This window comes from Canis lupus, chromosome 5 (genome assembly GCF_011100685.1).
Source record: "Canis lupus familiaris isolate Mischka breed German Shepherd chromosome 5, alternate assembly UU_Cfam_GSD_1.0, whole genome shotgun sequence".
NCBI classification, from domain to species: Eukaryota; Metazoa; Chordata; class Mammalia; order Carnivora; family Canidae; genus Canis; species Canis lupus.
Window position 1 is genome coordinate 65842871 of NC_049226.1, and position 243555 is coordinate 66086425.

The following is a 243555-nucleotide window of genomic DNA, read 5'->3' on the forward strand; positions in this document are numbered from 1 at the left end:
GGCAGAAGAGAACCTCAGGGGTTCAGTTCGCAGCCCACAGCCCACGGCCCTGTCTGCAGCTTGGAGTGGCTGGGTACCTCTACAGCAGCTGGGGGCCGAATGGTGTCCCCCCACCCCCCAAAAGATCTGGCTACATCCTAACCCCTATACCTGTGGATGGGGCCTTATTCAGAATTAGGGTCTTTGCCGGTGTGATCAAGTTACAAAGAGGTCATGCTGGAGTAGAGTGCGAGCGCTGACAGACCCAGAGGGGACGCCATGTGAGGACGAGGCAGAGGTGGAGGGACGTGGCCACAGTCAAGGGACACCTGGCGCCCCCAGGAGCTGGAAGACACAGGAAGGACCCTCTCCTGGAGCCTGTAGAGGAACGCAGCCCTGCAACCCCTGAATTTCGGACTCTGGGCTCCAGACTGAGAGAGCGTAGGTCTCTGCTGTTCTGAGCTACCCCATCTACGGCGCTTTGCTGCAGTGTCCCTAAGACCCTCCTACAACAGCCCTCACTAAGTTGCCCCCTGGCCCTGGTAGCCCTGCTGCTCGGGGGGCGCCTCCCCCTGCCTCGCCTGTGGTCTAACAGCTCCAAGCAAGGTGTCCTGGGAGATGCTGTGCTTGGAACGGGCCTGCCCTCGGCTGCTCCCCAACCCTGAGAGACCTCGTCATAGTCTTTGTCAGTGCCCAGCTTGGACAAGCTCCAGCTGCCTCCAGGAGGAGAGACGGTGAGAACCACCGTCACCACCATCAACTTACAGTTGATAGGTCACTGCTTGGTGGGGACCTGGGGTCTCAGGCTGCAGCCACTTGGGGGCTGGGGCAGCACCTGCTGCTCCCACGTGGATGTGACACCCAGGCTGAGTCTAGAGCTGGCCTCACCTCAGCTTAGAGGTCTGGGAATGACGCCATTCCCTGAGACCATGTGTCCATGAGGCCAGAGGACGGGGGAGCTGTGTCAGGGTCTTGGGGCTGCCGCAGAAGACACAGGCTGAGGGCACAACAACAGAAATATGGCCTATCCCAGCTCTGGGGCCAGAGTCCACAAACCAGGAGTCACAGGGCAACGCTCCCTCCAAAGGCTCCGGGGGAGGGTCCTTCCTGCTGCTCTCAAGTCCTGGGGGCCCCAGGTGGCCCTCAGCTGGTGGCTATGTCCCTCCAATCTCTGTGTTTGTGTCTTAAATGTAATGAACCCAGTCATTGGATATAGGGCCACCCTAACCCAGAAACCTTGTCTCAACTAATTCCATCGGCAAAGACCCAATTTCCAAATGAGGTTGCATCTGAGCTTCCTGGTGGACATACATTATGTGTGTGGGAGGGGGAGGGCTGTCACTGTGTCACCCACAACAGGAGACTACAAGTCACATTTGTAACCAGCTCCTGGCATATCTGGCCAAGGTGGTCTGGACCATTCACGGGTGAGCACCAAGTCGGGCTTGAGCCCTGCAAGCCTGTCAGGACCAGCATTACGGGGCCACCCCCTGATCTTGCAGGGCCTGGACCGCTCCTCATTTCCACACGGCTGACTTTTTCCAATGGGGATAATACTTCCGTCCGGCAGGAGGATTAAGTGAGCTTCTGTGATTCACATGAGACAGCAGATGGCTGGTCACTTCATTGATACCAGTGGCTTTTGTCAGCGTCCATGAGTATGTAGAAAGGGGATGATATCAGACACGTCTCTCTTTCGGCTGGAGATGTGCTGACCTCAGCCTCTGGTTCTTCGGGACGTGCCACTGCTCAGAGGAGAGCATGGGTTGTGGCAAAGATTGCCTGGTCCCAGGGCTCTCTCCCACGTCCCTGGGTCCTGACAAGAGTGAGACAGGAGGCTTTTCTCCATGCATGCCGAGCCCCACGTCCCGGGGACCCCCTCTGTTCTTGTCCTGGAAAGGGACCGGGACACCTAATGCTCAGAGTCTCAGCTTTGTGCCACTCCAAGTTCTGAGCTCAGCCTCACACAAGCCATCCCTGCCCCCTTGTTCTCTAGTTTCTTTTTTAAGATCATGGGTCAGGTCATGATCCCGGGGTCCTGGGATCAAGCCCTACATTGGACTTTCTGCTTAGCAGGGAGTCTGCTTCTTCCTCTGCCCCTCCTCCAGCTCATTCTTGCTCTCTCTCAGATAAATAAATCTTAAAAAAAAAAAAAAAAAAGTTTTTAGAAAACGGATTCCTGGTCAAATCTGCACAATTTTGGTATGACAAGGTTTGGGCAGGTACAAGGGGTTCCCAGAAGGGTGCCGTGGGGAAGCCAGCTGGGAGGTGCTGGTTTGGGGTCAGGATCCCAAGCAGGGACTCGTTCCTGGGTCCTGGCTGTCCGTCCTCCCATGCTGTGTTGTCTTCTGCCTCTCGGCCCTCACATGTGCGTCCTTGCACAGATGACGTCATAATCTGTCGGACTGAGCACATGGGGTGCTGTCACGGTGACTTGGAAGCTGGGCCCTGCCCAACAAGCCTCAGACTACACGAGGGGCTGGTGAGGCCCCAACAACTCTGTTCTCCCCCCACACGTGGTATTTTCAAACAATTTGCATTCACATTTAAACATGGGAAAAGTGGAATGCCTGGGTAGCTCAGCGGTTGCGCATCTGTTTGGTCTGTTTGGCTCAGGGTGTGATCCTGGAGTCCCGGGATCAAGTCCTGAATCAGGCTCCCTGCAGGGAGCCTGCTTCTCTCTCTGCCTGTGTCTCTGACTCTCTCTCTGTGTCTCTCATGAATAATTTTTTTTTTAAATGGAAAAGGTTCACATTAAAAAAAAACAACAACAAATTTCTGACTTCTCTTTAAAAAAAAACCTCAGAAATCTAGCAATTAAAGACTCTCAGTCTGTGGACACCAGAGGTGCTGGCATGACCTAGCAGTGGCCGGGTCTCTCGGCGGGCCTGCGTGCTGAACTCTGGCCTCCACCTGCCTGTCCCACTCATTCTTTTCCAGGTCTGTCCCTGGAGGCATCTGAGATTTCAACTCCTGCCCATATAAGAACCAGCCCCAAGAAAACAGCAATCCATATAAGGCCAGCAGGTTGCAGAAACCCTGGGTTATGTAACACGTGGCCTGGGTCTAAGCCTCTGTTGGCGCCCCGGGGCCCTTCTGAAGCGAGCAGTGCGGAGTCTGCCAGAGAGAGACAGGCAGGAAGCAACACGGATTAGCCACTTTCACTCAGGACAGTTTGCCAGGTGGGTCCAGGATCACAGCTCAACAGCAGGTGTGTCACTGCTTACCTCCTGTGCCAAAGGCAAACATAAGCCACAGACTGCAGCTCCTTTTGTCTCCAAGCCGCTTGCTTACTGGGGGCTGTTTTGGGGCCTGATCGTTCTCTGTGGATGTGTGTGTTGGGGAGTCCTCTGTGCATTGAAGGATACGGAGCAGCATCCCTGGCCTGGACCCACTAGATGCCAGTGGCACCCCTCCCCGAGCCACGGCCCCCAGAACAGCTCCAGACCCTGCCAGGCATCCCTTGCTTGAGAACTAAGCCCGGATGCCACATGGGGGCCCAGCCAGGGTCAGCTGGCTGGCTGGGCGGGGGGTTGGGGGGGAGCCTCGCTGCCCTCCCTCCCCTTCCTCACAGGAGTCGTGACTCACAGACCCAGGTGAGGGCAGGCGTGTGTCACAGCAACTGCAAGGAGCATCTGGCCCGACCACAACTGCCATCTCCAGTTACACAAGTGCCGGCCTGTACAGAAAGGCGCAGCGTGTTCTGTTGGGAAAGAAACCCCCGGGGGCACGTTGGTTTCAATGCCTCGGTGAACCCGGGAGCCAGGTGGAGGCTTCAACGGCCTCTTTGTCCTCACCCCTCCCCTCATGCAAAAGAATGGCTGATGCAAGAGGCCCCAGGATTGCCGGTTCCGGCGGGCAGCGGGGAGCATGAGCGCAGATCGCGGGGCTCCGGGGCTCCGGGGCTCCGTGCTCAGTGGCGGGAGGCAGCAGCTGCCTGCGTGTGGCCAGCAGTTGGCGTCAGAGGGGACTTGCCGGGGCTCTGCCGAGGGGGAACAGAGCAGAAATGAGACCCATGCCGTGGGCACAGAAGGCGGAAGGAAAACGTGCCCACGCAGCCAGCATCTCCCCAGGTGGAGCCTGCCAGGAGGGATGGCGGCCGCAGGAGGGACAGAAACGGCATCTCCAGTCTTCAGCAGGACTGAGCAAAGGGAATCCTGCCCGTGAACTCCCGGGAGGCTCTGAGGTCCCTGCCACGAGGGCGCTGTCCTCGTTGTCACCACCACCAGGAGGGGGAGGGAGCAGCAGCTGTGCCCTCCACCGCAGGGTTTCACGCCCACCACACAAATGACATTTGTGGCTGCTCGTCCTCCGGGTGGGGCTGTCCTTTGCCTCACAGGATGTCGAGCGGCTTCTCTGGCTGGCCCACCCACAGGTGCCATGGCACTAGCCCCCCTACTCCCCGTGTTGACAGAATGTCACCAAACATCACCAAGTGTCCGTGGGAGGCACAATGGCCCCTGAGAGTGTGCCAGCCCCCCGGGGAATGAGCCCAGCGAGTCCCCAGGACCGGTCCCTCCCACCTCTGCTCAGCAGGAACGTCCTGTCCCTCCAGTCCCCAGCTCTGACATCCGCCTGCCACACCCACATCTCCGTGTCCCTTAGCCTTCTTGTCCCTGGCCTCTCTGGAGGCTGGCCAGCCCTGCCACCTTCTGTTACCCTCTGCAGGCTTGGGCTCCGGGGGTTTCCTGCCAACGTCCGCAGGAGCAAGGAGGCCCCATCCCACTGGTCCGATGTGAAGATAGCATCCCATAACTGCAGGTTCACGTGGGTCCTTCAGGGGTCAGCTGAGAGGCCCTACAGCCAGGGGATCCAGAGCAGGGGTCTCCACCGAGGAAACGGGGGCTGTCCCACAGCAGGTGCCATGCAGGGGCCGCTGGGCATCAAGGCTGCAGGAGCATCACACTTGTCATGGGGGCGAGGCTGACTCCATTCATGGCAGAGGGGCCAGCGCAGGGGGGTCTGCAGGATGGGAGACGGATGTTCATTCCCAACATGGTGCGGGCAAGCAGGGATGTACGGCCATGGGCACTGCGGCCAGGGGCTGCCAATCGGAGGCGACCAGATAGTCAATAGGGGGGTTCTGGCTAAACGGACTTAGCAGGGTTTGCGCTAACGCCGCACTCTCGAGGACAAGCCCGGGGATGAGGCCTCGTTGACACAGTGCCCAGAGGAGCACTGTGATCAAGGAGTGTTTGTCACAGCCCGGGGACATTACGTTGGTGGTCTCTTCCTATACACGGGAGAACCCGGGAGCGTGGAGAGGCCTGGTCACTTGCCTGAGGCCCTCAGTGCATGGTCGGGGGGTGGGGGTGCGTCAGAAGCCATACAGCCGCGCGGGGCCTAGATGTGTCACCCCAAAACATGGGAATCTGGTGAGGGAAGGTGAGAGGCAGGTTTCCCCCTCCTGCAGCATGTGCTGCCCCTGCCCCCGTTGGACCCCAAAGACATGGGGTCAAGTGTATGACTGTCTTTGGGGCAGTGCCTTCTTGAGGCCCCTTCTTTCAAGGTTTTTCTGAGTCAGAGGGAGGACGGAGGCCTTCTAACCAGTGGTTTTCCCATTCACTCCATGCCAGCGGCATCCCAGGAACTAGTCACCAAGATGAGGGCTGCGGGGCTAGCAAGATTCGCTGCTGGGACCACCCAGGTCAGGGGCACCCTGAGATTCCTGTGGCTGCTCTCTGGGGGCACGTAGCCCCCACCCTGCAGAAAGGGACCGGGAGCGTCTTTCCCAGGCCTCACTGTCTCTCCAACACAGGCCTCTGGGCAACGTCCCTGTCGGCCAAATCCTGCTAGGAGCCAGGGGGCAACAGAGAGGGCAGCTGCCCATCCAGGGCAGTCTCAGAGCCCAGGACAGCAGGGCGCAGCAGAGGGAGGGCCTGGAGGGGCCCTGGGCAGCGGCGGCAGCAGCGGCGGCAGCAGCACTGGTCCTTTCAGGCCTGGGCAGAGCAAGCTGGATTACACTGCCAGGTGGCTCCAGGCAGGCTGGGGTCAGTGGGGAAGAGGTAGGAGAGGCACATCCGCTTCCAGCAGAGGCAGCCAAGGATTAGAGGGGCGGGGGTGGGTGCTCCGTTCCGGATCAGGGACCCTGTGATCATCCCCAGCAACCCACTTCAAAAGAGCTCTTGTCAGGCTGCTCAGGGCTGGACAAGCAGCAAGTACAGACTGTGCCCGGAAGGTGGGGTCAAGACCCAATCCTAGAGCTGCAGAGCCTTGCTGGCACCTCTGCTGGCACCTCCTCTGTGCGCTCCTGGCACCTGGGGCTGCTTCTGTCAGAGCACTCCTCCAGGTTCCCACTTGGCCGAGCTCCCCAGCAGCCCAAATAGGCTGGCACAAGGAAGAGGCCCGCTGTGACTGAGCGATGAACAGCAAGGGAGACGTGATGAGGAACAGTGACGGAGCATCCCTCTGAAACAGACTCTTCCAACCTCCTTCTCTTGGTAGCGAGGCTTCCACACAGGGTTGTCACATAGAGTTGCACAGTTTGTTTACTGCACAAAGGCACATGGCACATGCATTGCTCCATGTGCACCCCATGTACCCTCACCCGGGCCTGCTCCAGCTCAAAGACCGGGCATCTGCTTCTTTGCACAGAATTCCATTCAATAGTCAAGGCATCCACTGTGCCCCTCCAAGGAAGTACTTTCTAACCATGTGCCCCACCCTCCCTGACGGGAAGACTTTTTCCCTTCTTGCCAAGCCACCTGCTCCAGCAATTGCCATGTAACAAATCAGCCCAAGAGTTAGGGGCTCAAGACAATTCATTATGAGGCCTATGGCTCTGGGCAGTTGGGCTCAATCATGTGGCTCTTGCAGGGTCTCGCGTACAGCCAGGAGCAGAGGACAGAGGTCTAGGGTCATGTCACAGCCTCTTGGTCTCCACGTCTGGCCCTGGGCTGGGACGGCCAGTGCTCCAAGAGCTGGTCAGGCATCTCTCTCCATGCAGCCTCTCTGTGGACTGGCGTGGGGAGCCCCACAGCCTGCCGGTCTCTCTGTGGTCGGGCTTCTGGCAATTGTGTTGAGTTTGCTGGAACGTTCTCAGACTGAGAGGGAACAGTCAGGAGAATGTAGACTTCCGTCTTGTTAGGTATCTGGGTGTCCTGGAGGGGATCCCAGGCCACCCGGAGGGTGGGGGTGTGGGGCCCTGGCTCCTTAGCTAGGGTAGCTCTCATCCGTCGTTGGCCCTGGGGACTTGCCCACGGAGCCCTGCCAACCCCAGGAGAGGGGGATCCATGCCCTGACAACCCGCTAAGGTGTGACCTCCTGAGTCATACCTGTGGAAACCCCCAGGCGTCCTCCTGCTTCTCCTGCTCTCTATTCCAGGCCCACCTGGAGCAGGTAGCCCGAGCATGCGGCCGCCATCTTCCTGGCCGGGCATCGCTCACCATCGGGGGTGCCTACTGCAGCCAGGGGATTCCTGGGGGGAAGGGGGTGCTCCTTGCTCAGTGCTCTCATTTGAAAGACAGAGAGACAGGCCCAGAGCCTCCCCTCCCTTTGGGTGTGAGTGGTGGCGAGAACCTCCTGGAGGCAGCTGAGGCTGTTAGATCTGTGAATGGTATAGAGAATGTCTAGAGATGGTCAGTCTTCTCCCCTCAGAGGTAGATCTACTATGTCCCTCCCAGCATCTCCCCTGCAGCTCGGGGTGAGACAAGCCCAGAGAAGGTAGCCTTCTGCAGGGCAGGGCCAGCCGTGGGCTGAGACTCCTCCACGCTGAGGGGCGCCAGGGTGTGTGGGTAAGTCTGTGTTTCAAAGGAAGAGTGAGGTTCTGGAAATGAGGTCTCTAGAGGGCTGGGTGTGGCCTCTCCTTCAAGTTTGGTTTGGTTTTTTGAGAGTGTCTTGGGGGCCTTCGTACGACATAAACGTGGAGGCCAGAGGCCAGAGGCTGAAGTCGAGGTGTGGGCCGGGCCATGCTCCCCCCACCCCGGCGCCGCAGGCTGCATCCTTCTGTATGAGGCAGGCTTCTTGGGAGAAACAGAAGTGGTAGGACACGTGCATATATGGAGGAGATCTATCGTAAAGAAACAGCTCGTGGGGTTGTGGAGGCTGACAAGTGCCAAGAGCACAGGGGAGCAGGCAGCTGGAGACTGGGAAGAACCCATGTGTCATCCTGAGTTCAAAGGAAGAACAAAGTGCTGTCCCAGCTCAGAGGCCACCAAGCAGGACAAAATCTCTCTTGTTCAGAGGAAGGTTGACCTTTGTTCTCTGCAGGCCTTCGACTGATTGGATGAGGCCCACCATAGTTACAGAGGACAATTTGCTTTCCTCGGCCTATTTTATTTTTTTTTAAGACTTTATTTATTTATTCATGAGAGACACAGAGAAGAGAAGCAGGACAGGGACATAGGCAGAGGGAGGAGCAGGCTCCATGCAGGGAGCCCAATCCGGGACTCCAGAATCACAGCCTGAGCTGAAGGCAGGTGCTCAAACGCTGAGCCACCCAGGCGTCCCTACTCAGCCTATTGATGTAAACTTTAATCTCATCTAAAACAATCTCACAGAACCACTCAGAATAACGTTTTACCAAATATCAGGGCACCCTATGACTCAGTCAAGTTGATACATAAACTCCATCATGCACATCTTGCCTCAACTAGGTTCTGGTGGCTCCAGGGATCTCTGGGCTTGTGGCCACATGCCTCCACTCTCTGCCTCTATTCTCACGTTGCTCCTCCCTGTGTCCCTATGATCCAGATCTCCCTCTTCTGTCTCTTTCAAGGAGATTCTGCATTGATTTCGTAAACCGATCCCATCTGCAAAGACCATATTTCCAAATAAGGTCACATCCACAGGGTACAGGGGTTAGGACTGGGACATATCTTTTGCAGGGATGCCTTTGAACTCATACTAGATAAAGGTGGCCCTAAGTCCAACCACTGGTGTCTTTGTATGAAGACACATGAAGACACAGAGAGAAGTCCATGTGAAGACAAGCAGAGCCTGGCATGAAGCTGCCACAGGCCAAGGAACATCAGGAATCATTGGCTGCCACAGAGTTGAGAAAGGATCCCCCCAGAGCCTTCGGGGGAAGAGGCACAGCCCTACCAACATCTAGATTTTGGACTTTTGGCCTCCAGATGTGTTTCAACCCCCCCCCCCCCCCACTTTGTGGCCATTTGTTACGGTGGCCTCAGGACACTTGCACACCCTGTTGGTTCCTATTTCTAATACATTGAAGCTATTCACCCACTTTGTTCTATATTTTCTTTACCGTTTGTTTCTGTCTTGATTTGTCACAAAATCAGGCTACTAGGAAAGTCTCTGTCTGACTCTTTGACCAAAAGAACTGGAATCACCTTTTTTCTGAGTGTTTATATACATGGACAGAAGTGCATATGGGCCAATGGAGGGCAGACAGGGTAAAGACAGGTAAAGGCAGAGGAGAGCACATCACAGGCCTCCTGGGCCTTAGCCATCTGCCTGGGCCTCCCTCCTCTCCCTCAGCCTCCTGTCCCACCTGTCACGGACTCCAGTCCAGAACACCCCCGCCAGCGCAGGAGGCCAAGAGCTACCGATGCAGAGACCCCGATCCCCTCCCGTACCAGCTGGTCACATCACCTACCTGCCCTGGTGGCCGTTGGTGACCTTCCGTCTCTGTGTGCTGCAGAGCGGACATGTCAGCACACCTGGGTACCTGGGCACTCACCTTTCTCACCTGGGCCACTCCAATGGCCTCTTGCTTCTGTATTCATTTCCTTTTGTTGTAATTACCACAAATTTAGTGTCTTAAAACATACACATTTATTCTCTCATCGTTCTGGATGTCAGACGAACAGACTGGGTCTCTCCGGGGCTAACTGAAATCAAGGTGTCAGCAGAGCCAGATCCTCTGTCCTCCCCATCCATGTCCAGAGCCAGCTGCCAGGGGCCTTCCCAGCTCCCTCTGACTCCACTCCTACCTCTGCTGTAAGACCCCTAGTGAGGACACTAGGCCTAGTGTGACAGCCCAGGATGGTCTCCCACCTCAGGATCCTCCCTTACTGCCATCTGCAAGTCCCCTGTGCCCCCACACAAGGTCACATACCCACAGAGTCTTTCTGGGGATCAGCACGTGGTTACCCTGCTGCCCTCATCATGCTGACCAGTGGCTATGGTGCTCCTGTTCCAAACGGTGGGTCCCTTCATGTCACTGCCCTGTTTACTACCCACCAGCAGCTCCCGTGGTGCTTACAACAAAATCCAAACCCCCTCTCCACGCTGGCAGCCCTGGAGAAGGGGGCCCTACCTCTCCACCCACCCTCCACCAACACCATAGCAGCTCCCAAACACCCCGTCACTCTGTCACCAGGCCCCCTCCTCAAGAGTCTTCCTGCCCTCACCCGAGGGAACCCACTCCTCCGCACCATGTCATCCTGTTTAATTTACGTATCTTTATCCAAACCCATCTGTGATCCTGTTCACTTGTTTCCTGTTCACTATGTTGCCTCTAGAATCTGATTCCCCAGCAGAGGGTCCGGTGAGCCTAGAGCAGGCCCAGCACATGGCAGGCCCTCGACAAATATTTGTAAAATGAAAGAGGCATTCCAGCAGAGGCAAATGAGTTAAAGCCAGCCCTGTCGTCTGTTTCTTGGCACGGGTTTGTTGTCCAGTCCCGGCCAGTTATTCAGACACACAAAGCGCTCTTGGCCTTGGCTAGGGGAAACAGAGGGCACAGTGTACTGCAGAGACGCCCAAGTCTCTGAGCTCTGGGTGCTCATTGTGGCACTGAAGCAGATGAAGTTCCCTCCGAGTGTAATGAAGTGACACAGTGGGTCGGGGAACTGTGCTCCTCTGCTGAGTCTTCTCCACTCGTGATCTGAGAGTCTTGCTTCTGCGACCCACCACTTCCAAATCCCAGTTTGGCCTTGGCTATCGGTAGCACAGAATACTCTTCATTGGCAGGATGCCTCTGCTTGGCTGAACTTTGCAACCACAAGATAAATGATGCCCTGCATCTTGGCAGCAGGGGATGGCTTGTTCCTTCTGGGCAGGAGAGCCTCGGGGAGCCAGGAAGGTGATGATGCTCAAGACAAACAGCAGCCAAGCCCGGGAGGCAGAAGCTGAGCCGAGCCTCAGCATATCCACCGTCCCTGCCCCACATGGCAGGGTCCTTCACTCAGTTCTGGCATGTTTGTTAATTACAGAGAGATCTACAATTATCTCTGGAGAATTAGAGCATTGCATGATTTTGCCCAGGGCTAGAAAGATGTGTCCACTAGCCAAGCAGAAAGAAGGCCAATGAAGCAAGAGTCTTCTCTGGGTTAATACAAATGGTAAACCTAATGTGAGTTTGTTTCCATTTGCTCCCCAGGAAGGAGCCCTCCAGAGGCCTTGGAGACCCCCAAAGAGCAAAGCAAAGAGACCAAAAGCAAACACCCAAGGAGGGATCATTGGCCCTCTTTCCACCGAAAAGGGTCCAAAGTGTCCACAGCGTCACAGAGGGCCTCTGCAGCTGCAGCCATGGGTTGGGGTCTGCTTTGGGGAGCTTGCCATCAGAAGCTTCCTAACCCACAACGCCATTCACAGCAGCCATGCTAAGTCACATTTTGTCCAGTGAGTTTCTGCATCCTTGCTAAGCCTGCCTTAGTATCAGGCCACACAACATACACTCAAACCAATTGCTGACCATCTCATGGATGGAGGAACCCAGCATAGTTGCTTGAGCCTCGTGTGCAAAGAGCAGTACTCCCTTGCCCCATCCCCGGGACCTGGCCCCGGATGCTAAGGGCATATTGCGTCCACCTCTTATGGATTTGTTTGTTGAAACCTGCAGGATCCTGTGTGTTAACTCCCAAGGAATGAAAGAGCTGGAAGGACCCAAGAATTGCTCAGCTCTTACTCCAACAGATTAATGGCTTCCCTAACACGATCCAACAAGTCTGGGGAGCTGCTTCTTCACCAACCTGATGTTCGTCCTGGCCTTTTGTTCTTCCTGTCATTTTTCAAGTTTGTCAAAGATTTCAGGCAGTGCCTGACTCTTGGTTCAGAGAGAAGGGAACCTGCCAAATGCAGGCTTGTGGGCCATTTCAACAGTACCTCCCCTGAGCAAAGAACACCAGGAGCTCCGGATGTTGCTCTGTGGTCCAGAGATTCATTAGTCCTTCATTTACTCAAGTGAAAATGACAAAGAAGAGCTAGTTTGGCTTTGCATTTTGCTTTGTCCTTCTCAGTCCTTTGCATTTGCACTTACATTTTAGGATCAGCTTGTCATTTTGTGAGTATGTACATGCACGGTACACAGAAAGCCCTCAGGATTTTAATGAAGTGGTATTGAATCTATGGGTCATTTTGGGAAGATTGAAGCCTTTCTAGTAGTGAGTCTTCAGTGTAGAGGATTTGCTCTGTCTATTCCTAGGTATCTGTTGGTTTTTGATGCTCTTACAAACAGTAACTTCTAAAGATTTTTATTATAGATGTATCTGTTGCCAGTATATATAAAATAACAACCAGTTTTTGTATGTTGATCTTATATCCAGCAACCTAGCTAAGCTTACCTTTTAATTTGAATAGATTATTTGTAAATTCCTTTGGAATTGTTTACACTATGTGTGAATAATGACAATTTAGATTCCCCTTTCTCAAACCTTATGCTTTTATTTCTTTTCTCCTTTTTTGCACCAGTTAGCCTACCTTTGCCATGTTAAATATATGTGGTGAGAGAGGATGCTATGGCTTTACCTATTTCTTACTTCCATTCCCCATCAAAAAGCCTCTGAAGGATTTTAGGGAGACGGCAGTGGCAACACAGTTTTTGGATATTTCAAAGTGCCACATAAAATAGTACAACTAAAAAGTCCCACCTAGATAGTGCAGCTAAAAAGAGGAGTAAAAATTCCAGGGACTCTCATGAGTGTACAGTGGACTTTTCCAGAGGCCAGAGACATGCTATCACCCAAAAGATTAAATGCAGATAGCATATATAAGAATTCTATCAGTTGTCTACAAAGCCAGACATTAAGACATTTGCAGAAACATAAAATCATACTCACCTTTTCATCTAAATGCTGTTACTTTTTATTAAAAAGATATATCTTCATTAAAAATATGTGGTTTGTGTTAACAATGTAATTGGGTTATTATTGCTATTTTAAATGAATTGATAAATAAATGCCTATTTTATTTTTTTAAAGATTTTATTTATTTACTCATGAAAGACACAGAAAGAGAGAGAGGCAGAGACACAGGCAGAGGGAGAAGCAGGCTCCATGCAGGGAGCCCAACATGGGACTCAATCCTGGGTCTCCAGGATCACATCCCAGGCTGAAGGCAGCACTAAACCACTGAGCCACTGGGGCTGCCCTAAATGAATGTTTAAAATAAGAAGTATTCACGGACAACATCTACAACAAAACTAGGAGCTAAGCTGTCTGCACACAGGCCAGAGCACCAGTGGATGGGGTTGAGCCCCTGCCAGGCACAGACTGTGGGGTATTGGGTTTGCATAGGGAGGGCAGAGGGCAGTGACATGCCTGAGTGTCTGGGAGCATGAGCACCTACAGGTGTGCCCCGGACAGTGTGGTGGCTGGCCAGTCTGATAGCAGCCAGCGAAGACAGCAGAATTGCCACAGCAGGAGCGAGTGCAGGGTGACCTGGTCATGCCTTCTGGGGATGGAGTGGTCCAGCCCCTGGTAGCCAGGGACTCCTTTCAGAACAGAGTTCCACACAGAGAGGAAACTGCTAGAAGTGGAATGAGAGCCGAGGGGACAGGGATAAGAGACCAGCGAGGGAGAGAAGTGGAGAAAAACAGATGGGTTCAGGTCCAGCCTTAGAGGAGCAAAAGAGAGGTCCATCTGGGAGATGGGGAAAGCTGAAACAGGTCTTCTTCAAGAGCCTCAGGAGCCTTAAATTCACACAAAGCAACAGAAATGCATCAAGGGCAAGTCCCATACAAAGTTACCACAAGAAAAATGAGAATATGCAGTGGAATGACATTCCTTACAGAGAAGAAAGAATTTCAGAAGGACGTGCTAAAAAAAGGAAATATCAAAATTGTAACATGCTTGTTTCAGAATAAACTAAAAATGTTTGAGGAAATGACACAAAATGGGGGAGGGGAGGATCCCAGCACCATAAGATACTTTTTAAAACTTGGAAATGAGGTGAGAGACTCAGGCAAAGAATTAAAAATAAGAGAACAATTATTTCATAAATGTAGACTAAATAGGAGTGTAATGTAACAGTGAAACAACCAACATGAGGATATAACGCCTTGAGAAGACTAGAAGGTGAGAAGGCGAAACGGTTTAAAATTCAAAAGAAAACAAAAACCACGATTCAAAGGATCTGAAAGAAACTTGGAAATTGTGAAAATTGGCAAAAAAGATCCAACACACAGATAACAGGGCTCTTTGAGGAAGGTGCCAATGTAAGAGAGCAGAACAAATCCTGAGAACTGTATTCAAGGAAAGTTGCCTGAAATCCAGCCCAGAATGACCAATGCCAAAGACATACTTTAGCAAAATGACTGGTATTTAAAGAAAAAGAAAAAAAAAAATCCTTCGGGCCTCTAGGTAACAAGAGCACTGGCTTAGAAGAGACAAAAATCAAATTATCATCGAACTCTTCAACCTCAACACAAAACTGGAGCCAGAGACTTAATACTCAGCAAAATGGATCTTCCCATAAGAGGTGCTGCCACCACACAAGAACCCACTGTTCTTAGGCTTCATACCACGGCACAGCAGAATGCCGCCATCAGGATGCTGGTGAGTGTCTAGTGACTTGAAGTTTTAGGGCTGAGGGAGGGGCTGTGAGATCCCATGGCATCTATTGTACAGATAATGCAGGTATGATCCCCAGGATCATACCCCAAGCCGGAGGCAGACACTCAACCACTGAGCCACCCAGGTGCCCCTAGACTGTGGTCTTAAGATACCATTTTGACTCCAGACCTCGGGGCTTGGGGAAATCGTGCATTCCAGGTCTGGGCATAGGTGAGTCTGAAACATCTTACATGCCAGCTACTGGGGCCTCAGAGACTGCAGGCCCTGGTGGGGGTGTTCCTGCTGGCTGAAGATGGGATGAACTGATGTTCCTTAAGGTTAAGAATTGCACTGGGATCCCTGGGTGGCGCAGCGGTTTGGCGCCTGCCTTTGGCCCAGGGCGCGATCCTGGAGACCCGGGATCGAATCCCACGTCAGGCTCCCGGTGGCTGGAGCCTGCTTCTCCCTCTGCCTGTGTCTCTGCCTCTCTCTCTCTCTCTCTGTGTGACTGTCATAAATAAATTAAAAAAATTTAAAAAAAAAAGGTTAAGAATTGCACTGATCTAGAAGCCCCCAGAATGTGCCTGAATCTTGTGTAAGAGGCAAACAGGCAAACAGATTGATCACACGTTGAGGATGACACAGATCCAACCCTTTATCTTGCAAACCAGGTAAATGAAAGAAAGAACTGAGAATTTATTCTGCGTTCCAACCAATAGTAGATGCGGCCTTACAGAGAGGTCCGTTTGCAGGGCTCTTCCAACTTCCTGATGAAAGCGAAGTGATGCAATTAGTGGAGACTGCATAAAGGTACTGAGCGTCATCGGCCCCCAACCTCACAGGAAGAGAGACCACGTGTCTCCCAAGCCAAGAATTGGGTCTCCAATGGGGCCTGTGGGTGGCTCAGTGGTTGAGCATCTGCCTTTGGCTCAGATTGTGATCTCATGGTCCTGGGATTGAGTCCTGTATCCGGCTCCCCTCAGGGAGCCTGCTTCTCCCTCTGCCTATGTCTCCCTCTCTCTGTCTCTCATGAATAAATAAATAAATAAAATCTTAAAAAAAAAAAAAAAAGAATTGTGTCTCTGCAAAATTTATGTATCCAAGACCTCAGTCCCGGTTCCTCAGCAAGTTATCGTATTTGGAGACGGGGCCTCTAAAAAGGTGATTGGTTAAAATGTCATTATGCGTAGCCCCTAATCCAAAATCTCACTAATGTCCTTGTAAGAAGAGGAAATCTGTACCACAGAGACCCCGGGACATGTGTCCACAGAGGAAAGACCCTGGGAGGCCTCAGGGGAGAGGAACCTACCCCTGCCCACAGCCTAGGGGCCCAGAAGATCATGAACATCTGTGGGCTGAAGCCCCAAGTTGTGGCCCTTGCTCATGGCAGCCTGAGCAGATGAATATGGGGTGGGAAGTAGGGGTGCTCTCAAGGCCCAGACGGCTGCCTAGGCCCTGCCTGCATATGGGGGCTACAGGACCCCAGCCCACCCTGTAAACCACATCCCTGCCTAGGGGAGCCCTGCCGTGGATGGAGAGGACAGCAAGGCCAGGACATGAGCCCAAGGGCACAGAAACCAGAGCCCACAGTGCGAACAGCAGCTATAGAGGAAAAGCTATAGAGGTTTGCTTTTTTGTTGTTTTTAATAGATTTTATTTTTTGGAGCTGTTTTAGGTTCACAGCAAAATACAACAGCAGGTACTGAGACTTCCCATGCAGCCCTGCCCCCTCGCACCCACGGCCTCCCTTGCACAGCCATGGTACTACACCTGCTATGGTCAGAGCCTGCGTTGACGTGTCACCATGACCCAGCTGCTGGTGTGCTTTTTTTTTTTTTTCAAGATTTTATTTATTTATTCATGAGAGACATACAGAGAGAGGCAGAGACATAGGCAGAGGGAGAAGCAGGCTCCCTGCAGGGAGCCCGATGGGGAACTGGATCCAGAGAGTTCTGGGATCATGCCCTAAGCCAAAGGCAGAAGCTCAACCGCTGAGCCTGCCAGGCGTCCCTGCCGAGTGTGCTTCTGAGAACAAGTTTATTCTCTCTGGGTTGAGTGCCGAACTTCTCATAGCAGGAAGGTGTTTGTTCTGGTCTCTCTGTCTAGAGGCGATGGAGTCGTGATGGACGTGGAGCTTTAGCCATGGGGAGAGCCCGCTGGGGCCGAGGGTGCCGGGCCCAGGTTCAGAATCTTGCTGGGCTGCTGGGACCCAGCGAGTCGGGCTCTCTCAGGGGCTGGGAGGAGGCAGCAGACCCCGGTTCTGGCTGCTTGGCTGCATCCACAGGCCAGAGCTTAGTTTCTTTGTGCTTTGTTCCCTGATTTGCAAAATAAAGCGGGGGTATTCTGCAAGCCCAGCGTGCGCGGGGCAGGGGGGTGGGGGGAGGGAGACCTAAGGAGCTCAGTCTAGAATTAACTGTGTCTCGGCAGAATGGGGGAGAGAGGGGAGCCGGCCTAGCCTGGGCCTGGGCAGCTATGGGGACGCCAGCTCCCATTGCCCTGGTGCCCCATCAGGACCGCAAGAGCGCACGCTGGCAGCAGGTACCCTGTGCCCAGCTCTCCTGGCAGTGCCTCAGCCTTGTCACCCGCCCCAAGTGCTGCTCTCAAATGCTGGCTGGGCAGTGACCCCATGACCCTGGTGCCTGGGGTACAGGAATCCCCTGCTTCCCCACCCGGAGCACAGGGAACACAGCCCAAAGGCCTAGTGACACTGGGTGAGTGGCTCAGAGGTGGGCTCAGGGTTCTGCCCACGGATGGTCCCGTTGGTCCCTGACTCAGAGAAGCAGAGCTCCTCAGCTCAGAGCCCCCCACGCTCTGGCCCCATTTTGCTGGCAGGAGGAAATACAGTGATCTAGCGAATGAGGTCACAGATGATCTGGTTCCCTTGTGCCCAGTGGCCCTGGGACAGGAGACACGAATGCTCTGTGACCTCCTTGGTGCTCTCCTGGGAGACATTTTAATTTCTGCACCTTACCATGTTTTGATGTTTTAAGCCGAACCTGATGATTTGGAGGTGTTTGGGCAAAGTCATTGAGGTTGCTAGCTGACCGGCCTTAAGGAGGGGTCCGGCTGCAGTAAGATACTCTTTTTTTTTTTTTCTTCCAGTAAGATATTCTTTTTTTTTTTTTTTTAATTTTATTTATTTTATGATAGTCACAGAGAGAGAGAGAGGCAGAGACACAGGCAGAGGGAGAAGCAGGCTCCATGCACTGGGAGCCCGATGTGGGATTCGATCCTGGGTCTCCAGGATTGCGCCCTAGGCCAAAGGCAGGCGCCAAACCGCTGCGCCACCCAGGGATCCTCCAGTAAGATATTCTTATACAGAGATGCTCCTTTGTTTCCTAGAGCCAAGAACTCATCCTGCCAGCCTCTACCTGCTGCATGGAAGGGAGTTTCCAATGATGTCCTGTGTCAGCACTTTGGCTGTGGGGCTTGGGGAAGCATCTGGAGGGTGGGCATCAGGGAAACGGAGCTAGCACAAAGGTTCCAGAAGTAGATGCTTGGAAATGCTACTCTGAGCATTGTGAGGGCCCCAAAGGGGCACAGTCACAGGAGTGAGGGGGACTCTCACAGAGGCTTTAATCCCTACCTCCACCCTGGATTCTAGATGATTCCCATCTGAGAGGACTCTGCATCTGCATATCTCGGCAACGTACAGCATAACAGCCTGTGGTTTATACTAAGTAGTGAATGACTGATACTTTAAGAATCTTGAAAGCAAGGCGACTGGAGTGATAAGGACACCAGTGTTTCCCTAAAAGGTTAGAGGAAGGTTAGTGTGTGTGTGTGTGTGTGTGTGTGTGTGTGTGTGTGCCCGAAGTGGGGGTGTAGGGAGAATGTCAAATGAATGCCCCCAGTAGCCTTCACCCACAGCCAGATGTCGCCTAAGAGACGCTGGGAATTCCTGAGAGAGGCAGACGGCGCCTCCAGGCTCAGGACCTAAGCTGGGTGGGATGGTTTAGGGTCTGCACACTGAGAAGTGAGCTGTGTCTAAATGCGGTGTCGAATCCTGCTTGGGATCCTGAATGAGACCAGACCAAGGACATTAGTGGATAGGCCAGCAAAATCCAAATGATGTCTGGAGTGTAGCCAATAGCCATGCCCCACTGTGGCCTTCTCTGTTTCGATCAAGTCGCCATGGTCATGCAGGATGAACACACAAGAACTCTCGGAACTATCTTGGCAGCTTTCCAGCAAATCTAAAATTATTTCAAGACAACACACACGTATCTGATTAAAAACAAACCCCAATTGAGCCGCAGGTGAAAGTGCTGGGAGGCTGGGGCAAGTGGAAGGGGCAGGCAGGTGTGCAGAGGGCGGAAGCCGCCAGAAAGCCCCTTGCAAGCCCCGTGCAGAAGGGCTTGTGGTCGTCTGCAGGAAGCTGCGAGGCTACCTCTCTGGAGCACGGCACTTCGATGACGGAGATTCTAATGTTGACAGTCAGGGTCACGAGGAAGCCAACAGCCTTTGCCCTGAGCCCTTGGCCGTCGCTTACCTCTTCTGTCAGGATCCTTTCTGCACCATCTGTCTTCAGAGCATTTGAGCAAACAAACTCGCAGGTTTCCACGAACACTAGGCTATGGTAATGCGGGGGATGCCAAACATCCTGGGATCTGGCTGGAGCCCTCTCCCCCGATTCTGTCCGTGTTACAGGGCTGCAGCCAAGCCCACCCCCACCCCCCTCCCCCTCCAATCTATGATCTGCTTTGGGGAGTGTGAACACCTGCAGGCTCAACTCCTCTCAATCAGTCCCGTGAAACTATTGCTAAGTCTGCGCTCAAGCCCCTCTGGAAACACAAAGGGAAAACATAGATGTGGCTTCTAACACATTCTTCATTTGGGAGGTGAGAGCGAACGGGGAAAAGCTCCTTTTCCCAGCCGTCTCCCGCGCGGGTGCCCTGGCGGCCGGCCTGCCCTGAGGCCCCCATCCACCCCGGGACCGGGCTTGCCCGCGGAGGCTGCATTCCTAGGGCCAGACTGTCTCCGGCTCCGACAGCACGTGGAGATGATGCAAGGCTTGCCAGAGTTGGGGCTCGCTGAGCGGACCGTGTTGCCCAGCTTCCCTCTACTGGCCAACCCTGGCTTTGCAGGCTGATGATTCTCATGACCAAATTTTGAAGGGGTGTTGCATCAGAAACCAGAGCCAGGGGAAACGAAGGTCCTGCCGGCTCCGGGGCGTGTGTGACACAGGCCACCGCCACCTGCAAGTGCCTCTAAAGGCTACTTGGCTGTGAGGTGGGGGTGGTGGGGTGATGCTCACCTCCCGGGCTCCTTTCTCATTGTGAGCACTGCGTCCACAGTCCCATAGCCCTGGGCCTGGCTGGGGGCCCACCAGGACCGGGGCCCGTTCCTCACCTCTAAGGAAGCTCTACCTGCTGTTGCTGCTCTATCTGCGCTGACGTCCCGTCCCTTGACCCTTTGTGCCCAAGTTCTTGGCCCACAACAGGGTCAGACTGTCTCTGTCCAATGGCCACCCAAGACCCGCAGACCAGAGTGGTCTAATGCCAAGAGGAAATGAGACACCCCACCTTTTCCTTTCAAGAACATTGGTGCAAGAAATGCAGACCCCTGTGACTTCCCAGTGAGGAGGGGGGGGGATCAGGCAGGGTCAAGGGACAGAAATGGGGAGGTGTCGGGGGCAGGGAGAAGATGCCCAGGTCACATACTCCCTGGTAATTTTATTAGTTTTTTAAAAGAATTTTTTTATGTATTCATTCATGAGAGACAGAGAGGCAGAGACACAGGTAGAGGGAGAAGCAGGCTCCCTGCCCAATGGGGGACATGATCCCAGGACCCCGGATCATGACCTGAGCCAAAGGCAGATGCTCGACCACTGAGCTGCCCTGGTGTCCCAGTCCCTGGTAATTTTATTTTAAGATTTTTATTTTTTTATTTTATTTTATTTTTTAAGATTTATTTATTTACTTAGAGAGAGAGAAAGGTAGAGACACAGGCAGATGGAGAGGAGAAGCAGGCTCCAAGCAGGGAGCCCGAGTGGGACTCGATCCCAGGTCTCCAGGATCACACCCCAGGCTGCAGGAGGCGCCAAACTGCTGCGCCACCGGGGCTGCCCTAAGATTTTTATTTATTTATTTGAGAGAGACAGAGAGAGCGTGAACACAGGAGCACAAGTAGGGGGAAGGGGCAGAGGGAGTAGACCCCCCACTGAGCAGGGAGCTGACCTCACCAGCCATAGGGCTCCATCCCAGGACCCCGGGGATCACGACCTGAGCTGAAGGCAGACACTTAACCGACTAAGCCACCCAGAAGCTCCGATCCCTGGTAATTTTAAAGTGTGGTAATGCTTTTCTCACTTTTGCTAGTTTTTTAATTTATTTTTTGTTATGTTTATTAATATATATATTTCTCAGGTTTGATTTTTAAGAAATCTCTACGCCCAACGTAGGGCTTGAGCTCACAACCCCAAGATCAAAAGTCATACGTTCTCCCCACCGAGCCAACCCGGCACCCCTATGTTTATCAAATATAAGTGTGGGGCAGCCTGGGTGGCTATATATATTTATATATATAAATGTGAAGGTGGCCGGGCTGCCTGTGGGCCAAGCCGCTTCTCCCTGGGAAGGGTCACGTTCGCCCCCTGCAGGCCGCACAGCCTGGCAGTGGGTGTTTCCTAGTCCCTGTGGGACCCTCAGCCACATCCGGAAGACCGGCTTGCCTGCCAGGAAGCCACTTTTAAGACGCATGAGTCACAGTCATGGAGCAGCTTGTGATGGCACCAGGGGCTTGGCGGGCTGGCCCTGTGAGACTGTGGTGTTAGTGTGTCCACTAAGCCTACTGTCCCGGAGGAGGTGGGCTTTGGCAGCTATAAGCTGACTCCCAGCACTGGTCATAAAGGCTTGCTACTTTTTTGAAAGTATTGAGGGTGACACTATATACACACTGATGTGAAAAGGTGCATTGGTGTTATCACTGTGCTGGATTTTGAATTTTTAAGATTTTATTTATGTATTCATGAGAGACACACAGAGAGGCAGAGACATAGGCAGAGGGAGAAGGAGGCTCCCTGCTGGGAGCCCAATGGGGTACTCGATTCCAAGACCTCGGATCATCTGAGCCAAAGGCAGATGCTCAACCACTGAGCTGCCCAGGTGTCCCTGAATTTTGGCTGTTCTAATAGGTATGAGATGATACGAGATGGTGTCTTCTTGTTTTACTTTGCATTTCTCCAAGGACATAGGACATGGGGTAATCTACATCATCATAAAATCATTAGCTGTCCCTTTGCAGAGAGAGGATAGTTGAGAGACTAGGACATCAGACACACTTTGAGGGGATGTCAGGGGCCCGGATCAGAGGCCCCCGTAGGAGGGTCCCGGCAACAGAGTCAGAGCGTGAGGCCCTCACAGGACTTCACAAAACATCCCTGGTGCTAGGATTTTGCCTTGGGTCAGCCTCCACACTTTCCGGAAGGACCTACATTGTGGTTTTGTTTTCACTGTTAACTGTCTCCTCCTGCTGCCAATTTCTCTGCCTTCCTTCTCAGACTAGGGCAAAAAAATAAACAGGGAAGTGGGGCAGAAACGAAGGAAGGAAAATGTGAGATGTGGTTCAGAGTGGGAGGGGACAGCAGATCTCTTAAAGGATTGGAATTAAATGAGACCATCAAGCCATTGATGTCAAAAGTCCATTCCTAGGGAAGACAGGATTTGCATCTTCTCAAAATTTGCCTGTGAACTCATTCATCTGCCCTGTGTTCTTCCACTGGACTTATTTTCACCTGCATCTCACTTGAGTTTTTTTTTTTTTTTAAGATTTTATTTATTTATTCATGAGAGAAACAGAGACAGAGGCAGAGACATAGGCAGAGAGAAGCAGGCTCCATGCAGGGAACCTGATGTGGGACTCCATCACAGGAGTCCAGGACCACGCCCTGGGCCAAAGGCAGGCGCTAAACCGCTGAGCCATCCAGGGATCCCTCACTTGAGTTTTCAAATATGTGTGGGTCTTAACTCTTTGGAAACCAATGATTCGTGTATAGGGCAGTTTGCTGTACTCAAGCATCCGAGCGCTGAGATACTCCCTTTGTCTGACTGTGCTGGACAAAACTTGCTGCAGCCCTTGTCGGCCATTAGGGGACTTCGTGCATTCACTGTTTACTCATAACTTTTCTCTAACATTTTATTTATTTATTCATGAGAGACACACAGAGAGAGGCAGAGACACAGGCAGAAGGAGAAGCAGGCTCCCTACGGAGACCCTGATGTGGGACTCAATCCCAGGACCCAGGAGCAGGATCTGAGCCAAAGGCAGACCGTCAACCACTGAGCCATCCAGGTATCCACTTACTCATAATTTGTTAACATTCAACAAACAACCTGACTTGTCTGGGGATACAAAACTGAACAAGACACAGTGGAAGGGAGATTACCAACTAGGGGAAGAGAGCTGCTGCACGTAGGTCCTTCCGACACAAAGGGTCTCTAGTACTCTCAGGATCATTAGAGGAAGTGCATTAGGGAGAACATCCTGACTTACCTAGAAATCAGATCCTGTGACTGTTATTCCTGGCATGTCATAGAAAAACTAGGCAACAATGCACTGATTCAGCATTCAGGAGAAACAAAATTACAACAGTCTTACAATGAACCAGCTCTCAAGAGTCTATTTTTTTTTTATCTTTTTATTTTTTTTATTTATTTATGATAGTCACAGAGAGAGAGAGAGAGAGAGAGGCAGAGACACAGGCAGAGGGAGAAACAGGCTCCATGCACCAGGAGCACGACGTGGGATTCAATCCCGGGTCTCCAGGGTCGCGCCCTGAGCCAAAGGCAGGCGCCAAACCGCTGCGCCACCCAGGGATCCCCAGCTCTCAAGAGTCTAATGGAGAAGTTCTTTGTTCAATTGGTCATCTTTTATATGAATTGCATCATTCATTAGTGTGGCCAAGGAGAGGAGGATGTGGTGAGCTCTGTTCCCAGAATGGAGGTTTCACAACTGTGCTTCTGTAAAGGGTTAACACCTGCCTCCACCAGATGGGCTGAGATCAGAGCCCCATGGAGGAAGTGACAGAGAAGCCCTTCTTGAGAGCAAGGAGGTTTTAGTGGGTGCAATTTAACTTCCTAGCCAGGTGGCTGAAATTTAAGGGGATACCATGGATAGCCCTCAGTGTATGTTCATGATGAGGTGATGGAGCTTGGAAACAGACCTAGTTCTGGGGATTCAAGAGCCAGACACTCAAAATAGTGATATTATGGGGATTTTTAAAAACCAGGTTACTTCAAGAATCATCAACGTCTCTAACAACCTGGCAAAGGAGCTTACCTTTTTAAAAACAGATTTAGCTTTAGGGACTGATATGCACTATTCCTTCTACTGCATTTTCTCTCATCTAGTGCCTCTGAGTGCTGCATACAGAAAAGCTGCCTCTGGGCTGTGTTGGGAATGTTGATGCGACAGTCACCACAAAAAGGGCATGAACTTGCAGGCTCACATGGGTAGCATGCACAGGCCATGGCTTTACTGCAACTTGCTCACCAACTCACTACTGTCCACGTGATGTTAATGGTTGCTCTCATGCCTGTGATGACCATATCCTGCACAGTTCATGTCTGTTCCATCTTCTGTGCTATTGTCCAGATTTTGGGATTTCCTCCTCTCCAGTTTTTGCATCTAACAACTCACAAACTGTCCTTGATCTTCGTGTGATACTCTGGGACCCAGTGAAAAAGAGGACAGGGAGAGAGAAGGGTGAAGAAGGTCCTGAAACATGGGAGCAGGTGAGGGAAAGACAGCTCAGATCATTGCTTATCATTAGTCAGCGGGCAAGTCCCACAAATGCTGAGTGGAAGGGAAGCCTGTGGGTGACTTTGAGGTTTCCTTCTTAGACTTGTCTCTATTTTCCAAATTTTAAAAATTAGTATGTGCTAATTACATAGTGAAAGATATCATTTTTTAAAAAATGGAAGTAAGGCTGTAACACGGCAGACTGGGTTATGTGAGCCAATCCTCCCATTCAAAGCAACTAAAAATGCTGGATAAATGTTGAAGTGAGCTTCTTAAAGGCATTTAGAAACCGAGGAGTAAAGCATCACCACATCAGAACCCAACAGAAAGGAGAAGCAAAAATATTGGGTTGAAACTAGGTACTGCAAATGGCTTTTGTTTCCAGGCATGAGCATGTGTTGCCATGCTTGACTTTGGTTTTGACAGCCTCAAAGGGCAAGGAAAACATTTATAAAGGCCAAGGCTGCCCAGGTGGGATCTAAGTGGATTAAGAGGACTTCAGATTAAGCTAAGGTCCTATGAGCTGTGCCTGCAGGTGAGCATGGAGCAGAAGAAACCCTGCCCCTCAGTACTTGGGGGGGCACAAGAACACCATCTCGGTACTGAGCAGGGTGGGAAGGAAAGATCTGGGGTACTGTAACCACATCCCAGCCCTTCCTCGGATTTTTAGCCTAAATTTGCTTTGCCCGGGCTGCCAAAAAGACAGATACGATGGAGTTGAGCGAAGGACCCATGAACTAGTAAATAAATCAGAAAGAATTATCCAGAATGCAGCGACAAACACATGGAAAATGGAGATTAGTTAAGAGGACTGAAACAGAGACCGAGAGAAAAGATGTCATGTATTTAACTGGAGCTCCAGAAGAGGAAAGAACAGCATCCTCTGAAGAGAAAATGGTAGAGCCGTCTCCAGCTTCATGAAGCCTGCCAAACCCAAGCAGGATAAAAAGTAACATCTAAATATATCTTAGTAAAGCTGAAGGCAACAAGAATGAAGATAAAATAAAAGCAGTTAAAGGGGGGCAGCCCCGTGGCCCAGCGGTTTAGTGCCGCCTTCAGCCCAGGGTGTGATCCTGGAGATCTGGAATCGAGTCCCACGTCAGGTTCCCTGCATGGAGCCTGCTTCTCCTTCTGCCTGTGTCTCTGCCTCTCTCTCTCCTCTCTGTGTCTCATAAATAAATAAATAACATCCTAAAAAAAAAAAAAAAAAAAGCAGTTAAAGGAAAAGTGAAACTTTTCAGAAAGGCTTTTGGAAAATCTCCAGATATCTGGAAACAAAATAATACACTTCCAAGTAAACCTGGGGACATAAAAAGAAATCAAAAAGGAAATTAGGACGTATCTTGAACTGAATGAAAAAATCACAACACATATTAAAATTCATAAGATGCCCCTGAAACAGCATTTAAAAGATGGAGAGCGGTAAACCCTTAGACATCTCAAATCAAGGAATTAGAAAAAGATAACAGAAAGGTCCCCAGATATTTGGAAATTACACAGCACACTCCAGAGAGGAAAGAATTTTGCTGTCAGCCTTGATGGGGCAATGAAACTGGATTTTCTTTTCCCTCAGATGTCCAGAACACTGGACGAATGTGTGAAACAATCATTTGATTTCCCTCCCTCTCCTTCCCTCTTCCTCGGTTCATTCAAAAAGCATATGAGGAGCGTCGTGTTTATCTGTCTTGTTAGAACCGAAGCTCCTGGAAGCTGGTGGCTGAGTTCCGTGTTGTATCTCGTGTTTTGGCACAATGGTCACATGCTGCCGTGTCCACTTCATGTGTGACATGAGGGGATTGCCAGCCAGCCCAAAACCATGACTTCACAGCACACGGAACCATCTTAAGTTTGTATTTTGCCAAACTTTTTAAAGTTTTTTCGTTATTTTGCTTGATTCTCCCAAGAATTTTGTGTAGTAGGTGGGCTGGCTAAATATTCTCCCTTTCCCAGATGGTAAACATCTATACCATACTTGGGAGGATTTTCCAATTACACGGATTATTTGTGGCGAGGGTAATGAGTTAGTTGAATCGGTACTTTTTCTCCTCTGGGTTTCAACTTGAAGACAGCAGAGGGCGCCTCACCACCCAAAAGATACACTAACAGTTCAGGATGGCTCTAAGACAATCCATTAAAGTTTCAAAAATATGATTTCACTAAAATAGGACCATGTTTAATCTTTTTACTATTTTGGGATTATGATCTCATTTTAAATGTCCTAGCCTCTCTGTGTCTGGGTAATGAGAATGTCAACATCATGTAAATCACCATGACTCATATCCAAGGGTCTTCCAGCTCAGCCTCAAGCTCTTTCCGATAATAAAAGCATTAAACCATGTTGCACTAGAAGGAGAGCGGGGCAATATCAAGGACTTGGCCTTTTGTAGCTCACTGAGATAATCACATCTGGAGGCTCTGGAGCCTGCTGAGCCTAAAATTCTGTAGCTTTCCTTCTTTTCTTTTTTTTTAAGATTTTATTTATTTATTCACTAGAGACACAGGCAGAGGGAGGAGCAGGCTCAATGCGGGATTCGACCCCAGGATCACCACCCGAGCCACCCAGGCGCACCTATCGCTCCTCTCATAAACCTCTAACGGGTTACTTCCCCCATCATCACACATGGTCTTCTCATCCACGAGCAGAGCTGGACAAAGAGGCAGCCTGAAGCCTCCTCTTCCCATAATTTCCCCCAAACTTCATAATTCTTTTTAAATAACTTGGTTTACGGACGAGGGTTGGAGTTGGGTAAAGTATTATACATTTTGGGGGGATGAGCAGTTGATTGGATCTGTCAACCTTAAAAATAAAAGTTATTGGGGATCCCCGGGTGGCTCAGCGGTTGAGCACTCGCCTTCGGCCCAGGGCGCGACCCTGGGGTCCCGGAATTGAGTCCCACGTCGGGCTCCCTGCATGGAGCCTGCTTCTCCCTCTGCCTGTGTCTCATGAATAAATAAAACCTTAAAAAAAGTAAAATAAATGAAAGTCATTCTATCACACACGTGGGCTCGCCCGGCCACGGCGGCGGAGCTGCAGCAGCACAGGGCGGGCCGGCGAGGCCGCAGCAAGGGCGGCGGAGAGCAGCGGTGCTCTGTGCGGGGGGGTGGGGGTGGGTGGGGGTGTGGGGGGTGGGGGGGGGGGTGGGGGTGGGGGTCGCTGTGGGCCCGGGCCGAGGCCCCAGGGCAGCCGGGGTCCTCCCGCGGCGGGCTCCTCCTTGCAGCGCGCGCATCTGTCCGCTGGGGTCCCCGACGGTCGCCTCGCCGGGTCAGTGACCCTCCAGGCCAGCCCCCCTCGGCCCCCTCGGTCGGGGGGGGGGGGGCTCCGTTTCACCAGTTGTCACAGCTCCGAGGCCAGGCCTGCAGGCTGAGCGCGCCGTGGCGACCGCACAGGCCCGCCTGACCTGGTCGTGGATCCGCTCCACTTCCCGGCGACCCGGCCTAGTAACGCCGACAACGGTCGTTCACTCCGCCCACGTCCTACGCGCGGCCTTCCCGCGCTAAGGCTGCTCCGGCGAAATCCCAGAGCGCAGCGGGCCGCCTGGGGCCCCCGGGCTCGGGGGCCTGACCCTTCGCCCGGGTCAACCCTGCGCGGGGGGCCAAGCAACCTACCAGCTCTGCGGCCATCCCCGGGGCCCACGGTCCGGAAGCGCGGGCGGCGAGCGGGCCGGAAGTGACGCGTTTCCGCGCGCCGGCTTCCGGCCCCGACCCCCGCGAGCGCGTATTTCCGGCGCGCCGCTTCGCGGCTCTGCGCTGTGCGCCCCTCTGGGAGTCCCGGTGTTTCCTCGGACGGGCGCGATGGGCAAGAAGGGCAAAAAGGAGAAGGGCCGCGGGGCGGAGAAGACGGCCGCCAAGATGGAGAGAAAGGTGTCCAAGCGCTCGCGGAAGGAGGAGGTGAGCGGGGCTGGCGCCACGCGGTGCGCGGAGCTGGGGTCCGGGTCCCGGTGGGCTTCCCTCGGCCGCGAGGCGAGAGGGCCCGGGTGCAGCGGCGCGCCTCGGCGTCTGGGTGTCTGGAGCGAGGCCCTTCGCCTCCCAGCTCTCTGCGCATGACGACCCTCGCTGCCGCCCTGAGCCTCAGTGGCACCAGGTGCAGCGGTGGGGGTCCCGGAGCTCCCGGGTAACCCCGCCGCCTTCTCTCTCCAGCCCCCCAGCCTCAGTGGGACCAGGTGCAACGGTGGGGGTCCCAGGGCACCTGGGGTAACCCTGCTGCCTTCTCTCTCCAGCCCCCCAGCTGAAGTAGGGATCGTGACTGTGTTGCCTGGGTGGGGTGGTGGCACAGAGGCAGGGTTAATTTGTGGGGCATTTTAGAACAGTGCGCGGCACATCGTAAGCAGTCAGTAACCGTTAGCTGGTTTTTACTCGCGTTCCCATCGCTCTGCAGCTCCTGGTCCTTAGGAGATGCCAGTGGCTGCTCTATGGAAAGGGCCTGTCAGGCCTGGGACTTTGCTTGTTGCTTTCATTAGTCCTCAAAACAACCCTCCAGGTCACTGGTCATCTCATTAGGCCATACCCACAGAGGATGCTGTCCCCTTCTCAAAGTCAGCTGTTTCGTGTAAAGTCATCAGGAGAGTGCGTATTGGGGAAATGTGGAAACTGCCACAATGTGGTTACACATGTGAAGGCTTGCTTACCTTGGACAAACTCCCAGCTACACAAAGACATTTTTTTGTGGAACAAAAAAGTTGCAAGAGAATGCACAGTATGATCCTGGTGACATGAAATTGAAAAACGTGAAGAATTAACATGTATCACTTAGAGACATGTTTAGCTGTACTAAAAGTATGAAGAAATTCATGAGGGTAAGGAGCACTCCATTCCAAATATAGTGGCTGCATCCTGGGGGCTCACTTCACACATGGGAGGTGGCGGGCGGGCTGCAGGTATCTGTTCAGGCTGAGGAATGTGGCGTTCTGATGAAAGGAACCGAGGAAGCCCATGCTGCTTGCAGTCAGCAGGTGGGGTGGGAAATAGGCAGTATGGTCTGGAAGTGTTCTTAGGTGCAGGAAGGACATCTGCCTCCATTGTGGAATGTAGAACTGGGGAGTGAGGGCTCTGGGGTTGGGGAGAGAGGAGAAGCAGCGAAGAAGGAGGTGGGAACACATCTCAGATCCCAGCATGAGCACAGGGAAGAGAGTAAGCATTCCAGAGGAAAATAAGGTTGGAAGTGATGCACAGGTCCCACATCCCTGGGTGTGTGTGTTTGTGTGTGTTAGTAGATGCAGGCCCCACGTCCCTAGGGGTGTGTGTGTGTGTGATCACTAGTGGATGCAGGGCTATGGCTCTGGACTGGGAGGAGGAAGAAGACCAGGTTCCAGTGCTGCCCAGATGGACAGGTTAATTGGCACCTTCTAAATCTGTTTCTGCAGTTGTAAAAATAGAGCCCTTCTTATCCGGAATGGCTGCCGCTCATAAGTGCTGAGCTCTAACCGTGTGGCGCAGTTCTAAATAGACAGGTCTTGCTTGGAACTCACCTGTTGTTATTTTGATGGAGGGAGGTGGAAACAAGATAAAAACGTGAGCAGGGGAAGTCTCAGACATTGTGATGCAGACAACAAAACGTGTGGTGGGGTGGCTAGGGCTGGCCTGGTGAGAAGTGGTTGAAGGTGCTGCCAGGAAGTCAGGGAGGGCTTGTCTAAATGGAAGGCTCTTTATGCACACTGTGAGCATTTGGGTGAGATGGTCCAGGCAGTGTGCGTGCATCTATGTGTACTTCTGAGAAAACTGCCTATAGGGTCAGTCTCAATATTTTTGCAAGTGTCAGAGTCTGTATTCCTGAAATGGGAGGAACATGTCATCACCCCCAGATCTGACTGGACCCTGGGCAGGTCGGACAGAGTGGGAAGGGTGACCCAGGTTTTTGTGTGAGAGGGTTTAAGAACATGTCTCAGGTATGACTTTTTGTTTGCCTGTAGGAAGATCTTGAAGCTCTGATAGCCCATTTCCAGACGCTGGATGCCACCAGGACTCAGATCGTGGAAACACCATGCCCCCCACCTTCACCAAGGTAAGTGAGCCAGGGCTCTTCGTTCTAGCTTCTGACGAATTTCTTGTGTATGTTGGAAAACCACTTTAAATGGGCTCCGTTTTTCTTCAGTAGACAGACACATGGAATGTTTTCCTCATTAAAACCCATTCCCGGGGATCCCTGGGTGGCTCAGTGGTTTAGCACCCACCTTCGGCCTGGAGCCTGATCCTGGAGTACTGGGATGGAGTCCCACATCAGGCCCCCTGCATGGAGCCTGCTTCTCCCTCTGTCTGTGTCTCTGCCCCCCCACCCCATCTCTCATGAATAAATAAAATCTTTAAAAAATATATTTAAAAAAAAATAATCATTCCCATTGTAGATAAACTCTCTCAAATTCACCTTTCTTCTGAAGAGTGGGAGTGAGGCTTTTGAGTTCTCTTCTCACGAGAAACACAGTCGCCCCGCTCAGTTGCTCAGCAGGGATGCGCCATTCAAAAGTTGTCTAGCTGATCACAGTTCCTGGACTAGAACGTTGCCCCGGTGAGCTCTTCGGTTTTTAAAATGTTTCAGAAGTGTGTGTCACAGGCATAGTTTCGTGTTGCTCTTTGTAATGACAAGGGTGATTTTGAAACATAAATATGTTAAGCCATTTTGAATGAATTTGTAAATTAGGTAAAGAATTCGAGAGTCTTCTATAGGATTTCAGGTACTTGTGGGATGAGCTAAAATGAGCAGGCTTTGGTTTTCCTCTGTGTCAATTCCTGTTCTCTCAGCTTCTGTATTCCAGCTCTGTTATCAATTGATTAGGGCCCTGTAATTCTTGTATTTTCCACTGCAGGGTAGAGGGAAAACCCTGAATGCACTGAGTTAGGAAACAGGAAAGGTCAAATGACCCGAGAAAAGATCCCATGTTCTTTAGAGAAGGGGAAATGCATTAACTTCACAAGCAAATGAGACTGGTTTGGTTGAGAAATTATTTGCTTCCTTTCCCTCAGAATACAAATTACTAGTGTTGTCATAAAAGAGGTTGATCTTACTAGAGCTGCTGCCAGCCCAAGTGGAGGCTGGGGTCTAGCACTTCAGGAAGGGGGGCTGATTGCAGTTCCCATGCCCCAATCCCACCTGTCAAGAGGTGGGGGATGACAAGGTGGCCCCTGGGCAGAATGGAGTTGCAGGTTGTCCCTGTATTCACGTAAAAAGTGTCAGGAAATGGGGTATACTTTTCCCCGTACTTGACATGTTACCACAGGGGCCACATAGAAGTTACACGTGCTGCAGGTAAGTCTTTGAAATCGTGATGGCTTCGTACCTTACGGCACCTCTGAGGGCAGCCATTCTGAATGTGGATTGATTTCCACCTCCCACCCCCCTTTGGTGACATTTTAAAACTTTTCCTGAAGTAGTGGTGCTCACAAAGCCAGGTTCAATGTTAGGATGTAATTAGGATTGCTGGTGGTTCCATAGTCAGCTGGGAATGTGTTTTGATGGAGCTGAGAAATGATGAGATCATTCAGTTGGTAACCTGAGTAACCTCTCGCCTCCTCCTCCTCCATCATGTTATAGGAGAAACCATGAAAATTACTGAGTTTTGTGAGTGTGCGTATCCCCAGGTATTGGCTGTGATGTAACTTAATGGGGAAGTAAGGCCCGTACACCCAGGTGTATCAGTGCTTCAGGGCGCTTGTGTGTGGGATAGAGGTGGTGTGGGCTGTGGGGACCTTGCAGGGACTCTGGGGGCTCTGGGCCTGACTTGGATTGCTGTTTCCTGGCTATGCTTATACTTTCCCACAGAAAATTTTAATAGGTGTTAAGTGAAAATAAGATTGGAGGGCGGGATGCCTGGGTGGCTCAGTGGTTGAGTGCCTGCCTTCGGCTCAGTGCATGATCCCGGAGTGCCAGGATCGAGTCCCACATCAGGCTCCCTGCATGGAGCTTGCTTCTCTCTCTGCCTGTCTCTACCTTTCTCTGTGTGTCTCTCATGATTAAATAAATAAAATCTTAAAAAAAAAAAAAAAAGATTGGGGGTTAAAGAACTTTGGGAAACAACTGGTTTCCCTTTGAAATTTATTTTAAAAATTGTAGTAAAATATATCTTTTTTTTTAAAGATTTTATCCATTTATTCGTGAGACACAGAGACCGAGAGAGAGGCAGTGACACAGGCAGAGGGAGAAGCAGGCTCCATGCAGGGAGCCCGACGTGGGACTTGATCCCCGGTCTCCAGGATCACCCCCTGGGCTGAAGGCGGTGCTAAACCGCTGAACCACTGGAGCTGCCCAGTAAAATATATCTAATTTAGATTTTCCCATTTTAACCATTTTTAATAGTGCAGCTCACTGGGGTTCCTTACATTCATGGTGCTTTGTAACAATTTATTAACAGAAATTTTAATCACCCCACATAGGAGCTCTGGGCTCATGAGCTATCACTCCCCATTCCCCTCCTCTGCCTCTGGTGACCTCTGCTCTCTAGTTTTTTTATTTGCCTGTTTCTTTTATTTTTTACTTTTTTTTTTTTTTTTTAAAGATTTTATTTGTTCATGAGAGAGAGAGAGAGGCAGAGACACAGGCAGAGGGAGAAGCAGGCTCCATGCAGGGAGCCCGATGTGGGACTCGATCCCGGGTCTCCAGGATCATGCCCTGGGCCGAAGGCAGGCACTAAACAGATGAGCCATCCAGGGATCCCCATGATTTGGCTGTTTTAGATATTTCATATAAGTAGAGTCACACAGCAGCTGTCCTTTTGTGTCTGGCTTCTTTCACTTAATGTAATGTCCTTACGGTTCATCCATGTCGTAGCATGAATCGGAACTCCATTCCTTTTTTAAGACTGAATAATATTCCATCGTATGGATGCACCACATTCATCTGTTGATGGACTCTTGGGTTGTTTCCACCTTGGGGCCTGTGTAAGTAATGCTGTCACAAATGTTGGCATGCAGGTGTCTATTCCAGTCCCTGTTTTCACATTTCTTCGGCATGTACCTAGGAGCAGAATTGCTGGGTTATGTGCTAATTCTGTGTTTAACTGTGGACTGTTTTCCACAGCGTAGTCCTATTTTTTTTTAATTAAAAAAAAATTTTTTTTTTTATTTTGTAGAGAGAGTGTAAGTAGGGAGAGGGGGAAAGAATCTCAAGCAGACTCCCTGCTGAGCATGGGGCTCAGTCTCACAATCTTAAGATCATAACCTGAGATGCAATCAAGAGTCAGGCACTCAACCCACTGAGCCAGCCAGGCGCCCCAGCATAGTCCTGTTTTATCACACTGGTTTCTTTCCTGCAAACTTTCTAAACCTATAGAATGTTTTTGTGTACAGTAAATGCCCAAGAGAAAAATAGAGTTGTCTGATTTCTCAGACTTACCTGACTTTGAAGCCTTTGTCTTCCTTTATGAAATATCTTTTGGAATTACTTTTATCCTATACTCCCTGGGGAAGGCTGCTTGAGGGGGATTTTAAATCCACCAATTGCTTGTCCTACCCTCCCACCCCCTTCACTGTCTTACTTTCTCCAGAGATGATTCACACGTATTTATAGTTTTCTTGTTCTTATATTTGGTGTAAGTAGAACGTTATTTGCATTTTTTAGGTGTAAGCTATCTGGATACAGATTGAAATGCTTAAGAACTGGTCTTTTTAAAGTTCTTTTCTTTTTTTTTTAATTTTTTAATTTATTTATGATAGGCACACAGTGAGAGAGAGAGAGAGGCAGAGACACAGGCAGAGGGAGAAGCAGGCTCCATGCACCGGGAGCCTGACGTGGGATTCGATCCCAGATCTCCAGGATCGCGCCCTGGGCCAAAGGCAGGCGCTAAACCGCTGCGCCACCCAGGGATCCCAGAACTGGTCTTTTTAGAACAGTTTTGATTGTGATTTAAGTGGATCAACCTGTAAAATAGATCAGCTCTGGGAAATCTGGCATTTAAGTTAGGAGCACCTAGACACATCACTGCCTGATGGTTTTTAGCCAAACACTGTGTGAGTCACCCAGATCCAGGGCCCTCTTGAGAGACTAGTATTTTGGCCATGAGGTTGACTTAAAGGGTTGGAGGCCTTAGCTTCTGTTCCCAGTGCCAGGTTTCCCTTTCACAGAAGTTTGGGGATATGATACAGCACCCTGGTGGAAGGGAGGCCGGCTCTCAGCTGGGCATTACATGGCTGGATTGCATGTTGAATTGCTGCTTCTGTCTCTTGTAGGTTACATGCCTCACTCTCTGCTCATCCTGAGAAAGATGAGTTAATCCTTTTCGGAGGTGAATATTTCAATGGCCAAAAAGTAAAGTATATATTTTTTTCTTTTCCCTTCAAATTTCCATGGGTCTCATTTTGAGTAAAATTAGTTTAAAGCAGTGATAACAAATATGCATTGGACCACCTCCTGAGCTTTCAGACTGGTATCCCACTTAGTCCTTGAGAAGTCACCAGGATCCTTTAGTGACCTTAAGGGTCACTCTTAATGCTTGCTTGAGATTGACCAGCATGTTGCTCATTTATGTTGATTGTTCATGCTCATGATAGGTTTCGAAGTTGTTTTGAATCAGGTCAGAAAGTGCTGATAAATTGTAGAGCTAATTTTCATTTTTGAGCAGGCTAGAAAGACTTGTATTTCAGAATTATGTATGAAACAGTTATAAAAGCATGAGTTCACCTTCCCTCCATGCTCAAGATCCCTGTGAATTTGACTTCATGTGTTTGTCTTCCACTCTGAGTTTTCATGCATTTAAAAACCAGGCTTGACTTTGAGCAATGATTTGCAGAGCAGCAAAGGCCTTGGTATCTTAGGTGCTAATAGGTATGGCGGGCAGGTAGCTTTTTTTATCTCAAAGGATCCAAGGGGCCCAGCCGCAGGCTTCTGGCATGGGTATATGTGGCTTTAGGAAACCTGTTTCCTGGGGAAAGCTATTTCCCAAGTGATTGAGATCCCGCTTCCCACTTATTGTCACCTGCGTGGAGGTGTCATTCATGACATAAAGTCCCTCTTCCTTTTTGCAGACATTTGTATATAATGAACTGTACGTTTACAATATCAAGAAGGACACCTGGACCAAAGTAGAGATCCCCAACCCACCTCCAAGGCGCTGTGCTCATCAGGTATGTGTCAGTGTTGACCACCCCCTCTTCTCCTGTGAGGGTTCTATTAGCTGCTTGTGGAGTTTGTAGACAAGAGGTGGCCTAGTACAGAAGGTGGGGACTTACACGTGGCCACACTTGCTGTCACTGACCTGGATGCAGTGCTAAGCTTCTTGCTCTTAGTATCTTCACTTTGAGACAGGGATGAACACCTTCTCCAGGTGGCCTGAATCCAGGTAAATATACCTCATGTGGTGCCTTGCATGCAGCAACCATACAGCAGAACCCTCCTCTGTAGGGGTGAGAGGCTCCCACAGGCTGCAGACCTGGTGGCTGGAGAGAGGAATTCCTCGGGAGAAACGGAATGTTCAAAGGGGGTTCTTGAGGAACGAAATGGGTCATAACCAGAGATAGTGAAGGGTGAGGACGTCAGCATGTTGTTGACTGGTGTCTGCTCACCCCGGGGAGCTCAGTCAGAGCTGCTACTCCTATCCTGTTCTGTAACTCCACAAAGACGGGCCCTTGGTCTGTCTTGCTCATTATCCTAACCTCTTACTTGGAACGCTGTCAGGGCACAAAAAATAATTTGAATGAGTGATAACTTTTCAGTGTGGAGAAAGAGGATCGTATGAGCCTGCCATGGTGTGAGTAAGGCTTCCCTCCATGGTATGTGGGAGTCCTTTCTCTAATCCTCTGCTCATGGGTAGCCTGCTGATCTGAAATTGGGTCTGAGAGTGGGACCTGTCTGCCTGGACTGCATGAATGTATTGTGCACATAGAGACTTGCAGGCATTTGGATTGCTTCTTTTTTTTTTTTTTTTTTTTTTAAGATTTTATTTATTTACTTATAGAGACACAGAGAGAGAGGCAGAGACACAGGTAGAGGGAGAAGCAGGCTCCACGCAGGGAGCCCAACGTGGGACTTGATCCCGGATCTCCAGGATCACACCCCAGGCTGCAGGCAGCGCTAAACCGCTGCGCCACAGGGGCTGCCCTGGATTGCTTCTTGTAGAAAAGAAGGATGTACTTTCAGGTTTAGCAGTCAGATCTTAGTAAAGCTTGGATTTTAATAAATAATGGATCTTGAGAAGTTTGATCCATTCACCAGAGACTGCCCCAGTTCTTGAGAATGTGTGATCTGTCTTAGGCTTCCAGGCTGAGGACAAGCTTGACCTGTCCCAGCTGTGATCTCTCCATGTACCCAGCCCTTCAGATGCCTCACTGATTCCTGGACCCCAAGAATTGCTCATGTTTCGATGGAGCAGTCCCGCTCTGTGCTCACGTCACGTGATATGGGCTCAGGAACTTCTTTTGAGTTTATTTTCTTAACCGTTTTAATCACAGTCTTTAACTGTGTCCTTGAGGAATTAGTGTCATGATTTTTAAACGCAGTTATTTGGCCAGGGTGCTCAGCAGGCTCTGATTCATATGCATGCCTTAGGAGGACTTTGCTAGTCTGGGACTTAATAATATCTTTGTAGTTAAGGTTGTTGGTTCGCTGTTTTCGCTGAATTTCACAATGAATCAGAGCCACAGGAAACAGAAAATTAATTATAAAGTCTTTTGCCTGAAAGTCTTTACAGCCCAGATTCTATGACATTGAATTCTGAGACCTAAAACCTTCCTTCTTATAGACTGGTTCAGTGTGACATCAGAGGTCATGTTCTATATCTTCTCTTTAACTGGGGCACAGCGGGGTGGAAAGAGGAAGCCTACTTGTACACCGTTCTTTCTTTCCCCCTAGATCCTGGAGTTTTAGGGGGTGAAGTTGATTTTAGTGTGTAATGGGAGAATTGAGATGGCTTTTCTTCAAGAACACAGCACAGTGGGAGAAAGGAAAGGGCTGTGGCGCCTGCTGAGTGTGTGGCCGGATGTGTGGCCGGATGTGTGCAGGCCTCAGCAGCTTGCTCCTCTCTACCCGGTTTCCTGGGAGAGAGGCACATTCACAGGCCTCTGCCTGAACTGTGAGGATGCTGCCACCAGCAGGAGAAGAACTGGAATGAACAACTTTGAGAACTCCAGGATGGATGATGAGGAGGCAATGAGATCATATCTTCTTGATCCCTGGATGGTTTCCCCCAACATAGTAACTAAAATATGAAAAAAAAAATTTCTCTCCTAAAGTAGAAAACAGTTGATGTTTAAAAACATGTCTTCTGTGTTCTTGTCAGCCTAGTGCATTACTGAGCAGTAAATAGTTTCTGGAGACAAGTTAATATATAGGAAGTCTTTATTCGTGAGATACGCAGAATCCCATGATAGTCCATTGGTGCTGTGGAAAGTGTCAGCCTCCAGGACACCTGGGTGGCTCAGCGGTTGAGTGTCTGCCTTTGGCTCAGGGCGTGATCCTGGCATCCTGGGATCGAGTTCCATATCAGGCTCCCGCGTGGAGCCTGCTTTTCCCTCTGTCTGTGTCTCTGCCTCTGTGTCTCTCATGAATAAATAAATCAAATCTTTAAAAAAAAGAAAAGTGTCAGCCCCTGTTTGAATAATGGCTACATCCCGGTCCACCTGAGCAGGGTTAGCATGGGTCCTGCGTTGCTCCCTTAGGAAACACGAGGCATCTTTTACATTTGTGGCACCCTTCTGGGGCTGGGACATGGTGACAAAAAAGACAAATTTGCCTTTCCTGATGAGATCCCGTAGTTTGTATTTTTTCCAGTTCTGATGGCATATGTGTTTTTCGGATTCCACTTACACAATGCTGAAGCTGCTGTCAAATCTGTTCAGAGTCTATTACTTTAGATTCTGATGGGCTTTTTTGGCATTTGGAGGGAGAGTGGGGATCTTAGGGTTTTCCAGATGTGACTTTATTCCAGTTAATGCAACAGCAAGCAGACCCAGGTGCCTGGGAGGCCCATAGCCTCATGGGATAGGCCGGTCTCACCTCACCTCTGGAATGGTAATGGTGCTGCTGTGCCTTGTCCCCTGGTCACTGGGCCCTGCTGTGTCTTCATTAGGTCTGCTTGTTGGTTCAACAGCTACTTTAAAACTGCTATGTGTGTATGCATGAATATATATATATGTTATATATATATTATATATATAATATATATTATATATGTAAATGTATTTATATACTTATATATGTTTTATATATATTTATATATTTTTATATATACTTATATATATTTTATATATTTTTATATTTATATATTTTATATATATATTTTATATACATATATACTTACTTACTGTTTGCATTTTATTGCTTTATTTCCCGAGTATATGAGCCAGTCACTCAGGAGAGGGCCAGGGGTATAAACTCAGAGTAGGGACTCTTCCAGTCTCCAGCCCAGTCACCTTGCTTTCCTGCCCAATCCGGCCAGACCTCTCCTGAGAAGCTACCGGATGATCCCGCCCATGCCTTGATAAATTGAAAAATCCCTATCTTAGGATATCATAGGGGGTCATTTTGTTAGCGCTTATAGACTTCTTTTTAAAAAGTAAACTCTTTAAGATCTCTTTATTGGACCATAACGTATTTTTGTGTTAGGTTTTGAAGTGAATGTGCATTTTATAGATATCTTTTAGCAAATAATTTTTTCTTCTGCAGCAGGATGTTTTAGAGTATTGTGTGTTTAGCCTGAGATCACCTTTAACTGACAGTGACCTTGATAAAGATAAGTTCTTGGAGAAATTCGGCACAGATCCATGACCTGGATTAGATCTCTTTCTTACCACCTTCCTTTCCACTTGCTTAATAGTTACAGAATAGAGAAGTAATTGGAAATTTAACTTGAATGAGACTAAAACTTTTGAGTTGGAGTTGTAAGATCCTATTGCTAATTCCCAAATGAATCACTTCATTCCTTATTCTTTCCATAGCCAAGAAGCTTTCCTTTTTTCATTTTTTTCTTAATTACTTTGATACAGAGCTGTATGTTGTTTTTTACTCACAGATAGTTGGTTAAAAATATTTGGGGCAGGGATCCCTGGGTGGCGCAGCGGTTTAGCGCCTGCCTTCAGCCCAGGGCGCGATCCTGGAGACCTGGGATCGAATCCCACGTCGGGCTCTCGAGGCATGGAGCCTGCTTCTCCCTCTGCCTGTGTCTCTGCCTCTCTCTCTCTCTCTCTGTGTGACTATTATAAATAAATAAAAATTAAAAAAAATATTTGGGGCAGGTGACTTGAAATGACTTGTAAAACATCACCTTATTGAGGGTGTATTTCTACTGTAGTATGACTTTTTTGCCGTGCATTTCAGTACAGGCAAACTAGTTTCCCAGAGAATATACTATTAAAGGTGTTTCAGTTTAAGCAGCATCAATAATGCTACAAAGCAGAGTGCCACCAGAAGTGAAATTCATGTGCTTTCTTTTGCAGAAGGGGGAAAAAGATGAATTTAGTTTACTCTAAAATAATTTTCTTCATCTTTATGGAAGGAAGTAAAGGGAGATTTTCTTTTTTTATAGATTTCCTTAAGAACCTAAAAAAAATAATTTAGCAGGACGTATAGGTGTAACTTATCATAATTCATCTTTGGTACATTCGAAAGACTTCTCTCTGGGGCATTGCTTTGTATTGATGTGAATGGGAGGTAAAGGACCCCTGGGTGTGTCTGATGTTGCTCTGTGAGCAACACACTTGTGGCTTGCCCTTTGCTTGATTTCTTTGACTTGAATTTCCTAATTTTATTGGATGACTGGGGTTGTGTTAGGTGATTAAAATGCCTTCTAATCTTTGAAAAATGGGTCTGGTTTGAAGTTGACAGGAAAGTAATTTGCCTAGTACTTCTCATGTAGTAGTTTAAAAATCATTCTTAAAAGGTGAAAAAAGGTCTGTGTGACTTAAAAATCTCAACACTGGATCCCAAACGGAAGTTGTGTTTAATTCAAGTATTTCTATATAATTTTTCCTATTTTCTTGACATTGGGGTCACTGATTTTTTTTTCTATTTATACATTTATCTAAATGTTTATACATTTTTCTTTTTTAAAAAAATTTCTTTATTGTTTCCTTTCATTTTGGGCTTAATTTGCCTTTTCTAGCTTCTTAAGGTGGAAATGTAGATATTTTATTTATTTATTATTATTATTTTTTAAAGATTCCATCCATGTATTCATGAGAGACAGAGAGAGAGAGAGAGAGAGAGAGAGAGAGAGAGAGAGAGAGGCAGAGACACAGGCAGAGGGAGAAGCAGGCTCCATGCAGGGAGCCCAACATGGGACTTGATCCTGGGTCTCCAGCATGGGGCCCTGGGCTGAAGGCGGCGCTAAACCGCTGAGCCACCCAGGCTGCCCTGATCATTTATTTTAAATCTTCTTTTCTAATACAAGCATTTCAAGCATCTAATACAAACATTTCCCTCTAGACTGTACTTGAGCTGCACCCCACAAATTTTGTTGTATTTTATTATTCAGATTGAAGTGATCTGATTTGCTTGTGGCTGTCTTATTTGACCCATGTGTTACAAGTGTTAGAAGGGTGTTAATTTACAAATATTTGGGGATTTCCTGGGTTTCTTTTTGTTCGTCATTTCTAATGCATGATTTCAGTCCTTTTAAAATTTTCGAGACTTGAGGATGCCTGAGTGGCTCAGCAGTTGGGCATCTGCCTTCTGCTCAGGCCATGATCCTGGGGTCCTGTGACCGAGTCCTGCATCACGCTCCCCGCAGGGAGCCTGTTTCTCCCTCTGCCTGTATCTCAGCCTCTCTCTCTATATGTCTCATGAATAAATACATAAAATCTTAAAAAAATTTTTTTTGTTTTGTTTTTGAGACTAAAGCTGTGGCCTAACATACCTATCTTGGTACGTCTTTGGTGTGTTTTGTAGAACGTAGGGTCTCTAGTAGTTGGGTGTGGGGCACTGATTGGGTCAGGTTGGCAGATAGTGTTCACATCCTCCCTATCCTTGCTGAGTTCATTTCTGTTAATCTCCTGACGTTTACTTTGCTGTTTGCACAGCCACCTCATGTTTCTTAGGATTAGTGTTTACATGGTGTATCTTTTTTCATCCTCTTATGTTCATTTGTGTCTTTATGTTTAAAGTGTGCAACTTTTAGGAACACCACTTGAGTTGGGTCTTGTTTTTTTACAAAGATTTTATTTATTTACTCACGAGAGAGCAAGAGAGAGACAGAGACACAGGCAGAGGGAGAAGCAGGTTCCCTACAGGGAGCCCAATGCGGGACTCAATCCTCAGACCTGGGATCACACCCTGAGCCAAAGGCAGACACTCAATTGCTGAGCCTTCCAGGTTTTCCTAGTCAGGTCTTGTTTTATTATCCAGTGTGACAGTTGTTGCTTTTAATTGGTGTATTTGTCTTATACTTATTCATTCATTCTTAAGTAGGCTCCATGCTGGGCGTGGGGCTTGAACTCATGAGCCTGCGATCGAGACCTGAGCTGAAATCAAGAGTCAGACACTTAAACAACGGAGCTTCCCAGGCCTTTGTCCATTATATATAATGTGATTATACAGAATTCCTGACTGACAGCACTTGAAAGATACTCCGTTTTCTGGCTTACACTGTTCTAGTGAGAATTTACTGGTGATTTTTATCTTTATTCTGTATTTAATGTCTGTTTCCTCCTCTAAGGCTGCTTAAACGATTCTCTCTTTACCTTTGGCATTTTAACATTGGTTTTGAGGTACCATTGTGGTTTTCTGGGAGTCCAGTTAGATGTATGTTAGACGGTCTAATATTGTCCAAAAGGCAATAAATCCTTTTTTTTTCCTTGCAGTCTTTTTCTTTTTTGGCTTCATTTTGGGTAGTTTTTATTGCCTTTCACAGTGGATGTATTGTGAACTTGTGCATTTTTCATTTTATAGATCGTGTTTCTCACGCTAGAGGTTGTTTCATTTTTTTTTTTTTTAAGATTTTATTTACTTATTTATGAGCGACACAGAGAAAGAGGCAGAGACACAGGAAGAGTTGGAGAAGCAGGCTCCCCTGAGGAGCCTGATGCGGGACTCAATCCCAGACCCTGGGATCACGCTCTGAGCCAAAAGCAGACACTCAACCGCTGAGCCACCCAGGAGTCCCAAGTTGTTTAATTTTTGATAGCCATTCCCATGTCTATTTATTATGTTCACATTTTCCTTTAAATCTTTGGGCATATTTGTAAGTGTTCTCAAGTCCTCATATACTAATTCTCTCCTCTCGTTTCTGGGTCTCTTTCTGCTCACTGACCTTTCTTCTTCTAATGGGTCATATTTTCCCCCTAGGAATGTATGATTAGATACTGGTTAGATGCCAAATGGTGCTCCTGCCACTCAGCAGCACCTGGCTAGATTTGTGAATGCTGCCTGTTGATGGTCTGGATTTTTTTCTCATTTATCAATGAATGATGAGATTTGTCCTGGCAGGCATTTTAGTCACCTGCAGATCACCCTTGATTCTTTTGAGGCTTTCCCTCTGGATGGTTTAGCCCTATATGGCCTCTCAGGGTTCTCCACCAAATGCCCTAGGTGTTCAGTAACACTTTTCAGTCTGTCTAGTTGGTACTTGCTGGTCTCCAAGACACTTGTAAGCTTGGGTTGTTGTTAGGCTTTCAGGTTTGCCCTGGCGGGTGTCAGCCCAGCCTCCTGTGGTCTTGCCCTGAAGTTGTGCAGCTCTGTGTTCAAAGGCTCCAGTGGGACCTCTGTGTGGATTTGCAGGGTGCTCTCTCTCTAGTACTCTGCCCTGCAAATTCCAGCAGCCCTCAGCATCCCTGACCTCTGACCTTTGTCTTCTCAGCTCAGCAAGACCCCCCCACCCCCGTTGGGCGCATTTCCCTGCATCAGGGTGCAGAAAGTGCCTCTAGAGTTGAAGGGCTTGTTCTTTTCATTTGCCACCTCTTGGGAGTATGGGCTCACACTTTCTGTTGTCCGATTGTAGCTGCTTCATGGATTCTGTCCAGTGTTCTCCTTGTCGATGGAGGGAGGGCTAGTGAGTGACGGGTTATTCCCTCCTGGTCAGGAGTGCAGGGTTTATACCTGTCTTCTTACAGCTTTAGCCTTCTCAGGACTAGTATGGTAACTTTTTTGTTGGTGTTCAGTCTTTGAAGAGTAGGTTAGATGCAGTTCTGAGGTCACTGACTGTGGACCCACCTTCGTGCAGCCCCCACAGTTCTCACCTCACTGGGCCTGCTGTTGCAATTAAGTGCAGGATGGTATGTGGAACACAAGCTTTGCCTTACAGTCATCTTCTTGCCTGGAGTTTGACTTCATTTTTTAAGAATGACTGAAAAAACTGGAACGCCTACTTGGCATGGTCGGCTAAGTGTCTGACTCTTGGTTTTGGCTCTTGTCATGATCTCAGGGATGATGGGATCGAGCTCCACAATGGGCTCTGCTCAGCAGGCTGTCTGCTTAGGGTTTTTTTTCCCTCTGCCGCATGCTCATGCACACTTTCTCAAATAGATCTTGGGGAAAAAAAAAAAAGACTGAAAAACTGATTATGTAAGTAATAAATATTCGTTATGAAAAAATGAAAAGAATTAAAAGGAAAGTAAGTCCATTGTCTTTTCTAGAACTACTGATTTGTATTTTTGCATCTCTGTCTAAACATGTAATCCCTATTTCTGCACAGTTGTATTTCATGTTAGTTGGATTACACACTGGTACATACACATGTACTATGTGTGCATGTATAACACTTAGCCTTCCATAATGTAGTATCTCAGAATGCCATTGTGTTGCATGGCATGAATGTACCACTTCACTGAACTCAGAAAATTGTTAGATATCAGCCTCAGCTAATCATCCCATCTGCTTTAATGATTTGAAACCATCAGTGTCTTCCCCATAGATGGACTGGTGTTATAGAGTGATGGGAGACTGGCTTGTCTCTGTAGGTAGTCATTTGTGCTGAGACGGTGCATATGAAACTGACTATAAATGGGAGTGGATGGGGCCCCTGCCACCCTAACTATGCCACCAGGACCCCTCAGTTTAGTCTAGGGCAGGAGTGGCATCAGTGACAGAGCCATAGTTCTGCAGCATTCATAGGCGCCAGGCAGGGGTAAGGACATGCATTGTGACAGGAGCTCTGGGGTACTCTGCGGGTACCCTGGGAAAGAGCCTCCTGGGACCCACTGCCCGACCCACTCAGTACACATTTTCTCGGGATTTTGTGAGGGCCCAATGGCCCTGACCTAGTTCCCCTACCCCAGCCACTCCACCTGCTTGCATGGCAACCACTTCTGATCTCCTGGGCAAGAGGGCCCTTCTGCTTTTCCTGTCTCCCACCCCTTTTGCGTAAAGTACATGCTTGTGTGGCTCCTTCATTGCTGGGTACCCATAGCTGGTGATCCCAGGTAGACTGGCCTGGCATCTGCTCTGTGCTTGCTGTGATCTGGGTGAGCATCACAGCCTGGGTTTGCAGGGGGCTTGCACAAATCATTTCTGTGAAATCTGTCCCTTCAGACACATAGTTTACAGATAAGCTCACCTCACTGTAAAACCGTCAAATCACAAATGACCTTGAAATCATGCTGCCTACCAGGTGGTGTGTCATCGAACAATATATCCAGTCATCAGGACTCTTACTGGGCAGCCAGTGGGATGCGTGGCTCTGATGGGTTCAGGTGGTCGTGGGTGCTTCCCATGTAGCCTTCAGCAAAATTACAAGAGAGGCCAGTCTTTCCGAAATGAGGTGTGGGCGCGGGATCTGAGTGTCCTCAGGGAGAAGGGGCGCAGGTTCTGGGCAGGGGTCTCCAGTTTCACTTTTGCCACCTTTTAGTCTACGCTTAAGCTTTTGTTTGGAGATGAGTTTACTCCACCAAAGTGTCCAACCCAAAGCTCCAAAGCCCTGGACCAGACTGTCTAGAAATTGCCTTTAAAATCCTCCAAATTGGGATCTCTGGGTGGCTCAGCAGTTTAGCGCCTGCCTTTGGCCCAGGGCGTGATCCTGGAGTCCCCGGATCGAGTCCCACGTCAGGCTCCCTGCATGGAGCCTGCTTCTCCCTCTGCCTATGTCTCTGCCTCTCTCTGTGTGTGTGTCTCTCATGAATAAATAAATAAAATCTTTTAAAAACCAAAATTCTCCAAATCGATGTTTCTTGTATTTGCATCTGTATGGGTCGTTTTATACAGAGTAGCAGTCACTCTTATTTTGTCTATCTAAAATATATTCCCGTACACGAGACTTTCTCTTTTCTATGAAGGCGTTTTTAATCATATGCTTTGACTTTCTTCCCTCTTGTGGGGAACCTAGCACAGTGATTCCCATTCTAGCATCCGGAGCATTGCCCTTACCCCCTGGAGACCATTTCCAGTGGTTGAAGGAGAACTCCACTGCATGGTCACTATAGGCACCCCAGGTGGCCTGACCAAAGTTGTGTGTTTCATGCTTGTATTTCTGGGGTTCTGGGTACTCTTGCTTCATTCTCATTGAGGTGGTAACCAGGGCATGTGAAGTGAAGTGAGCCCGAGTTCCTGTCCTCACTTGCCTCCATCCTCAGCTGGGTGCATTGGCGTATGAGATGTGCCTGGGGACCATTGTTCTCTGAAAGCTTTGATACTCTGCTGAGCCTAGTCATACTTTGAAATATGCCCATGTCAGTCTTAAAAGCCTGATGTTGCATGTGCCTGGTCAGCCTGGCCCCTGTGCTGTTTTGTTCTGTCCTGTCCCCATGGATGTGGGACTGCCAGAGACTCCAGGGTGTGTGGCCCCAAGGGTGCTGTTTTCACTGCTTTTGCTTGCCTTTGCTGTTGTGCTTAAATCTTTTAAAGATAAATGTTATATAAGCATTGCATATTACACGCACGTTTTGTTAGTGAGGTTTTAGGTGTGCTGTGCCAAACAACTAGGGAAGGGATTAATGCAAGCAGGCAAACAGCTGTATTATAAATATTTAATAAAAAGAAAATACTTTGTCAGTTTGTGTTAGATCTAATGTGAGCTTTTGATACCACTGTGTCCATTTTAACAGGATCTGAGTTGTCTAAATCTATTTTGCAACTTAGGAATACCTGGATGTGTAGTAGGTGTTTGATTTGCAGGATTTTTGAGGAATCTTCTCCTCAGACACAGGGGTAGGTGATCACTGAGTGTGAGCGCCGGCTGCAGCCACCATGGGAGGTGGTCTGGTGGATCTTGTGGGTGTGGAGCTGGCTGAGAGTTGCATGGTTGCTCTGACCTGTCCCTTTCTTCTCACAGGCTGTGGTGGTGCCTCAAGGTGGAGGACAGCTGTGGGTCTTTGGAGGAGAGTTTGCTTCTCCTGATGGAGAGCAATTCTACCATTACAAGGATCTCTGGGTGCTGCATTTGGCCACCAAGACCTGGGAGCAAGTAAGGTAAGGTGCTAGGTAATGAGACTCACCTCGGTGCTTGGCTCCTGTCCTGTGCCAGCATTCTGCATGCACAGTGATGCAGTCCTAGCTGTTTGAATTTCAGGGCCCCATGGAGCACAAATGCAGGGCCTTGAGTGACCATTCTTGCTGGTCACTGAAGTCAGGGAAGAGCTCAACTTTTTCTCTAGACCCTTCAAGGAGAAGCCGGCCTGGCAATAGCTACCTGACCACCTGACTTTGTCGAAGGCATTGCCTGGCTTGCTGGGAGCAGCACAGTATCCCTGCCTGTTTTCCCATCCAACCTCATCACCTGCATGGAGCATCTGGAGTGCAGTTCTCCTCCCGGGCCTCTGTGTATCCCCTGGGAGGTGGCTCTGGGTTTCAACTTGCTGGCAATGGACCCTTGGTATTTACCACCAGGGAGTGCTCTCGCTAGGTCTAATTGACATAGAAAACAGGGCTGGTAAGAGGGGTTGGGGTGGGGAAAGCTTTTATGTTTCTCTTCAGTAAACCAGGCTCAGCCATTGTTGGTACTTGATTTCTGACTGTCGATAACATTGATAAAGTGTGTGTCACATCCATACTGTACATTCACCGCCAGTCAGAGCTGCATGTCACAAGAATGACCGTTGAATAACAGGTAGAAAGTAGTGTTAGTTGGCTTTATTCTTCAGGGGTCACATGCCCTGGGGCAGGGGCTGTGCACACCATGATCCCTGTGTACTGTCTCTGCTGTCAAAGCAGCATACCAGAGCTTCGTCATCTGCTGGAGCAAGGGCTGGATTGGAGAGTTCAGTCATGGTGCAGAACCCTTCTTGGGTCCTAGGACTTCCATCAGAAGGGACGTCACACCTTGGAGGCTTGTTTAATGATGAGCCTTTTAGGAGACGACTGATGCCAGGCTGTCGAGGCCAGATCCGATCAGTTCTGGGCCTGGGGTGTTTGCACCTTCGAGTCTGCCGTGTGTGTGGACGGTGTCTGTAGCCCCCAGGCTCAGCGAGGCCACTGGAGGAAGACTTGACAGTGTCTTACTGAAGTGGCAACCAGGGAGCCTTAGTGTGCGCTTCAGAGTACTGACTTTATTTCCCTTTCTCTTACTTGCCTTGGTAAAGGTTCATTGTCTTGGTAGGTACAGCAATCCAATTATTTTCATGTTAAAAATTGATTTTGTTATGCACACATTAAAACTTGGTCATTCATCCTCAATTTAAAAAGTATTTGGGCCCAGAGCACGCCAGCTTTGTTGTTCCTATTGGTTTGCTTCAGTTTTTTTTAAAAACCCAGTTGTTATTTGCTGCTTGCCCATTTTTGGGGAAGTGATTCAACTTATTTTTATGTCAGTTTTTATGTAATTTCTGTGAGTTTGAGTAGCTTTTTGTCCATAATTCACAGATGGATGAGAGACCGTGCATGGCTCCATGAGAGAGTACTGCCCTCTGACGATGGCTCAGTGGGGCCTGGTGCTCATGGCAGCTACAGGAATGTCCTGAGCTGCTTTGTGGTATGCACATTTTCTCATGGCCTTCAGACCTTCCTGATACTGTAGCATGTAACACAGAAGCAGGGGTTACTGGGAACACATGGCCACTCAAGGATGTGTCCTTTGAGAGGCTTGCTGTGGCTGCTGTCTCCCAGCCAGCCAGGGCTGCCACCCTCACCTCGGTGTGACCTGGGGCGGTTGGCTTCGCCACGCATGCATGATGTCCACACTTCCCATTCTGAATTGGAAATGGTCCCTCGACACTTCAATGCTTCTTGTAATTATGACTCGAGAGTTTTTTTTTTTTTTAAGATTATTTATTTATTTATTCATGAAAGACACACACACAGAGAGAGAGGCAAAGACACAGGCAGAGGGAGAAGCAGGCTGCACGCAGGGAGCCCGACGTGGGACTCAATCCCAGGTCTTCAGGATCATGCCCTGGGCCGAAGGCAGGCGCCAAACCACTGAGCCACCTGGGCTGCCCTGACTCGAGAGTTTTTGGAAAAAGTTTGTTAAAAGCTACCAGGAAACTGCACAGTGAGTCTCCTTGGTGTTCTTGAGCCTCTGCATTAGTCTGGACAGTGTGGCAGGGCTGGAAAAGAAGCAGGTACTTTGCTTTTCTTTGTATCTGAGTTGTTTTTCCAGCCTGCCTTCTGGGTGAGGACCCCGGTTCTGGTGGGTGAGCTGGAGAGAGCTTGGTAGAGCCCAGCAGAGCTGCACTGTAAGCTGTCCATGGGGCCACGTGGGAGTGTCCACCCAACTAGAATGTGCAACCTGGGCGTTGGGAGATGGAGGGTTCTGTCCCTGGCTCTGCCTCTGATTTTGTTTGCCAGGAGATTATAGATGACCAGGTGTGTCTTGCTGCTTCACTTGTTGTTAGGAGGTGTCTTCTGTCTCCAGCTTGCTGATGGGAAGCAGAAAGTTGTAAGTGGTGTTCAGGAGACCTTATCTGATGACAGATATCCACTTCCATGTCTCTGTGGTCTCCTACCCTCTGTCAGCCTTGGGCACTGAGCTCCAGCTGCCCTCAAATGCTTAGTGCCCTGACCGTTCCCAGGCTGCAGCTTTCCGCCTGCCCCACCTGCCTCAGAGGTGGTCCTGAGACCATGGAGGGAACTGCCGCCCCCTCTCACACTGTTCCAGCTTCCCACAGCCCTCTAGGCAGGGCAAAATGGGTAGATGTGCAAAGAGGTTTCTCTCTGCCCCAGAAGCCACGAGTGCTGACACATGTGACCTCATGACATGGCGCCACAAGGAAAGTGGAGAACAGAGACTGGCGGGGAAAAGGAAGCATGAGTGCATGTTCACATGGAGACTGTAGAGGAGTGAGCAGCACACGGCTTGGTGGAGACCATGCGGGGGCCATAGCAGACCAGCTGCAGAATAAGGTGGCACCATTTGGGGCAGTGAGGGGGGAGAACAGGACATCCCCTGGCCAGGATGTCCATAGCATCCATCATTCCAGCAGAATTTTACATGTGCCTACACCTCAGCCCCCAGTGTGCTTTTAGGAACATACCCTAAAGAAACACACTCTCTCATTTCATTCAAAGATATATACCCAAAAACAATGAAGCAGAATAGTACATGCCTGAAAAAAGAGCCCAGGGTGTGTACATGCGTGTGTGCTTGCTGAGTGGGCCAGAGACCCCGGCTGTGCATGGGGAGGGGCCTGCATTGTTCCCAGGTGTTCTGCTTCACTCCCCTTTGCCTGCACCTGTTGTAGATCACTCCATTTTCATCCCTGCAACCTTAGGGTGTATTCCGAGAGCTGGAGGGTTTTCCTCATTGAATTAATTTTTTTTAAAGATTTTATTTATTTATTCATTATTCATAGAGAGAGAGAGAGAGAGAGAGAGAGGCAGAGACACAGGCAGAGGGGGAAGCAGGCTCCATGCAGAGAGCCTGACGCGGGACTCCATCCAGGGTCTCCAGGATCACGCCCTGGGCTGTAGGCGGCGCTAAACCGCTACGCCACCAGGGCTGGCCCTCCTCATTGACTTAAAACGTTTCTTTGCTGTGTATTTTTTTCATGAGTTCCAGAATCAGGTTTTCAGTTGTATTTTTTAGAATTCAAATGAGATTTTGATGGAGTTGCTTTTATTTATAGATGGCACTTTGGGAGAGTTGACATCTTTCTGATCCTATCTTCCAGATCAGGAACATTGTACTTTTCTCCAGTTAGGTTTATGTCTGACTCTTCAGTAAAATTTGCAGCCTCCTAGAAGGAGAATTGCAGAGTCAAAGGGCACATGTGTTTCCGCCCCTCCCACCTCGTGTCTGTTCCCCCAGAGACTCCACCTGGCACTCCCTCCTTGCTGTGAGGGGGTCTGTCCCCACCACTGTGCCGGTGCTCAGTGTTCTTGTTTGCTGGGCATACACCTCCCTTCTCGGTGTAGCAGCTCCTAGACAGTGGGGTGGGACCCTGTGGAATTAGTAGTTTCCTGTCCTTATTTGCACTTTGGAAGGGTTCCCTAGAGAATGGTTGTGGTGTCCCAGCAGGAGTTGGTGTGGTAGTGGCTGGGAGACCTGTCAGCCTGGGGCCACCGCCTACCACTGAGATAGCATCTCTGTTCATTCTAGGAACTTTTTGCACCGAGTAGCACCAAAGGAGCTTTATATACACACCTCCCTGGCCGCCTCACCCCAGTATGTTAAGTCTGGTTCAGAGCAGGTTTAAAATCTGTATTTTATTTAAGCCCTTCCCACCCCACTCAGTGTTCCTGGCTGCAGGCCACAGTTACTAATCCTTTGGCTTTGGTGACTAGTGGGTCTTGTGCTTATTTTGAGCCTTGTTCACTGACATGACAGTGGAAAATGCCTGCTGCCCTTTCAGAAGGAAAAAAACTCATGTAAAATGCCTTATATCCTAAACCAGGAACACAGCGCAGCTAGTGCTTCTGTAATGTTGCAGACTGAAAGCATCTCCTCCCCCTCTCCCCCCCACCCCCCGCCCCAACCCCACACCTGTTTGCACTGCCTCCCAGCAAGGCTGTGTATACCTGCTTACCTCAGCCTCTGTAACCAGGAATGTGGGGGCAGACTCACAAGGAAGGCCTGCCTGCTGAGTTCAGGGTAGGCCACAGCGCTGCTCCTCAGAATGAGACTGGGTTTGAGCCCTAGCGTGGTAGCTGCTGTGCACAGGGGACGGCTGCTGGCACTGTGGCCTCCATGATCTTGTCTTCTTGTCTCAGAGTAGAGAGATTTCATTCAGAGTGCAGACTGGGTTTACTGTGTCTGGGAAAGTCGCTAAGTCCAGAAGAACCCACATCCTTTGGAAGATATAGGCAGAACCCTCAATGAACTTGAATGCTTTTTGGCCCGGCACACTGAATTTGATTCTCCGTAAATGTCTCTCGCTCCCATGAGGGCTAGTTTTACAGCTGAGGAGACCCCTAGAGAGAGGTCAGGGCCAGTATAGTAGTATTTGATTGGCATCTGAAATATAGTCACTTGGCTTTCAAACAGGTTTTTCTTGTGGGAGGGCAGGATGGATTACCTCTGGGTCGCTGGTGACTTCTGATTTATCTGATACAGCAGGTATGTCCCGCCCATCCTTGAATGTTGGGCTGGTCTGAAGAAACTGCGTTTTGGGGAAATGATTTCAGGTCACCAGCAGGTAGAGGCAGGGCCTGTGTTGGGTATTCAGGGAAGAGCTGCTACTCTGAGGTCTGAAGTCAGGTCACTGAAAGGAGCACCTTGATGGACCATTGCCAGCATGTTCCCTTGTTTCACAGCCGTGTGGATGTGACAAGGACCAGGTGCAGCCTCTGGGCCTTGCCTAGCTCCCGGGCCTGCTAGAAGCACCTCTGGGGCCACCATCTACTTGAAGGATGGCCTCACCACGTGGTGCTGACAGCTCCAAAGGGACCAAATGCCAGTTTGGTTTTTTAAAAAGTAGACTCTGATGAATTTTCATCGTCCTGTGCAGCTTGATGAGTTTTACAAAAGCAAACGCCTATGTGCTCAGATCCAGAAAAGACCGTATCACTATGCTTCAAGCCCCTGTGAGTCCCCTTGCAGTCACCCCCTCTCACCTACCCCAAGTGCAGGTTAGCTTGATATTGAACTCCTTTAAACGGACTCTTGCTTCTCCCAGTTGTTTTCACTGAGCATTGTTTTCATGAGCTTTGTTTCTGTTGCCTCTGATAATAGTTTGCTCATTTTGGGGCTACATGATATTCTCCTAGGGAAATAGGACACTGTATCTGGTGGTTTGCAGATGTTGAAAAGTCACCAGTTTCAGGTTATTGCAAGGGGATGGTTCTGTCAACATTCCTGGATGCATTTTATGTTAGCATATGTGTGCATTTCTGTTGAATGTATGTCAAAGTAGAATAAAGCCACAGGGTCAAGAGGTTTGTGCATGTTCAGCTCTGGCATAGCTGGCAAACAGTTTTGCACATTGGTGATGCTGATGCACTCAGCCACCAGCCCTGTGGGGCTGTGCTCCATCTCTGGCTGTGCTTCTTGTAGCACATTTAACACCAGGTGGACATTAGTGGTCTTGTCTCATCTTCACTTACTCACATTCTCATTTCTAGCAACAGATGTTGACTTGACATAATATCAATTTAAAATAAGAGGAAATATTGTAGGGTTGCTGACATTAAGAAGGCCAAAGCTTAGGTGTCCACGTTGGTTGGCTATCTCACAGTGGGTGTGTATGAGCAGCTTTAACAAATATTTTGAGATTTCCTTCAGTCTCTGTCTTCACTGGGGGATGCCTGCACAACTGCTCCGCTCTTGGACAGAGTTGTCTTCCTCTTCTCATAAGATTGAGGATCCCATCTTGGGACCCCACCCTTAGGACCTCATCCAGCCCTCATCACTTTCCAGAGGTCGCACCACTAAATCATCGCATCAGGGGTTAGGGTTCAACATAGGAATTGGGGGATGTAGTCGACACAAACATTCAGCCCATGACAGGTAGCATGTGGTGTTTGCAAAGATCTGTCCTTGGACAAAGATCAGTGTATCCATGAGGGTCTAATCAGGTAAGCATGAGGGAACTGGGTCACACCTGTGGAGGACAAGCCAAACCAGTGAGGATAGCAGGCGAGATATTTGGAGACAGCAAGAGGCCACAGCACACTGCCAGGGTGTGACACAGGGGAAGTTGTGGAGCTGGAGGGTGCTGTGGGGGACACCATGGGGGCAGAAGCACGCCCTGGCGCCTCCCCTTCTTTCCCATACCCCATTTCCCACTGGCACTGCCTGTGCCATTGGGACTTCTCTGTGACAGTGAGCAGATCAGGGGCCCATGGGAGGAGAATGGCCCTCAGGCTCTCTCGTCCCTTGCTCCACCGTGGTGGGCCCACCCCACTAGTTCGGGTGGCCTGTTGGTTCAGGTCGATCTGCCATACTCAAGAGCCAGCATTCCTGGAGGCCAACCCTGCCTTCCTCTGGCCCATGTGGAAGACATGCAACTAGACAAGGGAACAGAGAGGTGAGCACCCTTTTTCCATTTATTTCTGAACCTGGGCCACCCCAGATTTTACCTGTGACTCAAAGATCCAGACAGAGGGAGGCCAGGCTATTTACAGAGATCACATTTTCAGATTTTCGCATGCCAGGAAATCACGCTTTTCACAGAATTGTGCCGCCATCACTGCCGACACATTGAGCATTTCCATTACCACTCCCTACTTCCCTGCTTCCTCCTGGTCGTCTCTAATCTGCTTTCTGTCTAAGGATCCCCCGCTTCTAGGTATTTCATACAAGTACAGTCCTGCAGCATTTGTTCTTTTGTGGCTGACTTTCACTTCACATAATTTTTTAAGGTCCAGTCTATATCAGTATTTAGTGCTTTTTTATGGCCAAATAATATTCCATCATATGGATGGGCCACATTTTGTTTATCTATTCATTCCTTGATGGACGTTTGGGCTGTTTGCACTGCTCCATCTTGCAAGAAATGCTGCCAAGAACTTTTGTGTACAACTAATACATTTTTATGTGCATCAGAGTACTTAGTAGATGAGCAATAACAAATGGTTGAATGAAAAAATACACAGAAGTGTGTGTGTGTGTGTGTGTGTGTGTGAACAGTTTTGTTTTGAGAAAGGAACGAACATTTGGTCCTCAGTGAAACCTGTATATAAATGCTGCATCTGAGAAAAATGGGCACCCTAGGAAAGAACCATCGCACAGGGAGTCAGAATTCTTGACTGATTGGTTGTGAGGACCATGCCTTGTAATTTTAAAGTGTATGAATTTTGGGACCTGAAATGCACATAGAAGTGGACACACGTGTTCCTTGGTCTCTGGGTTCTGCAGTGAGCCAGTGGATGTGGTCTGAGTGTTCTTGGGCTTCCCTTACAGCTGTGTGTGGAGCCCAGCCCCTGGGGAAGTAGGAGCAGGAGTGGGTGTAGACCCTTGCTCCTTCCCTGCTGACTGACCATCACTCTCGATGTGATTGGGCGAGCAGGGGGCTCCAGCACACAGAGGGTGTGAGACTTCAAAACTGTCGTTAGGGTAAGTGGTCAGGCTTAGTGATGCATACATTTCTTTAGTGTTCAGTCCTGTGACTTCATTTGGGGTGGTTTAGTGTCTTAATCAGTGGTTTCACATGAGTTCCGGGGCAGACTGTCTCCTTTTAGTTCTGACTCTGCCATTGACCAGCCTAGTGTGTTTCTTGACTTCTAGGTCTTGATGTTCTCATCTGTAAAATGGGATTACAGATAGTATCTGCCCATCTGGTCGTTGTTAGGAATGAAAGCCCATAAAAGGAGCATGCCTAGCATAAGATAAATATGCCACAAATAGTAGTTTTATCAGTAATAGTAATCGTTAAAATAAAAACAAAACAAGGATATGGTCTGTTAGGCTGCCTGGGTTCTAGAGACTGCTACTGATTATTCTGTACAATGTGATTGAGTATATTACACTTACTAAGCCCAGAATTTGTTGATCTTTGGAAAAGTGGGACCAAATTCCAAAGGTACATTGTTTGAAATGAAAAGGGAGATGCTTTTGTACAGGTTTCCTGCTCAGGCCATGTTGTAACCATTCTTGGAGGAGGGACCTTTCCTGTTCTGAGGATGAGCTGCTAGACTCAGTTCCCTGTTGGCTCTACCTGTGTGACCTTGAGTCTCAGGGATTATGAGAGAAGTGGGTCCTTTGCTCACCAGATGTCTTGGGCCTGCCTGGTATGGTAGGGTACTATAGTGTAAGGTGTAAACTTTAAAATAATTGAGGGAATCATTTGTGTACCAAGTGCTTACCACTGTTTGTGCCCTAAGCCATGGGCTTAGTTGGTGTTTGTATGTTTCCTGTTAAATGTCAGTGCTGTGGCCAGTAGAAGGGTCCAGGTGATACTGAGTGACAGCTAGCCCTGTTGGAATGCCAGTCTGCACATGGCTCAGAAGCACTTAAAAGCACTCACTCCCACAACATTACACATGTATTTTTGTGCCACATATAGATCTGGCTGAGTAGGACTTGTTAATTTTCTAAGACTCCATATTTAGGAGTGACGGCAATTGAAAAGTGCCTGTTGGAGATTCAGATATAAACAGGCTTTTTGGGTTGGCTTTGTTTTTCTAAAGGAGTATATAGGGTCTTTTTATAGAAAAATTTCCCTTTTTGGTTACAAAACAGTGATACTTGGCTGCTGCCAGAAAAAGGGAATTGAGCCTTTTGTGCCTGGCTCACTAGAGGACCAAGCACCCCTGGGATTCTTGGACAGGAAGCCGAGCAGCAGTCCTGAACCTGCAGCATCCTGGCTGCTGGTGTCCCTCAGCCATGACAGTGGGCCTTTAGGTTGATACAGCATTTGAACTCTTATGTGTAACTTTTTTTGAAGTAGGATTGGAATCACCATACCAGTTTAGTTATTGAATGAAAACTTGTTCCCCAGGTTGTACTTTTAAAGTATTAGATCAGAAGATTTCTCAAAAGGGGGTTTACTTGTTGCCACCATGCATAGTGGTTTTCTTTTTGTTCAGCCTGTGTCATGTGCAGCTATGCAGTGTGACCCATCTCCTCAGCAGCTGGCACAGAGGGGACAGTGGAGCATGGCCAGCTCTGAGAGCACTCCTGGCACTGTGCAGGCTGGCAGTTGAAGTCAGCACCCACCAACTGCATGAATCTGCCAGTGGTGGTATCATGGTGGACCCAGACCCTCCTTCTGAGCCTTGTTCCTTTGGTATTTTTATCATGAATTTAGACTTAAAAATATGCTTACTAAATTTGTGGGTGATACAAAGCTAGAATGGAGAGCAAATAAATTGGTTGACAAATTCAGCATCCAAAATTACCAAATCCAACAGGATGGAATTGAGGTGGGAGGAGTGTCCCTTGTAGGTTGCATGTAAATACAGGAATAAGAGAGCTGACTATAAAAAGCTGCCCTTGCTAGTAGAAGAGGAGAGTTTTAGTAATTTGTAATCCTGGTTGGCACCAGACATGGTGAGGCTATCCGAAGGCTAATGCTTAAAGTTTGGATGGACAGGATATGGCATCGAAGAACAGGCATCGATTACTTTTGATTAATTTTCTACTGATGAGTGTGGTGGTCATTTTGAGTGACACAATCAGTAGGACATTAATAAACTGAGGGCATTATGGGAGAGAGACCAGGTGATCAAGTATCTGGGGAAAGGTGAGAAGAATGGAATTGGTTCTAGATTATAATAGAGAAAACCCTGGGGGTCCTTACAGGATGAGTGTTACAAGCTGTTAATCTGGAATTTGCCAAGGACGAGACATTGGGCTGTTCAAACTTTTCATTTTGAGATTCTGTGTGTTGATAGTTTTCTTTTTTAAGATTGATTGATTGATTACTTATTTATTTTAGAGAGAGCATGTGAGCACAAGCAGGAGGGGCAGAGGGAGAGGGAGAGAGAATCTCAAGCAGATTCCATGCTGAATGTGGAGTCTGACATGGGCCTCGATCTCACGACCCTGAGATCATGACCTGAGCTGAAATCCACTGCACCACACAAGTACCCATGTCGATTTACTTTTTCAGCATCTGGTTTTGGGGAAGCTCTGTATAATGCACAAAAATAAATTAGGAAGGATGCATTGTGTAAATAAGTGCTGGACGGCATGGTTCAGGTTGTAGCCATCCTTTTGTAGCCTGGAGTTGTTGAGGTCTTTGTGGGAGGTGGACTTGATGACTGAATTCTGTAGGTGGGAGAGCTAGGCCTTGAGAGCCACCAAGACAGCATGCAGGAAGCAGAGACATCTAGAGTTTGGCTCTCATGTAGGAGTTGGGGCTTGTAATCTTTAAGAATCTAGGAAGTGTGCCCAGATATGTCAGCTCTTTTAAAACCAGGTTTTCTTGTTATTGAGTTTTAAGAGTTATTTGTAGATTTTAGTTCTTTTTCAGGTGTGCCTTTGCAAATATTTTCTCTTGTGGCTTTTGATTCTTTTATTATTATCTTCTGCAGAGCAGAAGTTTTAAATTTTAATAAAGTTCAGCTTATCAGTTGTTTTACATTTAGGTCTGTGATCATTTTTGTGAAGGATGTGAGGTCTGTGTAGATTCATTTTTTGATATGTAAATGTCCAGTTCTAGCACCATTTGTTGTAGAGATTATCTTTGCCCCATTTTATTACCTTTGCTCCTTTGCTAAAGATGAGCTGACTGGGAGGAGGGGCAAGATGGCTGAAGAGTAGGGTCCCCAGGTCACCTGTCCCCACCAAATTACCTAGATAACCTTCAAATCATCCTGAAAATCTAGGAATTCAGCCTGAGATTTAAAGAGAGAACAGCTGGAATGCTACAGTGAGAAGAGTTTGCGCTTCTATCAAGGTAGGAAGATGGGGGGGGGGGGGGGGATTAAAGAAACAAAAGACATCCAAGGGGGAGGGGCCCCGCGAGGAGCGGGGCTAAGGCCGGGGCGAGTGCCCCCAGGACAGGAAAACTCCATCCCAGAGAAGCAGGAGCTTCACCAATCTTCCCGGGCAGAAAGGCACTCGCAGGGAGTTAGAGTAGGACCCCAGGAATGACGGGGATGCCCTCAGGCTCCCTGGAACACTAACAGAGCAACTGCACACCGGGGAGAGTGCGCCGAGCTCCCTAAAGGGCTGCAGCGCGCGCACGCACGGCTGGACCCAGGAGCAGCTCTGAGGGGCTCAGGGGGCGGCTCCACAGAGCGGGCTGCGTGCCCCGGGAGCAGCTCGGAGGGGCTCGGGCGGAGGCTGGGCGGAGGCTCCGCGGAGGGGGGCTGCGTGGCCGGGAGCGCGAATCCAACAGCGCAGGCCCGGGAGCACTGGGCGCCGGGACACAGCCCAGGATCCGGCCTCCCCCCAGGACAGGCAGAGGCCGGGAGGGCACAGCACCGCAAGGACGCTCCTGCCCCGAGCTGAGCAGATCAGAGGCCCCGCCCCGGAGCATCCAGGCCTCTGCAGGTTGAGAGCTCTGTAGTTACTGCGGGAGCTGAATCCAGGGCTCCAGAGCTGGCCCCGCCACTGCGGTTGTTCCTCCTGGGGCCTCACGGGGTAAACAACCCCCACTGAGCCCTGCACCAGGCAGGGGGCAGAGCAGCTCCCCCAAGTGCTAACACCTGAAAATCAGCACCACAGGCCCCTCCCCCAGAAGACCAACTAGACGGACAAGTTCCAGGGGACGTCAAGGGACTTAAAGTATGCAGAATAGGAAGATACTCCCCCGTGTTTTGTTTGTTTGTTTTGCTTTTTGATTTGTTTGCTTCCCCCACCCTTTTTTCCTTTCTTTTTCTTTCTCTTTTTCTTCTTTTTTTCTTCCTTTTTTCTTTTTTCTTTTTCTCTTTTCTTTCCTTCTTTCTCTCCTCTCTTTTTCTCCTTTTCCCAATACAACTTGTTTTTGGCCACTCTGCACTGAGCAAAATGACTAGAAGGAAAACCTCACCTCAAAAGAAAGAATCAGAAACAGTCCTCTCTCCCACAGAGTTACAAAATCTGGATTACAATTCAATGTCAGAAAGCCAATTCAGAAGCAGTATTATAAAGCTACTGGTGGCTCTAGAAAAAAGCATAAAGGACTCAAGAGACTTCATGACTGCAGAATTTAGATCTAATCAGGCAGAAGTTAAAAATCAATTGAATGAGATGCAATCCAAACTAGAAGTCCTAACGACGAGGGTTAACGAGGTGGAAGAACGAGTGAGTGACATAGAAGTTGATGGCAAAGAGGGAAACTGAGGAAAAAAGAGACAAACAATTAGAAGACCATGAAGATAGATTAAGGGAAATAAACGACAGCCTGAGGAAGAAAAACTTAACGTTTAATTGGGGTTCCCGAGGGCGCCGAAAGGGACAGAAGGCCAGAATATGTATTTGAACAAATCATAGCTGAAATCTTTGCTAATCTGGGAAGGGAAACAGGCATTCAGATCCAGGAAATAGATCCCCCCCTAAAATCAATAAAAACCGTTCAACACCTCAACATTTAATAGTTAAGCTTGCAAATTCCAAAGATTAAGAGAAGATCCTTAAAGCAGCAAGAGACAAGAAATCCCTGACTTTTATGGGGAGGAGTATTAGGGTAACAGCAGACCTCTCCACAGAGACTTGGCAGGCCAGAAAGGGCTGGCAGGATATATTCCGGGTCCTAAATGAGAAGAACATGCAACCAAGAATACTTTATCCAGCAAGGCTCTCATTCAGAATGGAAGGAGAGATAAAGAGCTTCCAATACAGGCAGGAACTGAAGGAATATGTGACCTCCAAACCAGCTCTGCAAGAAATTTTAAGGGAGACTCTTAAAATTCCCCTTTAAGAAGAAGTCCAGTGGAACAATCCACAAAAACAAGGACTGAATAGATATCATGATGACACTAAACTCATACCTTTCAATAGTAACTCTGAACATGAATGGGCTTAATGACCCCATCAAAAGGTGCAGGGTTTCAGACTGGATAAAAAAGCAGGACCCATCTGTTTGCTGTCTACAAGAGACTCATTTTAGACAGAAGGACACCTACAGCCTGAAAATAAGAGGTTGGAGAACCATTTACCATTCAAATGGTCCTCAAAAGAAAGCAGGGGTAGCCATCCTTAGATAAACTAAAATTTACCCCAAAGACTGTAGTGAGAGATGAAGAGGGACACTATCTCATACTTAAAGGATCTATCCAACAAGAGGACTTAACAATCCTCAATATATATGCCCCGAATGTGGGAGCTGCCAAATATATCCATCAATTAATAACCAAAGTGAAGAAATACTTAGATAATGATACACTTATACTTGGTGACTTTAATCTAGCGCTTTCTATACTCAATAGGTCTTCTAAACACAACATCTCCAAAGAAACAAGAGCTTTAAATGATACACTGGACCAGATGGATTTCACAGATATCTACAGAACTTTACATCCAAACTCAACTGAATACACATTCTTCTCAAGTGCACATGGAACTTTCTCCAGAATAGACCACATACTGGGTCACAAATCGGGTCTGAACCGATACCAAAAGATTGGGATCGTCCCCTGCATATTCTCAGACCATAATGCCTTAAAATTAGAACTAAATCTCAACAAGAAGTTTGGAAGGACTTCAAACATGTGGAGGTTAAGGACCATCCTGCTAAAAGATGAAAGCGTCAACCAGGAAATTAAGGAAGAATTAAAAAGATTCAGGGAAACTAATGAGAATGAAGATACAACCGTTCAAAATCTTTGGGATGCAGCAAAAGCAGTCCTAAGGGGGAAATACATCGCAATACAAGCATCCATTCAAAAACTGGAAAGAACTCCAATACAAAAGCTAACCTTACACAAAAAGGAGCTAGAGAAAAAACAGCAAATAGATCCTACACCCAGCAGAAGAAGAGAGTTAATAAAGATTCGAGCAGAACTCAGGGAAATCGAGACCAGAAGAACTGTGGAACAGATCAACAAAACCAGGAGCTGGTTCTTTGAAAGAATTAATAAGATAGATAAACCATTAGCCAGCCTTATTAAAAAGAAGAGAGAGAAGACTCAAATCAATAAAATCATGAATGAGAAAGGAGAGATCACTACCAACACCAAGGAAATACAAATGATTTTAAAAACATATTATGAACAGCTATACGCCAATAAATTAGGCAATCTAGAAGAAATGGACTCATTCCTGGAAAGCCACAAACTACCAAAACTGGAACAGGAAGAAATAGAAAACCTGAGCAGGCCAATAACCAGGGAGGAAATTGAAGCAGTCATCAAAAACCTCCCAAGACACAAAAGTCCAGGGCCAGATGGCTTCCCAGGGGAATTCTATCAAACGTTTAAAGAAGAAACCATACCTATTCTACTAAAGCTGTTTGGAAAGATAGAAAGAGATGGAGTACTTCCAAATTCGTTCTATGAGGCCAGCATCACCTTTATTCCAAAACCAGACAAAGACCCCACCAAAAAGGAGAATTACAGACCAATATCCCTGATGAACATGGATGCAAAAATTCTCAACAAGATACTAGCCAATAGGATCCAACAGTACATTAAGAAAATTATTCACCATGACCAAGTAGGATTTATCCCCGGGACACAAGGCTGGTTCAACACTCATAAAACAATCAATGTGATTCATCATATCAGCAAGAGAAAAACCAAGAACCATATGATCCTCTCATTAGATGCAGAGAAAGCTTTTGACAAAATACAGCATCCATTCCTGATCAAAACTCTTCAGAGTGGGGATCCCTGGGTGGCGCAGTGGTTTAGCACCTGCCTTTGGCCCAGGGCGCGATCCTGGAGACCCGGGATCGAGTCCCACGTCGGGCTCCCGGTGCATGGAGCCTGCTTCTCCCTCTGCCTATGTCTCTGCCTCTCAGTTTCTCTCTCTCTCTGTCTCTCTCTGACTATCATAAATAAATTAAAAAAAAAAAAACTCTTCAGAGTATAGGGATAGAGGGAACATTCCTCAACATCTTAAAAGCCATCTACGAAAAGCCCACAGCAAATATCATTCTCAATGGGGAAGCACTGGGAGCCTTTCCCCTAAGATCAGGAACAAGACAGGGATGTCCACTCTCACCACTGCTATTCAACATAGTACTGGAAGTCCTAGACTCAGCAATCAGATAACAAAAAGACATTAACGGCATTCAAATTGGCAAGGAAAAGTCAAACTCTCCCTCTTCGCCGATGACATGATACTCTACGTGGAAAACCCAAAAGCCTCCACCCCAAGATTGCTAGAACTCATACAGCAATTTGGCAGTGTGACAGGATACAAAATCAATGCCCAGAAATCAGTGGCATTTCTATACACTAACAATGAGACTGAAGAAAGAGAAATTAAGGAGTCAATCCCATTTACAATTGCACCCAAAAGCATAAGATACCTAGGAATAAACCTAACCAAAGAGGTAAAGGATCTATACCCTAAAAACTATAGAACACTTCTGAAAGAAATTGAGGAAGACACAGAGATGGAAAAATATCCCATGCTCATGGATTGGCAGAATTAATATTGTGAAAATGTCAATGTTACCCTGGGCAATTTACATGTTTAATGCAATCCCTATCAAAATACCATGGACTTTCTTCAGAGAGTTAGAACAAATTATTTTAAGATTTGTGTGGAATCAGAAAAGAGCCCGAATAGCCAGGGGAATTTTAAAAAAGAAAACCATATCTGGGGGCATCACAATGCCAGATTTCAGGTTGTACTACAAAGCTGTGGTCATCAAGACAGTGTGGTACTGGCACAAAAACAGACCCATAGATCAATGGAACAGAATAGAGAACACAGAAGTGGACCCTGAACTTTATGGTCAACTAATATTAGATAAAGGAGGAAAGACTATCCACTGGAAGAAAGACAGTCTCTTCAATAAATGGTGCTGAGAAAATTGGACATCCACATGCAGAAGAATGAAACTAGACCACTCTCTTTCACCATACACAAAGATAAACTCAAAATGGATGAAAGATCTAAATGTGAGACAAGATTCCATCAAAATCCTAGAGGAGAACACAGGCAACACCCTTTTTGAACTTGGCCACAGTAACTTCTTGCAAGATACATCCACGAAGGCAAAAGAAACAAAAGCAAAAATGAACTATTGGGACTTCATCAAGATAAGAAGCTTTTGCACAGCAAAGGATACAGTCAACAAAACTCAAAGACAACCTACAGAATGGGAGAAGATATTTGCAAATGACGTATCAGATAAAGGGCTAGTTTCCAAGATCTATAAAGAACTTATTAAACTCAACACCAAAGAAACAAACAATCCAATCATGAAATGGGCAAAAGACATGAAGAGAAATCTCACAGAGAAAGACATAGACATGGCCAACATGCACACGAGAAAATGCTCTGCATCACTTGCCATCAGGGAAATACAAATCAAAACCACAATGAGATACCACCTCACACCAGTGAGAATGGGGAACATTAACAAGGCAGGAAACCACAAATGTTGGAGAGGATGCAGAGAAAAGGGAACCGTCTTACACTGTTGGTGGGAATGTGAACTGGTGCAGCCACTCTGGAAAACTGTGTGGAGGTTCCTCAAACAGTTGAAAATAGACCTGCCCTACGACCCAGCAATTGCACTGTTGGGGATTTACCCCAAAGATTCAGATGCAATGAACCGCCGGGACACCTGCACCCCGATGTTTATAGCAGCAATGTCCACAATAGCCAAACTGTGGAAGGAGCCTCGGTGTCCATCAAAAGATGAATGGATAAAGAAGATGTGGTTTATGTATACAATGGAATATTACTCAGCCATTAGAAATGACAAATACCCACCATTTGCTTCAACGTGGATGGAACTGGAGGGTATTATGCTGAGTGAAGTAAGTCAATCGGAGAAGGACAAACAGTATATGTTCTCATTCATTTGGGGAATATAAATAATAGTGAAAGGGAATAGAAGGGAGGGAGAAGAAATGTGTGGGAAATATCAGAAAGGGAGACAGAACATAAAGACTCCTAACTCTGGGAAACGAACTAGGGGTGGTGGAAGGGGAAGAGGGCAGGGGGTGAATGGCTGACGGGCACTGAGGGGAGCACTTGACGGGATGAGCACTGGGTGTTATTCTGTATGTTGGCAAATTGAACACCAATAAAAAATAAATTTATTATTAAAAAAAAAAAGACCAGCTGACTGTATTCATGGGTCTCTAATCCTGGGCTTTCTGTTTTATTCCATTGATCAATTTGTTCTTTCGCCACAATGTGGTTTTTGTTTGTTGATGTTCTCTATTTTCAAGACACCACATTGTCTTGATTACTTAGTTTTTTTGTTTTTTTGTTTTTTAAAGATTTCATTTATTTATTCATGGGAGACACAGAGAGAGAGGCAGAGACACAGGCAGAGGGAGAAGCAGGCTTCATGCAGGGAGCCTGACATAGGACTCGATCCCGGGTCTCCAGGATCAGGCCCTGGACCGAAGGTGCTAAACCACTGAGCCACCCGGCTGCCTGATTATTAGTTTTATAGAAAGTCTTGAAGTCAGGTAGGGGTCCGTCTTCCAACTTTGTTCTTCTCCAGTATTGTGTTATTTGGGGTCTTTTACCTCTCTATATAAATATTAGAATCCATTTGTCTATATCCATAAAACAGTTTGCTGGGATTGTGATTGAGATTGCGTTGATTCCATAGATCATGTTGGGAAGAACTGACATTTTGGTGATACCCAGTCTTCCTATCCAAGAACACGGAATGTCCCTCCATTTATTGAGTTCTTTGATTTTGTTCATCATACTTTTGTAGTTTTCCCCAAATACATCTTGTACATATTGTTAGATTTATACTATTTCATGTTGGGAATGTTAATATAAATGGTATTGTTTTTAATTTCAAATTTAACTTGTTCATTGTTCTGTAGGAAAGCAGTTGACTTTTGTATATTAGTCTTGCAGCCTACAACCTTGCTATAATCACTTATTAGTTCCTGGAATTTTTTTTCTGTTCTTTCAGATTTTATACATAGATCATGTCATTTGCAAACAGAGTTTTATATCTTCCTTCCCAATATTTATGCCTTTTATTTACCTTTTATTTCCTTTTTCTCCCTTATTGCATTAGCAAGGACTTCTAAGACAATGTTGAAAGGAGTGGCAAGAGGGGACATCCCTGCTCTGTACGTGATCTTAGCGGGAAGGCTTTCAGTTTCTCATTATTGAGTATGATATTAGCCATAGGTTTTTATAGATATTCATGAAATTCAGAAAGTTCCCCCTCTATTCCTAGTTTATTGATAGAGTTTATCATGAATGAGTGTTAGATTTTGACAAATGCTTTTTCTGCATCTATTGGTATGATCATATGACTTTTCTTTCTTAGTCTGTTGATGGGATGGGTTATATTAATTGATTTTAGAATGGAACCAGCCTTGCATGCCTAGGACAAATCCCACTTGGTCATAGTGTGTAATTCTTATACTTTTTTGGGGATTTGATTTGTTAATATTAATTTTTGAATCTATGTTTCTGAGAGATACTGGTCTGTAGTCTTTTGTAATGTCTTTATCTTGTTTTGGTATTAGGGTAGTGCTGGATAGACAGTAGAAGCTATGCTCTGAAAGACATTATAGAGGAATGGTATAAATTTTTCCTTAAATGTTTGGTAGAATTCACTAGTGGAACCCCTCTGGGCCTGGTGCTTTCTGTTTTGGAAGATTATCAATTATTGATTCAACATCTTTAATAGATGTAAGCCTATTCAAATTGTCTATTTCTTGTGTGGATTTTGGCAAATTCTGTCTTTTAGGGAATTGATCCACTTTCTCCAGGTTATCAGATTTGTGGGCATAGAGTTGTTTATAGTGTTGCTTTTTTTATCTTTTTAATTTCCATGGCATCTATAGTGATGCCCCTTCTTTCATTTCTCTATTAGTAATTTATGTCCCCCCCCCCCCCTTTTTTTTTCTTAGCTTGGCTAGAAGCCTGTTGGTTCTATCAATCTTTTCAAAGAATCAGCTTTTGGTTTGTTGATGTTCTCTATTTTCAAAAATATTAATTTCTGCTCTCATTATTTCTTTTCTTTTGCTTTTGGGGGTTTAGTTTTCTCTTGTTTTTCCAGTTTCCTAAGGTGGAAAATTATTGACTATAGATCTTTTTTCTAATATGTTCATTCGGTCCTACAGATTTCCTTCTAAGTACTTGCTTTCACTGCATTCCACAAATTTTGATAAATTATGTTTTCATTTTCATTTATTTCAAAATATTTTTTAATTTCTCCTATTTCTTCTTTGACCCACCTGTTATTTATAAGGGTGTTGTTTAATCTCTGTGTATTTGGGGATTTCCCAGCTGTCTTTCTGTTACTGGCTTCTCGTTTACTTCTCCTGTGGTCTAAAAGCAAACATTGTGTGATTTCTGTTCTTTTCAATTCGTTATGGTGTGTTTTGTGGTGTCCCAGAACGTGGTCTGTCATGGTGAATGTTCTAGGTGAGCTTCAGAAGGATGTGTATTCTGCCCATTGTGGGATGAAGTGGTCTGTAGGTGTCAGTTACATCCCATTGATTAATGGTGTTGTTGAGTTCAGCTCTGTTCTTGTTGATTTCTGTTGATGTGTCTGTCCATTTTTGAGACGGGGTTATTGAATTTTCCAACTGTGATGGCAGATATGTCTGTCTTTCCTTGTGGTTCTGTTAGTTTTTGCCTTATATAGTTTGACATTCTGTTGTTGGGTATGTACATGTTGAGTATGTCTTTTTTGGAGAGTTGATCCCTTTATATGTAGGTAATGCCTGATTATTTTATGCATTTATTCATTCACTCATTTATTTTAAGATTTTATTTATTTATTCATGAAAAACAGAGGGTCAGAGAAATAGGCAGGGGTGAAGCAGACTCCTCAGAGGGAGCCTGACATGGGATTTGATCCTGGGACCCCTGAGATCATGCCCTGAGCCAAAGGCAGTCGCTCAACCACTGAGCCATCCAGGTGTCCTAAGGATTCGGTAATGCCCGTTTAAATTCCTGGTAACTTTCCTTGCTTTGAAGTCTGTTCTGTCTGAAATGTAGTTACTCTTACTTTTCTTTGATTAGTTGTCAGCATGGTATATTTTCTCCATGTGTGTACTTTTAATTAGCCTGTGTCTTTATGTTTGAAGTGGGTTACTTGTACACAACATGTAGCTAGGTCTTCTGTTCTTATCTACTCTGAGGAGCTCTTTTGTATAAAATGATTCATTTAGGCCATTAACATTCAGAGTGATTATTGATTTCCTGGGTAACATCTGCCGTGTTTGTTACTGTTTCTGTTCATTGCCCTTGTTCTTTGTTTCTATTTGTCTTTGACTTTGTGTGTGTGTGTGTGTGTGTGTGTGTGTGTGTGTGTGTGTGTGTGGTTTTAATTGAGCACGTTGTAGGATTCTGGTTTTCTCCCTTAGCATATCCGTTATGCCTGTGTTTTTGCTATTTTTGGTCGCTGCCCCAGTGTTGGCATTGTGCATTCACAACTAATCCAAGTCCACCTTCAGATGACACTGTACCACTTCATGAGTCATGCGGATACGCTGAAATAGCAGACTTGTCCCTTGCATCATTGCTGTCTTTCATTTCACTGACACAGGAACGTGCTGAAGAACGTGTGTATAGAAGCACACACAGCAGACACATTGCTGCTACTGTTGTTGCAGATAAATTATTTGTTAGATCCATTAAGAAAAAGTAAAAATGTTTTTATTCTACCTTCATTTATTCCTTCTACAGTTCTCTTCCTTTCTCTGTGTAGATTCAAGTTTCTGACCCATATATGTGTGTGTGTATATATATATTTTTTCCTTCTCTCTTTAAAAGACTGTTAAACATTTCTTGTGAGGCAGGTCTACTGGCAACCAACTCCATTAATTTTGGTTTGTTGGAGAAGGTCTTATGTCTCCTTCACTGTTGACTGGTACTCCTGCGGAGCACACAGTTGTGTGTTGGTGATGTTTTTCTCCCAACACCTCGTACTTCATTCCACTCTCTCCTTGCTGGCATGGTCTCTGGCAACAGTTGGATTTGCTTCTCATCTTTGTTTCTCTGTAGGTAAGGTGGTATTTTTCCCATGGCTTCTTTGCGAATTTTTCCTTTACCTTTGGTTTTCTGTAATTTGAAAATGACAGGCCTCGGGATCGTTTCTTGACATATATCCCGCTTAGTCCCCTGACCATCCTCCATCTGTGTGGTTTGAGGTCAAAGTTGAGTTTGGGGAAATTCTCGTGTCAGATTTTCCTTCTGTTCCTTTCTGTCTTCTTCCGGCAAGCCCATTATGTTTCTTTTACACCTTTAGCATCATTGTCCCCTTGTATATTCTGTCCTGAGTTTTTCTTCCATTCTTGGTTCTCCTTGGTTTTGGGTTTTTGAGTTCTTCGTTACTGTGTCCTCTGGTTCTGGGGTTCGTAGCTCCATCTTGCTCACGAGCCCATTGGGGCCATTCTGGGTAGTCTAATTTTCTGTTAGCGATTTGATCTCTCATATTTCTTTCTGGTTCTTAGAATTTCAGTCTCACTGCTTTCATTGTGCATCTGTCCTTGCATGTCGTCTCAGCCCTTCGAGTATTCATCACAGTTGTTTTAAATTCCTGGTCTGGTAATTCTGGTAATTCAGACAACCCCTGCTTGTCTGGTTCTGGTGCTTGCTCTGAACCCTCAGACTGTGTTTTTGCCTCTTGATGCACCTCATAAGTGGCCTCTCACTAGCAGGACATGAGGGAGCAGTTACGAGGAAGTGCTGTACCTAAGCCTGCAGGAGTATGGTGGTGTGGTCTCCGGTCTCCCTGTTGAGGAGGGCTCAGCTCCCACTGCAAACCTCACAGGTGCCTCTCGGTTTCTTTCCCCTGCTATGTGAGCCAGTGTGCCTAGAGGGAGCTGAAGTTGGGCATTTCTCTTCCTCCAGGTCAGCTTGGCTCTGGTTAGAGGACAGGCTTTGTTAAGAACAGGATGCTCAGGGGCTTTTCAGAATGGTGCCTTCTTCCCACCCCTGCCAGAAGCTGCTTACTGTGGGAATGCATTTGAGCCTCCGGGGTAAATTTCACAATATCGTGGGGGCCCTGTGACTGGATCCCCCCGTATTCCTCTCTGAGTTGGCTGTGCGTAGGCCCCTGCTTCTGGAGGTGGGCTTCCTGTATTCTCCTGTCTGTAATCAGGGGCCAGCAGTTTGACCTGGGTATGATCCAAGAAGACTTGTTGAATTCTCAGTCTGTTCAGCTTTTTTACTTGTTGGGACAGTGTGGTGACTCCAAGTCCCTTGGATGCCAAACCAGAACTCAGAAGTCCCTTTTCTTGGGTATTTATTGCCGTGTATTTTTATATACATGTTAATGAGAGAAAATCACATTCACTTAAATGACTGCCTTTTAGTTGGACAGTTAGGAGTTTCAGCTGACCCACAGACCTGTTGAACCACCACCGTACTTGAGAAAGACAAGGTGTCTGTCCCTCCAGGAAATTCTCTCCTGCCCCCTTGTTGTCTAGTCCCTGTGTCATCTTTGGCCCTAGGCAGCTGCCATCATCATCAGAGATTGATTTTTGCCTTTTTTCCTATAAGTGGAATCCTACAGTACATGCTTTTCTGATGCCTGCTTCTTGGAGTGTGACCTGTCCATGTTGTATATATCAGGAGACCTTCCCCTTTCATTGTTGACAAGTATTCTGTTGTGACTGTACCACACACACTTTATTCATATACTCGTCGAAGCAGCTCTTGTCTGCTTCTGGTTTTTGACAGTTGTGAATAAAGCTGCTCTAAATGTGTGTATGTGGGTCTTTGTATGCACTTGTGTTTTCATATGTGAGTAATAAGTATCTGCCATCCCATTGCCAGGTTGTGTGCCAAGTGCATTTCACAGTGTAAGGAGTGGTTGTGGTGGTGGCCATGCCATCTTACACCTGCCCCAGTGCTGTGTGAGCGAGCCAGCTCCTGGCTCATGGCTTTGTGATGACTTGATCCTGTCATTTGGTTTTGGCCACTAGTGGTATACAGTAGGGAGCACAGTATGCGTTCAGCTTGACTGAACTACTGACAGTTGAGGGTGTTGACCATCTTTTTCTTTGTTGGTCATTTGTTTGTCTTTTCTTTCCTGTTTTTATTTCAGCCTTCTGCTCACATCTTTTGCCTAGAATTTTATTGGATTTATTTTACTCATAAGGCACAACAGTTCTTTATTCTGGGTGCAGGTCATTGGTCAGATGTGTGTTTGCAGAAATCTTCTCTCCCTTTGATCTCTTGCGGTTTTATTCTCTAATAGTTTATTTTGAAAAGCTGAGATTTTCTGTTTTAATGGAGTCCAATTTCTGTATCTTGAGTCCCTGCTTGCTCTCAGAGATTTTTACTCCAAGGTCTTGGAGACTGTCTCCTCTTTTATTCCCCATGTTTACAGCAGCTAGCTAGACTCAGAACAGTCTTGGTTACTTGTGGTCAAATTAAACATACTTAATGCTTATGAAACAAATTGGTGAAAAAAGTGGGTTTTGTTTTGTTTTTTCATTTAGATCAACAGGAGGCCCTTCAGGTCGGAGTGGACATCGGATGGTAGCCTGGAAGAAACAGTTAATCCTTTTTGGTGGCTTCCATGAGAGTACAAGGTTGGTACCAATAGCAGAACATCTTTCTTTCTGGGAACAGTAAGGAGTGGACCTTTTGTGGGAGGAACCTTTCTGAATACGCATAGAAAATGCTGCTCATTCCCTAAAACCAGAGCCAACTTTGTGGATGCTGTCAGTGTCTTGAAATTCTTTTTTCTTTTTTTAGATTTATTTATTTATTTATTCATGAGAGACAGAGACTGAGAGAGGCCAAGACATAGGCAGAGGGAGAAGCAGGTTCCTCATAGGGAACCTGACTGGGGACTCAGTCCTGGATCCCAGGATCATGACCTGAGCCAAAGGCAGGTGCCCAACCGCTGAGCCACCCAGGTGTCCCAGTGTCTTGAAATTCTTAATAGTCATTGAGTAATAGGCTCTTCATTTTTATTTTACACTGAGACTTGCAAATGATCTGGCCAGTCCTAACACCGGATTCTCACACTTTAGCCTGATACAGAATCCTCTGGAGGACTTGTTAAAAGTCTGGTTGCTGGGCCTCACCCTCTGGTTTCTGACTCATTAGGCCTGGGGCAGGGTCTAAGAATCTGCATTTCTGCAAATTTGCAGGCGATGCTGGTACTTCTGGCCAGGGCACTCCACTCTGAGAGCTTCTGGGCTAAAATAATTTTTAACTTATCTGGGTTGGGGAATGCAACAAAGAGCAGTGATGTCTGAAGAGGGGCTTTCCATGTGCCTGTGTGTGGCAGCATTGGTAAGAGCCATGATCATGGGTTCCATGTGTGCGCTCACTGCAGGCCAACCTAACAGGGTCTCTGCTTGTTGGGAGCCTGTCCTCCACACCATAGCTTCTCAAGTGTCCTGAGTTCAGTCCAGAGAAACGAGATGTGTGGTGACAGGTCATTTTGTCTGTCACCATCATAATGCAGTGCTAAGCTGTCCTGTCTGGCAACGTCCCGTTTGTTGGGCTTTGCCTCTGAGCAGGCCCCACGTGGAGAAGGGTAGGTGGGTGTTTCCTAATGGCTGTGTTCTACACTTCCCTCTCCTAACCTCTTAGGAAATAGCAGAGCCCTCAGTTTGTTTGTTTGTTTGTTTATTTATTTAGATTTTATTTATTTATTCATGAGAGACACAGAGGCAGAGAAACACAGGCAGAGGAAGAAGCAGGCTCCATGCACGGAGCCCGACATGGGATTCAATCCTGGGTCTCCAGGATCACACCCTGGGCTGAAGGCGGCACTAAACCTCTGAGCCACCTGGGTTGTCCAGAGTCCTCAGTTTATTAACTGTCATGGCAACTCTCACATTTCTGTCACCTTATGGGTCCATTTGCACAAATTTTTTTTCTGATAATGACTGGCTCCTAAGTCAGTTGTCGTACATGGATGTGAAGGAGGTCAAGTTAGGCATCTTGCAGTTTTCATCCCCCTTTAATCCAGTCTTAATTGAGATGTGGTGGTATAGATTTGACTCAGTTAAAGCTGCAGTGTTTCTTCATGAATAAAGACGTTTTATTAATGGAGAAAGGGGGATATAAATTCTTCAGTGCTTTCAGAAGGGATTTTAAAAGCATAATTCAAGTTAAGTAGTGATTTTGTGTCCCTAAATGTGTAACTTGGCTGTAATAATGCTTTAATACTGAGTCTCAAAGAGCATGCCATTGGCAGGGCAGGTTATGCTCCTGCGTCATGGATGAGGAAGCCAGGCTCACCAGGGCTGAGTGGGGTGGAGTGCTTGTGTGTAGGCACCCCACCCCCACTACCCTCTCTGCTCTGCAGGTGTGCGGCAACTTACCACCATTTTATTTATTTTATTTTATTTTATTTTATTTTATTTTATTTTATTTTATTATTTTATTATTTTATTATTTTATTTTATTTTATATTTATTTTATTTTAATTTTTTATTTTATTTTTAAAGATAGATTGATTTGAGAGAGAGAGAGAGAAAGAGGCAGACACAGGAGAGAGAAGCAGGCTGCATGCCGGGAGCCTGATGTGGGACTCGATCCCGGGACTCTAGGATCACGCCCTGGGCCAAAGGCAGGCGCCAAACCGCTGAGCCACCCAGGGATCCCCCTTACCACCATTTTAGATGAGAGAGCCCAGGCTGTTTTTAAAACTTTATACCTAAGGGATTGTCATGTGTTATTTATTCTTGACACTTTTTTTTAAAAAAAAACAAGGAATTATTTGTTGTATGCACGGGGATTCATGAGTGTGTCACATGGGGATTCATAGGTGTCTTGGTGCATTAATTCACCACTTTTGCAAGAGATGGTGGGGCCAGCACGGGCCCTGCCCCTGGGAGCTCACAGGTTTAATTTGTGGTTGTAATTTGCAACTTTTTCAAAATCAGAACTGTTTTCAAAACTGTTATCATCTGTTACCTTGCATAAAATTGTTTTTAAAGTATGTAAACACACAGAAAAAAACGAAGATACTAGTAAAGCTACCTATGTAGTTACCTTCCATATGAAAAAAAAAATCAGTTTGACTTTTCAAAACTAAAGAGGGCAGCCTAGGTGGCTCAGCGGCTTAGCGCCACCTTCAGCCCAGGATGTGATCCTGGAGACCCGGGATCGAGTCCCATGTCAGGCTCCCTGCATGGAGCCTGCTTCTCCCTCTGCCTGTGTCCTGCCTCTCTTTCTCTGTGTCTCTCATGAATAAATAAAATCTTAAAAAAAAAAACAAAACAAAGAACAGTTGAATTTATGTGCGGAATAGAACTTTTGTACTGAAAATCTGCAGTGTGAAATCTAAGGAAACATAGAATCTAGTGATGCCTTCTCAGAATTCTCAGTTCATGTATGAAAAGCCATCCCGTGGTGGCTGCATCTTAGAGGGTGCTGGTCAGCAGGGTCGCCCGCCAGGGCCACCTGTGTACCATGCTGTGTGCAGCTGAGCACCCCAGCCAGCACTTTCCCCTGGAGGCCCTTCCCGGCACTGGCTGCAGGGTGCCATGCTCAGGGTAGTGGACAGGATTGCTCAGACCCTTGGATGGTTTTGCAGTTCAGTCCTGGCTGGCTATTTTGAACAACCTGGAGAGCATCTCATATTCTGGTGTCATTCTGACCCGGGCTCCTTGGCTTTGCCTGTGGCTGTATATGACATTACATCAGGGCACTGCTTTCCCATGCACGGACTCCTTGCCAAGGCCACTTCTGCATTCAAGTCCTTTTCCTCTTAAGCCCCAGAAGCATGAGGCCAGACGCAACCATGGGCCCCCCCTTGTTGCCACCCAGCTCCTGGGCTCCAGGGACTGGCCTCTGACGCGCCAGTTTCAGGTATACTCAGCTTGGCTCACAGTTCTGGACTAGCTTTAGGTGTCTCCTTTCTAAGTGTTCACTTGGCTCTGTAATTTATGAGCTTAAAATTACACACGTGGTAACTTAATGTAATTATTTTCAAGGCTGTGATTTTGTAAACTTTGTAAGGAAGTATGGTATAACTTTCAGACTAAAAAGGCTTTCAGATCCTGGCAAATTACTGTATTTCTGTGAGCTAGCATTATCTCTAGTCTCCAGATGCAAACTCATATATACCTGTGGTCCTTTCATGTGGATTTAGACTGTAATGAAACTGGTAACTTACTACAAATGGCAGAAAATTCACCTTTAATTTGAATCAGGTTCATGTTTTAATGTCCCTGTTTTCTTGTTTGTGTTTCTGTGTGATAACCAGAGACTACATCTACTACAATGATGTGTACGCCTTCAACCTGGACACGTTCTCCTGGAGTAGACTATCCCCGTCAGGGGCTGGGCCCACACCCAGATCAGGCTGCCAGATGTCTGTCACTCCCCAGGGTGGCATTGTCATCTATGGGGGCTACTCGAAGCAGGTAGGATACGGCACGTAGAGAAACAGGCCCTCCTCTCTGGCGTTGCCTCTTTCACTTTCAACAAGAATGAAAACCTCCAAATAGGATTGCATATCGAAATAGAGATGGGTATAATGTTCATCTCTTCCCCTGTGAACATATTAAGACTTTTTCACCCATATTGTGTTGTAACCCATGTAGCCCCAAACATGCTGCAATGTGAATAATTCCTATTTGGCAAGGGTGGAGGAGTGGAAGTGGGGGGATGGGTCTTGATGCCTAAGCCACAGACCCTACCATACAGTGCTTTCTAGTAGGTAGAACAGGCCATGGTTGCTCCAAGCCACACAGACACGTTGAAGTGACCTCTCTGGGTGCATGTGTGTGAGTGTGACTTGCTGGCTCTGGTGTGTATCCCCCACACGAGGTGCTCTTCACAGCGTCTGAAGCCCACAAGCTGCACCTCATCAGCTTGTACATGCCCGTGAGCCCCAGAGGGATGGAGTGGGGTCGCACTGCAGGCTTTTTCTTAGCCTCTATATTTAAAAAATTTCTCCAACACAGAATGACTTAAAAGACTTAGTGAGGTGAGACTTAACATCCTCCTACCTAGAGCCTCCAGTAGTTAGCGCTCTGCTGTCCTTGCTTCATCACACAGTGGTTCACATCTATGCTGCTGTCCATCCACCCATCTTTCTGGGTGAATTTCAAAGAAAAGTGCAGACACCTGTACACTTGCCCCTGAATACTGGGGCAGGCGTATCAGCCAGTAGAGTTCAGCATTCAGATTTTTTTTTTTTTTTTAAGATTTTATTTATTTATTCATGAGAGACACAGAGAGAGAGGCAGAGACACAGGCAGAAGGAGAAGCAGGCTCCATGCAGGGAGCCTGACGCAGGACTCGATCCTTGGTCTCCAGGATCACGCCCTGGGCTGAAGGCGGCACTAAACTGCTGAGCCACCAGGGCTGTCTAGATTTTTTTTTTTTTAAGATTTTATTTATTTATTCATGAGAGACACAGAGAAAGAGAGGCAGAGGGAGAAGCAGACCCTAAATCCCTGAGCCACCCAGGCGTCCCAGATTTTACCTATATTTACTTTACATAATCTCCACATCCATTGAGGGGCTCAGATTCTTGACCCCAAGATCAAGAGTTACATGTTCTTCCAGCTGAGACAACCAGGCATCCCTCAACATTCCATTTTTTTTTTCCAACATTCCATTTTTAATGTACAGTTGATACGTGGTGAAGTTCACATGTCTTAGGTGTGTACTTACGGATTGTGACTCATACATGGGTGTGGGTGCTTGGAGCCCTCATCTGCCATGCCCTTCCCCCACCCAGAGGCTGGTGCCAGTCTGCTGTGCCCCACCTTAGACTCGACATGCCTGTTCTAGGACTGTTGACAGATGGGCTTGTTTGAGGAAGACTTTCTTCGTTCAACATGCTTCTGAGATCCGACTGAGTTATACATTTTGGTTGCTTGCTTCTTCATGCCGAGCCATATTCTGCTATGACACACACAGTTTATTTTTTATCGATGGACACAGGGCTGTTTCCAGTTTTCGGTCATTACAGACAAAGGTGCTGTGAACGTTCCTTGTATAGATCACTATGGCTCTACTGAGTTTTGGGGCAAGTACCCAGGAGTGGGACAGCTTGGGTCACAGGGTGGAGATTGTTGCAGCTCTTCCCACAGTAGTCGCCTCATGCCCTCGCCAACACTTGATGGCACCAGTCTTTTTTATTCTCAGCCATTCTGGCAGATGTGTGGTGTCTGTCTCATTGTGGTTTTAAATCTCATTTCCCACAGATGGAGTGGGCCCTGTGACTTGGGCTGAGCAGGTCGCCTGTGGGCGGTCAGGATAACGTAGGCAAGGAGTCCAACCTGCAGTGGGGGAGTGTCCTGTGTCTGCTCTATTTCTCACCCCTCTGGCCCAGTAAGTGTTGGCCCTGCTGCTCATGAAGTGACCAGCCTTTGTTTTGGACAGAGGATGTTGATTGTTTTCTGGACTCAGCTAGTTGTTTGACAGTCAGGAGGGCCTGAGGTACAGGCTGCTTTGGCCACAAGCTGTGCCTCTGCCCACATCTTGTGCTTCATAGAAGGAACCAGGCAGTGTCCAGAAGGGAACCTTGTGAAGCTAATGCCATTTTAATTATTTTTTTTTAATTTTTATTTATTTATGATAGTCACACAGAGAGAGAGAGAGAGAGGCAGAGACACAGGCAGAGGGAGAAGCAGGCTCCATGCACCGGGAGCCCGACGTGGGACTCGATCCCGGGTCTCCAGGATCGCGCCCTGGGCCAAAGGCAGGCGCCAAACCGCTGCGCCACCCAGGGATCCCCGCTAATGCCATTTTAAAGAGATATGGTATTTAATCAAAATAGTGCCTTATTCTCAACAACTGCTCTTTCCAGCTAGGGGTGTGGACACACCAAGTCCATTTCACTGAGTGGCCATTTTCTCCAGGCCTTTGGCTTTTTTTTTTTTTTTTTTTTTTTGGCCTTTGGCATTTGAATCACAGTGAAAAGCTTAATCTGTTTGGATTCTTGGGGGATTTATCACAATTAGGGAAAGGTTTGAGTCCTGGCTGCTGTGAAGTACTCGTGAGCCAGGCCTTCGTGGTTTATTTTGAGTAGCTCCTCCTTGCCCATGAGGAGGATGTCTCATGCACAAGGGGTGGTTTCTGTGGGCCATCCACTGCTGGTTCTCAGCCATCAGGACAGGAGCACCATGGCCGTGGGCCTCCCTACCTGCCCCCCCACCCCAGAACCATGGGAGCACCTTCTTCCTATGACATGTGATATCTTCCTTTGACCCCACGGGCCCTGGTTGGGGTGTCCTGAGGAGGCTGCTTTTGCTGGTCCTGGGAACACGGGACTCTTGAATGTGCTTTTTCACGTGATCTTTGTTGTTTAGTTTGATCAGGTTGCAGATACTCTATGTGGAACCTCTCCCTGCCCTTTGGGGACAAGCTGGGGAAGGCCTCAAAGAGTGGACAGTTAACAAACACAGGCTCCTTAGAGCACAGCCGCGCAGGGCCCTTGCTGGTCTCAGAGCTGTTATCACCCCTTGCCGGGGTCAGATTGCCCTGAAACTGGGTGTCTAGTGGGGGCCCCGGAGGCTGAAGGGAGTCCATCTCCAAGTCTGAGGCCGAGGGCGCTGGTGAGAGGATAGGAGTGCAGGGCGTTGAGTGCGGCATGAGGAGGTGCTGGGTCTCAGGCACATGCTGAGTCATTTTGGAAAGAGTTGTGTTGTTTTTCAGTGTGATATTGTAACACCCGATACACATCTCTGTCAAAAGTATCTGGATTCCACAGATTCCATTAGTACTATAGTAGGAATGTGTGAGTAGGGGAATACATTCTTTGTAAAATGCACACAGTTTCTGCTGTGTGGTGTGACTGGTAGCCGCCCTGAGCCTCTCACAGCAGTGCTCATCCTTAAAGAGAGGCTGAGACCTTGTGTGGAGTGTCATACTCCCTAGGCAGGAGTTAGTTCCACATCTCTGCAGGCTCTGGAGACTCTGCTTCCTCCTCCAGATCTGTTGAATCTCATGGAAAGACTATCTGTGTGCGTTTAAAGCCAGGAGGCCTTAACAGAATGTGGCGTGGGTAATCCACAATAAAAATTACACAGGGCAGCTTTCTCTTGTTCCCTGTGAGGACAGGAGATGGGATTTGTGAAGTGAAGTCCCTGTACTACATACAAGGAAGGGAACTGCTGTGCGGGAGGAGTTAGCTGGTGGGGCGGGCCAACGCTGTGCCAGTGTGCACTGTGGTCCGAACGGGTGTGACGCCTCCCCCTCCCTGCCCCACAGCCATAGCCCTGGCCAAGTGCCAGCCTGCACCAAAGCTGTGGCCCTGGGCTTGTCACCTCACCCTTCTTGGGAAGGGTTCTGGCTGGTGGGCCTCAAGGGAAGGTGCTTAAATTCTAGCCTAGAAAAGCCCCCTTAACTACCAGGTTCTAACCACTGCTTGCAGCAAACAATACATGTGTCAACAGGTGCAGTGATGGCGGGGGCCATAGCTCAGCTGTGATTTGTATTTCTAACAACAGAGTAGACGCTGAATTCCTTCCAGGTCCCATCAGTGAGTGGGACCTGTGAGTGTGAATTCAGTTCCTGTACATGCCAGGTCTCTTGGTGTGGAAGGGTAGTCCCTCCTGCTGGGCGAATCTGCTAGAGCAAGAGAATGTCTAGTCTGAATGACTAATGTGCAGACATTGCCTCACTTGAATCCTGCAGTTGTGTATGGGAGGAAGACAAGAGAGGCGCACACCCAATTTTTCTTCCTGGAGATAATGGCTATTCTCCACATGTGGCTGATGACCAAACGTCCTGGCTATAGTATATTCAGGTCACGTGTCCAGTCCACTGGCAGCTAAATCGTTGGCTTTGTTTTCCAAAAGGAAACCAGCTTCTCCCCATGTAGTAAATGCACACCTGTGGTTGGGAGGAAAAGAAATATGCATATGTATTTCCTGATCCTGTCTTGTGGTGGGTGAATGGAAGTGGACATGACAGTAGCAGCCAGCACTTCTGGTGTCCACATAGTGGTTTCTAACCCCATCTCCCGTGAAGGGACCTGGGGCTCCTTGAGGAAATGGCTGATCCCAGGCCTGGGGTAAGAAATGTACAGGCTGAGGCTGGAGCAGCTTGTGGTGTGCCAACCTAAGGAAGTGCTTATAGGAAACCCACACAGTGGACCGGGGAGCCATTGAAAGGATTCCCAGTGGCTAAAGCTCGAACTGTTTTAGCAACAAAGTAAGTTAAGTGGATTGGATTACAGTCCAGAGCATAATATAAAAATTTATGAGTCCATACAATTATAAGCAAATGATTGAATGAATAAATAAATCAGTGGAAAGGGACAGATCCCTATGCAGAATTCCTCATAAATTATGCAGCCAGCTCCACCCTTGAGGGGTGGAGCACAGCTTTCTTCTCTGCCATCACGGCTGTGTAGAGTGGCATCCTTCCCTAGAGGACTGTGGGAAGCTGCAGGCCTGGGGGATGTGACAGCCAGGGGACCAAGGTCAGCAGCAGTGGGAAGTCATGGCACCAGTATGCACCCCTGGAGTGCTGGTTGAGAAGGGCACTTTACCTGCAGCCCTGATGGAAGTACCGGACAAGTGTCAGGATAGCCACGTGATGCAGCACAACTGAGCAGCTCTCCAGAGGCGGGGAGCCTGGGGCTTGTGATGACCATGCATCATGCAGTACCCTGGGGCAGACAGGTCTATGAGACCCTTGGGGGTGGGAGGTAGGAGGGTCCTCACTGGGGGAAACGAAGTGTGAGTCAGCTGGGGACTTCCTTAATCGTGACCGACGTAGTGCAGAAATGGAGGATGTTAGTAATGGGGGAAACTGGGTACAAGCTGCTTGATTTTTCTGTGAACATATAACTAACCTGAAATAAAGGTTGTTAAAAATAAGGGATTTACAGGATAGGTACAAAGAAGAAATGAAAACTCCCAGATCCCTCCCCACAGGACTGCCATTTTGCTGAGTGATTTTCCAGACATGGTTGGCATTTGGGCAACGGAGCCTGGTTGGGCCAATGCTGTGTGGCTAATGGGATACTGAGGACTCAGGGCCAAGAAACCAGTGTTTTGTTGTTTGAGATGCTCAGAAAAGTTTTTAATTGGGAGCAGCTGGCTGGCTTCCATAGTGCATGTGAATGTGATTCTCAGCGAAGTCTGAGGACATGAATTGAAAGATGATGGGGTTGGGACACTTGGGAACTGCGATGGAAGGTGGCTTTTTGATGGTCTCTGGGGAGGACTCCATGATCTCTGGGAGAGACCCTCCACCTAGAACAGGATCAAGGCAGAGCCATGGAAGTACCAGCAAGAGAGCACTGGGGTGTTCCTGGCATGATGGTGGTGGTTAGAATGGTGAATTTTTAAAGTTCAAAATCTTTTCTTGGTTAATAAATCATACCAACATTTTTTATTATATCTTCTCAATGAGGTCAGAGTTGAGCTGGTCATAGTTTGGATTTTCTTTGAGGCTGGTGAAGGAAGGCTTCAGGGGTACCTCCCCCCACCCCCACACCTCCCAGCTGGAAGCCAGACCACAGGCTTGAGGGAGGGGACTGTGTGGAACATTGTAGGAGGCATCTAGCCAGTTCTCACATGACTCCCTGTTCCTTTTGCAGAGAGTCAAAAAAGATGTGGACAGAGGCACCCAGCATTCAGATATGTACCTGCTGCAGCCCGAGGATGGAAAAGAAGGTACATGCACTGTGTCAAGGATGGGCCATGGGGGTGGTCTATGGGTCCCTACAAGAAGCAGGGCAATGACCCAAGAGCCCGCCTGCCCTGTGGATAGGGGGATGGGAGAGTGGCAGTGAGCCCCTGCACACTGCGCTGGAGCTATGGGCAAGTCCTTGCCTGAGTGGGCAAGCCCGGCACTCCACGCGCGACCCTAAGTGCCTGGCTGCACAGCAGGGACAGCTGAGGAGTATTCACCCCCAGGTGTTTGGGGTGGCCTGGCCTAAAAGCACAAGCACTGTGGACGCAGGAGTTCCCCTCACAGCAAGTGGGAACTGCTGCTTGTCTGTCATTCCCTGACTTGTTCTCGCTCAAGAACAAGTAGCCACTAGGGTTGCTTCATGAGGAATGGCTATTGTGGATCAGTGGCCCCTGCTCTCACTTTCTAAAGCTCAGAAAGTAAGGTGGTGCCCTGTCTGTGAGTCTTGGGATGAGCAGGCTGGGCTAGACCCAAGTGATCCAGTCTGGCTCTGGATCTGCTTTGGGCACCCACAGCATGGCCCTTCGCCTTCCCTATGAGGCTGTCTTGTGTAGAATGACGGGACTGCTCTGCATAGCACTGTTCCCGCTCTCCCACCCTAACCCTTAGTAAGCCTGGTGCTTCTCAGGAAGCCAGCCTTGCGGCCCTACAGTGACCCATGAGGACTTTTCCTCAGTGGGAACCAGTTTGAAGCTGAGGAGAAACTTGCCTGGTTTGTATATCAGTGAGCTGGAGCTGGAACCTGTGTTCTGAGCCTGTGTGCCTAACCTCTGTGTCTGGGCATCAAGCTGTCAGCCACTGGTGAGCAGCACATGGTGCGTCATGAGCTGGTGCACACTTAGAGCCTGTCTCCTACAATTGAAAAAAGTGTCTTCCCAGACTACAGGCAGGGCACGCTGGTGTTTTTCCTTCTCTGTTTCCTAAACCATTAAAATGCTGACTAACGAATTGACCTCATGGCCCAGTAATGGGTTACCCACCCCCGCCACCAAAGTTGCGCCTGTGCTGTGCACTGATGAACAACAGTTGGACACGACATTGTAGGGCATTTGCCATTTGTTGCTTCTGTTAAGTTTTTCTTAAGCATTCATTAAACAAAAAAATCTCAGTTCTTTTTTCTAGATGTAGTGGGAAGGCTTTCCCCCATGCTTCATACTAGGTCATGTTTTGAGGGTTACCATGTTAATTAGGCACCTGCCATGAGAGAAGAGCATGTTGCCTATGGGACAGGTGGGCTGTCTGCAGTTCTTAGCAGCGGTGGGACCAGAGCAGCTGCCTGAGACAGCGGTCTCTGCCCCAGGGCATGGCACAATGGGAGGCCCTCCTGGCACTGCTGCCTGCCTGCCTGCCTCACTCGTGGCCAGGCCTCTGAGCTACAGCCAGGAAGTGCTTGGCGGAGCGGGTGTGTGGAAACGTTACCTAGTGCGTGTGGGACTTTCAGCAGTAGGGTGAAACTCCAGGGCATATTGGGCTGTGTTTTATATTTCTGCGAAGGGCTCAGAGCTAATGTCCCTGGTGCCCTCTCGCCTGCAGTCTTGTTTCCACTTGTCCCGGTCACTCAGGGCCAAGTGATACTGGATGTGACTGTGGCTGGCTCCCTTTTACGCTGTGTTCCCTCTCCTCCTACAGGCAGCTGGAGGTGGACTCGGATTAATCCTGCAGGAGCCAAGCCCACTCCGAGGTCTGGCTTTTCGGTGGCTGTGACCCCGAACCATCAGACGCTGCTCTTCGGGGGAGTCTGTGATGAGGAAGAGGAAGAGAGCCTGGAGGGGGACTTCCTTAACGACCTGCACTTCTACGATGCCACCAGGAACCGCTGGTTTACGGGGCAGCTCAAGGTAGAACTGGGTCCCAAAGTGTATAACACGGTGGCCACGTATCAGACATATAACCCCAACACAGGGCTGCCCCTGTTTGCCTCTGTCGAGTCAGCTGGTTCTTCTGGCCAGGTGTCAAGATGCCCAGGGCCTCCCCAGTCCCTCTTGTCTATGGGGCTCCATATGAGCTCTCTGTCTTTACTGTCCAAGGGGCCAGGAACAGGCCACCCTGCCCCTCTGCCCACTCTACAGTGGTACCATGGATAGCCATCCCAGCAGTGGGGTTCCCCATGAGCTTCTGGTCTGGATGAGTTGATGGGGTGAGCGGCCTCAAGGCTGGAGGAGGCAGCCCACTCTGGTTGAAGAGCCTTGGCATCTCTGCCAGGAATCGGGTAGCGGTGCAGCTCGTGTCTGGACTCGTGGCCCTCTCTACCTTTTTCTCAGAGAGGTCACACATAGGCAGAGTCTCTGTGCCCCCTGGGTGAACCATAGCACATGGGTTAGGGCAGGTGTGTAAGCTTTGTGGCCCAATCCCCCTTGGGAGGAGTCACACTTGAACCCATGTTACTCAAGGTTGCTTGCCTGCTCACAGCTGCCTGCTGCTAAAATGCATGGCCTTGTTTTTCATCAACAGGGACCTAAGTCCGAGAAGAGGAAACGTAGGAGAGGCAAAAAAGCAGAGCCCGAGGGTCCTGACAGGCAGGAACATGGGGGAACCAGTGCCCAAGAGCCCCTGGAGGTGGTCAGAGAGGTGGTCACAGAAGACGGGACCGTGATCACCATTAAACAGATGTTTGCCACCCCGGGGCCAGCTGGAAAACCTCAGTCCAACGAGGAGGACAGCCCTGATGAAGTGGGTGGCCCTGTGGTGGAGCCAAGCCCCCGCTCAAACGCCATGCTGGCCGTGAAGCACGGGCGGCTCTACCTTTACGGGGGCATGTTTGAAGCAGGTGACCGCCAGATCACCCTCAGTGACCTGTACTGCCTGGATCTCCAAAAGATGCAGGAGTGGACGGCCTTGGTGGAGATGGATCCAGGTGAGCTGAGTCGGAGATAAGCTCCTCCACATGGTGGGGCGGGAACCCCCTAAGAGCTATCTGTGAAATCTGCCTGCAGGTGCCCCCTCACATCTACCCTGTGCCACTGAGCCTGCAGTGGGCAAGCCCTGTATCCCTCACCTCTGGCCGTTCATAGCAGGGTGGGCCCTGGCCATGGTGAGGGCCACATCCTGTGCATGTCCATCCCTGCTCTGGGAGCAGAGGTGGGTAGGCTGCTCACTCCAGCACTCCCGTGAGCCTTAGGCGTGTCCTGGTACTGCTCAGAGGTGTGCTGTAGCAAAAACATCTCGCGGAGGCCCTCCCCCCATGACCGCAGCTTCTGAGCATGTGAGGGCAGAGCAGGCCCATGACCATCGCAGGGTCCCGCAGGCCTCCTCTGACCCATACTTCTTGGTCCCACGCTGCCTCGTTGCATGCTGGCAGCTGCTGGACACAGGCTACCACTTCTTTTAAGACCAGAGACTAGAAATAAAGTTAAAATCCACACTCTTAGGGAAAGTTACTCAGTGGCTGGTGTGAAAAGCATCTGTCTTCCAGTGAGATAATGCAGAGCCAGGCATCAGGAGAGAACTCAGCATGGTCTTATATCGTTGCCAGTCACTTCACCCCACCTCTGCTCAGAGACCCAGAGAAAACAACACGTTTCCTCTAAGCGTGCAGAGGTGCCAGGCCAGGGCCACTCCCACACCACGAGTCTCTGGGGCTGCCCTGCCACGTTGACACTCTGAACATGTGCTTTTGCTTTCAAGGAACTCAAGAGTGGCTGGAGGAGTCAGACTCGGAAGAGGACAGCAATGAGGGCGAGGGCACCGAGGACGAGGACAGTGGCGAGAGCGACAAGGAGGCTGGGGGTGAGTGTGGTGCGTGTGCCCACCAGGGGCAGCAGGAGACCCACGGCCCAGCCGCTCCAGAGCCTAGGGCTCTGCACCAAACCTCGACTTCGGGGGTCACTTCGCTCCCGAAGCCCTAACTTTGATAACGAGAGACTCAAACGCTTTACTGAAGTTTTATTAAAATTTGGCTTTGCTTTGTAGATGTGCTCTCACGGCAAGCTTAAGTTTTTGAAAGAACATTTGTATGTGGAGTGCGTTTGAGCAGCGCCGTCTTGGTTTCTTTGATGGAATGAAGATTTCCTCACCATGTGATTTCTCTAGATTTGGTGTTCTCGTGCTCACCCGGCCAGGCTGTGAGCGGGGGGTGGCCTCTGGAGCTGCCTGACCCAGGCTTTGCTCCCACCCCCTCCTTCCCTGAGGAGGAGCCCCCTCGCCATTGCCTGCCAAGCGGCTTGCAGCCTGCCTGCCCGGGCTGAATCGTATCGGGTGGAGCTCGCCCTGGATGACACTGGGCCCCACATGGAGAAGAGAGCAGCCCACGTCGTGGCCAGCACTTCATGTGATGACTCAGCCTAAGGCCCCGCCTACTGGGCTGGAAGTAAACCCGAGTGAGGTGCAGTTGCCTTCCCTTAGCATCACTGGGTGTGATTTAAATAATTCAGCCTCAGGATGAAGCTGCAGCACAGCTGATCTTCTGTGCGGCCCAGTGGTGCCTGTGGGATGTCCCCCCTACCACGCTGAGTGGTGCCGTGAGGGTGAGGCGGCATGTGGTATGCTTTGTGTGCGGTTTCCCTTCTGCCAGATGAGGCGCACATTCTGATTGACAGTACATTGTCAGCCGGGAGATCTCAGCCTTGATTTCTGGAAGTTCTTGGTGGCAGCCCCCTGACCACCTTTACATGCTGTGTATCTCTGCAGATCTTTGAAATAAAATTCCTGTTGGCTGGGTGGTTCTGCATTTTCTCTGCCACTGGCTGTGCTCGGGCCTCTGAATATTCCTGACTCCTCAGAACTGCTCTGCCAGCCTTTTGTGGGAAAAGGAGCCACCCTCTGCTCTTTCCCTTTCAGGCTCCAGGTTGTCACTGGCAAAGTGACAAGAGGATGGGAAGCCTGAGGTCAGGGACCCCGCTGTCTCCACATGGTGCTGCTGTCTAGCATCTGTGGAGTGGGTGTTCCTCACGGTGGCAGCCTATGGTGCCCCACCAACTGGTGCTTGCTCCAGGGTTCGTGGCTGGGACCGGTTTTCGTCATATAATTGGGGTCACAAGTTGGGCCTTGAAATCATACCCGGTACCTTTTTTCACCTTGAATATCTGTTAAAATGAGAATGTAGATTTTGAGTTTTTAGTAACAGGACCAGCATGCCATCTGTCCCCTGGAACAGGCCATCCCCCACAGTGCCTGGACTCTACCAGACAAGAGTGGTAATGCCCACTTGTGGCAGAGCAGAGCCTGGCCTGGGAAGGTGTTCATGGAAGGACGAGGGCTGACTTGATCCTGGCGTCACGCTGCTCAGTCCCCACCAGCTTTGACAGCGTGAACTCACGTGTCAGACTTGCCTGGAGTGGATGGGCTCTCACCAGCAGATTAGAACTTGCAAGCTTTCCCCTGATGGTAACCTGTCCGTGTGTCTGCCTGCCCGAGTCCCGCTCTGGGGGCAGTACTGTGGGGGCGTTGGAGAGAGGCCAGGCTGGGTGTCAGGCAGCACAGCACCCATTCAGTCGACGTGGGCTGGGTTTGGTAGACAAGCTGGGTGCTCTGGCTCCAGTGGTGTATTTATAGCACTGCCCTTGGTTGCTGGGGCAGTCCAGGTCTTCCTTGGGCACTCGGGGTGGAGTCTCACTGGAAGGTCCTCAGGCATGGCTGCTGGTAATGCCATGGCTGGTGTGCAGGGCCTCCCGGGTCCCCTGGGTGCCTGCCCTGCCCACTCCTATGACGTGGCACCCCAGCCCCTGCCGTGTGGCTGCTTTAGGAGGAGGTCCTTGCAAGAGCGTGTTGGCTCTGCCCTAGCTGTCTTGTCAGAGGCCTGTGTGTTACTGATTGTATGATAGAGCAGGTTTGACAGAAGGTATTTTTGGATCAGCCAAGTTGAAAGAGAACTAGCAAATCCTCTAAAGAAACTCCTTCTACAAACAAGTTTTTGTTCTGCCATCATATCCATAGGGTTAATGCTAAAAACTCAGTTTGAGTGGACCAATGAGAATAAACAAACAAGCTTTCAGAGAAAGAGCTATCTCTGCTGCGTAATTGCTGTGATTCAAACACCAGGAAAGGCGTACTTTAGATGTTCAGCAGCGGGAGAGGCGGCCATGTGTTCTCGGATCATGAGAATCCCCAGGAGCGGGACCAGCACACCACTGTGAGGTCTCTCGGTGACTGGTGTGCCCAGTGGACATTCTGGACACTCTGATGGCCACCACAGGCATGAGTGGCCAGTATGAAGCCTGAGGCCTCCATTGCCTGCATCTCTGGAGTCAGAACAGCTGGAAACAGCTGTGTTCCAGGTCAGTGAGGGCTCTGAGAGGATTGTACATCCTGTCTTCTCTGCTCTGTCTTCTCTGTCTTGGTTGGCTGAGGTGTCGGTAAGCCCCCGGCCCAGTTACTGGGTTCTGCCCTGTTCTCTACAGTGCCTGTTTGCTGGTTGCACCCCCTCAGACACCAGCAGAGCTCCTAGGGGGCTGGGGGCGGGGGTCCAAGTGTGAACAGTTCTCCATCCTCCCCGAGCCCCGGGGGCGGCTCAGCAGCTCTCTGGGTCATGCTGCAGGAGGATGGATTCGAAAGGGCTGGTCAGAGGTGGATTTCTGGGGTAGGGTTGGATAGAACAAATATCCGGGAACTACCAGTTAAGCTTGGACGTCCTTACCATTCAGAGTGTTTTTCCATTTGTCTCTAGAAGATACGAGATGGTATTTATTGCACTTTGACATCTTTTGGGTTTTTTACCAAGTTGTACGGGCAGGGAGTCAGCAGCTAGCTGTTGGTGGAGACACACCGAGGGGGCATAGGCTGCCACCCAGGGGAGGTCAGGCTCAGGTGACCGAAGTGAGGTTCACACCTGGAAACCAGCCCCCCACTTGTGCTGGGGTGAGGAGATGGTGATGGTGTTGACTGGGGCTGGGTATGACCTGCTTCTGCTTGAGTGAGTGTGAGATCCATCTGCCGTCCACTGAAGCAGCCTTCGAAGTGACTGCCATGTATGTGCCGGGTGTCTTGAACCAGGGAGCAGGCTGTGTGCATGGTCACCAGAGACTGGTGTTGTCTTACTGGCCCAAGTGGCTCCTGAGTATAACCAGAGGCATCTTCATTTCTTTTCTGCGAGAGAGCATGAGCAGTGCTGGGTTCAGTTTGGGCCTGGTCACCCAACAGCACTGGTGCCCAGTGAGAAGCTAGGGTGCAGCCAGTGGCCAAGGATATAAGCCATCAGGACTTGAGCCCCCATGGGTGCAGCCAGTGCTGGGCCTGGTATGCTGGTGCCGAGCAGGAGTGGGACCTTCTGGACCAGACCTGAGCTGGGCTTGTGGAGTGGGGGAGCCATGTGCCAGGGCTCTGGACTGGGGAGGTGGGTCTGGAAAGACACAAGTGTATCTAGGGAGCTGGTCCTGAGGTGGGAGAAACTCGTCAGAAAGGAAGGCTGAGTAAGCTCCCCATGAACATAAATCAAAGTAGGCTGAACAAAGCGATGCCATGAGACCCTGGGGCAGAGCCTGTGGAGGGGAGTGTGTGGGGCCAGTGGTGCTGGTGGGGCTAACTCAGGGAGGAGGGGGTGCATGTCAGGCTGGGCTCCCAGAGCCCTCCTGCCCAAGACCTAGGACACAGGGCTGCATCTAGGGGGAATGCAGGCTCTGCCCCAAGAGGGAATTCACATTTCTCCCTCTCAAAATTTTGGCATTAGAAGGAGATTGCAGTGAAGACCCTGATCTGTAATGAGATGATGCAAGGGACCCAAAGTTTTCAAATGATGTTTATTACTAAAAGGAGCAAAATTGTTTTAAATCTTGACAGTATCCCTTGCTTTCAGATAGTGAAATACATAATAGTGGTATGATTTGAAGTGTTACATTCATTGAGGAAAAGTATTTAATTTTCATTTTATAAGTAACCAAGCTATTTTTCCCAGCTAAAAGATAAAATGGCGAGGTAACATTTTTAGCCGCTTCATCAATAAGAAAAATCAAAACATAGTTAACATTCCCTTTTTGTCAATGCACAAACGATTGCACTGTATTAAAGTTTACATGCACCAGGGGGAAAGTGGGAAAGAGAAAACGCAGATCGAGACCGATTTATGTCAGAATTCACAAAAAGGCATCTCTGTCAGGGTGAGCGGTCTCCTGTGTAGTGTGAGGGCATGTGTGCACACGCTGCTCACCTGAGCAGTGAGGGCTGCGTCGGTTTTGTTTCGATCAGGCTACAGCGGTTGCTGTTTCTTTGGACGTGGTGAATGGTACAAGTAAGCAGAGTCCAGCTGTGGGTTCATCAGCTCAGTGCACTGGAGGCACCAGCAGCTCGGCAGTGGGGGGTCCCCGCCTGCCAGTAACCCCGAGTGCCGGCGTTCCGCGCACGGGGCCGACCCAGCACCAGCGGGCATCAGGCTGGAAGTGCAGGCCACATTGCTCTGGTGGTGGCAGTGACAGTGCTACATAGAGCAGGGCCCACCCAGGGATCCCAAGCTGGGGCTGCAGGAGCAGCCTGTGTTGGGGCGTGCCTGTGGAGCTGACTACCCCCCTCCTGTACCCACACCTTTCTTCTCCCTGCTGGGTGCCTGGGGGGCAGCTCTCCTCCTCACTCCTGCCTTCCGCAGGCGGACGAGGGTATAGGGTATCCTGGGGATGGACAGTGTTCAGGGAAGGAGACCCCCTCAGGTGGCAGGAGTGCTATTGGCCTCATGGTTGAACAGCATCTGAAGGAAAGCCCTTCATTTGTGACGTGTGTCCTCGCACAGGAAGCAATGGGAGACAATAACTCTGATCTTAGGGGACTAGAAATCTCAAGCTGCTCTGCTAGATCACATGCTGACCTCTGACCTTCATAGCGGGCATGGAATGAATCGTCGGGGCAGGTGCTAGTAGCAACAAGTAGGGGGAGCAGGGCCCAGCCCACACCTGCCCTGCCCACCTGCCCTGCCGTCCCTTGGGGCCTCCTGCCCTTCATGAGTTTGGGCTGCCACTTCCCTGTGTCACCGGGCATTTGCGGCTCAGACAGGATGGAAGGGCAGTGGGAGAGGACATGTGCAGACACAGCAATGAGGTGTGTGTGGGGGTCTTCAGCAGGTGGGAGTGGTGGGGGGCAGACAAGTGAGGTAGGTATGAGGTGTGCTGTTCTCTGCCTTCCCTGCCCGCCATCCCCTGAAGCCCTAGGCCGGGGCTGCCGCACCTACACTGGCCCTGGGCTGCTCTCAACTGCGCAGATCTGCCCTCAGCAGGGCTGCCTGCCTCTCTGAGGTCAAAGGACACGCCAGAGAGCGTGCGTCTGTCCCCCTACCTCTCAAGAATCTCCATGTGGGGGTTTTACGCAGAGGCAGACTCTGAAAGCGACTTCTGTTCCTAGCTCATGGGCTGTAGTTTTGGAGAAGGTGAGGCCGTCCTTAGTAGTATTCACCATCTGGGCGCCACATGGTGCTGGTGTCTCCTGTCTGCAGCTTTCCTAGGTGCCTGGTGTCCTCCCCACCCTCTTCCATGGAGGCTTTCAGCACCTGCGACCCTTGGTTTCCAGAGCTTTCAGACTGTAAAAATACGGCTTCATTTTTCTGTTTTTGAACAAAGGCAACTGTACTTTTTCTGCTTTTAAGGCTGAGTTAGCAACATTTCTTGAGAACAGATCTCAGGGACACTTGAGGACAGATCATTTTTCCAGTCTTCTCTTACGGACAGTATCGCGGGACACATGGCCAGGCCTGGACAGGGAACAAAACTAACAAGGCACCTTGCATTTGCCAGCAAGAGCACACTTCACCCTTGTTCCTCATTGTTTTGTCTGAACTGGTCCTGTTGCTTCACATTTATGCTTATCTGACATGAGCAAATCCTGTCCAAGGCAGGACACCATGGACACATGAGACGCCATCTGCTCTGCTCCGTACTGGCCATTATGTGGGGTCAGGCCGCACACGCGGCTGTGGACAGAGAGGCTTTAAAATCTAGTAGGCACCTTTATGTTAAGTTTCTGAGACCAAAGGCAAGAAAAACCGGAAGACAAGACCCATAGGAGTTGGAGAAAGTGAGCTTAGTCCAGACCTGAGGCTGGCCCTCTCCTTAGTCTAGAGAGGTGTCCTCTTGTGTCTGTAAAGAGGAAGCGAGCACCTGCCTCCAGAGGAGGGCACTGTGGGTGTCTGAGGCGTGTCCACCCGAGTGCCCATGAGACCTGCCTCCAGAGGGGACCCACAACTGGTGCTGATTCAGGAGGGGATCAAGAAAGGTGGCCAAAACCCAAACTAAAAAAATGCAGAAAACACCAGCACATTATCTTCTTCGTACCCCCAGGTGTTCGTCTACATGGAGCCCGTCAGGCTCTCAGTAACGTCCTTTGGTTTTAAGTGGGGTGCCCGTGTAATTTATCCTCCAAACTGGGACTGTTGAAAGTGAAAGGGAGTGTTTCTAGGACCACGTGGGGATGTCAGGTATTGGCCAGGATGTGGGGTGCCTGTTGGAGTGGGCACCAAAACCAGGCACCGAGGGCATCTGGGCTGGTGAGACCTGAGCCGAGTCCAGGCACCAGGGCATCTGGGTTGGCACAGGTGCTGAGGAGCCCGCTCTGCCACTGTGTGTGTGTGTGTGTGTGTGTGTGTGTGTGTGTGTGTTTGCGTTTGCGTACACGTGCTCATAGCCCATGCAGTAGCTTCAACAAAGACGTGAGTTTATCAACTGGTAAATGTGGCTGTAGACTTCTTGGGAGAGCGATTTTGGCAATGGGCATTGCACTTTTTTGGGTACCCGGAAGTTTTTTCCATCGATGTCCTCTTCCTGGTCACTTATTTGGGCTTCTGTATTGCATCCCTGCTCTGTGTCTTTGGGAATCCCGTGCACTAATGATGAGGAAGCTTGGAAGTGTGGATAATTTTTCATGTGCTTGAAATCATCCAATCACTTTACAGGCCCTGAGCAAATTTCAGAAAGCATAGGTAGCCTGCCATGTAAGTTTCCTCACATTTTTGGTAAATGCAGCAGGTGTACCGTGGGCACAGACAAGCTCCCCTGCTGACCCCGGGGGCGGGGAGGGGAGGGCAGCATCCTGCCCAGGTGACATGTGACTTCAGGGCTCCCAGCCCAGGGAGGGCGGCAAGAGCTGGGCATGGAGCGGTGACCTGGCTGCCCCCTTCCCCACAGGCCCCAACTCAGGAGCTCTTGGCCTCTGACTTCACATCTAGCACATGGAAGCAGCTGTCAGGGGAGAAAAGGACTCTCATGAGGTTGTTCTGGGAGTAATTAAAACTTGTCAACACTTGGTACCACATGGGGCCAGCCCTGACATGCACGTCCGTCCATGCTTCCTGACAGTCCCGTGTGACTTGTCTAGCTCCACATGCGCATCCATCGGGAACATGCAGGAGAGACGCTGGTTAGCTGCCCCGGCCCCAAAGTAGGACAGGCACACCTATTGGGGGATCCCAAGGCTTGGGGCCTATAGGAGAAGCCAGCCAGGTGTACGTAAGCACTCATGCCTGCTGAGCTGCCCGGTCCTTAAGCAGTTTGGAAACCACTTCAAGATACACTTCTAGAGTCTCTGAGACCTGGGACGTTGTGGTCTTCGTGGAACCCACGGGTAGTTCCCCGGTGGGCAGGGAAAGGGCAAAGCGCTCTGGTTTCCACAGCTGTGGTTTCAGTGGTCAGATGCGTGACGTGACCCAAGCCAGTCACTGTGTGAGCCCCTCCTGCTTTCACTGGGCGGCATACACACATTTATCTGAGTGCCTCCCAGGTCAGCACATGCATGCGCACACGTGTGTGTGTAACCAAATGTAGGTACCATTTTGTGTCATGCTGTTACCAGAATGTACTAAAATCTGTGGTCCTTATGAAGAGTTACAAACACAACTATAATACCCGTGTCCCAGCATGGAGGACTCTGAGCTGCAAGGAGCAGGAGTCTTTATTTGGTTCACCTCAGATCTGCAGCAACCACTCGGTAGTAAAAAAAAAAGAACGGAAAGTAAGATGTACAAAAAGATGCAATTTCCCTTTAGAAAGTGACATTACCAGCAACGTATTTCTTATGGATCCTCGCCTCCCTCTCCTATGTCCCCACTCCCCAAAAAAGACCCCCAGACTAAGCCAAACTGAGAAGAAGTGGGGAGTGAATGTAGAACGGAAAAAATAAAACTGGCTTTAACTGGAACATGCTCTAATCTTTAGTTTATTTCTGGTTAAAAATATAGCAATCCAGTGCAGTGTAGTAAAGAAATCTGCTTGAAAGGTAGCAGAGAAACAGCTGAACATAAGCAAAGCAAGGCAGAGTCCATAGCCGGGCCGGGCCCAGGACGGCTGTGGAAGCTCCCGGTGAGGGCCGTCCCAGGTGTGAGCGCAGAGGCCTGCGTATGGACGTGGCCATGCCCCATAGACACGTCCATACCCACGGGCTGGGGCTGGCTCCAGCGCTAGGACCATGGGGCGCCCAAACCTCCTGGAACCTTTTTTCTTTCATTTGGATGATGGAGCAACAGTGGTAGAGGATATAGACCCAAACTCAACCACGTGTATTCGGGTGAGAGGGAGAAGCTACGACTGCTTAGGAATTTTCGTTCACATTCCTGTCCTGGGACCAATTCAGCTCTAGGGTACGAATGAGGCATCTAGACAGAGTGTGCACATCGGGAGGGGGAAGGGAGCCCCCACACAGGACAGAGCTGCAGGGATCGTGTGCTGAGTGACCGTGAGAGAGGATGGCGCGGAGGGCCAGGTCACTGCCATAGACGTTGGACGGGGCCAGGGGACCTGGATACACCTGCTGCATGCCAAGTGTACAAATGCCACACTTGGGGCCAGCCTGAGGGCTAAGTGGCCCCATGCCACTCTCCACCCTCGGTCCTGTCTGCAGCCCTGCTTCCTGGGGATGGGGGAGGGGTTGGGGGGAAGGATGGTGGGCGTGGGTGTGGGGGCAGACCCGGGGAGCAGAAGGACCTTCCTTTCAGACTCTGTGGGGAGTTAGCCTCACCTCCAAGGCCAGAGGGAGCAGAGGGCAGGATGTGGCGTTTCAGGGGGAAGAGAAGAGGCAGCAGGTCCCTGCTTCCTCAAGTACACAGCACATACTCCGAATAGACGCCCAGGCTGCTGCCAACGGGGACGGCACTCCCTCTCCCCCCTGCTGCACGCCCATACGGTCACCCGCTCACTCTGCCAGGACCCAGAGGAAAAGCAGAGGTAGCCGACTTCCTGTGCTCAGCCTGACAGCAGCTGCTTCCCCATCGGCCGGGCACAGCTGGACACGCGGGGGCCTTCCTCCACTGCCTCCTCTTCCAGTCCCAGGCCGGCTGTGATGGCGGCGAGGACCGTGGCCGCTTTAGTTTTCGGCCACTGATTTGCTGGGATCCCTTTCCTTTCCACACCAAGCTGGAGGGTCGGCGTGCTGGCCTCCTTCTGCCATGCCACACAGCATCGTGTTATACAAGCAAAGAATTTTGGCTAAAATCCAAAAAACATTACCCAGAAAAAAAGGCAAACTGTGAGTAATACCCAATCATGTTGTTCTGTGAAAAGACTCGGAAGTGGTTGTCGGGCTGTCCGAGTTACGATCCTTCCCTTTTGTCGTGTGTTAAGGTCCCTTTGTACACCAGTCGTTGTTTTTGCTAACGTGACATCTCATCAGATGAAAAAGTTAATAAACAAAATGGCGACTCCGATGTTGAGCAAGATCACCATGGCCACCAGGATGGGAGCCGAGCCCTGCAACAGGAGGAGGACAGGAGAGTTGAGCCCACACCCGGCCTGCCCCTTCCCCGCCCCTCCCCAAAGCAGGTGCTGAGAGGGCGGCCCGCCGAAGTGGGGTGGCCCAAGGCCGGGAGAGGGTCGTCCTCCTCAGGCTGCAGTGACTGGTCCGGGAAGCCCCTGTACATCTTCCCTCCCCATGCGCCAGGTGGCCTCAATGAAATGTCCCCAGCTCTGCAGCTGGAATGAAAGAGGACTGTCCCCGGGATTTCCCATGTGGCCCACCCAGAACGCCCGGCCTTTCCTGCCCCTGGAGCATGGCTGCCTGGGCCACAGCCTCCCTTCCTGGGGCTGGCTGTCCCTGGGACCTCAACGCTGAGGAGTGCAGAGGCCACGTGCTGGACGAGGGGCACCAGCAGAGCCCAGCTGGAGGCCAGCCACCTGCTTGTGCCTCTCCCCCAGGGCGCTTCATCTTCCAGCACCAACATGGTCCTCTCCCACCCCTGTCCCTCATCCAGCTTCCTAAAATAACCTCACATGCACTGTGCACATGTGTGTACACATGGGCACACATACCACATACAAATATGTGCAGACATTTCTGGCTGCTGGGTCAGTGGCCGGAGCTCTGGGTCCCAGCTCATCTGGCCCAGCAGATGCACTCAGGGCTGCTCTGTGGTGGGATTTGGGCACGGGGAGGCAAAAACACCAAGGAACCAGCCCACCAACAGGACAGAGGCACCTGACCCCAGAAAGCCTCCCTTCAAGGAGCACAGGGCCCTGACGTGCCAGATGGTGCCACTTCTAGGCACAGGCATGGACACTGACTCCGCCTGGCAGCTCTGCTGGGTCCCAGATGTGTCCAAGGCTCTGCATACCCCATGGGGCAGGCGTGTGGCCCTTCACCAGCAGGTGAACAGGCCCTCGTGGGGTGATGATGCAGGTCCCAGCTGGCCCAGGCGGGTCTGAGAAGCTGTGGCCAGGGGAGCAGGACAGGGCTGCCCCTGGGTGGAAGCCTCCAGGGGAAGGGTCCTAGAAGGTCCCTCCTGTGTGAGAACCCACCCGGCCCAACACAGTCCAGCCCAGGAGCCAACGTTCTATCCTCTATGCTGCCTGCCATTGGAGGCGTACAAGGACCGTGAGCAAGCCCTGGTGTCCCCCACTGGACGTGGTGACGTAGATCATGACCCCATCCTGAGTGTCAGATCCCAAAGGCAGGTGAGCCAGAGAGGCTGTATTCTCAGGCTACTTGTGAAGACTGCAGCTCTCGTGGGGAGGGAAGCCTTGGCATGGATGGCCTTGCCCATGAGAGTGGGCATCGTGGGAGGACCCCAGCGCCTGGCCCCCAAGGGAAGGTCTGGACAAAGCAGAGAGGTGAGAGAGGTGTGGTCTGGACAAAGCAGTCCTGAGCCCGGGTGCAGCCCAATGCCCCAGCTGCTTCGGCCAGCTCTCTGTGTTCTCCAGGACCTGGGACCGTCCTCAAACCCAGTGATAGCAAGGGGTCCTTGCCAGGGCAAGGGAGGGCCCTCAGAGGCAGTGGAGTCCCGCTACAGCCCTGTTTCTTTTGGGAGCTTCTAGAACCGCCCAAGTGCATACCCTGTTGCCCACCCAGGCTTCCTCTGGGGAGGGGAGGGTCCCTCCCCCCACCGCCAGTGGCCGCTGACGCTCACCGTGCTGGACTTGAGCTCGTCCCCATTCTCCTCGTCCGACTCCAGTGCCACAGGTGAGGACTTCTGGGGCGGGGAGAAGGCCAAGTCCCAGCGCAGCAGGCGTGGCTCAGCCCGGTCCCCCAGCCGCAGGCTCTCCAACCTCTGCACCGCGGGCTCCGCGCAGGGGCCCAGCCTGGCACTGTCCTTGTTCTGGGACTTGGACCGCAGTCTCTGGGTCCCAAAGCCCCGGTCGTCGGCGCGGTGGTCCTCCCCCAAGCCCCGGCAGGCCGCCCCCTTGCTGTAGCGTCTCTTCTGGGGGTGCACCTCCTGCACGTACGAGTCCATCCTCAGCAGCGGCTTCATCTCCATCTCATAGTTGCTCAGCTTCTCCTCGTCCAGCTCCAGCAGCTTGGCACCCCCAGAGCCGGGGTTGCCGGCCCGGTGGTGGGAAGTCCAGGAGAACGTGGGGGGTGATTCCGTCCGCCGCTCCCGGGACTTGGGGTTGCTGGGCTGCTTGTGGCCTGAGCCTCGGGAGCGGAAGTCGTCCGCAGGCTGACCGCTGCGGAGGGCACCGCCGCGGATGCCCCTGGAGCCTCCGGCCTTCTCCTCACCCCAGCTATTGCGGGGATAGTCCCCTCCCCGGCCCTCCAGGAGCATCTGGATGTCCCCGCCTCGCTCCTCATCCACCGACACCTGCCGGGAGAAGTGGGCAACCTTGTTCCGTGAGGCAGGGGCCGGGGGCGGGGTGGCCGTGGGGCTGGCGGGGAAGCTCTGCAGGGGGCTGTCGTCGGGGGTCAGGTCCGAGGGGGTGGTGCCTTTGCGGTACAGCTCGGGGCTCTCCTGCTGCAAGGGCGTCCCCGTGGAGGCCACCTCGACATCACTGCTGGAGATCGGGTGCTTCGGCCGCTGGTACTCGAGCCCTTTATGGAGGGGCGGGAAGCACACACGGGTGGGGTTACTCACACCCTCCGTGTCTCGTGAGGCCTGACCTCACCAGAGGACCGCAGGAGAGCAGGATGGGGCCAGGGCCCTCGCCATGGTGCCCAAAGCCCTTTCATAGAACCACAGGCCCCCCACCCGGCAGGCACTTAGACGGTAGGTCCCACAGTGCAGTGGTGGACGGAGGCTCCAGTCCACCCCCCTGGCTACACTCAAGACCCAAGGCTCAGTGTGCAAGTGCACGGCCAGCCTGCTTAGTGCTCCCACGGCCCACCCGTACCCCAGGTCCCTCCAGAAGGTGAAAGAAGCCTCTTGGTAAGGAGGCCTTCTCCAGGGTCTCATGGCCTCCTTGGGTGCAGCGTGCTGTCCCCTCTCCACCCCCATGCTGGAGTCTCTGAGCTGCAGCAGCAAGGGCCACGGGAGACATGGCCCCCCAGCCTGGCAAGGGCTGGGCCCCGGCCCCTCCGTCTATAAGGGAGGAGAGGTGCACCATGCCATCGGCCACACACGCCAATAAGGCTCCTGCTCCTGCCTCTGGGATATCGAGATGGGGCAGGGAGCAGTACAAGGCAGAGCTTCAGACACCTGAGTAGTCACCGTGGCTGTTGGTGACCACAGGAGGCCCCAGCTGGTCCCGGGCAGGCTGTGTGTCTGGGGGCGCAGTGTACCCCTTCAAGCACAGGGTCTGAAGCTCCACACCGAGGGCTGGTTCCCGCCCTGGAGTTCCTAGGGGGCCAGTGATCACACCCCTGCCCTGTTGTGCTTGGGACTTCCAAGAGCCAGGGCGCCCAGGACGCCATGCCCTGTGGCAAGACCAGGAGGCTGCAGGTCCAGCTGCCCTGTGGACTCCGCACAGCAGAGGGAGTTGTGCCCTCTTGTGCGGCTCCAGCACCTCCACTGCCCAGGCCACCAGCCGGGAGATTATTCTCAGCTGAGATTAGTTCCAGAGCACAAGTCATTCCTGGAAGTATCACTGTCCGGATCAGGGCAGAACATGCAGTACTAGTGGCTGGACTCCCAACATTGGCGTCCCCTGTCTTGCAAGAGTCCTGGGGTTGCCAAGGCCACTCGGGTCCTCCTGCCTCCCAGAAACAGGCCTGGCCTCTTGGCCGCCCCGGAGGCCAGAACCCCTACCCGCGAGGCCTAGAGCCACGAGCTGTAGGAGAGCTTGGTGATCTCAGAACAGACTGGCACATGGCTCTAAAACCTTGAGTGGTTTCTTGCTCTCTAGTCCTAACCTGTGGTTCGGGGGTTCCAAAGGTGGAGAGATACGGGGCGGCTGGTCCACCCTAAGGGCCTCCGCAGCCTCTGGTCATCACTCACCCCAGAGGCTCCAGGCCACCTCTTGGCCCCCAGCTGTGGGCTCACCGGGCTGCATGCGGCTGTGCCCTTGTTAACCCCTCGTGATGGAAGAGGGGCATACAGCCGGCTGACATGCACGGGCTTCTAGCACCTGCCGGAGGAGGGGCCCAGAGCTCCCCCTGCCCTAGAGCTGCGCCGACCACCTCGGCCAGCACCCCCAGTCCCATGTGGCGATCCACATTTCATGACGACCGAAGCCCTAGTTCCTCAGCTGTCCTAGCAGCCTCTGCATGGCTGAGAGCCACCGGGTGGGCAGAGTGGCTACAGAAGAATGACCGGAGCAGGAAGGGCAGGGACAGGACATGGACAGTGACCTCCATGGAAAGCAGGCGTGGTGCACAGATGGCGGTGCACAGGGATGCAGGGGCGGGTGACGCCGAAGCCTCGCACCCCGACATGCACGTCTGAGGGAGGCGTGTGCTGCGGTGCCACGGATGCCCCTTGTGGGATGCGCACTCACCATTTTCCCGGTGCTGGAAGGAAGGCGAGAACTCTTTGGCAGTGATCCTGGCGATGCGTGCCTCCTCCTGAGCCTTCTGTGCTGCGGTGAGGGCGGCCTCGGCCTTGGCCCGGGAGTGGGAGGTCCTGGCAGGGGAGGCAGGGAGGGCGGTAAGGGCTCCAGAAGCAAGGCGGAGGGCCAGTGGCCTCCGAGTCTCCTGTAGTCATTCAGCCAACATACTGCCCACCCAGCAGCCGGCTGAGGGTCTGCCAATGCCTCCAGGCACAGGGCCCCCCACAGCGAGGGCGGGACCTGGCCTCGGACAGATGTCTGCGCCCAAAGGAGAGCCTTCAACCCCGGGCGAGCGAGCACCAGCTCCCGCGGTAAGGAGCCTCCCTCCTTCCCCGTGGCGTGTCCGTAGCCTGGAGGACAAAACGCATGGCCATCTCATCTCTGAGCCTCCCACACAGGCAGGAGCTTGACCAATGCTGGTCTGCCCGGGAAGGAAGAGTTGGGGGACACCTGTGCCCAGCCACAAATGGGGGTGAGCAACCTGCCGGCCGGGCGCCAGAGCCCGAACAGGCCAGGCCTGATGCCAGGACCAGGTCCAAGGGCATAAGGAACCCCAGCTCCAGGCCTGGCACCGGGCCCAGTGAGGGCATCGGCGGGCAGCGCTGGAGACCGTGTCAGAGCCAGACTCCCCTCCCGAGACAGCGCCAACCCCGTGGCCGCCTCTACCCCCTTGCCGTGCCCTCCTCCCTCACCTTCTGGGCTCTGGGAAGGGAAGCCAGGGTGACGGGGCTGGATTCACAGTGGCTGGCCCACGGCCACCTGACCCTCAGCACTCGCTGCAGGGCACGGTCTTGGCCATCACCTGGCACCTTCTGGAAGCTGGTATCACTCCTGTACGCGTGGAGGAGACCAGCTCAGAGTTTGAGAGGTTTCCCCAAGTCAGCATGAATCATGGTCTCTAGAGAGAAAGCATATCCACTTCCCACGGGCTCTGCGCTGGGAGAAGCCCATCTCCCACTGGCTTTTAACTGGGGGTGACTGCCACATGGAGCCCAGGCATGGCCCCTCCTGGGGAGCCATGGCCCCGGGAGGTCACGCTTCTGTGTGACTAACCCCCCCCCCGGCAAGATTCTGGCACCACTGACCTCACGTGTGGGCCCAAAGTCCCTAAGCTCGGGCCTGACATGGGCGACTCTTCCACACACATACACGTGCCAGTGGCCCAGCCTGATGGTGCCACACCCCAGGGTGGGTGGTGGTGCACCTGCCGGCAGGACGACCTCCCCACCCAGAGTGGTCCCAGAGTCTCCAGCTCCGGACCCCAGGGGGCCCTCCTCCTCCTCGTGCTCTAACGGTTGGAGGCGGGGTGGCTGAGCCTCCCACCTGCCTGCTGGCCTGGCCCCAGGGCACTGCTTCCCAGCCTTGGAGCAGCCAGCGTGCCACGGCCCATCCCTGAGAGGGGCAGACTGTCCTCAATGACTCCTCAGCTGACGAGTGGTCACTGCTAGGTGGGGACCCCTTCCCCAGGTGCCGGGGCTCCCGGGAGCCCTGGAGGAGCCGCTTCTGCTACACCCTGCCCAGGCTCTCGGCCGCAGCCCTGGTGCACAGGGGCCTTTGGGTGGGTCCCCATGTCCCCCTGACCTTCTGCTCAAAGCGCCCCACACGGTGTTCTCCTGGCCCTGCAAGGCCGGTGGCCGTCACCATGCGGCGAGGTCCTGAGGCGGAGACGCAGCCCGAACACAGATGGACAGACAGGGCCCAGCCGGATGGCCTGGCCCGGGGAGGAGAGGTGCTCTTGCTGACGGGGCCTTCTCAGCATGCCCAGAACCACACAGCAGCGGAGCTTGGCTCTGGGGGAATGCCACAGCTCTTCCCAGAATGTTCCATGTGGTGGTTTGGTTTGCGGCAATGGCCATTCCATCCAGCGATAACTTGCGTGCTGTACAACTGCCCCATTTACGGTCCCCAGTGGTTTCCAGCGTCTTCATGCTCATGCCTGCACTGCACTCCCCAGGCCCTGGCCCTTTCTCATCAGTGACTCCTCCCCACGGCCCGAAGCACCCAGGGCCCCCGCCTCCCTGTCAGGCCGTGGGCCTGCTCTGGACTTCCTGCCCAGATGATTCTTTGGGGACTGAGTTTTTTAACGGAATTGAAGTTCACATAACAAGGCAGAAACGCAGTCGGGCAGTGAGCGCGCTCACCAGGCTGTGCAACAAGTATTAGCATCTGTTTCCAGGACGTTTCCGTCACCCAGAGGGAGGCCCGTCCCCCTCCCACCCTGCCCCAGCGTGGGGGCTTCTGAATAACCACGTGGTGTTGACGAGGCACCCGCCATGGTCACAGGGCCCAAGTGCGTGTGGCTCCCGCGCATCCCACACTGTGGCGCCCCCCACCCAGGACCTGGGTACGCGGCTGGCAAGTGAGCAGGTGCTGTCCACAGGGGCCTTTGGACACATTCGTGCACCGAGTCCAGGAAGGCCCGGCCCATGGGTGTGCAGGGCACTCCTGCCCATGAGCTGGGATGCTGAACAAGGAGTATGTCGTGCGGGCTGAGAATGGAGCCACGGAGAGGGTCAGGTGAGGGGACCCAGGGGCTCCTGGACTTGGGGGGGGCGCCGTGGACAGACGACGGGCAGGCCTGTTGGCGTCTGCAGCCCCATGAGGGTCCGCACCGCGGCGCCTTCCAGTAAGAGGCTGACCCGTGGGCATGTTCACGAGCAAACCGAGCAAACTGGACCTAGGAGAGCAGCTAGCCAGCCGGTCGCACACACGGGGCGTGCCAGAGGGTGCGAGGGGCACGTCAGGCACCGTCAGACCTGTGGCTCCGGGAGGGATGGCCAGGCCCTGGGCCTGGAAGAAGGTTCTCGGCCTCACAGGGGCCTCAGGGGCTTCCCACAAAGACTCTCACTGCAGGCGGCTGGGGCCACAGCAAGTGAGCTCAGGGAAGACCACTGGAGGGGCCAGGACGACCTGAAGCCCAGCATCGAGGGTCTGGCTCAGGGCCCGGCGCTATTAGGCTGAACGAGGGGGGCTTAGGGCAGGCGCACACCCCCGCCAGGCCCCTCCCCAGGAAGGTGGGACGTCCTCTGCTGCCCACTAGCGACAGGTCTCCCCGTTCCCAACAGTTACTGGTGTCGATCAGGTGTGGGTGGATGTGGAGCCCAAAGGGCTCTGGACTGAGAGACGGGTGGCACAGCGTGGCCACTAGAGACCCTGCCACGGACGGTCGCTGAGGAGGCGTGGTTAGAGCTTTCAGAGTGACAGCCAAGTGCAGGTGGCTGGATTAGACGGTGGCGCACGGGGTGGAGTTGCAGGAAAACGTGCATGAGATTTCATGTTGGTTAAAGCAGCGAGTCTGAGGGCTCCTACAGCAGCAGCGAGAGCCTGCGTTCATGATGCAGCCCCCCTTGCAGGACTCGGCTGAAATCCCAAGTGTTGGGCTAGCGGGTCGTTGTTTGGAGCCCCAACAACACGTGTAAACACGTGGGTGCCACCTCCCCCCCAGTCCTCCGTCCCCACTGGACACGTGGCTGGACCACAGCAGCCTCCCCCATGGGGGGCGCATCCAAAAAGCCCATCAAGGGACGCCTGAGTGGCTCCATTGGTGAAGCATCTGCCCTCAGCTCAGGTCTTGATCCCGGGTCCCGGGATGGAATCCCGCATCGGGCTCCCCGCTCAGCGGGGAACCTGCTTCTCCCTCTCCCGCTCCCTCTGCTCCTGTGCGTGCGCACTTGCTCTCTGAAATAAATAAAATGTTTGAAATAAAAATAAAAAGCCCATCAAGACTGATGCTCCCTTCCATTTCTGGCCAAACCCCTGTAAACAAAGTCAAGCACACCCCCAGCCCCCCTCCCCACCCTCGCCTTCTCCGGGTGAGGCAGGTCTGCTGCTGGAGCAGGGGTTCTGCTGGACACAGCACGTCTGGGCAGCATCTACGCCTCGCTCGTGGGGCCTGGCCCGTTGGCCGGCGAGAGCCTGGTCACTACCTGCAGACCGTCCGTGAGCGCCCGGCGTCAAGCCCAGCCACTCTGCGTGGGTCCTCCAGGCCAGCACAGTGGGGCGTGGTCCTGCGAGCCCAGGAACAGGGCCTCAGCCCCCACCCCCAGGGGACCCTCCCGTGGTGGGCAGGCTGCCGGAGAGAGGGCGCGCTGCACCCCTGGCCCCACTCACATGCCACCCCTGCAGGGGCCACTGTTTGGTTTCCATGTATTCGCTTGGTAAAAATACCACAAACGTTAATTCACCAACATCGTACGTGTATTTACATACATACATTCACACATAGAGAGAAAGACTGTGCTGTGCCAACCCTAAAATAAAATTGAATCAAGAAGAGTGCATTTAATAGAGAAGAAAGCCTCCCGGCGCGTCACGAGGGCTGATTCTGTGGGAGACTCTCAGGGCCGGCCGGGCAGTCAGGCCCCCTGGGTGAGTGAGTGGAGGGGTGAAGCCCCAGGCGCCTGAGCCCCCTGCCCCCACAACCCCCACAGGGGCCCAGCGGGCAGGCGGGGAGGGGGCGGCGTCCCACGGCTCCCTCTGACACGGGCCACCACCTCGGGCTACTGGAGACAGGGTGGCAGAGGATGCCGGGTGACCTGTCCCAGTCCATCCCCCACCCAGTTCCACCCTTGCAACCTGTACTGGACCGGTCCCCCCCGGCACCCCATCCACCCAGAACCTGGGACTGTGACCTTACTGGGTCCAGATGGGCCACACTGGACATCCTGGCTGCCCCGGAGTGTCTGACTCTGCGGGGCTGGGCCCAGAGACCTGCATTCCCGCTGCTCCGGTGACGCTGCCGGCGGGCCGGGGACCTCTGAGAACCACTGCGCCACACGCCGGAGCCCCCAGACTATGCCCCCTCCCTGACTGCAGCCCACTCCCCCTCCGCCCGCAGTGGTTCTGCATCCAGCGCCCCCTCCCAGGTGGCCCCCTCCTCCCGGGTGCATGAGTCGGACCCCACAGCCAGCCGCCTGCCCACTCCCACTCTGGACTGAGGCCATCCTGCCCCCAGGCAGTACCCCAGACCCAGAGCAGGGGGTGCGTGTAACCCTGTGACGGGCTCCCCAGCTCTGGGGTCTCCAGCCTTGCCGGACTCCCCACCACCCAATTCAGAATGTGTCTTTCCTCACAGTCCTCTGTTGCTTGTTACTCTGTGAGGGCAGGTCTCTTGGAAAGGAGGGGCCCAGGGTCCTACGTCAGGTTGCCGTAGGATGTGGCTGCGAGGCCCCTGCTGGCACCAGTGCTGGTGACCGAGGGGCTGAAGGGGCCTTGGCAGGGGCTGGGGGTGCTTGGGGGGGTCGTGCTGGGTGTCAGAGGTGGGCTACGGGGGCCCTGCTGCAGGGGCGCACCCCTCACCAGCTTGGCGGCAGGGGTCTTCCACACTGCAACATGACTCATGCCTCGTTTCCACAGCCCGGACAGATGGGGACACTGAGGCACAGAGGTCTGGCCTGATGATCTAGTTCTCCTCCAGCTCAGAAAGGTGTCAGGAGTCTCGATAAGTGACTCAGGCTGCCACCGCCATCCGAACGCATCTGCTTTCTGAAAGCCCCTGTAGGGGGTGAACAGCCTCCCCCAGAATTCACATCTATCCAGAACCTCCAAATGTGACCTTATCTGGAAATGGCATCTTTGCAGATGTGCTTCGTTCAGATGAGGTCGCTGTGAATGGGAGGGGCCCCAATCCCATGACTGATGTCCTCATAAGCTGGACAGAGATGCACAGCGGAGGCCCTGTGAGGATGGAGATGGAGGGATTGGGCCGAGAGGGGCCCTGGGGGTGTGGCTGGAAGCGGGGCAAGACACGCATGCGTCTCGGGCCACGTGAGGGCCTGCCTTTCACAGGGGGAGACACACTTTGGGCACACTGAAGGTCCATTGAACGAAGGTCCAAACAGATGTCCCTTCTCCCTCGTGACCCCACAAGGTCCCAGGGTGGCCCACGGGGCTTCAGGCCTCGGGGCTGAGGATGCCTCCATGGTACCCAGGCACCTGCCCAACACCACACCTGCCCCTCCCGCCAGGGCCACTGGCCAGGGGGCCTCCATGTTTCCCGAGAGGCGACCCGGGAGAGGTCACACTGGCCGTGGCGTCCAGATGCTGTGACTGCCACCCGCTCCCTGTCTCTTACACCAACCACCCCGTGGTTCACCCTTTTACAGCTCGGGGCAGAGCTGGGCGGTCATCACCACTGACTCTTGAACATCTCCAGCTCCAAAACCCCGGCCCCATCAGCAGTCACCCCCGCCCCCGGCAGCCACCATCTGCCTCTGATTCTGGCCCCGTCCTGTGATCAGGGTCCCGTGACACCCCCGCATCCACGTCTGAGGGTCACCACGCTGCGACGTGGCCAGGGCTTTCCGGGCCGCACACGCTCCCCAGCCTGCTGCGGGTTTGGGGACCATCTCCCCCCGCAATCAGGTAGTGCCCGACCCGTCCGCCCCCACCCTGCATGGGGCCCAGGGAAGGACTTGGAAAAAAAGCTGGCAGCTCAGGGCCAGAACAATTATTTCCCATTAACGCAAAATCCTTCCTTCCCCAGGCGGCGAGCTGGCGCCGTGAGCCCTGTTTCTACGTTACTGAACCTGCTGGAGAGCAGTGGGTCAGTCAACTAAGGGACACGCTGACAGCCGTCACGAGGGAGGGCTGCGCTCGCTCTACAGAAAGCCCACTGGTGCTCCGAGCCAGGGCGGCCCTCAGGGACGCCTGTGTGTGCCGGGCCCCCCCCACCCATCCCTCTGGTGCGCCGTCTGCTGGGCCCCCTGAGCCCAGCCCTGGGCCCCCCCTGGTCCGTGCGGCCCCACGCAGGGAGGGGACAGCGGGCTGCCCCGGGACTGGCAGCAGAGACAGGGACACCGGCAATGGGGGTCCGCGTGGCTAAGGAGGGGCCTGATGTCACTGAACAGGAGCACATCCCGTGTGCCCACCAGGTGCCCCTGGTTGGAGGTCTTGCCCGCATCCCACATGCGGCTGCGTCCCCCGCCCCAGAGGGCAGTGGCGGGAACCCACGGGCCGCAGTGGGAATAGCACGCTCTTCCACGGGGAGGCTCGGAGGCCTCTTGCCCGCACAGGCGCCAGCGCACCAAATGAAGGGGCACCCCCGGCAAGGCACCCGGGGCGGCGGTTGGCAGCTCTGAGACCGCGTGTGACAAAGCTGTGCTCTAGCAGCCACCCAGGGGCACCACGGATGTCCCTTCCCGTCCGGAAAATATAGCTTTTGTCTTTCTTAAGCCCAGGAGGCTTGCAGCCTCAGAGGACATGTGTCAAAGTGAAGGGCCACGTTGTGTCCCCCAGTTGACACACTGGGACTCCTAACCCCGGTACCAGTTGGCATGACCACTGATGGAGTTAAGATGTGGCTGTCAGGGTGGCCCCCAGGCAGCGGACACCAGGGCACAGACACGCCCAGGACAGAGGCCTCTGGAGGGTCCAGGCTCCCCACACGCCCCCTCGGACGTCCAGCCCCCAGGACCCGGGGTGAGCAGTTCTGGTTGGCTGCCCCCCCTGCCCCCTGCAGCACCTGGGGACGTGGCCCCAGCTGACACAGGGTGTGCTGCTTCCTCCACAAACGAGCCCCTTACTGGCACCATCACTTCCTCCTCAGCCAGCTCTGGTCCCCGAGTCACCCTCGGGCCTTTGGTTCGAGCCAGTCCCACTGGCCTGGTGGCTCCGAGACGCTGAGGCCAAACCCAGTTCCAAGAGCGAAGGAAGAGAGCCCTTCCACCACCCCAGCAGGCCAGAGCCCGACCCGACCTCCGTACGGAGCATGGGGAAGGCCCACTCGGAGCCAGCTGCTCCTGCAGACACGGCCGTGACAGCTCCCCCTTGTTAGGGCAGGACCCCCACCCCTGCTGGGGTGCAGCCCGCTCCCACCCCCTCTGAGCCAGTGCCCAGAGCACCCCCAGCCTGTCTCTCTGGACCCAAGCCTCCCCAAGCCCTGCAGCCCAGCACCCGTCAGTGGAGGCTCCAAGTACGAACGGGCGTTGTTCGTACAGAAGAGGAAACAAAGGCCCAGGGGACGCAGAGCCAGCTTCTGAGTCCAATCTGCCCACAGCTGGCCTGCTCTGCACATCTGCCCATGAGGTGCTGTCCTGCAGCCCGGGTGTGCTCGGGGCCTCCTGAGCAGGACCACCTACCTGCCAGTGACCCACCCCGGCCTCCCACTGCCCCCACCTGCCCTCGCCTGCCCCTTCAGATCCACGACGGTAAACAGAGGCTGCAGCTTTTGCAAACCCACATGACTTCTCCCTGTGAGTCCACTCTCTGATACATTGTAAGGAGGTGGACCCTTTCTGGGCTGGGCTGGGCAGAAGCAGGGTCAGGGCTGGTGCAGGGGAGAAGAGGAGAGGGGAGGGAGATGCTGGCAGGGAGAGCACGTGAGAGCAGCCACAGCACCACCCGGGAGCTGGCCAGAAATGCAGGTTCTCAGGCCCCGTCAACCTCACGATCACAGGAACCCAGATCAGAAAAGGCCACCAGGCCACTGAGCCTCCAGCATGCTGCCTGACACCAGGACTCCATCCTCTGTCCTTCAGGGGTGCCAGGAAGGTGGGCTCTCCTTGGAAGGACACCAGAGCCTGGCCAGAGAGCCCTGGATGTGCCCTTACAGGCCTGGGCTTGAGGCCTTCCAGATCCTCGGGCTGATCACCAGGCCCCGTGGGCCCCAGCCTCGCGGCCGTGGAACAGAGGCCGCACAGGCCATGCTGCCGGCACGTGCCCAGCACACAGGACGCCCGGGGGACCCACAGCTGGGTTCCCCCTCTGGCCTGGCTGGCAGCACCGCCCATCAGTGGAGAAGGTCCTGGTCCATCCCCCAGACCCCGATCTAAGGGGGCAAGCCCCTGGCAGGGCCCATGGAGCTTGAGGCACAGGGCTGACCCCTACTCCAGGGGGCAGGCGGGGAGAGGGCATCAGAGAGAGCTGCCTCAGTCAGAGCAGACCGGGAGGCCCTGGTGACCCTGGGGTGGAGGACGGCCCCGGAACATCCCTGGTGGCATAACCCCGAGGCTGCTTTATTTCAGGAACCACAGGAGAGCTGTGCAGAGGGTGGCCCTGGAAACCACATCAGCAGTGGGGCGGAGGCTGCTCCCACGCCCCTCCAGGGCAGACAGCACTGAGCAATCCCGCATTCTTTCCGGGGGGTCCTCCTCTCAGCCGCCCCAAGCAGCCGTGGTCAGCGGACAAGCTGAGAGCTGCGTGCCGCCCCTGGGTGTGCTGCCACATTACCCCAGCCAAGTCTGATGGTCCTAAATGCACCGCGCACAGCGCACATGCCCATCAGAGGCCCCCACCCACCCACCTGTGCCCAACCCTCCCCATCACGGGGACGCATCAGCTGGAGGAGGAGCGACCTACAGTGAGGTCCTGGGGGGTCTGTGCAAGCTAGCCCCGCCCCCTGAGAGGGCATGGGAGGAGCCAGTACCAGGGTGGGGGACCCCAAAGCGCATCAGCAGAGGCAAACAAGACAAAACGCCTATGGGGTTATGTGGTCAAGGCCTTGTCAGCTGAGCTTCATCAGCACCTGGGATGGGGTCTGGGCAGGGGTGTGGCAGGGAGTGCGGCGGGAGCCCGGGGTGGGGGCCGTCCCTGGAGATAATCTGTCAGGTTAGCTCCAGAGCACACCTTCCTCTGGAGGCCCCTCCTTCCCCAGGGAGGGAGCTGCCTTCCCAAGGCCCACCGTCCCTCAGCCCTCTGCCAGGTGCTCTGTCCAGGGGGGCTGCTTGTGGGACAGTCCCACGGCCTGGGGGCTCATTTCAGAGCCGGGTGCCTGGCCCAGAGCCCCTGGCGCACACCCCGTGGAAAACATTGCCACTGGCTTTCTGCTGCTTGTCCTAGGCGCCAGCCGAGAAGCCTAGCAGACAGGCTGGAGGCTCTCAGGTGCATCCTCAGCTCTGCGCTGCCTCTCCCGGCCTCCGTCAGCCTCCCAGAGTCGCGGGTCAGGGCCTCGACGCTCCAGCGCCAGCACCCTGCCAACAGCCGGTGCTCACAGAGTGCCCAGCACCCACCCTCAAGGTGCCCCAGTGGCACATGAGGGCCGGACCCCAGCATCTGCACAGGGTGTGGGTGATGGGCAGCGCACTCAGCTTGTCCTGACAGGTGAGGATGCCAACGCCAGAGACGGGAAGACCTCAGCTCTGAGTCACCCCACGGCCAGCCGTCCTGGAGTGCCACCACTGTCAGACCCCATGCAGGTGCTGCGGACGCGGGAGAGAGCACGACCCAGCTCTTGCCCCTAGGAGGCTCAGAGAGCAAGACGGGCCTTCACCACCATGCCGCACATCCCCAGGCTAGCACCAGGTCAGCGAGGGCTTCCTGGAGGAGGCAGACTGGGACCTGGGATCTGAAGGACCAGGAGGAGACCAGTAAAGGTGAGTGGAGGAGACTGGGACACGTGAGGTCCTGGGTGGGAATGAGGTCACAGAGCACCCAAGGACATGAGCAGAGAAAGAGGATGGGGCAGGAGCTGGATCCCAGAGTCTGGGCTCCTCCTGAGACCAGCAAGGGGCCTCCTAAGGGGCCTGGGCAGGTGGGGACTGGCACCCACAGCTGGTGTGGGAGGACAGGCCGGGGACAGAGGGGACGCAGGTGGCCCGGTGGAGAACTAACCCTTCTGGACGGACCCACTTGGGCGGCCGCGGTGCCTGTCACCTGTCACAGCCCCAGCAGCAGAGGCAGCAGCACCTGGCTGGTCCACAGGAGGACTGTGGGGTTTGGTGGGATGTTTAAGCCCTTGTCAAGCCAGACAGGATCTCAAACAGAGCCAAAGAGTGAGAGGAAAGCCCTCGTGGTGGTGATTTCAATGAGCTTTTCTATGGGAGCCAGAGCCAGGGAAATGGGAGGTGGGGGGGCAGGTTTCTGCAGAGCCTGAGTCCCGCCTGTCTCTGGAAAGCATGTGTCATCTGGTCAGAATGACAAAGACATCCCTTGGAGCGGCCTGCAAAGCCAGGGAACATTCTAGATCAAGCCACAACAGCTGGCTTCTCTTCCTCCCGCCAGATCCTTCCCTACCCCCATTCTTTTCCTGTTAAAAAATCCTCAAAGAAAGAAAGAGAAAAAAAAATCTAACGAAGGACATGTTGCCCTGCGCACTGACGGGGTCAAGCAAGGCTGACTCACAAAGGCGACCAGACGCCGACGGGGTCACGGAGGTGCCGTCACAGAGGGACAGCCAGCCGCCAGCACTCCACGCCCGTCCAGAAACGGCCCTCGCCTGACACAGAGGCTGTGCCCAGAGGATGGGGGCTGTGCCAATGTCCTGGGGCGGCAGGAATAGGCCGCCACACCCCTGGGGGCGGGAGCGACAGACCCGTGTTCTCTCTCGCCAGAATCGCGGCCCGGGCCCCCTGCCTGGTCCCCAGCCCCGGTGCTGCCGTCATCGTCTGCGCTCCTTGGCTTGCAGACGCTCACCCAGGGCCCTGCCTCTGCCTTCTCAGGACACTGGTCACTACACGTAGGGCTCACGTCATCCAGGATGACCTCATCTCAACATCCTCAGTCACATCGCAGTTACCTCGCTCCAAAGAAAGGCACGGCCGGAGGGTCCGCTGCACGGGTCCCCTGAGGCCCGCCCTTCGAGACCCTCCGTCCCGGGCCAGATGCTCCCAGGAAGCAGTCCTGCACCTGCCCCCCACCCCGCAGCGCCCGGCTCCCAGGAACACTCCATCTGGGGCAGGTCGGGCCCCCGTGAGCCTCAGTCTACCCAACTGTGGAGCGGGTATAGCGAGGGTCCCGCGGGAGGGCTCTCCGGAGCGCCAGGAGCTGGGCGTAGACCACACACAGCCACTTGTTAGCGGCTGCTTTGTGGGTTTCGTTGTTCAGCAGCGTTATCGGGCTACAGTTCGTGTACCCTGACAGCCTCCGGTTCCGAGGGTGCAGGTCGGTGGCTTCTAGCGTACTTGGAGCTGTGCAGCCATCACCATAAGCTAATTTTATAACATCGCCCTTACGAGAAAGCTCACGCCCGTCAGCGCTCTCACGGCTCCTGCCGCCCCCAGCTCCTGCACCTGCTCGTCTGCCTTGTGTTTTGGTTGCTGTGTCGAAAGAACCTCTCTCAGGCGGAAGCCGAGGACCCAAAGTCTGGGGCTGTGGTGCCACTGTGCGGGGTCCCCACCCGTTCTCCGGCCACACCCGGGCCGCCTCCCACCTGGCATCATGGAGCTCCTCTTGGAGCTCAGAGAAACTCTTTGCTACAAAAACAGACAAAACTCCAGAAAACCACCGTCTTAGAACAGCAAAGAAGACAGAAGGAGGCTCACACTCTCACCCCAGACACAGAAGCACCCCCCACCCCACCCACAGCACTGCTCAATCACTGTAGCCCACCGGCCACCCCCACCACAGAGAATGGGCCTGGTGTGCCCATCGACCACGTGCTGGCACCAGGGACTCAAAGCACGAGGCAGGTCCTGCCCTGAGGAGGTGGCACGTCTGATGGGGACGGCTGGGGTGCACAGAACCACAGCGCGGTGGGTACCACCAATGCCCTGGGGCAGGGGGACAGGGCATCCCTGAGCTGGAGGTAATGAGGGGCTGGCCAGGCGGTGAGTTCCAGGAGGAAGGGACAGCGAGTGCAAAGGCCCAGGGGCAGGGGAACGAGCAATGTGCAGCACATCAGAAAACAAGGAGGTGAGGTGGGGGGGCAGCAGGATCTGCCTTGTAGGGAGACAGTGGGTGATGGAGATCATCCTAAAGACCGGCTACGACAGCTGGACACACACACATTTCTAAATATACAAAAGCAAGAGGAGTCCTTTTAAAACCTTTTTTTTCAGGTGTAGAGAATGAATGTGAATTTCCACTTCCACCTGTTTGCCCACCCATCCAACGTCCCTCCCACAGGTAACTACTCTTAATTCTGGCGGACTCTGGCCCGGCGCACCGTCTGCGGACTTAGAGGCATTCACGTTTTATTTTTGAAACCTAAACGGCGCCATACGCTACATATTCTTTTCCCATTAGTTGTGTTGCATCTAATGTGTCACGGACAGGTGTGCATACGAGTTCACTGAGGTTTCCCTCATCCCTTTCGGCGCCTGCATGACATCGCGCCGCTCGGCCCGACAGCAGCCCCCACGCGCGCACACTCATCACAAACTTCGGACGCAGATGTTCGCACACCGCGCCCTGCTCTGCCTCATGCCATTTTGTTGGTGGTTTTTTTTTCCAACCTAACGCTGTATCTGGGAGATTGTTCCACACCAGCAATCACAGAGCTCTCTTCTCTTGTTCTTTTTAATGGATTTTTTTTCCCCCCGAAATAAACTGTGCCTGCTCCTGCTGATGAACATGGAGGTTGTTTTTGGTTTTGCTTTTACAAATCACGATCCGACGATATCCCGGCACATTTGAATCTCGACACACATATCTGTCTTCAAGGACACGCTCCAGAAGCACAGCTGCCGTTTCCACACATCTGCTCTAATTTGGTGACTGTCATTTTTTAAAAAAGCCCTTCCCAAGCTGACAGGTAAAACACAGCGTGATTCCATTGTTGTTTTAATTTGCATTCTGGTTAAGAAGAGGGAGGCTGGGTTTCTCCTGTTAAGGTGGAGGAGTTTATTTTTTTTAAAAGATTTTATGTATTTATTCATAAAAGACAGAGAGAGAGAGAGAGAGAGAGAGAGAGAGAGGCAGAGGCACAGGCAGAGGGAGAAGCAGGCTCCATGCAGGGAGCCCGACCTGGGACTCGATCCCGGGTCTCCAGGATCACGCCCTGGGCCTAAGGCGGCGCTAAACCGCTGAGCCACCCGGGCACCCCAAGGTGGAGGAGTTTACAGAGAAACAGGGAGGCCGCTCCTGCCATCCCCATCTCACAGGTGAGAACACTGAGGCTCCCGCAGCAAGTCCCCCTGGGGCATGGCAGGTGTATTTGCCACCCACAGCCCAGCCCAGCCAGAATGCCCACAGGCCCCAGCCTTCCTGTTGGGGGGCTTGGGGGTGTGCATCCTGGTTGCCATGGCAACCCACAGGCTCCTCTCCTCAGGCACCCGCTTCTCTTAAGGAGCTGATTTTCCAACATCATTCTGCCCTTCCCGCCTCGCCGCCCCTCCCGGCCCCAGTCTATGTTTAGACTGAGCGCCCCCTCTTCTCCTCCCTCACCCCACACCCAAGCCCCCGCACACCAGGAATAGCAGGCGAACCGCCACCCTGCGAGTAGCCTACATACCCATTGAGCAAGTGGAAAGATGGCTAATTTGAGTGCTGCGCTTCCACCCGCGGGCGAGCGCACAGGCCACCTCTGCCTGTGACTATGTGTGCACCGGGATGGGGCCAGGGCGGGCAGCAGGGCACCAGTGTGGGCAGGGGGTGGGGAGCCTGGGGGCCAGGGGGCCAGAAGATGGGGGGCCTAAGGGGTGGGAGGGCACAGGACAGGGCGGGGGCAGGGCACCAGTGTGGGCCGGGAGGTGGGAGGCCCAGGGGGTGAGAAGCACAGGGGGTGAGGGGCCAAGGATGGGGGGCCAGGCACAGGCATATCCTGGGTGTACGAAGAGCTAAGTCACGTGGTGGGTGCTGTCCTTCTCAGTAGCCTCCCTCCACGGAACACACATTTACCTAAGAAGAAGCTCCTGCCCCTGCCTTCTGTGGTTTGCCTACTTCACACCCTGCCCAAAACCTGATCTTTGAAATAACACTCAGGTATGTTCCGTGAGTAAAGGAACCCATGTGGCCATGACGTCTGGACTGGGCCCAGGACCACTGGCCTCCACGGGCTGGAGAGGAAAGGTGCCTGCCCCCTCCAGGAACCTCGGCACAGCACGGGCCGGTCAATGCCACGTCAACAGGGCAGAGAAGGGACCATGCATTGGAGGTTACCACCAGGGGCCCCGGTGCAAGTGATAAACGGGACCTGGTGGTCACTCCGCCCTCCCGGGGCCTGCTGTCCCTGCCTCCAGTGGAGGCAGGATCTCCAGGCCCTGACATGCCACTGTCTGATGGAGCAGAGCAAGGGGCCGTGCCATGTGGCCCATCAAACATGCTGTGATGTTTGGGGCAGCGGGTGATGGTGCCTGGGGCACCCTGGGGCAGCGGGTGATGGTGGGACTTGCGTCCCTCACCAACATCACCTAGTCACCATTGTGGGATGATGAAGGGGATGCCAAGGAACAGGAGAGGTCGAGGGCTGGCAGCTGCGCACCTGTCCCACGGAAGCCAAGGTGCCAAGCCTGCAGCTCGTGGTCCCATCAGACCACGTTTACATGACACAGCTGCCGAGGTTGGGAATTTCAAAGATGGGAACCCCAGGCACCAAACCCCCAGAGCGGGGCCCCTGTGGGTGTGCGGTGGCAAGTGCACCGTCTGCACACCCACAAAACCACCCCGATTACCACCTTGCCACCCTCTGGTGATGTTACGCTGTCTCCTGACTCAGGAAGGGCCAGGACTAATCTCTAAGGCCCCCTGACCTCTGACCAGGTGGTGCTTCTCCTGGCAAGTCCTTCCTGTCCACTTGCCAAACCCCTGCCAGGCCGGGGCAGGTAGCCTCCGCCTCCCCCTCCTTAGAAGCTCCCAGAGGCACGGGGCTTTTATCTCCTTTTGTATTTCTCACAGAGGGTGGATCTTCATCCCAGGAACCAAGAACAGGGCTGGCGCGAGGCAGGCACCAACATGGACATTCGTCAAACCGATCCATCAACACACTTCTGCTGTTTTCTGGAAACATATCCTTCTCCCAGCAGGACTGTGACCGTCCCGCAGCACACGGTGTCTGGTGCACAGCAGACACTCGAGATATCAGCGTGTGGAAAGGAGGACGGAACAGCATAAGCAGAGGCACGGAGGAGGACTGACAGGTGATCGCCGAGGAGGATCCTGCGGCAGACGCTCGCCCGTGCTCCACCCTTGTGGATCCTGGTACCGGATACAAGACTGTTCACACAGCAGAATCAACACATTTGTTGATAGAATAAATGAAATAAAGCCAGGCCTGGCCCTCGGAGACCCCTGGTGGCAGGGATGCCAGGCGGCGGCCATGCTCTGCTCCTACCTGCACCCCCATGGGTCTCACCCATTGGCCTGCTTCTCCCAGGGGCTCAGTTACAGGACAAATGGAGACCAAGGCCATTTATAGGACACACCATATTTCCAGCAGCTCCCCGCCCCAGGCCTCCATCCCTGCTGCAGGGCGCCCCACATCACTCACCCCGCCAGACCCCTCAGCTCCTCATCCTTTCTGCAGGAGGGACGCCAGTTGCGCTGAAGGCCTCAGCTTCTAGCAACCGGCTGCCTGAGGGACGGGCCTTGCTTGCTACTGACCTGCTGCCGCTGCCACAGAAACCTCCCCATGTCCTCGTCTCCATCCGTGGAAGGGTGGAGATGTGCAGGAGGCAGGCGGTGGGCTGGCCCCCGCGGCAGCCCCAGGAAGCCAGGGAGGTGACTGGGTTCCATGTGCAGCCAGACACATAAATTGGGGGATCTAGAGAGTCTGCAGGCACAGCCCCACGGGAGAGCCAGGCCCTGCGGACGTGCCCCAGGGGTGCTGGGCGCTGCTGCTGCTCTGGCTACAGCCAACAGTGGATCCAGCCTGGCCTCCTCTTCCCCCAAACCGGGGATGCTCACACACACATGCCACTTGGTCCCAGCCACCCCTGAGCCAGGCTGGAGCTGTCACCCCAGGCTGCAGACCGCCAACACCCTGCACTTCCCACATGGAACCCGTCAGCACACCTGTTGCTGGGGTCACTTTACAGAAAGGGACCCCGAGGCAACAATGTTCTGCAACCTGCCTGAGGGAACAGGCAAGTGTGTGGCCCAGGGGCCCACTCATCCCCACCATGATAGAGCACCGGTCCAGGCACAAGCTTCAGCCTCAAGGCAGCCAAACCTCCTTTCTTCAGCCCCTCCCACAAGTCAGGCAAGGAGATTGGGTGCTGCTGGGCACTGAGCCTCCCCAGCCCGCCCCACCCAGCAGGTGAACATCACAGGTCCCACACCTGTCACTCAGCGACACCTCGACTGGGCCTCCTACTGGGGTGGAGGGAAGCAGGGTCTGCTCCTTGCACCCCCTGTGCCCCCTGCTGCTGTGAGGGCCCAGGGCAGACCCTCTACTGCCCCCTCCCACCCCCACCTGGGATGAGACAGCAGGTGCCAGGAGCATCCTGACGCTTCCCTGGAAGTCCTAGAAGCTGAGAGAGGCTTCTATGCCAGCATGCAGTTCTCCAAAGGCAGAGCCTCAGGAGGTAACATCCCAGGACACAGGGAGGATTAGCGACATGTTTGTCAAGTGTCTGGAGCTCCCCGGAGACCAGACCTAGGTGTGTGAGGAGCAAGCCAGAGCTCTGCTGGGTGGTGTCTGAGGTGGCGGGATGGGTGCAGGGGCTCTGAGGCCGGGGTCCCAGCCTGGGGATGGAGGAGGACGGGGAGGTGCCCCCCCAGAGCCCAGTTTTGTGGTTTGCCATGGTGAGCACCTGAGGAGCTGGCCACAAAGGACCCCTTAGACACTGACCACTGAGCCACCTGTCCAGGGGGCCGTACTCCATGGGGGGTGGGGTGGGGAGGGTAAGGCCTACAGGCCACGGGCATCACCCAGGCCCCAATCAGCAACACTGACTGCTCTAGACACACCTGGCAGGCCAGGCGGCATCCTCCACTTTACAGAAGGGAAGGAATGTTGGGCGGCATGTCGAGAGTACCCTGAGCAGAGGGAGCCCTCCCCCTAAGCCTCCCACACCCCAAAATGCTGGCTTTCCCTCTCTTGGGATCTGTCAGGGCAAAAGGCCAGCCTCTGAGCAAGCAGCATTCACGTGGCAAAGTCAGTGGGTCTGGGGTGGGACACCAGGAGGACTTCTCGGAGGAAGCGCAGCTGAAGCCGCTGCACCGGGAGCAGCAGAGCAGAGAGCATGGAGCAAAGGTCAGTGGCGCCAGGGTGCTCTGCTCTTCTGTGCGCGGAGCGAGAACAGGGACAGACCCTGGAAAGACGCCTGAGGACCAGGCAGGGTCCACCGCCACTGCCGGGAGGGGCACGCTTCACACTATAGGGGCTGCAGAGAAAAGGGAGCAGAGACCCCAGAGGCAGCACAGCCTGAGACACTGTGTGGACCTGACCCAGGGGCTCTCTGAGGGCCAGTGTCAAAACTCTCCATCTTTGGGGCTCCAAGAGGGGTGGCACCTGACCCGACACAGCAGCTGTCACCATGGAGAACTGAGGGCAGGCTTCCCGGTGCCGGGCACAGCCCATGATCCCATCCTCGGCCCCAAGGACCACAAGAGGGATCCGCACGGCCCTGACTCCAGCCTGGGGGGAGCGCTCTTCTTTCTTTCATTTCTGGGGCTTGAGGGGAGAGGCGGACAGCAGATCAGCAGATGGAGGAGGAGAGACTCTTAGATCAGATGTGACACCCTCCTCCTCTGCCCGCACTCAGACAGCGGGCTCAGGGCAGCAGGGCACAGCTGTGGGTCGAGTGGTGACCCCATTTGGCAAGAGGGTCCTTGCAGATAGGATTTTGTTAAGGATGTTGAAACGGAAGATCATCCTGGATTATGGGGTGAGCTCTAAATGCCATCGCGAGTGTCCTTAGAAGAGGGGACAGAGGAAAGGAGGCACATGGCCACGGAGTTAGGGAGTGAAGGGATGTGGCCACAACCACAAACACTTGGGGAGGAGCGTGGAGAGGCAGGAAGGACCCTCCCCCGGCCATGGCAAAAGCGAGGCCCTGTCACACCTGGTTTGGGCCTCTGGCCTCCAGAATGGCAGGCTCCTAAGGCCCAGCCCACGGGGGATGGAGACACTCACGCAGCCATCAGGGGCACCAGAGGGCTGCAGCGGGCCAGCTGGGCTCAGTGCCACCGTGCCGAGCTCTTGAGAGTCACAGTCCCCTTGGCTTTCCACATTCTACAGACGGGGACGTGGGAACACAATGATGCCTGCCTCCCAGGGTCCCTGTGACAGCTGAAGGGGTGGTGGTCACCACGGGGAATGTGCATCTTGAAGTTAGCCATGGCCTTGCATCCTAGGTTTGCGTCTGTTGGCTCTGCATCCACGCTGCAGGATGGGGGTGAGGGGGGTGCCCGGCTGCCTGGGGTCAGAGGTCAACAATGAGATCCAACTTAGAGGGGAGGAGGGAGTCATGAGGACCAGAGTTCTAGCTGGGGACAGAACATTCTAGATAGCGAAGCCGGTGCTCTGTGAAAGTGGCCTCAGCAAAGGCGGTAGCTGTGGCCAACAGGGTGAGCAGGAGCAGGACCCAGGGCAGACAGGAGGAAGGGACAGCCGAGGGCAGGTGCCAAGCATCCATGTCCCTCCTAGCCCCTGCCTCCCGGACCCTCGGACCCCAGCCAGAGAGAGGGTGGCAGGAGGGGCTGCTGAGAGCATCTGTGATATGTGGCTGACCCAACAAGGCCAGGGCCTCATGGGGGACTGTTCCTGGGGCGCACCAGCCCACCACCAGGGTTCTCCTGTGGTCGTCATTATGGATACAACGGCTCAAGCAGGGCCCGCTGCCAGGGTCTGTGGCTGCTGCGTCCCATAGGCCCCTTCACCGGGACCGGCCTGTGGGGCAGAAACCAAGGCCTCTGTGTGCCCCATGTGTCACCCACTGGAGCCAGCCCCTGAGAGCAAAGAGCAGGTCCCCAAACAGCCAAGTCCTGTGGGGTCCCAGCTCAGCACCCCGGGTGCCCATCCTTGGAAGGTTCCAGTGGAACACGCTGCAGAGGGCTGGGTAGACGGGCTTGCTGCCTCCCCTCCCTGCATCCAAGGAGTGAGGGGCTTGGGGCAGGGGAGGAGCAGCTGTTAGCTCAGCCTCAGTTTCCCTGTGTGCAACATGAACCATGGCTCCCATCTCATTGGTGTGACTGGATTAAGGGCATGTGGCCAGCCCTGAGGCTGGACAACTCTGGGGGCCTTTCTGTCCTGCCAGCAGCCTCCCCCAGAGCCACTTACTTGGGGACAGCCATCCATCCACTAGATGGCCCGGAGCCACATGCCTGTCCAGCAGCAGAGACCAGGGTGTCCCTCTGAACCACCCGTGGTGACCAGTCTCCGGCCCTGCCCTCACCAGGATGCTAGTTCAGTCCTCCTGGTGCCCTCCGGTGGCTGCACCCAGCCATACACCTTCAGCTGCACGCCTGCATTTGCCTCATCACCTGAGAAGTGGGACGGTGACAGGTGGGCAAGTCACACACGTGAGCAGCTGGGACAGGGCCAGCTCTGGGCCCCGACGAGATGACTGTAAGCTGACCATCAGCCGGGGTGAAGGTGGGACGGGGCCCCAGGAGCGGATGCCACGGGTGGACGCGGGTCTATGCGAAGCAGGTCCGACACCTGCTGGCAGGCGTTTCCCAGGGCCATCCCTCCTGTCGTCACCACCACGCTGGGCCTTACCCGTCAGAGCGGGCTGGGAAGCGCCAGGGTTTATTTGCAGGAAGTTTAAATAAACATTTGGTAAAAATGTTTGTGATACGTATTAACTGGAAGAGCAGAGTCTGGAGAAAAGTAATGTCCGGAGAGACTATGGTTCTGAAGGGCCCCGGGAGACGCCAGGAGGTGTGGGGGTCTCCCTGCAGGCTGCCCGAACCCCATCCTGGGCGCTCCCCCCACCAGCCCCCCGGGGAGGCCAACGATGCCAGCAGCTCCATGGGTGAAGGGGGAACGGGCGCCGCGGCCTGCGCCTTGCCTCCGCCGGCCCCACTGCCCCCTGGACGCCCTCAGGGCCGGACGGCAAGCCAGGGTTCAGGCCCCTGGGGAGGTAACAGCTTTAAGCTCTAAATTCTTTAGCATTTCGTGAAATCAAGGGCATTGCCTCCTGTCAACACGGCGCAGTCAGGGCTGGGACGCAGCACCCGTGTGGAATCCCGCGACATGTACCGCAGGGGTCGTGGGGGAGACTCAAACCCTTCATCAGCGACGCGTGGAGACGGGAGCCTGATAAAACGGCAGCCCAGCTTCACGTGCGTTCAGGGTCGAACACGTCAGGACCACAATATACACGGCTCGCGGCTCGATGGGATTGCAGGGACTGCGGGGGTTGGGGGGGACCCAGTCCGGGGTGGGGGGGTGGGAGGGGCAGCTGCTCAGGGGGCTGAGGTGTCGGCAGGAGGGCGGCTCGCAAGCTCAGGGGTGCCCTGTCCCTGATGGCTCAGTTCGGGGGTGCGGCTGCCTGTCCACCCTGTGTTTCTGGAGGATGAAATCACGCACAAGAAATCACGCCACTTAGGTCATGTTCAGATTGCTCCCCAGTCGGGAGCAAACACTGTAGCCGACCTGGTGGCACGTCTACGCTATTCAGAAAGCCACCTTGAAAGCGTCCCGTCACCGGGTCTGCAGGCTGATCACACCTCACCTGCTCGTCCCCTCCGGCCCCGGCGCACATCCGGACAGCAAGGCTGGCGAGCACCGCCGGGCCGGGAGGTTGGCGCCGGACTCCGTGGGGCTGATGCTGTGGCGAGGGTCCTGTGCTCGTCCCTGCGGGCCACAGCAGAGCTGGCACGGGTCACTTCAGAGCGAGCCGAGAGGAGGCCGTCAGGCCCTTGGCTGGCAGGTGATTAGCGTCTGACCAACATTTTATTTAGGGGGAGAGCCAGCCAACCAACCCTGGCAGAGGGCATGCGCCTCACCCCAAACCCTCAGCAAGGCTCGGTGGACACAAGGCCCAGACCCAGGACTGACCGTGGGGGGTGCCAGGGCCCCCTTTCCCCTCGCGCCCCTCATAGGACCCTGACCCAAAACAAATACCTAGGAAGTGAGCCAGACCCCAACGTCCAATTCTACCCAAACCAGTCCCAACCCAGACCTGTTAGCTGATGGTCCCAGGAAATCAGACACGACCCTGGCAAAACCAGGCAGCAGGGAAAAAACCCAGCTGTCGTTTGGGTTTCAGGGGTGCACGGAGTCTGCGGCCAACAGAAACCACTGGCCTGCTGGTTCTCAGCATCCTCAGAGGTCGGAGGGGCACCTCCCAGGCCAGGCAAGTGTTTCCCGTGGCGCACCTCTGACGACAGGGCTGCACCGTCCCGGTCACAACACGGGGTGGCCGTCCCGAAACCATGGACTCGCCTGTGCCAGCCATGGGTGGTTTTCAGTAGGTGAGCTACAGCCCGTGAGGCCACCAAGGAAACCAATTACTGGAAATGTTATTGACAAATCATATTTGAGACGCGGGCACACGCCGTGCTTCTGGATGAACTCATGAAACAAGCCACGCTTGTGGCCTATGCTGCCCGTGACCCACGGGTGCTGGGTAAACGCTACTTCGCCGCCCGACCCTCCCCTGGTGGATGAACGTGGATGCTCCAGACACCAGAGCCAGAACACCCGCTGGGAAACCACATTTCACAGAGGCTGGCACAGCAGAGAAAGTGATTCCTTCCCCCCGGAGCTGGTCGTGAGCCCCTGGCACCCACACTGCTCTGACCCCTGGCGGGCTGGGGTGCTTTGGGGGTGAGGGGCACATTCCCCAGATAACAGCCCTCAGTGCAGCTGCCCTGGCAGCCCGACCCCCAGAAGGCCAGTCCACCCTCGGGGCGGAGGCCTCGCTCCCTCCCACAAGGATCTACTGTCATCCCCAGGTTCAGAGGGTGCACCCGGGATCGGGCGGTCAGCACAGTGCCAGCCCCAAGATGTCCATGCCCTAAGCCCTGGAGCCCAGGAGTGCCCCTCACGTAGCAGAAGGGTCTCCACAGCTGCAGTTCAATCAGGGATCTCCAGGCGGGGACAGCGTGCTGGACTATCCAGGGGGACTCCGTGTCTCCACAATGTCCTTGGCAGATGGGACGGAGGCAGGAGGGTCACAGCGAGAGATGAGACGGGGCCACAGAGGTCGGAGAGCGAGCTGGGAGACCAAGCTATGCTGCTGGCCATGGGGGCAGAGGAGGGGCCACAAGCCACAGGACGCGGCGTCTCCGGAAGCCAGAAAGGGCAGTGAAGGGATGCACCCTGGAGCCGCCAAAGGATCCAGCCCCGCTCACAGCTGACCCAGGCTTCAGGCCTCCAGACGGACGAGGTGATAGATGTGTTTGTTACAGCAGTGATGGGCCACGGCAGGGCCCCAGGGCACCTGGGGCTGCAGCCCTGCTGGGGATGGGGCACAAGGATGCCCTCATGCCCTCTTCTGCTCCCCGCCCGGCCAGGGCTATTGGTGTCCCATTTGACAGACGGGTAAATTGAGGCTCAGAGAAGCTAGGGTGGATTGCAGGAGATCCAGCGGATGCAAATGCGAACCAGGAGGATACGGGGTCCAGAGCTCTGACATCAAGCCAGGTGACCCCCAGACATGTCTCTCCAGCCTCATGTGGGCTTGTCATTTAGTGCCCAGGATGCCTGTGGGGTGGGCGCTGCCGTCCTGTCTCACAGACAAGGACAGGCTCGGGGAGGGGAGGTGTGGGAGCCACGTGTCCGGGGAGTCAGCTGGTGGGAGGCTGGAGACCCGCCTGGCAGGGTGCGGCTTCCACTCTGCGGCTGACGGCTGCAGTGGGGACGTGGGTGTGGCCTGGACACCACGGGACGACCTGGGTATGAGTGTCGGGCACCCCCCACTCTGCTTCCACCTCCCCGACATCCCACTGGGGCTCGTGGGCTCTGCCCTCGATGGGCAGATATCCATCGCCGCTCTGGGGGAAGGCCCGCGGCCCTGGAACAGGCTCCGGAAGCCCTTCTTGGAGGGATGTCACACCAACACGAAAGCCTCCATGCCCAGGCACCAGCGCAGCTCTGTCCCCAGCTCCTCTACAGACGGGGAGCTCGAGTCACAGACGGGTGACGGCACCCACTCACTCTCCGACCTCTGCTGCCCTGGTCTCATCTCTCACTCTGACCCTCCGGCCCCTGTTCCATGAGGACCTCGTGGAGGAGTGAGCAGAGGTCCAGGGCCTGAGCTGCCCCAACCTGGGAGGCCCGGCAAGACTTCTCCTCCAAAGCAGAGAGGAGCGGCCTAGAAGGGGGGGCAGGCGGGGACCCCAACGTCTCACCCAGCCCGCGCTGGTTGACACCTATAGTGTGCAGTGGGGCAGGGTGGGAGGACACAGTGCTGCCCTCAAGGATGTCCACAGACTGGGAGGGGACGGGATGGAGTGGGTACCTGGCTGTTCATGGAGACAGGAGACCGACATTTAACATGAGTTGTGCCAAGTGCTACCAGTGTTCACACATTAGGTGGCCACCGTCACACAACCAGGACACAGCTAGTGTTGGAGAGAATGTGGGGGAATTGGGGCCCTGTTGACAGGAACAAAGGTCGGAGCAGTGCTGCAGAAAAAGCCCCGCAGTTCCTCAAGGAACCCAGCCAAGGACCACCATGCGACCCATCCCAGAAGCACGGAGAGCAGGGTCTCACAAGGGAGCTGTGCGCATGTGTCCACAGCAGCCAGAGCGTGCAAGGAACCAAGTGTCCACCGCAGGATGGGGGTGAGCAACACGAGGCCCATCCCCATGGCAGGACGCCCCTCGGCTGTAAAGGGAACAGCAAGCCTGAGGCCCACCGCAACCAGAGGGACCTCGAGGACATCACTGTGCTCAGTGAGATGCCAGGGCCACAGGACATACACTGCACAGTCCCATGGACGTAAGGCCCCGGTGTCATCTGTCCATGGACAAGGGACACTCGCTGCACAGTCCCATGGATGTGAGGCCCTGGTGGCATCACCCGTGGACACAAAGCAGCTGATGGGCAGTGTGGCTGGGGAGGCGGGGTCAGTGCGTCAAGGGGACAGCATCCAGTTTGGGAGGATAGGCGAGCTCTGCAGACAGTCGTGGGGACAGTGGCACGTGTGTGAATATACGAAGCACCACTGACCCGGTCACTTAAGGGTGGTCCACGTGGTAAGGCATATGTTCTGTGTATTTCCCTACAACACAAGTTTCGGAAAACCTGCAACCAGAGAGGGCAGCTCACCGGAGAGAGGTCCTCCTGCATCCATTCTCCTGCAAACCCCGAGGCAGCCCGGAGAGGACATGCACGCCTCTGGTGGCCCCGGTCCAGCCCTGCCCTGGCCTCTGCATCCCTGGAGACCCAGAGCCCTGGGCAGGCACACCAGTTGGTGGATGGTGGCCAGCACCCACCCAGAAGCCGCTCTGGACACGGGCGGGCTGGCTCAGGCCTCGGCTATGAGAGCCATGCATCTCAGCTGTGCCACTGGTGACTGCAGTCACAGGGAGAGTGGCCCTGCTGGGACCTGCTCCCTCTACAGCCACTTCACCTCATCTCCCTCCCGGAGGCACCAGCCAAGCTGCCTACTGAGCCAGTAACTAAGGAGGGGGGGTCAGTCAGAGGGGAAGGGAGCCGGGGCCACAGGGGTGGGTGTAGACGCCACGCTCCAGAGTCACCTGCTGACCCACGGACAGGGGTTCAGGTCCAGATCCCCAAGCAGATGGCGTGGAGGATGAGGAGGTCACCTGCAGGCCTCCCCTGCCAGGCAGCCCTCAGCCTGTCAGAACCCACGGGTGGAGACAGACAGGATCCCTGTCCCAATGCTCAGGCCCTTCCCAGAATTCAGAGAACGCCGAATTCTCCATCCAGAGGCACTGTGTGTGGGTTCAAATTCCAGCCGGGCGCTCAGGGGCTCCGCGACCTCAGGAAGTCACTCTCACTGTCCGGCTCTCACTCATCCGCGTGGTATTTGCTGAGCACATGCCTGGAGCCGGGTTCAGGCCAGGCCCTGGAGACACAGCTTCACGCGCAGGCAGCACCTCGGCCCCCAAGGAGGAGGGAGGCTGGGCAGGTGGGAGAGACAGAGCTGGCCACGTGGCCTCGTGGAGATGGGGTGGGGACACTCAGACCCCAGAAGTGACCACTCTGTGGCCAGGAACCACTTGCCCTTCTCCCCCACAGCCGGGCGCCCAGGATGGAGACTATGTGTCCCAGCCTCCCGGGTGGCCGAGTGGCCGCGTCACTGAGAGCCAATAGTGTGCACAGCGTCCAACCACCCTCTGGTCACACCTTGGAGGAGGGACCGGCCACAATGTTACACCTGTGAGAAATAAGCATCTCTCTGGTTTAGGCCATCGTGAACTTTTTCATTATGGTTTATGTTATATTTGCCACAAATTTTGCCAAGTCAACCCCTTTATGTACATGATCCAGCGGCACCAGGCAGGTCACACTGCTCTGTAACTGAGCCTCTTCCCCACCCCACACAGAAACCCGCCCCCGCTCATAAGGAGACCCTGGTCTGCGACACTTTGTCACGGCAGCCGGAGCCGACCGGCACAGCAGGTGGAGGGGGGGCAGACATGCCAGGACAAGAGGAGGCTCGGCGCTCAGCTGTGAACCAGGCCTAAGGGTCCCACACGGCCTACAAGGTGGGACAGCTGGAGGAGGGAGGTTCACAGTCAGGGCACCTTGGCTAGTTGACCCCGAGGGGCATTGACCCCATGTGGGAGGCGGTGGTGAACTCAGCACAGTTTTGCAGAAGCCGTCGGGTGGGTGGGAAGGGGACTCGTCGGGCAGGGTGGCAGTGGAGCGGCAACCGTGATCCCAGTGTGTACTTGGTGGAGGTGTGGCATGCACGTTCCGTTCCCTTGGATTCATCTGGAACCTCCTGGGAGGCAGGCACAGCACAGTGTGGACCTGTGATGGTCACACATGTCACCTCTGCGGAGGCAGGACGATGGCCCACTGGCACCACACCAGGTGGGCTGTTAAATACTTTCACCATCTCCCCAAGAAGTGAGAGTATAGAAAGCACAGAAAATGAAGATGAAAATATTAGTGGAAGATGCTCACCCCATGGGCAGGGAGATGGAGACCGGGCAGCAAAGCCCCAAGCCAAGGGGGCCCGAGCAGGAGCCAGGTCTGGGGGCCTCCGTGTGATAGGACACCTGCCCACCGAGGTCCCCACGCCACATGGAACCAGATCTTCAAGGAGAAGGCAGGCCCTGGAGAGCCCCAGGGCGCCACCACTCTGCCCCCGAGGCTCACGGCTGCCACCAGCCCCCACCAAGGCGAACAACAGCAACCCGCCAGGCACAATCTCCGGGTGCTTGCAACGAAGAGCCGCTCGTCTGCAGGGACAATGTTTTCTAGACTCCGCGGGATTCACCGTGCAGCTCTGCCAGGAGGTTGCCAGGTGAGCATGCACGTGCGTGGTTTCCCTTGGGCTGGGCACAGCCGTGATCAGAACCCAAGGGAATTCTGGGGACACAGGACCCAGAGCCCTGCTGGAGGACCGTTAGTGAGCTTGTTGCAGCTCTGCGCCAGCCTGGACGATCTCAGGCTGAAGACTATTACAATCCTGAGGGCTGTTTGTTGGCAGGGACGTGCTGAGCATTCCATGAACACCCTCCTGTCCCAGTCTACTGCTCTGGGAGTGGTGCCCGATGTACAGATCAGGAAACTGAGGCACTGACCCTACAGCACATGACGCTGACTCCTCAGATAAGTTCATCTGTGTCAGAAGACTTCCCTCCTTGTGCTCTTCCTTCCTATGTCTGCTGCACAGAGAAGCAAAGCCCTGACTGCAGGGGGCTCATGGTCCCCCCACGATAAAAACTCCTGCACCTCAACACAGATGCCAACATGGAGGGATCACTGAGAGGGGGCAGCTGACTCTTCTTCTCCAACTTGAGGATGAGTTCTGAGAGGTGCATCTGAACTGGGTCTTGAGGGTTGTGTAGGAGCTCACTAGGCTGAAGGAAGGGCATTGCAAGCAGAGGGAACAGAATGTGCAAAGAGGAAGGCTGCCCAGAGGAAGGCTCCCACCAGGGTGGGGCAGGGGCAGATCCGAGGCCAGAATTCAAGGAGGGCTATGATTAGCAGGGGAGCCTGGACCATATCCTAGAGATTTTGAAGCAGTGGAACAGAGACCAGACTCCTCTTCATCGGCTGTTGATGTGCCAGCGGACAGGAGATGCTAAAGATCCCCCAGAGGAGGGTACCCATCATTGCCTCTCTGCACCAGCAAAGACCTTGCACGCAGCTGATCGATCCCCCTTCACAGGTCCCAGACCCCTGAGACAGGCCGCCACTGATTAGTCTGCACCAACTGGTCTCCTGGTCATTCCTGGAGGAATGGGCATCTGGAGGCCAGCCTGGCCACTGCGTCCGAGTCGAAGAACACGCCCAGTGGGGTTGGACCCTGACCACCTGACCTCCTCTCCACTCCCCAAAATTCCCTCGTTCCCAAAGAGTCAGCAGCAGGTGCTTGGCCCCCTTTAGAAGAGCAGCCCCCACAGACCATGCCTTGAAGTCTTTTCGGGGGGTGGCACCAGCAGTCACAGCCTCGAGCTCAGCCAACCCTTGGGGTCCTGAAGGGGATGGGACGCCAAGTCAAGGGGGCTGGTGGGCATGGTGCCGAGCCCTCCCTGAGGGCCTCCTGGGCCTGGTCTGTGCCGTGGGGGGGGGAGGGGGCGGCGGAGAGGAGCAGGGCACACAGCCCCCGCGGCAGGGACCCCACCGAGGCCCTGCTGCTCACCACCGCCACATTTGGAGCCAACAGCACCATGCTAGCCACGGGCAAAGTTGGGGCGCTTGGGGAAGTTACGTGTATTAAGCCACGAAGCCAAAACTCGAGCATCTGAATATTCATAAGCACATACCTCTGTCTTCCTTTGCAAAGATAGGATCGTGTTCCACACAGGGTGTTGAATTTCTCCCGGAGCCTCACGTTGGGAGCACCTTGGAAGGCGTATGTCTAACCGGTGCTGTGACACCGCGCCAGGTCGGAAGCATGGTCACAGAACTCCAGAAGCAGCCTAACACCCTCCCGCGCAGGCATGTGCGTCCACATGTGCAGGGGAAGTGCACCCTTGACGGGAAAGTCCCGACATGTTGACAGTGGGACATGTCGACGGTGGCGCCGGAGGCCATGGCCTGGGAGCCCGGGTGTCCCTCAGACTCCCCATCTTCAGTGACAGGAAGGGAATCGTAACATCAGAACAGGCGGAGCAGGAAACAAGAGGCCCAGAGGCCAGCTGGAGACAGAAGTGAAGAAAAGCTCCCCAGGCCAGGGGTCTTGCTCCTGAGCCCTGGGCACAGGATCCCACTGCCAGCTCGGCCCCCTCCCCTGCCTTCTGGGTCACAGCAAGTGGACTCTGCCGCACGCAGGGCCAGCATCGCCTGGATCCATCCAAACAGCACAGGGCTCCGGAGCACCTGGCGGCTGCGCCCTCCAACACATAAACCGGCATGTGGATGGGCCCCTTCCCTCCCCCCTCCTCCCTCTGCACCCCGGGGTCTGGCCAGCAGCCTCGAGAGTGCCCAGCGGGCTGGGCTGGCGGCGCTGTGCTGCATCAGGAGGACCTCCAGCTTTCGAACCCATGGGCCGTGGCTACAGACTGGGCCAACTGTGTAACAAGCAGGCCCAGTGGGCAACGGCTGAGACGGACACACATGAATTTCTTGTTCACATCAAGCCAAAACTGGGTGTTCCTGAAACAACGGACCGGGCAGCGGCTGCAGCCAACCACTGACCTCACCAAGGGCGTGTCCTTGCGGAAAACAAGCAAACGGAACTAGATTCTGATAAAGTTTCCTGGCCTAACTAGCAGTTTCGGGGAATCCACAGGCCCGGAGAGCCAGTTAAGCCCACCCTGGAAGCACTCAGCCAATCCCAGACTGTGGAACATTCTTGATTTGTTCAACAAACACGCTGCCAGGAGAGCAGGTTGGTAGAGAGAGCCTGAAGCCTCAAGACCCCAGAGCCATACCAGCCAATGACAGCAGACTGAGGGCATAGCTGGATTTTTAATGATATTAGGTATTGGTGCTATTTTTTTCGGGTGGGATAATATTGAGCTTATGGCTTAATTGTTTTTATCTTTATAGATGAGATGGCAGGATGCCCAGGATTTGCTCCCAAAGCGACCCTGGAGGGCAGGCTAGGTCAGGGGTCAAGTGAACAAGACCAGTCTGAGCTCTTAATGGCTCAAGCCAGGTGAGCGGCCCCGGGTGTCAGAGACACTTCTCTCCACTTTCATACGTATTGGAAATTTTCCCCAATACAAACTAACAATAAAAGGACACACCCAACTTCACAGCAGCATTACTCACAGCAGCCAAAAGGTGGAAGCAACCTGAGCGTCCACTGCTGGGTGAAGCAAACAGGGTCTGTGCTGACAATGGGAAGGCTCTCGTGACACCTGCCACGGCACGGAGGGACCTCCAGGACATGCTGAGTGAGGTCAGCCCATCACAACAGGACAAATGCCGTAGGGTTCCACTCATACAAGGCCCCTGGAGGATCAGATCCACAGGGACGGGAAGTGGTGGGAAGCGCTGGTGGCAGTGGGCAACTGCTATTCCATGGGGACGTAGCTCCACTCTGGGAGGATAAGAAGGTTCTGGAGATGGAGATGGTGGTTGCACAACACGATCAATGTACGTAATGCCGTCTACTTAAAAACAGCTCTGCTGGTAAAGTCAATGCTGTATGTTTTTTTTACCATGGGTAAGTCTTTTAAATAACTGTTTCTGAGTGGCCGTGGCTCCCTTCCAGGGGGACATGGGACCCAAGTGCCTTGGCTCCCAAGGCTGCCATGTGTGTGAAGCCGTGGACCCAGGGAGAGGGTCATTTCACGCCAGCTCCTGCTCTGCTGGCATGTGTCCAGCACGTGGCCACCCCACCACGGGGACCGCTGTGCGCCCAGGGGGCAGGGGGACGGGTCAGTGGACAGCAAGCCAGCCCCGCATGGTCACGCTGACCAATACCAGCAGGGCAGGGACAGAAACTCCCTTGTCTTAACTTTTCTTGTGGCCTCATGAAAATTCCTGCTCAAGGCAGCATTCAAAGCCAGAGAGGAAGTGAGGAATCTACCCAAGCCAAGACAGGCAGGTGCAGGTGGCCGTGGGACCCACAGGGGGTGTGATGCCTCCTGTCACGGCTGTGGAGACAAGGGGCTGACAGCACCAATGGTGGGTAACAGAGTCACGGTGAGAATCAGCATGTGAGCCTCCCTTCTGAGGCTCTGGGGGGGTGTGAGTCTGGGGGACCGTTCACCCCAGTGCCAGCCCCCATGACAGGCAGGGCTATACTGTCCATACATGCAGCCTCTGGCCAGCCTCAAGGGGCAGTTCTTACCCAGCATGGTGGGAGGCCCGGGTGGCAGGGCTGGGACTCTATGTCTACACACCCACTACAGGCCCAGAGTTGGGGGCTCAAGGGGACGGGTGTAGGAGCCAGAGACGCTGAGATGAGATAAGAGAGGGACGGATGTCCTCCTGCCTCCCTGACACCCTGCGACGTGCTGGGTGCTGGGGGGGGGCATCCACGGGCAGGTAGGGATCAGGGTCAGGGTCCTGAGCAGCCGCAGTGCCCTCCCCGAGGGACCCACGCTGGGGAGGCCCTGCAACAACATCTCTCGAAGATGAGCACAACACGGCCTCAGGGCAGGAGGGACTGAGTCTTCCTGGTGACAACCCCAGAGACTCAGATCTGTCCCCAGCCTGGCCACAGCGCTCCCTGGGGTCAAGGGCTCACGGCCAGCTTTGGAAAGGGTCCCTCCCTCAGGGCCTCCCTAGACCACGGCCCAGGCCCTCTGGACACTGAGGAACACAGGCAGCACACAGGGCCCGGCCCTCGGAGAGCTCGGCCTCAGGTGGGGAGCCAGACTCCAACAGGTAAGCACGGCCGACAGGGCAGAGAACACGAATATTAAAAACCCAGATTGCAGATGGCCCCCCAAGAAGATGCACAAACAGCCAACACATGCATCCTTATCTCACCGTCATCAGCCACTGGGGGAGATGCCCCCTCATGCTCACGAGGGCAGAGAGAAGCAAACCAAAGGACGACGAGAGCCAGCAGGGACAGAAGAGCCCGGAACCTACCTGTGTGGCTGGCGGAAACGTAACACGGGGCAGCCACCACGGCAAACAGTGAGGTCCCCAGAAGGTTAAACCTAGGAATGCCGTATGGCCCAGCCATTCCGCCCCTGCTGTATACCCAAGAGAAGCCAAAACATGTCCACACAAAACTGTGTACATGAAGGTGTGCACGGCAGGATTCATCACAAAGCTGCAAACAGCCCGAATGGCCGCCCTCGGGGCGTGGATACACAGAGGCCGCGCGCATCCGCCGCCAGGGACCATCCCTGCCCCGATCCGCATCCCAGGGAGCGGTGGTCAGGGTCCTGGTCCTCCACCACCTGCCTCACTCTGGAGGTGCACACATGACCCAGTCTGGCCTCTCCGGGCCTTTCCAGATCGTTCCGACATGGGTGCTGGGAGCCAACACTCTCTTTATCCTTCTGGATCGAGACTGTAAGGATTACGTGAGCACAGACCTGCTGGTCTTTCCTACCACATGCAGGGAACCTGCTGGAAAAGGAGATGAACACACAGAGGGCAGCAAGCCGAGGGGGTGAGAGAGGAGAGAGAGAGAGAATACACGAGAGCGAGCCCCGACATCATCTGGACCCCTGGATCCAGCTGTGCCTGACAGCAACTCTTGGAAGCCCTTGCCCTGGCACGGGGGCCTGAGCAGGTGGTGGTGAGTTCCGATCCCGCCCTCTGAAGGATACACTGATTCCACAGACAGGAACTGTGATTTATGGGAGGTGCAGGAGCAAGCGGAACAGTGTTCATAAGCACTGGAACAGCCTAGCTGTGGTGCAGGTGTGCAGAACACCATGGTTGAATCAGGAGCCTCCACCCAGAGTCATACCCACCCAAAACTGCAGCATGACCTTACTCGGCCTGGGGTCTCTGCAGATCTAGTTAAGAGGAGGTCAGGTTGGGTCAGGGTGGCCCCAAACCCCATGATGTGTCCTTAGAAGAAGGGACACAGACACCAGCACAAGATGAGGGCAAGTGAGGACAGAGGCAGAGACTGGGTGAACATGGCCAGCAGCCCAGAAATCCCTGGGACCCCAGAGCTGGAGGCGGCAGGATGGACCCTCCCCCGGAGCCTCCAGAGGGGGCACAGCCCCACCTACACCCTGATCTCAGGCCTCTGCCCCCAGAGCTGGGAGAGAACAGATTCCCGTTGTTTCAGGCCCCACTGCTCTGAGTGGGTGGTACGTTGTCATAGTGGTCCTGGGACACTCACATGGGGACAATCAGGAGTGTTCCCCCCAAAAGGACCAATAGTCACGCATGGCAGAAACACAGCAGAGATGCTCCTTCCTCCCTCAAGAACCACCCACAGGAGACTGTATCAGTCAGCTGCAATGCTGTGTAACAGCCCCCCCAAAGACGGTGGCTTAAAATACTCATTTATTCTCGCTGGCATACATTGGGGTCTTCCAGGGGTCTCTCATCCCCAGGGACAGGAGTCTGTGGGTCATGCTGTCATGGTGCTGACAAGAGCACCCAAGGGCCGAGCTGGGGCTGGCTGCTACTCCCACCTCATCCAACTGACCAAACAGGGCACACGACTGAGGCTGTAGGTACAGGGACCCCAAAGTCCATGGCAAAGGGCACGGCCAGGGGTGGTGGTGGTTGGAACGAGAAACAAACAAAACGAATGTAAAGTTTGCCACAAGCACTTACAGGATTCCAGGCTTGACTGAGACAAACTCCAGTAAAACTAAACTCTCAGGTCTGACCAACATGGACACGGGTGTCCTGGGTGCCAAGTGTGCAGGTGCCTCACTCAGGTGGGGTCACAGACACTCGGTGACCACCCGGGGTCAAGGGCAGGGGCTTCACTCCACTCTGCCCCTCTCTCCCTGCCTGCTGTAACGTGCCAGAGACAGACAACTGAGTGTCCCCTGTCTGTCCTTGCCACCCCACCAGGCACCTGCTGCTTTCAACCCATTTTACAGAGTTGAAGACACAGCCCGGGTAGTCTTCAGGCCTCGCCGGAGGCCAGATCGCTGCACACACAGCAGGACCACTCACTGCTTCTCTCCAAGGGGAAGAAACGGGCTCTGGCTGCAGCAGGAGAGCTGCAGGTCCCACGGAGGAGCAATCCTCCATAGTCACCAAGTCTGGGGATGGACTGTGGGCACCGATTTGCAGTCCCTTTCTCCAGGCCTTTTAAGAAGTATTGCTTCCCTCGAGAGGCGGCCAGGTCAGGGGAGGACACGTGAAACGGCCCCCAGGCCTGCCCTGGGCCTGCGCCCCCCAGCGCAGGGCTCTCCTGGACTTGGCCGGTGCGGCTGGCTCCTGTGTCCCGTGTCATCCAAGGTGCCTGTCTCAGGGCCAGGTGGGAACGCTGCCTGGGGCTGAGTCACAGGCTGTGTGCATTCTGTCTGACAAGTGGCACAAGTGCAGCCACGAGCCTGATCACATCTGACAGCCCATATCCCCTGACCCTGTGTGCACGGGTGAGGCACCATGGGGCAAGGCACGGCGTGCAGGGGTGTGGGCAGGAGCCGCGCCCCACGTCCCCGGCACCAGCCCATCCCCGTGAAGGTGTGGGCAGGAGCCGCGCCCCACGTCCCCGGCACCAGCCCATCCCCGTGAAGCGCCACGGAGGACCCTGGACCCAGGCCCACACTCAAGAGCCCCCGGCCTCCCGGGACAGGGGGAGGGCGCACGCAGCCCCAGAAGCAGCAACCTCTTGTCCCCAAGTGAGCGCGTGGCTGGCGCTGGCCCCAGCCCCTTCCCAGGATGTGCACCCCATTCCCCAGTGTCTCCTCCGGTTTTTATGTCGGAAGGCCAGAGCCGGAACAGATGGCTCTCGCCCACCAGAAGGCCTCTCCCAGCAGGTGGCGGGCCCTCCCCCGGAGGCAGGAAGCTCACGTACCCTGCACAGAGAGCCTGGCTCCGCGGGGCCTGGAAGAGCCGGCCTCCTGGCACTGGCGGGGAGGGAAGGGATGGGCATGCCCACTCTCCAGAGGGGACCGGGGGTGACATACCCTGCCCTCAGCCGAGCAGGGAGTGACACGCTTCCCAAGGAGCTACAGCAAATCACCACACATGCAGCGGCTTTAACACCCATTGGCTGGCTTCTATCCCTGGAGGGCAGAAGCCAGGGTCTCGGGGGCCCAAGTCACAGCGCAAGTAAAGGCCGCATCGCCCACCTGGGCCTCCACCATCAGCCCTCTGACCCTGACCCCACGTGCACCTCCTAAGGGACGCTTACAATCACAGTGCCCCCCTGTCTTGCATGGTCCCCTCCCCTCAAAATCCTTCCCCACATCTGCAAAGCCCCTTCTGCCGTGTTAGGTCACAAACTCACAATGTCCAGGGATTGGGAGGACGGCATCTTTGGGGCATGGTCAGCCTCTGACTGTGACAGAGCGGTCTGTTGAGGCCACCCCACCTCCTGCTGTGGGCCTCCCTCCCTCCCTCCCTCCCAGCCAGGGTCAATCAGGGCAGCCTTCCTGCCAGGCCACGTGACGGCATCTACCACGGACTTTAAACGTATGCATCTATCTGCAAGCCAGCAGCAAAGGGGGCGGCAAGCACAGCCTCTGCGGCCTCGTCTGTAAGACTGAACAACCGGATGCATCCAAAACCCATTCACAGAGTCAGGGTTGGACCAATACAGTGCGTCCATGTCATGGAATATCATGCAGCCATCAGAGAAACACTCAGGTCTGGATATCCTGACACGGAAAGACGTCCCTGACATAGGTGAGGAGAAAAGTGGGCCACGGACAGCACGGTCCCATCACTAACAGGAAACCACGAGGCTGTGAGACCTCTATCTGCACAGACATGGAAAAAAGTCGGACAAAAATGTACGAATGGGGCAACACGGGTGGCTTAGGGGTTTAGCGCCGCCTTCAGCCCAGGGCGTGATCCTGGAGACCCAGGATCGAGTCCACGTCGGGCTCCCTGTGTGGAGCCTGCTTCTCCCTCTGCCTGTGTCTCTGCCTCTCTCCCTCTCTCTCTCTCCCTCTCCCTCTCTCTCTCTCTCTGTGTGTCTCTCATGAATAAATAAATAAAATCTTTTAAAAAAATGTATGATTGTTGGGGCACCTGGGGGGGCGGGGCTCAGTTGGTTGAGCATCCAACTCTCAATCTCAGCTCAGGTCATGACCTCAGGGTCTTGAGTTCAAGCCCCGAGTTGGGCTCCAAGATGGGTGTGGAAACTACTTAAAAGATGCAGATTTGTCCTCCCTTGTCCATGGTTTCAGCCACCCACAGTCAACCAAGGTCTGGAAGCAGGCGATCCCCCTTCTGCCCTGTGGTCAGAGGTGGCCTTAGCTTTGTCACACACCCACGTCATTCCTCGCACTCCATCTCCCCACAGGGGCACGTCCCCGTCCCACGCCACAGAAGAAGGGTGAGAGAGACCATGTTCCCTCAACTTCTGTTACAGTATATTGTTGTCGACGTTCCATTTTATTTTTATTGTAAATCCCTTACTCTGCCTCATTTGTCAGCTGAGCTTCCTCACAGGTTCAGAGTCCTGGAAAACACGGCGCACGGGCCTTGGTTCTATCCATGGGTTCAGGCATCCACCAGGGGTCTTGGAAGGGATCCCTCGAGGATGAGGGGGACCACTGCTGTAATTCCCTCTAAGGAGATGAACTGGTCTTGGTGGGACACAGCCACCACACCAATCTGTTTTATTGCCTTACTGTTTCTGCGTGGATATATCATTTCAAGAAGAAATTAAAAAAAAAAAAAAACAAGCCACATCCTCCCCCAGTTTCAGATCCTGAAAGGTTTCATTTCCTTTAAGAAGGAAAGATGCTCCCAGGTAATCTCCTGGCCAATGATGATGATGATGATGACGACACTGCACCCAAGCCCTGGGGATGGCCGGGGGCAGATCCAGGCCTCACAGAAGCTGAAGCCACGGAGCTCAGCTGAAGGCAGAGCAGCAGGGCGCCCTGAGGCCCGGCTGCAGAGACACCAGCTCGGCCCGGGCATACAGCAGGTGCTCAAGAAGCGGCCGGGGGTGGGGGGGTGGGGAGGAGTGGAAGCCCCTCCTGGAGCAGGCCTCATGGAGGTTTTGGGCACCAAATCCTTCCTGTCCTAGTGGCAACACTGTATTTAGAGAGCGCTTCACGGAGCCTAGCCAGCGCCCCCGTATTCAGGGGTCCCAGACTTCGGTCAGGCTTGAAAGGGCAAGAGAAGGAGAGGGTGGAGGTGTGCACCTAGGCCTGACTGGGCCACTGCCCGCTGAACCTGGGGGCCGGCTCTCGGCCACTCTGCCCACGCGGCTCACGTCCCCACCCTGCAGGCAGGGACAGCTCCTGCCTCAGACGGGCCGGCTGCCTGGCAGGAGGATCCTGAGTGCGTGGTGGTCAGGGAGCCCCGTCTGCCAGAGCGAGGGGCCAGCTGCCAGTGTGGCAGGAATGTCATCTCCCATCTAAATGCCTGGTCAAGGACGCTCCCATCTCCTCCCACCTGCAATTCTGCTCACTCAGTCCAGCATCCATGTCTTGCTGCCCCTGTCTGCCCTGCTCGTGGCCAGGATGACCTGGCCAGCCTCTGCACACAGGAAGAGGTGTCCTCAGCCACCCAGCCACCACCGGGGCACCTCCCACCCCCACCAGTGCAGACACGAGGACACCTGCCCCAGCCCAGGGCCTCCCAGCACAGCCCCTCCTCCCACCCACACACTGTGGCCCATCTGGGGCTGCTCCCGCGGGAACAGAGCCCCTCCTGAACAGCACAGCTGCCCCCGCACCTCCTCATCACTCACCCCAAGCTCCACGGCCACTGCCAGGAAACCGCTGGCTACAGGCGCCAGGCTGCAGGTGGAGCGCCAGAGGGAAGCCAGACCAGGAAGAGGGGGCGGGAGAGAGAGCACTTGGGTCACTGTCCTTGCTCCTGCCCAGCATGTCCTGGCATTCCATCCCCTGACCAGCCACTGTTAATCTCAGGAGCAGGCCCAGAGGCGCACCTGGCCCCTGCAGGGGTCTCTGGTGTGTGTGCTGGGGGGTGTTTGGAGGGGCATATGCTGTGAGTTCTCATCCTCATCTGCACGAGGGCCTACCACACCCTGCACCATGCTAAGCAATGCACAGACACCATCTCATGTAATCCTCACGGTGCAGGATGCAGCCAGGGAACCTACCTCCACCCCCCTGCATAGCCGGTGACCCACCCATGGATGCACAGTGAGCCCCCACGGTCAGGACCTGATCCCATCTGCAGGATGTCAGGGCCCCGGAGCTGTGACATCAAAGTAACCCTGCAGGAAAATGCAGTTCTTGCTTCTCTGAACTTTGCCAGGAGGCACTGTCTCGCTGGACCCACCAGAATCCATGGGTGCCCAGGAACAAGAGGGTTCCTGTGGTCCCCTGGGAAAGGACGACGTAACTGGGGTGACCCTAGCTCCCCAGGAGGCCATGGCCACGACCACACTCCCAGGTTCCCAGCCCCCAGGGAACCATTCATTCCTTCACTTATACATTCATACGAAGCATGGCTATTGCACAGATGCTCCACTACCGAGCCACGCACCGTCCCAGCCACCAGGGGTTCAGCAGTGGCAGAAACACCCCTGGCCTGGAGCCTAGCTCCCTCGGCCCATGTGAGGGCTTTGCATATCCACTGACAGCTCTTCACAATAGCATTTGAGAGGTACCCCAAGAGAGGCAGCAGACAGAGGGGCCCCTCACGACCACCATTGAGCCCCTCCTAACACTCACAGGCTCTGGACCCCTCCCCACCCTCGTCTGGCAGGGGGCTCACTGCACTCTGGTGGTCACCTTCTCAAGCAGCCCGGGTGCTATGTCCCAGGATCCCCCTGTGGGGAGCAGGGAGGGACAGGCCCACCCTCAGCTCAGCAGCCTCTGGGCCAGGTGTCCTGTAGGCATCCTTCCTCACCAGGAGGGGACAGGTTTGCATTTTGACTTCCAAGCAGACCCCGAGCTGGTCCTCAGGAAGACCAGCTCCTCTGGTGAGATCACAGCTGTCACATTTTGTCCTCCAGGCCAGAGCGTTTGCAGGAGCACTGTGATCAACCAGTTATGTCTGTCACAGGCACCGGGAGGGGCGATGGAGATGCAGCAGGTGCAAAAGAGACGCGTATGCTGTGCTGTGAAGGACGCTTCACGGGATACAAGCCGCCTGGAGCAGGTTCCAAGGGTCCCCCAGTCACTGACAGGGCAGGGTGGCAGCCATCCCAATGGGGGCAGAGGACTCTACAGGCAGTCACAGGGGAAGGACAGCAGGACCTTCTGCTCTGACCGCAACCCAGACCGACCACCGGGCACACTCTCCCCTACTTGTCTCCTACAGCACCTCCACCCTGTGGGCCTCTTGCCACACGGAAGAGCTGGCAGTTCCCAGCATCCTAGAGGCTCCTGAGGAATGCAGGTTCTCAGACCACACCAAGACGCTCCGAACCAGCAGTTCCAGGGCCTTAGGGCCCCAGGTGATTCCTATGCACAGACTGGGGGCCGAGAACCAGGCTGCAGACACCCCCAACCCCGCTGACTGCTTACTGGGTGGTAAACACAGGACCACCTCTCAGAACTCAAGCTCTGGGTGCCACCAACCCCCCAAGCGTGTTTTCCAGGAAAGCCCATGTCCCTGTCCCCTCAGCAGCTGTCCCCACAGAGCTGTCCCCCCAGGGAGGGGCCTGGGCGCCCTGATGAGGAGACATCACACTGTCTCTATGGACTTGGCTCAGTAATTGTGCTCAGCTGGGCCCTGAGGAGGGAGCGGCGGCGCCTCTCTGCTGCTGCCCTCACGGCCTGGCCTCTCTTGGCAGCAGCCATGACCAAAGCCCACCTGGGGCCAGCCACCTCCCAGCCGCCAAGGCCACTTTCATGCTCCAGCAGAGGGTGGGCCTCGGGGGTTCTGGGCGTGGACCAGCTCTCCTCTGCGGGCTTTGCTATCGAGGACAGATGCTCATGCCCTGTTTTTTCCAAATCTAAGCCCATTGAAAAAACGCAGGAAGCACTGCTCCATCCTGCAGCCTAGAAAGGAGGCTCATCCCCATCTCTATTTGTAGGGATACAGCACGCTGTCACCCCTGCCTCCAATGGGTGACCCTGGGCACTAGCAGGCCCATGTGGCTCAGGGTCACACCGCAGGCACATCCACATCCCCAAAAGGTCTCAGGGTTGGGGTAGAGGGGCTGGTACGGCAACCACAGCCTGCGCCAAACCCCACATGGGCTGAGGGCACTGTGCACCACATTATCCTATTCTTCCACAGGGAGCCCAGCCCAGAGAGGGGAAGAGCCCACCCCAGGCTGCTCAGCAGCGATGGGCCTAAGCCAGACGGTGTCTGCAGTCCCCCTGAGCCGGCCCCCAGTACTCGGAGCTGCTGTCACTGGAGTTCTTGAACCTTTGTCATGGGCAGAGGTTCTGCCCTAAGTGGAGCTCATCAGGTGTGTGGACTCTGAGCTCTGCTCACAGCATGAACTCTGTGGGATTTGTCGGACAACTGCCCTGCGTCCTAGGCCTCAGTCCCAATCAAGTTTTCCTGGCCGCTGGACGTTAAAGTCATTTCTGCAGAAGATGGTCGGCTACATCCTGGGGCTGCCTCACAGACCCGGGGGCTGAGAACGGACCTGCAGCCAGACAGGCACTGCTCCGAGGACCCCACACCTTGGAGCACACTTCCCCAAGCCCTGTAACTGCCTTTTATGGATGGATGTCAACAAACCACACCAAACACAACTGGAAGGCAAGAAATACACACAAACGCCAGCCTGTCTGGATGCCGGAGCCAAGGAGAGCTGATGACGCTTCTTCCTTTTACATTCCATGTTCTGTACAAGCAAGTGTCACATTCAGGATGGAAAAAGATAACCAATAAACCTGATTTCATCTTAATCTCCCAGGGGAGTCATCATAAATGCTGGTCCTGTTTGTTTCCGAGCCTGAACATGTCTGGTGGATGGGTCGGGGGGGTGGTAAGCAGAGCAATTTGGGACCTCAGTGCTCAGGGAGCGGCTCCGTCTTTGTCTTGGTTTCTCAGAATGGATTTCCTTCCCTCTAAAATCTCAGATGTGGGGAGCAGCTCATATTCTGCTGATAAACCCAGGCTACCATTTTCCTTCTACCGTGGATCAAAGGTCACAGAAAAATCAGAGCCAAATAAACTAAATCTTTAATTAGTGATGAGGTTGGACAGCCTGAGCTGTAAGTGAGCCCCTGGCTGGGGACACAAAATCATCCAGAAAGATGCAAGGGTCTGTCCTCCCAGATGCCTCTGGCCTGGGCAGGCTGTGGCTTCTAAAGAGGTCCTGGGGACGACCACCCAGGCCCCACGGGAGAGACCCCCAGGTCCCACCCTGACTTAGGAAAGCACACAGACAGCAGGAAGCTCTGGCTAACTCAGAAATGGTTTCCCTAGAACCAAGGCGTGCAGCCTCCCACGGAGACCTTGGCTTTCAATGGGGCGACTCCCATCCAGCTGCAGCAGATGGTCCCTGCCCTCCAGGGCCATCCACAGCTACCTACCCCCTCACCTGGCCCAGACCCTGCTCATGCACCTGCCCCTGCAGCTCCAGGGGAGCTGGGCCCTGAGCCCCTTCCTCCAGCCCTGAAGCTTGTACCCAACACTAAAGTCACCTTGGAAACCAACACAGTGCCCACCAGCAGCCACCTCAGGACCCATTGCTCAGTGCCCGGCAGCCCCGCTGAACCCAAACCCAGTTAGGGCCGCATCTCACACCAGCTGTTGGCCCACAGCACCACATATCACATGGGCCCCGTGCCGGGGGCCCCCAGCTGGTCCGTGCAGTTTGGGCTGTCTCTGAGTCCACAGACAACCAGCGCAGCTTCCTCCCCAGCCTCACATGTCTGCAGTGCTGGGAGCACGGCCGTCACACCTTCGTGTCACCAGCAGAACAGTGCTTTATGCACTGTTCTTTATGCACCTTCTACCTTCTTTATGCACCTGCTACCCCACAAGTAACACCAGCACATGGAACAAAGGAGATGCTGCTCTGTTGCAGGAAAGGCTGTTGGGGGGCCCAGAACCCGCTCAGACCAACCATGGCCTGCCCCCCACAAGAAACTTCAAGGAGCCCCCTGGTTCCCAGGAGCACAGTTCGAGAAACACCGGTCCCTATCCTGAGGACAGCAGAGCTGAGAGGACCAGGCCCTGCAACCCAGCCCTGCCCGCCACACCCTCCTACCTGGAGGCCGCGATCTCCGCCTTCTGCTTGGCAATGGTGGCAGCCCGCTCGGCGGCCTCCACGGCCCGGTCCACCTTCTCGCGGATCTTGCTGGCACGCAGCGGAATGAGGTTCTTGCGCTTGCCGCTCACGAGGACATTCTGCTTGTACTTGCCCTCCTCCTTGGTGCCATCGGGGAAGGTCATGCAGCCGTAGCCGTGCCGCCTGTTGCCCGCCCACTCGCCCTCGTACTTGAGCCCGTCGGAGCGCTGGCTCACGCCGAAGCCCGAGCGCTTGTCGCTCTTCCACTCGCCCACGTAGGTCTCCGTGGTGGTGGCGTCGATGTCATCCTCGATGACCGCCAGCTCGGCCTCGCCCTCGCCCAGGCTGATGGTGGAGTGGATGTCGCTGGCCGTGGAGCTGACCGTGCTCATGCCGGCCTCGCTGCGGAACGAGCTCTGCTTGCTGCGCTGGCTGGCCAGGCTGCTCTTGGACTCGGACTTGCGCAGCTTCAGGCCGCTCAGCAGCGAGCGCCGGAACAGCCCCTTCTTTTTGCTCTTGAGGATGTCGGAGTCGCTGTGCGCCACGAGCACGAAGCCCCCTCGGGACACGGCCGGGCTGCTGGCCACCGCCGGGGAGGCGTCGGGGTGCAGCGCCGCGCCGTTGGTGTGCTCGCTGCGCAGAGAGTTGATGGACGTCCTCAGGGGCGAGCGGATGACCGCTGCCATGCCGTAGGGAACGCTCTGCCGCACGCCGTAGCCTTGCCGCATGCCGCCGACCCACTGGCCCTGGTAGGTCCCTGCAGACACAAAGGAAAGAGAGGTGAGCCTCTGGGGGGCGACGCGACGGGAGGACGTGCTGTGGCCCGAGCCCTCACGCTTCTGTCCTGGGACAACCTGGTGGCTTTGCTGGGAGGCAGACAGACCACCGCCTGTTTTTAGGACTCTATCACCCATGGTTTTTGCTGAAGACGCACCGGTCCTGCTTTGCGCCGTTGCATTTCTTTCTCTTAGAAGTTGGGAAAGGGAAGCGAGGTGTCAGAGTCTGGAACTGAGGGATCCTTGGGTGGCTCAGCGGTTTAGCGCTTGCCTTGGGCCCAGGACATGATCCTGGGGTCCTGGGATCCAGTCCCAGTCAGGCTCCCTGCGTGGAGCCTGCTTCTCCCTCTGCCTGTGTCTCTGCCGCTCTCTCTCTCTCTCTCTGTCTCTCATGAATAAATAAATAAAACCTTTAAAAAAAAAAAAAAGAGTCTGGCACTGAGTCTAGAGCGAACCGGAGAGCTCCCCCTGCACACAGGCAGAGGCCCCACCCTGAGAAGACAGGGAGGAGCACAGCGGGCAGGAAAGAAGCAGGTGCTGTGTGAGTGGCCCCAAACGGTCATGGGGCCCAGGAGTCCAGCTACAGGGACACAGATCCCGGCTACAAACCCGGTGTGAAAGGGCTGCCCCGGGAGGCAGTAAATTCCCAACTGCTGGGGGTATCCAAGAAGGGTTTGCAAGAGCACTGAGGCACATTAAGGTGTTGCAACCAGCAAACCCAACATCCCCAAGAGAATCAAAAGCAGGAGCTCAAAGAGCTATTTGCACACCCATGCTCACAGCAGCTTAATCAGAATAGACGACAGGTGGAAACAACCCAGGTGTCCATTGATGGACAAATGGATAAACCAAATGGGGTCCATCCAAACAATGGAATATTTTTCAGCCTTAAAAGTGACACCCACTACAGCACAGGGGAACCTGTGAAACAAGCCAGTCACAGGAGGACAAACACCATGTGAGAACACTGACACAAGGCCCTTCCAACAGTCAGGTTCAGAGACAGAAGAATGGCAGGTGCCAGGGGCGGGGGTTGGGGACACAGGGAGTTGTCCTTTAATGGAACTAGTTTCTACTTGGGGTGATGGAGAAGCTTTGAAAGTAGAGTAGAGGTGATGGTTGCACAACACCCTGAATATAACACCACTGAATTGTGTAAGGCGTGGTTACAGCTGCAAATTTTATGATACGTAGAATATCTTACCACAACACAATTAAAGGGGAAAATAAATTGATAAAACCAGGCTCATGTCCCTGCTCTACTTACCCCTGTGTGATGGGAGCCTCTCTGACCCTCAGTCTCCTCGTCTACAGAAGGGGACCTACGTCACCGGGAGAGGAGAACAGCCCCCAGCATTCCTGGACTCACTGCCGGGCCCCCGCTGAGCTCCACTGATGGGGTCCCCGCCCCGGACGGGCTTTTCAGGGAAAATGGGGAGAATCTGTCCCACCACACTTCCAGCTCACTGTCACAGGGGCTGCAAACCAGAAACTCACCAATACACAGGCTTTATTTGTCCCATGGTGTTTTTATAAAAAACTGGAATTGCCAACATTTCAAAATCGAGACGTTTCACATAAAAGCTCAGCTCTTCTTTCTCCTAAAAATGTAAAGGCTCTGGCAAGCCAAAATCTTTGTTTTCAGATGGAAAAATGGAGTGGAGTCCAGCAGCAAATGGACTCCAAACCGGGTGCCCCCTCCAGTTTGCCCCACTCCCAACTCCTCCCTACTGTCTCCCACCCAGGCCCTCTCCATCACATGCCTGCCCTACACCAGAGGAAAGACACAAAGCCTTGCCATGTGGCCCCAGAGAACTTCAGTCACTGTTGTGTCACTGCCCATCACAGTCACTGACAACGCCCAAGTCAGAACAGGTCCCCACCCTTCACGGGCTTGTCTGAGACCTCGGGATTCAAATCCCACCCAATCCAACCCAGATGGCACCCCCTCCTCAGTAACACCTCGGGGTACCCCAGCCCGTAGAGCTGACCATGCTCCCGCACAGGACCTGCAGCATTTACGCCAACATCCAGCATTCCACAGGCAGACTCTGGAGGGTCTTACACATTTGCAGGACACGTCTCCTGCTCAAGTGGGTTGCGAGCTCCCCACAACCAGACACCTGATTCTGTTGGTAACTCATGCCTGGCCTTGCTGGGGAGAGATGTAGCTGGGGCTAGAGGCCAGGGCAAGGGACCTGGGAGCCCTGTGCTCCAGCAGACAGTGGCCTGTCCACTGAACAAGTGACCCCCACAAAGGTACTTTCTATAAGCCAAGCCTGAGACCAGTGTCCTCCTGGACATGTCCATGAGGGAGGGCGTCTTAGCTGCACGTGTGCTTTAGCCTAATCCCGTGGGACTCATCCCACCCTGAGGTGGGGGCTTCTGCACCCCCACAGCAGACAGCCATCTGGTAGCCCCAAAGCTGGGTGGGGGGCATGCTCTACAAAGGGACGTAGCCCAGGGCCCAAATGCAGAGCAGCAGGGGTGCTCCTCACCCTCTCCCCAGCTCCCACCCCTGCCCCAACCAAGAGCTCCTCCCACCTCAGGCTGCATGAGCCAGGCGTGGCCCCTTCCCCATGGGAGGGCAGGATGTGGGCTTTACCCATGTGCCCCACAGCGTCCACTGCACCCCTTCCCAGAGCCAACCTGGCTGTAAGCAGGTGACTGTCATGGGGCAGACAAAGGTGGTGGTGGATTCCGTGCCATGCGGTGTGCCGGTGTGTCTCATGCTGGGACAGAGACCCCATGGCTCACAGCAGCCAGGGTTTGGAGTAGGACCCCGGGACCAGGCGTGGACCAGTATTGTACACTTTAAGTGGTTAAGATGGCAGATTTTATGTTTATTTTGCCAAATTTTTAAAAATTAATAAAGTGAAGGCACCTCCAGGAGCTTCGTGCACAGCCTGGCAGAGGCTGTGACCAGCAGGGGCTTGGGAAGGTGTCAGGAAAGGGCCAGACCTGGGTTCGAGTCCTGACTGCATGCTTTCTGGATCTGTGACCTTGGGAACATCTCCTTGAACCTCAGTTTCCTCATCTATAAGGTGAGGAAGGCAGCTGTGCAGGTATAGAGGGGGTCACGGATATAGAGTGTTGAAGGTTATCAACACTCCTCATCCAAACCTGAGGGAACACAGGCCCACCCAGGCACACTCAGCCAGAAGCCGGAGGGCAGATCTGAACCTAGGGCTCCCCATCCTCGCCCCTCTCCCCAGGCACCTGCATCCAGCCACACTGGCCTTCTAGGGGCCACGTGAGGAGCAGCACGGCCAAGACAAGCCACGGCCCCTGCAAACTTCAGTTCCCATGGCGGTGGAGCAAAAGCAAGGACTCGATGTAGTTTTCCTGAGCTCTGGGACTCCTGAGGTCCTTCTACAGATCAGGGGAAAAAATGTACACGTGCTCCAGGGCCAGATAGGGGCAAAGGCCAGGGGAAGGACCCTTCATGTCCTGAGCAGGCAAATCCAGAGCAGAAAGCAGAGTGGTGGCTGCTGGGACGGGGAACAGGGCTTCATTTTGGGGGATGAAAATGACTTGGTGTTCTGTACCAGTGGTGACCACACAGCAGTATGAATGTGCCAGATGCCCATGAATTGTTCACTTTAAAATGGTTAATTTCGGGATCCCTGGGTGGCGCCGCGTTTTGGCGCCTGGCTTTGGCCCAGGGCGTGATCCTGGAGACCCAGGATCAAGTCCCACATCAGGCTCGCGGTGCATGGAGCCTGCTTCTCCCTCTGCCTGTGTCTCTGCCTCTCTCTCTCTCTCTATGACTATCATAAATAAAAAAATAAAATAAAATAAAATGGTTAATTTTGGGACGCCTCAGTGGCTCAGTGGTTAAGCATCTGTCTTTAGCTCAGGGCGTGATCCCAAGGTCCCAGGATCAAGTCCCACATCAGGCTCCTCTCAGGAGCCTGCTTCTCCCTCTGCCTGTGTCTCTGCCTCTCTGTGTCTCTCATGAATAAATATATAAAATCTTTAATTAATTAATTAAAATAAAATAAAATAAAATAAAATAAAATAAAATAAAATAAAATAAAATAAAAAAAACTCCTGTGCCCAACGTGGCGCAGCTGAGCAGAGCCCAGGGAGTTATACCATGAGTCAGGCAGCCCGAGCCCCGATCTGGGCGGCCTGGGGCGATGACTGCGCCCGCCACATGGTACACAGACAGTAGGTAGCACCCACGCACATGAAGAGCTGGCCATGGCGGAGCCTTCCTTGGTCAGAGCCTGCAGTTTGGTTGTATTTGCATGGTTACCCCCAGTGGGAATACATCTCTGAGTATGGCCAACATCAGGAAGAAACTGGATTCGACATCTCGGAAACTGCAGACCAGCTCTGCTAGGATCGGCCTGGGAGCACCTGCTGCAAAGGGCATGTAGGCATCAAGAGACCAGACCCAGGCCAGCTCTGCGACCAGGCAGGCCATGGGGAGGCAGCTTCTCCCGAGGGGAGGCTCCCCTCTACCCTCCTTCCCAGCCTCCTCTCTGCCCCAGTCCTCTGGCGGGCTAGGGTGATAAAGGGTTCATTTCAAGCTCCCCCACCCCAATTTCCGTGATTGTTTGAATCCAACTGGTTATTTGCACACCGTTAAACCATTAAACCCAGTGTTTTGTTTCATTTTACACCCCAAGCAACCTGTGTGTGAAGAGGCAGGAGCCAGGGTGCCCAGTTCGAGGGGAAGCCAAGTGGCCCCAACAGGTGCTGTCCCGCTGGATGCTGGAGGGACCCTGGAGCAGAGGCAGCTTCCTACGCACACCTTCACCCTGACCTTGGGCTGCCCCTCACAGGAAGACACCCAGAGGTGGATGGATCGCTGAGGGCATCCCTTCCACCCTCCAAGTCAACTCAGGAAAGCAGGGGACCCTCCCACCGACTCTGCCACCCCCTCACCTGCCCACCACAATGAAGATAACGGACTGACCCCTCCATCCCCATCAGCTGGAAGTCGGAATCAGGAAACCCAAGGGGACCCCAGGCGAGTGGGCAAGCCTCCCTGGGCCTCACCTGCAAGATGCCCCCTGAAGCCAGCGGGGCTCACTCGCAGGGAGCAGCACACAGGACGAGGCCAGGGGGGGTGGGGTGCTAAACCTCCCACCAACTTCCCGACTCGGGGTGCAGGCTGAGCTCCTGCATGCCTAATCCCCCAGGTGAGGCTGATGCTGTGCGTGGGGCCCCACGGAGGTCCAACATCTGGCTGGGCTGCTGCCGGGCATGCTGTGGGCACCAGCGATTCCAGATTCAGGAATCCACCCCGTCCAAGCCCAGCCCTCAGCATCTAGTACCTCGGGCCGGGCGGGCAGCCTGCTCTCCTCGAGTTACAGAAGTCCCACTAGGGCCTCCACGCCTCTCACACGCCTGTTTGACCGAAACCCTCGACTCTCAGCTGCAGTTCTTCCAAAGCACTTGTCACACAGCCCCGAGGACCAGCCTGGTGGCAAACGCAGCCTTCATCACGGCCCGGCCACTGGGGCTGAGCATCCGCAGAGACGCCCGGCCTGGGGAAGCTGCCTCCTGGGCCCAGGGCAGGGTGGGGCGAGGCCAGGTCGCCCTGGAGGGCACCCAGGGGAGCAGGGGAGCACCCCAGAGGCAAAGGAAGGGGAGCTGGGGAGTGGAACAAGAGCTGTGACTTCCAGACACACTCTGCTCACCTGACAAAAAACACTGAGGCTTGTGGCAAAAGAGACACCCAAAGTCACCAACAGGAGTGGGATGTGGGCCCAGCTGGAGCCGAGCCTGAGGCTTGCCTGGAGGGCCTCGGGCCTGTCAGCCCCACACCTGCCTCCGCAGCCCAACACCACAACCCAGGCCATACTGCCCCCTCCAGAAACCTCCCACCCCACCCAGACTGGCCTGCCTCCCAGAGGGACATCCTCTCCTGGGGGCACCAGGTGCGGTGCCTCCCCTCCCGTCACAGTGACTGGACCCAGAAGGGTGACTGACCACCTTCTCCCTCTGGGACGTCGGCCAGGAGGTGAGGAGGCCCGCATGACTGCTTCCTGCCAGAGAAGGAAACAGAGAAGCAGCCAGGGTCTTCTCCCTCAGAGCAAGGCACAGGGGTAGATGCTTCTCCAATGCTGGGTCCCCAGGACACCCTCACTCCTTCTAGAGAGCCCATGTGCCCCTTGAACCCAAACACTCCCTGAGATACCCCAGAATCACCCCCATCCTCAGGATCTATGTCTGTGCACCCCAGGATGTGTCACACCTGATTGTGAGGGCCCCATGCTGAACAGGTGTCTCCCTGCGAGGAACAGATGGCGTTTACAAGGCTCCAGGCTCCTCTGTCCTCAGTGGCGGGGGGAGGGAGGGCTGGCCAGAGCACGCTGCATCCCCACCTTCATGCCCAGGAGGACACACAGAGGCCCCTCCATCTCTGCATCCCAGCCAGGCCGGGGTGGGGGTGGGGCACAGGGGCCATCTGAGCAGCTGGAGACGACACACCGAGCAGTCAAGATGCACCCCGTATTTCTTGTGCTTCACACTTCACCAGGAAGTGGGCTTCCCAGAGTTTCTGGAAACGAATGGCAGAGTGCACTGCACCCCAAGTGCAAACTACCCTCCAGCACTTCCACACACCAAGGCCGACCCCAGAATCCCCAAGCCAGGCAGGACTCCCAAACAAGGTAACTAGTGCTTCCTGCACGAGCATCAACATGAAAGACACTTGTTGCAATTGTTTTTTTTGTTTTGTTTTGTTTTGTTTTGTTTTTGGAAAACCACAGTTCCAGGCCCAAACTCTGACCTATGAAATTAGAATGGTCAGGGAAGACCAGGTGATGTGCACTGGCTACCACCCCCAGGTGATAGATTCTTCTGGTCGGGGCATCCCTGGGGTAAGGGATGTGGCAGGAGGTGAAGAACCTGGGCCAAGGACACCTGGCCTGTGGGCTGCAGAGCCAGGGAGGCAGCATCGTGTGGACAGACTAGGTTCTAGAACCTTCTTCCAAATGTACCCTGGACCTCCTTCCACCTTTTTTGCATCATTAGGGATGGCTGCAGCTAGCCGAACACATGAATGTTCCACCACATAGAAGCTACAAGTCCATCTTCTGTGGGACATTTAAAGTCATTCCTCATTTTTGATAATTTATCTTCATATACAGATTATATCCTCAGGATAAACTCCTAGAATGAATTTGCTTCCTAGAATGAATTTGCTCATTCAAAAGTTTTTTTTCTCTGTTGTTTTAAGGTTTTTGATGCACTACCCTTGGAAAGGACCACGAGAGTGATTGCTTCCCCTCATCATCACCAACGCTAGAAAGTATCATTTTTTTAAAGATTTTATTTATTTATTCAGGAGAGACACACAGAGAGAGGCAGAGACACAGGCAGAGGGAGAAGCAGCCTCCCAGCGGGGAGCCTGATATGGGACTTGATCCCAGGACCCCGGGATCACGACCTGAGATGAAGGCAGATGCTCAATGACTGAGCCACCCAGGTGCCCTGCAAGTATCATTTTTAAAGCTTGGTTTTAGCTAGGCTCTGAAGAGTTACCACGGGAGTCAGGGTACAGAATTTATCCCCCGTGTTACAGTCCTGCCCCCCAATACCTTAGAACCAACTGTATTTGGTGACACAGTCTTTGCACACAGGATTAAGGTAAAAGGTGAGGCGATAAGCACCACGAGAAGATTCTCAACATCACTCGCCATCAGGGAAACACACATCAAACCCACAGCAAGACCCCACCTCACACCCACGAGGAAGTGGAGAAAGCAGAGACCCTGTGCACCATCAGTGGGAACGTGAAATGGTGCAGCTGCTGTGGGTGATGGCACAGTGGCTCCCCCGACAATAAACCCAGAACTACCAGGTACCAGGGCCTGGAGGGGACTTGTTCATGGGTGCAGGGGTTTTTATAAGAGAAGCTTTCTGGACATAGATGGTAGGAACTACTGAACACTCTGTATTTAATACCAGTGAACTGTACACTTGAAAATGGTTAAGATGAGGGGCGCCTGGGTGACTCAGTCAGTGAAGCCTCTGCCTTCGGGTCAGGTCATGATCCCAGGGTCCTGGGATCAAGTCCTGTATCAGGTTCCCTGCTCAGTGGGAATCTGTATCTCCTTCTCCCTCTGTTCTCTCTCTCTTTCTCTCTCTAATAAATAATCTTTAAAAAGTAAGTTAAGATGGTAGATTTTATGTTGTATTTTACCACAACAAACAATAGAGGGCTTGAGTCTGGGCCCTAATACAATAGTTCCTCTAAGAAGCGGAGATGAAAGCAGGGGTACAGGCACAGAGCATAGGAAGAGGTGGTGAGAGGGTGGCCGCCTGCAAGCCCGGCAGAGGGGGCTCAGAGGAGCCCAACCTGCTGGCACACTGACCTTCAACCTCCAGCCTCCAAATGGGGACAGGACAAACAGCAAGTGGTTAAGCCCTCCAGTCTGTGACATTCGGTTACGGCAGCCCCACAAGCCAATATAAATCCTCCATCGTCAGCCAGGTGATGCAACTATACATGTAAGTCAAAGTTAAGAGGACAAACCAAGAGAGAGGATAAAAACCGGGGTGCTGAGAACATATGCACGTTCTGTCCTGCAGGACACAAAAGTTTCTAGAGATACAGAACCAGAAAATCATACCCGAGAGACACTCGGCAGAGAGGAACCAGACACAGGACTTTAGGAGGCAGTCCCTGCCTGCATGGCCAGTCTGTCCAGGGAGGGATTGGTGGCTGGGGTGACGGCAGCCAGGAGGAAGAGGGAAATCCTCTGAAGGGGCTGCACTGGGCCAGCCAACTTTTTGTTATCTTGCTTTACTAAACACCCCGGGATGCCCGGGTGGCTCAGTTGGTTAAGGGTCTGACTTCAGCTCAGATCATCGTCTGGGGGTCCTGGGATGGAGCCCAGAGTCTGCCAGACTCTCTCCTTCTGCCCCTCCCCCTGCTTGAGCTCACTTTTAAATAAAATCTTAAAAGAAAAAAAAAAAGAACAGTCAAGGGTCATTAGATGTTTGGAGAAAGCCTCTCACAGGAAGAAAGGCTCCAACATACAAATAAATGTGTGGCAGGAGGAGGGTTGGGGAATTGGAGAGAATCATGAAAAATGCAAAGTATGAAAGACATCAGGGAGCCCAGAAATTAAATCTGTAGAGAGAGAAGACACCGCATCCACACAGTGCAAATAAAATGCAACGAAAGAGAGAGAGAGAGAGAGAGAGAGAGCTCCTGGAAATTAAAAGCATGATGGCTAAAATAAGAATTTTGGTAAGTGAGTTGGAAGATAAATTCAAGAAAATCAGAAACTGGAACAAAAAGAAGAGGTGGGCAAAGCAGTGAGAAACAGTAAGGAGAAAATCAGAGTCGCGCATGAGTCAGCTGGGCCCCAAGTCTGTGTGGCAGGAGTTCCGGAAAATCACCAAAGGCTAACAATGGGAAAGCTCCCAGAACTGAAGGGTCCAGGCTGGAGGGGCTCACGGACGCCAGCACGATGGAGGAGAAGGAGTCCACCAATATTCGATGTTGTGGGGTTTCAGATCCCCGTCCCCCAAAGAGCAAAGATCCCACTTTGGGATGGGGAGGGGGGCAACTGCGTGTGAGGGATGGAGAATCTGAGCGGTATGGGCCTCCTCTGCAGCAGTGAAACCGAGTCATCAGGGGCAGGTGCCGCCACCACCACCGCTGCCCCCAAGTCCTGGATGATTTCAGCCTAGAATTCCCCACATGACCAATTTATCAGTAAAGCCACAAAACAATCATTCAGGCATCTTTCCTTACGAAGCTACTGCAGGACGCACACCAGCACGGTGAGGGAGTAAAGCATGATAAAGCAAGCCGCGGGGAGATTCCACGAACGGGAGAGCTCAGGGTATAGACACGGGAATTCCAGGAGACAACAGAGAAACAGAGAAAATGTGTATCACACATAACGCGTACGTGTGCCTCTGTAGGTAGGGGTAGAGAACCTGGCAGGCTGGTTCACATGCAAAGCTGCACACGGAGGTCTTCCACAGAACATGTGGAAGGTGGGGAAAGAATGGGGTTGAGAAACCATGCAGCTGAAGAGGGGCAGCAGTCAGGAGCTTCAGCTGTGCTTGGGGACACGGGGAGGAGAGAGGGGTCGGGGCAGGGCCTGGACCCAAAGTAAACCTTTGCCTTGTGCTTACAAAGTGCACCAATTCTGGGCTTAACAAAATATGTCCTCAATCCCGGAAAATTAGGGAAGGGGCTGGGTTCTCGAAGACTCAAAGTTTTCCATGCGGCACACAAGTCCACACATGATGACTACAAGCACAAACAAGCAATAAGTGCACACGGTGAGCAGCGTGGGCAGGTGGGGCCGGGGCTGGGGGCTGTTTGTGTTGGGCCCTAAAGGACGCCTTCAGCTGTGAGCACACGTTATCTTGATGAGAGGACACACTATGAGGGGGAAGGGGAGGAGCATTTGCACAAAGGGTTGTCACCAGTCATCATATCCTCACCGTTGCAGGGTGGAAACCAGGGCTCAAGTAGGATTCAGACCTTGTGGGGTGCCAGGTGCCGACGCAAAGCCCCACACCCCACAGAGGACACCAGCCTGCTGACTGCTGTGCCCAGGTACTGAGAAGGGTGGTGGGGATGGCCCCGGCAGGGTGGGGGTGGGGGGCAAGGCCTCATGTCAGTGATCTCCTTGGGCCGGAAGGGAGACGCTTCCCCGAGGTCAGATGTGTGCAGACTGGAGGCAGGAAACAGACCCTGGGCAGCGGGAACAGGTAAGAGTCATTCTGGCACTGAGGGCAGGAGATGAGCCAGGAAATGCCCGGGGGTCAGGAGGGGGTGGAGCCAACACAGCCACCACACGGGCTCCTTGTTCATCCTCCTTCATCCTCCTGCAGCCCCGAAGAGACAGGCCCCAGGTGCGGGCAGTGCACCCAGACGCTCAGTTGGAGTTCACTTGGGGTGGGCACGAGGAGCCCTCCACGTGGGTGGACCGTGCATCTCCACGGTCCTCAGCATGCGGGGCTTCATGGCAGTGTCCACGGTGCCCTTCTGCTCCCCACGCCCATCCATCATGGGTGGGCTTTTTCAACTTAAGCACAGTTTCAGGTTTACAGAAGAACTGAGTGGGAACCACACAGACTTTCCAGGTGCCCCCTGCACACACATTTTGTTACCTTGTATTAGTGCAATGCATTTGTTGCAGTCCATGTGCCAGTATCAACCCACTACCTGGAGTCCACAGCTGATGGCAGGGGTCACGCTCGGACTTGGACAATCTGGGTTTGGACAAGCATACACGCACCCCCTACAGACGTATCACTCTGCCCACAGGACAGGAGTCCTGTGTTCTGTTACCCCCTCCCCCAACCCCGGGCAGCCACAGACCCTTTTACCGTCCCCCAGAGCATTGCCCTGACCTGTGTCACAGAGCTGGGATCGTGCACAGTGAAGCCTTCCTGGCTGGCCTCTTGCACACAGTACCTAGCACTTGAGACTCTGCTCTCCCGAGGCTGCACACCATCGTGTGGTCATCCACCACTGGGTGAGGGGCAGCTTTGCTGCTTCCAAGTCTTGGCAATTACGAGTCCAGGGAAAGTGCTTTTCACATAAGGAAACAAAAATTTCAGAATAAGGACTGTTCTTTCAAGTCAGGGATTCTGATGGTCACTGAGATTTCTTTCTATCCATTGTCCTCTCAGCCTGGGGGCACCTGGCTAACCCCGCTGGGTAGGCTGGCTGTCAAGAACCACAGCCACCGAGGCTGGAGGACATGGGCAGCTGACGCTTGCTGAGCACTCAGGGTAGGGTGCCAGGTGTGGTCATCTCACAAGGGCCCATGGGGGTTCAGAGAGACGAGGGCACTGGTCCAAGGCCACACAGCAGGAAGAGCGAGGAGATCTGGCTGTCCCTGAGCTGGAAGGAGCCTCTGACTCCTCCTGGTCCCCACCACAGGGGAGGCCCACACTCGGGAAGGTCAACTGGTCGGTGAGAGTCCAAGGCAAATCTGAAGTCGAGGGGGGTCTGCAGACCCCAGCCAGGTGTCCCTGTGTCGTTCCTTCCAAGCCATGTCCCCTAAGGAGACTGACTCTGCTTGCCTCGTCACCCTGACCTCGCAGAGCAGGGCAGAGGCTCATTCCCCTGCCAAGAGGAATGGCACAGCCCACACGGCCAAGGGTACACAGTGTGTCTGCACCATGCAGAGGTCTTCTTCCACTTGGTGCCCAGAGTCCCTTGGCCGAACTCCCCACATGGAGAGTAGCAGCTGAGCTGAGACCCCACCCAAGGGTGCCTGACACCCAGGCCTGCATTCTGGACAGTTCTCTCCACTATGCCCTGAAATATAAGGAAGAAGTCTGCCGCAAGGAACACAGGCTCTGGCTTCAACTGCACCCGTGCCCCCCGGGGCCTGGTGGTTCTCATACCTTCGTGCGCAGAGCTGCTCCTGCGGGATGAGGCCGGTGGTGAGAGGACTCGTGCTGAGTGAGACCCTGGGTGGGTGGCTCAGGTATGCAGGCTGACAGGACCTGGGAAGCTGTGTCTGACAGTCCCAACTTCCAGATTTCAGCCCCACGTCCTGCCTGGCCTCAGGGAGCAGGGCCTGCCCCAAACCAAGAAGGACCTTAGAAGGCCCAGATCTTCAGACCCTCACCAGACGGAGAGCTGTGAGAACTGAGGCGCAGGTTCCTCTCCTTAAGCTGAGACCAAAAGCAAAGATTCATCCATCTAATCCACACTTTGGTGGCTGGGCATCTAGATGCAGTGCTCAATGCTATCAAGAATAAAGGGGGACCTCAGGGGTCGCCAATTTGGATCACTATTTCATCCTTCAAAAAAAAGGGGGGACCCTCCCTTTGGGTGTTCACAGGGGAGGCCAGCCAGAACTGAACGCAGCACAGAGTAGGTGCTACTCTGCATCCCACCGTCTGGAGAGCACCTTTCCTGGTGCTACGCTCCCTGCTCTGGTCACCCAGTGGGCACGGAGGCTCCGCAGCTGCCCCAGGCCCACAAGGTTAGCCCCTGTAAGGTCAGGCCCGCGCTCTGGTGGGCTGAGAAGTGACTGAGCAGAGGGGGCACTGGAAGGCTCTCCATGGGGTGCAGTTCTCCTGGGCAGTACCCACGCCACCTGGGAACTGCTGAAATGCAGAGTCCCAGGCCCCTGGACCTGCTGAAGCAGAGCCCCTGGAGGCGGGCCGGCACTCCAGAATGAGACTCACCCTCCATGTGACTGAGGCCACTCCGGGTCAAGAACCCAGATCCTCCCATTAGCATCACCTGGAGAGCTGTGAGGACTTACCAGGGACACTCAGCCTGCCCAGCAGCGTGGCCCCGGGGGGCTCTGGGCAGAGTCCCAGCAGGAGGGAACTCCAAAAGCTCCTAAGACATTCTTGCTCCAGGACCACCATCACTTTCTGTTTTACAGTCTGTCATTTGAGAACCAATGAGCTTGTTCCTGAAAAGCCACCTGCTGGGCAAGCTTCCATCTTGCCTTCAGACAGCAGCGTCCACCGCTCACAGTGCTGGGAAATCTCCCTCTGACCTATGTCACTTCGCAGGGTCGGGGTGTCACACACACACCACAGGTACACCAGGACGCTGCTGAGCGTCCAGCCTTCGAGCCCTGGGCCCGCACTGAGACAATGTTCGTGATGTGGCTGATGAGCCATCATCCCAGGAAGACACCACAGCTGACACAAGGGCTCTAGCCCCTCGAGGCGTCTCTAGGTCCCTGTGAGACCTCCACAGGCCTCAGTTTCCCAAGCTCTGGGCCAGAGGGCTTGGGGCAGGTGGTCTCTATGCAGGGCTGCCAGTTCCAAGGGACAGGCCCAGGTAAGTGTGGAGTGTAGCCAGGACTCCTATGAGGCCACTCGCATGCACCATCAGCCATGAGTTGGACGAGCTACTTACCCAAATGAAGCCAATGGTCCCTAATCCACAGGACTGCAGCCAGACAGACTGAACATGAGAACCTAGGAGGATGTGGGCAGAGAGCGAGGGACGGGGCCCTGTGTGTTCTTTTATCCTCCTGAAGGCCCCACCTTCTGGCTATGGCCCCACAGAGCCCCCACTTGCCCGCTACGGCCCCACAGAATGCCCTACCTGCCCACTATGGCCCGATGGAGGCCCCAGGTACACGTTATCACCTCAGGGATCTCCAAGTCCCTGTTATCTTCTTGGAGGGGTCCCCCAGAACTCTGTCGCCTTTCCATGCAGGTCTCCCAGAGCCTACCCTCTCAGACAAAAACAGATTGATCAGTGGTCGGGGATAGCTTGTACATCAGTGTCCTTTGCCATGACCTCTCCTGTAGAGAGCAGGATCGCGATGACCACCTAGCTACAGAGCTCCCTCTAGGTCCCTCCCCACCCCCTAGGCCTCACTTTCCTGCAGGGTGGGGAGAAGACCCCTTCTCTAAATAACGTTCATTCACCTAGCCACTACCTGCAAAGGACCATCCACGTACCCGTGCAGAGAATATGCAGAACAAAGAACCCCCTGGACTTGAGATTGAGAGGGACAGGGTGAGAACACTACTGGCAGGAAGAGGATGAGAGCAGGGGAGAGGCAGAGGGGCAGGGCTGTGGCGGGACCACCTGCAGGAGGTGGCACTGAGGGCTGCTCCCCATGCCTGGCATGACTGCCATCCCCATCCCTGCTAGGGTTTTCTCCACACACAGAATATGCCACTTTGGGGAATAAATCCACCCCCCACCTGGGGGTGGGGGGATGCTGGGAAGGACTTCTTAGCTTCCAGAAGATTCTTCTTAAAAAATAAGCTGAGTGGAAATGTACAAGGGTGCAGACACTTTGGGAAACAGTCTGGCAGTTCCTCAAACCATTAAACCAGGAATTACCATATGTGCCAGCAACTCCATGCTTAGGTCCACCCCCAAGAGAAAAGAGAACGCCTGTCCCACAAACACCCGCACACAAACGTCCACAGCAGCGTTCTTCAAACAGCCAAGGGTGGGAACAGCCCAGATGGTCATCAACGGATGACTGGGCGAGCCAGATGTGCTCCCTCCATGCCCTGGGGTACTGCAAAGTCTTCAGGAGGAGCAGAGCTCTGGCACTTCCCGTAGAAAATGGTAAGGGACTTGAGGATGCAAGAGGCCCCGTGTCAAATAGGACACAAGGACATGAGGTGTCCAGGACAGGCCAACCCAGCGACGGAGAGGAGATTCGGTGGTTGCCAAGGGGAGTGGGGAGCTGGGGAGAGGACGGCTAGGTACAGGGGTTTCTCTCTGAGACCATGAAGTGCTCTCTGGTTGATGGCAGTGATGTGTGCACAACTCCAAACACACCAGGAATCACTGAATTGTGCACTTGGAGTAGGTGTCATGTGTGCTAGGTGAACTCTATCTCAATGAATTACAAAAACTAAAGCCTTGGGTTAGGAGCACCCCGCTCTGCAGCCCCTGCAAAGGACGGGCCATGGTGTGAGGCAGCTCCAGCCTTCCTGGGGAGGGAGACGGGGTTTCAACCCCTCCCAACAGACATTGCTGGCAGGGGGACACACCCCTACTTCCCAGAATTGCCAAGTAACCCTCCTCAATCCCCCTGTTTATTGGGCGCCCCAGGGGGCTTCTGCTCTATGGCCCAGGGGGTCCCACGGGCCCGTGCAGTGGAGAGTGCTCGGGGCAGGACTCCCCACAGGACACGGAGGTGGACAGTCCAATTTCAGACATGACATCTGCTCCCAAGGGATGAGGTGGGAGCACGGTCCCCCAGCACGAGTGTGCAGACTCCCAGCAGGTCCGTGGATGGAATTGGGAGCCGTGGGGAAAGAATTTACACCTTTATTTTCACTACCCTCTCTCTACCTGAGGTCTAGACGGGCAGCGAACCACAGTGGCCAGTGGCCAAACCTGCGATTTGGTCAGCGACAGAAACGGCACGTCCCGGGAGAGTAACTACAAATATCCTGGGGGAGCAAGACACCCCAGGCCTGCCCCCCAGAAGCAGGGCCAGAGCCCAGGAGGAACCTCACACCTGCCCCGCTGGATGGCAGTGTGGCCGGCTGAGGGTGGGCCAGGCCAAGGACATGCAGGGCTGGGGTCCCCGCCTGCCCCTGCGGCCCCCGTGGTCGCCAGCTCCAAATGCGTGCTGGGCCTGGGGAGGGACGTCCAGCAGTGTGTCCTCAGGCCCCCAGCGCGCTGCTGTCCAGAGCAAGGAGGGATACTAGAAGCTCCACAGGCGTCTCGGCACAGAGCAGCTCTGGAGGGCGGAGGGAGGACAGGGAGGGGCCCAGCCAGCGGGGCGATGGCCCGTGAGTACCCGCACAGACCTGTCCACCTGCGCCCTTGGGGACTCTGTCCAGACAGCTGTCTCAGTCCGGCTGACAGGCCCTTGAGATTGGGTTTTCCCGAAACCATTTCCCTTGGCCATCAGCCAGAGTCCTGGAGGCTGAGAGAGGAAGAGCAGAGGGAACCCCGCCCTCCCCAAACCACCCACCCAGAGCCCCAGCCCCACAGCAGGCTCTAACTTCTGGCCCCATGGTTCCATGGGAGGGTCCCCCACTCCCTGCAACGAGGAAGAAACCAGACTGTTCCACCGCGAGGCAGGCGGGTTCCTGGGTGTCTTGGCTGGAAGGCCTGGACCCCCCGAGGGAGTTCTGGACATTTCTACAGGAACTCCTCTGGCTGCTGTGGGAGGAGGGGAAGGCCCAGAAGCAGGGGTCTGCAGGCCCTCCTGAGGGATGAGGAAGCCCCAGTGCTGACCCCTCAACTCAGAATCAGCTCAGACAGCCCTGGGCCTGATTGCCTTGCTGGGGACCTGGGATCCTGCAGCATTGCAAGGATGGAGGGGGGCCCCCAGGCCAGGGCTCCAGACAGAAGGGGGTCCCCAGGACAGGACCCTGTTGCATCAGGCAGGTGAAGGCAGGGTTTTCACCTCTCCACTTTGGGCCACGTGGAAACAAGCTCAGGGGGGATGAGCTCTGGCAGCCAGGGGTGGAGAGCTGTGCTCATGGGCATCATGAATCCCCCATGCTCTGGGGACCTCATTCTCATTTAAGGCTCCTGCTCCTCACAGGCCTGAGGGGCAGGGGCAGGGCTGGAAACTGAGGCAGGGGTGCCTGCCCAGAGATGCTCGGTGCCAGTGAAAACAAAGGACGGGTGAGAAGTAGTAGGTGTGCATCCCTCCTCCCTCTCCCTGTCTCCTCCCTCGGCTCATCTCTCCCTCTCTCTCTTCCTCTCTCTCTCCTCATCTATCTCTCTCCATCTGTCCTGTCTCTCCCTCTCTGACTCTCTCCATCTCTGTCTCTGTCTCTCCATCTCTGTCTTTCTCCATCTCTGTCTCTGTCTCTCCATCTCTGTCTCTGTCTCTCCCTCTCTGACTCTTTGTCTCTCCATCTCTGTCTCTCTCCCTCTGTCTCCCCCTGTCTCTCTCCCTCTCCTGGTCTCTCCCACCTTCCCTCCCTCCCTCTCTGTCTCTCCACTAACTTCCTCCCCTGGCTGGCACATTCCTGCCCTGCCCTCCTCCTGCTCAGGCCTCCAGCTAACAGGGCATTCTGCACTTGTGAACACTTCATGGTCACTGTCACCAGGGCCGCCTCCAGTCCCGAGAAAACTCTGACCTCTGCTATATTTCTGCCGCATTGTCTCGGGGATCCACAATTAATTTCCTCCAGATGGGGCCCTGCACCGCAGACGCGCCACTCAGCCCCATGTCGTCCAGGTGGTGGGGGACACCTGAGCCCAGGGAGGCTCCAGGCCAGCTTTGGGCTGAGATCTTCATCTCCAGTGGGTTACCTCCTGGCCCCTAAGAGTCAGGCTGGCTCTGTGCAGACCCAGGCAGGGCCTGACCCCTGGACACTGCCCCTTGAGTCTGGCACAACCACAGCCACAGCCGCTGGTTCCCCATGCTCCCGGGGGGTCCTGTTTCCTTTGCCTACACGCACACTTAAAAACACTCCTCCTGGAGCATCTGCAAGCTCCCAGGCTGCCCAGCCCCCCTCCACCATCCTCTGGGTCTCTGTGGGAAAGCCCTGGCCCAGGTCCCTCCATCCTGTCAGCAGTAAAAGGGGAGCTATGTAACAGGTGCACGGACAGGTCCCCTCAGCCGGCCCAATAGTACCATAATACTTGGGGCCGGCTCATTGCCAGGGACATGGTCAGTGCTCAATAAATACCTGTGTGGGTCCCAACTATCCTGCGGACACCACGGCTGTTATGTCCCTGCTGGTGAAACAGCCCCTAAATGCGGCCCCTCAAAGCCTCCACTGCAGAGCCTGGATGGGAACTCTGACCTCCTAGCCGGTGGGCAGTGGCTCCAGTTCTGTCAAGCCAACATTTACTGAACACCTACTGTGTCCTGGTACCGCGCTCATACTCTACAGGCAAGAGAAAGGCATCAGATTTATTTCAAGGAATCCACCATCCAATGGGGAGGCAGCAGGCACAGGGGAATCCTGGGGGGCAGTCAGGAGGCGGGCGCTGGACTTTAAGTCAATGTGCTATCTACAATGTATTTTAAACATCTACAGAGGGAGGAGCAAGATGGCGGAGGAGTAGGGTCTCCAAATCACCAGTCTCCACCAAACTACCTAGAAAACCTTCAAATTATCCTGAAAATCTATGAATTCGGCCTGAGATTTAAAGAGAGACCAGCTGGAATGCAACAGTGAGAAGAGTTCGCGCATCTATCAAGGTAGGAAGACGGGGAAAAAGAAATAAAGAAACAAAAGGCCTCCAAGGGGGAGGGCCCCGCGAGGAGCCGGGCTGAGGCCGGGGCGAGTGTCCCCAGGACAGGAGAGCCCCGTCCCGGAGGAGCAGGAGCTGCACCGACCTTCCCGGGCGGAAAGGGGCTCCCAGGGAGGTGGAGCAGGACCCAGGAGGGCGGGGATGCCCTCGGGCTCCCGGGGACACTAACAGCAACTGCGCGCCCAGGAGAGTGCGCCGAGCTCCCTAAGGGCTGCAGCGCGCACGGCGGGACCCGGCGGGACCCGGAGCAGCTGAAGGGGCTCGGGCGGCGGCTCCGCGGAGGGGGCTGCGCGGCCCCGGGAGCAGCTCGGAGGGGCTCGGGCAGAGGAAGAGGCTCCGTGCGGAGGGGGCTGCGCGGTTCCAGGAGCAGCTCGGCGGGGCTCGGGCGGCAGCTCCGCGGAGGGGGTTGCGCGGCCCGGGAGCGCGAATCCACCAGCGCAGGCTCCGGAGCACAGGGCGCCGGGACACAGCCCAGGATCCCGCCTCCCCCGGGACAGGCAGAGGCCGGGAGGGCCCAGGACAGCAAGGACGCTCCTGCCCCAGCTGAGCACATCAGCGGCCCCGCCCGGAGCCTCCAGGCCCTGCAGACGGAGTTCCTGCCGGAGCTGACTCCAGGTTTCCAGAGCTGCCCCGCCACTGGGGCTGTTCCTCCTGCGGCCTCACGGGGTAAACAACCCCCACCGAGCCCTGCACCAGGCAGGGGCACAGCAGCTCCCCCAACTGCTAACACCTGAAAACCAGCACAACAGGCCCCTCCCCCAGAAGATCAGCTAGACGGACAACTTCCAGGAGAAGCCAAGGGACTTAAAGTACACAGAATCAGAAGATACTCCCCTGTGGTTCTTTTTTTTTTTTTTTTTTTTTTGTTTTGTTTTTGTTTTTGTTTTGTTTTGCTTTTTGATTTGTTTCCTTCCCCCACCCCCTTTTTTTCTCCTTTCTTTTTCTTTCTCTTTTTCTTCTTTTTTTTTTTTCTCGTTTTTTTTTCTTTTCTTCCCTTTTTTTTCTCTTTCTCTTTTCTTTCCTTCTTTCTCTCCTCTCTTTTTCTCTTTTTCCCAATACAATTTGCTTTTGGCCACTCTGCACTGAGCAAAATGACTAGAAGGAAAACCTCACCTCAAAAGAAAGAATCAGAAACAGTCCTCTCTCCCACAGAGTTACAAAATCTGGATTACAATTCAATGTCAGAAAGCCAATTCAGAAGCACTATTATACAGCTACTGGTGGCTCTAGAAAAAAGTATAAAGGACTCAAGAGACTTCATGACTGCAGAATTTAGAGCTAATCAGGCAGAAATTAAAAATCAATTGAATGAGATGCAATCCAAACTAGAAGTCCTAACGACGAGGGTTAACGAGGTGGAAGAACGAGTGAGTGACATAGAAGACAAGTTGATAGCAAAGAGGGAAACTGAGGAAAAAAGAGACAAACAATTAAAAGACCATGAAGATAGATTAAGGGAAATAAACGACAGCCTGAGGAAGAAAAACCTACGTTTAATTGGGGTTCCCGAGGGCGCCGAAAGGGCCAGAGGGCCAGAATATGTATTTGAACAAATTCTAGCTGAAAACTTTCCTAATCTGGGAAGGGAAACAGGCATTCAGATCCAGGAAATAGAGAGATCCCCCCCTAAAATCAATAAAAACCGTTCAACACCTCGACATTTAATTGTGAAGCTTGCAAATTCCAAAGATAAGGAGAAGATCCTTAAAGCAGCAAGAGACAAGAAATCCCTGACTTTTATGGGGAGGAGTATTAGGGTAACAGCAGACCTCTCCACAGAGACCTGGCAGGCCAGAAAGGGCTGGCAGGATATATTCAGGGTCCTAAAGGAGAAGAACATGCAACCAAGAATACTTTATCCAGCAAGGCTCTCATTCAAAATGGAAGGAGAGATAAAGAGCTTCCAAGACAGGCAGCAACTAAAAGAATATGTGACCTCCAAACCAGCTCTGCAAGAAATTTTAAGGGGGACTCTTAAAATTCCCCTTTAAGAAGAAGTTCAGTGGAACAGTCCACAAAAACAAAGACTGAATAGATATCATGATGACACTAAACTCCTATCTCTCAATAGTAACTCTGAATGTGAACGGGCTTAATGACCCCATCAAAAGGCGCAGGGTTTCAGACTGGATAAAAAAGCAGGACCCATCTATTTGCTGTCTACAAGAGACTCATTTTAGACAGAGGGACACCTACAGCCTGAAAATAAAAGGTTGGAGAACCATTTACCATTCGAATGGTCCTCAAAAGAAAGCAGGGGTAGCCATCCTTATATCAGATAAACTAAAATTTACCCCAAAGACTGTAGTGAGAGATGAAGAGGGACACTATATCATACTTAAAGGATCTATTCAACAAGAGGACTTAACAATCCTCAATATATATGCTCCGAATGTGGGAGCTACCAAATATATAAATCAATTATTAACCAAAGTGAAGAAATACTTAGATAATAATACACTTATACTTGGTGACTTCAATCTAGCTCTTTCTATACTCGATAGGTCTTCTAAGCAAAACATCTCCAAAGAAACGAGAGCTTTAAATGATACACTGGACCAGATGGATTTCACAGATATCTACAGAACTTTACATCCAAACTCAACCGAATACACATTCTTCTCAAGCGCACATGGAACTTTCTCCAGAATAGACCACATATTGGGTCACAAATCGGGTCTGAACCGATACCAAAAGATTGGGATTGTCCCCTGCATATTCTCGGACCATAATGCCTTGAAATTAGAACTAAATCACAACAAGAAGTTTGGAAGGACCTCAAACACATGGAGGTTAAGGACCATCCTGCTAAAAGATAAAAGGGTCAACCAGGAAATTAAGGAAGAATTAAAAAGATTCATGGAAACTAATGAGAATGAAGATACAACCGTTCAAAATCTTTGGGATGCAGCAAAAGCAGTCCTAAGGGGGAAATACATCGCAATACAAGCATCCATTCAAAAACTGGAAAGAACTCAAATACAAAAGCTAACCTTACACATAAAGGAGCTAGAGAAAAAACAGCAAATAGATCCTACACCCAAGAGAAGAAGGGAGTTAATAAAGATTCGAGCAGAACTCAACGAAATCGAGACCAGAAGAACTGTGGAACAGATCAACAGAACCAGGAGTTGGTTCTTTGAAAGAATTAATAAGATAGATAAACCATTAGCCAGCCTTATTAAAAAGAAGAGAGAGAAGACTCAAATTAATAAAATCATGAATGAGAAAGGAGAGATCACTACCAACACCAAGGAAATACAAACGATTTTAAAAACATATTATGAACAGCTATACGCCAATAAATTAAGCAATCTAGAAGAAATGGACGCATTCCTGGAAAGCCACAAACTACCAAAACTGGAACAGGAAGAAATAGAAAACCTGAACAGGCCAATAACCAGGGAGGAAATTGAAGCAGTCATCAAAAACCTCCCAAGACACAAGAGTCCAGGGCCAGATGGCTTCCCAGGAGAATTTTATCAAACGTTTAAAGAAGAAATCATACCTATTCTCCTAAAGCTGTTTGGAAAGATAGAAAGAGATGGAGTACTTCCAAATTCGTTCTATGAAGCCAGCATCACCTTAATTCCAAAGCCAGACAAAGACCCCGCCAAAAAGGAGAATTACAGACCAATATCCCTGATGAACATGGATGCAAAAATTCTCAACAAGATACTGGCCAATAGGATCCAACAGTACATTAAGAAAATTATTCACCATGACCAAGTAGGATTTATCCCTGGGACACAAGGCTGGTTCAACACCCGTAAAACAATCAATGTGATTCATCATATCAGCAAGAGAAAAACCAAGAACCATATGATCCTCTCATTGGATGCAGAGAAAGCATTTGACAAAATACAGCATCCATTCCTGATCAAAACTCTTCAGAGTGTAGGGATAGAGGGAACATTCCTCGACATCTTAAAAGCCATCTACGAAAAGCCCACAGCAAATATCATTCTCAATGGGGAAGCACTGGGAGCCTTTCCCCTAAGATCAGGAACAAGACAGGGATGTCCACTCTCACCACTGCTATTCAACATAGTACTGGAAGTCCTAGCCTCAGCAATCAGACAACAAAAAGACATTAAAGGCATTCAAATTGGCAAAGAAGAAGTCAAACTCTCCCTCTTCGCCGATGACATGATACTGTACATAGAAAACCCAAAAGTCTCCACCCCAAGATTGCTAGAACTCATACAGCAATTCGGTAGCGTGGCAGGATACAAAATCAATGCCCAGAAGTCAGTGGCATTTCTATACACTAACAATGAGACTGAAGAAAGAGAAATTAAGGAGTCAATCCCATTTACAATTGCACCCAAAAGCATAAGATACCTAGGAATAAACCTCACCAAAGATGTAAAGGATCTATACCCTCAAAACTATAGAACACTTCTGAAAGAAATTGAGGAAGACACAAAGAGATGGAAAAATATTCCATGCTCATGGATTGGCAGAATTAATATTGTGAAAATGTCAATGTTACCCAGGGCAATATACACGTTTAATGCAATCCCTATCAAAATACCATGGACTTTCTTCAGAGAGTTAGAACAAATTATTTTAAGATTTGTGTGGAATCAGAAAAGACCCCGAATAGCCAGGGGAATTTTAAAAAAGAAAACCATATCTGGGGGCATCACAATGCCAGATTTCAGGTTGTACTACAAAGCTGTGGTCATCAAGACAGTGTGGTACTGGCACAAAAACAGACACATAGATCAGTGGAACAGAATAGAGAATCCAGAAGTGGACCCTGAACTTTATGGGCAACTAATATTCGATAAAGGAGGAAAGACTATCCATTGGAAGAAAGACAGTCTCTTCAATAAATGGTGCTGGGAAAATTGGACATCCACATGCAGAAGAATGAAACTAGACCACTCTCTTTCACCATACACAAAGATAAACTCAAAATGGATGAAAGATCTAAATGTGAGACAAGATTCCATCAAAATCCTAGAGAAGAACACAGGCAACACCCTTTTTGAACTCGGCCATAGTAACTTCTTGCAAGATACATCCACGAAGGCAAAAGAAACAAAAGCAAAAATGAACTATTGGGACTTCATCAAGATAAGAAGCTTTTGCACAGCAAAGGATACAGTCAACAAAACTCAAAGACAACCTACAGAATGGGAGAAGATATTTGCAAATGACATATCAGATAAAGGGCTAGTTTCCAAGATCTATAAAGAACTTATTAAACTCAACACCAAAGAAACAAACAATCCAATCATGAAATGGGCAAAAGACATGAACAGAAATCTCACAGAGGAAGACATAGACATGGCCAACATGCATATGAGAAAATGCTCTGCATCACTTGCCATCAGGGAAATACAAATGAAAACTACAATGAGATACCACCTCACACCAGTGAGAATGGGGAAAATTAACAAGGCAGGAAACAACAACTGTTGGAGAGGATGCGGAGAAAAGGGAACCCTCTTACACTGTTGGTGGGAATGTGAACTGGTGCAGCCACTCTGGAAAACTGTGTGGAGGTTCCTCAAACAGTTAAAAATATACCTGCCCTACGACCCAGCAATTGCACTGTTGGGGATTTACCCCAAAGATACAAATGCAATGAAACGCCGGGACACCTGCACCCCGATGTTTCTAGCAGCAATGGCCACGATAGCCAAACTGTGGAAGGAGCCTCGGTGTCCAACGAAAGATGAATGGATAAAGAAGATGTGGTTTATGTATACAATGGAATATTACTCAGCTATTAGAAATGACAAATACCCACCATTTGCTTCAACGTGGATGGAACTGGAGGGTATTATGCTGAGTGAAGTAAGTCAGTCAGAGAAGGACAAACATTATATGTTCTCATTCATTTGGGGAATATAAATAATAGTGAAAGGGAAAATAAGGGAAGGGAGAAGAAATGTGTGGGAAATATCAGAAAGGGAGACAGAACATAAAGACTGCTAACTCTGGGAAACGAACTAGGGGTGGTAGAAGGGGAGGAGGGCGGGGGGTGGGAGTGAATGGGTGACGGGCACTGGGTGTTATTCTGTATGTTAGTAAATTGAACACCAATAAAAAATAAATTAAAAAAAAAAAAATAAATAAATAAATAAAGCTATATGTCCTACCAAAAAAAAAAAAAAAAATAAACATCTACAACTCAACAATCAAAAGACAAGCCAGTTTTAAAGCAGGCAAGGACCTGAACAGACATGTCTCCAAAGACCTGCATGTGGCCCACGAGCACGTGGACAGAGATCCAACACGGCCAGTCCTCAGGGAGACGCACATCCGAACCACAGGAGACAGCACTTCACAGCCACCAGGATGGCCGGAACGGAAGGACAGCGTAGCAGGTGCTGGTGAGGACATGGGGAAAGCGGCCCCCATGCAGTGCTGGTGGGAGCCCAGGATGGCCAGCTGCCGTGGAGAACAGAACAACGGCGGCACAAGGCCCAACACGGAGTCACCCTGGGATCCAGCAATCCCCATCACCCCACCCAGGTCTCTATAGAACTGAGACCCGAAACCGCATGTCCGCACAACAACTTACCCAGGACTGTTCACAGCTGCCCTCTTCACACTGGCCCCGAGGTGGAACCCACCTCAATGTCCACGGACCGATGTATGGATAAATGAAACGTGTGCTCACCACACCATGGGATATTATTCAGTCTTAAGGAGGAATCAAGTCGTGGCACAGGTGACGGCCTGGGGACATCCGTGAATGACTCGGAAAACAACACACTGAGGGCGAAGCCTGCCACAAAGGCTCCCTGTGGGACCCCATCCACACCAAGCATCCAGACCCAGAGACAGAAAGCAGATCGGGGGCTGTCCAGGGTGAGACTGCTTACTGCACGAGGGGTTTCTCTCTTGGGTCATAAAAAGTGTTCTAGGGGTGCATGGGTGGCTCAGTGGCTGAGCGTCTGCCTTCAGTCCAGATCATGATCCCAGGATCCTGGGATCGAGTCTCGCAACAAGCTCCCTTCTCAGCCAAGAACCTGCTTCTCCCTCTCCCTTCACGACTACCCCGCTCATTCTCACTCTCTCTCTTTCAAACAAATAGAATCTTGAAAAAAATATTTCTTAATGTTCTAAAATCAGGTGGTGGTGACAGCTGTGCAACCTCGTGAACATACTAAAAGCCACTGAATCGTACGCTTGAAAAGGCAAACTTTATGTCACTTACACCGCCACAAAGGTGATACCAAAGACATATCACGGTGCTACCATTTGCCCCCTCTCAGGGTGCAGACACAGAACCACATCTAGGGTGCAGAAAGGACAAGTGGGAAGAAGGTGAGGTGCATAGCAGGGGCCATAATCCAGCACCGGTGCCCTTAACGGATAACAACACAAAGTACTGGCAGCTGGCTCATGGGACATCTGCATGCAGCAGGCACATGCATAGAAACCTTCACCAGCTCTCCCATTCGCTCTGAGTCCTGGGGCCTCTCCCCTCTAGTGCCACCCCTCCTGACTTCATGGGACAAGTCCCAGTGGGTGGTGCCCTCACCTAGATTAGGTGTACAATCTCCCTGCAGCCTTCCACCCTCATCTGGCCACATGAAGCCTCTCACACCACACTCGTCCCACATGCAATTCTTGCCCATAGACCCGCTCAGCCCTCAGGTCCCCACTGTCTGAAAGGGAAGGTCCAGGAGGTCGCTCACAACTGAGAGCTGGCTGTCTGGGCTCCGCACACTGCTCAGCCAACCTCCAAACACTTGGGCCTCTGTTTCTGCCCAACCCACTGCCCCCATCCAGACCCAAGCCATCATCTCTCCTCCCCTGGACACAAGCACCCTCCCAGGGGTCTCCGGCTTCTACTCTGGCTCCCATCTCCTTCCCCGCCAGCAGCCAGAGCGATGACCCAAACACACCGCACAAGCAGCAATGGTCCAGCAGTTGCGCTCCTAGGCATATATCCCAGAGACACGAAGGCTATGTTCACCTAAGAGCCTCTCCATGCAAATCTGCAGAAGCTGTATTCATCACGGCCCCAGACACCCCTCCATGGTACATGGTTACACAGTGTGGTCTGCACACACGCACAGCCCAGGACCCCGGCTGGCAGAAAAAAGGAATGAGGTATGGATGCACACAACGACATGGATGGGTCTCCAGAGAACCACAGTAAGTGAAGAAAGCCAGTCCCAAAAGGTCGCATGCTATATAATCCCATGTATAGAACATTTTGGAAATGAGAAAATGACAGGAGGGAGAGCAATGAGTGGGTGCCAGGGATGGGAGGGAGGAGGGTGTGGCTCTGAAAGGCGGCTGGGGGTCCCTGCTGATGAAACGCTCTGTGTCTCTGTGGGCATCCTGGCTGCAACGCTGTGTGGTTCTTACGTCAGGTGCTACCTTTGGGGAGACTGGGTGGAGGGCACAGGGGATGCCTCTGTGTTAGTCTCACAGGGGATGCCTCTGTGTTAGTTAGGATGAGTCCACATGCATCTTGAAACGAAAACTTAACTACAAGAGTATGAACCTCCTTTCCTCCGGTGGGGCCCTGGCAGCTAGGCTCAGACCCCCTGCCCCTGGACCCCTTTCCTTAGGTTAATGAGCCACCTGTTGTGGCCTGTGAGCCTCTGCACAGCTGTTCTCCCTCCCTGCACACCCCTGCTCCTGCTCTGCATGAGGCTGCCGCTCCTATCCTCCAGCTCTCCACGGGTTTATCATCCATGCATCAGCCAAGCAGTATTTCCAGAGCTCTCCCTGCTGCGGGGTCACAGTGAGGAACTCACCAGACCCAGTCTCACCGCCCAGAGCCTCCGGTCCACAGGACGGGACCTTCACGGGAGCATGTGTGCATGGAGAGCCCAGAGGCACTCTGGGGCCCTGGCGCCCCACACCAGGCTCATCAAAATGCATTCAACTCTTGCCTTTTCTCCCCCAGAGCCACCCCCCGCCAGCCAGGCCTTTGACCTCAGCAGCAAGCAAACAGACAGCTGAGGGAGGGGGCACTGAATGGTCGTGCACAGAAGCTGGCTGCCCAGTCCCCAGGTGGGCAGAGGGGCGCTAGCTCATGGTCCTCCGGCTTAGCCTCTGCAACCAGCCTCCGAGAAACCCTGCACTGGTTTGCCATGCACACCCCCCACCCGGCGGGACTCCTGGGCGCACCCTCAGGGCCTCCCTCAGTACCTGGAACCCTCTCCACCGAAAAACCCTCCCGAGCTCCCTACAGTGAGACCAACCCTCCGGCACCTTCAGAGGTCTTCTCTTCTCCGGTTAGCGGTCCTCGCCCAAGGCAGAGGCTGACGGGAAGGGGCAGGTGGTTCTCAGGTGTGGTCCTCAGGACTCTGGCCCCAGATGGCCCCAGACGTGTGTCCTCTGCTAGGTTCCCTCCTGGGGAGCCCAGGGTGGAAGGTCTGGAGTAGATCACTAGCTGTTGAGACCCTTAGCCAGCACCCCCATCTCCTTGGCCTCACTGGGCCTCTGCTTCCCCCTCCAGAATGGGGGAGTGACGCCTTCCAGGCAGGCCGAATGAAGGAAGGCACAGGCAGCAACTAGCTCCTGACCAGACAGCTGCTAACACTCCAGTCTAGCTGAACTGGTGGGGAGGGCGCAGGATGAAGAAGTTTCAGGGGTCAAATACTGCCTGGACCAGCCGATGGTCCTGCAGGAGAAGCTGAGGGCCCTGGGGCCTGGGCACGGGAAGGGGCGTGTTCATGGGACAGGAGGAGGGGAAGGCCAGTGCCACCCGCTCCAGCCCTTGCTCTGGACTCACCGGCTGCAGGCATCTGCTGGCTTTGCCCTCCCTCCGGGTCCCAATTGCTGTGCACACTGATGATCGTGTCTGGGCACCATGAAAAGTTGGAGGGTTCCTATCCTGGGGTCCATGGATGAGTCTTAGGGAGTCTGTGGACCCCCACAAGCACCCACAAAACGTCACGTGTGCAAGGACCTGCATGTGTCCTGGGAGAGGACCCTCAGCTCCACTACACTCTCAGAGGAGTCTGGAAAACCCACGAGTTCATGAATGCCGAGCAAAGAGCCACCGAGGGCCCAGCTTCAGAAGACGCGGCCACTCGTCCCTGCCTCTGTGTTACTATTGGACCGTGGGTGCCTCCCTGGTCCTCAGCTGCCTCAACTGTAGACCAAGGGGGTAGCTGACGCTACTGTCCCCACAGTGCTGCAGACAGCTCTAGGCCAGCCCCGCTGCCCACCGGCCCTGCGGCCTCGCCAAGCCACCCAGTGCTGGGAGCATTACCTTCTCCCCTCTTTCATGGGAGCACATTGCGTGCCTCAACACAAAGCACTATTTTAAGGACTAAAAGGGATAACATCTATGGTAAAGCACAGAGACGTTCAAAAATAGTGAGTACTGGGACACTTCAGTGGCTCAGTCCGTGAAGCATCTGCCTTCAGCTCAGGTCACAATCCCAGGGCCCTGGATTCAGCCCCTTGTTGGGCTCCCTGCTCAGCGGATAGTCTGCTTTTCCCTCTCCCTCTGCTCCTCCCTCTGCTCTGTCTCTCTCTCACTCTCTCTCAAATAAATAAAATCTTTTAAAAATTTTTTGAGTATCCTTCCTTCAAAGGACTCTCCATGGCTTTGGGATTGTAGGTGACCACATATGTGCTCTGGAGCACTTTCAAACTGAAGTCTGTGACTAGTGTCCCCCAGACACACATGTCCTTGTCCCAACCCCAACACCCATGAATATGCCCTTGCACAGACACAGGGTTCTTGTGGGTGCAATGAAGTTAAATTAAAGATCTGGAGAGACTATCCTGGAATTTGGCCCTAAATGTAGGGACAGTGCCCTGTAAGGAAGGAAGAGGAAAAGGCAGAGACAGAGTGGGGGCCACACACACACAGCAGCTCCCCTCGCTGGAACATGGGCAAATGCTTGAAAATCTGTACATCTGTTTTATTTATTTATTTTTTTTAAGGAAGCACAGCATCTACTTCATGAGCCACTTGACCTGGCGTTTGAAGAACCACCTAGAGCAGGGGCTCTCAGCCCTGCTGGGTTTTATCACAGACCCAGGCCAGGAGGCCACCCTCCCAGAGCCTGGCTGGAATTCCAGCTGGATCTTCGCTGCCATCCTCCCTGCAACACCCTGGATGCATAGCCAGCCGTCCATCCCAGATGCACACCAGCATCACCAGGACAGTCTTCAAAGGATCCCAATGCGCAGGCTGCACCCAGACCACCTCAGTCAGTATCTCTGGGTGAGGCCTGGGCCTCAGCATTTTCCAAAGCAGCCACATGATTCCACGTGTAGCTGAGACTGGGACTAGTGGTTGTTCCTACATTTGAGCCACCCGGGCATCTTGCAAACATGTGGCTTCTGGCCCTGGATGTCCCTGGGCCAGGGCTGCGGGTGGGGGGCTGAGATTCTGCATTGTTAACAGTCTCCTGGGGAACCATTTTCTGTGGCTTTGCTGTGCTGCTGGGGTTAAGAAGCACCAGCCTATACAGCCACCTGGAAAACTGTATGGAGTTTCCTTTAAAAGTTAAAAATGGAGCTACCCTATGATCCAGCAATTCCACTACTGGGTATTTACCCCAAAAATACAAATGTAGTGGGGCGGCCCCGGGTGGCTCAGTGTTTTAGCGCCGCCTTCAGCCCAGGGTGTGATCCTGGAGACCTGGGATCGAGTCCCACATCAGGCTCCCTGCATAGAGCCTGCTTCTCCCTCTGCCTGTATCTCTGCCTCTCTCTGTGTGTCTCTCGTGAAAAAATAAATAAAATCTTTAAAAAAAATACAACCATAGTGATCTGAACAGGCACCTGCACCCAAATGTTTATAGCAGCAATGTCCACAATAGCCAAACTACAGAAAGAGCCCAGATGTCCAGTGACAGATGAATGGATAAAGAAGATGTGGTCTACATACACAATGGAATATTACTCAGCCATCAGAAAGAATGAAATCTTGTCCATTTGCAACGACGTGGATGGAACTAGAGTATTATGCTGAGCGAAATAAGTCAGTCAGAGAAAGATAAGACCATACAGTCTCACTCATATGTAGAACTTAAGAAACAAAGCAAATGAACATGGGGAAGGGAGGGAAAAATAAAACAAGGTGAAATCAGAGACAGAGACAAACCACAAAAGACTCTTAACTCTAGGAAACAGAGTTGCTGGAGGCCAGGGGAATAGCAGGATGGGGTAACTGGGGGATGGGCAGTAAGAAGTGCACTTTTTGTGATGAGCACAAGGTGTTATAGGCAACTGATGAATCACTGAACTCTACCTCTGAAACTAATAATATACTATATGTTAATTAATTGAATGTAAGTTTAAAAAAAGAAACAAGAAGCACCAGCCTAGAGCCATGCTTCTAAAGGTAGGGTTCTCAGACAAGAAGCAGCAGCAGCACCAACTGAAACTTGTTAGAAACATACATCGTCAGGCAGCATCTCAGACCAGAAATTCAGGGGTGGGGCCAGCAAATCTGCTTTGGGCACCTTCCAGGCAATTCTGATGCACAGTCAAGTTTGCAAAACACTCCGGCCAATAGCGACAGTGGTGGGCCAGCCCCCTGCCCAACACCTGCTCTATCAGCAGCACAGAGGACTGTGGTTTCTCTGGACACCCAGGAAGGTGGGAGCCGCACATGGAGAGAGGCAAAGAGTGTGATGGCTCCACCACAGAAGACATGCCTCCTGCAGAGTCGGCAATGCTAGTGTTGAAGCCACGGCCCCCTGCCCGCTGTCATTCAGCCTGAGCTCGGCTGTCCCCTCCCCTGGACACCTCTGCTGCTCTCAGGGACACACACACTTCCCCCTTCCCTCCTCAGAACCTTCGCCTGCGGGGTTCCATCAGAGCCCCCCCGACTCTAGAATGAGAAACCCTTGATTATTTACATGTTTTAGTTTCACATCCAGACTTTTTGGTAGAAGTCACTTCATCCTGCTTCTTGTACATCGCTGCAAACTACATACGGCATACCTCGGGCATCAACCAGATTCACAGGTAATAAATGAGATGGTGTTAGGAGGTGGGGCCTTCAGGGAGTCCTTAGGAATGGGATTAGTGCCTGATAAAGGAGACCCGGAGCACTCCTCTGGCCCTTTCCCCACGTGAGGACACAGGGAGCATGGCAGTCTGCAATCCAGAAGCAGGCCTTCACCAGACACCAATCTGCTTGCCCCTTGACCTCCAACTTCCCAGCCTCGGGAGCTGTGAGAGATACATGTCATTGTTCAGAAGCCCCCAATCTGTGGAATTCTGTGACAGCAGCCCCAACAGACACAAGCACAGTCAGGCTCAGCAGCTATTTCCAGGTTGATTCACAAAAGGCCACCCTGGGCTTGTGTGTCCTTTCCCCCCTGAACATAGTAGAGACTCACGAAACGCACCTCAGCAACTGGACGAGTCAAACCAAGGCAACTATAGCAGCAAAGAGAGTTATAAAGCAGGTGGAGGAAAGACTGCTTGTTTTTCTGCATCTCTCCCAGCACTTTGCCACTAACGCTGCTCACTAGACAGTGCTCCCACCGTGCCCTCTGGTCACAACTGCGTCGCACCCTCAGGATGTCGGAACACCATCAGAATGGGTTCCCTTTATTCTATACCATCCATCTCACTCCTGGGAAACAATGGCAGAGCCTTACAAGCAATGACAGAGCCAAGAGCAAAACAAAACCCATCAGGGACTTATCACAGAGATGCTTTCAGAGAACCATGAGTGAGGGTGACCTACTGGCATGAGAGTCTCAGGGAAAACTTTCCCTTTAATGCTCAATGCCCAGCTGTAAGTGCTTGCAATGAAGTGGACGTGCGGCGTGAATGGTAGTGATACATTGCCCTCATTCATCCACAGTCAGCATGCCGGCACCACCGCAGTCACTGGACACACGGCAGTGACCGGCATAGACCCATCCCTCCCTGTGCGAAGCTTACACACTCGCAGAACCTTCTGTGATGGTGGACAAGTTCTATCTCTGCACCATCCATTAAGTCCCACATTGCTATCGAGCACATGAAATACAGCTAGTGAGATGGAAACACTGAATATCTACATTGTGTTTCACCATGATTCAAATTTAAATTCAAAAGGCCACATGTGGCCAGCAGCCACTGTATTGGGTAGGGTTGGTACAGGTGAGGAACCCCAGCACTGATTTAAGGAGAAAGGTGGCACAGCAGTCTCTTACTGGCTGCTACAGACATGATCATCCCTCTGCCTGGCTCTGGTTGTACACCTACAGCCTCTGCACACCTCGCGAGAGCAGAGGCGCACACAGAGGCACAAAAGTGAGCCTCAGGCAAAGACCTCACTCCAGACCCACCCCACCATCCAGGAGATACTCTTAGGTCACCAGCAGACACCAGGAGGCACCCGACCTGACAGTATTGGGGTGCAAACAGCAAACCCCCCCCCCGCCAGGGGCGGTGTTTGTTGGAATATGGAACCCACACACTGACAGGGCGGGCAGGAACGGGAAAACTTCTGGTGGCCGAGGGTGCTGGACAGGTCAGGGGTAGTGGTCACGGCCGGGAGGCTCAGTTTGGCGGCCCGGCTGGAAGAGAAAGAGAGCAAAGCACGCGCGCGTGTGTGCGGCGCTCTCCACGGTGCTGAAGAGACCAGCCGCTCCTCTGTCCTAAAGGAAGACACAGTGGGTCCTGTGGGTCTGAGGGAACCCCTGGTCGGATGCACAGAGCAACACCAGGACCCCAGGTTAGCACTCACTCCACCCACCATGTGCCTTGCACGAGTCGGGAGACTGTAAATTGGGGGAGTGGCTGATCTAAGAGGGGGCGACCACGGTGGGAAATCCAAAGAAACATCACCCCCTCTAGATCCCACAAATCCACATATCCTGTTGTCCTCGAAGGATGCTGAGCATTAGATACACAGCTGTCAGCTCAGAGTCGACAACCACTTATCCAGAGTTGTGCTGGGGGAAAGCGAGGAGGAAAAGGAGCCCCAGGAGCCACCACCACTCTCTGTCTTCCCAGCCATGCCCCCTCCAGCCCACAGTCCTCCTCCCTCGGTCAGCTGTGCTGTCACCATCAACCAGGGCTCCTCGCTACCTCAGCGGCCAGGGAGCGGCTATTTCCGGAGGGTGCTGACCCTCATCTCCTCACCCGCGTGTGGTAAGGTGCCTGATCTGAAGCACCCACATCGCTCCAGGGCTGCGCTGGGTGAGGGGAGCGTGCAGAAACACTTCCTCCTCAGCTATTATTGGCAACAAAGAACTAGTTATTTGCTTTTTCTTTCTCCCTTCATCTCCCGGAGCCTTTTCCCTCACCAAAGTGGCTGAACCAGAATCTCTGAGGAGATGCTTATCTTCAGGAGCTGCTTTTGTTTCCGAAATGAATTCCAATTGGCCTACGTTGTCTGTCCGTCCGTCCATGTCCATGGACCTGCTTCCTCCCTAACCTGGGCATGTGGATTTTTTTTTAAGTTTGCTTTCACATATTCATGGCCTAGTATAAAAAATATGCCCCATGGTCATTTATTTTGTTTGGATGAGGGCTTCTTCCCCTTTAAAAGGGGCATTAACTACATAAACATGTGCTTAAAGTGGAAACAGAGCTCCATCTGACCCTCCTAGGAGGCTGGCACTCACCCTTCACAGGGACACCTGCTTCTCAGGAGCAGGAGTTGGGAGGGATCTGGAGGGTACACGTGGCTGTGTTTTGGGGGACGAGGTGGAAACATCTCTGGGTGACAGGTGTATTGTGTGTGTGTGCGCGCGCACAGGCGCAGAGGGACTAGAATTTAGACTGTGGGCGTGTGTGATTTGTGTGGGCCGAGGGATCTGGGCCAGTGAACGGAATCTGCATTTGAGGGGGGAGGCCTGGTGTGTGAGATGACTCACATCTTTCAGGCTGTGGGAGGGTTTATTTGTGGGGGTAACTTTGGTCCGAGGGGTCCTGTGTACACGGCACCAGGAGGAAATATTTACCTTTGCGGAGTCCAGCAAGTGGAGAAGGGGCCATGCAGTGCCAGCAGGGCTGGAGGGAGCAGCTGGGTGTGCACCTGTGCCTTTGCCTACAACTCCGGGCTGCCGCGCCCCAAGAAGAAGCGGGGTGCGGAGGAAGAGGAAGGAACGAGGAGGTCGTTTTGCACAAGGGAGTTTAGAGAATGTGTTCCACACAAAAGCACAGGCTCTGGAATCACCGTCCTGAGCGCGAATCCTGGTGCTGCCCGGCACCCGCCAGTCAGGTCTTCTGCCCTCTGTGAGCCTCCGCTTCCCAATGTGGGAAAATGGGAGAAATAAGAAAACTAACCCCACAGAGGTACAGGGAATTAAGTGCTAGAATCCATGCAAACATGTGCCCCATGCCTGACACATAGTACCTGTTTAATAAGTGTTTGATATTGCCATTTATCATCATTATCACCATGATCACACCTGGCTATTGGCTCCAGTAATGATCATTGTAAGTGGCATTCACTGCATGTGTACCGTGAGAGCAGAATAGTGGTAAGTAATGATGAAAGCTTACTAGGATCCTAGCACAGCCGTGCACGCACCTCAATCAATCCCCACCTACTTTACAGATGTTATCAGCCCTTCGTACAGATGAAGAGATAGAGGCTCAGAGAAGTTCAAGAACTTGCCCAAGGTCACAAAGCCTAAGGGTTGCAACTCCAAAGCACATGCTCCTGCGGGCCCGGCCCCTGCAGTCTCCCCATCTCCAAGGTGTCCCCCCAACAGATGGACCCTGGAAGTCACTGGGCTCACTTGGGCAGAAAGCGTGCGCCTTGCACTCGGTGGGGAGGATGAACCCAGAGGAGGAGGAGTTGGCAGAGGCGGCCCCAGTTGAAATGGAGTCCATACCAATTCCAGCCAAATGTAGAATACATTTGCCGTTTCTGCATTATTCATGAAAATCCCCGTTTCCCAAAGTCAGCACTGCGAGCTGGGCTGATGCCTGCCCAATCTCCCCACCCCTTGTGCAAGGGAAAAGTCAGACCGGAGTCAGGACCATGAACTCCCTGAGGGCTCTGCTTGCCCTCCCCAAAGCATGAGCCGCCACACCCACCAGCTGAGCGGGGACACACGGGACATCCAGACTCACAGCTGCAACACCCCGCTTTGGTTCTGCTTGCCTAATGGGCTGCTGCAGGGCACACATTCTCAACAGTCACTTCCTTCCTGAGGATAAGCACGGACCATGTCGCAGAAAGGTGGCCCCAGATGTCCAGCCTGATTATCCCAGGCCGGAAGGGTCAATTCAATTTTCCATCATGCCATGTTACCAACCGACAGGGAGCAGTCAGCTCCCGCACCCAGTGCCTGTTAAGCCTACCCTGGTTGGCCTACAGGTGGTGTGATGCGGGGGGGGGGGGGGGGGGGGGGGGGGGGGGGGGGGGGCTCCGCTCTGGACAAATCCAAGTTCCAACCATGACTCTGCCACCGTGGGTGGGGGGCTCTGGCCTGTCCCACGGGCTCCTGGGTCTCTCCGGCCTCATCTGTAAACTGGACATGGTCCCCCTCTCTCCACCATGGGAGGGCCCAAGCAGGGCAATGTAGAAGGAGGTGCTTTGGGGAGCAGAAGGCTATGTAGCTGCTTGGATGGGGGATAGGGACCCAAGAACATCAATCCACAGAAGGAAGCATTTCTCACATCAACATATCAGACCCTAAACTCATGGCCAGCCACAGAATCAGGTCTCTTCCCTCCATTAGCACAAAGGAATTCCTACCCTTCCCTCTAAAATGGAAGCTCTCTGAGGACAACAACTTTTGTCTGTTTTGCTCACTGCTGGTTTCCCAGAACCCAGAGCACCTGCTCATAGCAGGCACTCAGTATCTGTTGAACAAAGGAGAGATTTCTGCAGGCCACCCAAGGTGTCCGGGAAGGTGGACAGCCTGGAGGGCTAGACTTCACTCTTAGATATTCTGGGGACTTCCACAGGGACAGGGGCCTGCCTCCTTTCTCCCCGGGCTCCCACATGAGACCGCGAAGCTGCTCTCCTGGCTCAGGCACAGCTGGCAGCACCTCTGGAAGCACAGATCCGCAGAGCAGCACAGCCAGAGCCCCCAGGGTGACAACTACCCTTGGGCTCCCGAGGAGCCCAGCTGGGAGCGCCAGGCTGCTGAGTCGCCCACCTCAGCCACCCACATCTGCTGCCCGAGCCTCGCTGTGTGCGCGCGCACACACGCACCGCCTAAAACCCAGAGAGTCTGCTCAGTTGAGCCCCTGCGCGCCAGGGTCAGGGATGCTCTCCAACCTGCTCCATGAAAACAACAACAGCACAGAAGAGGCCGCCTGGGACAGGGCCGGGCACGGCGTTGACAGGCAGGAGCATTATATAATTAACTGCCCCCCACGCCTTCTCTCCTTTGAGTAATAATGAACCTGCCTCTCAGTTGCATAAGCCAAAATAATAATTACTCTCCAGCCCTCCATCAGTCCTGGATGTGGCCGGGGAGCAGGTGTTTAGTGCCTGCTTCATGAGACGTGGAGGCAGCAAGCAGGCAAGGAGAAGACCACACGTACGTTCATGATCTCCATGCCCAGCAGAAGCACACAAGTCATTGCTGTGCCCCATGCTTTTCCCAGGCATCCATGCCTGACAAATTACCAAGAGGAAGTCACAGAGCCACTTCTGAGGATAAGCTCCCAGATGGGGGGCCGGGGGCATCTAGAGAGCAGGCTTGTTTGGGGTCTGGCTTCCAGGAACAGTAAATGCTCCATGCCTCTCCGATGCACGGAGAAGTGGACACTGGAGTGTCCAGGACAAGCGGGCAGCTGCAAAGCTGGCCAAGGCTCCCTGCACAGAAACCATCTTGCAGCCAGGGCAGGCAAGCAGGCAGGCTCAGCCCTGAATGTGGTGGCATGCTAGAATGAAGGCACAGAGCATTCCCTAAACTACCGGTGAAAATGATTCAGCCACTGGAAGGCAAGATTCCTGGGCTCTCGCTAAACAGATGGGCCTCCTCCTCCCTCCCTCTAGCAGCCTCTCTGGCTGCGCTAGCCCGCGTCCAACCACCTAGAAGTTTATTGCCGTGTTGTGTTGCTTTGGGTTTGTGTTCCTCTCCCAATCACTCCCTTTCCATTGGCTTGGGTTGATCAGGACTAAGGGAGGCCCTTCGGCACCGCAGGAAAACAAGCAGAGCTGGGGCCTGACTTCTGGAGGCCCAGCACCAAGGGAGCTCTGCCAACACGGGCCGGGGGGGGGGCCTCTCCCAGCTCCCCTCCACCCTTGGTGGGTCCCAGATGAGGCCCTGGGCCCAGGGCCTGGGGCCCAGCCTGGCCTTTCCAGCAGGTCTCTGGCCTGTGCTTGGATGATGCACTGACACTGCTCAGCCCCACGGCTCTGGGCCTGGCTCTGCTCCTGGAAAGCCCCCAACAATCGTCAGCTGGCACAGGGGTGCTGTCCCCCACCAGGCAGTGGGGCAACCTGTAGCCAGGGCAGCTATGGCCTCCAGGGAGCCCCAGGAAATGCCCCAGGTGCACACGGACGGCCCCACTGGAGGGAGAAGCTCAACTTCCCCAGAGGTAAACAGAAGAGGCAGAGGAGAAGGTCCCTCCTCCGCCCAGCCCCCTGCCCTGCCCTGCCCTGCCCTGCCCTGCCCTGCCCTGCCCGGGGGCCGCCGCCAGCGGCACCTACCTCCGTCAGAGTATGTCTCCGTGCCGTAGCCGTCCTGCAGCCCGTTGCTCCAGGTGCCTTCGTACTTGGCCCCGTTGCCCGTGCACTCCCGCACCCCGTAGCGCCCCTTAAATCCGTGCGTCCACTCGCCCTTGTACACCCACTTCCCCTTGCTCTCCAGGCCGATGCCGTGGCGCTTGCCCTGCGCCCAAGTGCCCTGGTACGTGTTGCCGCTGGGCCAGGTGTAGACGCCCAGCACCTCGAAGCCGTGGCTCCACGAGCCGGTGTATTCGCCTTGGCCCTTGGGACCGGTGCAGACGCCATGGCCGTGCGCCTTGCCGTCCTCCCAGCCTCCACAGTAGGACCCTCCATCGTCAAAATTAAACCTACCCCCACTGGACATGCATGTAACTCGGTTTGCAAATCCCGCAAACGGTGAAAAAAAAAAAAAAAAAAACCAAGGCGATCAACAAACCGGATTCTTGGTTGGCTGGCTGGCTGGTTTTGTTTTGCCTTTTTTTTTTTTTTTTTTTTTTTTTTTTTTTTTTTTTTTAAGGAAGAATGGAGAAAGCAAACACCACAGCGAGCAGATCCCGGGCGGCGGGCGGCCGCGGCGCCGGCTTCGGCGGAATTTAAGTCAATTGGGGGCGATTCTTCCTTTTCGAGCTGCGCCGCGGAGCCTGACCAGCGTCTCGCGCTCCCGCTGGAGACAGGACCGGAGGGGAGGAGGGAGGGGGAGGGGAGGGGAGGGGGAGGGAGGGGGCAGGAGCAGGAGCGTCTGGTGCAAACGGCTCCACCTCAGCGGCAAGTGCCCCTCGGAGGCGAGCCCGCCGGGCTGGCCGCGCAGGCCGGGGCGGGGACGGCGGGCGGCTCAGGCCCGGGGCGCAGCCCCCCACCTGCGGCTGCCGCGCTGCGGGCGCCCGAGGGCGCGGCGGGGCCCGCGGGCGGCGGCGGCACGGCGGCGCGCGGGCGGCTGCACCATATTGGGGGCCGCGGACCGGGCCGGGCGGCGGCGAGCAGCAATGCGGCGGGGCGGGCGCGGGGCGGGCGGCGGCGGCGGCGGCGGCGGCGTGCGCTCCGGCCGGCTCGCGCGCTCGGGGAGGCGCGGCGCGCGCCCGCACCCACCCGCGCCCACCGCCCCCCGGCCTGCTCGCCCGCACCCACCCCGCCCACCCGCGCCCCGGCCTGCGCGCCCGCACCACACCGCGCCCACCCGCGCCCCGGCCGCGCGCCGCACCCACCGCGCCACCCGCCCCGGCCTGCGCGCCCGCACCCACCCGCCACCCGCCCCGGCCTGCGCGCCCACCCCCCCCCCCGCCGCCCGGCCTGCGCGCCCGCACCACCCCGCCCCCCCGCCCCCGGCCTGCGCGCCCGCGCCCCTCGCACCCCCCCCCCCGCGCCCCCGGCCTGCGCGCCTGCACCCCCCGCCCGCGCCCCCGGCCTGCGCGCCCGCGCCCCCCGCACCCGCCCGCGCCCCCCACCCCCGATCCGCTCCCTTCCGGCGCCCGCGTGCCTTCTCCCGGCCCCCGGCCTCGCGCGGCCCCCTGCGCGCCCCCGAGCCGACCCTCCGCTCACGCGCCTCCCTTCCCGCCCCCGGCTCAGCCCCTCGCCCGCCCGCGCGACTCCCACGCGCGCGCCCCCGCGCCGGCTCCCCGCCCCACCCGCCCCTCCCGGCCCCGCGCGCGCCCGAACCAGCCCCCGGGCCCCGCTGCCCCTCCCCGCGCAGAGCGCAGAGCGCAGGGCGCAGGGCGGAGGGCGGAGGGTGGAGGGCGCGGGGCGCGGGCTGGGACCCCGGGCGCCCGCACCCCCGCACCCCCACGCGGCGCTCCCGCCCGCCCGGCTTTTCCTCTGCCGCGGCTGGCCTGGAAATAGGGGTCCAGACGGGTCGCCCCCGCCCCCCTTTCCCGGGACTCAGATTTAAAGGGACAGGAACTGCGTAACGGGAAGGCGCCCAGCACCCAGGGCGCCCTCCTCCCCTCCCGGGAGCCGCGGGGTGAAGCCTGGCGGAGCAGGCCCCGGGTGTTCTGGGGCGCCCCTCGTGTTCGCTCCCTCCCACCCTGCGCCTCGCCTCTGGCGCCCAGCACCTGTCCCTGGCCTGCCTGGAGAGGCTCTTGGCAGACCACAGGTGGTTTTTCCCTAGGACAAATAATCCATCCTTCTTCCTTACGGGGCCGTTTGAGGTCTACGTGGGGGAGGAAGGGGGGCAATCACCTCAGAAAACATGCATCACCGTCAATTGACAAAGTCCGGCCACACACACCTGCTTTGGAGTAAAGATACCCAAATGCTGTCCCTACCTGCGCCCTGACCAACAGGTAGCCCCCAAGTCCGAGAGCGGTTGCACTTTGGGGGAGCAAAGTGGGATCGTCACAGGGCGTTACTGGGTCTTTCTCCATACATACTCCCCCACCCCCACCCCCAAGTGATGGTGTCTGATTCCTGGATCCGAGTATCCTGGGACCAATTTAAAATGCATTTCCTGGACCATAAATCCGCAGGCAGGAGCCCGGTTCTCAGGTCTCCCGGAACGGAACGTGCGCGGCAAATGGCAGCAGACAAGTGCTGCTGGGGGAGGGAGGAGATAGCGCAGGGTCCGGCTAATTGCAGTGCCGCTGGAGAGAGACTCCGCCTGCAGGGAGACAGGAATTGCAAGCCAGGCAGTAGAGCCCGAGACTTAGCCCAAGGAAGAGGCTGATCTGAAGTCTCCCAATCAACCAGGGGCCCAGCTCACACCTCGTCCTGCCCTCCTTGTTCCCATATTTGGCTAAACCAGCCCGTCCAGGACTCTCAGAGTTCAAGCTCAACTTTCCATCTTGCCCTCGGCCAAAGCCCCCTGCCTGAAGCTCCACCAGCCTGGAGAGGAGTCACCACCTTGTCCACTCTGCAAGTGGAGGTCCATTTAGGGAGTTTTCCACTTTGCTTTGTGATTTGCGGTAACAATGATTCAATGCGCCTTCTGGTTGGTGTCTGCCTCCCTAAGCGACCTGGAAGGTTTCTCTAAATGCCTAGGGGTAGAATTGTTGGGCCAAGCACATCTTGGACTTAATAGAGGTTGGAGCAGTTTCCTTCCCTCCCTGCAGTGCCCCGAGTTTCTGGCTCTCCGCGTGCCCTGGCCACCCCTTGGTATTATGAGACTTCCTATTCTGTTTCCATTTATTTTCTTCTGTTAATCCTTTAAAAAAAAGAAAAAGATTTTATTTATTTATTTATTCATGAGAGACAGAGAGAGAGAGAGAGAGAGAGACAGGCAGAGGGAGAAGCAAGCTCCATGCAAGGAACCCGATGTGGGACTCAAACCCAGGACTCCAGGATAATGCCCTGGGCCAAAGGCAGGCTCTAAACCTCTGAGCCACCCAGGGATCCCCTCTTCTGTTAATCCTAAATAGATAGGAAATAGTGTCTCAGGGACTGTTTGGTGTTAATGAAAAATTACATATTGTGAATGTGTAGACCAAAGGGCTGCAGATGCTCCTCACAAACAAAATTCAGGTTCCAATCCTGCCTCTGGAGCTGGCCAGCTGTGGGGTTTGGGCAGACACTTACCACCTTTGTGCTCAGTTTTCTCATCTGTGAAATGAGCATCTACTAGCTGCTATAAGATTACTGTGAGGATTCAAGGAGCTGACACCGGGGGCATGGTAAGCACTGAAGAAGGGGAAGTGGCGCTGTCATCAGGAGTCCAGACCCTCAGCGGAGGTCATGGATTCCTACATGGGACACCCGCCCATTCCCCCCAAGCCTCATTGAAGTAAAATTGCCATTGCCTTGTACACTCTGCACTTCCTTTCTTCCATTTTATTTCCAACCCAGTTTTTGCTGATTCAGCAGCCCTTCCTCACACCAGTGGTGGATCACAATTGAGGTCTTGTTGGAACATGAGGACTTGAGGCTTCAAGCAGTCTCTGGTCAGCACCCTCTACCTCTGGCTAATGCATACCCTTCCCCTGGCAGTTCCAACAGACCCGTCCTCTGACCGCTCTAAGCCGAACCTGCCTCCTCTCCCACGCATGGTCACATTAGCTTCAGCACTGACAGGCTTTATTCTCCGAAATGCAGGTATTAGAGGCATTCATTTTGTGCCATTTGGAAATCATTTTCCCATGAAGTATGGCTGGTGGTATTGATTTCATTTTGGAGGAAACTCTCTAAGGCTATAAACACAGTACAACCCAGCAATTTCAAAACAAAAACCAGAAGAAAAAAACAAAAAGCCATGGGGATGCCTGGGTGGCTCACTGGTTGAGTGTCATGCTCAGGGCATGATCCTGGGGTCCTGGGATCAAGTCCACCATCAGGCTCCCCACAGGGAGCCTGCCTTCTCCCTCTGCCTATGTCTCTGCCTCTCTGTCTCTCATGAATAAATAAAATAAAAATCTTTTTAAAAAACTTATTTAAAAAAAAGCCATAGCACCATTCAGAATTTCATGGCTCTGTGCCTCAGGCTCTGGATGAGGACCTTGCCATAGTGACCTCACAGATACTCCTCAGGTGACCTGCACTTACATACTCACCTTTCTTAAGAACCGACTTGGAGACTGCCTCCAAAAAGTGGCCGGAGGAAGGGAACAGAATGACAGGACTGCTGCCCAAGTCGACTGCTCATCCACCCTGGAAGCTCTCTGGCCTCCAGATGTGAGCACTGCCTCTCCCTTGCCTTCTATCTCTCCCCATGGCCCAGAAGTTTTCCGGTTTCAGACCCAGAAAGGCTCCTGGGTTCCCTAGATAAAGGACACCGCCCCTTTACATCTCCACAGAAGCCTGTTTACTTCCTTCAGACAACTGAGCAGCAGCTCACAGGTACTTGCTCATCTTCTTGTCATGTCTGCATTTACCCGAACACTGGATTGTCCCATTCTGTGTGCTCTCCTGCAACAGGACACCGACAATCCTATTGCTGCTGAGTGTAGCCCAAGTGATACAACGTGGCTTTGAAGGTCAGGTGAATGGCAACAGAGTCTCTGCTCCTACTCTCAGATGCTGTGCTTAGAATCCAGTCACCATGCTATGGGGAAGCCCAAGCAGCCCGTGAAGATGCACACAGAGAGAGAAAAACAGAGCTTCCAGCCCACATCAGCAGCTGGACCCCCAGCCCACAGCCAGAACTGCTGACAGTTGCATGAGTGTACCATTTCCAAAGCAGATCCTCCAGCTCCCGGCGGGTCACCCTGGCTATTGCCACATGGAGCAGAGCCCCCACCCATGGAGCTTTCCTCACTGTGCCTTGTCATGATTTCAATTTTTAAAAATTGAGGTATAATGCCATACAACACCATATTAGTTTCAGGTGTACAACATAATGATTTAATATGCATTGCAAAATAGTCAACACCATAAGTCTAGGTAACACCCATCACCACACATAGTGACACAATTTTTTTCTTTTTTAAATGTTTATTTATTTATTCATTCATTCATTCATTCATGAGAAACACAGAGAGAGATAGAGAGGGGGACAGAGACATAGGCAGAGGGAGAAGCAGGCTCCATGCAGGGAGCCCAATGTGGGACTCGATGCTGGGTCTCCAGGATCACGCCCTGGGCTGAAGACAGTGCTAAACCGCTGAGCCACTTGGGCTGCCCGACACAATTTTTTTCTTATGAGAACTTTTCAGATCTACTCTGTTGGCAACTTTCAAATATGCACTACAGTATTATTAACTATGGTCACCATGCTGTTCGTTAGATCTCTGTGACCTATTTGTCTTATAATGGGAAGTTTGTACCTTTCAACTTCCTTCACCCATTCAGCCCACTTCCTACTTTGCACCTCTGTCAACCACCAGTCGGTTCTCTGTATCTATGAGCTTAGTTTGTTTTGTTTTGTCTTTTTTGATTCCACATATAAGTGAGATTATATGGTATTTATCTTTCTCCAACTGACTTATTTCACTTAGCATAATGCCCTCATGGTCCAGCCATGTTGTTGCAAATGGAAAGATTTCCTTCTTTTGTTATGGCTTAATAATATTCCATTATATGTATATACACCACATTTTCTTTACCCATTTATCCATCAGTGGACACTTGTTTCCATCTTAATTTCAATTTCTGAACAAAATAAATACTGCTGTTATGTTAAGCCAGGCAGAGGTCGGGTAAATTATAGGTCAGGGGCCAAATGTTTGTTTATAGAGACAAAGTTTGATTGGAACACAACCATACCCGTTCATGTGCACACAGCTACAGACGAATGATTCCACACTACAGCGGCAAAGTTGCATTTCGACAGAAAACACATGGCCCATAAAGCCTAAACCACTCACCATCTTGTCCTTTATAGAAAAAATGTGCGAAGTCTTGTGTCTTAGTCTACTCAGGCTACCATAGACTGAGTGGCTTAAATAATGGAAATTTATTTCTCACAGTATGGGAGGTTGGAAATTGAGCTCAGCATGCCAGCAGGGTCAGTTTCTGGGGAGAGCCATGTTCTGGGCTTGCAGATGGCCACCTTCTCACTGTGTCCTCACGTGGTAGGGAGGGAGAGAATGGGAAAACTGTTGACTTTTCTTACAAGGACACTCATCCAGTGGGATCAGGGTCCCACCCCTATGACCTCATTTAACCTTAATTACTTCCTTACTCCAAATACAGCCACACTAGTGGTTAGGGTTTCAATATATGAAATGAAGGACATGAACATTCAGTCCATGACACCCTGATTTAAGCCATTAAGTTTTGGGGTGGTTTGTTTGTAGAGCATTAGCAACCAGAACAGACCATATGCTTCCTGCAGATGGCTCTATGCCCCTTTATTCTCTTCTATAGAATGTCACCAATACTAATTCCTACTTTGTAGGGCTGGGGCAAAAAGGACAAGACTCAATTCAGGTGGGTAAGGTGTTTGGGGGTCCCCAGTGCCTCAATGGTCCCCAATAACTCATGGCTCTAATTCTAATTCTATTTAGTTCCCAAAAGTGGTAAAGTCAATTTGCAAACTACTCTCCCCAGCAGAAGGTGAACATTCCAGTTGCTTCATTTCCTCACCAACATTTCATTTCATAATATCAGCGTTTTATTTAAAGATATTTGTTTATTCATGAGAGAGAGAGAGAGACAGAGAGACAGAGAGACAGAGACACAGGCAGAGGGAGAAGCAGTCTTCCTGCAAGGAGCCCAATATGGGACTCAATCCCGGGACGCCAGGATCACTCCCTGAGCTGAAGGCAGACGCTCAACTGCTGAGCCACCCAGGCGTCCCCAGCCTTTTAATTTTTAGCCAATCGAATGTACCTTAGTGGTGTCTCATTGTGATTCTAATTTGCATTCCTGAAACACCTTGTAAATTAATTAGGCTTCTTTTTTACTTATAGCTCATTACTTAATTTTAATTTAATAGATATAAATATATCTATTCTTATTATTTATTTGTTGTATTTATTTTTACAGTCTCCTGAAAGTATAATATGCTATTGTTTTTCTATTTAGATTACTAATGTAAAAAAAAAAAAAAGATTACTAATGTAATGTTTTCCTTAAAGATAAATCCATTCAAGTTAAAAAAAAAAAAAAAAGAAGAAGAAAGGAGGTGGAGGGAGATCCACTTAAAGAGAAATATTAGGCAACTAATAGACCAGCACAGGTAGGAATGTGGCAGTTGTTGAAGAGATAGAGACCCTTCCAAACTTGAGGATAGAGGTAAAAGTAGGCTCTGGACAGAAGCTGAGAACAAAGAAGTCAGAACCCAAGTCTGCCCCTCATACTGGGCCCCCCATCTCTCCTCTTGGCCCATCTGCTCTGTGTGTCTGCTCTGCTGGGTCTGCTGTACTTTGCTCTTTCTTTCACCTCTCAGTCCCAACCCTGACAGTCAATAAACCAGCTGATTCTACGGATCCAAATTCCTGGGAGAGACTCTGATAGAGTCAGGCACTGATTCTTGACCATCAGCCATAGTTGGGAGTGAGGACCTACATTGTGACAGCAGGAAGAATACATGATTGGCCTTTCCAGCACAAGTAGAGGAAGGACATCCTGAGGCAAAAGTTGGGATATTCTGTTGATGGAACAGATAATTTGAAATTGAAAATGAAGGAGCTTTGAAAAATAGTAGGCATAATTATACCTCCTTGTCAAAATCTAGAACTGTCTATGACCCCGGGGGCACTGTCACTGGCTATTTAATTTCTAAATGAAGATTATTATGAAAAAGAGAGAGGTACAGGAAGGAAGGATGAAGAGGAAAAGAAGGATAATGTAGAAGTGATTTGGATGGATTAGCAAGAAGAAAAAGAGAGGTTGTGGTGATGATGATGATGATGGTGATGGTGGTGATGAGTATGATGGTGATGGTGATGATGAGGATGGTGGTGATGATGGTGATGATGATATTGGTGGTGATGATGGTGGTGATGAGCAGAAAAAGGATGAGGGCATTGATAAGGATGACAATGATGATGATGATGATGGTGATGTTGGTGGTGATGACAGTGGTGGTGATGGTGGTGGTGATGATGGTGAGGGGGGTGATGAGGATGATGATGGTGGTGGTGGTGATAATGATGATAGTGATGATAGTGATGATTATGGTGATGATGATAATGGTGATGTTAATGATAATGATGATGGTGATGATGAGGAGAGGGCGATGAGGATGATGATCGTGGTGATAATGATAGTGATGTTGGTGATGAGGATATTGATGATGGTGATGGTGATGGTAATGAGGATCGTGATTATGATGATAATGGTGATGAGGATGGTGATGATAAAGATGAGAGGGATGAGGATGGGGATGAGAATAGTGATGATAATGGTGATGATGATGGTGGTGATAATTAAGATAAAGAGGATGAGGATGAGGATGGTGATGATGATAGTGATGATGGTGGTGATGATGATAGTGGTTACATTTTTGTACCTGGCTCTGTACTGAGCACTTTATGTTCACTATCACATTTCATCCTAAAACAATTCTATGAGGCTGCTACTATTATTATCCCCTTTTTACAGGTGAGGAAACCCGAGGCTTAGAGAGGTCAAGTCACTTGCCCAAGTAGAAATGAACTCAAGCAGCTGACAGCAGAGCATGAGCATATAACTACCATGTTTCTCTGTTTTAAGAGTATAAATGTCCCCTCACTGGAGAAGATGAGCTGTTGTCTGCGTTCAAGCCACATATTTGTACAATTGAATGATTGGTAATATATCAAATGTCCATGAACAATCAAGCAGCCAGGCCCAGGAACTGAACATTTTTCACACTCCCAAAACCTGCTGTGTGCCCCTCCCTAGTCATAACCATCTCCACCCCTGAGACAGAACTGTTCATCTAAATCTACAGTCATCTTGATTTCCCACCTGTGAATGTGTGTCCCTTCACACTGTAGTTTAGTTCTGGCTGTTGTTGGACTTTACGTGGCTGGAATTGGACTATCCACATTCTTTATTTGCCCAACGTTGTTCTTGGGGTTCATCCTCATGGTTATATGTCTCTTGGGGTCCTTTGTCCCCTTGGCTGCACAATGTTCCATGGTATGGATACCCATTCCACTGTAACTGGACATTTGGGTTGTTTTCAGTTAGGGGCTATTGTCTGTGTATCCTAAAATGTATGCACAGGAACACTTACCATAAACCTCCCTCTCCATGGGCAGCCCGGGCGGCTCAGCGGTTTAGCGCCACCTTCAGCCCAGAGTGTGATCCTGGAGACCCAGGATAGAGTCCCACATTGGGCTCCTTGCATGGAGCCTGCTTCTCCCTCTGCCTATGTCTCTGCCCCCCTCTCTCTCTCTCCGTGCCTCTCATGAATAAATAAATAAAATATTTTTAAAAAATAAATAAATAAACCTCCCTCTCCAAGGATCCCCAGGCCCAGGGGGTGCCTCTTCTCTGACCTTTGTCAACACCTGTGCTCTCCCCCCCATTATTGCATATGTCACTCTGCCAGGTTGTTGTGCTTTAATTCATGGCTTCACCCACTCACCTGGGGCCGGGACCCTGTTGGGTTCCTCTCCTCCCCACCCAGTGCCCAGCATAATATCTGGCACTAGGAATGCGATCATAGAATTCATCATAGAGTCAATGATGAATGAGCAAAGGAATAAATGAATGAACAGTCAGCATTCCCTCAACATTTGCTGAATCAAAGCACATCACAGAAGTGAATGGTAGAGCTTGGAGGTACTGTTAAGACGCTCAGCTGTGGCTGTTTCCAATCTGCATTTTGACCTTGTTCGACACCAGCTGGAATCACCGACATGGCACTTGGGGACACAGTCTACTGGCGGAGGAGAGAGAAGGAGACCTCTCTTCCTGCTTAGCAGATGGTGTGTTGGACATAAAGACATCTAGAGAAATGCTTCCCAGCTGGATTCCTTTCCTCTTCTCCTCCTCCTCCTCTGCTTCCCAGGGCTAATAAGGGTGATTAGATCTCCTCAGAAGGAGGCAGCTAGTGGCTTCCTCCCAACTTTTCCTCACCTACCGTGTATCTGATCTGTCCATCCTGGGAAGAGGAGTGAGCTGGGCAGCAGCAGAAGACTCCCAGATCTGCTCCTTTATTGAAGAGGAAGATGAAAGTCATGGAGTCTGAACAAGGGCCATAGGCAGAGGGCTGAGCTCCCATAGGTTGGGGGTGTAGCCAAGGGTCCAAGCCAACATAGAAAGGCTCAGAAGTTGGGGATGCAAGTCCAGAAGTCACACTAGTGGATTGGAGCCCTGGCCAGTGTAGACCACCTCTGTTCCACAAGCAGGCCAGGCCAGGTGTGTTCACATCGTCCTATTAATAATAGATCTCATGAGCACCCACTGACCTTCAGATAACGTCCAGCCTCCTTAACACAATTTACCAGGCCTCCTTGACCAGTGCCTGGCAACCTCTCGGTCTCTCCATGGTCTACTCCTTACTTCCTGCTCCTCTGCCTCACCCTGCTTGGGCTTGTTCCTCCCTCACAGGTTCTGCTGCCCTGCCTGCTGCACTCTTGAATGGCCCCGCTTAGTGACTTCTTCTTCCAGGAAGCCTGCTTGACCTCCCAGCCCGTTCAAGGCCAGGACAGTTGCTCCCAATGCCCCTTGGACCTTCTGAATCGTAGCACCTGGCACACGATATGGTCCAGGCTTGTTTCTTCTGCACCATTCTCTGCTGGATGATTAAGAACAGACACCACGGCTGCTGTATTCACATTTTCTCTCAACTCAGTGTCTGGACACAGCATGTGCTCAGTAAATATGTTCTGGGTGACTGAGTGAATAAGGTTATCAAGTATTTTCAAAGCATAGAAAAGTGTAATCAGGTGTGGGGACAGCTTCTTTCCTCTTCTGGGCCTGTCCCCCAGCATTGCCTTCCCTATAGATAAGCCAGGAAGGTCTCCCTCCCTGCTTCTCGTGGGGGCTGCTTCCTGAGCCAACTCAAGCCTGCAATGGGTGCTCAGGATCCATAACCTGCAACTCAGGCTAAAGCACTCAGACCACTCCCCAGTTCTTAGCCTGGGTGTTGGCAGTCTTCACCCAGGCACTGATGACTTGTTTCAGCCCCTGAATCCAGCAGAACCTGAAGCCAGCCTATGTTTGAACTTACCCACTTATTGATGTATAAAACCAATAAATTCTCTTTTTGCTCATATCACTCTGAGCTGGATTTCCTGGCATTTTCAACAGGAATTAAAAAAAAACTTTACTGAGATATAATTCACATGTCACATAATATATACATTTAAAGCATGTAAGTCAGTGTTTGCAGTATAATCCTAAAGCTATGAACTACCACCACAGTGTAATTTTACGTTTTCATCACCCCAAAAAGGAACCTTGAGCTATTAGCAGTTACTCCTTGTTCTTCCCTCCCCCAGCCCCTGGAAAGCACAAATCTGCTCTCTGTCTCTACAGATTTGCTGACTCTGGACGTTTCATAGAAACAGAACCATCCAAGAAGGGCCTTTGGGACCATCTTCTTTCACTGAACATAATGTCCTCATAGTCCATCCATGTTGTAATAGGTGTCAGAACTTCCTCCCTGTTTATGTCTGAGTTATATTCCACCCTGTGGATGACCACATTTTGTGCATCTCTTCCTCAGTTGATGGGCGTCTAGGTTATTTCTAACTTGGGGTCCTGTGAATAGCGCTGCAGTAAACGTTTGTGTTTGAGCCTTTGTGTCCATGTATGTCTTCACCTGCTGTGGGTGTAAACCTAGGGATGACATTGCCAGGTCATGAGGTGACTGTTTCATCTTCTGAGGAGTCCCCACCCATTTCTGGGACCAGCCGCCCTACTGCTCTGGTGCTTACTGATTTGGACTATCTCTGCATGAGCTTACTGACCACTTTATGTCTTCTTTTGGAGAAACATGTATTCAAAACTTTTCCCCTTGGAGATTCATGGGTGGCTCAGTGGTTTAGCACCTGCCTTTGGCCCAGGGCGTGATCCTGAAGTCTCAGGATTGAGTCCCACGTCCGGCTCCCTGCCTGGAGCCTGTTTCTCCCTCTGCCTATGTCTCTGCCTCTCTCTCTCTGTATGTGTCTCTCATTAATAAATTTTTCAAAAAACTCTAAAAAACAAACAAAAAAACACAAAACTTTTCCCCTTTTCTAAATATGTGCTTTTATTATGAGCTGTAGTTCTTTATATATTCTGGATACAAACTCCTTGTCAGATAGATGATTTGCAGAAGAGGTCTTCCTTTACCGTGAGTTATCTTTTTGGTGTCTTTATGGAATTTTTTTATTTTTATTTTTTTATGGCATATTTCATTGCAACACAAAAGTTTCCAATTTGAGGAACCTGGGCGGCTCAGTCGGTTAAGCATATGTCTTCAGCTCGCGTGGTGATCTCTAGGGCCTCGGATTGAGCCTCACATCGGGCTCCCTGCTTAGTGGAGCCTGATTCTCCCTTTCCCTCTACCATCTCCCCTGCTTGGGCTTTCTGACTCTATCACTCTGTCAAACAAATAAATAAAATCTTTTTTTTTTAAGTTTTTTATTTTGGTGAAGCCCAATGTACCTATTTTTCCTTTCATCACTTGTGTGTTTGGTGTCATTGCTAAGAATCTTAACACACCCACCTTCTCTGAGAGGACTGCTCACTCTCAAGAGTCTGTCCCTGCCCTCTGTACTCCCAGCATAGCAGCCTGGCCTCCCAATGAGAACCTCAGGACGGGGGTATGTGAGCCCATGATGCCTGGGTCGCCCACTCCCACAACAGTGTGTTCTCAGAGACGGCATCTCGGGGGCCAGGGGGGACCAGGATCTGAGCCACACATTCCTGCCCCCAAGGCACCCAGAGCAGATGGACATTCGAGGGCTTCCTGAAGGAATGACCAGAAGGAAGCTGGCAACAGGGAGGGGGCCAATCGTGGAGTGTGAGTGCAAGTCCCATCCCATCCCTTTGGGGGCTGAAACCCTGCAGCTTGCTCCCAAAACATAGACCCTTCACCCTCAACATTTAAGAGCTCAAGGCTGGGGCTGGAGAAGCACAGGGAATAAGACAGGTGCAGTCTCTGTCCACGTGGCCAGAAAGCTATCACACTGTGGAAGTTCAACACATTCTACTGGCAAATGGCAATCAGGTTCAGATGGTAAGCAGTTATGTCAGTAAAGGAATCCCCTAAACAAATGAAGAACTGCCCAAATAAAGAACTTCTCGAAGCCCAGAGTGGATGCAAGAGCTGTGCTCAGTTGTAATCCTTCCCCTCGCTGGCAGTGAGGCCTTGAGCAGGTCACTAAGCCTCTCTGAGCCTCAGAGTGGCCCTGTCACATAGGAAGACAGAGCAGCCCCTCCTCCCTGCACAGACAGGCTGACCTGGTAGGAGGTGGTGACAATCTCCCCGCTCATGGAGAGTTGTGTGCCAGGACCTGGCCTAGGCATTTCTCAGGGACTGTGCCCCATGTGAGTGGCACCTCAGGAAAGGAGACAGACACCCCAGAAAGGGAGAGGCAGGGCCTCTGTGCTCACCAGGATGGGAAGAGAGCAGCGGTTGTCACACCCCACGCTGTCTGAATCCCCCCACCTCACCCTGTCCTGCCGCTGGGTGTCGATTCTGGGGAAATGAAAGGAAGCTCCCTTGCAGGAAGAGTCAGGACCCCTGAACTATAGCTTTCTTCTTTGTAGAGCAGCTGTTAAGGACGTGCTTGATTCAAATAGGAGCCATTGCACTTACTGTACACCTTCTGGGAAATGCAGAAAAGCACACGAGAAATGAAAATCCTCATTATCCGAACACCCAGTGCTTACAGTAAATAATTTATGCCCTTTAAGTTGTTTTCTTCAGGGCACAGTTAACACGGATATAGTTTACGAAATCAATGTTGTACTGAGAAGGCTGTTTGATACTTACTTTTTCTTCAGTTAGCAATTTGTCCCAGACATTTCCCCATTTCATTAAATGGTGTTCTACAGCCCATCTTAATAGTTGTTGGTGTCTGTCTATAGCCGTTAATAATGGCAAATGTTTATATATGGGTGTGGTTTATATCGTGCTTTAGAGCCTGGTAACACTTACCTCCTGCTCATATGTTCTCAGTGCTCTTCATTTAATCCTCATACCTGCGTGAACTAGGTATCCTATTAAGACCCATTTTACAGAGGAGGAGGCCGAGGCACAGAGAGGCAAAGCCACTTGCTCAGGGTCACAGACTTGCTAAGTGGTGGGGCCAGGATTTGAACCCAGGAGTCTGACTCCAGAATTCACGCTGCCTCTGATGTGCTCTCATCATGGGCGCAAATGGGACAGGGGTGGCACTGGGTGGTGAGGGCATGCTGCCCTCTTCAGAGCTCTGGAAGCATCTTGAGAGGCAGCAGGATGCCTGGCCAAGTCTGCGCCCAAGCATGTAACTGGTGCTAGGCTGTCTGTGGCCCCGCCACACCGTTCCCAGGAGTCTGCAGTGGGGAAGGTGGCTACACCTGCCTGCGTGGACCTGTGTGCTCTCTTGCACCTGCATAAAGTGCTGGAAACGCATTTGACATGGAGCTCGCATTAGCTTCAGTAACGGCTCCTGACCCCTTTGGTCCCAAGCATCATGCTCTAGAACGAGGACGGCCTCGGGCTGCCTGTGGCATTGCTGGCCTACATCGCCACAGACGGGGGCTTCGCTGGTCCATGGAAACTAGCAATTCCAATAACAGCCACACAGCAAGAGCCAGATCACAGGCCTCAGCTGGCAGAAGGGGAACGCCTTCCCCTGGGAAGCCATATGAGCCCCTGGAGCTCTGGGACTCCTTAAGAGGGGAAGAAGAAGGAAGGAAAGCATAGTCTTCAGGTCAGTGTGGAGGGCTGTTTTTAAGTGTCCATGAGGGTTCCCCAAACCAGAGAGCAGGGCAGCCAGCTATAGAGACAGACTGCAACATACCTGGCCAACCCCCCGGGTGGGAGATGCATCATCCTGCCCCTTGCAAATAAATAACATAACTCCCACAAGCAGGCAGCCCAGATGCTGATGGGGGCAGGCAAACAGTGTGCAGGTGACTGACCTTAATTCCTAACCCTGCCATGTCCTGGCTGGGTGACTCTGGCCTCCCAAACTTGCGTAAGCCTTGGAGACCCATCCCCCAGGGTTGCCGCAAAGATGGAATGAAACATCCATGGTAAGTGCTTCATCACTAGATCAAACGTTCCCACGTATATGCCTCTGATTGCTTCTGTTAAATAAATTCCAAAGTGTGCAAGGGCCAGGTCAAAGGGCACCTGCTGCTGTCCCCTGAAGGTCCCCCTCGTCACAGTGCTTCTCAGCCTCCCATGGCACCATGGTCCTTCCTGTACCCTTGTGAAAAAGTAGATGCTGGTTCGGTGGGGCTGGGTGAGGCCTGAGCTCTGCATTTCTAAAACAATGCTGATGCCGCTGGTCCAGGAGCACCCTCTGGGTGGTAGGGGTCCCCAGGTGTCCACGGGTTCTCTGCCACTGCCCCTCCTGCAGGAAACCTGGTGCTTGGCGGGGCCGGGCAGACCATAGCCTCGGGTGGGGTGGTAATGGTCAGCCGCAAGTGGCTGTGGGAGCTGGAGAAAGCTGGTTCTTGGCATGCCGCCTACGGCCAGCACAGCTCCTGCCCACCCCGCAGAGCCTGAACCTCCGCCGTTAGCCACTAGCCCAGCCTGGCTGTTTACGCAGCCAGCTTCTGCAAACCTAATCCACCCAGAGAGGATTAGAGAGTCCAGCTCTCTGCACCAAGGCCAGGCAGCCAGGGTCCAGCCCTGTGCATGGAGGGCCTTTCCTGCAGCCTCCTGGGCCTGCGGGCTACTGTCCCTGCTGCACGGCAGTGAGCAAGTCCAGAGAGGATGGCAGGCCAAGGGAGACCCCGTCTGGACAGGAGTGGCCATGCAGCACCGCAGCGGACTCCACTGCAAATCCCAGCAATGAGGAACTGGAGACGGTGTACGTGGGACAGGGGTTTCCATTCTATTCCCAGAGCTGCAAATGCCTGTCCTTTCCTTGTGTCCGGGTGGGGGGAGGGGAGAAGCAAAGATATTAACAAATAATTTTAATCCTGGTAAAAGTTGGAGGGAGAACACAGAACACTTAGAGTTTTGCTTTCCATGTTAATGCTCAGAGCAAACTTGGGGTTGTTTGTATAAATTCCCCCCGTTCTATGGATGCATGAAGCTGGTATATTTGCACACAATCACATATTTCACACATACTGCTTTAACACACATTGGCACCACGGGTGCCGTATTTCATGGAATCTGAGATGCCGCCAAGTGTCAGGTACTCTGGGTCCCTCTGTCACTCCAACACCTGAGGAACCCCAGACAGTGCTCTGGGGACTTTAGAGAGTTACGGCTCCTATTTCCTCTTTCCAGCGTAATAGGCTGCTGCACCTCATGGTACACTTCCGAGAGCCACATGCCTGTGGGGGATAATGAGCTGACACAGGGGAGGAGGCCCCTCAAGAGCCTGGTGTCCGTCTGTGTCAGTAGGGGGCCGTCCTCTTCCTCTTTATTCTCCCACTAAGACCCTGAGGGTCAGCCCCAGGGAAGAACAGCAGGTGGGGTGGAGATGGAGGCCAGGCCAAGGGATCTGTGCCCCAGAGTATGCTAACCCAGCGTGGGGCTGAGTTTGGCCTGCTCCCAGGAAACAAAGATGCTAATATGCGAATACATAGCCAGATCACTGACTCCTTTGGCCCTGGCCTTCCAGAATCAGGAGGTGAGAATTTCCCAGGTGTCACTATGTCGTGACCACACTGGAGAAACAGGGCAGATCCTCACCCAGTGTTCGGTTTAGATGCCAAGAGTGATGAGTCACACATACACTCAAAGAGTAGGAACAGGTTGCTACTCCTATCCTAAGGCTTTCTGGGGAGAGCAGGGCAGCTCCAAATTTCTCCAAAATTGCAGGAAGGAGCAGGGAAGGGAGACTGTCCTGTGGTTGGAGGGTGGGGCCAGAGTGAGGGTTCCTTCACTCAGAAAGGAGCTGTGTGGTATGAACCTACTGTAGCACCAAAGAAGGGAGCAGCTGGACTTTTTATCAGCCAGCTAGGACATGGAGCACAAGGGAATGGGGGTAGGGCTTAACAGCCACCAGCAGTGCAGCATCTCAGATGGAGTCAGATGCCACCACATGTGGGCATGCCGGCTTCCCGGTTCCAAGACACTCAGTGACATGCATGGCAGGCATACATGTGCACATGTGAGCATACTACACACGGGGAGCGTGATGACCCTGTGAGTCTCCATCCTATTAGTGTCTGTGGGAGTGTGTTCAGCCCACCTCTCCCAGAGCATCCTCATACCAGTTCCATTGTCAATATACACTCAAGATTCCAAATTATGAATAGTTCATTATGTACCAGACGCCCATGTACCACCACCCAGATCGAACAAATGTTAATTTTTTTCATATTTGCTTTGAATGTTTTTTAAGGAGATCGAAGTTAGAGTTGAAGTGCTCCTCTTCCTACTTCTCTCTCTTTCTCTCTCATCACTCACTCTGGAAAGCCAGCTGCCAGGTTGGGACCCACCCTATGGAGAGACATAGCAAAGAGTGAAGGCCTCCCATGAACAGCCAGCAAGGATCTGAGGCCTGTCAACAACATGAAGATAGCTTGGAAGTTGACCCTTCTGCCCCATTAGGGCCCTACATGACCCTCTGACCGCAACCACAGGAAACATCAGGAGCTGGCTGACCTGCTAAAACTATGAACTAATATATGTGTGTTGTTTTCAGCCTGAGTTGGGGGGTACTTGTTATACATCAATGGATAACTAATACACCCATTTGGCATCACTCAGAGGCTGGGTGCTAGGACATAGGCAGACTTGAGCACCACCTGTTTCCATCACCAACAGTCTCAAAGCATCTCTTCCTTACAGTGTCCTGGCATTGGATGCGGCATAATGACCTAGGAGTCACCAGTGTGGACCCCTGACCCAGCATGCTGAGCTGTGCCCTGGAGGGCTGAATCCAGGCATGTCTGTATGAGCAGCAGTGGCACATGCCTCCTCCCGGCCCCCTCCTTGTCCTCCAGGAGGCCATCCTCAGCCAGTTCCCTTATCACCCGACCATCTGCCCCTCCAGGGATGGACACCACAGAATAAACTCAGACCAGCTCTGATCTGCTGCTCAATCGCCTGGCCGAGCTTCCTTGCCAACATCAGTTCCGACACAGAATCCAGCAATCCTTACCACAGAAAGTGTTTTGGAATTTTGCTCCCAAGTCAAGAGGTTTTGGAGACAGACAGACTGGGTTTCCAATTTCCTCCCACCATCTCTGCCCCCGAGGCTCACTCTGGAAAGCAGCTCCGTAATCATGCCCATCTCCAGGACAACAGAGAGAATAATGGAAGCAGACGGGGAGGGCCGGTGCGTAGTGGAGAGCCCTCAGCAAACATGCTGTGCGGGTGTCATCCCTTTATTAACATGATGACAGGAGGTACTTGGCAGTTCAGCCCTGGGGGACGCCTGAGACCGTGGCTGAGCGTGGCTTCCAAGGGAGGCCTGGGGCGGGATGCGGTGGGGTGTGGCCAGGGAGGTGCTTCCAAGCAGGGAGGGTCCCTCCTGGTTCCTTCTGGTGTCTCTCATGTCCCGCAGGACCTTCTCTAGGCTCCACATGGAAGCATGCTGCCTCCCACCCCCTGCTAACTCTATTTTTTCTTTCTTTTTTTATTGAAGTAAAACTCACACAACATAAAATTAACTGTTTAAAGTGAACAATCCAGTGGCATTTATTACATGCACTGAGCTGTTGCAACTGTCACTGCAAGCTAGTTCCAGAACATTCCATTACCCTAAAGGAAACCCACCCCCATGAGTATTCACTACCCGCCCCCGCCCCCCACCCCTGGCAACTATGAATCTACCTCTGTCTGTGCAAATTTGCTTCCTCTGGACGTTTCCTGTAAGAGGAATCATATACTATGTGACCTTCTGAGGCAGGCTTCTTTCACTTCGAAAAACATTTTTGGGGTGCATCCGCATTGTACCCTGTGTCAGAGTGTCATCCCTCTTTATGGCTGAGGAACATTACATTGTGTGGACTGCCTTTGTCCATTCCTCAGCAGGTGGACATTTGCTTGTTGGCCTGTTTTGACTGTCATGAATAATGCCTCTGTGAACACTCATGCACAGATTTTTGTGTGGACCTGCAGTTTCAATTCTCCTGGGGAGATACCTGGGTGTGAGCTCCCTGAGAGATTGTTTCCTTTTGAGGACCCCCACTCCTGCCTGCCAGCTCCCACCATGCTCTCAGAGTGCAGTGCTGTCATTGCACACTCTCCAGGGGCCACATTCCATGAGACTTTGGGGGAAAGATCTGAATGGTGGTCTGTGAGCCTCATGTGAGCAGGGAAGGGCCTGCTCACCCTGCATCCAGGCCTTGTGCATGAAAATACTCAGTGAGCACCTGTTAATGTGAGAATGGACTGCAGGTATGAGCCAACGGGTGAGCAGAGATGTTAGCAGGAAGCCCGAGAATCCAGGAGCAGGGCCACCCGGCAGATGCAGTACACACTCAGTTGGCCATGGGGTAGGTTGAAGTGCTGGGAGTTTATGCGCAGGTAGTGCACAGAGGCAGCCCTTATTGAATGGCTGATGGGGTGCAGGACCTACACTACGTCCTATGCTACCCCCAAGGACAACAGTTGGATGGCATCCTAATGTGGTTAGAATTAACACACTCATCCATGTACTTCCTTCCACCCCCCATCTGCCCCCCAGATGTTCCTCCATCACCTCTAGGTTGAATGAACCCACTTGAATCCTGGCTTAGGTCTGTTCCTGGAACCTAATCTAAGATGGTAGGTGTGCCCTCTGGTCCAGCTGAAGACTGGACTTGCCATCGGGAGGAGTGACTGATCATTTACAACAAGAATTTACCAGAATCAAGGGGCTGCTAGACTAGGCACGGTTACATTCTGGTTCTGCACGGCTGTGTGGTGCTGCACCACCTCCTTCTGAAGAAACAGGTCAGGCTGGGACCAGGGGAGGGGAGGCAAGCAAGTGCCTTCAAAGTCCTGCAGTGCAGGCTTACACCCGGGGGGTGGCAACCCCTTGTCCTGGTGACCCTCGTCCTGACAGTAGATAAGGCTTCTGTGGACGCATGCGTGCACACGTGTGAGTGTGTACATGGGTGAACACATGTGTATGCATGTGTGTGTACATTTGTATGTTTTGCACCTGTGACCATGGATGCATGCATATGTATATACGTGTGTAGCACACGTGGGTGTGTAGGTGAGTATGTGTTGTGTGTATTTCTGTGTATGTTTGCCTACGTGAATTGTGCATGTGTGTGTGTGTGCACACATCACGGTAGCTACTGAGCACTTGTCGTAGGCCCAACATCATCCTCAAGGTTTTACATGTACTAACCCACTTAATCTGCACAACACTTTGAGGTCGCTCCTACTATTATTCCCATTTTGCAGATGGGGAAACTGAGGCTCAGAGAGGCAAAGTAATTTTCCTTATGCTACACAACTGGTAGATTGGGACCAGGATGCAAGAGCAGACATTCTGACTCTGGAACCCACGCTCTGAACCTCTAGGGCATGTTCTTGAAGACGTAAATCTGTTTCCCTCTGAGCCACTGCTCAGTGATCTTTGTGTGCTGGCTCCTTCACAGCCGACGAGAGCAAAAACTCCCAGAGTGTATCTGGTCCGTATGCTCACTTTACAATCCAGAGGAAGGACTCCAGGGAGAGGCACCATGTCCTTCCCCCCAGCTCACGGGACCTCAGTGACAGGTGTGACTCCAGCCCCCGTCCCCACATCCTGGCGGTTCCAGCAGAAGCGTCGACCCCACATGTCTGCCAGAATGCAGCACGACGTCCAGCCCAGCCTGCGCAAGCTGCGGCCTTTCTCCCACGGCTGCCGGGACCCGCTCTGTCGGGTGAGCCTCTGCCCACCCGCAGCCAGCACCCACCTGCGCCCAGCCGCGCTCACTGCCCAGGGCCCCTGCTGCCTGACCACTCATTCTCGCCGAGGATGGCTGCCCTTTCTCACCCCACTGCCAGCGTTAGCAGGAAAGAGAAAGGCGGGCAGAGGCCAGAAGGCTGGGGGCGGTTCCTCTGGCCCAGGGAGAGCCGAGACGCAGCCTCGCTCCTGGCGCCGGGCCTGTGCGCACCGGGGTCGGCACACGGGGCAGGAGGAGGACGTGGCCTGTGGTGACAGCCGCCCGCGCTCCCCGCCTTTGGCCACCAGACAGGCTGGTCTTGGCCAGGACTGGCATGTCGTGAAGCTGCTCCCAAACAGAAGCCCCAGGACAGGGCCATTTTGTTGTCGTTTGAATGCTCCTTGCAGTCAGCTTGCTTCTCCCCCACCCAGCTTTGATTTTTAAAAACTGTTTCTTTTTTTTTTTTTGTAAATTTTTTTAAGTGTTTTTTTTTTATTTTTATTTTTTTTTATTTATGATAGTCACAGAGAGAGAGAGAGAAAGGCAGAGACACAGGAAGAGGGAGAAGCAGGCTCCATGCACCGGGAGCCCGACGTGGGATTCGATCGCGCCCTGGGCCAAAGGCAGGCGCTAAACCGCTGCGCCACCCAGGGATCCCTGTTTCATTTTTAAAAACTGTTTCATAATGTAATATATACACATTGCAGGAAAAAATGAGAAAATTAAAATAAGCATTTAAATTCCTTGGGAGGCATTTAAAGCCTCCCGAGCCCGCCGCACAGTGAGGAGGTGAACCTCCCCACGGGCCCAGCGATGGCGCCCCGGGCAGGGAGCCGGGCTCAGGGCCTCCAGGATTGCCGCTGAACTTCAGACAGTGCAGACTACTATGGGGCGGGCACGGAGGCCCGGTGGCGGCCACCGGAGTCTGGGGGTGGAGGCACTGAAGCCAGGACAGTGGCCACGGGAAGCCGAAGCAGGAGGCACCAGAGAGGAGCAGGGCCTTGCAGGGAGGGTGTGCCCTTGTGCCCCTTCCACTTACCACAGTGCACTTTTCCACCCCTACGTTCAGCAACGTCTTGACCAAATAAGCACTCGCCCTTCCTATTCCTGGGGTTTGCCACCATTCATCTTGACCGTACAGACCTTCTCGCGTGCAGATACGCGTGTGTTTATCTCGTGGGAAGATGAAGTCTACCCTGCCTGCCATGTTGTCACTGGTCAGACTGCGGCAGCTGTCCCACCACCAACCCTCGAGCAGCTCCACCCCTGCGTCGTTGAGGGAGGGCAGCAGCCAGCAGGCAGGAAAGCGCTCTGTTTTGCAAGTTGCTCTTGGCTCCTCGTCTATGCAAACATCTTTCTCAATCAGGAAATCACACCTGTGCCTGGATATGAGGGAGCCTCCAATCCACGGAAATGCCCAGTGGAATCCTCTGAATTGGTTTCGCTCCAACTTGAATATACACATGTTCTGGATGTCAATGAAGTCTTGACAGGAATGCTTATGAAATTTAACTCATTAATTAGAAATGCATTTTTAGATAATAAATAAGGTCACATAGAACATGTGGGGGGACTCCTGGGAGGCTCAATCAGTGAAGCATCTGCCTTCAACTTAGGTCATGATCCCAGGGTCCTGGGATGGAACCCTGCTCAGCAGGGAGTCTGCTTCTCCTTCTCCGACTTCTGCTCCCCACTGCTTGTGCACTGGCACTCGCACTCTTTCTCTCTCAAATAAATAAATAAATAATCTTAAAAAGAATGAAAGAACTTATGGTGGAGGCTGGCAAACTGTTCACCCAGCTGCTCCCTCTTACTCCTGGGGACACAGGCTGACTCCACTACCCAGCCACCCCTGCAGGCAGCATAGGCACACAATGGTTTACTTGGTGGAACTCCAGTGGTGACACTGTGTCACTCCAGGCCTGGCTCAGAAACCTTTCACATCCAGCCTTCCCCAGCTTGCAGCTCAAGTGCTGGATGGACACCGAATCCAGCCCAGGATGCTCATGCCCAGGCGACAGTGGACCCATAGCATGACAGGCCCTGGGCCTCCAAAGGCCACCCACTAGACACCCAACCATGATTGAGATGAGAAAGAACAAACCCATGGCTTTTCACACGAATGTCTCAGTGTTCGGTGCAGTGCTTGACCTGCTCTGACTCAACACATTAACTTATACGTGGTGCTTGTTCCACTTCATGTCTCCTGAGTCAATTTTATTCAAACTCATCATGTGTGTTGTCAACATCAGAACTGCTTCCTGAGCCTTCACGCTCAGTTCCCCAAGCTCATCATCTTGCTCTCCCTTCGAGTTCTGAGGTTGGAATCCATCCTGTGTTGTTGATGGCTTCTCCAAGACACACGTCTCCACAGACAGAATATTAGGGTGGTGTTTTCCCAAGTTCACTTGTAGGTTTCAATGCTTGGTCTTCACAACCTAAGCGTTTACAGGATTCCTTTGGAAAGAGACTCTTGAAAGGCTTATTAGCTATGACGCCTACACTTGGGAGGTCCTCCCACAGAAGATTTGCTAAACCCATGTTAGCCATCTGCATCCTCTTTCATTGCTTTCCTCCTGTTACCCCCTTAAGGGCCTCATTTGAGGTCATTCCAGAAGAAGGTTTGTGCTAAATAAAATAAAATAAATTTGCTAGTTCAAAATAAAATAATTGAAAGAATAACCTCTAAAGACACAATTATTAGATGACTTTATTTTTAACCTGATATGTTTTATTTGTATCATTATTTACTTTTTAGTTTGGAGATTTTCAACCATATATAAAAGTAGAGTGAAGTGTATAAGGGACACTCATGTGCCCACTGCACCTGGGACAATATAATACCATCTGCCTTCCAGAAAAAGAGGAAATCCTTTCCAGAGCCAGTTCAAGACGAAGCTATTAAGTAGTTGAGGTTGGGGGGAGAAGCTCCTTTCCCTTTTTCTTTGTTGTGTAAAACATGCAGCTCAGGGCTTAGCCAACTTTTCCTAAGAAGGGCCAGGCAGTAAATATTTGAGGATTTGCAGATATAGGGTCTCTGCAGCACCTACTGGGCTCTGGGGTTGCAGAACCAAAGCAGCCAGAAATGAATGAAAAGGCATTTTATTTACAAAAACTGGCAGTGGCTCGATTTGCCAACCTGATACAGCTCATCTAAACTTAGAGAAACAGAAGTGTCCACCTCGATTCAGCCGCTTCAGCCATCAGTGACAAAAGACCCCACAGCCAAGAGCTGGAACACCTGACTGTGCTGGCGTTTGAATCGCCCTCGGAGTTTGAGTAGCAGTGTGAGCCTGGGCAAGTTACTAACTCCTCCAAGCCTGGTTGGTGAAAGGGACTATGTAACCGTCCTTGCCTCTGGAGGGAGTCGTGAGAGTGACCAGCTGACCTGGGTGGGGGGCTTAGCCCAGTGTGAATACCCGAGGGCCACTGTCACTAAATCAAGAACATGATAGCAGGTAGCTAGGAGTGCTTCTGAGCATGGGGGAGGTGGCACGGGAGGGAGGTAGAGGTCATTAATAAATCAGGCCCCTTAAGGACAGCAGGGAATTGAACTGAGAGCAGGTAGGAGGAAGGAGACAGAGGGCTGCTGGTCCTTCTCTGTGGGAGCAGCTTTTTTTTTCCTAAGGCTGCCTTTCCCGCTTGACTATACTGTCCATGCTGGCAGGGACAATGTTCATTTTACGATAGCCCCCCCACCCAAGTGCAGGCTGTACCCCTGATCATTGTGGCAAACAATCTCCTTCCAGAAACTTCCAACTTGGTTCCTAGGGAAGGCAGTGCCCAATGCATTGGGCAGTCCACCAGGCCCTAAGGGCACTGGCTAGGGTATGTCAACCTGGGGCCTAGTTTGTGGCTCTCCCCTATGACAGCGCCCAACTAGAAGCCAGAGAGAGTAGAGACCACAGTGGTCACCCAAGCCAGGGTTTCCCAGGACACCTGTGCCCCTGGAGCCGAAGAGAATCGGCTGGACCTGGCTTTCAGAGGCTTCTTCCCAGGAGGGGAGGCAGAGGGAAGCCTGAGGCACAGGCCGCAGAGCAGGGCCACGCCAAGGGCCAGCTGTCTGTCACCAGACGGAAGTCAGTGCTCTGGAACCAGATGGCAGCGGGACGAGGAAGCCCCTCGAGCACTCAGTGTGCTGGTTGTTAGTATTACTGATGGGGGCAGAGGAGGTCAGTGATCAGAGGTCACGACAAGGATTCTCAGGGGTCAATAGGAAAACACCAGAGAGATTTCAGGGTGCAAATCACAGAAACCTCGAACTGCACAATTACTGTGGCCTCAAGGGGGCCATGTTTGTGTCCCTGGCCCCAGCAAGGCTCTCTTAGTGTCCACGGTGAGTCTTGCCCTGAGAACTGGCCTGGCCATGGAGTTCGGGGGGACCCCCCAACCCCACCACACCCATCTTCCTTTGGGGGGCTGTCCTGCTGCTCTACCAGGACTGAAAACAGGCTCCTCATCCAGTGTTGCTCGTCCTTTCAGACTCCACAGAGCAGCCCATCGCTCTGGGAAGAAGTGACCCCATCCGGGCTGGGAATGGGACTCAGGAGGGACCCAGTGCACTGCTGTCGGCAGTTCAGAAGTCCGCAAGCCAGAGCTGCCACCCCAGGCTCCGTGTCCCCAGAGGGCTTGCCTCTGTTACCTGGACGACTCGCACCTGTGAAATAAGGGGACTCAGCGACAGGAGGCCCTGCCCACCTCCATGCCTAGGCCTCCCTGGGTAGGCGTGCTGCCCTTCATACCCCAACATGAGGATGCGAATCTGAGGAGGACCAGCTGGAGGTTCCCTTTGGCAGCCTTGGCTGTGAAGGTCCCTGAGTGATGCCAAGAAGCTAGTTATGGTCCCTAGTCAGGAAAGGCGGCTTCATGAAGGAGGGGAGGCTCACAGGAGGCAGGGAGGCTGTGGGGCCCTCCAGAGGATACCCAGGTCTCCCCCACTGTGTGTGTCTTGCCCTCTAGCCTGCCAGGGAGTGTGCCACTGCACCCAGGTTACAGAGGCCATTCAGGGTCAGGACCTTGTCTTAGGCCAGCCCTGGGTTGGGGACGAAGGCTCTGTCAGCCCAGGGATCCCATCTGGGACAGATAAGGCCAAGGCAGCGGGGATTAGGGCACACGCTGGGTGCCAGCAAGGGCTCTTACCATCGGGACCTCCAACTCCCTGGGGCCTCACCTTGGGGTGACTCCCAGCTCACTGAACACTGGTCAGGAACCTCTGCTCTGGGTCTCACACTGCATGGCAGGAAGAATAGGCCATGACTCTTATGCTTTCACATCCTTCTCTGGGCGCCTCTAGTTTTTGTCAGTGGAAGGGAACAGTATACACGAGCATCCCCACCCCCCCGGGGGGCTCATTATGTCATTGTGCTCGGCTGGATAATAGTCCTGCAGGACGTCCACGTTCCCATCCTTGGACTCTGTAGATATGCGACCTTGCAGGGCAAAGGGCAAATGTGCCTGTGGGATTGAGGATCTGAAGGTGGGAGGTGAGCCTTAGAAAAGGGAGGCCAAAGAAGGTCTGTCTGCGGGAGAGGCAGGTGGCAGGGTGGTGGGGACGCAGCGGGAGGAAGAGCCATGTAGTCCAGGGCCACAAGCCAAGGAGTGTGGACACCTCCACAGCTGGAAAAGACGAGGAAACAGACTCCCCTTGGAGATTCCAGCAGAAGCCAGTCCTGCGGGCACTTGGACTTCAGCCCAGGGAGGCCACACCTGATTCTGGCTTCCTGCCTGCCAGAGAATAAGCTGTGTGGTTCTAAGCCACTAGGTGTGTGGGCTATGCTGGGGCAGCCCCAGGACGCCCATACAGCTCTGGAAGGCAAAGGAGGCTGCAGTGGGTTCAGGTTTCAATGATGGGGTTCCTCTTAAGCCTGCGGAGGCTGCAGTGGGTTTCTTTTTTTTTTTAACCTTCTTTTCTGGATTTTATTTATTTATTCATGAGAGATACAGAGAGAGACACAAGCAGAGGGAGAAGCAGGCTCCTTGCAGGAAGCCTGATGTGGACTTCAATCCCAGGACCCTGGGATCACGACATGAGCCAAAGGCAGACTCTCAACCCCTGAGCCACCCAGGTGTCCCTGGGTTCAGGTTTCAAATGATAGGATTCTTCTCAAGCCTCTACCTAGGAGCTCCTCGGCTCAGCGCCCTAGTGCTGTCAGGATGTGCATCCTGCCAGTGGTCAGTGGCACCATTGTCTTCACCATCAAACTATCTCAGTATCACTGGTCCTGAACCCGAGCCCCCCAGCCCCATGGCATCTATGAAGTGAGGGGCTTGCAGAGGCCCAGTGTGGCAGCCTTTCTAAAACTGAGCTCTTGCTAAGTGCCCAGCATTCTCACATGGCCGTATGAGACAAGGACTGTCACGGCCCTTGTGCAGACAGCCTCACCAAGTCTCCCAGAGTGCCCTCTCCTGCACTGGGCACATCTGGCTGTCTGCAGAGAGGTCCAGAGGGTGGCCACTCTGCAGTGCCTTCCCCACACTCCTCAGGGCACCACAGACCCCTCGTGGCTTTCCCACAGCACACAGATGTCCCCATAGCACCACCCTGCCTTGGGGGGGAGGCAGTCAGAACATGGGCAGGAGAGGAGAGGAGTCCCTCCTGCTTGGGCCTGAGGGGACAGGCAGTGTGGAGCAAAGGGGACAGGCAGTGTGGAGGCAGTCAGTCCTGGGCCCAGGGCCCTGCCTCTCTGCGCCTGGCACTTCTTCCTCCTCAAGGGGACAGAAGAACCCCTGCCTCTCCAGGGCTCTATGGAGGCCATCAAGAGGTCGTGGGTGCAGACCTAACCCAACATGGCCACTGCAGCATGCAGGGGATAAACTAGCCTATGCCACCTTTGTAGCCAGTTTCTGAGCACAGACTCCAACATTGTCATCGAGTGAATGAGCGAATGATTTTATCAAACAGGTACTGAGTGTAGGTCATTGAGCTAAAAGCTAAGTAAATGAAAGAAAGGAAAGAGAATCTCACGGCTTTGGAGAAGTTCCTATCTTGGTTGAAATGGAAATGTCTGGAGCTTCCCAGGAGCTGTCCCTTCTCCCTCCTGCCACTGGGAGGCCTAAGGGCTCCACGGACACTGGGCGGTCCCCGGCAGACAGGAACGCTCGCCAGGGCGGCCGCCTCCAGAAACCAGGCATTCCTCAGCTCCAGAGTATAAACACATTCCACCCGGCCTTGGCCTCCGGGAGGGCCACAGGCCCTGCTAGCCGACTCGGAGCACGGCTGTCCAAAGACCAGCGTGCAGCTGGGCCCACTTCCCAAGAGAGCTGGGAAAGCCCAGGACATCCCTGGGTTGATTGACCCCATGCTCCTGCTGATGGGCAAACTGAGACCAGGACGGCCAGTGACCTGCTCAAGGCCACTCGGGAGCCAGGGGCAGATTCCAAGCCGCTGCCACCCCGCTGAGCCCAGCTTGCACCAGACTGGGCATCTTGTTAGAGCAAGAGGTCGAGGGCTCAGGCAAGGAGGAGGGCCTCCTCTGTGGGCACAAGGGTGCCCTGTGACCACCCAGCACCCAGGGCCTTCACACCGAAGCTGCGGTGTCCCCACTGACCAGAGCCTGCTCAGATGCCTCTATGCTTCCATCCAAGTGGCAACGGTCCCCTGGGAGGGCTGACCACTTTGCAGTCAGCAGCCAATGGGGGATTTCTCCACGTCAAAGGCAACTTCTGGAACTTTCTGTGAGTGACTAAGAACCAAGGAGCTTTTTCAGCTCCACCCTCCCCAACAAGCAAAAGCTAGGCTTTGGCAAAACATGAGCATGGGACTGCCAGTCAGGGCTGGACAACATTTCACAGAGGCTGGCCAGGCCTCTGTGAAATTCCCTAGAAACAACAAAATAAATCAAGCCTGGGCACCCCCCTACCAACCTGTGTGGGGAATTTGCACCAATGGTCCTTCCTGGAAGACTCTTGCCACCAGAGAAGCGGGACAGCTCATGGTGAAAAGCTGTGGCCACAGGCAATAAATCCCACTGTTGACTCTAGGCCAGACGCTGCCTCAAGACACTGCAATGGCCACTATGTACACGGCTGACCCCCAAGGGCAAACTGGATGCTCCCCAGATGCTGGCCTTCCTGCTCCCCACCAGCATGCACCCGGCAAGAAGACGCCGCCTTCCCTGAGGCTGCCTATGCTCGCATCACCTGCAGGAGCGCAATGCTTGCTGGGCACAGAGGTGGCTGCTGAGCGGCCGTGTGTACAGTGGTGCCGCCACTGTGGAAGACAGTCTGCAGTTCCTCCGATAGCTAAACACAGAGCTACCCTCTGCCCCAGAAATGCCCCTCCTGGGTATCTACCCAAGAGACACGAAAACAGGTGTCCACACAAAAACTAGCACTGGAATATCCACAGCAACATTCTTCACAACAGCCAAAAGGTGGAACCCACCCAAGTGACCGTTTCCTGATGATTGAATAGATGAAATGTGAGCTGTCCACACACTGGAACATTAATCAGCCACAAACAGGAATGAGGTGCTGACCCACACCACACATGGGGGAACCTTGAAAACAAAATGAAAGAAGTAGTCACAAAAGACCACATCCTGTCTGAATGCATTTATACAGAAGCAGAAGGTAAATCAGAGATTGCCCAGGGCTGGATGGAATGGCGCCTTGAGGATGATACCTAGGCCATGCAGGGATTCTTTTAGGGGTGACTATAACGTCCTAAAACCCCACGTTACAGCCGGGGAGCGGCCGAGTGTACTGATGGTGACAGTGGCAGCTCATGGATGGCTTCCGGCCCGCCAGGCCTCTCAGAGCCTGTGCGCATCACCTCCTGGGCTCTCCCGACCACTCAGGGTGTTCTGCATTCAACAGCCGAGGAAACAAGGCATGTCACTCATACAGCGCCAGGTGGCAGGGTGGCGATTGGAACCCAGAAAGCTGGACTCCAGAGCCACCTGCTGGACATCACCTCCCCACAGGTAGCCTGGGCCCTGAGCGTGCCCCCTGGTGATGGCAAAGTCAGTTTGGCACGGTCAACATTTGGAACCTTCCCCCAGGCAGCAGGTTACATAACGAGCGAGGGAAGCCAAGCCCGGGCCTCAAGGTCAATGTGTGGAGACACACACCTCCACAATCTCCCAGAGGGGGTGGTAAGTGCTCAGTCCCGGGACAGTTCCAATGGCAAGCAGAACTGGCGGCTGCCCCCAGGGGAGGCCACCACGCCCTGCGGGGCTGGACACCTCTGCTTGTGCAGAGCTGTGGGCAGGTACCCAGCTGGCCCCTGTTGAGCTGGTCTCCCTCCAGCAAAGGAACAAATGAGAGCCCAGGACTGAGACCACAGCAAGAGGTGGCCAGCAGGGCAAGGGCTGGCCTAGGACACAGCAGGCTTTCCCATGCCCATCAAAGGAATCTGCCTTGAGAGAATTGGGCCTTGCCTGGCCCCAACAGGGTTGATTTATTCATTTAACAAATATCTACTGGGTGCTGTGATGTTCCATTTTATGCATCAAAGTGACTGGGCCACTGTGTCCAGGTATTTATTTAGCCAAACCTTATGCTGGATGTTTTTAAGATGAGACTAGCATTTAAATCGGTGGATTGAGGAAAGATCTCCCTCCATAGTGAGAGTGGGCCTCATCCAATCAGTTGAAGGCCTGAATAGAACAAAAGACTGACCTTCTCCAAGTATGAGGGAATTATGGCAGCACACAACAGCCTGGGCCTGCGGCATCAGCTGTATCCCTGGTGTCCGGCAGAGGCCAGCCCACCCTGCAGATTCTGGAATGCTGGCCTCCATCACTGCATGAGTCAACTTCTCCATAAATATAGACGTGTGTGTATATATAATATATGAGTATATATCTGAGAGAGATTTTTATATATAAATATATGATGTGCAGATAGATAGATATCGTTTACATAATATTAGTCTGTTTCTCTGACAAATACAGGTGCCGACTTTCCGGTAGGACTGGAACTCAGGGTAAGGACACAGCCCTAAGGCTTCAGTCTGCCTTTCTGCCAAAGAGGAGCAACACCAGCCCACCTTCGGGTCACTGAGACCACATGGGCCAACAGGCACAGGTTTTGCGAGGCTTTGCCTGCTCCTGAGAGTAAGCCTGTCTGCAAGATAGAGGCTCCTTCTGGACAGTGGTGTGACCTTGACCTTGACCTTGACATCCTAGGTTTCTATTTCCTTGTCTATGAAATGGGCTAATGGCCGTTTTACCTTCTGGTGGCAATCCCGAGGACTGGATGAAACTTAATGCGTACAAAAGGAGCTGTCCTCAGGCTCCCCCTAGGCGCTCAGCAAAACGCCTCTGCATATGCTCCCAGGTGGGGCCAGGGACCTGACTGCATCAGAATCACCCAAGCTTTGTCTAAAAAAGCAAGTTGTTGGGCCTCTCTGACCTGCTGAATCTTCTTCTCTGGGTGGAGGAGCCCAGGATCTGCCATTGAAGCACACCTATCTCTAGGTAGCAGATTTGGGGATCCTGGCCCATCACAGAGGGGCGTCAAGGACCCTTTGCATGCAGGCAGGACTCTGCCTTCTATAAACAGGCAGGGCCAGGGCCAGACCTCACCTCCCTGGGCTGAGTGAGTCGGACTGGGGCTGGGCCCTCAGCCACCAGCAAAAATTGCCTGATAATGAGCTACCTCATTACCTTGCAGACTGCCACCCCCCTCTGCCACCATCTGCCATCTCACCTGTCCCTGGCATATCTCCATCCTCCCTCTGCAGGAATGGGGGCGACCACACTGCCTTGAGCCTCCTCTCTCCAAATTGTGCCTGCATCCTGCTCCCATGGGGGGCTGTGTGCTGAGGCCAAGGCTGTGGGACAGATGCAAGCGGGAACCCTGGGGGAAGGACAGGCAGCTGGCTCTCCAGCACCCCCTCCACCAGTGCTGGAGAGGTCTCTGTTTGTTTTACATAGGTGACAGTTTCCCAGCACAAAATTCAAAAGGCACATAGCGTGCCCATCCTGCCTCCACGCCTTCCATCTTCTTTCCCACCAGGGCTCCAATTTCATCCAGGGCATCAAGGTCCTTACTGAGAACCCCCAGTTCCCAGCCTTCTTTATAGCTGGTTTAGGTGGTGGGACCCAGCACCACTGACAGCACATACATGTCAGGAAGAGGCTGCTGGAAAAGCCCTTCCCACTCAGCTGGTTTTTGCACTTCGCACTGTCCTCTTTCCTGTGCAGAGGCCATGGAAGGTGGTGGTGCAGCCACTGACTTGCAGCCATGAAGACAGGAGCTGGGGGAGGTCACTGTTGCCAACATGCTGCCGCCCCAACCAGCATGGCCACATCTGCTCACCTCTGGGTCCCATGATGAGACATGCTCCTTGTCCACTCTACCGAGTGTGATTCTATTTCCTGAAGTGCACACGTGCAGTTCCCAACCAGCTCAGGAATAAGGGAAGCCATCCCAGCACCCAGTTTCCCCAGAGGCAAGCAATGTGGCCAGGTTCTCGGGGTCATCTCAGAAATCTGGATGCACATACAAGCACCATCATTACGTGTTGTTTTCCTTCTCCACGGAATGGTGGCATGAGGCACAAAGTTCTGCACGCGATTCCCTCCCAGGCCAGGCGAAGTTGCTACAGAGGATGTGTTTCCTGTGTGACACCACCTGAAGACATAACCAGAACCCCACTGATGGACACCGGGCTGTCTCCAACCACTCCAGGCACATGCTTTCCAGGCAATGATTTCTAAAGGTACCATTTGGCCAGATGGCTAAGACTATGAGGGAAACACAGAGGTAGCCCCGTGAAAAGCAGGCTGGGAGACCGCCAGAAGGCCAGCACTCCTGGCCCCACCCCCAGGGTATATGGCCCCCTCCCAGGATATGTAGCCCCACCCCCAGGCGGCCTGGGTCCCCACACCTGGCTCTTCCTTCTCCATTAAATCCTGTCCTCCCTCCCTCTGCATTCCCCTGCCCAGCCCGCCTCTGGCCATCACCTCCGGGCCCAATCCTCACTGCCTATTTCTGGACGGCTGTAACTGCCTCCAGCCTGCCTCCTACCCCCTCTCCTGCCCCATTCTTGCCCCTGCCTAAATGCCCCTAGGGGCGTGTTGCCCCGGGGCAGGTCTGTCTGCAAGCCCAGCACACTGCCCAGCTGTCCACGGCTGCTCGTGCACCCCCTTCCTTCATTTCCAACTGGGTGTCAGCTTCCCCACCCCACCCGCTCCGGGCAGTGAGCCACTTCTGTCTGCTGCCCCTCCTCCCCTGCAGACTCCTTGATTCTGCGCACTTGGCCAGCACCTCTCACTTCACCCTCAGTCCTGGGGGATGAGACGACTGTCACTCCCATCTGGCAGAAGGAGAAACTGAGGGCTGCCTGTGGGGCTGCCCCCTCAGCTCCACACATGAGTTTTGCTGGTTGGAAGAAGGTATAAATGAGGTGGGCAAGGAGATGGAGAGGCAGGGAAATGCCCAGTTTCCATAGCAACGAAAGGCTGCAGCGGTGAACAGAGGATGGAGGGGGTTGTCCTGGGAGCAAAATAAATCCTGGGATTTGAGGATAGAAGGGACCTTCAATTTCCTCTAATTCACGAATTCTCAGCAGGGCATGAGTTCTGCCCAGGGGACGTCTAGTAATGGCCGCGGGCATGTCTGATGGTCATTCTGGTTGGGTGGGAGGTGCTTCTGGCCTCTAGTGCATGGAGACCAGGGAAACTGCAAAACAGCCCGCAGCACACAGGGCGGAGGAGCAGAGCCACCAGCCCCAGAGTACCAACGCAGCAGAGGTGGAGAAACCCTGATGCAGTTCAGGTCCCTTTCTGGTTTCAAATCAGCTCCACGATATCTTTCCTCCCACTCCAGAGCTCCATTCAGCCTTTGCTTAACTGCCTCCAGCAATGGAGGGCTCACTACCTGTGGGATCAGCTGGTCCAAGGTGAGGAGCTCGGCATCGGTGTCAGAGCTGGCAGGACATCCAGGGGGAGAAGTTGCATTTGTGTCCCCATAGCAGAAAGGCAGCACTGAAGGCTTCCAGAGAAATGAGCCCCAAGCAAGCTAAGACACCAGCTTCTGTCCTCAGATTCTCCCAGGAATAAGGTCCTCCAGAAACCGGGGGTCTAGGGGGGGAATTCAGAGGGTCCTGCTGGTTTCTGGCCTAGGATATCCCAGCCTCTGGTTGCAGGGTGGGAGTGAGGACAGGCAAGAGGGAGGCAGGACATCTGTATCTCCAGAAGTAAAATTAAGTGTCCGCAGTATTAACATCTTGTTAATGGCATGCATGCCGAAGTACTTAGGGAGAAGCAAACGTACTCTCAAATATGTCCAAAAATAAGAGGACGGATGGGCAGGGGGGCCTAGGTGGACCTGCATTGGAATTCACAAGCCTGAGTAACGTCTCCGGACCGACCCTTGGTTCTCTCATCTGTAAAGTGGGGATGATCACGGCACCTGCCTGGAAGGTTGGAGGTGAGGATAGCATTTCTTTGAGATGCCTGCCCTGACTCCCTGACTCTGGCTGATATGACCTTCTGCAGTCTCTGTGGGCAGTACAGTTGCCTCCCAGTGAATCCCACTGAGGCTGGGTACTGCGTGTATCAGATAAAAATCGGTGGGGAAAAAGTGTAATTCCTTCTTCCCATCTAAGATTACAGACCCTTGAAGCCCCTCCATGAACCCCATAGGAATCCCTGTTCCAATGGGAACCAGATCTCACTGTGGGCTTCCAGGCAGCCTGTCCTTGTCCTTCCTGAGAAGTGGGGACCTTGTGAGCCCAAATGGTGACAGGAATGTCCAGGCTGTTGGAGACAATGGCCTCTGCACCCCCACTGTACCCCAAGTCCCAGCCCGGAAACCCCTGGGGTCACAGTCTGAGGCTTTGCGTTCTGTTCTGCCCAGGAAGAAAATAGGGCCAGTCCTAAGCAGAGGACAGGTCTATTAGGCACTAGGCCCTTGACGCCAGCAGCTGGGTGGTCTTTTAGCAGCTGGGGACAGGCTAGGCTATTCCTGTGCCTGTGTCCCCGGGGCCCAACCCGCCAGAAAGGCCACTCAGGGCCGGGCCCGTCCAGTCACCAACCATCACCCTGGTTTTCCGGAAAGTGTAGGCAGGATGGGAAAATGCTGTCTGGCTGGGAAGTGGAGACGCTAACCCAGCTGTGAGTAAGCGGCCACTGTGCCCGGTGATGCTGGGTGTGAGCAGCATGGCCCAAAGCCGGCTGGCAAGTCAGTGTGTGGGAAGGGACGTTGCCCACTTAGTGGCCCAGCCACTCCTCCCCCCAGGCAGAGCGTAGAAGTGAGGGTGTTTCAGGCAAGGAAGAGCCTGGACGCAGGCAGGACAGCAGCATTCAGCAACAAGGATGGAACCGTGGGCTGGAGCGGAAAGCTCTTCCTGGAGCAGCAAGCCTGGCCAAGCATGCGGCCTCAGAGTCTGGCTCTGGGGTTCAAAGCCCGCTTCTGGCTGTGCGGCCTTGGGCCAGTTGCGTAACTGCTCTTTTTCAAGAAGATGTGGATTATCAGAGCATCTAGTCTTAAGAGCTCTTGCAGAGAGCCAGTGGCCACACTGAGGGCACAGTGAGAGTGGAAGGAGCTTTAGCTCCGCAGTTTTCCCATATGGGAACTGGGAAAACAGACTCTGTCCCATCTTATAGAACCTTCTAAATCCAATGTGATCCCTTCCTCTTGTCTGGAGATGGTGTCCAGCCCCCTTCCTCGCAGCTGAGCCTCGCTGCCCTCTTTGAAAAGCCTGTTCAGTTCATTTTTGTGCGGGAATCTTACAGAAAAGCTGAGTGCAGAGACAAGGGGCAGAAGCAGCCCCTCGCATGCTACCTTGCCCACCAGAGGGCCACCCTGCATCCCCTGCCCAGGCAGGGTCGCCTCTGTCTGCACATATCCTACACACACTGAGCACCTGCAGGCCACCCACCTTCTTGGCCCATGTCACGGCACCTCTGGAAGCGTCTGTCCGTACTGTTTCGTAATCCTGGTAAGCACTGCTTTCCTTTGCAACATTTATTTATTTATGTATTTATTGCAAAACAGCTATTTTTCTTATTGTAAGAGCAGTACGTACTCATTGCAAAATTTTCAGAAAATGAAAAGTATAACAAAGAGAGAGGAAAAAAAGATTGCCCTTAACCCTAATATCCATGGGTTGTCACTGGTAACCCTTTGGTTCTCACCAGGCCAGACTGAGTTTTATTTTTTTATACTTTTTTTTAAGACCTTATTTATTTATTTGAGAGAGAGAGAGAGAGAGAGAAAGCGTATGCACAGAGGAGAGGGAGAAGAAGACTCCCTGCTGAGCAGGGAGCCCGTTGCAGCACCCGATCTCAGGATCCTGGAATCATGATCTGAACCGAAGGCAGATGCTTAACCAACTGAGCCACCGAGGTGCCTCCAGACTGAGTTTTAAAAATCATCTCTATAGATGTATCTATATGCACATATATGTGTGTAGAGGTATCCACACATACGTATATATTCACACATGTACATATATTCATATGTTTTACCTCATTATATAACCTCACACCCCCACAAAGAGAGGACACTAAAAAATATCGGATTTAGGAGTTCTGGATATACTCATACGCATTTTTACATTGTAAATGCCACAGCATCTGTCCGGGAACCTACTGTCCTGCTGGCCCTGCACAGTGTCCCGGGTGGGCGGGCGGTCAGGGGCTGCATTCCCGCCGGCCTAGGGCTGCAGGCTCCCGCATCCCCTGCTAACGGCCCTCGGCCCCATGCACACCTTCACAAACCCACCGTCCACTGAATTCTCTGAGCTTGCCCATCATCTGTTCTGCATTCTATTGCACCGTCCAAGTTCAGAAACTTATTGAACATCGTCTCTGCTGGGGGACAGCGAGGTGGAGTCCGACTTTTCACAATAATTGTGCAACACCGTATACTCTCCCTTGGGCGTGCCTTTGAGAGGGATTCTGGGAAGTGAAATCGCTGGACCTGGGAGTGCACGTGTTCACATTTCTGGCCGCCTTGGTGGAGGATCCTGGAACATTCTGGCTGGAGAAAGCAACACTGTTCACCCTGCCATCTCCTGTGGTTGGATGCGTCCACTGTTCCCAACATCTTCCACAATAAATAACACTGAGGGGGAACATCTTCAAGCACAAAGCACCTCTGGCCAGCCTGGCTTTACCGAATTGGCTGCAGAGAAGATGCCCAGGGACCCTCAGGCCGTGTTTGACAGTTCATTTAGTTCATTTAAAACAGCCAGGTGCACCAAAGTTTACATCAGAGAGAGTGACAAATCTGACCAGAATGACTACTGTATCTCATAGTCTATGTGTCCACTGACATCAGTAATATGCCCCCCATTAGACGGCCAGCATGTGGCTCCTACAGAAATATCTGACCTTAAAAAAGTGACAAAAATTGAACCTCAGTGTCTCTCACCTGGGGTTCCAGCTGCCTATTCCTGCTACAGACAGAAGCAGATACTTCTGGCCACAGAGGATGATCCTGTGGGCCAGACCATGCAGGCCCCCCTCTGCAGAGGGTGGGAGGCCTGGCCCCAATGTCTTCCCAGGCCCCCTGCTCCTGCCTGTGCTTCCTGCTGCCCCACAGTCTGTTTTTGGTTCCCATACTCATGTGAATGGATTTTTTTTTTTTAAGATTTTATTTGAGAGAGAGAGAGTGAGAGAGCAGGAGCAGGGGTAAGGGAGGAGAGGCAGAGGGAGACTCCCTGCTGAGCAGGGAACCCCACCTTGGGGCTCGATCTCAGGACACTGGGATCATGACATCCATGACCTGAGCCAAAGGCAGATGCTTCACCCACAGAGCCATCCAGGTGCCCGTCACATGAATGGATTTTAGTCAGTGTCTGAAACTGGATCTTGACAGGTGTTGCTAGAAAATCACGTGATCCACTGCATGCTGTACACTCTACCCCAACTTTGGGAGTCTTCCTGATGGATTCAATGCCTCCTAAGCATTCACGTTCCACCCAGGGACCCATGGGGTGTGTGTTTGTCCGTGTCCAAAGCTCTTCCAGCAGGGGTTTCAACCCACAATCTGTGCCGGAGCTTTACGTGTGAGCCCTATGCATAGGTGGACTTTCTCCCCTCAGCCCTGGGGTGCAGCATCTCCTCTGAGCCCCCGGCTGCTCCAGCCCCACCCCCCACCCCACCCCGCCTGACCGACTGCCAGCCCCCTGCTGCAGGCTAGCCACTTCCCAGTGGGAACCAGGGCGCCGTAGTCCCTCTGCGCACTCAGCCTGTGTTCTGAGCCACACGCAGTCCTCACAGTCGGGACCCACTGTTAGCAGAGCACCTCTCTTCCCCCGCGAGGCAGCGGGGCAACAGGGGCTGCTGCCTTCATCCTTACGACAGCCCCGTGAGCCAGCTATTACTATGCTCCTGCAGGTGAGACAGCTGAGTCTCCGCGAGTGGCAGGCACAGGACCCCTCACCATGCTCGGCCTGGAGCGCCACTCAGGTGCATGCCCAGAGCACACACTGGCCAGAGGGGGGTGCACACAGGGACACGTGTGCATGAAAGTGGTGGCTGAGGGGTCAGCTTGCAGCTGCTGAGCAGAGATCTGGGCCGAGTCTGGGTGGGAGCCCTTTGCTCTCCAGCCCCGGAGGCACCCATCTGGCCTGTGTCGGCTGCCAAGCCTGGGGAGCCAGCCCGCCCCTCAGGGCTGCTGTGAGCCAGAAGCCTCCCTCCCAGTGCTGGGCGTGCCCTCTGCACTAGCGCCCTGGGGCTGCCATCGCAAAGCACGCAGGCCGCAGGGCTTTCCCAGAAGCCAGAAGCCTGAGAGTGAGATGTCAGTAGAACCACACTCCCTCAAGGCTCTAGAGGAGGTGCCTTCCTGTCTCATTCAGCTTCTGCTGGTGACCAGCAACCCAGGGTGTTCCTGGGCCCCTAGACCCGTCCCTCTAGGCTGTGCCTCTGTCACCACAGGGGCTCTCCGCTGTGTGTCTGTCCTGTGTCTCTTCTTATAAGGACACTGACACTGGATTTAAAGCTCACCCTACCCCATCCAACATGACCCCAGCTTAACTTGATGACCTCTCCAAAGACTCTATTTCCGAAGAAGGCCACGTCCGCAGGTAACAGGACTTGAGCACATCCTGAACATACACTTTCCAACAAACCAGGTGCCTGCATGGAGGGACCCCAGTGCCTTTGCACAGTGTGTCAGGTCCATCGATGTCCCCATTCTTGTGCACGAGGATGTGCTTTCTATCCCTGACACATGGAGACAGAAGAGACCAGGGGCTAACGAGAGAGATGAGGTGCACAGCCATAACTGTAGAACCCAGATGGGGCTCAGGGCCAGCCGACACTGGGGGGCTTACATGCAGACTGTGCTGGGTATGGGGTTAGGGCCCTGTGTCAGGGCCAGGCATTTCCCACGAGCACATACCTGTCCTGTTTCAGGGATGCGAGTTCCAGGGGAGCCCCAATCTGCTCTGCTCACCACTGCTCACAGCCCCCAGCATGGAGCAGGTCCTCACAAACACGTGGCGCCTGTGCGAATGAATTCCCTGGTGTGGAAGGAAAAGTCTCGGGGGCACGAGAACTCTTACCTCAGTTTCCCCGGCTTGCACCCAGAGCGGTGGGCCCAGACCCAGATATCCTGCTGCAAACTGCCTGGGCAGCGCCACCTGCCGGACATCCTGGGTAGCGCACGTGGCAGGAACCTTCCTATAACCGAAGGGGGGGGCGGAGGGGAGGGGGGAACAAGGTCCTCAAGCCTGGGGCCCCATCACGGAATTCTTCCCTCAAAGGTGACTCCCAAGGAGGCCGGCGACCCTGTTCCTCGGGTGTCTCCCCTCTGGCTCTGGCTGCAAGAGTGACCCGTGCCCAGTGACGGGGACCTTGGGGATGGCCCCCAAGTCACCAGCATAGCCAGCTGCAGCTGCTCAGGGTTTCACACCTGTGACCCAGAGACTCAGCCCCATCTTAGCACACACTCATACACCCGTCGTCACACTCATCACAATACACACATACATGTTCATAGTCAGACTCATACACTCGCTCTCACATACATTCACATGCACTACAGTCACACACTCGCACACACTCCTACACATGCTCATATAAACACACGTTCTCACACTCGCCCAACATGTGCACATATGTTCAGTTACACACTGTTCCATACTAACACCCACCCATGCTCACATACACGGCCCTGCCACCTAAACTCTGACACACTCACACCCACGCTCACATATCCATCCCTGCCACTTACACTCCGGCACACTCACACCCATGTTCACATATCCATCTCTGCCACTTACACTCTGGCACACTCGCAGCTGAGCACTATGTGCTATGCACATTCACACTCACATTCCCGCACACCCACACACCCCTACATACTGCCTCACACCCCAGCCCCTCCCAGCCTGTACAGTGGTGCTCTCTGAGAAGGTGGAAGGAGGGTGGAGGGAGGAGTCTGCATCTCAGCCCTGCGAGCCATCCCAGGTAAACCCTAGACCACCTCTTCTGGGCTTCCTTTCAAACTGTATGGAAGTAGTGTTATGCCACATTTGCCATTAAGCTTTTCTAATTCATTATGTTGGGAGATTTTATCAGCTTTACTTCATTTATTGCAATGGCTCCAGGATCACATTATACAAATTTACCATAATTTAGTGATTCATTCTCCCACTGATTGACACTTCCAGGCTGCTTGCTATTACAAACAATAATACAGTGAGCATTCATGCGTGTGTCTTTGCACATCTGGGAGCATTTTTATGTGGCCTGAACTCTAACGAGTACTGCTGGGTCATTGCACATCTGCGGTGTCTCCCCTGCTGGGTGCTGCACGTTGGGACTTTCTCTGCAGCCAAGTGTCAGACACCTACTCTCCCTCATCCTGACCACACCCGGTGCTTCACTGACCTGTTGGGCATGAAGAGGCATCACGCTGTGATTTCACTTGTGTGGTCCTGTGGACTGGAGAGTCCCGCAGTGTGCAGCACACGTGGCCCAAGCACATTCTCTCTCCCTCTCGCCTCACCAGCTTGTGTCCTCTGCTCATCTTTCCACTTGGTTCCTTGTCTTTTTCATACAGAGTTTCAGAGGCTCTTCCTATGGTCTGGTTGCTAATCTTTCATCTGTTACTTATATTGCAAGTAACTTTTAGTCTGTGTCTCGTAGTTTTTCACTTTTTAACAGAAATTTTTACATTTTTTAAAGGATTTTATTTATTGATGTATTTGAGAAAAAGAGTGAGAGAACACAAGTTGGGGGAGCGGCCGAGGGAGAGGGAGAAGCAGCTCCCCCACAGAGCAGAGAGCTCAGTGTGAGGCTCGATCTCAGGACCCTGAGATCATGATCGGAGCCGAAGGCAGACACTTCATGGATGGAACCACCCTGGCGCCCCCAGAAATTTTTACATTTTTAACATCAAAGCCACCAGTATTTTCTTCCATGGTTTGTGCTTTGGGGATCTTGTTAAAAAAATTCCTTCCCAGCCATAAAGTCAGGAAGATACGACTTTTGTTTCCCAGAGTTGTAGATGTTTGCTTTTTGTAGTCACAGGCCCCTTTGCTGTTAAAGGCAGCGTGCCATCAAAGAGTCAGACTGCCTCCACCTCCATCCCTCCTCGCGTCCTCCCTTGGGTCTGCTCTCCCCATCTCCCAATCTTCCATGTATCATGCAGAATGGTTCTGCTGCACCTCCTCCTGCACCCAGATCCAGGCCAGAGAGTCTGACTAACACGTCGGCTCTGTTCCTTGCTCACCATGTGACTTTGGCTACATCCTCAGCCTGCCACAAACACGTGCCCCAAAACCTGGTGCAAATGCACAAACACCTGCTCAGATGGCTGCCACTGCACAGGTGTCACCAAAACCACCCTGCACATCTGTGTCCTGCCCCTGTCCACCCTGTTGTCTGCCCAACGAGCTGAGCTACACATTCTGCAGAGATAGCCATCCTTTTCCTCTGGTTTCTGGATGCCTCTAGGGTGCCCTGGTGCAAATGGAGTGTGAGGTGCAGAAGGAGCCCCAAGTGTGTACTCCTCTGGACCCTTCCCCCAGGGCTGCGTCTGGCCAAGTCCTTCAACTGAGGGTCACCCCCCTCAAGGCAATGGCGTCATGTGCTCCCTCCATGTTCACCTGCATCCCCCAGGCCCAGTGTGGAAGCAGCTCTGCAGCTGTGCATGTGGGGTCACTGCAGTATCCTCATGGCCCTCTGCCTACCATACTGTAAGCCAAACCCCATAAGCACCTACTCATGCTGTCCTACTGTGAGTGTGCAATGCCCCCCACTTCGGAAACCCCAATTCCTGTGATATGGAAACCCCAGTAAAAGTCAGAAAGGCAGTGGTGGCAAATGCAGCAATGGGTTCCAAAGGCAATTTCATTGGTGATGACTGGTTGGATCATGGTTCTCCTTGAGATGGGATGTCATAAAGATGTATGGTGACGCTCAGCCCGCTCCAGGGCCCACCTTGCCACCAGAACGCCGAGCCATCCCTTCCTGAATGTGTCCTGAGCTCTGATGGAGGCAGCTGGCCAGAGGGAAGGGAGAGGTAGGCAGGATGGTGTGGTGGCCCAGGTTCCCCCCACCCAGTACTTTGTCAAGGTCAAAAAGGCAGCCTCCCCCCACCCCCAGCCTACCGGCTAGAAAGTTAAATTCCATCAGAGAGCAGTGACAGCTGCCAATTAGAAGTAGAGGGACAGCAGGAAGGACACATGCTTTGAGGCTGGGACTGCCTTGGCCAAGTGCCCAGCCCTGCCGCTTTCTTGCTGGGTGACTTGGGCAGGTCTCTCGGCCTCTCTGAGCTAGCTGTCCTGGTCCGTGAAGTGAGGGCAGCATTCTGGCCCTTGTAGAATTATACAGATGTGTACACAGGACCATTTAAACTTGGCACACTTATTGCTAGCATCTGTAGCCACAGCTGGGAGCATTCTTAGGATTAATACAAAAACAGCACAGCTAAACACACCCTTTGAACATAAGAAAACTGTGCATCTACTTCAATGTCAAAACTACTAACCATGATCTCTACTGCTTAGTCACACAGATGAGGACACTGAGGCCCAGAAAAGGTGCGTAGCTTGCCTGAAGTCACACAGCAGTAGCAGAAGTGAGTCTAGAATGGAACACAGACCTTCTGAAACTGTTTCCACAATCTCATGCTGTGGCAGACATATCCTAGAGTGACCAGCAATGAACCACACCCTGTGGGATCCCCTCCCTGCAAGTATGGGCAAGACCTATGACTTGCTTCCCTTTTTTTTCTTAAAGATTTATTTATTTGAGGGGGTGGAAGGGAGAGGATCCTAGAGCAGATTCCATTCTGTGTGAGGAGCCCAATGAGGGACTTGATCCCAGGACCCCAAGATCATGACCTGAGTCAGATGCTCAACCAACTGAGCTCCTCCAAGCACCCTGTGCTTTGCTTCTTACCACTAGAATATGAGATGCCACTGCTAGGACTGCATTAGGCTCTGTCTTAGATAGAGGAAGGGAGAGCCTCCCATAGGCCTTGCAGAAGTAAACAGCCGTGCTGGAAATGCCCATGGACAGAGCCGTGAGGCTGGGCCTGAGCATGGCCTCCAGGTGATACCCAGTGATGAAGTGAGGTCCTCCAGCCACAAGGAAAGAAATACCACCAACAATATGAGTGAGCTTGGAACCAGCCTCCCTAGCTGGCTTTTGGGATGAGAGCACAGCCCTGCCAACATCAAGACTGCAGGCCTGGAGCAGAGACCTAGCACAGCCGAGAGCCTGAACTCCTGACCCACAGTTACCGGGTGTTTCCAGCCACTAAGCTTGCGGTAATTTATTATGCAGCCTAGAAAACAAACACACATGGTCCTTCTGAGTTCTAAACATCCCATATTTCCTATCTGCCCCAGAGAGTCAGGCCTCAGTCTCTTCTTTGGCATCATTAATGTTTGGGGCCCTGGGTTCTGGGCTGGCCTGTGGTGGCACTGGTGCCATGATCTATCTCCCTGCCCCTCTCATAGCAGAGACCCCTGGCTTCTAACAGGCATACTCAGCTCACGGCACCACCAGCCTCCTTGCAGGGAGACACAGCATGTGACTGAGTTCCTGCCAGGGGTTTGCGCAGAGGCGATGTGCACAGCTCCCGAACACCCTTAAAGCCCGGGGAGCACCCTCCCTTGCACCCCTTCCTGCTGGCTGGGATGCGGCCTGAGGTGAGCCAGCTTGGTTAGGCACTACATGCTGCACTCCACCTGGTTCCGACTGCTCTGGGAGGTGGCCCTCCGCTCTCAGCCCTCTCTGGGACCACCCTCAAGCTGAAGACAGTGGTCTTGTCCAGAGCCATAGTCCCCTGTGATCCCTGAGGGGAGACGAAGGCTCAGCCCCTCACCCATGCTTGAGACACCTTCAAAGGCCACCCTAGTCTCAGAGCTCGCTGTGGGGACAGCTGAGGCCTGTGAGGCTTCATCACAGTGCAGGTGCTCCCTCTGCCTGGCAGCACCTTGAGGCCCCTCCTGCATGCAGATCTTCCCTGGGGGCCAGCCTACAGCCTATGGCCAGCAAACAAGTCAGCAGCAGGGGACTCAGAGAGTTTTGAGTAAATCAGAGGGTGCCTGAACCGTGCCAGCTTGCCCTGGACACGAGAGAGGCAGATAGAAACCTCCACCTCTGCTGCTTTGGTTTTCTTTGTTAGTTAACAGACCAGGCTGCAGAGATGCTCGGGCAGCCCAGATGGACTGAGTCCCTGTCACTATGTGAACCTTTAAGCTTCCTGCACCCAGAGGGCTGTGCTTTTTCTCATTTGCCCTAAGACATCCCAAAGACTGGCTCAAGCCCCACATGCCACATGGCTTGAGGACTGCCCACAGCAGGATCTGCACAGAAGGGGGGAGGCAGTGAGGCCCATCACAGCATGATGGTGGCCAGCAGAGTCAGAAGTCCTTACAGGGAGCTTCTTCCAGAAACACATCTCAACTGAGAAGATTGTGGCTCACTCGGGACCACACAGCTTCTGCTGGAGCCAGGCCTCCAGCTGTAGGATGATTTACAGAGCAGGCCCGGCAGGCAGGCCTGTGTGGGAGCAGCGCCCAGTGATCACAGAGACCGCTAAGAGGCCTGGGATGACACAGTCCATCCCAGCATGTTTGGGATTCTGCTTACTTGAAAGACCTGAGCGTTTACTATCAAATGCGGGGAATCAATCTCCATGTTATTACCAATAAATGTATTTCACACTAATGACACAGATTATTAAATGTGGTGACGACTGGAGTCATTTTGGCATTGGTGCTCCATGTGCACCACGGAGAGAGGGTGCTGGCAGACGGGGTTCCTGATCTTGAGGCCCCGGCAGCAGGGTGATGGGAGCAGGCCAGCATGTCTGATTGCGCCCACCTGCTGGGCCCCAGGCTTCAGGAGGAAATAAGCATCATTCTGGACCCCGCAGATCCTTTGCACTCCCTTGTTCACGGGAGCACTCTGTAAATACAAGTGGCCCCCGAGCTAGGGGAGCACCTCTGAGAAGCTGCCTATCTGAATCAACTTCAACAGAACAAGCTTCAGTTGAGTGGATGATGTCAGGGATCCTCCGTGGTCTTGGGGATCCATGTTTGCCATTTCTGTGAACCTGAAGCTTTGGCGTGTTGACACGTCCAACAGGCAAGGCTGTGGTGATGGTTCGGAAGATACCTTTGGCACTTGCAGCTGCTCTGCCATCCCCAGTGGAAATGCCTGGGAGTTTATCACTCCAGGCAGCCCTTCACCCACATGTGGGCACCCTGTGTGGCCTCCTTCCCCCACACCTGTACCTGTTTCTCCAGCAGATGGACACTCCTAAAAGTCACCTGAAAACAAATCCTCATGTTAGGTTCTGCTTCTGGGCAATTTGTCCTAAGAAAAAAAAAACCAGGTAAGCATGTGGTACGTGCACACAGAGGGACAGCACTGTGTGGTCATAAAAACACAGCAGCGGCAGCTACTATTTTGGAGACACCTTTTTTTTTTTTTTTTTTAAGATTTTATTTACTTATTCATGAGAGATGCAGAGAGGCAGAGACACAGGCAAAGAAAGAAGCAGACTCCTTGCAGGGAGCCTGACGTGGGACTCAATCCCGGGACTCTGGGATCATGACCTAAGCCAAAGGCAGATGCTCAACCCCTGAACCACCCAGGTGCCCTGGAGACCCCTTTAAAATGTATTGTTGAGGGCAGCCCAGGTGGCTCAGTGGTTTAGCGCTACCTTCAGCCTACCACGTGATCCTGGAGACCCGGGATCGAGTCCCACGTCAGACTCCCTGCATGACACCTGCTTCTCCCTCTGCCTGTGTCTCTACCTCTCTCTCTGTGTGTCTCTCATGAATGAATAAATAAAATCTTGTAAAAAATTTTTTTAAATGTACTGTTGAGTGAAAAAAGCAAAGTGCATAAGAGGGGACACAGTACCCTTATTTTTTGAAAGGAAAGCACTTATATTCTACATGTTTGATATCCATGCAGAAAACCAGAAGAAACGGAGAAGCTAACAAAAGTGCCTAGGACAGCGAGTGGACACAGATGCATGTGTGTGACTCTCTAGAGGTTTAGTTCACCACGTCCCATGGGTTTTCACCAATCCAGAAACTACAATACAGATTCCTGGGCCCCATGCTCCCAGGAGCCTGCTGCAGCTGGCCTGGGGTGAGGAGCCAGATCTTGAAGACTTCACAGCTGGCCGATGCTCCGCCAGGCTTGTTCTGGATGATTTCATCAAGAGGTTTGAACAAAACCCAACCCCTAGCCAGCAGCTGAACACCCAGGTGGTGCTGTTTTCCGGGACACGAGCCAGCCCTCACTGGAAGCACAATTGAAAGCCTCCTTTCATTCCCAGTGACCCCCGATGGCGCGTGTGAGCCGGGGCTCCCGGCTGGAAATCAATCGCCTTCACTGGCCTCCATGGTCCCTCCAAGCCCAGCTCTTGCGCCACATCCCTGTTGTCACAGCAACGGAGGACACAATGGTTTCTGTGGAGTTCGGATCTATAAATAATTTCTAGATCAGTTGTTTTGGTATGAATGGGGTGGGCTCGGCAGGGCGGTTCGCGGTGGCAGCAGGCCAGGCCATCGTCCACAGAAACGGCCATGCTTGGGAAGCAAGGTGGCAGCCGGCAAGTCTGCCCAAAGTCCTGTTCTGTCCAGCTGGGCAGGGGTGGCCTGGCCCCATCCTGGAGAAGTTTCTGCTTCGGAGAACATATCTGGGGCTGTTCCATCTCCTCTGCGAACCCCAGAGATGTTCAGATGCTAATGGGCTACACAGTGGCAGGGGGTGATGTGTGTGTTCCAAACCCCTTCTGGCAACTGAGGAAGGCTCAGAGGGGTGCAGGCACAGATCTTACTGTGTCTGAGCTGACAGAGATAGTGCTGTTTAATGTTTCTGTGGTGCTGGGGGAGCTCAGCAGAACAAAGGGACTGGGGTCTGCGGGTCTGGGTTCTAGTCCATCTGGCTCCCTCCGTTCAGGGAGCAATGTTGGCCATGTTCTGAGGATGCTCTTCTCCACCAGCCCTCTTCTTCTGCTGCTGCTGCTTCTTCTTTTTTTTTTTTTAATAACAGTGTTTTCCAGGGAAGGACTCATATTCACAAACCAAGGGCTGACGAGGTAGATTCTGTGGTTAAGTCATTTGAAAATCAAGCTGATGGAACATCTTTGCTCTCTGGTGAGAGTGAGTCCCCCCACGAAACACCTAAAGTGACGAGACCGCAGGGCATTGTGTTGCTTTGGGCAGGAGCACGATGGAAGGTCCCCCAGCACAGTTCTGCCTCGGAGGAGGCTCCCCACATTGTCTATGGCACCAGCACATGTGTGCCAAGGCACATTCCTACAAGCGTGCAGGAGCGATGTTCCATGCAACTCTGTTTACTAGAGTGAAGGCCCAGAACAGCCTGATGCCTCTGGAGTGAGCAGTGGATAAATTCAGCTTGATGTCCGTATACCAACACGCAGCTCTCAGTCAGTGGGAAAGAAGACGTGGGTCTGTCCAAGGTGATGCAGAACAGTCTCTGGGACAGATGAAGGAAAAGGAATGAGGCATATGGATGCTCCCATTTCTGTAAGAAGAGATGTATAACGTATTATAAACACACATTTGCATCTGCGCACACATGTTCACAATCGTGTACAAACAACAGATCTGTGCATGTGCATACGTGTGTGTGGATAGAGATGGTTTCTGAAAACATACATGGAGAAACTGATGACTTTGCTTGGCTCTGGAAAGGTGGGTCTGGCACCATGAAGGTTTGGGGTAGGAGACTTTTCATTGCATACCTGTCTGTAGTGTTTGGGTTATGTTTTACCATCTGCATACTGTAATTTTGCAATTAAAAGAAAAGATGAATGGAAGCATGGAAAAACACAATGAAGGGAAGAAAACAAAAGGAGGCAGGAAGAAGGGAGGGAGCCAGAAAGGGAGGCAGGAATCTTCACCTCTTCTGGATGTCAGAGGTGCATGGCTGGGAGGTCAGCAGAAGGATCCCCAGTGTGGTTTCAATCTGTGCACCCAGCACAGGCAATGAAAACGCAAATCAGAAAAGAGAGTTTCTCTCTGCCTTCATCAGTCCCTGCTCTGTTAGTAAATGCTTCCTGGAGGGCAAAGGGCAAACTGTGAGTTTGTTTTCCCCAACTGAGTGGAGGCTGGGGTTTGCGATTCTGGAGAAGCTGAGTGAACAGGAAGCAGCTCTGGAGGGCAGCTGCACTTACCCTCGCCCAGCCAGCCAGCCACAGCCCACGGTGCTGACATTTCCCACATTTCTCAAATGAATGCCGGCCTCAGGCAGGTGGGCCTCCAGAACTGGTGTCCCTGGCGAGCAGCTGGGCTCACAGTGAGGGAGAACCGGAGTCAGTGATGGAAGTCCAGGGCAGGCTTCGCTGGACACTGAGAACATGAGAAGCACCCTTTATTTTTTTTAAAGATTTATTTATTTATTCATGAGAGACACAGACTGAGAGAGAGGCAGAGACATAGGCAGAGGGAGAAGCAGGCTCCTCGCAGGGAGCCTGATGTGGGACCTGATCCTGGATCCCGGGATCACGACCTGAGCCAAAGGCAGGTGCCCAACCACTGAGCCACCCAGGCGTCCCATGGGAAGTACCCTTTAAAGGGAAGTGCTGGCCTGGGTGTGACAGTCCAATCTCAAACTTCCAGGATGGTTTTGTATCTCGAAGAAAAAAGATGGGAAATGGGGGGGGGGGGGCAGGGTGTAAGGGGCTGCCAGGATGGTTTGGGCATGGGTGTGGTGGCATGGCCCCTGTGGATATAAGAACTTCATGTTCCTCAGCTGCATCTGCACTCAGATCAGCAGAGTGACCATGACTCAGAGCCCGGCCAGCATGAGGGATGTCCGGGGGCTCAGGTGCTTTCCTAGGAGCAAGAACAGTTTCTCAGACATCATGAACATGTGTTTTAAAAGCAGATATTGGGGGCAGCAGGGTGACTCAGTTGGTGAAGTGTCTTCCTTGGGCTTAGGTCAGGATCCAGGATCCTGAGATCAAGCCCCACGTGGGGCTCCCTGCTCAATGGGGAGCCTGCTTCTTTCTCTCCCCAACACTCTCTCTCTTTCTCAAATAAATAAATAAAATATTTTTTAAAAATGCAAACACTGGGCTCCACCATCAGGGAGCCCAGTGCTCCGAGAGGGCTCAGGAAGCTGCATTGTAAGAGCCACAAGTGACTGAACCCCCAGGCCAGGACAGCAGGGCACACGTGCCCTAAGACGTATGTAAGAGAATCTGTTGGCAGTACAGGGAAGAAACAATTATAATTTCCACTTCAATTCATCTCATCCTTTTAAAGTTTCTCAGCTATGTTTGACAACGTGCATAAAGCAGCAGCAGCAGAGCACAGATCCATGCTTTCCGAGAGATAAAACAGTGCTGGCTAGCCCTTGTGCTGCCCACGCTACACAGCCCTGCCCCAGCCACTCACAGACCCACACCGATTCACTCCTCACACTTCAGTGAGATGCTATCACCTCTACTGTGGACAGAACTGTGCACCCCCATCCACGTGTTGAAGCCCTAACCTCCAATATGGCTGAACTTGTGGCAATGACATAGCAGATGAAATGAGTTCCTAAGGGGGGCCCTGACCCGAGAGGTTCGGTGTCCTTATAAGAACAGACGTCAGACAGCCCAGCACGCCTGCTCCAACCATCATGTGAAGACACAGCAAGAGGGTTGGCAGCCTGCGAGCCAGAGTCCTCCCTGGAAACCTTGATCTTGGATTACTGGCCTCCAGAGCCATCAGAGGAAGTGTGCTGTTTAAATCAGCCAGCGTGTGATAAGGCACCACAGGACACGAGCACCTCTCATCACGCAGGTGGGGAAACAGAAGTGTGGGGAGGTTGAGGAGTGTGCAGGGCAGCAGGCAGGGGGTGGGCCTGGGACGTAAATCCAGGGAGTTTAGCTGAGGAACCCAGACTTTTAATTACATAGAATGGGGCATGCTTTTTTTTTTTTTTTCCAAGCTCATATTAGAATATGTTAGAAAAAGTCTGGAAACTACCAGATTAGACAGAAAGCATGTGAGAATCTGTGCTGCACAGAATAACCACCCCAGTGATGTCTGTGTCTCAAGTCCCTGGAACCCGTGAATATTTACCTCACTTGGCAGAAGGAACTGTGTCGATATGATGAATGGTGCTGAGATGAGGAGATTGCTCTGGATGATTCAGGCAAGCCCTAAATGCAATCCCAAGTGTCCTCATGAGAGGCAGGCAGGGGGGTCAGACACATAAGATGCTGGCAGGGAAGAGGGAGGGAGGGAGGGGCCGCAGGCCAGGAAGCAATGTACCTCCAGAAACTGGGAAAAGCAAGGAAACACATTTGCCTCCAGAGCCTCCAGAAGAAACGCAGAGCTGCAGACCACTTTAGACTTCTGACCCCCAGAGCTTTAATACAATCGTGTTGCTTAAGTCACTAGATTTGTGGTAATCTATGACAATAGCGGTAGAATGTTATTCAGAGGAAAAGCTGCAGATTTAGGGGATAGGTTACCAAGGGGATGATACAGTTGGAAGAAGGTGATTCTCAGTATGGAGCTGAAACATGCAGGCCTGTGCACTGCTTCTCTGCAATGCGACTTTGCGAATCTGCAAAGGGCTTTGGCCCATACAGTATGGCAGAAGTGATGTGCAACCTCTGACCCCACTCTCACTCTCTCAGATGGCCATGAGGAGGCCCCATCTGCCTAGGGCGAAGATGAGGCCCCTTGAGTGGAGGACAGCAGTGCAGCCACACCAATCACCAGGCATGTGGCAGCAGCTGCTCTGACTGTGCAGCCCCAGTGAGCCATCAGATCACTGCAGCCACACAAGGGATCCCACAGCATCCCACGGAAGAATCACCTGCTGAGCCCAGCCCAAGCCACCCCACCTAAGGACTAGGAACTTGTAAAAGATCCCACCCCTTTAGGTGTGGAGGTGGGGGCACCTCCCCATCACTCTCCACCTCCTCTGTCCGCAGTGCGGCCCTCATTCCAGCCAATGAGAGCGAACTCTCATTCAACCTCCTCATCCTCACCACAACCCTCAGATGTGGTTGATCATAGTATCACCATTTTACACATAAGGAAATGAGGCTGAGAGAGGTTCATGGACCTGCCCAAGATCCAAAAGCTGGTGAGGGGAGGGAGTGGGCTTTGAACCCAGATTTATCGGACACCAGACCCACAGAGCCTTCTGCTAGTCTGCTCCACTTACTCATGCATCCAAGACAAGTTTATTGAGAGTCTTTTATGTCCAGTGCTTGGAAAGATGAACAAAAGAGACGTGGTCCATCTGTGAATAGCTATTCAAATAGAGTCACCATCCACGGTGATCCTGGGCTTTGTGTTCGCTTCAGTGATGAACATGGGGTGGATGTGAAAGTGGCTGTTTGTTCTGAGTATAAACTAGGATTGTGCTCAGCTGTTACAGAAAACCCACTCCCGTGGCTTACCCAGCTGAGCTATAATTTTTCTCATAAGAGCCTGAAGACAAGAGTTCTAGGTTGACACAGCAGCAGAATGGCATCATCTGTGTCATTCTGCCTTGCTGTCCATTCCTGATGCGGGGTTTGCGGCCATGGGTTTGGCTTCTGCTGGGCTGGTCGGGGTCATGTGGCCACTCCTGGCCTGATCCCTGTGGCTGGAGAGACCGTGCATTATAGTTGGCTCAGCTTGGGTCATGGGCTTCCTCTATGGACAGAGGATGGGTTTGCCAGACAAAAGGGGAGGCCAGGACCAGGGAAAAGGAGTTACAGGTTGTGTTTTCCCAACACTGTCTCCCATCCACATGCTCTTCTTATAGTGAGATTTTTCTTCTCCTTCCAAAGGAAGTGGGGACTAGATCTCTTTCCCTTGAGGTGGAGTTGGCTTGTGACAATGGTCAAAGTAACTCTATCCCAGTATGGAGCTGGGTCGTGAAGGTAATGTACCTGCCACCTGGTTGCCTTGGGATGCTTGCTCTTGGAAGCCAGCCACCATGGAGAAGTCACATTTAGGTGCTTGCGTGAGGTCCCATCAGCCCTGCGAGTGAGAGAACCCTCGATAGATCCCAGGTCCCAGCCACTGAATCACTGTCAGGTGCCGAGCTGCTACACCTCAATCCACATAAAGCACAGATGCACTGTCCCTGCCAAGCCCTGCTCAAATTACAGATTTGTCACAATTATGTGTGATTTTTGTCTTCTGGTCACTAGGTTTGGGGTTACTTGTTAGGCAGCACCAGACCAGTAGAACAAGAGGAGGTAAGCATAGGTGAAGGACAAGTGTGCTCAAGCAGATCCTTTCTCTTGGGGAGGTGAGGGCCAAAGGGAGACGGGAGGATGCCGGGCTCACTGGGAACAGAGCAAGGCCTTGACATGCCTGTTTCTCATGGACATGAAAGAATCTAAGCTGACCGTTTGGTTGCAGGCTAGCTGGTTTGGAAGAAACCCAGAGACAGTATTTCTGGGACCAGTGGACAGTGAAGCAAGAGATGTGGCTAGCACCAGGAAACGTCTGCTCCCACTTTGCCATGCCTCTTCTCCAACCAGATGGAACCAGACCCACCCACATTCCTGCACCAGCTCTGGCCTTGGGCAGAACCCATTCTAAGAAAAAAAAAAAAAAAAGAACCCATCCTGAGGACAAGTGGCTCAGTGATGGACTATGCTCTTGTGCCTCTTGGCTAAGCCGTGCTGCCTGCTGCTCTGTTTACTTGGCTCTAGATTTGAGTTTGTAATTACTGGGCATAACCTTGTTAAAATCTTATTCCTAATTATTTTTTTCTGTAGATTCAAATTTTTAATGGCCATACCATCTGAGAGTAATGATGGCTTTATCTCTTCCTTTCCAACTCTGATGGTTTTTATTCCTTTTCTCATTCCCCTATGCTGGTAGCTTGTCCCATACAATGCTGAACAGAAACAAGAGTCATCTTTGTCTTGTCCCTGATTTTAAAGACACTGCTTCAAATGTGCCTGGTTAAGAATGGCATTTATTTTTTTTTTTAAGATTTTATTTATTTATTCATGAGAGACACAGAGAGAGAGATAGAGGCAGAGACACAGGCAGAGGGAGAAGCAGGCTCCACACAGGGAGCCCGACGCAGGACTCAATCCCAGGTCTCCAGGATCACACCCTGGGCCGAAGGCGGTACTAAACCGCTGAGCCACCAGGGCTACCAAGAATGGCATTTATGAAAGCATTTTGGTAGATGTGCTTTATCATATTAAGAAAATTTAATTTTGTCCTTTTTAAGAAAAATTTTAAAGTGTCTTATTTTTATCTTAAGTAGGCTCCGTGCCCAATGTGGGACGTGAACTAACAACCCTGAGATGAAGAGTCGCATGCTCTATCGACGGAGCCAGCCAGATGCCCCAGCTAAAGTTTAATTTTTTCTTAATTTACCAGTTTTTAAGATAAAAGGATGTTGAGTTTCAGCCACTGTTCCTTCTGCATCTGGTGGATGATCACAGGGTTTTTCTCCTTTAATCTGCTACTGTGATAAATGGCATTTATAGATTCTCAAATATTAAATCACTCTTGTATACCTGGTATAAGTTTACATTTGTTTTGAAGCATTACCATTTCATAAAGATTGGTTTTGCCAATACTGTAAGATTTTTGTGTCTATTTTCGTGGGTAATTCTGACATAGAATTTTCCATTCTCACGCCATTGGTGTCATTATTCTTTCAGTATCAAGAGTACAGTAGCCTCAGAGAATGAGTTTGGAAATATTCCTTCTTTCCATATTCCCTGGAAGAATTCGTATGAGACCACAATGATAGACTTCAAATGTCTGATTGAACTATAGCTGTAGGGCACCTGAGTGGTTCAGCGGTTGAGCATCTGCCTTTGGCTCAGGTCGTGATCCCTAGGTCCTGGGATCGAGTCCCGCATTGGGCTCCCCACAGAGAGCCTGCTTCCCAAACCCCCCACCCCCGCCCATGTGTCTGCCTCTCTCATGAAAAAATAAATAAAATCTTAAAAAAAAAAAAGGAACTAAAATTGTAAAACTCACTGGGCTATTTTCTTTGTAGGAGGAATTGGAAATGCTCAAAGTCATCTCTGGTTGCAGGACTGTTCAGACCTCCTACTCCTTTGTGAGGTGGTTTTGGCTGATAGGTTTTTTCCCTAATGTTTCCATTTCCCTGCCACTGCCTGAATTAGAAGAATCCTCGTCTGGCCAGCTATAGAAGATGGTCCTGCCTCCTGAATCCGAGGACAGCATCTCTGAGCTGCCCCCAACTCTTCAGAAACCCAGGCTCCTTCTGCTCCTCTCTTCCTGTGTTGGCGTCTGAGTCGGGATGATTCGAGCTACAGATAGCAGAACATTTGACTAAGACTGGATTAAACAACAAAGAATTTTTACTATTTCATGTGAGTAGTCCCGAGTCAGGCAGTTCCAGGGCTGGCTGATTAAGGGGATCAATCCTGCCCCTGAGGACTCCACCTCTGTCTTTCTGCTCCCTCACCCGGGCACGTTGGTCTGTATATGGGACATGACAGTGCTGTAGTTGTAGGCATCACATATGTGGACGTGAAGACCCAGAAATAGGGGCATCTCCTGCTTTACAAGACTTATTAAGAAGGAAAACATTCTGGGATCCCTGGGTGGCGCAGCGGGTTGGCGCCTGCCTTTGGCCCAGGGCGCGATCCTGGAGACCCGGGATCGAATCCCACGTCAGGCTCCCGGTGCATGGAGTCTGCTTCTCCCTCTGCCTGTGTCTCTGCCTCTCTCTCTCTCTCTGTGTGTGACTATCATAAGAAAAATAAAAAATAAAAATAAAAATAAAAAAAATAAAAAAAAAAAGAAGGAAAACATTCCCCAAACCACCCCCCATCCCAGGCCCTATTGCCAATAGTCAGCTCACAATGGAGGTTTCCACCTCTACAGTGGGTGGCAGGCCCTGTGGCCAGGAGTAGGGGGGCCCTGGACAGAAAATTGTCTGCCCCAGTGCCTCTGGGCTTCACCCACGGACTGTCTCACCTGGCCCCCTCCTGACCTTTCTGGCCTATTGCCACCCTGGGCCCACCTGATGGAAAGTACTAGCACCTGTGGTGTGCTGGGTAGTTTCACAACAGTTCTCTAGGGGCCCAGGAAGGGAAAGAGCCCGCATTGGAAAGTTTGCTGATTTCCAGGGTGTAAATACTCCCACTTTAGTTAATTTCAAGCTACCAATCAATGTCGGTGACTGCAAAGTTGGGAAGTGATGTGCACAAGCCAGCTCCAGAGCACTCCTCACAAAAACCCAATGGATCCTATAAATGTGAGCTGGGTTGAAGGAAGATGCCCTGCCCTGGCCAGAGAGCAATAATTAAGGCATTAAAAGGGCTGCCCTCCGATGAATGAGAGACCATGTTGAACACCTACTATGGATTAGTCATATACAAAATGTTATCTTGATTTCTCATCACCATCCATTTGCTCAATGAGGAAACACAGATACAGAGAAATTAAGGCACACAGGGACTTATATGGAACTGTATCCAAAACCAGGCTTGCCCCATCCACGTCCTTCCACCCCAAACAAAGGCCCAGATGCAGAATACATTCAGCTCGCTCTTGTTCAGCACCTGTGACATATCAGGGGTACTGCCATCAAAGTGGAGCATTATTCATAACAGCCAAAAATGAATGGGGGAAAATAAATCCAGCAACTACTAATAAATGGATAAACAGAGTGTGGTCTATCCAGTGGAATATCATTCAGCCAGGAAAAGGAATGAAGTCTTGACTCAGGCTGCAGTGGGGCTGAACCCCTGAAACATTATGCTGAGTGGAACGCGGTCGGTCATAAAGGACCAGACACAATGTGATTTCATGTACGTGAAACATCCAATATAGGCAAAGAAAGGGAAATTCTACAGGGAAACAAAGTAGTTCAGTGGTTGCCAGGGGCTAAAGGGAGGAAGAGTGGACAGTGGCTGCTACTGGATATGGGGCTTCTTTTGGGAGATGATGAAAGTTCTGGAAGTAGGTAGTCATGATGTTCATGCGACTGTCTGAATACCCTAAAAGCCACCAAATTACAAATTATAAAACAAAGTGCAGGATTAATTGAGAAGAGATTCTCCACCCCCCTCGATCACCGGAGGTTTGTAGAAGGCCCTCAGATGGGGGTCCGAGGGCCTTCTACAAACCTCCGGTGATCACTGAGCGGGACTGGCCAAGTCACCCAGGTCCTAAGCTAAGGAAGCACCTCACACACTTCTTTTCCACAAAGTACTTCAACCCCCTTCCAAGTGGTAGGATTATTCACCCAACCCACAGGTGAGAAAACAGAAGCTCACAGTGAAATTAAGCAACTGGCCCAACAGCACACGGCCAGCTGACAGCAGAGCCAGGACTTGGACCCTGGCCCATCTGACTCCAAAATTAGTGTTCCAAATGCCTCACTGTCCAAAAGTAAGGTCTGGGTTCCTGGGGGATTGCTCTTTCATCCTTCCAGGATGCTGGTTCAGCTGACTGCAGCTCACAAGGCTACCTACCCTGGGCACAGCCCTTCATCTCTCAGCAGGAAGGAAAGGCCCTCTGTTGCCAGAAAGAAGCCTGTGCTAAGGGGACGGGGTCCCCACTCTGACACTCAGTCCTGTGGCTACCGTGCTGTGGGACCTTGGTAAGCCCCCTCCTATCTCTCTCTCATCTTGCTGATCTTAAAAAATGAGGGACCCCACATATCCCTGGTGCCTAACAGGGGCACTGCTGCCCCCTAAGGAGCATTCTGGAAGTTTGCAGGGCTTCCATGAGTGGGACTGTCCCCCAAAATGGAGAATCCCCCAATCCTTCCACTTTTCAGTGTGCCACCAGACACTTCCATGTAAATGAAAGATCCTCTCATAATTTCTAGGTCTAGAACTTTGCTCCATTTTGCTGGTCTGCTTCCTGCAGAGCTGTACAGTACCCTGGGTCCAGGACTGCAAGTACCACATGGTTGAGAGGAACTCGTCGCTTCCATTTGGACTTGGCCAAGAGTTGTTCACCATTTTGGAAAATCGCACTGCCAGTGGCAATGCCTTCATTCAAACTTCCATGGGACACACCCGTGTCACCGAGATTCCCCGTGCAGGTACACGCGACTGGCCACTGTGCTGTCTAGTACAGTCAGGCCCAAACATTTATCTTTGAAATCCATACCATTTTATTTTAGGCGACTTTTCTTTTATGTTACAGTCAGGGCCTCATGTTGGTTTTTTTTTTTTTCCCAAGAGGTGTGTGGATAGATTATGTTTTCTATGAATTTCATTTCAAAATGAGAAAAGGAGCATTAAAAATTTTTTAAGGTGTTATTTAATGCTGAGATACATCTGGGGACCACAGAGCTATGTTTGATTTCTTCAGATCCAGCTTCTACATAATGAAACCTGAACTCAGAAAACTTTTTCCACGTTTCTCATAAAACCGAGCCTGTGGTGCCTTTTAAACAATTTCAAAAACGTTGCTGGACCACAGTGGCCCATGTGCATCCAGAAGTTGATTTCCACTACCTGACCCTGTGGACTCACGAGAGGCTTCCTTCCACCTCTGGGTAGAACGCCAGCTCATCGAAACCCACACGCTTACAACCAACTTGCCTTGTGTGCTTCCTTCTCAACTTCAAGGAAGAAAAAAGCTGATACCCTAAACTCAGACTCTTTCTTATGCCATTTCCTTGCGCTCTGACAAGTTTACTGCTGAACTAGAATATTTACTGAAAGAAAAAAAAAATAAAAATAAATAGAGCTCCAAGGAAGTCTTTGGTAACAAATTTTGTTGTGCTCGAGTGAGTTCACGCCATGTGACATTCCTTCCTATTAATTATTTCTCCCAGGCTTATCTTCCCTCATCTCTTCTCTATAACTTATTCTATTTTCACGGCAGCTAGCAGAATGGTTCGGGTACTGCCTTCCCCATCTGCGTGGAACAGAATGTTCTGAACAGTTGGTGTCAGGGATGCCACACAGAACTGGCAGATGTGCCAGGGAGTGGAAAAAAGCAGAAGTGAGGAGGTGAAAAGCAGCCGCATCTGAAGCCAGGCAGGGAGCAGACCGTGATGAGGGGTGCTCCTTGTTGAACTGTGCCCCCCAGCGTTTGTATTTACCTGAAACCTCTGAATGTGAGCTTGTGTGGAAACAGGGTATTCACAGGTGTGTAGTTAGGCTATAAGGGGATCATATTGGATTGGGGTGTGCCCTAAAGTGGGCCTACTTCTCGTAAAAGAAGGACACAGAGAGATACTGCCAGGTAGCAGTAGAGGCAGAGGGTGGAGGGATGTGGCCACAAGCCACGGGACGCCAGGAGCCCCCAGAAGGTAGAAGGGGCAGGAAGGACTTGCCTGGAGGATCTAGAGGCAGCATGGTTCTGCCCACACCATGATTTCAGACCCTGGCCTACAGGATTAAAAGAATGAATTTCTCTTTTTGAAACCCTCCTGTTTGTGATAATTTGTATGGCAGCCTCAGGAAAGTCTTCCAGGGCTTATGATGGAAAACTGAGAAGGTAAGTGTGGTGGACTGAATGTTTGTATCCCCCCCCCCGCTAATTCTTACGTTGAAACCCCACCCCAGATGTGACATGAGGAGGTGAGGCCTTTGAGATGTGCTTCAGGTTAGATGAGGCCATAAGGATGGAGCCCCGGGAATGGGAGCTGTACCCATCTGCAAGTCGGGAGCGGTTTACTGCCTGACTGCCCCCCCAACCCCATCCTGTGAGGATACATTCAGAGATCACCAGAGCCCCACCATGCTGCACTCTGCTGCCAGAACCATGGGAAATAAATGTGTTGTTTATAAGCACCACTCCAACCTCCCACCCCAATTTGTGGTATTTTGTTATAGCAGAGCAATCGACTAAGATGATACTAGTCTGGTCCCTATCCCTTCCATCTAGCCATCAACTGCAAAATTGATTTTGAGAACCTGAGTGGTGTGTAGGATGGACGAAGGAACTGCGGGTCTCTTGCCTTCAGAAAGATGGGTGGTTTATAGATTCCCTGAGCCCTGGGTATTATGTCAGCCCCAGCTGATTGAGCCACTTCCTTCTCCCCACGGGGGATGCTTGATAACAGTGGCTGGCATTTACAGAGTCCTTCCTACAATCCCGGCATAACCATGTGAAAAATATGAATACTGATCTCTACAATCTATATATTCTATTGATAACTTTATTAATAAATAAAGCACATTTACTCCATATCTCATTCTTAAAACAATTATTTCATCAAATATTAATGTCAATAGTTGTTAAGATACATCATTATGTTCTATTTAGAATCAAAGAAACTTCCAGTGAAATATGTCCTTACTTGTAAACACATCCCAATTTTATGGGATCCCTGGATGGCTCAGCGGTTTGGCACTTGCCTTTGGCCCAGGGCACGATCCTGGAGTCCCGGGATCGAGTCCCGCGTCAGGCTCCCGGCATGGAGCCTGCTTCTCCCTCTTCCTGTCTCTCTCTCTCTCTTTCTCTCTCTCTCTCTCTCATAAATAAATAAATAAATAAATAAATAAATCAATCAATCAATCAATCAATCAATCTTTTAAAAAAAACCCACACATCCCGATTTTAGAGATGTTAGCATGTGAATCTTTGAATCAATGAAATGTGGTGGCATCATCATCCCTAATTTATGGATATGAAAATCGAAAATCAAGGCTAAGGTCACACCACTATTAAAAGGTGGAGCCAAGGAGCACCTGAGTGGCTCAGACAGTGAAGTGTCTGCCTTTAGCTCAGGTCATGATCCCAGGTCATGATCTCAGGGTCCTGAGATGGAATCCCACATCTGGCTCCCTACTCAGCGGGGAGTCTGCTCCTCCCTCTCCCTCTGCCCCTCCCCCTGCTTGTGCTCTCTCTATCAAATAAGTAAATAAAATCTAAATGAATGAATGAGTGAATGGTAGAGCCAAGATGAAAGCTGCTGAAAGTTTGGCTCTGGGACCTGAGCTCTTAGACTGCACACTGAATCTCCCATTGGGAAATACTACCAACCCTACAACTTTGAGAGTCTTATGCAGTCTCTTGGCTGCCACTCAATGGCCATTCTCTCCCTCTTTCTTTAGCATGACAAACCTTGAGTTTCAGAGAGCACCTGGTCACTGGCTTTGAACTACATTTCCCAGCCTCCCTTGCAGCTGGCTGGCTGGGGCCATGTGATTAAGTTCCAGCCAATGGGATGTAAGAAGAAGAAATGAGTGAAACTCCTGTGCCTTGTCCTTGCAGAGAAGAAGGCGGCACCCTTTCCCTCCTCTTGCTTCCCTCTTTGCCCTGACTGGAATGCAGATGCGCTGGCAGGAGCTGGAGCAGCCATCTTAGATGTTAGGGTAGACACTATGTGTTGGGGTTGGAAGAGCAACAAAACAAAATATAAAAGAGCAGCTAGGGATGTCACGTTAGCCTAAATTGTTTAGTCTTGGGCAATTGTGCATCAAAGAAAGAAACTTCTTTCTTGTTTAAGCCACTGATATTTTGGCCTCTGTTCTAGCAGCCAAGATGTAATCCTAATTAATACACATATTATGTGCCAGATGCTGCCCTCCAAGAGTTGTGGGCTCATCAAATGAGAATGTATATAGAATACCCAATGCAGTGCTGAGCACAGCGCAGCCTGGAAGAAAAGCCAGTTCCTCACACAAACACGGGTAACTCAGGCATCCATTGTTATCTTGACATTCTCCTGCCTTCTCTAAATCCTGGAAAAGTAGCATGACTCTTATTTTTCTGGGTTCCTTTTCCCAGCTCCCCACCACACATACCTTAACAAATAAAACACTTCCTTGGTAGGGAGAACAATTCATAAAGAAGCTGTGGACCTGCCTTTATACCCCAGATTGGCCCCCCTTCATCAAACAGCTGCACCCCTCTTTTCCTTCCTGAGCCTCCCCTGACCAAGTCCCTATGGTCCCGGCCAGGCAGACCATCTTTATACCCATGCTTCAGCAGGCCAGAGCATGGCTCACAACCCAGCCTAAGCATCAGGGCTCTTCATCCCTCTGGCCACTGCAACTGCTTTAGAGTTGAGACCCGTGCCCAAGCTGAATCAATCTGCATTTTTACCAAGACCTGATATTGGATGTTGGGAGAGGGATGATCTAGCTCCTCACCTGAGATTTTGAGCTGTAGTGATCATAAAATCTATTGCAGTTGCTACAGTTATGTAACAAATAGCCCCAAACCTAGTGAAAACAGACCACTATTTACTGGGCTTATGGATTCCATAGGTCAGGACAAAGCACAATATGGATGTCCCAGCTGCCTCACAATGTGTGGGGCCTCGACTGCAAATCTTGAAAGGCAGAGTCTGGAATTAACTGGAGGCCCAGCCTTGCATAGTGGCAGTGGCTGCTGTCAGCAGGGCCTCAGATCCTTTCCATGTGGACCTCTTCTGTGGCCTCTTTGTGAAGGCCAGCCTGGGCCTCCTTATAGCATGCCTGCTGGCTTCCAAGGGCTAGCGACCCCAAAGAGAGCAAGCCAAGTAGACGCTGTATGCCTTCTAAGGCCTAGCCTCAGGAATTACATGTAACTTCCACCACTATCTTGATTGAGGCAATTAAAGGGCATTCACTGTCAAAAGGAGGGAATATGAACCCTACCTCCTGATGGAAGTATGTTAACATCACATTTTAGAACAGTTTGTGGGATGCAACGTGTGTGGATGTGGCCAAATTTGGAAAACACAACAACGTACTACAGAAACCTAGAACTACTACCTTCCTTAGCCAAATGTTGAAGATATCTACAAAATGAGGTCAACACAGAGGAAAGCAGAGCAAAGAGAAGGAGAGCCCCTGGATCCAGTTGTACCTGAAGTCTGGCTCACCTGTAGGTTGTCTTTTCCAGTTAGTAAGCCAATAAACATTATTTTTGCTTTAGAGATTTGAGTGGAATTTCTATCATTTGCAGCCAAAAGAATACCAAGCAACATACAGACTATAAGCGCTAAAAACCTTGGCTAAGGCAGGACTCCAGTAGTTAGCAGCGTGAAACACTCCCCGGTACTTTGAAATGACATGTTTTCCTCTGCTCTTGGCTAACCAGAGTCCCCAGGCCAGCATCCCCAGTATGAATTTGCCACTCCCTTTAGAGGGCAAGAATTGATGACAGTCAGTTTTTTATTTGGCTTGGGTTTAAGCAGCCAAAACGTTCCTGTTTGCCACGAGTGCAATACAGGGTAGCATCTGGAAAGTGCTATCCAAATGACCCAGATCAAGGTAATTGTCTGCCCAAGAGAGCAACCTTCGGGCCTGGAACATTCCTCCAGGCTGGTCCTGCAGGGAGATGCCAGGCGTTAGGCAGAAAGTAACAGAATTGTAGCTGGCATCTGCTCTGTGCCAGGCATTGGTGTTTGCCCACCTTACTTCCAATCTTTACAGTAATCCGGCAAGGGAGGGAGGTCTCATGTTACAAAGGAGGAAACAAGGCAGAGAGAAGCCATGCAACTTGCCTGAGATCCACAGCAGGAAGCTGTGAAGCCAGACGTGTGGGTTTCTGACTGCCGGGATTCTTTCATGCCAAGCTAGTGGCGCTGGGAGGAAACCGGGGCAGGGCGTTCTAGGCGAGGTGGACCACATGCTTGACTCTGTGTGGGGAAGGAGGGCCAGCAAGTCTGTCACGTGGCCGGAGCAAGGAGGGGAGGGGCTCATCATGGGAGCAAATATTGACTAGGGGGCTTGCTGGTGGTCAGAGAGGCCAGGACTGGTGTCCTGCCAAGGCCATTCTTTGGTGACCTATGAGTGAATTGAGGCCTGGCCACTCTGAGCAGGGTTTCAGTTGCTAGTTAGTGGCTGTGGACTGGCTCCTGCTTGCCAGCCTCTCTGTTTGGCACTTGGCTGGGTAGACAGAAATGAGTCACACCCCGGTCCTGCCTAAGTCCCCCTCCCTCTGCCTGGGGCGCAGGCTGCCTGCCAATTCAAAATAAGCAATGCATGGCCCAAGGGGTCAGGATCTGGGAGGCGAAGGAGCCATGGGATAGGCACTCTTGCTGCGAGGACCTCGAGCTTTGCAGAATGGACCCTTGCAGGGGCCCCAGTCTTTAGAGACCTGGGCTGGTCCCACCACACCACATCAGGGGGCTAGGGTCCAGGGCCGGCGGTGCCTGCAGTGAGCCACCTGACCCTGGGCAAGTCCCTTCCTCTCTGACTCTCAGTCACTCGTGTATAAAATGGAGCCAATTGATGTCCACAGCACCCTGGCCTGCTCCACCCCCAGGTGGCTCATTGCTCCTACTCCTGGACCCTGGGTACTTTGCCGCTCCTGTCCAACCCGTAATCTGGTATCCATCTTTCCTTTCTGTCCTATAAACCAGCCTGTCTCCACCCAGGAACCCCCTGAACCCAACATGGCTAGCAAGAGTCAACCCCAAAACCCTGGGTGACAGAGCGACCCAGCTGGGCATCATGCCCTGCGCCATGTGTCCCGCCGCACACAACAGCTAAGGTTCCAAAGGGGACTGGCATCCTCGCCTCAGAGCCTGCAACATGCTTTATCTGGCTCTGGTGGTGGCCAGGGCATACCGTCTCCAGAGCCAGGCGGAAGGGACACAATGTTGGCAGGACGGGGGCGGGGGAACGACAAACCCAACATCGGAAGTGTGGCCAAGAAGCACCCTTACAGTCTGAGTGGGGCACTTTCCAGAAGTGGGATGTGG

The 243555-nt window shown here is 52.8% G+C and overlaps 2 protein-coding genes and 4 long non-coding RNA genes across 9 annotated transcripts; 4 read left to right on the forward strand and 2 right to left on the reverse strand.

The window, feature by feature from the left end:
• Nucleotides 1-2821: 2821 nt before the first annotated feature.
• LOC119871919 lies at nucleotides 2822-13080 on the forward strand. The gene is made up of 2 exons (XR_005359926.1): nucleotides 2822-3161; nucleotides 11267-13080. It is a non-coding gene; the product is annotated as an uncharacterized LOC119871919 (long non-coding RNA).
• A 15023-nt stretch (nucleotides 13081-28103) lies between these two features.
• On the forward strand, nucleotides 28104-85283 carry KLHDC4 (kelch domain containing 4). Of its 4 annotated transcripts, XM_038538091.1 has the most exons (12): nucleotides 28104-28286; nucleotides 30305-30396; nucleotides 34551-34629; nucleotides 35346-35444; nucleotides 46511-46647; nucleotides 70486-70578; nucleotides 74220-74379; nucleotides 80523-80598; nucleotides 82247-82455; nucleotides 83069-83471; nucleotides 84242-84343; nucleotides 84527-85283. In XM_038538091.1, the coding sequence occupies exons 1-12, from the start codon at nucleotides 28191-28193 to the stop codon at nucleotides 84547-84549; spliced, it is 1569 nt and encodes a 522-aa protein (XP_038394019.1). In that variant the 5' UTR covers nucleotides 28104-28190; the 3' UTR covers nucleotides 84550-85283. The 4 variants fall into 4 exon arrangements, with proteins under 4 accessions (XP_038394019.1, XP_038394018.1, XP_038394020.1 ...); XM_038538090.1 differs by having other exon boundaries at nucleotides 84242-85275; XM_038538092.1 differs by lacking the exon at nucleotides 34551-34629 and having other exon boundaries at nucleotides 28146-28286; nucleotides 84242-85275.
• A 7362-nt stretch (nucleotides 85284-92645) lies between these two features.
• On the reverse strand, nucleotides 92646-180065 carry JPH3 (junctophilin 3). The gene is made up of 5 exons (XM_038538094.1): nucleotides 179348-180065; nucleotides 140398-141175; nucleotides 98593-98717; nucleotides 95853-96751; nucleotides 92646-94200 (listed from the first exon to the last, which is right to left on the reverse strand). Exons 1-5 carry the CDS (start codon nucleotides 179727-179729, stop codon nucleotides 94120-94122), a joined length of 2265 nt encoding a protein of 754 aa, XP_038394022.1. The 5' UTR covers nucleotides 179730-180065; the 3' UTR covers nucleotides 92646-94119.
• LOC119871921 lies at nucleotides 103902-111871 on the forward strand. Its single transcript, XR_005359928.1, has 2 exons — nucleotides 103902-108953; nucleotides 109582-111871. It is a non-coding gene; the product is annotated as an uncharacterized LOC119871921 (long non-coding RNA).
• On the forward strand, nucleotides 112410-114592 carry LOC119871922. The gene is made up of 3 exons (XR_005359929.1): nucleotides 112410-112836; nucleotides 113108-113220; nucleotides 114133-114592. It is a non-coding gene; the product is annotated as an uncharacterized LOC119871922 (long non-coding RNA).
• Nucleotides 180066-226974: 46909 nt separating the features above from the next.
• On the reverse strand, nucleotides 226975-230228 carry LOC111096001. Its single transcript, XR_005359935.1, has 3 exons — nucleotides 230067-230228; nucleotides 228167-228341; nucleotides 226975-227514 (listed from the first exon to the last, which is right to left on the reverse strand). It is a non-coding gene; the product is annotated as an uncharacterized LOC111096001 (long non-coding RNA).
• Between the last annotated feature and the right edge of the window lie 13327 nt (nucleotides 230229-243555).

Coding starts and splice junctions, on each gene's coding strand:
- JPH3 (XM_038538094.1), bottom strand. CDS start 179,729: ATGTCCAGTGGGGGTAGGTTTAATTTTGACGATGGAGGGTCCTACTGT. Junction 98,718..140,397: donor GCGGAGATCGCGGCCTCCAG/GTAGGAGGGTGT, acceptor CTCCCCTGCCAG/GACCTCCCACTCCCGGGCCA. Junction 96,752..98,592: donor CTTCCAGCACCGGGAAAATG/GTGAGTGCGCAT, acceptor CCCTCCATAAAG/GGCTCGAGTACCAGCGGCCG.
- KLHDC4 (XM_038538090.1), top strand. CDS start 28,191: ATGGGCAAGAAGGGCAAAAAGGAGAAGGGCCGCGGGGCGGAGAAGACG. Junction 30,397..34,550: donor TGCCCCCCACCTTCACCAAG/GTAAGTGAGCCA, acceptor TGTCTCTTGTAG/GTTACATGCCTCACTCTCTG. Junction 46,648..70,485: donor AAGACCTGGGAGCAAGTAAG/GTAAGGTGCTAG, acceptor TTTTTCATTTAG/ATCAACAGGAGGCCCTTCAG.